The 261,485-nt window shown below is 37.1% G+C and overlaps 1 protein-coding gene across 1 annotated transcript; it reads left to right on the top strand.

The window, feature by feature from the left end:
- Positions 1-20,719: 20,719 nt before the first annotated feature.
- Positions 20,720-173,736, top strand: LOC150088081 (calpain-5-like). Its single transcript, XM_090370561.1, has 13 exons — positions 20,720-20,786; positions 37,205-37,401; positions 62,295-62,426; positions 98,776-98,984; positions 103,520-103,712; positions 118,962-119,161; positions 128,380-128,457; positions 131,324-131,522; positions 138,441-138,560; positions 144,186-144,382; positions 152,116-152,234; positions 162,946-163,082; positions 173,485-173,736. The coding sequence occupies exons 2-13, from the start codon at positions 37,216-37,218 to the stop codon at positions 173,665-173,667; spliced, it is 1,953 nt and encodes a 650-aa protein (XP_090226687.1). The 5' UTR covers positions 20,720-20,786; positions 37,205-37,215; the 3' UTR covers positions 173,668-173,736.
- Positions 173,737-261,485: the final 87,749 nt, after the last annotated feature.

Here is a 261,485-nt window from a genome sequence, read left to right as displayed (position 1 = left end):
CACGGTGGAAGCACCGGACGTGGAAAAACCGCTCTCGTCAACGGCATAGGGATTCCGAGGACCACCAACATTTACATTGTCTTCTTCATACTCCCTGACAATAATTATGTCCGGTGAATGAACCTCACGATCAACGTATGCCGATCCTATTGACACTCCCGATGCCGACCGTGAGGAGTTGGATGCGGATATATCACCATCGTATGAAAGATGCAAACTTGCAGAGGTTGAAAATTTCATAGACACTTCCCATGAACAGCGGCTATCATCCAGCGATAGAGATGAATTGGTGTAATCGATACAGGACAGCCCCGTACTAATGGGAGTTGAGCTCCGTGTTTTTGGAAAATATGTCGAGGCATTCCAGTCAAAGACCTCATAACGGTTAGCAACGTCCGAAAGGTCTATGTCGTCGCAGGAATCCAAGGGAGTTGAACTCCGTATTTTCGGAAAATATGTCGAGGCGTTCCAGTCAAAGGTCTCACAACAGTCAGCAACTTCCAAAAGGTCTACGTCGTTGCAGGAAACCCACGGGTCACCACACTCTGAACTTTTATCATAACAGACACCTGACCCTGAACACATGCACAAACTGTAGCTACGCAACATTGTAAGGACGGAAAAAACGTGAGAGTAGCATGAAGAAATAAACACAAAACTAGCCCTTTTAAACTCAAACAGGTTCAAATGTTAACCCAATACAATCAGATTGGTAGGGAAAGCTGAAAATTTAACCAATGAGATGCGTTCATGAACGTGAGTACGCGCCCGCGTGTACGTACGTACCGGAATCATCGTATATAATACTGTTGCTAAAAACAACTTATTAGTTAACGTGCTCCTTTTTACATAATTTGTTAACACACATTTTGTTGGATCTGTGAACTGCAAAGATTTAGAACATATTTTTCTGATATAATTTTAAAACTTCATAAATGAACGTTCTGTTATGGTAATAGAAATGAGAAAATACAGATATATCCACCTAAAAATTAACAGATTTTATAATTTTCACAACCTATTTGTAGGTGTCAAATGTATATTTTAGCCGTTAGGGGATAGCACAGCTTGGAACTTCACAAAGTTTACGAAAGATAGCCTTTGTTTGTCCATAAGATCTTCACTGAAAATGGGAAAGTTTGAGAAAATCACATGTCACCTTTAGATATTTTGCATGTCCAACCGGAAAATTTGTCCCGTTATATTCGCTTTCGAGATAGAGAAATTGTCCTTAAACGATTTCGCCCACCTTTCAATGCAACCCTCAGGTTTTTTTATGCATCCCAACTCAAAAAATTACGCAAAACGACTGTAAAACGGTTCGCAACCGACTCGTTGGAATTATTGAAATTATGAAAAATAAATATCGTAAAGCTACATTGACTGGTAGTTTAAAATCAACACTTGTTGACAAGCTGATGGAGGGGAAAAAATAACTTTCAATCTCAGCAACTGCGAATGGATCCAAAACAGTTAAAAGCTGAGATTTTTAATAAATTTTCAGTTATCCATCAACATTTTGTAACCTTTTCAAAACAAACGTGAAAAAATCAACTTAAAATTCTTAATTTTAAGCATTTTCCGTGTACTATAAGATAAATTTGAACCTGAACAGCTCATTCAAATCATAAAAAACATCCCCAAATGGCGTAAAACTCAAACAAATACAGCCAAACCTCGGAAAATCTAACAAAAATTATGTAAAAAATCTTAATAAAATGTTTTTCAACATTTATTTAAGATTGAGACCCCCACCACCCACACAAGAGGATTACGGTGTCCCACCAGATTAAAGGCTCATGATTCAAAAATATATAGAGCGTCATCACCAACTCAAGGGGATTAATAATGATTATACCGTTCCTGGGTTTTTTTCTCAGAATTCCGATAAGCTTACACATTAACATGAAAAAACAACGGAAACTGTGTACAAGTAATTAATGGACCCTTTAAAATTAGTGAAAATGGTCAGAAAGAGAGAAAATAATCGGCTTTTTCCCATGTACCCAAGAGATGTGTTTGTGAGATTTTTAATTAAAAATTTGCTTACACATTACAACATTTTTGTTCTGTCAAAACATGAAATTCATTCATCACAGTAAAAATCAGGGTGGAAACACGCAAAACACTGTCAAGAGACAGAAATATAAGAAAATTAAGTAAAAATATCTTAACAATACAGCTTCAACATTTATTCAACCCTCAGACCCCAGCCACAACTTCACAGGTTCTTAAAAACCCTCCTCAAAACGATTATGTGTTAAGACACGCCTAAGGTTAAAAAAATATTAACCGTTATCATTGAAATAATCACATTTTAGATCTTTTGTGTTTCCAGGAATTCCATCATCCCACAAAATTTTAGAAATTACACATTTGGAATCAAAGGAACATATTAGAAAAATAATAGGGGTTTTTTCAAATAAAAAAGCGTTTTTTTTCTTATTTACAATCAAAAGTTGAAAATTTGCATGTGTGCGACATACAGACAAATAACTTTGCTGGTTTTTACCTAGCAAAACAGTAAAAAGATGATATTTTTAATAATAAAAAAGACTTTTCAAAGTACTCTGAACAGTTGAAATGTTAACAATTTTTGGATCTGTTGTTGCAGCAGAAACATGAATGTACACACACCACACTGTAAAATTAACAATGACAACAGAAACTATACTTTTATGAATCTATCGGCATAACAACTGATGAATTTTCATATGCACACACTCATACAAAAGATGAGCAAAAGTAATTTGAGACAAAAATCTTGATTTAACAAAGCTAGACAAAAAAACAACATACTAGATGAGGGCAAAACACCATACATGTGTTCATACAATTCTAAACTACCATATTTAAAGTGCATGTTATAATAAGAAAGACCAGCAGTGTGTTACAATAGGAAAACTCACCACAATTTTCCAGAAACATAAGTAATTTTGAATCTCAAAGCAATCATCCTTATTCATGTATCAGCAGATACCGTGTTTATTATATAATTCGTCATTTACCAATGTAACGCCATATTTGAAAAAGGAAAAATTCGAAGCAAACACATGAAAATTTAAGATAATTTTAACTGGAAGCGTATACATTTGAATCGTCACACATTTAATTTCATTATTTCGACTGAAAATAGCCGATTTCTGCCGAAGGCAATTAGGCTAACACACGCTGTGCATGCTCTTTTCACATTCACGTTGAACCAAAATAAACCTGAAAAATAAAAAAAAACAGCTGCAGATCACCGGCTATTTTACACACGCTAAGACCGAACAACACCATCCTAAGTCAAAGATGGGGTGCATAAGGAACAAACTTAAAACGGGAAAATTACACCCACTAACAATGCTCCTTTGCGACAAGCTTAAGAATTTTCATTTAACCCTGATCACTGTGGGACCACAAAATAGCTTTTTTATTAAATAAAATAAAATAGCTCGTTTTCGACGAGCTATTTTGTGGTCCCACAGTGATCAGGGTTAAATGAAAATTCTTAAGCTTGTCGCAAAGGAGCATTGTTAGTGGGTGTAATTTTCCCGTTTTAAGTTTGTTCCTTATGCACCCCATCTTTGACTTAGGATGGTGTTGTTCGGTCTTAGCGTGTGTAAAATAGCCGGTGATCTGCAGCTGTTTTTTTTTATTTTTCAGGTTTATTTTGGTTCAACGTGAATGTGAAAAGAGCATGCACAGCGTGTGTTAGCCTAATTGCCTTCGGCAGAAATCGGCTATTTTCAGTCGAAATAATGAAATTAAATGTGTGACGATTCAAATGTATACGCTTCCAGTTAAAATTATCTTAAATTTTCATGTGTTTGCTTCGAATTTTTCCTTTTTCAAATATGGCGTTACATTGGTAAATGACGAATTATATAATAAACACGGTATCTGCTGATACATGAATAAGGATGATTGCTTTGAGATTCAAAATTACTTATGTTTCTGGAAAATTGTGGTGAGTTTTCCTATTGTAACACACTGCTGGTCTTTCTTATTATAACATGCACTTTAAATATGGTAGTTTAGAATTGTATGAACACATGTATGGTGTTTTGCCCTCATCTAGTATGTTGTTTTTTTGTCTAGCTTTGTTAAATCAAGATTTTTGTCTCAAATTACTTTTGCTCATCTTTTGTATGAGTGTGTGCATATGAAAATTCATCAGTTGTTATGCCGATAGATTCATAAAAGTATAGTTTCTGTTGTCATTGTTAATTTTACAGTGTGGTGTGTGTACATTCATGTTTCTGCTGCAACAACAGATCCAAAAATTGTTAACATTTCAACTGTTCAGAGTACTTTGAAAAGTCTTTTTTATTATTAAAAATATCATCTTTTTACTGTTTTGCTAGGTAAAAACCAGCAAAGTTATTTGTCTGTATGTCGCACACATGCAAATTTTCAACTTTTGATTGTAAATAAGAAAAAAAACGCTTTTTTATTTGAAAAAACCCTATTATTTTTCTAATATGTTCCTTTGATTCCAAATGTGTAATTTCTAAAATTTTGTGGGATGATGGAATTCCTGGAAACACAAAAGATCTAAAATGTGATTATTTCAATGATAACGGTTAATATTTTTTTAACCTTAGGCGTGTCTTAACACCATAATCGTTTTGAGGAGGGTTTTTAAGAACCTGTGAAGTTGTGGCTGGGGTCTGAGGGTTGAATAAATGTTGAAGCTGTATTGTTAAGATATTTTTACTTAATTTTCTTATATTTCTGTCTCTTGACAGTGTTTTGCGTGTTTCCACCCTGATTTTTACTGTGATGAATGAATTTCATGTTTTGACAGAACAAAAATGTTGTAATGTGTAAGCAAATTTTTAATTAAAAATCTCACAAACACATCTCTTGGGTACATGGGAAAAAGCCGATTATTTTCTCTCTTTCTGACCATTTTCACTAATTTTAAAGGGTCCATTAATTACTTGTACACAGTTTCCGTTGTTTTTTCATGTTAATGTGTAAGCTTATCGGAATTCTGAGAAAAAAACCCAGGAACGGTATAATCATTATTAATCCCCTTGAGTTGGTGATGACGCTCTATATATTTTTGAATCATGAGCCTTTAATCTGGTGGGACACCGTAATCCTCTTGTGTGGGTGGTGGGGGTCTCAATCTTAAATAAATGTTGAAAAACATTTTATTAAGATTTTTTACATAATTTTTGTTAGATTTTCCGAGGTTTGGCTGTATTTGTTTGAGTTTTACGCCATTTGGGGATGTTTTTTATGATTTGAATGAGCTGTTCAGGTTCAAATTTATCTTATAGTACACGGAAAATGCTTAAAATTAAGAATTTTAAGTTGATTTTTTCACGTTTGTTTTGAAAAGGTTACAAAATGTTGATGGATAACTGAAAATTTATTAAAAATCTCAGCTTTTAACTGTTTTGGATCCATTCGCAGTTGCTGAGATTGAAAGTTATTTTTTCCCCTCCATCAGCTTGTCAACAAGTGTTGATTTTAAACTACCAGTCAATGTAGCTTTACGATATTTATTTTTCATAATTTCAATAATTCCAACGAGTCGGTTGCGAACCGTTTTACAGTCGTTTTGCGTAATTTTTTGAGTTGGGATGCATAAAAAAACCTGAGGGTTGCATTGAAAGGTGGGCGAAATCGTTTAAGGACAATTTCTCTATCTCGAAAGCGAATATAACGGGACAAATTTTCCGGTTGGACATGCAAAATATCTAAAGGTGACATGTGATTTTCTCAAACTTTCCCATTTTCAGTGAAGATCTTATGGACAAACAAAGGCTATCTTTCGTAAACTTTGTGAAGTTCCAAGCTGTGCTATCCCCTAACGGCTAAAATATACATTTGACACCTACAAATAGGTTGTGAAAATTATAAAATCTGTTAATTTTTAGGTGGATATATCTGTATTTTCTCATTTCTATTACCATAACAGAACGTTCATTTATGAAGTTTTAAAATTATATCAGAAAAATATGTTCTAAATCTTTGCAGTTCACAGATCCAACAAAATGTGTGTTAACAAATTATGTAAAAAGGAGCACGTTAACTAATAAGTTGTTTTTAGCAACAGTATTATATACGATGATTCCGGTACGTACGTACACGCGGGCGCGTACTCACGTTCATGAACGCATCTCATTGGTTAAATTTTCAGCTTTCCCTACCAATCTGATTGTATTGGGTTAACATTTGAACCTGTTTGAGTTTAAAAGGGCTAGTTTTGTGTTTATTTCTTCATGCTACTCTCACGTTTTTTCCGTCCTTACAATGTTGCGTAGCTACAGTTTGTGCATGTGTTCAGGGTCAGGTGTCTGTTATGATAAAAGTTCAGAGTGTGGTGACCCGTGGGTTTCCTGCAACGACGTAGACCTTTTGGAAGTTGCTGACTGTTGTGAGACCTTTGACTGGAACGCCTCGACATATTTTCCGAAAATACGGAGTTCAACTCCCTTGGATTCCTGCGACGACATAGACCTTTCGGACGTTGCTAACCGTTATGAGGTCTTTGACTGGAATGCCTCGACATATTTTCCAAAAACACGGAGCTCAACTCCCATTAGTACGGGGCTGTCCTGTATCGATTACACCAATTCATCTCTATCGCTGGATGATAGCCGCTGTTCATGGGAAGTGTCTATGAAATTTTCAACCTCTGCAAGTTTGCATCTTTCATACGATGGTGATATATCCGCATCCAACTCCTCACGGTCGGCATCGGGAGTGTCAATAGGATCGGCATACGTTGATCGTGAGGTTCATTCACCGGACATAATTATTGTCAGGGAGTATGAAGAAGACAATGTAAATGTTGGTGGTCCTCGGAATCCCTATGCCGTTGACGAGAGCGGTTTTTCCACGTCCGGTGCTTCCACCGTGCCCATCATCTGGCACGATCGGAGTAACGATGTTTTAACAACAGATGGTGGTTACAGTAGCTTGATTTATTTAGATTAGGGAATCTTTAGTTGTAAGTATTTTGTATCTTTCTTTAGTTTTTTTAAGAATAAAATAGAATATTCTTTTGTAACTTTTATCTGTATCTTTGTGGTTCCTTAACATTATTATTGATAGAGAAATAAGTTTTTATTCTTTTGCGAATTTTATCTGTGTCTTAGTACTATTATTGAGAGTGAAAATAAGTTCATACTAACGATTGTGTTTTGGGAAAAACACAATCGCAGGATCACAATAAATATTATTGCGTTCATATAGACATGCAATTACAGTATTTTCTATTGGCTACAGAGACATATTACAATTATGTAAAAAATGTTGTTTAATTGGGAATTGTGTTCCTGGAATTAAACCAAAGGATTATGACATAAACGGAATTTTATGACACTGCTGTTTTGGGGGGTTTTCTCAGAGTTCTACCTATTTTACGTTTTCCAGGCTTATGGACATATCAGTATACAGATTACGTTTCGCACAAATGTTGGAAACATTTTTGAAAAAATATTGTGGATATCACTTAATTTTTTGCTTGTTATCGTGCAAAGCTGGTTTATGATTGGTTAAACTCTCACATGATAATTATAGCATTTCAGTTGCCTTTAGCCGTGGGGTTGGTGTCATTACAATTTCTGTATCTTCAAATGGATTGCTTGTGTTGGTTTTGTGAATTTTTCAACCCTCCATTCAGATTCTTGTGGTGTAGTTATCAAAGTGGAGAAGAAACGTCCTGAATTGATAAAATATTCGCAGCAAAAGGAAGACAACGTGTCTCTGGATTGTGGCTCTGGGTAACATACAATTTCAAATGGAAACCATTCTCGTTCAGCTATGTGTGTGTGTGTGTAAAAGTTTCGCTCACTGGAAAGACAAAATGTGAACTCTAATAAAACTAGGTGAGTGGAAAACTATGCAAATAAGTTAAATTTAATTGCTAAGTACTTAAACTTAGCATCGCCGGTCTATTTTTGTGGAGCTCAAAATTTTTTCCATACTGTAAATGCTGAACACTTTCTGGAACTATGCTTGAAAACTTCATACGGGAAAACAAAAAATGGATTGTTCTCATAACAGTATGCAATCTGAATTGAGATTTTATTATTAGTAAAGACCTGTGCGGTCTCTTTACAATTCCGATAAAAGCCCGTTTAACCCAGTCTGCAATGAAGATTTTAGAATTTTAACCAGAATAGTAAGAATGTTATACAGCTTGGGAGTTACGATGTTTACCTTGTAATTTTCACACAACCTGTGGTAAATTTATTTTAACTTTTTAAATTTCCCCTTAAACTTCAACCATTTTAAATTAATTTCGAACTTTATAATTATGAAAAAACACATTAATTGCATTCAAGTAATAACACTAATCAAATTATAACTGTGTTCGAAATAAAGAGAACCAGTGAAATCTTGCCATGAATGAGTTTCACTGTTCGTTATACGGCAAACAACAATATTCACGAGGATGTTCATGTACAAATTTATTCAAATCTATTCGAAAGCAACTGTAGTTCAGTATTCCAAACAAAAAAGGTCATCCGTTAAAATCTGTCTTCATTAAAAATTATATTGAAAATCACTTTCAAATCACAAAATACCATTGATTTCTTCATGAATACTTTAAAAAATACCATTGGTTAAAAATATTGGTCATGAATACTTTAATTATGTTCAAATAATACCATTGATTTGTTCATGAATACTTTAAAAAATACCATTGGTTAAAAATATTGGTCATGAATACTTTAAAAATACCATTGATTTGTTCATGAATACTTTAAAGTAAAAACAATTCAAAATAACACTAATTAATTTATTGCCTAAAAATAACATTATCATGGGAAGGATTCACGTGATTGATGACGTCATCACAATCAAAGATTCAACATCTGTGTGTGGGGGTGGGGAGGGTGGAATACTGCCCTTGGTCAGCTAGCTTAAGTGTTTCTATGGCAGTGCCACCTAGCGGCGACCGTCGCAACCAAAATCGGTTCAAAGTGTTTCGGGGGTGGGTCGACAGACCACCCGCTGTGAAATTCTGTTCAAAGTGTTTCGATGACAGCGCCACCTAGTGGCGGGGTGGGATCGACGGACCACCCGCTGACAAAATCTGTTCAAAGTGTTTTGGGGTGGGGGAGGGAGGGGGAAGTCGCAGACCACCCGCTGTGTAATTCTGTTCAAAGTGTTTCGGGGGTAGGGGAGGGAGGGGGAGGCAGACCGCAAGCTCGGAGAGGGGAGGGTTGGCGGGGTGGGGGAAGGGAGGCTTGACAGACCGCCCCCCCTGGTCAGTTTCGTTCAAAGTGCCCCTTCTCCTACTAGGCTGGAATCATAGGGAAAATCCTTAGATGGACAGCACGATGGCTTGAGGGCACCAGGCAGAGGGTTGTGATAAATGGTTATTCCTCAGATTGGGTTAATGTAAGTAGTGGGGTTCCCCAAGGATCAGTATTGGGACCACTGTTGTTTTTGATTATCTTAAATGACATCTATGAAGCGATGGAGGGCGTGAGGTCTAAACTTGCAGATGCTATAAAGATCAGTAGAGTAGTTAATGATCGCCGCCAAGCAGAGCTTCTTCAGAGTGACCTAGATAGACTTCCGGGATGGTCAGAAAAGTGGCAGCTATGCTTTAATTCTGAAAAATGCAAGGTCTTACACTTGGGGAACAGCAACCCCAAAATAACTTATACACTTGTTGAAGTTGAATTAAAGTCAGTAGTGGAGGAACGGGACTTGGGAGTTACGATACGGTCTGACATGAGGTTGTCCGAGAATTGTGGACAGGTTGCAATGTTGCATGGTGTCGTATCGATGATTTATCGAACATTTGCTAGTATAGATAACGACGTCATAATCACATAAAGATGATTTTATAACCTTTATGTGATTAAATTATAAACAATTATTTTTTTTTTTAAATTAGTACCGAAAAACCGATATTTCTGTATCAATACCGATATTTTAATACAGGAAAAAAATGACCGGTATCCCGGTATTCGAGATCCCGGTATTATTGTAAGCCCTACTTTTGACCCTAATGCCTGACTTAAGATTTTTATATTTTGCTTTAAATGTTTCAGTAACTGACCATCCATTGCGATATTCGTGGTCTGAACTCGTGATCTGGATTTAGGGAATTACTGGGTTTTTTTTTTCTTGTCTTCTCTGATATTTCTTTTAGTATCCTTTACTAATTGCTACCAGTAAGAATATTCTGAAAATGCTACCAAACTGATAGCTGAACAAGAATAAAAATTTCCTAAGCGTAGAGTCAGGTGCAGCCGCTTGCTTTGGACCATCTCTGTTAGGATAATAAAAGCATGAAGTTTTAAGTTTTTAAGCACAAACATAAAACGGATGCCTTTGATCATAATGCATTTACACTTTGGTTATAAATACTTGATTTTCTTGTCTCTAGATTAACACACAGTACTGTACACAATATATTAAAGGAATTGTATTTTATTTTATGTTTTAAAGCCCTGGCGGGTAGGATAGTGATTATAATTATCGTCCGGACATCCGATCCTTCATCCGGTGTTCCACACACCAGATGTAAATGGAATAAGTTCGAAGCATCCCGTCAATGATGATGATGAAGATGATGCAAAGAATTTTTATTGGCTGTTTTTACGGCCTTTCTAAATTAGTCCGTCTCAGGCGATGCTTGGATTTTTTTTTTCTCTCTCTCGGATTTGAAACTCCAAGTTTTTCGTTCAGCAAACAGAAAATCGACCTCAGAATACAAGCAATTTACAGACAATATATCCAGAGCAGTATGGCCTTAGTCGCTGATGCTCCTAAAAAACTCAACACCAACCACATTTTTCCAGCATTGATATAAACAAAGAATTCTTCGCCACTTTTCTTCGCATTCTTAACCAAAGAATTGCGTAATCTGCCTAACGCCCTTAGCAAAGGAGGCTAGGCAGGCTTTTTGACATGAGTGCAAACTAATTTATCCTTAATGTAGGCTTCTGTTTCTCCCTGAGAATTTATAATTATCCCATGCATTTTTCTCTGCTAGTAGTCTCATCAGTTTATCTAACATCCAGTTTAGTCTAAGCTTTGAACAATGTCTCAATTGGTTTAAAATGGCGTAATAGCATCTATGATTATTTTCCTGAACATTTCCCATTTAGAATTTGAAGCTGTTAACATCAGCTGGTGAAGGAGTCAAGAATACTTCTTTGGTCAATATAGTATGGCATGGTTAGTCTGCGCAGTAATACAGTGATTACAATCACCGTCCTCCCACACCGGTAGAAAAGGCCCAGGTTAGAATCTAGTCAAGGACGCAAGGCGCTTTTATGGTCTTCTTTCACTACATGGCTGTTAAACAGTCTCAGACGTAGACAGCAACCCTTAGGTTTTTCGTCCAGCGAAACAGGAAAATCGATTAGAGAACACTTGCAATTTATGGACATGATACCTATATGTATATGATAGCATTCTCAGTTGACCCTATTATAAAAGACAGAGTATGATATGTTTGTTAGAGATCACGTGGAGGCGGAAAAATTATATCGTAATTTCGTTCTATACGGAGAAAAATTTAAAAACCAAAAACATTATAGTCACTTTTCGAAGGCAAAATCCCTCTACCCTCGAGAGTAGGTATATGTTTAAGTGATAAGCATAACCACATCGATATACGAGTACTATGATTATTGCTGCCCACTGGGTTCTCTATCTGGAGATTTTTAACGCATTAAGAATATATACTGATAATTAGATCAAGAACATTGCTTCTTCTTGCTGTCTCTCTAAAATGCTGGTGTAGAAGACAGTTATTCAGTAAATCCAAAAAAGTTCCGTGATTGACAAAATCACAAGTAAAGCTATCTGGAAAGTAAAAATACCCATTATAAGACATTCTGATTTATTGGCCCACTATATTTGCCTGTATAATTGTACATTACACTCATCACAGTCACTCAGCCTATAACATACTGATACTCTTTCCTTTTTTTTCCCTTATTTCACGCAAAAGTGGTGGCTTAATATTACAGTGGCAAACCACCTCAAATGGGTACACTACCTTATATTCTGTGTGCTTCTTAATTAAGAGCATAACCCCACCCCCTTCCTATCCCCTAAGTTGCTGATGCACCTAAAACCCTATAACAACATGACGCAACAGGCATGCCTTGCTGCAATACTATACTTTAGGATGATTGGTTCAGTTAGATTAACGATGATATAGCGCCGCTGCTGTATCATTTTCAGCATGTCCTTGAGTTTTTTAGTTTTCAGATGGCTCAGGTTTTCGTTGTTTTAGATCTGTTTTGTTCCTCTGGCTATTTGCCTTTTATTACCAGTAAAATACGTTGACTATCCCTTTTCTTTGGTAGTTTTAATTTGTGTTGTGGAAACTGAGATTTCAATAACTTCACCGCTCTGTAATTGAGTGCTCTTTTCTTTCTATTTTCAGAAAGTTATTTTGTCTAATATACTGAAGAACTCTTCAGAAGATTTAGGTGATAACAATGGATTATTATCAATTTACACTATTACTGGTATCATGTAGATTCAAGTTAATAAAAGGTTTGTTTGAATTTTATTGAACTGGGTGAATTCTATCCCGATTTGAACTGAAATCGCTTTGCGTTAGGAATATCAACATAGTACCTAGCTGCTTTCCCTTTAGCTCACAGCACAGTCAGATACGTTGGACTCCACGAGGTGCTGGAAGAACCCACTGTTATGGCGACCCATGCCGACCTCACTACATCCTAAAATTACCAAGTATTCCATGGTACTAGATTCAGACGTCGAACGGTCTATTCTACAACGTCACCATATACGTATGTTCAATTGGGTTAAGATTGTGTTAGTGTGAAGTACTGAGAACTCGCTAGAATACTCTTCTAGCGAGTTCTCAGTTTATTATTTCTCTTTATTATTTCAGCAAAACAGTCCTCCTCCTTTGACATTCCAGAAGACAAAGGTGCTGGAATTGCGTATTTGGCTGACACCGCAGCCAAATACGCAATTCCTTCTAATAATTGTTGCCTATCAGTTCTCTATACAGACTAGAGGCAAACACAAAAAAGAGTCACACCCAGTGGCAAGATTCACGGAATAGACAGACTACCAATAAATTACATCAGATAAAGCCTGTAGTTGAACAGTGGCAGTCTAGTCTGAGCAGGAATCGTAAGGAGGAAGCTGTTCTTGCACAGACCCACACAGGACACAGTCATCTGACCCATTCGTATTTGCTGAGGGCTGATGACCCTCCTATGTGTGAGTCCTGTGACACGGTTTTATCTATTAGACACATTTTAACTGATTGTCTAGATTTTATCAATACTCGTTTTACCGCTTTTAACCATCTGACTGAGCCGTATACACTCAGTAAGATTTTATCCGACAATGACAAGGTGTCAGCTGTTTTTACTTTTTACAACTTATTTATTTATATACATATATATAAAATAAGGCATATATTTTTAGAATATATACCGCCTTTTATACATATATGCATTCTTAACTTTTTGACGAGATAACTTTTTCAAAGTTAGCAGAATCTATTTTTACCTTGCCTTGGTGCATAATAGCCATTGTTGCTAATGCGCCAGTAAAATCTTATACCAAACCAAACCATCCGGAAGACAGTCACCATAAACGGGTCGTCCTGTTTATACTCCGGGTCGTCCTGGAGTATAAACAGAAAATTTATTTATTTATTATTTATAAATGGATTATCTTGATCAGAAATGACAGATCTGTATAAGAATTTCTATTGAGGCACTGATCAATAGATATCAGGGGAGGTTCATGGTCTCCCATCCAAAGTTGTCTTTTGAATCAGAGCAGTGCAGAAACAGAGCAACATAAGGGTTACTGGCCTGTACAATTACCAGTGTAGTTCTCAGCACATTCTGAGTGTGTCACGCCCGTACTCGTCCGTGCATGGTGCAGTTGGAAGCTTCATTCATCATCCGCTGTAGGCGCATTTGCTTGTGACCTTAGGATATTAAACCTTAACGCCCATAAGGGCAAAAGGACGATCCAAAGTACTGTGAAGTGCAACAGGTGTACTATAGCAGAGCAATTGACTGCCCTTTTGGTCTATGGTGCATGGCTTGCTTGATTGGGACTTCAGGCTGAAGGGTCTTCCACAGTTGTCTCAGGTTAGGTGTGGTCCCATACAGGCTGCATGAGGCCACAGTTTGATCTTTAGGTTTGAGGAGTTCCTTCAATTTCACCTGGTTGCTTGGTTCAAATAATAATAGGAGCATATGCCTCATCAGAAAATACACTAGGATGTACAGTATTTTCTGATGATAAACACGGTACACAACATTAATATGTTGTTTACAAAGCAGAAGATAAAATATGGTAATAAATGTCACGGAAATAACAATACATGGCAATATCACATATTTTAATTATTCTCCGTAATTCATCTCAAATATGATCGACAGGGCTCAGGAAATCTGGATAGCCATTTCATAAGAAGATTATCTTCACCACGAAGTATTCTACGACCAGGAGAGCCACACTTATAAACCATTAAAGAACAAGTCCATGAAAATGAATTCAGGACCAATGGTACATCTAAATAGCTTTGCATGGGGTTAAAATATATCTCGTCTCCATATCACTGAATGGTAAAGGTGCCTCCACGTGATGCCTTCCAAGAATTAGACTTCCACGATAGCGGTCCCATTCTCTAACAGTAAGGAGACAGGGCGTGTTCCTCGTTCTTTCCATATGAGAACAAATTGAAAATTTATTTCAGCTCTGAATTTTAGTTGATCTGCACAGGGAATGGTGGCCCACTCGTCTTGACAACTGAAACTGTTGTCTGAGTCGTCTTGCGAGAGAAGACAAAGGCTATGGACCATCTCGCATAGAGTTCCCTTTCTTGAATTACATTTAAGATTGGAGATTGTGTATAATTGCCCTCGTAGGTAGCACAGTTGGTAGGATCGCCGTCCTCCCAACGCCGCGTGGAAAATATCTGAGTTCTAATCCAGTCAATGATGGGCAGAATTTTTATGGGTCTTTTTCACAATGTGGCTGAGTTAGTCGGTCTTCAGGCGAGGGTAACATGGTTTTTTCTCTCCCGGAAACTCGGGTTTATCGTCGAACAAAACAGAAAATCGACCTCAGAACACACAATTTGCAGACAATATGCACGGAGCAACATGGCCTTAGTCGCCGATGCTCCTGAAACACAATAATAACAACAACAACTATGTGCAACTCTCGATTTTACAGCCGTTCCTGGCTTATGTCGCTTTATTGTGTGTCAAGTAATAAACAGATAGGCTTCATTTTGGGATGTTGGACGACCTTAAACGTGCCATTGAGACACTCCTGTCTCCCTATACCGTTCCTATAACCTTCAGATTATCGCTCTTCACACTTTTAACGCTCTAGCCACCTCAACTTCCAACTGACTTGCAATCTTCTTGCCATTATACACTCACCACTCCAAATCTTTCAAATGTTCATGTTGCTTCCTGCAGAAAAAAAAAAAAAAAATACTAATTAGATGCATAGTGAACTAGATAGATTATAAAAGATTATTTTCTAGTCTTCTGTTAAATTACTTCAAGATTAATGTAAAAATGTACGCAATGACGTTTATAAAATAAATAAAGTACGGTAGTGTTTACTTTTTGGACACCAGTGTGTTTGTTTTAATAAATTAACAAACATTTAGTGGTTCGGGTCTAACCTTTCATGTTGTGGATTAATTGTTTTATACCATTAGAATTTCACTTTCTGTGCTTTAATAAATTTAGAAAGTTTTCCCTCTCTTAAATATTTTTCTTAATTTCATCTTCTGCTGATAAGCTTATCTCATGAGTGGAACAATGCTAACTACTGTTTAAGCTAAGTGTGTGTCAGATGTCAAAGGAACTAAAGCTGTGAGGGGTCAGTATATAGTGTTTGTAATTTAGTGTATTCTCGGTCGGTTTCCTATTTGCTGGACGAAAAATTCGAGTAGTTGCGTATGTTAAGCACCAAAGAACTAAGGATATGAGGCGTCTGTATATTTTGTATATTATATTGTCGATTTGCCTGTTCTGCTGGGAAACAAACTCGAGTTTCATTGAGACAAAAAAACTTGAGCCCTTGCTCGAGACCTACTTACTCAGCCACGTTGTGAAAAAAGCACATAAAATGTTGTCCACATCACTGAAGGGATTCAAACTCGAGCCTTTCTCATCTGTGTAAGAGGTGAATGATTAGAGCCAGTGTGCTACTGCAAAGGCGGTAATTGTTGATTTTTCGCCAAGTGAAAACAAACGAGGTGCATATACTATGTCCGAGGCAGCTCCCAGCCTCAACAGCAAGAGGAGCTGGGCCACGAGCAAATAGCGAAATCTGACAGGGACGGCCCTCGGCAGAGCCAAGGGGAAGCCAAAATTCAGAGCAGAATGGAGACACTGGAAGAAGGGGAATCAAAGGTGAATGCGAAAGGGGCACAAAGAGAGATGTCCACAAGGCGAGTAGGAACTAGAAAAACCTATACTATGTGGGGGTGCTCTCTAGAAGGTAGGATGAAAGGGTAAAAGTTCCTAGGCTTGAACGGTAGATAGATAGATATCCATGGAGGTCTTCTGAGGTAACAATATGCTGTAGAGCATGAACTTTGTCATTCACAGGTTGTCTCCTTCGCCGAAAGAAGGAGGTCAATGATGTTTCATCCAAAAGGGGGTCTCAGAAACTTATCTGTTGAAGATGGTGGCATGGTGAATATTCTGCTTGGGGATCACCAAGCCATCAAATTAAACTCCAAAAACGTGCTTTGGATATTCCTGTAGAAAGATTTCACACTGGAGAATCCAGAATCGGTATTTCATCCCTCCCGGAATGCCTAGCCAGCCAGTAGTTAAACTAACCCAAATGGAGGTGAGCAGGGGTGTGTCACCCACTTGGCAGGTAGCCCCCTATTCATCTCATTCAAAGGTTCTAGCATTTGCCATATCTCACAAGGTCCTCATAAGTGTTTTTGTAATAACTGAGAGCAAATTGGAGGAGAAATTGTTGAAGTTAAACATAAAAAAGGCACGTGGAGCAGATGGAATCTATCCACTTTTAATGAAGGAGGCAGCAAGGGAAGTAAGCAAACCCATAGCCATGATTATGAGAGCATCCTTAGAGTCAGGGGAGGTCCCCATGGACTGGAGATGATCAAATGTATCATCAATTCACAAATGGGGTTCAAAGGGTGACACAAATAATTATATACCTGTTAGTCTGCTCCGGGGAAAATAGTGGAGTCACTGGTTAAGGAGGTTATACAGGATCACCTAGTCAAGACAGCAGTAATAGTTCAGACACAGCATGCGTTTGTAAAGGGGAAGTCTTGTCTGAACAATTTGAGTGGATACTACGATGTGGTCACAAAGGATTGGATGCAAAAAAAAATTTGATATCATATACTTGGATTTCAGAAAAGCTTTTGATACTACTGCACATGGAAGACTGCTGTACAAATTGGAGTGATATGGCATTAAGGGCAAGTTACTTTAATGGATAAAGGGATGGGTGAGTGGGAGATGGCAGAGAGTGGTAATAAATGGACATTGCTCTACGTGGCCAATGTTATTAGCGTAGTCCCCCAGGGTTCAGTGCTGTACCCATTGTTGTTTTGTGTATTTATCAATGATGTCGATGAAGGTATATTAGGATTAATGTCCAAGTTTGCAGATGATACAAAGGTTTGCAGGGTTGTTAATGACAGTAAAGACAATATGCTACTACAACAGGATCTAGAAAAGTTAGGCAGATGGGCTGAGAAGTGTTAACTGAAATTTAACATTGAAAACTGCAAAGTACTCCGTATGGGTAGCAGTAACCCAAGAGAAATGTACCAACTAAGTGGTACTACCCTCAGGGAGGTGGAGAATTAAAAATGCCTGGGGGTAATTGTGCAGTTAGATATGAAGTTCTCTGAACAGTGCAGACGGGCTGCCAAAGCAGGTCATGGAACTTTGTCAATGATATATAGGAATTTTGCTAGCAAAGACAAGGTGACTGTCCCTTTGTATAAGGAAATGGTCAGGCCACACCTTGAATAAGGTATACAGGTCTGGAGGCCTCATTTTAGGAAGGATGTAGAGTTGCTATAACGAGTACAGAGAAGGGCAACAAGATTGTTGAGAGGAACAAAGGGGTACACTTACGAAGAAAGACTTAAGTTCTGCAAGTTGCAGCATCTGGCGACTAGGCACCTTCGAGGTGATCTAATCGAGGTGTATAAGGCCTTGAATGGTTTCAGCGCGCTCAATACTGAGAGGATACTTCCGCTTGCTCAGATTAAAAACTGAGGGGGCAGAGATTCAAATTGAGGAAAGACAGTTCTAGAACAGATGTGCGGAAGTTTGCCTTTATCCAGTGGGTAGTTCCTTGCTGGAACAGACTTCCATCTGTTGCTGTGGAAGTTGATAGCTTAAATAAATTTAAGGCTGAACTAGACAAACATTTGGAGTGACCGGATGGTTGAAATGGGAAGGGTTTTTTTTTTGTTTGTTTTTGGCTTATGCTGTATAAGCTTGCTTTCTTGCATCATATGCTTCAACTGATGTTAATAAAACTTTATGATTATATATATATATATATATATATATATATATATATATATATATATATATATATATATATATTTTTTTTTTTTTTTTTAAAGTAGAACTTAGACTCTTAGAAAGCTTCCTCTGAAAATTAATTTGGTCGTGGCCATGGGACGACCGAAATTGAACTCACGCCCCTTCCAGTGGTGAGAGAATAGCAACACTAGAAATTGTGCACCCTGTGAAGGTTACTTAGAGAGTGTAGCACATACAGTAGGACTCTAAGTGATCTGATAATCTGCTCAGTAATTATTATTATCAGTGGCGTAGCTACCATATAGGCAGGCAAGGCAATTGCCTCCGGGCCCGGGCCCTTTAGGGGCTCGGCGTCTTTGGTTGTCTCCTGTTTTTGCAATTTTCATTAATTAAGTAGGGGCCCGAACATGTTCTTTGCCTCCGGGCCCGAAAAAGGGTAGCTACGCTAGTGATTATTATTATTAGCAGCCATATGGTGCAAGGAAGCCTGAGGCTTATGCTGCACCGGCAAAAAAAAAATTTCCCTATTACACTGAGAGAGAAAAAGAGAGAGAGAAGTAGAAAGAAATCACCAAGAAAGAAAAGAATGATGATATCCAGCTCAGGACCCTGGGTGTGCCAAGCCCATACTGACCAGATGTGAGCCCCTATGGGTAAATTCTACCGATTCTGTTCGGGAGTTGGCTGTGTCCTCTTTTTTTTTTTATCCTGTTCATGTATGAAATTGTAAAATTGCCAATTAACAGTCATATTTTTTGAAACCGCCATCCGCCATCTTTTTGTGTGGAATATCAGAATTTTCACGGAAGTTACAAGATTTTACGTTGTACAGTCAGCCCTCGTGTAGCACGATAGTTGTGTTCCTAGAAACCCTCGTGCAATGTAAAATCTGCAATATAAACAACAGACTCTATGGGAAAAATAAGGTTAGGTGCCAACCACCCAAGATTGAACACACATTTGTAACCAAAACATTACCAAACACAAAAATTATCTTAATAAAATAGTTACGTTTTTTATTACGACTATTACGTAATAAAATATTGCTAATGTTTTTGCTTCTATTGTAAGCAAACTTGTTTTTTGTTTGATTTTCTATCCAAACAGATGACAGCCATTCTATCTCTTCCCATTCTTTGTGTTTTAATCTAATGGATTTTAATTACACTTTGAGTTGTTCTTGCTATGAAAGTTGTTTTTATTTTCTCTACATTCTTCGTAATTTTCGGCGTTGCCTCGTTTAGGCCTGTAGCAAGTGTAATATCAAATGGTCTTTCATTTCGCACAAAGCGTTTCACAATTTCATATTTTTTCTCTATCGACAGAGGCGGACTGGCCATAACCGGGTTATGGCCAGTCCGCCTTACCCGGGAAACCACGGTGGGCCGACCGGAGGCCGGTGTGATTTTGGCCATAAACGCTAGTATGAGGCCACTACAAATTTTCCCGGGTAAGAATTTTTGACCCAATCCGCCTCTGTTTATCGATATTGCTTTTCTTTTTCACTCTAAATCTGTAGTGTCTTCACCAGGACGCTTCCTTTTCACACCTTTTAAGTATTTTACTTAGGGAATAAAGAACAATTACAAAATGAGGAGGCACACTTGATACACATAAACAAAGCTGCGCGCGTGTAGAGTTGCTACAATTCAATAAACAACACCGTAAAGGCAGAGATACACTATGAACACCTCACTAGCTCACATTTTATTAAAGCACATTTCTGGTGGTTACTACCATAAAACAATAAAAACAATTTCCAGTTGCGTTCCTGCTAGTGGAATCTGTTATAAACTGGTAGTAAACTCCATCTAATTGCATTTGCGATAATACCGATAGCTGGAATTGTGTGGGTTTTTACGTTATTATGGTGAAATGTGTTTCCCCTTCACTGATATAAAAAACATAAATGCATTTTCAGAATCATCTCTTCATTCCTATCGTGTTGCGTTCAGTTGGGATGATTCTGCGTTAGACTGCATTTCTTGTAAACAGAAAGGCGAATCGTGCATAAGCGAATTCGGTTCGTGTTATATACGATATCGTTTCCTATTTATAAATCGTGTATGATCGAATTCGTGTTGTGTAAACACGTGTTATACGTTGACTAACTGTATTGTGTTCTGCTTTTTACCCATTTTTTTCCTGTGATTTTTCTGGTCACCGTTATATTTTCTCTCCAACTGGAGATTCGCTGCAGTAGAGGGCGAAAGTAGTGCTTCCAAGGTGGAGTAAGGGTTGTGGTGTTTAGTTATAGGAGTGACGTCTAATTCCCTTGTAAGTGTGTGTTCCTGAAATAATGTTTGTGAGCAAATTTTGTAATGACAGCGTTATTTAGGTTTTATTTATTTATTTTTTTTTATTGATAAGTTGTTACTAATTTTACTTTAAAATAGCAAGATGCCTTCATTTTTGTTTTTCACTAGTATGGGTTTGTTGCTAAAGAGATGTTAAAACTGTGGTGTATGATCAAGAAAACTAGAAAATAAACTAACAAGGCAAATATAAGCATTCTTGGTATGAATTGCAATATAGAAATACACTTGGCATGAAATGGCAGATATATCTGTCTACGAGTGTTATTGGCTTGAAGGTAAATCGAAAGATAATATTGATAGCAGAGAATGAAGAATATTGGGGAGTATGTTTAAAAAAATGGATTGATAATTGGGACAGTATTTATTATAGTGAAAGAAAGTGTGTTAGAAGAGTGGACTTGATGTGATTATTGTCAAAGCTAAAGTTATATTTAAATTTTCATATTAACATCTTTCTACCATTGTAATATATTTTATTTACACTTATTTTGTTATTAAATGAAAGAGCAACAAGGCACAGTATGTCATATGTCATTAATCAATTTTCAAAATAATGAGAGGAATTACCTCAATATATGCATGTACAGTAGGAGGACGTTTCTTGAATTCAAACGAATATTTAAATAATTCATTTCGTTATTTAAATATTCGTTTAAATTCAAGAAAAGTCCTACATGTATACATTAAGGTAATTTCTCTCATTATTTTGAAAAATACATTTATTTTGTGTTCCACAGAATATCTTTCTATTGCCGTTAGAGAACACCAAATATATATGATCCCTGGTCAGACTAAAATAAGCACCTGGTCGGGTAAACTGAAATATGAAATGTACAGCAAGTTAGAAGAATGAGATATGTACTGTTAGAAGAATAACAAGTTTACTTAACAAAATTACTTAAGTTTTTAACCATTACAAAATTACTTAACAAGTAGAGGTCACTGTTGAAAACAAGCCGTGAATTAGGGTTGAATTTGAAAGTGTCTGCAATTCTGCCCAGACACGATAGGAGGGAGTATATGATGAAAGCCCTGGAGAGATTGTGCAAGGCTCAAGGGGTAGAATTTTTCTCATCCTGATCTATACTTGTTAACAGGAGAGACTGCTTCTACAGGGATGGGATACACTTAAATAGAAAGGGTGCAAGAATATTTGCTGATGCCATCAAGGCAGTGTTAGGTGGGTCGGAAAACTGCTAGCTTGGGGGTATACAAGGACTAATAGATTAACAGTAGCCGCTGGCAGAGGTGAAAGTGATTCTTGCACTGCTTCTATTGGAATGAGCAGCAGCCTGGAAAACAAGATGCAGGGGATTTCATAGATTGCTGGGAGTCATTGCGGTACAAGGAAACACATGGGTTGTGTTAGGGTAGCTAAGAATAGGACAGGAGCATGTATACTTGCGTGTACACCAATGCTAGGAGTTTGCTAAATAAATTTGATGAATTTGAGGTGTTGGTCAAAACATCAAAGGCAGATATTGTTGGGATATCAGAGACGTGGTGTCACACAGATAAAAGGAATGTAGAACTGGAATTTGGGGAGTACAATGTGTACAGAAAGGATAGACTGGACAGGAAGGGAGGAGGGATTATGCTATTAGTTAAGAAACATAAAATCCATGGAAGTGCAGCCAGTCGACATCGCTGGACAGTGCAGTGTCGAGTCAGTTTGGTGTGACATAAGCACTGGGAGATCAAATGAGAGTAGGAGTGTGTTATAGGCCTAATGACTCTGATGAGTATAATAAAAAACTGTAGAGGTAAATAGTGGGCCAGTAAATCAGAGAGTCTTATAATGGGGGATTTTAATTTCCTGGATATTGACTGGAATTTGTGGGTTGGTCACTCACACACTAACAAGGCTTTTGTGGATTTACTGGATGATTGTTTTCTATATCAGCATGTTTGGAAGGCAGTTAGAAGGAGTAATACTCTTGATCTGATTATCAGTAGTGATTCTTCATGCATTAAGAATCTGCAGATAAAGGAACCACTAGGTGGCAGTGATCACAGTGTGCTGAAGTGGGATTTATTCAAAGAGGTAACTACCATCAGGGGTACAAGGAAGGGTTCTTTCTTTCGTAAAGGTGACTATGGAGGTCTGAGACAGTATTTGAATTCTATACAGTGGGACCAACTGATGATGTTACCAACAGCAAATTCAAAATGGGAAGCATTAAAAGAATTTATCTTTGAAGCTACTAGGCTTTACATACCAACTTAGAAATATTGTTCAAAGTTTAGGCCTAAATGGATGTCAGATGAACTGATGAGACATGTGGCAGAGAAGAAAAATGCATGGGATACATATAAATTAATGGGTAACATGGAAGCCTATGATAGATATAAGCTGGTCTGTAACCATGTTACAAAGGAGATTAGGCAGGCAAAGGCAGATTATGAGTAATCTTTGGTAAAGGATGTAAAGAAAAACAGCAAAAAGTTCTTTACCTATGGAAACTCTAGAAGGAAAGAGATGAATCAGATTGGTCCACTGGATATTGATGGTTCAACTGTTGATGATGCTGCTCAGGTGGCTAACAAACTAAATGAGTATTTTGCATCTACATTCACACATTAGGAGTTATTCAGGGAGGGGAATGCCAGAGGTTAATTAAACTCTGGCAGTGAGCTAGATGATTTTGTAATAACCGAGAGGAAAGTGGAGGAGAAATTGTTGAAGATAAACATAAAAGAGGCACCTGGGGTGGATGGGATCTATCCAGTTATATTAAAGGAGGCAGCAAAGGAAGTAAGCAAACCTTTAGCCATAATTATGAGAGCTTCCTTGGACTCAGGGGAGGTACCCATGGACTGGAGATGTGCAAATGTGACTGCAATTCACAAAGGAGGATCAAAGGGCGACACAAGTAATTATAGACCTGTTAGTTTAACTTCTGTTCCAGGGAAATTAATGGAGACACTGGTGAAAGAAGCACTGTAGGATCATCTAGACAAGACTTCAGTTATAGCTTGGACACAGCATTGTTTTGTTAAGGGGAAGACCAATATACCATAGTATCCGACCAATTTGATTGGATACTATGATGTTTTTTTTTTTTTTTTATGAAAACCCCAAACACGAAAGGTATCAAAACCTATAGTACTTAGTACCGTGCATGGGTTGAAGGAGAAGTATGGGGAGGGGGGGGGGGAATGCCAGAAACTTTGCTCTAGAGACTAAACATGGGTTTCACCACTTCAAGCCTCCAATAAGCAAAGTGGTGGTATTTCACCGGTTGATGAAAGTCATCTACCACCTAACGAACTGGATGCAGGGAATAACTTTGATATCATATATTTGGATCTTAGAAAGGCTTTTGATACTGTTGCCGATGGAAGACTGCTGCACAAATTGGAGCAGTGTGGCATTGGAGGCAAATTTCTGCTATAGATAAAGGGTTGGTTAAGTGGGAGAAGACTGAGTGGTAATGGACACTACTCTTTGTGGACTAATGTTATTAGTGGAGTCCCTCAGAGTTCAGTGTTGGGTCCATTGTTGTTTTCTGTATTTATAAATGATATTGATGATGGTATATCAGGCTTAATGTCCAATTTTGCAGACAATACCAAGGTTGGTAGGGTTGTTAAGGACACTAATGACAGTACACTGCTGCAACAGGATCTAGAAAGGATGTGCAGATGGGCTGAGAGACGGCAAATGAAGTTTAACATTGACAAAGTAAAGTACACCATATGGGAAGCAGTAACCCCAGAGTAACGTATCAACTGTGTGGTACTACACTGACAGTGGTAGAGAATGAAAGACCTGGGGGTAATTGTGCAGGCAGATATGAAGTTTTCTGAGCAGTGCAGAGGGTCTGCAAGAGTAGCTCATGGTGTCTTGTCAATGATATACAATAATTTTCCTATCAGGGATGAGGAGTTGATTATTCCCTTGTATAAGGCAATGGTCAGGCCACACCTTGAGTACTGTATACAGGTCTGGAGGCCTCATTTTAAGAAGGATGTAGAGCTGTTGGAACGATTACAGAGAAGGTCAACAAGATTAGTGATTGGAATGAAGGGTTGCTCATACGAAGAAAGGCTCAAGTTTTGCAGATTACAGTGTCTGGAGACTAGGCACCTGTGAGGTGATCTGATTGAGGTGTATAAAGAATGAATGGTTTGAGCATGCTCAATGCTGATGGGATTCTTCCTCTTGCTCAGAATAATCACCTGAGATGGCATAAATTCAAATTGAGGAAAGATAGTTGTAGGATAGATGTACGGACATTTGCATTTAGCCAGCGGGTAGTTGATTGGTGGAACAGACTTCCATCTTTTGTTGTGGAAGTTGATAGTCTAAATAAATTTAAGGCTGAGCTGGACAGGTCTTTGGAATGAGGAGTGAAATGGGAACCGTTTTTTTTTTTTTTTTTTTTTGGCTGATTTTGCATAAGCTTACTTTCTTGCATCGTATGCCTCTACTAATGCTAATAATCATCACAGTAACTGTTGAAGTTCGAGAAATCCCTTTATTTAGTCACTTTGATATTAGACCAGTTTGAGCATGGCCAGTGTAAATTGAACATAACTTAAATATCAATAAATAAATTATTTTCTGTTTAAACTCCACAATGACTATAAGATCAGAACAGTTCACAAGGTAAGAAAGTGATCTGTTAGATCACTTCCAAAAATTTACAAAAATACTAATGGCAGTGGCTGAACACTGGTTGAAATTTCTCCCAACAATACTAGCCCAAGAAGAAAGGGCTAGTATTTCCTGTGTTGTACCTTGACCGACCACAGAATCCTGTCCGTTTAGTCAAGATACAACACAAAATCTTGCATATAACTTACGCTCCTGAAACAAAAAACAAGACTGTGTGTTCTGCATTTAATTGTAGGACCAAGTACCAAGTCAGGAGCCATTATTAACTGCAGTAAATATTAACTATCAAGTGGTGAAGTTATAATGTGGATATTCAAAATAACTACATTAGTAAATTAGAAATAAAGGAAAGAGTATTGTATTCTTAACAAGACTGACTACCATATTAAAACCTACATATTGTGATATAAAAAATGATACAGCAAAATACTTGAGAAAAAGGAATAAAACAGTGTCCAAAAAGACTTCTCAATGAAAATAATTTAAAGTCAGCACCTACAAAAGGCTGAATCCCAATTTTTCAGAATCTCTGCACTTCTTTGTAAATATTACATCCCACGAGAATACCTTTTAAGCCAGATCTACTTAATTGGGTAGGGGGATGTTACTCAGATTGCCTATGAAGTCCCTTCCAAATTGCACTCCTCCCCATCCCCAATCATTTTTCCATAAAATTTTTATCCGAATGCTGATGAGGACAGATTGGTTTCAGGACAGGGACTCTGTTTGTTTTGATGTGGTATTATTCGTCAGTGTGCCTCTTTTTTGAACTTGTCTCAGCCCTTGTCCATAATTTATAAGATCCTGTTGTCTATCCTTCTACGTTCTTAATTTTATGACATCAAGGCTTTGGATTTGACAGGGCAGGCATGTTCTCATTCATGAGACAATTTTACAAGCAGTGTGGATGACTCGGTATGGCTCTCCTCTTATCCCCCTCTTATAGAAAACCTATTTATAAGTCAGAACAGTCATGTTGTTTGTCACCTTGAAATTATGGTGTTGTAATGCAGACATTATTCATCTAGTACCATTAGTAATAGTAAATGGTACAAGCTTATATAGCATTTTCCAAAATAATGCTGTCTAACCATTGCCTTACACAGTGGGATAATGAGATCCTTGTTCTTGCTGGAAAAAATTTCTGTATATCATTGTCAGAGCTCTATGAGCTGTACTAGTAACCTGCCTGCAATGCTCAGAAAGCTTCATGTCAGATTGTACAATTACCCCAGGTCTCTTTTGTTCTATGTTACCACCTAATTGGTATGTTATGCTGGGATTGTTGTTGCCCATATTCAGTACCTTGCATTTATCAGTGTTTAACCCACAGTTGCTACTTCTCAACCTAACTGCTTAATTTTTCTAGGTCATGTAGTATGCCATGTTAATAAATATTGAAAAAAGGAAGGAACTGAACTATGAAGGACTCATATAATAATAATTATGAGTTCTTCATAGTAATAATACTATTAATATAATATATTAATATAATACTAGTGGGCTTTGCCCCCCTGTTCTCTGTGCTCACTTTTGATAAAATAAAATACTTACAAAAGCTTACGACACTGTCTTTTCCTTAACTATGAATACATAAATACGTTACATATGGAAATCAAGACTGGTACCGGGTGGTCATGCTTTATGCTAGATAAACAAAGCGTGTGCACGAAATTTATCTAACATGATCATGCTAAAACAGAAGCTTGTTATATCACAGAAAAACAAGTTTCAGTTATGTATTTTAGTACTTATTACATATGACCACATAACCTGCATCCCTCTTCGCCCATTATAGGAGGAAAATAATTTTAATGTATAGAAAGATAATTAATATTATATTTATAATTAATTATACATATACTGTATTTATTAATTATATTTATTATTAATATTAATTATATATATATTAATATAATATTAATTAATATTATATATTATATTTTCTTTACAATTTTCTTTATCTCCTTTTTTGTGTACAGGTACTATTATTCCACTTTTCCAGTCTTCTGGTATATCACCTGTAAATAAAATTAAAGAATTGTGCAAGGTGTTTTAACATTGCATCGTCCCCGAATTTCCATAGTTCTGCTTGGATACCATCATTTCCTGGTGCCTTGTCATCCTTCATTTGGCCAATTGCTTTCTGAACTTCTTCTTTTGTTATCGAGGGCGCTTTATCTCTTCTATTATCTAAGACAAGAGCGTTTTTTCTTTCCCCTTTGAACAGCATTTGTTAATATTCTTTCCAATATTTTTTCAATTTCTTGCGTGTCTCCTGTTTTTATATATTTTTTATTTTTCATCGTCAGTGTTTTCAGGATGTGTTTTAGAGAGTTCCTTTATAACCCGGTAAGTTGTTTTAGATTTGTGGCGTTTATTCGCACAGCTTTGCTTTATCTTCCAAACATTTCCTTTTAGCAGCTTTACATAGGTTGTCTATTTTGTTTTTTAGGGTTTTATATTTTTCTCTTTTATCTTGATTATTTTCTTTGTTTAGGAGTCATATGTCTTTTTTCTGTCCATACGTCTAAAATTTCTGCTGTAATTCAAGGATTATTTGGTTTTGGTTTTGTTCCCAAGGTTTCTAAGGCTGCGTCTTTAGTCATTTGTGTAGTTTTCTCCTATATATTTTCCACAGATGATGAATAGTTTATATCTTTTAATTTTTCTTGTAGTGTTTTCCCATAAATTTCCTTTATTTTGTTTTCTTCAAATCGTAATATATTTGATATTGCTCTATTGTTCTTTGGCTTTGTATTTTTAAATTTCAGTTTAATTGTTGCTGCTAGCTGTTTGTGGTCAGTGTCAAAATCTCTACTTCTAAGAGTTTTAACATTTTGAATGGATGATTTCCAGTTGTTATTTATTAAAACGTAGTTGATGTAGTTTTTTGTATTTCCATCTGGTGGTGTCCAAGTATACTTATGTACTTGGCAGGTACCCAAGGCTGGTGGGCAGGTACCCTGGTATTGCAGACATGACGACCCAGTTGTGAAGATAATCACACAATATGAGAGATGCCAAAAGGTGTATATGACAATATTTAAAATAACTAAATGCACAAGGCATAATACATTAAGAGTTTAATATCTATATAATATCGGTGTGTAGATACACCATAGACAACTCTTAAGAAACTACAAAGTAGTTGTTATAGGCATCATTGCTCTTTCTCATATTGTGCTCTGCCTTCACGACGAGTTGCCATGATATTGCACTACCTCGAATAAGTAACGCTTCACTAATAGAGAAGACTATTGTTACTTATTCTCAGTGAGTACCACCACCACCACCCAGACATGTTTCAAGGCTATTGGCCTATCATCAGTGGGTGGGCAGGTACCCTGGTATTGCAGACATGACGACCCTGGTATCGCAGACATCTCTCATATTGTGTGATTATCTTCACAACTGGGTCGTCATGTCTACAATACCAGGGTACCTGCTGATAGGCCAATAGCCTTGAAACATGTCTGGGTGGTGGTACTCACTGAGAATAAGTAACAATAGTCTTCTCTATTAGTGAAGCGTTACTTATTCGAGGTAGTGCAATATCATGGCAACTCGTCGTGAAGGCAGAGCACAATATGAGAAAGAGCAAATGATGCCTACAACAACTACTTTGTAGTTTCTTAAGAGTTCCTTTTTTAATATAAATGAATAGATACCATTAATCCTAGGTGTGTGTGACATGGTGCATTATAACTATAGTTGTTTTTGCAACATCATTATCAGCCATTTTCAGTCCACTGCAGGATGAAGGCCTCTCCAGCAACTTTCCAGTTCCTTCTGTTTTGACCACTGGCCATCTATTTACTACCCAAAAACTTATGAATTTCATCTATCCATCTCCGCCTTTGTCTTCCAGGTGTGCATTTTTTGACTTTTAGCTTCTGCAATTTCTCCTCCACATTCTTCTCAGTTATTGCAAAATCATTTAGCTCCCAGTTATTACTTGTTATACTACTAGTACTCCCATCTATAAAAATTTGTTCATGCACAAATGTAGAGGTAGAATATTTACTCAGTCTGTGAGTGATCTGGTCAGGATCATCAATAATTATGCCATTCATAACTAGTTGCCTAATGTTGTTCATCACTTTAATTCTAGTGTTAATCACTGCTCCAGTTCATAGGAACCTCCCATGAATCCAAGGGTGCTCTCATAATTATGGCTGAGGGTTTGTTGCCTCCCTTAATATAATTGGATAGATTCCATTCACCACAGGTGCCTTTTTTATGTCCATTCTCAATTATTAAAATTTTTATGTCCATCCTCCTCAGTTATTACAAAGTCATTTTGCTCCTCGTTAGAGTTAGATAAACTTGTGGCATCTCTCATCCTAAATAATTCCTCGTGTTAATGTAGTTGCAAAATACCTATTCAATTTGTCTGCAACATGAGCAGGCTCCTCAACAGTTAACCCATAAACATTAAGTGGGCAATGTGATTCAACCCCTTCCTTCTACTTCTAATAAGGATAGAAGTCTTTGCTCTTTTTCTTTGCATTCTTTTCCAGAGACTGCTCATAATCTGCCTTAGCTTGCCTGACCTTTGTGAATTGATTACAGAATAATTTATATCTGCCATAGGCTTCTGTATTTCCTGATAATTTATATGCATCCCATGCACTTCTCTGCCACATGTCTCAACAGTTCATCTGACATTCAGTTAGGTCCAAGCCTTGAACAGTATTTCTTTGTTGGTGTGAAAAGCATAGTAACTTCTTTGATTACTTCCCTGAATATTTCCCATTTAGAATTTGCTGTTGGTCTCACTGCACACAATTTAAAAACTGTCTGTAGTCACCCTTATGAAAGCAAAAGCCTTTACCCTTGATAGTAGTTATGTCTTTAATTAAATTTCACATTAGTACACTATGATCACTGCCACCCAGTGGGTCTTTTACTGACTTAACAATAGTTGGGAGAACATTTGCATTCCGCCAAATAATAATGATCCATTATAATTTGGCATTTAGTTTACTTAAATCTTTTAAAGCTTTATACACTTAATTTTTTTCATCATACCAGTGCTTGGTATTCAGAACTGCTGGAACAGTGTAGAGAAGAGCAACAAGGTGAGTTAAGGACCAGAAAAGTATTCTTACCATGAAAGATTTGGTTCTGCAAGTTACACTGCTTGAAAATTAGGCACTTTCAAGGAGACCTGATTGAATTGTGTAAGGCTTTGAATGTATTGTGTAAATTAAATGCTGGTGGAAACTATTCTTTCTCAGACAGCATGCATAAGGGAACATAAACTGAAATTGGAAAAGGATGGTTATGGGATAAATGTGCAAAAATTTACTTTCAGCCAGAATAATTGATTATTGGATCAAAGTTCCATCTGGTATTTTGTGGAAGTGGCTAATTTGCATGAATTTAAGGAAGGATAAAACAAATTATTAGAGGGGATTTACAGATGAGATGTTTTCTTTCTTTTTTTTTTTGCTGGTAATGTTTAACACTTTCATTGCTTCCTTACATAAATATGTGGCATTGGATTTTTAATCCACTTTGTGGGGAACCACCCTACTTAAAGAACTTTATCTTTCAATTTAAGGGAAGAAAAACCAGATATTTTTGTCATGCAGTCTTTGCCAGAGGCTGATTAATTCAGTCATAGTGAGAAGAAAGTCCAAAAATGTCTGCTCTTTTCAGTCCAGACTGAGTGAATCCCATGGTTTTCAATTCCCGGTCAAAAGGGTTGTTGCAAAAATCGGAAGTGTTAAGCTAGCTTCCTTATATCCCTTACCACAACTAATACTAACATGCATTTACAATTGTACATTTATTGCCCTAAATGCACCTCACATTTATCAGTGTTGAACTTTGATTGCTATTTTGCTACCTATTTTTCTTAGTTTATCTCACTCCTCTTGAAGAAACATATCCTATTTATTACCTGTTGTATCGTCAGCAATCTTAGACATTAAACTTGAAATACCTACATCAGTATCATTAATCAGTATTAAAAACAGTGAGGGACACACGTGGAATCCCCCTCACCACATTAGTTGATGAAGAACAGGGGCCATTATAACCCTATCTCGTACCACTCAACTGTCCCTTTATCCATAATAGTATCTTACCCTTAATGCTTCAGTGCTCAAGTTTATACAGCAGTCCTATACGTGGTGCAGTATCAAAGGCTTTACTGAAATCTAAGTGTAGGATGTCAAAATTATTCTTTGCATTCATTTCCTTTGTGACAATCTCATAGTTAATCAGATTGGTTAGGCGTGAACAGCCCTTGTGAGTTGCACCGTGTATATAAGCATTGTCCTCCAAAACTAGATGGAAATGGCCCAGATTCAAATCCCATCAATGATGTGAGGAATGTTTATTGGTTTTTTTGCATGTTTTTATTGGTTTTTAATTCCCAGGAATTAAAAAAAAATTCCTAGAAATTTCCTGGGAACATTAAATTGTTTTAAATTTATTTTTTAATATAATGATATGCAATAGTGAGATAGTGAGTTATTGATTATGGATTATGAAAGAGTTATTGCAATTCCAGGCATCTCATCTAATCTCAAGTAACACTTGGCAACTGACACCATGGTTGCCAAGTCTCATGCTTGGTGTATTACCAAATCTGACAAGAATTGTTACCAGATTCTCAATTTGATTACCAATTACTCAAAAAAAAAAAAAAAAAAAAAAATAATAATATATATATATATGTACAGTACTAAACTTATATTTCTTATTATTAAATTTGGTTCTACATGGCAGCATCAGGTTTGTGGCGATCCCAACTAACCACCCACTAGTTATATATAAACTAGTCCTGGAATGGATAGCCTAATATATATATATATATATATATATATATATATACATATATATTACAATTATTATGATGGCACCTATACCATCATCTATAAATATATTTTCTATTTTCTGTATCTATATACGTAAGCTGGTTATAGCTGGCTAAGCTTTCAGTATGTCTGTGGTGTGGCTTTGCTCAGGAGTGCTAGTCTGTTCTATTGTTTATTTTTTGTTGTATAAGGACCACTGCTATGCAAATCCTCTGCATTTGTGGCTCGATCGGAGGAAGGAGGGGTGGATAGGTCCTTCGATCGGTTTGCCTATGCGATGATTTGTCTAGTGATTGAAATGCAGTGATTCCATGACCATTATTGGCCTCGTGGTCCTCTGTCGATATGGGGCATAATGGTCAGTCTATTTTTATTTTATTTTATTTTGGTTTTAGTAGTTTGATTAGTCTCTTTTGGTGATATTTCATGTTTTTTGAAACTGGCACCTTAATAGGGGGATGCGGTTAAATTGTTATGCAATTGGTTCTATATTTTAAATTTTAAAATGGATTTATTTGAATTGGATTTAAATTATATTCTAAATTATTTGGAGGCTTTCAGCCACAGTTTCTGTCTTGTTACCCCTTCTCTGCCCTCCTTATTATGATTAATTGTTAGGTTTATGTTAAATTTTCGCTCTACAGTTTTGCCGTACTACGGGCATTTGTATTAATTTTTCAGTACGTAATTTCAGTAATATATATTGAATTGAATTCACTCTGCTAGCTGCAGTCAGCACCACACGCAAAACTACATACATAGTACATTCATGTTCGTATTGCAGTATCCTATGATATGTAAGCAAACAGGAGTGTTAATTGTTATCAATCTTGCCAATAGAATAAGAATATTTAAATCAATTTGACTTTTTGAAGGATTTAAAATCTCATACTTGATATATTACTTTATTATTACCAAATACCACCATTTTCATTACCAGAATACCAAATGATTTATTTTCGTTACCAAACAAAATTCCTGCCAATTTGGTAATGAAAACTGCCAGTTGGTAATCTTGACTGACACAACGCTGTACAGCTGAACCTGCTGCTTTGTTAGTTACTGCCAGTCACCTGTGCTTCAAGCAACTCATTAAAGTGAATCGTGTGACATGTCTCAACCTGGCAGCTACTAGTTAGTCAGCAGTTAATATCAATCGTGTGCAGTTTCAACTTTCAACTGTGCAGCGTGCATTCTTTTTCCCTTATAATGCAGTTTTTTTATATCATTCATACTATTAGATTTCAAATTCCAACCCCCATGTTTAATTCAAAATCTTTTGTCTGGCAATAAAAAAGAAAAATGCATAATATGTCATTCCATTTTATTGTGTCGTGGCTGGTCACTAGTGGTTTAATTCGAAAATTAAAATTGAGGCACTATAGATAAGATCACTGCATCTGCACCTATAAGCATTGAAGATGAAGATATCAGCTCAGGTAAGCAAAAACAACTGAGGACAGTGAAGCATATACAGTGAAACAAACTCTTCTGCAGGTAAACAAAAGAGAACGTTACTAACGTATTTGTCAAGTAGGAGAAATAAACTCTATAAGAAATCATAAGCAAACTTGTTGCTGTAGATGGATTCACTGTAAATGCAATTACAAAGAGTAACTTGAGGGATACACAGACTAGAAGGTTAAAAGTGGCCACAGGCAGAGCAAAAGTGATTCTACACTGCTTATATTAGAATGAGCAGCAGCCTGGAAAGCAAGACAATGGAGATTTCCAGGACTGCTGGGAGTCATAGTGGAACAAATAGATATGGGTAACTAAGAGTAGAAACAGGTGCATGTATACTTGCATGTACACCAATTCTAGGAGTAATAGTTAATAAATTTGATGAGCTTGAAGTGCTACTCAAGACATCAAAGGCAGATATTGTTGGGATATCAGAGATGTGGTGTCACACAGACATAAGCAGTGCAGAATTGGAATTTGGGAATGTACAGAAAGGATAGACAGGGCAGGAAGGGAGGAGGGTTATGCGGTTAGCTAAGAAATACATAAAATCTAAGGAAATGCATCAAATTGATGTTGGTGGACAATGCAATGTTGAGTCTGATTGTTGTGACATAAGCACTGGTAAAGGAAAAATGAGAGTAGGTGTGTATTATAGGCTAATGAATCTGATGAGTATAATGGAGCAATTGTGCAGAGAAATAGTGGGCCAGTAAATCAAAATGTCTTATAATGGGGAGTTTAACTTTCCAGATATTGACAGGAACTTATGGATTGGTCACTCCCACACTAGCAAGACTTTTGTGGATTTATTGGATGACTGTTGTCTACAGCAACATGTTCGAGAAGCAACCAGAGGGAGTAATAATCTTGATCTGATTATCAGCAATGATTATTCATGTATTAAGAATTTGCAGATAAAGGAACCAGTGGGTGACAGTGATCACATGTACTGATGTGGGAATTACTTAAAGATGTAATTACCATCAAGGCTAAAAGGAAGAGCTTTTTTTCTTTCATAAAGGGTGACTACAGGGGTCTCAGACAGTTTTTAAATTCTGTACAGTGAGATCAACTGATGATGCTACCAATGTTGAATTCTAAATGGGAAGCCTGTGGGACCAGCGCATCTGCCTTGGAGATTGCCGCTGTGTTTCCTGATGCCCAGGAGTGAGCTCTGGCGTTGAGTTGGGCAGCTGAGAGCTTGACGGCACCTCTTATTAATTATTCAAGGGCATCTACCCTAGACCTCAAGCTCTTGTAGACACCCATCAGAACACTAAGCTGACGCCTAATTTCTAGACACTCTCTGCACCTGGCACACACAAAGACATCCTCCTTGCTGGATCACGTACCGTTCCAGAGTTCGGCAAGCATTTCACGAGTTGCTCATTTTTTTAGGCTGTGATGCATTGGAGAATCGCCCCCTCAGTTCTCCCCCGAATCACAGCACTCCTGCCACTTTTGTGCCCATTGCTTTTCTGCTCTACTCTGGAGCATGATATTTTAAATTAATAAGATCAATAAATTTAATTAATTGTCAATACTACACTATCTAATAGAATACTAAATCCAGGGATGCAAATTTTGTATATTAAGTAGTAATCTACAAAAACTCTTCTCTAAATTAAAAATAAAAATAACCAGCGTATCGAGAACTATATGGCTACTTATAAAGTTCAATATAAAATGGCAAACACATCGCTTTTTCAGAGAGCCTGTTATTCACAGCTGTAATTTGTAAGAAATCAAGCTTATATGGCAGCAGCCAAAAAAAAAAAAAAGTTCATCTGTACTCTCCAAGAATTTGTCCAGTTCTTCCTTGAATTTAACCCATTGCTTCCATAACAACAGATGGAAGCCTGTACCAACAATCAACCACCCACTGGCTGAAACAAACTTCCACACATCTATTTTGCAACCTTCCTTCCTCAACTTGAATTTATGCCCCCTCGTATGTAGCCTCAGCAAGTGGAAGAATACCACTAACATTTGGCTTACCCAATCCAGTCAAGGCTTTAAACAGTTCAATCAGGTCTCCCCACAGGTGCCTAGTTTTGACACTGCAATTTGCAGAACTGAAGCCTTTCTAGGTAAGGGCACCGTTTTATTCCCTTCTCCAGTCTGGTTGACCTTCTCTGCAGCCATTCCAGCAGGTCTACATCCTTTCTAAAGTGAGGCCTCCAGACCTGTACAGTACTCTAGATGCAGCCTAACCATGGCCTTATACAAAGGAATAATCACCTCCTTATCCCTGCTAGCAAAGTTTCTGTATATCATTGACGGAACCTCATGAGCTGTCCTGGCAGCATATCTGCACTGCTCAGAGAATTTCATGTCTGAATTCACAATTATCTCCAGCTCTTTTTCATTCTGCACCACCCTGAGTATAGTACCACACAGTTGATAAGTTACTCTGGTGTTACTGGTACCCATATGCAGTAATTTGCATTTGTCAATGTTAAAACTTCAACTGCCATTTCTCAGCCTATCAACCGAATTTTCCTAGATCTTGTTGCAGTAGCTCACCCTGGTGACTGGGTGTACTCTTGCTGTACTCTTGTATCATCTGAAAAATTAAACATTAAGCCTGACATACCTTCATCAGTATCATTGATAAATATTGAAAACAACAATGGCTCCAGCATTGAACCTTGGGGAAATTTGTACAGCAGTCTTTTATGTGCAACAGTATCAAAAGCCTTCCTGAAATTCAAGTATATGATGTCAAAATTATTTTTTGCACACAGTAGATATTTCTTTGAATAAATCTACATTAATAGTCCATGAACACTGCACCTATAATTTCCTTAGCTTGAAGATGCTTAGTACATGATGAATCACTGCTAATAACCAAATAAAGAATATTGCTTTCTCTTGTTGTTTCTCTAACATGATTGTGCTGGAAATGGTCATCCACCAAATTGAGAAATGTTCTGCTATTACGTGAGCTGCCATTCCTGAGTTTAGTTGATATCTGGATAGTTAAAATCCCATTAACAAGACATTCTAATTTTCTGGCCCATTCCATTTGTCTGTTTCCTTGTTTACTATGCTCTTCATGGTAATTTATCCTATAACAGACTCTTACTCTCTTTGTTTTTTTCCAGTTTTTGTCTACCAGACTGAATCAGCATACAGTGTATATCTACTGGTTGTACTGTTTTAGAATCTGTATTCTTTGTAACCAAATTATAACTAAAAGCCTACCCTTTTATCATATCTGTCCTTGTACGCTGTATAATTGCCATATTCAAATTCTGCACATCCCAGTATCAGGGTGACACCATATTTCTGTTCTAATTGCAATGTCATCATTTGATGACTTAACCAATACTTCAAACTCAATAAATTCATTTACTATCTCCTGTCATTAGTGTATAAGCAAGTAAAGTTAATAATATAATATTTTTTTGTATTTATAAAACTTTGTTTACTATCATGCTTTATCTCCCTCAGATATAAATACAATGGTTTTAAACCTTTTTTGTGGGCCAAGTGCTTTTAAACAGCAAAAATTTGAGGTTCTTAGACAAGAACTGCTTGATTCTGGTGATGTCTTTGTGGATCCTGAATTTCCTGCAGATAATTCTTCACTTCTTTTTACTGATACTGCTCATCAGTTGCCTGGTGAAGTAGAATGGAAACGGCCAAATGTATGTATGCATTTTCTGTTTATTTTGTTAAAAAAATAAAAATATGAAAAATATGATGTTAAATATTTGATAATACAACATGGCAGGGAATACTTTAATACAGAAAGCAATATGTAACAGTCAGTTGCTTTACTGCATTAGGTATATGAACACAGGTGAACTTTCTGCTCTCTCAAAGAATTATGTCAAGAACTCTGTGCTAAAGCTTGGTCTTATGTCCAACTTAAAAACAAATACTGTTATCCAAGTGGGCATCTGAAATAGGACTGTTAAAAATCTTAACTGTGGGATGATCTCCCTCACTTAACACTTTTGCTGCTGGCTTTTCCAACAACCTTTTTGACCCAAGGTTGAAAACCATGGGATTGATTCAATCTGGGTTGGAAATGGCAAAGACACCTTCATCAGCTAATGTAATGAGTGGGCCTCCATCTGTGTCCCTCATTGTTTTTTAATATTTATTAATGATATTGATGAGGGTATTTCAGGTTTGAATTTTAAGTTTACTGATGATACAGAAGATAATAATTGGTATATTTCTTCAAGAGGACTGAGATAAACTAAGAAGATAGGTGGAAAAATAGCAATCGAAGTTTAACACTAATAAATGTGAGGTATGGCTAGATAACATCAAGAATGTTTGGTCCTTGAGGGTGTTGCAGATATTCTCTCTGACCCAAGCTATGCTTGCTACTGGGAGTCTAAAACACTGATGGAACTGATATTTGAGTGACACTTAAGTCAAGTGGACCTAATTTTGGCGAAGTCTGCTTGATCTGTGACAGCTAAATTCTCTGCTTGCACTTTCATCATGATGGGACTGTTAATAACCCAGGGTACAACTCCCATGTGCAAGTCCCAAAATACAGAATACAGCAACCTAGCCCACTGAGGGGGACCACCCAGGTGCAAACCAATGTGAGCAGGGGTCGAGGTGTAGCGTCCACACCACACAGAGAAATTCTGCCCTTCTGTGTTACCAGACAATACTAGGTGGTAGATGACTCTCATCAACCAGTACCACTACTTTGCTTATTGGAGGCTTGAAGTGGTGCAACCCATGTTTGGTCTCCAGAGCAAAGCTCCAGTAAACCCTCCCCATCTCTTCCCTCATGCAGTATGATCAGTGTCTTTTGAGGTTATGATGGACATCATGGCAAGATCCAACATTCCTTACATTTCGAGGGTACACTCTAAAATGGTGTTCGCAGGCTGGCTGCTAGTTAGTATACTGGACCAAACTTATTGGTAACTCTCTAGAAGGGTTCCAGATCAGCTAGTGTATAATCTCACTGCCTCTACCCTACCAGATAGTGACTGGAGGGAGGCCGATAGTATATATGTGAGGGGCATTGTCAAGGCCACGTTGTCTGAAAGCTGGGTATATTCTTACCATACACCGATGAGCCGAAACATTATGACGAGTGAGTCATTATGCAAATCGAAGCAACTGCAGGTGAACTACGTCACATGCGCGGGTCGGGACATGGCATAAAAAACGCCTGATACCGAGCTCTGTTAATCAGTATGACACTTGTTCTTCAGATGGGGAAAGGCAGCGGACTTAAGTACTAATGACAGCTGACCGTGAGCATCCGCCCACGGTCAGCTGTGATTAGTACGTACCGAAAGTGGTCTGAGGAGGGGAACCCACAAACTGCCGGCGAGGTGTTGGACAACCACAGCTCATCAATACTCGAGGTGAGCGAAGGCTCTCCCAGGTGGTACATGGTAACAGAAGGGTGACTGTGGTGCAACTTGCTGGTAATTGGAATGTCGGTGATGGGAGTAATGTGTCACAACACACAGTACATTGAACCCTTCTGAAAATGGGGCTGCTCCAACCACCCATGCTTACCACGGTTCACCAGCATGACAGCACCTACAGTGGGCATCGAAACTGGACCTTTTTGTAATTGGGTATCCAGTTTTCTCTCTGCCCACTCACTTTGGGTGATGGTAGATGACTCTTTGTCTTCTAACTTCTCTAATGCTGGTGTTCCCCAAGATTCAGTTCTTTCTCGCACTCTTTTCCTCTTATACATTAATGACCTTCTTTCATTGACTGGAAATCCTATCCATAGTTTTGATGATGATAGCAAATTGCATTCCAGTTTGAGAAACCTTGCAGTGCAAACAGCCTCAACTTCTTGAATTTCCGCTACCAATTCCTTAAATGCTGATCTCCAGGTAATTCTCCATTGGGGCAAAGATAACTTAGTTGATTTCAATCCTTCTAAAACTCAGCCCTGTCTTATATCGCACAAAAAGGATTCTTCTGCTCCTGTGCTTATCTTCGATGACACTCAGATTTCTAGGCAAGATGACATCTGTGTTGGGGATTACCCTAGCATCTAATCTCTCTTGGCATATGCACATTACAAATATTACTTCCTATGCATCTAAAAAACTGGGTTTTCTCTTTTGCGTTACTTTTCTTCCAAACAGCTGTTCACTCTTTACAAATCGCAAATCTGCCTTACCATGGAATGTTCCCACATCTGGGGTGGTGCCCTGAAAACCTCTCTCAGACTTCTAGATTCCATTCAGAAGTGGGCAGTTAGGTTAATTGACTCATCTTTTTATTTTTTATTTTATTATTATTTTTTTTTTTTGGCTGATGTGGTATAAGCTCATACACTTGCTTTTGTGCATCACATGCCACTACTGCTGCTATCTCTAACAGAGTCTCTGCACTCTCTATCTCATCGACGTTCTGTTTCTTCTGCATGCCTTTTCTATAGATACTTCCATGGGCACTGTTCTTCAGAATTAGCTTCTATAATTCCTGCTCTCTCTATCAAAGCAGTCCAAACACGTGCTGTTACCACTCAACATCCTTTTACTGTCCAACTTCAAACTCACAGAACCAACTTTTGTCCTTCCTCATTTATTCATTCAACTTCCATTTTCTGGAATAGCCTTCCCTCATACGTATTTGCTGATGATTACAGTCTACAGAAGTTCAAGTCTAATATCAACAAATATCTTCTTTCATCCTCTCAACCTCCAACCCATGCAAGGTACCAAGTACTATACAGTGGCGGACAAAAAAACTGCACCACTTGTGAATTTTGCAAATTATGTGTTTTGCACTGCATTGTGGGCTGCAGAAATGTTCTAAATGCATTTGTTAGATGGGATATATATCTCTATGAATGAAATCCAATAAAAAGACTCCACCTGATATACCTAATTGCCATATCTTCCCAAAGGGTAAAATGCGTAATTAATGGAAATATGAGAAATAATGCAAATGGCAATCATGACAACCAAACATACATTTTATTGCATTTATGTGTACAAACTGAAATGATAAGTTAACATAATAGTATTATTTATTGTAAATCAGCAAAATAAGTCCTCAATATTTTGTTGTTCTTCCTCGAGCTGCAATTACTGCCCTTGCAACAATCTGGCATAGAGTTAATCACCTTCTGGATATACATTTGCCCAGTTTCATGGTACCACACCCTTACAATGCTCTCCTGCAGCTGAATCTTACTTGTTAGCTTCTGAGCAATTTTAGATGACATTATGTACCAGCAATTTTCAATAGGGTTCAAATCTGACTGTTGCCGGGCCAGTCCAACACTGTAATGCCAGCATTTCTGAAGTATGACTGCACTGTAATGGAGAAAAATGATTGAAAACATTGGTGTATGTATTTTTTTTAAGCCTTGTGAGACAAGAAGACAAATTCATCATTAAATCTAAATAGCATAAAACTTACCAATTTTGCTGTGTGGCAAGGTGTTGAGTGCTGTTGAAAAATGCAGTTCTGGACGTGTGTGTGGTGATCCCTAATAACGGGTGTCAGGCACTCCTCCAAGATAACAGTGTAGGTTTCTGCATTCACTGTTCTGTTAATAAACGTAATTCTCTCTACCCCTTTGCTTGTTATGCATCCCTAGATCATCTGACCGGCGGGAAACTTTATCGTCGGTGTTATGCAGTCAGGATGGTATGCCTTCGATTTTCGTCTTCTGACATATCGTTTCCCATCCAAGCCATGCAGGGTGAATTTCGATTCGTCAGAAAAGATGATGGTGTTCTATTGCTCTTTTGTCCATGAAACATACGTTTTAGCTCAAGCAAGTCGCTTCTACCTCATTTGTTGGGTCAACAAAGGCATTCCTCTTGGGCCAATAGGCATGTAGACCACATTCCGAAAGCCCTCTGAAAGTCCAGTTTTAGATCATGAGCACTAGCATGGCAATTACAAAGGCATAGCCGTTTCAAATATTGATCTTGAGAAGGTGTAGTCACTCTCTTACGGCCCGATTCAGGTCTTCTCTTCACATCCTTGGTTTCACGCTTTAATTTCAGCACCCAGGATGCCGTTGACTGGTGGCAGCCTATTTTATCAGCGATAGCACGTGTAGAAATCCCTTCCTGGGACAGAGCACCAGCTACACTCTTTTTTTTTTGGTGTGAACTGACCATATGGAGCCATGCTTACACCTCCACAAAACAGGATACTAATGAGCGTGTATACCCTTCCAATGCTGTATTTATAGAAACGGCTGATGCAATGCCTTGCAATTACTTTTTTTTTGATAGTTGTTGGCGCATCGGCTTCTGTGGCCATAATGCACCTCCCAAGGTTTTTGCAGTACTTTGATCCAAGCCCGAGGCGGGATTCAAACCCGCGACCTTTGGGTTGCTAGGCAGGTACTTTACCCACCCGGCTAGCCCGGTCGGCCCTTGCAATTACTGTCTGATGCAATAGAAGCATTATCTGACACGATACCTTTGCTTTGCAACAAACAAAATGACTGTAATCAAGCAATATCTTAGACGTTTCACTACAAATGTTACTTTTTTTTTTAAGGTGATGCAGTTTTTTGTCTGCCACTGTAGGTTATAATACCTCTCATGTTTGGGGTTTTCATAAAAAAAGAAAAAAAGAATCAAGAATTGGATGATACTGAAAACCGAGCAGCTATTCAGAGCTACTAGACACTGAGAGACATTTGCTGTGGTGGTTGCTGACCTCTGTTAGGAGATGGCACACTGAGAAGATGATAACTGCATTTGGGGCAGTAACTGTACAATTGTAACTGCACTTTATTATTAATAGTGGCAAGGGATACAAGAAAGCTAACTTAACACATTTAGACTGCCAGCTTTTCTGGTGACTTTTTTGACCAAGAGTTGAGTCAGTCTGGATTGGAAAGGGCAGAGACATTTTTTGGGCTTTCTTCTCACTATGACTTAAATTAATCAGCCTCCAGTGAAGATTGCTTGTCCAAAATATCTGGATTTTCGGCCAAATTTGAAGAGAAAGTTCTAAAAGTAGGGCAGTTTCCCCTACAAGTGGATTAAAAATCTGATTCTGAATATTTTGCATGAGAAAGCAGTGAACATGTTAAACTACCTTTTAAAAGAGTCACACAAGTGTTCTTTAAAGATACCTCCATTTTATGCAGGTCAACCCATAGCTCCACCTTCCTAATAGCATCTTTGGCCCTCTTTTCCAACTGCTTACCGGCACCTCCGTAGCCAGGTGGGAAGGAGCAGCAGTGCGTAGCACACGCTTCTTGATTAGACCGGGGTTCGAGCCTGTCACCACCAAATACGGAGGACGAGGAAAGGTCAGGGAATGACCACCGCATTTCTCGGAGCAATATGGCCTTAGTTGCTAATGTTCCTAAAAACCAAATAACAAACCAACTGCTTACGAGAATCCCATGTACTATCTGTACATGTCGTCTTTAATGTGGGGCAGCTCCTGAATGCAAGTTCATCTCGACATTGTAACTATCTGCTGGGAACAGTACTTACTAATGGCAATAAATGTGTCTGTGAAGTTTATATAGTAAGTGTGGATTATGTTGAGTTGTTGATCTGGCCACTTTGCAACCAGGAAGTAGCAAGCAATTTTCTTAATGGCTACCAAATGTGTCTTTCTCATCCTTCTTTTCTTATCATTTTTGAGAACTAAGACAAAGTAATGGGGAAAAAAAAATTAAATAAAACTGAACTAAAAAGAGAAAAAAAAAAATAAATATAAAATAAGAAAACAAAATAAAAAATTGCTGCATACTGATTCCCAACATTGCCACGAGGAGGCAGGCCACATGTCAGTTTGAAACTTACTGATTATAGAACACTCAAACATAATAAAAATTCTGCATATTGCTATGGTCTAGTAGGTAGCAACAATGCAATATCTCCAGTCTTCCCCCACTCCAAAAAAAAACTTCTTGCCACCAGAGTCCATCCTAGTGAAAAGAAAGCATGATTCCAAGGAGATTTCTCTCTCCTCAAAAAATAAAATAAAAATAATATGAAAAAATAAAATAAAGAAGAGGACAGGCGAATCGTGGATCACATGATATTAATCATGGCAAGAATGATTCCAAGAAGGGGAGAAAACAGGAAGATCAATAGCAGAAAGCATATGAAAAAGAACGTGTTAGCTAGCAGATTTAGAAGGGGGAGTTCATTGTTAGTGAGCATATACTTTTATGATGTGTCCTTCCATTAATGTCAAAACTACTGCCCATTTATATAATGTTAAGTCGATTGAAATCACTAAGAAGGAGACTTGTCAAGACAATCCTAATTTCCATGACTGTATTGTCACTAGAGATGAGTGTTGGATGTTTCAGTGTGACCAAGAGATGAAGTATCAGAGTGTGCAATGGACTTCAAAATCATCACCAAGGCCCAAAAGTTTTGTTTACCAAAGTCCAGGAACAAGAATGCTGATCATGTTTTTAAACGAACAGATTGTGATTTACAAGGAATTTGTGCCTGAAGAGGAGAGATTCAATGCTGAATTCATGTTTAGGTGCTTCAATATTGAAGCACATTTCCCAGATGAAGTTCCCAGCTGGTTCTCATTGCATAACAATGCCCCCTCCCATTCCACTGTTATTGTGAAGACAGTTCTGACAAAACATGACATTTTGATGATCAACAATTCACCCTTCTCTCCTGATCTAGCACCAGCGATCTTCTTCCTCTTTCCCATGGTGAATACTGCCCTTCAAAGGAGAGAGATTTCAGGGGGTTGAAGACAAAGAAAAACATAACCACTGAATTGAACATCATCTCTTTGGATGCGTTCGCTGACTCTTTTCAGAGACTTTCAGAATGTTGTGACAAAGTGCATTCAATCAGGTGGTGATTGCTTTGAATAAAAATAAAATCACCTTTGAGCTCCACTTTGTATTCTTTTTTTTGTTGCACCAGTCTGGGAACCTTATTACCACAACTTGTATATTTTGATTATATGATGATGATAATGGATGCAGAATTAATTTACTTCTCCACATTTAGGAAATCCTATTCCCAGATGTGATAGAACAGGGATCACCAGTTAGTTTTCATTGCAATCCATATTAGAAAAAAATATCTTATTGCGGTCTGCATGCTTGAAATTAAAATGAAATTAATAAATCGTCTAATAAATATTAGGTGATATTTGTATTCATTTATGTAATTACTATAGATACAATGTTAAAATTTATGTACATATGCATATTAATGAGAAAAATTACATTTTTTTTCCTAAAACAATTTTTGTAAAGTTTGTTCCAAACTTTACAAAAATTACTTGATATTCAAAGCAAATTTCACAGATGATCATTCGTTAGCTGAGATTGAAACCTGTTCTTAATATGGTTCATTTTTGAAAATGTTGATTCACATATTTATGTTGATCTAAACATTCTACATAATGGAGTACACAGTTTCCTTATTTCATGATACTTTTCATGTTGCATGAATTCTCCCTAAAATTGTTGCAAATCACTCAATTCATTCATTTTATCTTTCAAAGCAAAATCTTTTTGAAAATCAATCATTTCTAATTAATTGCAGTGCAGCTAAGTCGGTGTTGTTAGAAATTAATAATTTCTCATTAATTGGTTTAGTTGTCAGTGTAGTGGAAGGAAATAAACAGTGATGGTTGCTGGAACTTTTGCAGTTCCTTTACTTGTTCTGTATACAGGGTTCATGTTGGAATACTTGGATTTTGGAATAATGCAAAAATTTTTTGCTAGACCTTTTCTGCAATGGTACACTTGCAACATTCAAACCACGTGCTTTGATATTTTCTTTTAAATGGTTTGCATATTAAACTATGTGCGGTTGCATTAATATGCACATTATTTCCAGTAATTCCATAATTTGAGGAGTATTTCTAAAGTTTTATCATTTGAAAATAAAATAGAAAAAATAATATAGAATTACAACCATTTGTATACATGTAATCCAATTTTTAGAGTAATATCTTAAATATTATTTATTTTTAGGTTTAAAAGTTATCTACTGAAACCAATTTCACAAATGAAAATACCTTTGGCAGTAATAAAATACCATTTTTTCTGACGGACTGTCCGGAAAGCAAATCCACTACAGTATTATGCAGATATTACACAGATGTCCATCATACACAATCATCAACAACTGGGTTGCTGAATTCAGTAAGGATCATAGAATCACCAAAGATGAATCTAAGTCTTGGACAGTCTGTGACAGAAAACAGTGATCTTTGTGAACTAATTTTTGAAGATCATCAGTTGCATTATAATATAGCAAAGACACAAAGCATGTCCCATAAATTAGTCCATATTTTTCATAAAATATTGAGCAAAAGAAAAAAAAAATTTTTTTTTTTTTCTTTTGCTCAATAGTGTGTGCACCAAGCACGCATAGCAGAAGTTAAGTGAAACTTCTTTAGGCGAACATTTTGTCACTTGACTGAGGATCCCGGATTGACCATATGAATGCCACAGGTGATGAATCTGCATGAATGGCAGCCTCGGAGATATGAGACGTTCCGTTACCAAATCTAGTTTCAGCAAGTGTATGGCATCAGATGATATTTAAAACCATTTGGTTTTGATAGAATCACTTTGTTCTTGAGAGAGCCACAAAATCTGTTTCAGACTGGCATTTGACTTGCATCCTTATTTAGAAATACTGGAAATCACTCTCCTCTTCAAGAAAAGCATGATCTTGAGCCGCTGCTGCAATCGTCACATCGTTCTTGAATCAAAGCCGATTACACGGAACAGCCTGAACTGAAATCATTATCCAGCAAGGCATGTATGTTTAAACTGTGCATGGATGCTTCGATGTTTCTTAAAATCCTGTTGCTGCTTAGGATGTATATTACACCTGCCATATGTTGAACGATTTGGAGTACTTCTGGCAATTGGTTTTGGCTCCTTTACTTTTCATTTACAACTGAGCTTTAAGGACTCTTCATTGTTTTCATTTGTAGTATCAACTTCCAGGACCCCTTCCAAATTCACTTCTAACATTTCTGGGGAGGTATAAGGCTCTGAAGATGTGGATAGACCTTCTTCCTACTTCTTTATTCAACTCCATTGCATGCTGTAATTTCTTAAGCTGCCGAAATAGCTTAGATCTCTCCTTTGTACTCAATGGATGTGGTTTTTGTGGTCTCATTGCACGTATATGTGCTCTATACGCCTTACAGTGCTTACTATTAGTCTTCAACATGTTGAATTATAAAGTTTTTTCCGTTTTTTTTTTTTTTATTAAATACGGTGGAGAATGATGAAAGAAATAGCATGATGCAACCAGTAGGAGTACTGATTAGGTCGTGCATTGCTTGTGCCTGGTATGGAGTGGTACAATGGCAGGGGGAATGATTAGTTTCGCCGCATTTTCGTCTATCCACAGACGAATTGCATGTATATGTACTCTGTATGCCTTACAACACTCACTAGAGTGGACCTCCGCTTTACGATTGGTTCCTGTACAATCAAATCTTCAAGATGGACACTCCATAACAAAATATCATTTACTATACGATATATAATAAGTGCTGGCCATTGTGATCATGTTTGCGAATAGAATTTTAATTCTTTTAATGGTGGTTCTACTAAACGAAAATAGGAGGAATATTATCCACAGGCTATAAAAGTAAAGATATAAAGTACAAATTTATTCTTTATTACTTTACCAATTAACAAAATTAAATGATATGTGAAAATCTGAAGATTATTTTCTACAGGTTAACAAATGAAAGAAAAAGAAAGGAAGGTAAGAAAGTCAACTACACCGGGTATTCCCAGGTGGTCACCTCCCAATTACTCACCAGGCTTAACATTGCTTAACTTCGATGATTGCACGAGAACCGGGGAATTTAGCCTAGTATGATAGTTGACTGTTGAGAGTGCCTGTAATGTGTTTAGTTATGGCTACTGTCACATTTTTTGTCAATCCATGAATGCAAGTTACTCTCATATGAAAACTGCCTTCAGCGTGCCTGAAGAAGCTTCACTTCAAAAATCTTCACTGAGATGAATATGAAAAGATTTGAATGCAGGCCAGAAGAAGGAGAATATGTGAAAATACAATTGTTATAAAATTGGCCCAGAATTCGAAAAGTTTGTTAGCCACTTTGTGACTGAATGAAATTGGGATTCATTAGTCTGATCTAGAGAACAAAGAACAGTCCATGGAGGCACATTGTGAAGGATCTTCCGTTACTTTTCACGAAAATTTCGAAGGGCACAGTTAGCTACCAAAGTGAGGAGATCAGTTTTTTTGGAATTTTGGGGTGATATTTGTTAATTACTTAAAATAGTAACTCCAGTACAGGTTAATCTTATCCTTCCTTGGGGAGAAAACTGTTCAGAGTGATCATCTGACAGTGCTCCCACTTTTAACCATGGAGATAATTGACAGTTTAGGTTATGAATTGTTTTCACACTCTCCTTGTTCTTTAGACATGGCCCTTTCGATTACTACTTGTTTCTTGGACTGAAAAAACATTACAAAGGGTATATATCAGTTGTACAGATCTTAAATGTAACTTTGTTAAAAAAATTTGATTCATTTTCAGATTTCTTTATTACAGGCAGTTCCCGACTTTACAAGCCTAGTGCATGCTCGTAGAGCAAAAACTCGTGAAGCGGGAATTTATTTTCCGTAGACGTACAGGTAATTCTCGACTTTACGAGTTAATTTGTTCTTAGTGCGCACTCATAAAGCAAACTCGTAAAGCGGAAATTTATTTCCCATAGACATAATGTTAAAAATAAGGGTTATGTTATCAATAATGAAATTACTTAGCTAATTAACTGGTCCTTGAGGTTGTTACAGACATTCTCTCAGATATCCCAGATAAGCTGCACTTGCTACCTGGGAGTCTAAAACGCTGATGGAACTGATATTCGGGTGACACTCAAGTCAAGTGGACCCAATTTCGGCGAAGTCCGGACGGTCTGTGACAGCCAAATCCTCTGCTTGCACCTTCACGATGGTGAGACTGTTAGTAATCCTGGGTATAACCTCCATGCACAAGTACATGATGGGTGACCACCCAGGTGGGAACCAACGTAAGCAGGGGTCGAGGTGTGGCACCCACACCACATGGAGGAACGCCGCCCCTCTATGTTACCAGGCAGTACTAGGTGGTAGATGACTCTCATCAACCGGTGAAATACCACCACTTTGCTTATTGGAGGCTTAAAGTGGTGGAACCCATGTTTAGTCTCTAGAGCTAAGTTCCGGCCAACCTTTCCCTATCTCTTCCATCATGCAGTATGATTGATGACTTTTGAGGTTATGATGAACGTTGTGGCAAGATCCAATATTCCTTACATTTCGAGGGTACAGCTCTAAAACGGTGTTCGCAAGCCGGCCACTAGTTAGTACACCGGATCGAACCTATTGGTAACTCTTTAGGAGGCTTCTGGATCAGCTAGTGTATAATCTTGCTACCTCTACTCTGCCAGATAGTGACTGGAGGGAGTCCAAGTAGTGTGTATGCGGGGAGCATTGTCGAGGCCACGTTATGTCAAGGATCTGGGTATATTCTTACCATGTGTACGCCATATCCAAAAATTTCATTACTTCATACAGCATGTCCCACCCACTTTTTCTTACTATTGAATACACCATGAATTGTCAAACTAATAGAGCAAGCTTATCTGCGAAAAGATCTAAACCTCCCAAGCACTTCCTAATTCATTTCACAAATATACGTGGTCTCAATCCTAATCTCAACGATGTCCATTTCCACTTGCAGTCTGCCAAACCCCATGTACTTTTTCTGACAGAATCTCAGTTATCGGTTGATTCAACTACTGCTCATCTCAGATGCCCAAATTATTCGCTGTATGATTCCTTTTGCCTCAAAGGTGGTACTTCTGCATATGTCCGTTCTGATATTCCCTGTCAGAGACTTGGCAATTTGGAATCTCCTCTCGTTGATCTTCTCTGGCTTAAAATCTCTCTACCTCATTGTGTCAAATTCATCTGTTGTCTCTACCGTTCTCCCAACTCCACTAATCACTTGGAGCTCTTTGACTTCCTCTCTTTGCAACTTGACTTTCTCCAGTCCAACTTTCCTAACAGTGAGGTAATTTTCCTTGGTGATTTTAATGTTCACAACTCCAGTTGGCTTCCGTTTTCTAGTCACACCGACCCTGCAGGTCGAGATGCTGAGGCTTTTGCAATTACTAACGACCTAGCACAGATTGTTCATTTACCTACAAGAATACCGGACAATCCTAATCATACAGCCAATACGCTTGATCTTTTTCTCACAAACAACCCTTCTAAGTACACGGTCGAAATGAGAGGTCCTTTAGGCACTTCAGATCACAACTTGGTGATTGTCTCTTCTCCAATGGAACCTTTATCTCATGGCTATTCCCAACCTCGTGTTGTTTGGAATTACAAGAATGCAAAATGGGATGACCTGCCAGACTTCTTTTCTTCTTTTCCTTGGTCGGATTACTGTTTCAAAACTTCTGATGGCAGCGTTTGCTCAGATCGTGTCAGTGAAATTATTCTTGCAGGAATGGAATCCTTTATCCCACACTCCACTTTAAAATCTCGTCCTTTATCTAAACCTTGGTTTTCCAATAAATGTGCTAAAGCTGTCCAAGACAAGAATGTTGCATATCGTAATTGGCTTGTTTCTAATTCTTCAGTTTCATTTTCTGCTTACACCAAAGCTCGCAACAATTGTAAAGCAGTTATTAATCAGTCCAAACTAGAGTTTGAACAGGCTAACAGTAGAAAACTTGCTTCTTGCCCTAATGGTAGCCGAGCATTCTGGTCTCTTGCCAAAGCTATTGGCCACAACTTTTGCCCATCTCTGCTCCCACCTCTGTCCAAACCAGATGGTTCTGTTGTCACTTCAGCCAAGGATAAAGCTAACCTGCTAGCATCCCATTTTTCTTCCAGCTCATGTATTAATGATCTTGGTAAAACACCTCCCACCATTCCCAACATGCTCCATTCAATGCCTCCTGTGGTCTTCCGTCAAAAGGATATCAGAAGGATTTTGATGAATCTTGATGCTAAGCAGGTCCTAATGGTATTTCTCCACTTGTTCTCAACACCTGTGCTCCTGAACTTACTCCTATTCTTTGCCGCCTTTTTTCACATTCTTATTCCAAAGGTGTTTTTCCTTCTGCTTGGAAATTTGCTCATATCCGATCAGTTCCTAAAAAGGGTGACAAATCCCTCCCATCCAATTATCGTCCCATTGCAATTACTTCTACTCTTTCTAAAGTAATGGAGAAATCAGTTAACCGCCAACTCTTAAACTACCTAGAAACCTTCCGTCTGATCAACGATCGCCAGTATGGATTCCGTCAGTGTCGATCCACTGGTGATATTCTGGCTTATGTTACCCATTTATGGACTAATTCAATGGAAAGGTTCGGTGAAACACAAGTAGTTGCTCTTGACATCTCAAAGGCTTTTGATCGTGTTTGGCATAAAGGTCTTCTAAACAAGCTTCCATCTTATGGTTTGCCAACTGTTTTTAGTAATTGGTTATCCAGTTTTCTCTGTGATCGCTCACTGAGGGTGATGGTAGATGGCTCTCTGTCTTCTAACTTCTCCACTAATGCCAGTGTCCCCCAAGGTTCAGTTCTTTTCCCCACTCTTTTCCTCTTGTATATCAATGACCTTCTTCCATTGACTGGAAATCCTATCCATAGTTTTGCCGATGATAGCACATTCCATTCAACTTTCCATTTTGAGAAAGCTTGTGCTGCTCAATCAGCTTCAACTTCTCGAAAATCTGCTACCAATTCCTTAAATTCCGATCTTCGGGTAATTCTCCAGTGTGGCAAAGACAACTTAGTTGATTTCAACCCTTCTAAAACTGTCTTGTCTTATATCTCGCAAAAAGGATTCTTCTGCTCCTATGCTTATCTTTAGTGACACTCCAATTTCTAGGCAAAATGATATATCTCTTTTAGGGATTACCCTGACTTCTAATCTCTCTTGGCACAAGCACATTACAAATATTGCTTCCTCTGCATCTAAAAAACTTGGTTTTCTCTTTCGCTCTCGGCGTTACTTTTTTTCCAAGCAGCTGCTCACTCTGTATAAATCACAAATCCGCCCTGCCATGGAGTATTGTTCCCATATCTGGGGTGGTGCCCCCACAACCTCTCTGAGGTTTCTTGATTCCATTCAGAAGAGGGCAGTTAGGTTAATTAATGATTCATCTCTAACAGAGTCTCTCCACTCGCTTTCTCATAGACGCACTGTTTCTGCTGCATGCCTCTTCTACAGATACTTCCATGGGCACTGTTCTTCTGAATTGGCTTCTATAATTCCCGCTCTCTCTTTCAAAACAGTCCGAACACTTGCTGCCACCAGCCAACATCCATTTACTATCCAACTTCAAACCCACAGAACCAACTTTTCATCTTCCTCATTTATTCATTCAACTGCCGTTTTCTGGAACAGCCTTCCTTCATACATATTTCCTGAAAATTACAATCTATAGAAGTTCATGTCCAATATCAACAAATATCTTCTTTCGTCTTCTCAACCTCCAACCCAAGCACGGTACTAAGTACTATAGGTTCTAATAACTCTCGTGTTTGGGGTTCACATAAAAAAAAAAAAAAAATTAGTTTATGTTTAAACAATAATTGATTTATCCAAAAATGAAAATGTAGGCTGTAAAATCAAGCACATTATAATAATAGAGAAATTATTTATGACTTACAAATATTAAAGAATGTTTATTCTTCATCATTATCATCGACTAAATGTACACTTGCTGATCGCTCATTACTGGCTCGGCACTCATTGGTTTGTTGCACAAGGAGTCTTCTTCAGAAATGCTTCGAGGCATTTATTTCCAAGATAATCTTTTCTTTTCTTTATAAATTTCAATAGCATGTATAAGCATTTTTTAATGCAATGGACAAATTGCAACTAACATGATTTGCATGGAGTAACAAGTTTACGAAGCTTAAAAAAAAAAAAAAAAGGAATGAAGAGGAGATTCTGAAAATTTATTTATGGTTTTTATATAGCATGAATCAGAGCTGTAATACTCAATATGTTCTACGTTGATAATAATATTAGTAAATTAATAAGAGGAGTTTACCTCAATATAGTACGTGGAACACTTCCGTATGATACCCTCCAGAAATTAAAACGGAAAAAACGAAAAAATCGACAACTTACCGGTACATTAAAGTAAAATATAAATAATTAAAGTAAAATATAAATAATTAAATAATCAATTTAACACAATTCAAAATCAATTCAAAACAATTAAAATTCAAATTAACGCAATTAAAAGAATCTAACGAAAATATTCAAAACGATTTTCCTTCCTGAAGCTGACAATGCTTTTCGACCGACTGTCGTGATCACAGGAATGAAAATTACCGAATCAGGCTAAACCTGCAACTTAAATAGTGATTATATGTCTTCGCGCATGCGCGTAAAGGTCCACGCATCGGAGATCAAATATGGCCGCCGAACATTAACAGAATTCTCGTGTAATTTAATTTCAACGGTTTCTGCAATTAATAGTCGCGTATAATTACGTTGAACGTTAAGTATTTTGGCCTCGTTAAATAAAAAAGTATGTTTTTCGTTAATGGCACGAAAGGCTAATTCTGACGCTGCTGAACGAGAAGCACGAACTGAGGCTTCGTGTTGATTTACACGAATATTAAGCGAAAACCGCGTCGAACCTTGGTAAGACGAGTCGCAATCACCGCAAGAAATGTTGTATACTAGATCATTAATTTGTCTTGCGAACGCGGAAAGAACCGAGCGATTGTTCAGTATAGTGTGTAACTTCCGTATAGGCCTAGCTATAATTTTAAATTCGGTATCTTTAAAGAATCTGTTAAGCCGTTTGTGCCACTGTTCAACATATGGGACAGAAATAAAGTATTTTTTGATATTACTATTGTTGATTGGTGTAGTATTTTTTATCCTATCCTTAGCTTGTACCCTAATTCGATTTATTGTGTTAATGGGATAACCCCTGTTCAAGAATCTGCTAGTTAATATTTGTATTTCTGAGTCCAAAGCAGAATCCGTCGTTAAATATTTATAGGCATTTAGAAATTGATTAAAGATAATCGATCTTTTGTAGGTGAACGGGTGGTAGCTATTATAATGTAGAAGCATACCGGTGTTTGTGGGTTTTCGATAGATGCTAAATTGTATTTTGTTCGAGTCACGGGTAAGCGTGAAATTTAGAAAGTTTAATGACTTAGTATCCGTATCTTCCCTTTCCAATGTAAATTTGAGTCTAGAATGAATATTATTAAACGAATGTAAAATGTCTTGGATAGTACTACTATCAGTAATAACTAGAACATTGTCTAAATACCTCCCATAGTATGTGATACGGGGACGAAAAGGTGTCAAATGTATCTGCTCAATCGTTGAGAGATAGATCTCTGACATTAAGCCACTCAGGCTCAAACCCATTGGTAATCCAAAAATTTGTTTGTACACCTTGTCTCGAAAGGTGATGTAGTTAGCCTCAACTAATAGTTTAATTAAGTGAAAAATTTCCTTAATAGGCAGCTTCGTATAATTAATCGGTGTCGAGTTTTTATTTAACATATCCCAAATAATATCTAATGTGTATTCAACGTTTACATTCGTATATAATGAGGTAACATCTAATGAGAATAAATTGTCATTGTCGCCGAGTCTACAGTCTTTAAGATTATTAAATAATGTATCGTAATTCTTAATCCCAAATTGTATAACCTGTCTAAAAGGTTTTATAATATTATATACATGTGTGGCTAAGGCTGAAAATGCCGAGTTCCTGTAGGAAACAATAGGTCGAATCGGAAATCCAGGCTTGTGTAATTTACCTGACCAAAAAGTGCAGGAATATTGTATGTTCTGGACTTCAATTCCTTCAACTGAACCATAGTAATGTAGTCGTTTTTACGATATGTGGTTAACGTTTTATTGTATTGATTTACCAAATTGGTAAACAGTGCCGGGTCCACTTCACGATAAGTGGAGGTATCAGACACAACTGAATCTAACTTATTAATATAATCATGTTTATCTAGTATTACCACTGTATCTCCTTTATCTGCCCTCTGTATAATAATGTCCTTATTTTCTCGAAGTTCTCGTAAAGCTGAACTGTCATGTGTATTCAATTTAGGAAGTCGCGTTTCTTTTATGTTATTCACTACTTGGTTAACTTGTTGAATATATACATCTTTTTGTGGAACACTACGAAGTCCAAATTCAATATCAATTACGCATTGTTTTTTTGGCAGCTTTCGAGGTGGTAAATTATAATTTAATCCTTTGGATAAAAGTGAAATCTGGTCCTGCGATAGTGTACACGAGGAAAGATTTGTAACCTGTTGATATGTCGGTTCGTTGGATACTGGGTGAGGGGGTGTTCGTGAACTAGCCGACATATTCTGTGGTAGTGCGTTATGTGTCTGTAGGGGGGAAGTCACCCAACTCGTGTGAACTTGGTCGCAAGCTCGCGACAATGTGTTAGAATTCGCATGAACGTGTCTTGAACTATTCGATAATGCTTGCAACTTATTAACGTGTCTGTTTTTTATTTCTGAGGCTTGTGCTTCCCGTCGCAAATCTATGGAGGTCTTCAATACAGACCAATCGTTCGGATGTAGATAATTTTTTAATTTATCGCGAAGCTTCCTAACCTGGGAAATGTATTTTTGTTTATCCGAATATTGAGATTTTAAGGCAAGCTTAACAATATTACGTGATGTCGCCAGTGAAAGTTGTTTTATGCCTGAAATTTTTTGATTTAAATTCACCCTGGCAAACTTCGGAACGATGTTGTTTTGAAGGCAATATTTTAGGAAAGAAATATGGTAACTTTGGGCCGAGTACCTTAGTGTAGATTTAATGTAATTTTGTACCAAGCCATTCAAAAAATCTCCCATAATTGTGTGTATCGATTGTATACTACTGGAGAGACAGGAAGTGAATGAAATAGTCAATAAGAGTTTGAAAATTAATTAGATAGTATGAATCAGAGCTGTAATACTCAATATGTTCTACGTTGATAATAATATTAGTAAATTAATAAGAGGAGTTTACCTCAATATAGTACGTGGAACACTTCCGTATGATACCCTCCAGAAATTAAAACGGAAAAAACGAAAAAATCGACAACTTACCGGTACATTAAAGTAAAATATAAATAATTAAAGTAAAATATAAATAATTAAATAATCAATTTAACACAATTCAAAATCAATTCAAAACAATTAAAATTCAAATTAACGCAATTAAAAGAATCTAACGAAAATATTCAAAACGATTTTCCTTCCTGAAGCTGACAATGCTTTTCGACCGACTGTCGTGATCACAGGAATGAAAATTACCGAATCAGGCTAAACCTGCAACTTAAATAGTGATTATATGTCTTCGCGCATGCGCGTAAAGGTCCACGCATCGGAGATCAAATATGGCCGCCGAACATTAACAGAATTCTCGTGTAATTTAATTTCAACGGTTTCTGCAATTAATAGTCGCGTATAATTACGTTGAACGTTAAGTATTTTGGCCTCGTTAAATAAAAAAGTATGTTTTTCGTTAATGGCATGAAAGGCTAATTCTGACGCTGCTGAACGAGAAGCACGAACTGAGGCTTCGTGTTGATTTACACGAATATTAAGCGAAAACCGCGTCGAACCCTGGTAAGACGAGTCGCAATCACCGCAAGAAATGTTGTATACTAGATCATTAATTTGTGTTGCGAACGCGGAAAGAACCGAGCGATTGTTCAGTATAGTGTGTAACTTCCGTATAGGCCTAGCTATAATTTTAAATTCGGTATCTTTAAAGAATCTGTTAAGCTGTTTGTGCCATTGTTCAACATATGGGACAGAAATAAAGTATTTTTTGATATTACTATTGTTGATTGGTGTAGTATTTTTTATCCTATCCTTAGCTTGTACCCTAATTCGATTTATTGTGTTAATGGGATAACCCCTCTTCAAGAATCTGCTAGTTAATATTTGATATTGAATTTGGACTTCGTAGTGTTCCACAAGAAGATGCATATATTCAACAAGTTAACCAAGTAGTGAATAACATAAAAGAAACGCGACTTCCTAAATTGAATACACATGGCAGTTCAGCTTTACGAGAACTTCGAGAAAATAAGGACATTATTATACAGAGGGCAGATAAAGGAGATACAGTGGTAATACTAGATAAACATGATTATATTAATAAGTTAGATTCAGTTGTGTCTGATACCTCCACTTATCGTGAAGTGGACCCGGCACTGTTTACCAATTTGGTAAATCAATACAATAAAACGTTAACCACATATCGTAAAAACGACTACATTACTATGGTTCAGTTGAAGGAATTGAAGTCCAGAACATACAATATTCCTGCACTTTTTGGTCAGGTAAATTACACAAGCCTGGATTTCCGATTCGACCTATTGTTTCCTACAGGAACTCGGCATTTTCAGCCTTAGCCACACATGTATATAATATTATAAAACCTTTTAGACAGGTTATACAATTTGGGATTAAGAATTACGATACATTATTTAATAATCTTAAAGACTGTAGACTCGGCGACAATGACAATTTATTCTCATTAGATGTTACCTCATTATATACGAATGTAAACGTTGAATACACATTAGATATTATTTGGGATATGTTAAATAAAAACTCGACACCGATTAATTATACGAAGCTGCCTATTAAGGAAATTTTTCACTTAATTAAACTATTAGTTGAGGCTAACTACATCACCTTTCGAGACAAGGTGTACAAACAAATTTTTGGATTACCAATGGGTTTGAGCCTGAGTGGCTTAATGTCAGAGATCTATCTCTCAACGATTGAGCAGATACATTTGACACCTTTTCGTCCCCGTATCACATACTATGGGAGGTATTTAGACGATGTTCTAGTTATTACTGATAGTAGTACTATCCAAGACATTTTACATTCGTTTAATAATATTCATTCTAGACTCAAATTTACATTGGAAAGGGAAGATACGGATACTAAGTCATTAAACTTTCTAAATTTCACTCTTACCCGTGACTCGAACAAAATACAATTTAGCATCTATCGAAAACCCACAAACACCGGTATGCTTCTACATTATAATAGCTACCACCCGTTCACCTACAAAAGATCGATTATCTTTAATCAATTTCTAAATGCCTATAAATATTCAACGACGGATTCTGCTTTGGACTCAGAAATACAAATATTAACTAGCAGATTCTTGAACAGGGGTTATCCCATTAACACAATAAATCGAATTAGGGTACAAGCTAAGGATAGGATAAAAAATACTACACCAATCAACAATAGTAATATCAAAAAATACTTTATTTCTGTCCCATATGTTGAACAGTGGCACAAACGGCTTAACAGATTCTTTAAAGATACCGAATTTAAAATTATAGCTAGGCCTATACGGAAGTTACACACTATACTGAACAATCGCTCGGTTCTTTCCGCGTTCGCAAGACAAATTAATGATCTAGTATACAACATTTCTTGCGGTGATTGCGACTCGTCTTACCAAGGTTCGACGCGGTTTTCGCTTAATATTCGTGTAAATCAACACGAAGCCTCAGTTCGTGCTTCTCGTTCAGCAGCGTCAGAATTAGCCTTTCGTGCCATTAACGAAAAACATACTTTTTTATTTAACGAGGCCAAAATACTTAACGTTCAACGTAATTATACGCGACTATTAATTGCAGAAACCGTTGAAATTAAATTACACGAGAATTCTGTTAATGTTCGGCGGCCATATTTGATCTCCGATGCGTGGACCTTTACGCGCATGCGCGAAGACTATTTAAGTTGCAGGTTTAGCCTGATTCGGTAATTTTCATTCCTGTGATCACGACAGTCGGTCGAAAAGCATTGTCAGCTTCAGGAAGGAAAATCGTTTTGAATATTTTCGTCAGATTCTTTTAATTGCGTTAATTTGAATTTTAATTGTTTTGAATTGATTTTGAATTGTGTTAAATTGATTATTTAATTATTTATATTTTATTTTAATTATTTATATTTTACTTTAATGTACCGGTAAGTTGTCGATTTTTTCGTTTTTTCCGTTTTAATTTCTGGAGGGTATCATACGGAAGTGTTCCACGTACTATATTGAGGTAAACTCCTCTTATTAATTTACTAATGTTATGGTTTTTATACATTTGAAAATTTCAGTAAAGGGCAAACACATTTCATCATAATAAAGTAAAAACCCACACAATTCCAGCTGTCGGTATTTTCACAAATGCAGTAACATCGAGTTTACTACCCATTTATAATTGCTTGCAGAAAAGCCCAATAAACCAGAAAGTGCAAATTGTTTTTGTTGTTTTATGGTCATGACTTCCAGAAATGTGCTTTAGAAAAATATCACAAAGCCGTTCAAAATTGGTTCTTATAACATATGATAATGATGAAAGTGTAATACATTTAATGATTTGAATTGGTAACTAATACAATTTATACTGTAAAAACAACCTTTTAGGGAGTTATATAGTGAAAATTTTACTTCTGATATTGTGGAATGAATTACCAAAAAAAATGCGTTATTGGGTTCGCATTACGATATTTTTGCGATACGATGGTAAAGGATTAATATCATAAAGTGGAGTACACTGTATTGTATAGCTATGTGCGTGGTTTGAAATGTGGTATTTATGAATATTTAACATTCATTTTTTGCAATTAATGTTCATATTTTCGATTTTGTTGATACTTGAAAAAAAAAAAAAAAAAACTCGTAAATCCTGGAACTTGTAAAGCGAGAACTGCCTGTATTGTTAAAAACAGGAGTTATGTTCTCAACACTGAAATTGAACCATAGTAATGTTAAATAAAGGTCAACAAAACAATAGTTTATGCTTAAACAATGATTTATTTATCCAAAGAAGTGAAAATATAGCCTTTAAAATCAAGCAAATTGTAATAATAAAGAAATTATTTATGTCATGCAAATGTTAAAGATTTATTCTTCATCATCATCAAATAAATGCACACTCGTTGATGCTTCTTCACTTGTTGGCTCAACACTCGTTGGTTTGTTGGAAGCACATGGAGTTGTTTTCTTCTTTGGAAATGCTTCAAGAGTAGTGTATTTCCATACATTCGCTTTTATTTAGAAATTTCCTGATAGCATGCATAAGCATTTTTTTAAATCTATAGCAACTTTTTTAGTGCGCTCGAAATTTGAACCTTGTGAATCAAACATCTCAATTGCTTTTTCTATGTTGAAAAGCTTTGTCAAGCCCCTTGAGAGTGAAGGAACAAACAGGAGTTTCAGTTGTTAAACCTTCTTCCTCAGCTTCTTCACATTTTGCCATTTCAAGGTAGTCTTCATTTGTGAGCTCTCCATTATGTGTTTAAAGCAGATCACTGACGTCAGTTCTATAAACTTCACACTGCAATTGGTTAACAATATTAATGACTGTTTCTGTTTCATTTTGTATGATCTATGCTGGTTCTTGAAATCCTTCAAAATTATCAAACTGATGACAGAGTTTATTCCAAACACCCTTCATGTTCTTCTCTGTAATTTTGTCCAGGCTCGTTTTATCATTTTGATTGCATCTAAAATATGGAATTCTTTCCAAAATTCTTTAAGAGTTGGACCTTCCTCCTTATCTCTGCCTAAATAAATAAACATACACATTGTAGTAATGTATTGTATAGTTACATGCATGGTTTGAAATGCAGTATTTATGAATGTTTATCATTTATTTATTGGAATTAATGTTCATATTTTCTATTCTATTGATACATGATATTTGACAAAAAGAACTTGTAAACCTGGGAACTCAAAGTGGGAACTGCCTGTATTTCTATGGTAGGCCAAAAACTTTTCCCCTGCTCCTTGCACATTGATTCTTTTGGCCAGATTGTAAATGAAGTATTTTGCAAACTAGCATGCCAAACAAGTAATTTAGCCAACATTTTTGTTGTTTTAGAAACTACTAAATTTAACAATATATGCTTAAAAGCCAACACTATGTAGTCCTACTCATGTTTGGCTAAGTATAGTGTAATATGTGTGCAAACATATACTTCAGTTAAACATTTTCTTGTATTCATTTTAAAGAAAGTCATAGAAGAGAGAGAGTTGGTTCATAAAATGAGTGTAATGATTTTGGAATCACAACTATTACTTGTTGGAATCTTATATATTACCTGGAATGTTCTTTGCCCATCAACTGTGGTATTCCTCCATAGGAATGCCACAGTTGGTATCCCCAATTTTGACATAATTTACATACAGATATTTGCATATACACATGTTCTGCTCACATTATTATTACTGTGTTCCAGTATGTGTTTACATGTTCTGAAAATATATATCCGGACTTTGTATATCTTATGTTTTAATAGTTATGTTTACATATTTGATTTCTAAAATAAAAAATTTTACTTTTACATCTTAGGGTTTTTTTTTTTTTATGTGAGTACCATTAAGGAAAGTTTAGTATGTGCCATTATGTTTACTGGCTATTGAGCAGTTTGTTCTACATTGTGTATTGTAGTTGCTTTTGTTGTTAAAAGAAGGTTACTTTAAATATATGCGTTTTTTTATTTTTAAGAGAATTCATTTGGGAAAGAAGATTAAGTTACCTTGAATTTGAGTTATAGTAGTTCATTTTCATTAGTTGATGTTGATAACTGTTTTGTGTAAGTTGATTTGGTGCATCAACTTCGACTTGGTCATGGAATGTCAGGATTTTGCAATGTACTATGTAATCGAATGGAACATGGAAGGGAATAAGAATAAATAAATGAAGCAAAGAACTTAAAATAGAATTGATTCCTTTTTTATGACAAAATGTGTAATTTACACTGCAGCATATGATATGGATATGTATTAATTAGTTGTCATTAATTTGGAAGAAAAATAGCACAGTTCCAGATAAAGGTGGATCTCTTTTAAAATTCATTTTTCAATTTCTAAAAGTTATCAGGTATACATTTGAAATGGCATTGTGAAAGTTCAAAATATTACTCAGTAACTTTAAAACCAAAAATGCCTCTGGTCATGTTTAGATTTGATTCATTTTTCTTTGTATTTCTGTGAGAAACATGCTGAGACCATTGACTTCTATGTTTGAACGAACATCAGTGCTAGTGAGGATCAGATACTAAGCGACAGAAAAAAGTTTACATTAATTTTATGTACTGTCCATATACAGTACATTTGTGCGTGCATCCTGATGAATGGGATGATCATTGTTAATATTTTTATGACATCCTAAACTTGAAAACAGTGCTGGTGGTATGTGTTATGAAAGTTAAATTGCAGTCTTCAGTTAAACATTTTCTTATATTCATTTTAAAGAACATCACAGAAGAGAGAGTTTGTTCATAAAAAGAGTGCATAATGTTTTTGGAATAACAAACATTACTTGTTGGACTCGTATATATTCTTTGCACATTAACTGTGGTATTTCCCCGCAGCTTCTCCTGTTTTTACATAATTTACATACAGATGTTTGCATATACCACATGCTTATGTTCACATTATTATTACTGTGTTTATTAAGAAACATTTATTAAACTTTAAAAGTAATTAAAATGTAGTGCAAAGGACTATAAAAACATTTAATGACTCAAAACATTTTGCTTCAGGAAATTTGTGAAAATCCAAAGCTGTTTGTTGATGGTGCATGTAGTTGTGACGTTGTTCAAGGCTTACTTGGTAATTGCTGGTTTGTTGCGGCATGCTCGACATTAGCTCAAGAAAAAGAGTTATGGAATAAGGTGAGTACCTATAATTATATATCATGTAAGCTGTTTTACGGAAATAATTCTATCTGCTGAAAATTATTTATTCAGTTGTAACGCAGGGATTTCTTCTTCAATGTCATTTATGAAAATCAGAAACAACAGTGGTTGAAGAACTGATCCTTGTGGGACCTACTTCTGAAGTTACACCAATCTGAAGAATATCCATTAATCACAACCCTCTGCCTTCTACAGCTGACCTGCAATTCAGCTTAGAACCTTGCCAGTAATTCCGACGTTATACAGTATACAGTAACCTCTCATGAGAAACTGAGTCAAATACCTTACTAAAATCCGAATAAACTGTGTTGAAATTGTTCCCTACAACCAGCTGAAGTAAGTGAACCAAAATATCAGAGGATTTAACAAGTAAAGAGCAATGTTGAGAAAAAGTTGCAAGTTAGGATTAAATTTGAATGTTTCTGCAATCCTGCCCAGACATAATAGGAGGAAGTACTCATTGAGAACCTTGTCAATCAATTCAGCTCTGGATGGAATGTGAAGGGCTCATGGGGTAAAATTTTTTTTTCAGCAAGATCTATGCTTGTTATCAGGTGAGCCTGCATATACAGGGATGAGATACACTTAAGAAAGTATACAAGAATATTTGCTGATGCTGTCAAGCAATTATAGGTGGGTTAGAAAACTGCTAGCTTAGTGGAATGCACAGACCAATTGATTTACAATAACTGCTGCAGGCAGAGGATGAAAGTGATTTTTGCATTGCTTCTGTTGGAATATGCAACAGCCTGGAAAGCAAGGTGTTGGGAGGGGATTTCAAGCACTGCTGTGGCATCATGAAACAATCAAATACATGGGTTGTGTTAAGATAACTAAGAGTAAGAACATGTGCATGTACACTAATGCTAGGAGCACAGTAAATAAATTTGATGAATTTGAAGTACAAATTAAGTCATCAAATGCAGACATTGTGGGAATATCAGAGACATGGTGCCACTCAGAGATCAGGGATGCAGAATTTGAATATGGGGGGTTATGCTCTTCAAAGTGAGTCAGTTTGGAGTGACATAAGCACTGGGAAAACAAAATGACAGTAGGAATTTGTTATAGGCCTAATGACTGTGTGAGTACAATGAGAAACTATACAGAGAAATAGTATGGTCACTTAAATCAGAATTTCTTATAATTGAGGATTTTAACATTCCAGATATTGACTGCAACTTGTGCATTGGTCACTCACATGCTAGCACTACTTTTGTGGATTTATTGGATGATTGTTTTGTACAGAAATATGTTAGTAAAATAATAAGAGGAGTTTACCTCAATATAGTATGTAGAACACTTCCGTATGATACCTTCCAGAAATTAAAACGGAAAAAACGAAAAAATCGACAATTTACCGGTACATTAGAGTAAAATATAAATAATTAAATAATCAATTTAACACAATTCAAATCAATTTAAAACAATTAAAAATCAAATTAACGCAATTAAAAGAATCGAACGAAAATATTCAAAACGATTTTCCTTCCTGAAGCTGACAACGCTTTTCGACCGTACGTTGTGATCACAGGAATGAAAATTACCGAATCGGGTTAAACCTGAAACTTAAATAGTGATTATTTGTCTTCGCGCATGCGCGTAAAGGTCCACGTATCGGAGATCAAATATGGCCGTCGAACATTAACAGAATTCTCGTGTAATTTAATTTCAACGGTTTCTGCAATTAATAGTCGCGTGTAATTACGTTGAACATTAAGTATTTTGGCCTCGTTAAATAAACAAGTATGTTTTTCGTTAATGGCATGAAAGGCTAATTCTGACGCTGCTGAACGAGAAGCACGAACTGAGGCTTCATGTTGATTTACATGAATATTAAGAGAAAATCGCGGCGAACCTTGGTAAGATGAGTCGCAATCACCTCAAGAAATGTTGTATACCAGATCATTAATTTGTGTTGCGAATGCAGAAAGAACCGAGCGATTGTTCAGTATAGTGTGTAACTTACATATTGGCCTAGCTACAATTTTAAATTCGGTATCTTTAAAGAATCTGTTAAGCTGTTTGTGCCACTGTTCAACATATGGGACAGAAATAAAGTATTTTTTGATATTACTATTGTTGATTGGTGTAGTATTTTGTATCCTATCCTTAGCCTGTACCCTAATTCAGTTTATTGTGGTAATCGAATAACCCCTGTTTAAGAATCTGCTAGTTAATATTTGTATTTCTGAGTCCAAAGCAGATTCCGTCGTTGAATATTTATAGGCATTTAGAAATTGATTAAAGATAATCGATCTTTTGTAGGTGAACGGGTGTTAGCTATTATAATGTAGAAGCATACCGGTGTTTGTAGGTTTTCGATAGATGCTAAATTGTATTTTATTCGAGTCCCGGGTAAGCGTGAAATTTAGAAAGTTTAATGACTTTGTATCCGTATCCTCTCTTTCCAATGTAAATTTGAGTCTAGAATGAATATTATTAAACGAATGTAAAATGTCTTGGATAGTACTACTATCGGTAATAACTAGAACATTGTCTAAATACCTCCCATGGTATGTGATACGGGGTCGAAAAGGTGTCAAATGTATATGCTCAATCATTGAGAGATAGATCTCTGACATTAAGCCACTCAGGCTCAAACCCATTGGTAATCCAAAAATTTGTTTGTACACCTTGTCTCGAAAGGTGATGTAGTTGGCTTCAACTAACAGTTTAATTAAGTGAAAAATTTCCTTAATAGGTAGCTTCATATAATTAATCGGTGTCGAGTTTTTATTTAACATATCCCAAATAATGTCTAATGTGTATTCAACGTTTACATTCGTATATAACGAGGTAACATCTAGTGAGAATAAATTGTCATTGTCGCCTAGTCTACAGTCTTGAAGATTATTAAATAATGTATCGTAGTTCTTAATCCCAAATTGTATTATCTGTCTAAAGGGTTTTATGTTATATACATGTATGGCTAAGGATGAAAATGCCGAGTTCCTGTAGGAAACAATAGGTCGAATAGGAAATCCAGTCTTGTGTAATTTTACCTGACCGAAAAGTGCAGGAATATTGTATGTTCTGGACTTCAATTCCTTTAACTGAACCATAGTAATGTAGTCGTTTTTTCGATACGTGGTTAACGTTTTATTGTATTGATTGACCAAATTGGTAAACAGTGCCGGGTCTACTTCACGATAAGTGGAGGTATCTGACACAACTGAATCTAACTTATTAATATAATCATGTTTATCTAGTATTACCACTGTATCTCCTTTATCTGCCCTCTGTATAATAATGTCCTTATTTCCCACCTCGAAAACTACCTAAAAAACAATGTGTAATTGATATTGAATTTGGACTTCGTAATGTTCCACAAAAAGATGTATTTATTGAACAAGTTAACCAAGTAGTGAATAACATAAAAGTAACGCGACTTCCTAAATTGAATACACATGACAGTTCAGCTTTACGAGAACTTCAGGGAAATAAGGACATTATTATATAGAGGGCAGATAAAGGAGATACAGTGGTAATACTAGATAAACATGATTATATTAATAAGTTAGATTCAGTTGTGTCAGATACCTCCACTTATCGTGAAGTAGACCCAGCACTGTTTACCAATTTGGTCAATCAATACAATAAAACGTTAACCACGTATCGAAAAAACGACTACATTACTATGGTTCAGTTAAAGGAATTGAAGTCCAGAACATACAATATTCCTGCACTTTTCGGTCAGGTAAAATTACACAAGACTGGATTTCCTATTCAACCTATTGTTTCCTACAGGAACTCGGCATTTTCATCCTTAGCCACACATGTATATAACATAAAACCCTTTAGACAGGTAATACAATTTGGGATTAAGAACTACACTACATTATTTAATAATCTTAAAGACTGTAGACTCGGCGACAATGACAATTTATTCTCACTAGATGTTACCTCGTTATATAAGAATGTAAACGTAGAATACCCATTAGATATTATTTGGGATATGCTAAATAAAAACTCGACACCGATTAATTATACGAAGCTACCTATTAAGGAAATTTTTCACTTAATTAAACTGTTAGTTGAAGCCAACTACATCACCTTTCGAGACAAGGTGTACAAACAAATTTTTGGATTACCAATGGGTTGGAGTCTGAGTGGCTTAATGTCAGAGATCTATCTCTCAACGATTGAGCATATACATTTGACACCTTTTCGACCCCGTATCACATACTATGGGAGGTATTTAGACGATGTTCTAGTTATTACCAATAGTAGTACTATCCAAGACATTTTACATTCGTTTAATAATATTCATTCTAGACTCAAATTTACATTGGAAAGGGAGGATACGGATACAAAGTCATTAAACTTTCTAAATTTCACGCTTACCCGGGACTCGAATAAAATACATAGCATCTATCGAAAACCTACAAACACTGGTATGCTTTTACATTATAATAGCTATCACCCGTTCACCTACAAAAGATCGATTATCTTTAATCAATTTCTAAATGCCTATAAATATTCAATGACGGAATCTGTTTTGGACTCAGAAAAACAAATATTAACTAGCAGATTCTTAAACAGGGGTTATTCCATTACCACAATAAACTGAATTAGGGTACAGGCTAAGGATAGGATACAAAATACTACACCAATCAACAGTAGTAATATCAAAAAATACTTTATTTCTGTCCCATATGTTGAACAGTGGCACAAACAGCTTAACAGATTCTTTAAAGATACCGAATTTAAAATTGTAGCTAGGCCAATACGGAAGTTACACACTATACTGAACAATCGCTCGGTTCTTTCCGCGTTCGCAACACAAATTAATGATCTGGTATACAACATTTCTTGAGGTGATTGCGACTCATCTTACCAAGGTTCGCCGCGATTTTCTCTTAATATTCATGTAAATCAACATGAAGCCTCAGTTCATGCTTCTCATTCAGCAGCATCAGAATTAGCCTTTCATGCCATTAATGAAAAACATACTTTTTTATTTAACGAGGCCAAAATACTTAACGTTCAACGTAATTATACGCGACTATTAATTGCAGAAACCGTTGAAATTAAATTACACGAGAATTCTGTTAATGTTCGACGGCCATATTTGATCTCCGATACGTGGACCTTTACGCGCATGCGCGAAGACAAATAATCACTATTTAAGTTTCAGGTTTAACCCGATTCGGTAATTTTCATTCCTGTGATCACAACATACGGTCGAAAAGCGTTGTCAGCTTCAGGAAGGAAAATCGTTTTGAATATTTTCGTTCAATTCTTTTAATTGCATTAATTTGATTTTTAATTGTTTTAAATTGATTTGAATTGTGTTAAATTGATTATTTAATTATTTATATTTTACTCTAATGTACCGGTAAGTTGTCGGTTTTTTCCGTTTTAATTTCTGGAGGGTATCATACGGAAGTGTTCTATGTGCTATATTGACGTAAACTCCTCTTATTATTTTACTAATATTATTATCAACATAGAACATATTGAGTATTACAGCTCTGATTCATACTATCTACAGAAATATATGTTAGAGAAGCAACAAGAGGAAGCAGTACTCTTGGTCTAATTATCAGTGGCGATTCTTCATGCATTAAGAACCTGCAGGTAAAACACTCTCTGGGTGACAGTGATCAGAATGTGCTAATGTCAGATTTACTTAAAGACATACGTGCTGTAAAGCGAGGGCTTTTGCTTTCGTAAGGTGACTACATTGGTCTCAGGAGTTTTTAAATTCTATATGGTGAGACATGTTAAAATCAGCAAATTCTAAATGGGAAGCATTGAAAATGATCGTAGAAGCTACTAGGCTTTTCATACTAACTAAGAAATACTGTTCCAGGCTTAGACCTAAATGGTTGTCAGATGAACTGATGAGACTTGTGGCAAAGAAGAAAAATGCATGAGATATATATATTTTATCAGGTAATACAGAAGCTTTTGGTAGACGTAAACTAGTCTCTAATCAAGTTACAAAGGAGGTGAGGCAAGCTAATGCAGATTACAAGAAGTCTCTGGCAAAATGTGCCAAGAAACACAGCAAGGACTACATTAACAATATTAGGAAGGGATTGAATCACATTGGTCCACTTGATGTCGATGGTTTAACTGTTGATGATCTTGTTCAAGTTACTGACAAACTGAATGGGTATTTTGAATCTACATTCACACATGAGGAGTTCCTTAGGGAGAGCAATTCCAGAAGTTCATCTAACAGGGAGCTAAATAATTTTGTGAGAACTGAAGAGGGAAGTGGAAGAGAAATTGAAGCTTAATGCCAAAAAAGGCACATGCGGTGGATAGGATCTATCCAATTATATTAAAGGAAGTAAGAAACCCTTAGCCATAATTATGAGAGAATCTTTCGATTCAGGGAAGTTCCATATGGACTGGAGATGTGCAAATGTACTAATCCCAGTTTACAAATCGGAATAAAAAGGAGACGAAATAATTACAGGCCTGTTTGCTTAACTTCTGTCCCAAGGAAAATAATGGAGCCTCTGGTTAAAGAAGTACTGCAAGACCATCTAGACAGGAACACGCACTGCACAGCATGGATTTGTTTTTAGGGACAATCTTGTGTGACCAATCTGATTGGATATTATGATGCAGTAACAAAGGAACTGGATGCAAAAAATAATTTTGATATCATATACTTGGATTTCAGGAAAGCTTTTGATACTGCTGCACATAAGACCGCTGTACAAATTGGAGCAGTGTAGGGTGACCATATGTCTGGGTTTCAGAGGACATGTCCTCTTTTTTAAGGTATCCTCGGACGTCCTCGTGGGTTTTTAAAATTTGTCCTCGTTTGTCCTAGTTTTTCTATTTACAACTCAAGATTTTCATTCACTTTAAATTTTTACACCCTTTGTATTCATTTAAGCATCACTTATAAGAATGTGAGTGATACCCAAACAAATTATGGTACATATAGTATGGGTACTTTTCTGTTATATCCACTGTGACTGCTGCGCTATCGTCGGGTTTTCATTAAATATCACAGACCACACGTGCTGTCATATCTATGTCAATGGAGAGCGTTATAGCTTATGCTGCCACCAATAGATAGCACAGAAATTACAGTAGCTATAACAGAAAAGTGCCACAGTGCGCACTATTGCAGCAAAAACATTGATAATATCAAAGTATCGTTTTATGTTTTTGTCCCTGGCAAGTAGTTACTACTGTTTTTCAAAAGAAAGCAATGTATGGTATGCAGTATTGCTGCAAAAACATGGGAAAAATGAAGTGCCTAGTAACTAATGAAATGCTTCAAGAACGTCCTTCATTCAAAGGTAAAACTAAGCATGATGTAATCTGTATCATTCGCAATAGTGTTATTGCAAATGATAACCCGCCAGTGTGTTAGAATCAGTTCAGTGCCTAACACATATCGGAATTGACCTGCTAAGGCTCATAGAAGATCCAAAATATAGGAAACAAACCACAGTGTGGCTCGCTGAGGCTACTGTTGCCTAGTAGTTGTGTGAATTTCTGTCAAAAACTGTGTACGCAATTGAATATTATCTCGCACAAGTTGATCAGTGGATGTTGATGTTAAGATGAACTTTTGTATTACAATTGCCAGGACTCTAGACAGAAATGTAGTGAAGAGTAATGTAGTTTAAATGTCATCTTTTCGTGTATATTTAACCTTTCTTCTATATTTTAGACATTCTTTTATTCACATTTTATGGTAATCCCCTGGCATTTTCTGCCGTGAAGGGAATTTGTCACTTACCAATGTACACCTATATTTTAAATTTGGTAGGACAAATAAAGATTTATTTATTTCTGTTGCAAATAAAGGAAAACTTGATTTGAAAGAACATCTGAACATTGAAAAACATAAGCGTAACACCAGATGTGCATCGGCTTCATCAAATGTTTTGGAAAAATTTATTGTACCTAACATGGATGTTAAACTCATCAGAGCTTCTGAAGGCGTGGCAGCATATCATACAGTAATGCATCACCAATCATACTGCTTGCTGGATTGTTGGATTCCGCTAATGAAAAGAATGTTTCACATATTTGTAAAAAAATGTTGTGTGGCAGGACTAAGGCTGAGGCAATCATAAATAATATTTTTGGACCACATACAATTGATCTTGTAATGAATGATTTAAAGAACATACCATATATAAGCATTTCAACAGATGCTAGCAATCATGGTTCACTGAAAATATTCCCAATTTTAATTCAGTACTTTGACTATCAAAACGGTGGAACTAAATGTAAATTATTAGATATAATTAATCAACCCAATGAGCAATCACACACAATTGCAAATATCATGTGATGTTTTAACCAAAAAGAACATTATAACTAAATGTATCTCTTTTTCTGGTGATAACTGTAATACTAACTTCGGTGGTGTCAAAAGAGCTGGAAGAAATAATGTGTATTTTAAACTAAAAGAAAAACTTAATGATAAATTAATTGGAATTGGTTGTCCAGCACATTTTAAATAATACTGTGCATTATAGTTTTGATGAGCTACCAGTCAATATAGAAATGCTGGTTAGGGTAATCTACAATCATTTCTCTATTTATACTGTGAGAGTTGAATCACTAAAGGACTTCTGCAATTTTGTAGAAACAGAGTATAAGCGACCTTTATACTATACCAAAACGTGATGGTTATCTCTCTTTCCAGCCATAAATCACATTTTAGAACTTTATGAAGGTTTTAAATCCTATTTTCTGTCGCTGGAAGATTCACCAGCAATATTGCAAACATTTTTTGAAGATGATATGAATGAGGCATACCTTTTAATTCTCTTATTCATTCATGTCAGTCTTTCAAGAAAATATAAAACGTATTGAAAGAGACTGTATTTCAATAATTGAAGTGCAGAAAATCCTTAAGACTGTTTTTCATTTGCTCAAGGAGAGGAAAACCAATAAATTTCTTCCGTTAAAAGTGTGCTCAATACTAAAAATTGCGACAGAAAAGGGTAAGGAAAATGAAGTCACACAGTTTAGAGTTCAAATCGAGAATTTGTATGGCCGTACTTTAAAATATATTGAATCATGGTTAAAACCATTAGATGAGTTTCAAATCTTAGAATGGATCGATTTGGCAGAAATTCCTTCTTGGGACCAATGTTCATTCCTGCTTAGAATATCTTTGTGAGAAGGGAGTCACAGTCGTTGATGTAAAACTGTTTGATCAATGGCATAATTTAAAGTTATTCTTGGAAACACAACAAGAAAATGAGAAATGGAATATATTAACTGCAAATGAGAAATGGGTGATGTTTTTTAAACAATGTAAACTTCTGAATTAACTTCAGAGTTACTAAAAATTGTACAATTCATCTTTTGTGTATTTGGCCACAATGCAAATGTTGAACGTGTATTTTCATTGATAAATAGTCAGTGGACAAAGGAAAGAAACCAATTAAAAATTGAAGCTGTTAAAAGAATATTATTTACTATATATAATATGCAAATGACGTGAAGAATTTTACAACCACATAATTAATGAACCAAACGTTTTGGCGGAAATTTTATCTTCAAGTAAATATTAATTTCAATGAATTATTAAATGTTTTTTTAAAAGAATACCTATTTAATTTTTATGTCAACAAGATGTATTTTATTTTGCCACTATTTTCTGTTTTTTATCTTTTGCAATAAAAAAATTTATAGTCCTATTTTTGTATTCTTTCTCTGCTGTCCTAGTTTTCTTAAAAAATATATAGTCACCCTATCCATTCTTCAAGACTGTTCAGTTAATTTCATGGTATAAAATTCATGGAAAAAATAAGAAATTGATGAACTACTGCATAAGGAATGTGTTTTTTTGTCAAACTTTAGAATTAAGTTCTGAATTATTAAAAATTATAGTATTTATTCCTTCTATATTCGGTCTTCAATGATGAACATTCAATGACCAAAAGGGAAGAAACCTGTTACAGTTTGAAGTAAATAAAGGCTTATTGTTTACTACACATAATATGAAAAAGAAATGCCAAGAATTTTAAGATCAAATAACTAAACAGCCGAAAATCTTAGAAAATATTCATTTTTTAAAAGTATTAAGTGTATTTTTAAAAGAATGTCTGTTTTATTTTATCAGAAGAAATTTCTATTTTATCAATAAATCATATAACGTTCATAATTTTTTGTTAATAAAAAAGTTTAAAATGTCCTAGTTTTGTCCTCTTTTTAAAAATGGGAATGTCCTAGTTTCTCTAAAAAAATATGGTCACCCTAGAGCAGTGTGGAATTAAGGTCAGTTTACTGCTCTGGATAAAGGGATGGTTGAGTTGAAAACCCGAGAGTGGTTATTAAAGGACACTGCTCTTCATGGACTAATGTTATTAGAGGAGTTCTCCAGGGTTTAGTGCTGGGACCATTGTTGTTTTCTTTGTTTATTAATGATGTTGATGAAAGTATATCAGACTTAATGTCTAAGTTTGCACATGATACAAAGGTTGGCAGGGTGGATAATGACAGTCATCGAGGTGAGCTACTGTAACGAAATATAGAAAAATTGGGTTGATGGGCTGAGAGGCAGTTGAAGTTAACATTGACAAATGCTACATACTGCATATGGGTACCAGTAACCCCAGAGTAACTTATCAACTGTGTGGTACTATACTCAGGGTAGTGGAGAATGAAAACGATCTGGGGAGTAATTGTGCATTCAGACATGAAATTCTCTGAGTAATGCAGACATGCTGCAGGACAGCTCATGAGGTTCCGTCAATGATGTACAGAAACTTTGCTAGCATTGATAAGGAGATGATTATCCCTTTGTATAAGGCAATCTGGAGGCCTTATTTTAGGAATGACTTAGATACTGTACTGTTACTGATGCTGAATATAAACAGCTTTATTTCTTTTCACATATGAAAGTAAAATATTACTAAAATAAAAGTAAAATTACAAAATTAGTTTAGTAAAAAATTACTAAACTAACTTTTCAAAAGAAGTTTTGCATTTCAACTCTTTTCAAATATATATAAGTGCCATTACTCTTGTTAAAAACATTGTCTTTAACCCTCCCTGCCACCCTTCCTTATGCCTTACTAATTTTGAAGTAGAAAAGTCTGTTGCCATAAAAAATGTTTACGGTTTTAAATGTTTGTATTAGGTGAAAATGATTACAAGTAATTTGAATATGCCTCTTTGTCTGTTCAAACTCTTACTTGGTGAGGTGTTTTGTCTAATTTTGTTGTGATATTTTATTTTATGTTTTTTGTGAATGGCCAGTTCAAATATCCCCAAAGAAATAAATTGATCTTTGGAGTGACACTCAACTTTCTCATGATATTTTGTGTTGTCTGGTTCTCATCAGATAACATAGAACATCTCTCTAACTGCACAGATCAAACAATGGATTGTTCATTCTTGGAACCAAAAAATGCATGTCTGTTTCAGTTAAGTTTGTTCCAAAATAGATCAGCAAATGTCCTTCATATCATTTTTCATCAACAGTGTAGCTTTTTTTTTTTTTTTATCTAATACTGCTTGCAAAATGTTTAGCATATATCACTATTAATAGATTTGTCAGGAAAATATGGTCTATAATTGCCTCTCCATAGATGAACACCCACATTGTAATCCTTGGTCGGGGAATTGCTATTCCAACAAATAGAAATTTTCATTGCTCTGATAAATTGTATGTAATACAGTGGATTCCAGTTATTTGGGCCACTGGTTAATCGGTGCAGCTGTTTATTTGGGACAAATCTTAAAGAAAAAAAACCTAATTGTGAAAATAGCCATGGTTTTCTTCCTGGGAATATCCTGCTTAATTGGGGCAGGAGACTGCAGCACTCAATTTCCCTCCCCAATTGTCTGACTGGACCACATAGTCTAAAGCACATTTCTGGAGGTCACAACCATAAAACAATAAAAAAATTTCAGTTTCCGGTTTATTGGGCTTTTCTGTTAGTGCAATCTATTATAAACAGGTAGTAAACTTGATCTTATTGCATTTGCAATAATATTGATAGATGGAATTCTGTGGGTTTTGCATTGTTATGATTTCCTCTTCACTGAACTCTTCAATCATATAAAAACCATAAATCTTCAGAATCTTCTCATCATTCCTATTTTTAAGCTTCATAAACTTGTTACTCCACATCTCACTTGCACGTATCACATTATTTGCAATTTGTGCCTGCTGTGTTCTTTGTTATTGATTGCTTATCTTGTTTATTGTTTTAAATTTTACAACCCCAAAAAAATTCAGTGAAATATCAATTAGTTAGTATTACATATTACAGTATTAATTAAGCTATGTATGTAAGCATAAATTTATTTTGCTAACCTGTGGAAAATATTCTTCTGATTTTCAGATATTAATTTTGTTAATTGGTAAGGTAATAATGTGTTAATTTGTGCTTAATATATCTTTACTTTTATAGTCTGGATAATATTCATCCTATTTTCACTTATTAGAATCGCCATTTAATAGAATTAAAATTAAATTCAAAAATGCGATTACAATGACCGGCATTTGCTACATATCATTTAGTGAATGGTATTTTATTATGGAGAGCCCATCGTAATAAGGTATAATGTATAAGGTATGTTCGTGTTGGACGGCACCTGGGATTTCTCCCATCTCCGCTTGTGTTTCACTGTATCGAGGACAGTACACTGTCAAGCCAGAGACTTGAAAGCGTGTGGGCCATGTCTGTGCAGTGTGATATGTTGTGCCCATTGTTTATCCGGCTTATTGGCCGCCAGGCCCCTAGTGGGGCCCAACGTTGCCCATACCTTGTCACATGGAGGCTAGCCGGGTGTATCCAGTATCACAACAAATTGCTCTGGCAGGTCCTGCCACCTAGTTTCCTGGGATTTCAGTGACTAGGACCTATTAAAAAAAAAAAAAAAAAATTGCATATGACATTAATGCTTAATGGGATTGCTGTTAGGAAATCACTGGTTGGGATTGAACGCTAAAGAGATGTGTTAAAGGCCAAATAGGTCGGGCAAAATTTTGATGTTATTAAATTTAGACATGTGAGGCTACATACTAGCTAATAGTGTTAGTTGTCATAGAGATTTACAGGGAACCAGTAGAATTTAGACGTTGATTAGAATTTGGCGGCATTGTTAAGGGTGTACTTCGGTTGATTTAGTTAGAGAGGGAGGGAGACTGAAGACTGGGGGGAAAACAGATAGAAGAATAGGGACGATAGAGTAGGCATCCCCAAAGAGGTCAGTGGAGACGAGCCCCACCAGGCGAAGTATGGGGGGTAGGCAGGGAGGAGAGGAGACAGAGATCCGTCTCCTCCCTCCCCTGCCTGGGGATGGGGTTTTAAAGGGAACCAGGTTAGAGTACCCAGTTCAGATCGCTGTTGGCAGCAAAGCCGCAGAATGTCTTCATCCGTGTCATGTCCAAGGAGTGTCGAATCCGGTATGAGGGTTAATCTGCCCATCCCGCTCCGGGGGTGGGATATGTTAGCTGGCAGTGGGGAACCCACCAGGCAATGTGGTGGGAGAGACACACATTTACTTCATTCATAATCTGCATTCTCACTCTACTTGCATTTTTTTTTTATTTATTTATTTATTTATTTATTATTTATTTTTTATTATTATTTTTTTATTTTTTATTTATTTTTTTTAAATACTTTTTTCTTATTTTATAATTTTTTTTCCCAAGTTTTTTATATATATGTATGTATATATATATATATTTTTTTTTTTTTTTTTTTTCACTCAACTCATTCATCTTTTTCTCACACACCAGGGGGGATGCAATGATGTGTAGTGTAAATTTAAATACTAATTAAAACTAAGGTTAGTGTGTACTTAACTGTAGCATTTATGGTTTGTGTTCTTTTTCTCATATGCTTACACTTTTGTTCATTCTTCTAGCTCTCATCTCATTTATTCGACTCTTACTTTCTGCATTGCACTCTCTGGGCACCTCAACTTACTGTTATTCTTCAGTTGTGGTGCAGGCCTAGCCACAAGTTTTTTTTTTTGTAGGCCAGGGGAGAATGCAGTGATAGTGTTTATGTGGTTAGTGACTGTTTGTTAGTACAATATATATAAAGTGATGTAAGTTATTTTTAACTTTGTATTCTTTCGGCCAATTACATTTGCTCTTCCACTCATTCCCATTTACTTTCTCTTTCCCTCATGCTAGGTCATTCTTTCTTTCACCAAAACTGCCATTTATTCCCTTTTACCGTAATTCCTAGTTCACTCAGTTCCCAGCCTATTCATTGTCTTTCATTCTCATTCATTCATACTACATTGCATCCCTTTGCTGCTAGCCTGCTGATATTTTTCAGCTAATCTGCTCCCTGTACATCTCCCTCCCCTACGTGGTTACTTATTTGGCATGGGGTCCCAGGTTCCTACACATGGCAGGGTAATCCTGGGGAGGTTTGTCATGTCAGGTTTCTGTCAGGGTGCAGAATACTGCTATCTTGACAGTTTTTAACTCATCGTCTGGGCGTGGTGGGAAACTTGGGCAATTTTACTACTGATTATTGTTTAATTGTAATGTGATTTGATCATACAATGAACCAATCAAAGCACGGGTTCACTGTATTTTTAACTATTTATGTGAAACTTTGCATAATTGGGGCAGCCACTTAATCGAGCCAAAGTGCACTAGTCTCAATGTGTCTCAAATAATCGGAATCCACTGTAGTTTCATTTAAATGGAAGTACACTTCCCTACTGAAGGAGATATCTGAAAAAGTAAGTATTCCATTACAATACAGTGCTTTTGTCACTTGACTTATTTGAAGAGGTATCGGTTCAAGGCTTCTTCAAACTGGTCTGTAGTTAGCTGATCTTAGGCATTCCATTTCCATTTATTACATATATATATATACAATACTTACAAGAAGATATATATACAGTTTTATATACATTAACATTCTCGTTACACATATATAAGCATTTATATATTGAAGCTCCTGGTGCATTGCACACATGTATCCCAGAATCAAGGGTGGCTCCTAGGCAAAAGTCCATCTCCACCTAGTTCATCTATTTTGGCCTAGAACCTCTACAAAGCTAGCCTAAAACCATGTGTGAGGTATTATACCACTGCCAATACAAGGCAGCTGCTACCCGGTGCCCTTCTCTAGGCCTGGGTTTACATTATCTGTTTGTGCTGAATGCACAAGTCCTGCACCCACCTTATCTTAGGCAGACAGAGCAGGCTCCCCCACCCCGTCAGTTATGCCAAATTTTCACCCTGCACAACATTAAAAACTGCCTCTGAATGCACACATGTGCTACCACAGTACACAATGGTGCAGCAATTTGTAAACTCTGTCATCCTGCCGTATCAACAGAAAATTTATTTATTTATTATTTTTGGTCTAAGTCACTGATGAACTTAAACCAAATAACAACAACTGTAAAAGTAGTTAGGCTCTCTTTTTGCATTTATGTAATATCTACACACAAAATTTATACAGCGGACCTCCACTTTACGATTGGTTCAGTGTATGATGAAATCACTTTACGATGGACTCTCCATAATAAAATGCTGTTCACTATACAATATGTGGTAAGCGCCGGTCTTTGTGATCATGTTTGCAAATTGAATTTCAATTCTATTAAATGGCGATTCTAATAAGCAAAAATAGGAAGAATATTATCCACAGACTATAAAGGTAAAGATCACAAATTTACACTTTATTATATTATCAATTAACAAAATTAAATAATATGTGAAAATCGGAAGAATATTTTCCAGAGGTTAACAAAATAAAAACAAATTTATGCTTACATACATAGCTTAATTAATACTGTAATATGTACATATTGACTAATTGATATTTCTTCAAATAGGCCTCTGGGGTTGGGAATGTTCTGATTCGTAATAACTGCAATAGTATAAGACTGGATCAAATTAAAATGATAAAATAAAATATAAAGAATATCAATTATACTATATGGAATAAAAGTGATAAAAACAACCATAGCTTTCAGAGGTGACTGCCTCCTTTATCAACAGTAAGACTTAACTTGCCATGGTATTTCCTTCCTTAAATAACTGCCGGATCATGGCTTGCAGCACATGTTACCGTAGGAGCAGGAACAGTATCCTCCACACGTGCACTGAAACCGGAAATGGCTCGGGATCGTGCTAGGCGGAACTGTTCATCCCATCCAACAATTACAGTTTCAGAGAGGGGATGAATATGGATTCCCCTATCTCTATTAATGGTATTTGGTATGTTGAGGGTCTAATGGTTCCTGGGATTTCTCCCATCTCCGCGTAAGTTCTCTGTATCGGTTAAGCCAGAGATTTAAAAGCGTGTGGGATGTGTACTATGTGGTATATTGTGCCTATTGTTCATCCGGCCTGTTAGCCGCCGGGCCCCAGTAGGGGCCCGACGTTACCAATACCAGCCACGGGGAAGCCAGCCGGGTGTTACCAGTGATTAAAACAGTACTCTGGCAGGTCCTGCCACCTACTTTCCTGGGATTTCAGTGGCTAGGACCAAAATAAATAAAATAAAAATTAGAAAAATAAATAGTCGCGAGGATGTTTTATTGCAAATTTTGGTTTTTGCTTTAGGAGCACTGTTTGGGGTTTTACGCTGAAGGTCTTGATAAAGCCTAATTGGGTTGGGCAAGAATTTTGGTGTGGCTTAGAATTTTGATGTAGGGCTAATCGCTGTGTGAGATGACAGATTTGGGTGGGGAGACAAAAGGCTGGGGGGTGAAATAGGAAGCAGAGGGGTCGATAGGGAAGGTGACCCCCTGTTTTTCAGTGGGGCATGCCCATGCCTCACCAGAGGGAAATAGGGTTGGCAAGGGGGAAAGGAGCATATCTCTCCCCCCCACCAGGGATTAGGGTTTTAAAGAAACCTTGCAGGTGCGAGATTTGATAGCCAGATGGCACTCTAGTTCTGATGTCATTCCAGTTTTCATCATTTTCAGGAACTTCTTTGTGGTGCATTTGTATCAAGTCAGAGATGGTTGGCCGCAGGATTCTTGCTTTGGTCTCTCCCAGGAGGAGTAGCCCTGCACAGGTCTCTTGAGTTTCAAATGGCGTGTCTATTTCTTGGTGCTGAGATTTTATTCTTTTGGTCTTGCTTTGACTCTTCTGTGTCTCTCCTTTATTTTTACTTCGTCCATGACATTTGGTTTGCGATATTCTGTTGGGTGTTATTGTCCTCCCGAGGATCAGGTTGCATTGAGATAATTGTTTTCCTTCTTGTGAATAATTGTATTGCGAAGTTAGTTAGTGCTGTGTACTCTTCCTGAGTGTCCAATAGTCGGGACTCTTGGTGGATTGAGTTATACTGAATTCTTACAATAAGCCCCTTGACATGGGCACCTGTACGTGGTGTGGGGACCTCCCAGTGACGCTGCTGGACTTCCAGACTAGCATCACTGGGATCCAGCGCCCACAGTCCAGGTTCCAGGCTTACATCAATGGAATCCGACGTGTTTGCTGTGCGCTGCGACCCGTGGAAATTCGGAAAGGGGGATCCTGGTGGTTGAGGGGCCCAGCTTCGATACACCACTTTGGCCCCTGCTTCCACAAGACGGGAGGTCCTGGAAGGCCTGGCTAGGATCAGTCGGCTAGTAGGCTCGCCTGTGAGGGTCAACCGTGTCAATGCCATGCCCCTACCCTCCTGGTTTGAGGGACAGGATTCAAGCTGGCGGCGGTGCGGGTATGGTGTCTGGGTAGCCCTGACGTTCCACTCCCGAGCGCATTTATTGCATGCCGGGTAGTGGGCATCCCTTTAGGCTCCATGGTGGGAGGGGAGCCCGGACACTGAACCACTTAAAAACTACATGAATCCTGATAAATTAATTTCTTCTGGGCCCCAACCCGGTCCCTAACTGAAAATTTTACCATAGACCAAGAGAACGTCACTTCTGCAAAAAGACAGAAAAAGGAGGTTATATCAGGTCCTACACCTCAGTTCCTGATAATTCACTCAACTAGTGAGAAGTCTATAGGAAAAATGTCACCCTTCTTTATCCAGAAGGGTTTGGAAGGGTTGGCAGGCTCTCCTAAGTCTGTCAAACGGCTTCGTTTGGGTGACATACTTGTAGAAATCATAAATGATATACACTCAGAACAGCTCCTCCGTGCTACATCTATCGGGGAATGCCTGTCACTATAACCCCCCACAAGACACTGAACTCATCCTGTGGTGTCATCGCGGAATGGGATCTGATGGATGTAACGGAAGAGGAAATCTGTTCAGAGTTAAAGCCACAGGGAGTGACAGCTGTTAAATGTATATCTATGCGTGGGGATGGAAAATTAGTTCCCACTAGAAATATCATCTTAACATTCAATTCACCAACTTTTCCTCATGAAATCAAAGCTGGCTATATTAACTGCCCAGTGCGTCCGTATATCCCAAATCCGTTACGGTGCTTCAAGTGCCAGAAATACGGACACTCACAGACGGCTTGTCGTGGAACCCTTGTATGCACTCGGTGTGGCGCAAAGGACCACGAAACAACATCATGCTCAGCTGCAAAACCAACCTGCATTAACTGCCAAGAAGAACACCCGGCCTACTCAAGGGCATGGAAGTTGAAACAAGAAAAAGAAATTCATCGATTTAAGGCAGAGCTGAACATATCTTATCAAGAGGCAAGGAAAACGGTGAAACCTTTAAATATAAATAAACCAACCTACGCTCAGAAGGTAGCAGGGAGATGTTCCATCGGAACTCAGACCAAAATGACCATACCACCAAAGGAGTCTTTCACTCCTATTGCTCGCTACCTGTTAAGTTCAATAAAACCCGCAAAAAAGGACCAATCAGCTGCCACTCCAATATCTGTACTTCCTAGTGCCCCGCCAGTTAGAAAATCAGTTTCTGGAGAAAAGAATAAGAAATCTGACGTACATCCTAGTTCTCAGAAAAAAAATGGATGTTGAGGAGAAGGAGGTACAGGAAGAAGCAGTCTTGGACCTCTTTACTGAGGAGGATATGGACACGAGGCAGCGTCCATACTTCCCCAGGAAGGATAAATCTAGGACTGACAAAAATAAGTCCTCAGCACCTCGGAAGCCGCCTGAAGGAACCACCAAGCCAAAATAACGGCTAAATTCCTACAATGGAATTGTCGTGGATTCCGGCAAAATGCAGAAGACATCAAGGCACTCCTGCAAATGTACAAACCATCTTGCTTTTGCATACAGGAGACTTACCTAAGGGCAAATGATGACCCCAGGGTGCATAACGTTACTATCATTCGCAAGGATAGAACTGGGGATGGCCCCGCTCATGGAGGAGTCGCAATCCTTGTGGGCAGCCATACCCCTTTTCAGCATCTGTGACTTACTACCAGCATAGAGGCAGTAGCAACTCGAATAACAGTGGGGTTTTTACTAACCGTTTGTTCTATATATTTGCCACCTGGTACTGACATCTGCCAGAAAGACCTTGATGATCTCGTAATGCAGTTGCCTCCCCTTTCTTACTTCTTGGGGACTTTAATGGACATAACACCCTGTGGGGTAGTGCTAGCATTAATAGAAGGGGACGAGTCATAGAGCGTATGCTCATTGACAATGACCTCTGCCTTCTTAATGTGGGAACAAACACCTTTTTCCACATGCCTACCCGTACGTTTTCTGCCATTGATCTTTCTTTCAGCTCGCCTTCTCTTCTCTCGTCACTTACTTGGGAGGTAGAAGGGAACCTGTATGGAAGTGATCACTTCCCCATGATAACCACCTTAATTACTGGGAGACCTTGTCTTCCTGTCAGGTTACCGCGGTGGAAGTTTGATCAAGCCGACTGGAGTGCCTTTCAACACCTGGCAAAATTTGACAACTCTGCAGTCAGTCAGGAGCCTATCAATGATGCAGTTACGTACATAACAGAAAATATTGTCCATGCAGCTGCAACTACGATTCCAAAAACATCCACACGGTTTCCTCCCTTTCCAAAACCATGGTGGAATCCAGAATGCACAGCAGCTAAAAAGGCTCAAAACAAAGCTTGGGGGATATTTCAACGATATCCTACCACGGTCAACCTATTAGCCTTTAAATGGCATGAGCCAAAGCACGCTACATCCACCGTCAGAGTCAAAAGGAATCGTGGATCCATTTCACATCATCCATTACCCAGACGACCAGCACTAAGGTGGTCTGGGAAAAAATCCGGAAAATGAAGGGAAAATACACAGCACACCCCTCATCGGTCCTTGAATATAATGGATGTACTATTGCAGACTCTACTGCAATAGCCAGTGCTCTTGGGGAAACATTTTCTAACATCTCTGCAGCATCATCTTACTCTCCAGAGTTTCTGGTCTTAAAGTGCAACACTGAAAAACAGGCCCTTAAATTCACATCGAAGGGTTCCCACCCATACAATGGGTCATTTAATATCAATGAGCTGAAAACAGCACTCTCCCGTACAAAGGCTACCGCTGTTGGACCAGACAACATCCATTATGAAATGATCAAACATCTTTCACCAGAATCCATGGACCGTGTGCTCTTCCTGTACAACAGAATCTTCCTTGAAGAGCATTTTCCGGATACCTGGCGCAAGGCAACTATTCTTGCTTTTGCTAAGCCAGGAAAGGATCCTAAATGTCCAAAAAACTATCGTCCTATTGCTCTGACCAGCTGTCTGTGCAAAATATTGGAGAGAATGGTCAATGCTCGTCTCTTATGGTATTTAGAATCGAACAACCTTCTGTCCTGCTTTCAGTGCAGCTTCCGAAGAAACAGGTCCACACTGGACCACTTAATTAGACTGGAAACATCTATCCGAGATGATTTCCTAAAAAGAGAACACTTGGTGTCCATCTTCTTTGACATGGAAAAAGCATACGACACAACTTGGAGATTTGGTATTTTAAAAGACCTTTACAACCTCGGTGTAAGAGGCCACCTTCCCATTTTTATTAAAAATTTTTTATCCTGCCATTATTTCCAAGTTCGTGTAAGATCCTCCCTTTCGCGGCCGTTTTTCCAAGAGGAGGGTGTACCACAAGGATCTGTCTTAAGTGTCACGCCTTTTGCCATTAAAATAAATTCTATTTCTGAACAACTTCCTCCAACTATAAACAGTGCACTCTACGTCGATGACTTCAGCATAGTCTTTCAATCATGCTGTTTGTTTGTTTGTTTGTTATTTGGTTTTTAGGAGCATTAGCAACTAAGGCCATATTGCTCCGGGGATATGCGGTGGTCATTCCCTGACCTTTTCCGCATCCTCCTTATTTGGTGGTCACAGGCTCGAACCCCGGTCTGATTAAGAAGCGTGTGCTACGCACTGCTGCTCCTGCCCACCTGGCTACGGAGATGCCCACCTCAATCATGCAATATGAGGGTTATTGAGAGACAACTGCAACAAGCTATTGACCGTCTTATGTCCTGGGCCACGGCCAATGGTTTTAGGTTCTCACCGGAAAAGACAGTTTGCGTACATTTTTGTCACAAACGTAACTTCCACCCTGAGCCTGAATTACAACTTGGACAAAGCACTATTCCAGTTATATCAGAGGCGAAATTCCTGGGACTCATTTTTGACAAAAAGCTGACATTTGTCTAACACATTCGTCAGCTACGCACAAAGTGCACGAGAGGGCTTAACATTTTCCACTCTCTCTCTCTCCCCCTTCTACCTCTTGGGGTGCAGACCGATGCACTCTACTACGTCTATACCGTGCACTTGTACACTCAAAATTAGATTATGGGTCTCAGGTATATGCATCTGCCAGAAATAGCGCTGTTTGTTGGCTTGACCCCATCCATCATCAAGCCATTCGTATTGCTACTGGTGCATTCAGAACATCACCTGTCCAAAGTCTGTATGTCGAAGCAAATGAACCGTCTTTGTCGCTTCGACGAATGCAGTTGTCTCTACAATATGCCTTCAAGCTGAAGTCCCTGCCAGACCATCCCACGTGGACATCCGTTTTCGAGCCACGATGGGAAAATCTTTATAACACACAACGGACCGCCAATCGTCCATTCGGCATTCGTGTTCAAGAGCTACTCAATGAGCTTAACATCTCGGTAGACAAGGTTGCTCGATCACCAAAGGAGCCCCTTCCACCCTGGTATGCATAAACACCAGCATGTGACTTCTCGCTCAAGATTGCGGCGAAGTCTAATACTCCAGCTTCTGTCTACCTTCATCTCTATTCACAACACCGTGCGGAACATTCTGACTTCTTGCCAGTTTATACAGACGGCTGAAAGTCAGAATCATATGTGGGATCTGCTGCTGTTTTTCCAGATAATACCATATCAGAGCAGATACCCCTTGACTGCAGCAGTTACACTGCAGAGCTGCATGCTATAGAGTTAGCTCTAGATCACATAAGAAAACACCGATACCAACAGTGTATTGTATATGCCAAATCAGTGAGTGCACTGCAGGCTTTATCAGCGGTGTCACGCACCAATCATCCAACCCTGTCCCGAATTCAGCAGATAATATACAGTCTCTATGCAAATCGATTTGATATCCGCTTCTGCTGGATCCCCAGTCACATCGGGATTAGAGGAAATGATTTGGCTGACATTGCAGCCAAATCGGCAGCCCTGACGGATAATCTTGACCTGTTAGTCCCCTATACAGACTACAGGCAAGTGATCCGTAATAACTTACAATCTCAATGGCAAGATTCGTGGCATCGACTGATTACTACAAACAAACTATGTCGAATTAAGCCTGTGATCCATCCTTGGCTGTCCAGCTTACGCAGGGATCGCAAAGAGGAAGTTGTTCTTGCTCGGCTCCGCATAGGACACTGTCATGTGACACACTCCTTTTTGCTGAGGGCTGATGACCCTCCTATGTGCGAGCAATGTGACACCGTTTTATCCGTCCAACACGTTTTATGCGATTGTACCAGTTTTATAAATGCTCGTTTTAGCACTTTTACCCATCTGACTGAGCCATATACACTCAGTCAGATTTTAAATGACAATGTGTCAGCAGTTTTTAAATTTTTAAAATTGATCAATATGTATACACTCATATGAAATATACAATTTGCTTTTATTATTGTACTGATTTTATGTATTGATATGTCTGTATATATATATATATGCAACTTTAGACGAAGTAACCTTTTTAAAAGTAACCAATCTAATCTTTTTTGAATTTTAATCTTTCCATGGCGCACTATAACCTTGCTGTTTTTGCGCCACAAAAAAATCAAAATCAATCAATCAATCTTACTATAAGACTTGCTCTTATATCTTCATAGTTGTTGGAGTCATGCATGACGTAACTCCAAGTCTCTGGTTCTCCACATGGACAATTCCTGTCTTCTATTATGCCCATTGTGTTTAGTTTATCTCTGAACGGGCCGTGGCCTGTTAATAAGTAGGTAGTGTTGAGGCCCAGGTATATCTATGCTGGTGCTTTTGGGTACATTTTTGTTACAAGGGAGAAGAAATTTGTGGGTTATTGCTCCTTTGGTGGTTTCATTCCACCTTGTCTGCCAAATGTGAGTTAGGTGTGCGTCAATTCCTTTTTGCTCCTGCTTCCAATCATTGGTAACATTGAAGGTTAAGACAGTTGTGGTTGGTATTGCCTTTTTATAATAATACATTAATCCAGTTCGTACTACCTCTAAGTCAAGGGACAGTGCACCAGCAATGACCTGAAGCGCTGCCGTACTAGTTGTATTGCTTGCCCTAGTGATGATTAGTAGTATGTTCCTCTGTATTGTTTCTAATATTTTCCTATTTGTTGCATTCATATAGGTGAGCCGTAGATAATTGCTGGTATAAATAAGGCTTTATAATATAAGGAGAGGGTCCTCTTGTTTAGTCTCCAGTCCTTTCGCGTTATTCTTAGTATGAGTCCTGTATATTTGCGTATTTTCTTCCTGAGGTAATTTAGATGGGGTTTAAATGAGAGATTGCTATCTATAATTACCCCTAGGTACTTTATCTGGTTGGTTAGTCTTACAGTGGTACCTTCTATTTTGATTTGTGGCGGCCTGTTTAATTTAAGCTTTCCTCTAAGAAGGACGGAGCTGGTCTTTTCCGGTGTTATTTTTAGATTGTTTATTTTGGCCCACTCCCGTAGGGTTTGCAGTGCTTTGTTGGCTTGCTTTCCCAGATTTGCTCTTGAGTCCGCTGCTGTGGATAAGATCAAATCATCAGCAAAGGCCTGTGCCTCCACATCTCCCAGGTCCTTGCAGAGAAAGTCATCTAGAACAGTGTTCCACAGGAGTGGCCCCAGGACCGATCCCTGGGGGCAGCCCCTGCGGACAAGACGGATGAGGCTAGCATAAGGCGTGAGGATCTGCACTTCCCTCTTCCTGAGATAGGATTTTATGCTGTCATAAAGATTTTGTGGCAAAGATGCAGCACAGAGCCTTGCCAGGACGCTCGGCCACCAGAGGGTGTCGAATGCCCCAGCCAAGTCCACTGCAATCACTAGAAAATACTTGTTGGTGCATTGCTTGGCTTTGTTGAGAAGATCCAGAATTGCATCTGTAGTTGAAGAACCCTGTTTAAAGCCATATTGTTTTGGAGTGCTGAGATTTGCTTCTGTGTAGTAGTGTTCGATTCTCTTGTGCAATAGCCTTTCTTAAATCTTGCTAACTGTCGATAACAGGGCTATCGGTGTATACGATGTTGGTAACTCCAGTGGTTTTGTTGGGCTTTTTGATATCAATTTTAGTATAGCTGTTTTCCATTGAGTTGGGAAGTGGCCTTGTGCCAAGCAGCAGTTATAGAGTCACAGAAGGAGTTGGGAACATATTCTGCTGTCTTTTTAATCATTTCTGGTTCGATTAGATCTGAACCTGGACATTGCTTGTTTTTTGTTCTGCTTGTAGCCTCTTGTATCTCTTCAAGAGTGAATGGTGTTTCTCTTTGGGTGTTTGCATATTGCGCGTTTGTTTGGCATATTTCTGTCTGCTTCAATGTCATCTCTGTTGGCGGTTCTTGTATGATTGTTGCAAGAATATTTGTTACTGAGTCTTTCCACGTTGTCGTCATAGTGCCTTGCGGGGTTTTGGCTGCCGTTGTCACTTTGCCTCTGGGCAGCCTGCTGGTTGTGATTTTGTACACCCCCCCCAGGGGTAAGTATTTCCTGTTGTTTGGACAAAGTTATGCTAACTTTCCCGTTTGCTCTTTTTGATTTTGTCTGTGTACTGGTTTCTGAGTTGACGATATCGGTTTCTCAATTTCGCAACTTCCGCTGCCGGCCACGTTCTTCTTGCCCTTTGGAATTCTTTTTGTTTCGCTTGTACTATCTTTCCCAGTCTTTGGAGCTCTGGTGTCCACCATGGTGTTGGATACTCTTCTTTTCGTGGCTACTTCGGCTGCCGTGGTAATCATTTCGATCACTTCTCTTTGCAGTGTTTCGGGGTTTTCCATCTCAGGAGCCAGATTTCCGTGCATTTCCATGTAGAGTTGCTCCTGGTTATGGAGATTCTCTTTAAATATGTCCCAGTTAGCTTTGTGAACATTGAATCTGCTCTGCATCTGCCTTATTATTGGTGTTCTTTGTAGGTTTCTTTTTATGGAGTATGTAATTGTCCTATGGTCAGATGTTGACCAATCACTTTGGACTGTCCAGTCTGTGATATAATTCTCTATATTTTTTGTCACCATAGTGACGTCTATGGTTGCTTCCCAAAGCGTGTTGCAGAATGTTGGGAGACAGAAGGGTTGGTTAATAACAGTGAATATCGAGTTTGTTAGAAAATCTTCCAACTTCTGTCCATTAGCCATTCCTCTGCGGTCTGGGGTGCGGCTATTCCACAGTGGTGATCTGCAGTTCACGTCTGCCCCAATAATTATCTTGTGTTTGGCTAAGATTGATTGTATGTTCTCTAAGTACGCTGTGGCAAAGTCAATTTCTATGCCAGGTCTACAGTAGAGAGCTATGACATAAATGGTTCCAATCGAAGTGATTAACTGGGCACAGGCTGCCCAAAGTGTGCAGAGCTGCTGGATTTTTGTAACAGTTATATCCGTATTCCTTACGATTATTTCCGCCCAAGACGTATCCTCTGTGCAGTGCACAATTTTGTAAGATATGGGGTATCCTCACCTGTTTTTGGTGGGTGTATGGTTCCTGTACGATTATGAGGTCAGTGTTTTCCTCATCTGCCTTCTTTCTGATCTACTCGACCACTGCCCGAGCACGCTGCACATTAAGCTGTTGTATTTTCAGTATCCCGGTATTGAAGGTTTCTTTAGGGAGAGAACCCATAATCAATCCTGGATTGGTATAACTCCTTGGTTCTGATGTATGTTGGACATTTTGCGTCTCTTAAGGAGTGCGCATTCTCTAACTTAAGGCTTTTACAGTTGGCGCAGACAGGTTCGCTAGCTTTATTTGGACAGTTTCTAAACTTGTGCCCTTTTTCGGAGCAGTGGCCGCAGGTCGGTTCCTTCTGGGAGCAGGTGTGTGTAGTGTGGCCAAACTTACAGCAGCGAAAGCACTTTGGAATGGTCACGTGCTCCCTGTAGCGCAGACAGCTCCACTCGATGTAGATTCTTGATTGTGTCTTGATCGCTTACCAAGCAACTGGGGTCAGCTCGACTGTCCAGTTGCTGTCAATTCTATTTCTTGTGTTTGTTTTAAATTTCGGTATTATAAGATTTTTGGCCTCTTTGTGTGGGATCTCATGTTTTAGATTCTTTTTGTAGATCCCTTGTGCTAGCTGTTCAGCTGTCATCTCAGAGTCAATGTCAAACATGACTATGGAGGGACCCTTTTTCTTCGGGATCTCCGTCCTTAACCCGAGCGTTGTTATTTTGGTATTTGTTAGGATCTGTTCGGCTTCTTCTTTACTTGCCATTTCTATTACTATCCCTGGGTTTCTAGTTTTTATTATTTCCTTGTGTTTTCAAAATCTCTGTTCATGTTTTCAATTACCTTTTGCTTAATTTGTTCACTGGTGTTGTTTTCCTCCTCTGTGGGACGTAGGATTACTAGATTTGGCGTTTTCCTTTTCTGAGTCTGGACATTGGTCATATTTTCTACCTCTGGCGGTGTACTCCTCAATGCATTGGCATAGGATGGGGTGCGCTGTTGCATTTGAATGCCTCCATCAGCCTTGTATGTTTCCAGAGCTGCAATAGCTTTCTGATGTTCTACATTGGTTTGCAGTAGAATTTTCTTGAGCTTTGTCCCTTGTAGGACTATTTTAGCTCTAATCTCAGAGGAAATTCTACTGCTGTTGTCTCTTATTATGGTTTCTAGTGCCGATCTGAGTACCAGCATTTGATCGAGTACTGTTCCCTGCGGGAGGGTGGGGTCAAGGGGGGGATCCTTTCTCCACTTGTTTTTGCTCTTCCGCTCCTTTGCTAGGTTCCTGGGCGCCTTTAGCTTCTCTGGTGCTTGTTGTTTCTTGGTCTGAATTAGCCGAAATAAGTTTTGGTTTTGTTCTTTTGCCGATTGTTCTTTGTTTTGATTCTTCTGGGTTTTCTGCCCTCTTATTAATATCTATGTCTTGATCCGTGTCTTGGGTTGTCAGTAAGGTATCTGGGTCGGTTTGATTTCTGTTGCTCATTATTTTTGTGCCTTCTGCTTCCATTTCATGTATATTTCAGATTATTAAGTTATCTGATTTAACGAGTTTGTCCGTTATGTAGGGACTTCAAGAGCTTTCGAACGTCACCTTTCACAAGTCCGTGAGTAAATTTGGAGACGTGCAATGAGATTTTGAAGATTTGGGCTATCCTCCAGGTCACGTTGGGGGGGGGGGGGATATTTCAGATGTGAGAATGCTCCTATAGAAACAGGAATAATGAAATGGTGCAGTTTGGTTGAGATGGGCTGACACCGATGTGGTAGTGATTCACTAATATCAACGGACTTAATAACTGGTGTTAATGAGCATTTCCTATCAGAGTTTAAGCAGTAGCAAGTAACCAACATGCTAAGCCTAATCTCTATGTTTACGATGCAACAACCCGTGAAATAACGTATTAGCATACGGTCAGCAGAATGCTAAGGCTAATGAGACAAACTTTATAATATGTAAAGGAAATACCTGATAAAATAGATAAAATAGAGAAAAATTGCACAGGAAGTTAGATAGTATCCACCTAGCTATAGGAAAAGCCTTCTTTCAGTTTATAATGCAAACGTTACCTTAAAATAACAACTAGAGCATAAGCATCAATCAGCAGTGCCATTAATGGCATTATGCTTAGAAGATCAAATCTGCAAACTCTCACGCCATTTGTAGTTCCAAAAATCCATGCGAACAATCGACTATAATGGCAGCCCAGGTGAAATTTGGTGGTTCTCCTCCCAAAAATGTTCCACCACAGCAGATTTCCCATAATCTGTGGCATTTATTGTGTTAGTATGCTCCTCCATACGATTTTTTAAACAGTGTTTTGTCTTACCAACATAGCACTCCCCACAATCTGGGCACTTAATCTCATATATGACCCCACTTGTACCTTCCATGGGTATGGGTCTTTAACCTTTGACATGACTGTGCAATCTTTGCCCTGGTAGTTGCACACAGTGAATCTGACAAGCACGTAATACTCAAGCGATTTGCTCAGTTAAGCCTGGATAGTAGGGAATGTATGTGGTGGCAATGGGTGTGAACTAGGGCTTGCATAAAACCGAGTTTAACCGAAGTTTACTCTTAAAACCGGTTTTAAAACCGATTTTCTCAGACTTAGGGAAAATAATTAAAAGCTTATAACACAGGTATTTATTTTATCTTGGGTATTTTGTACAAATCGTAATCAAATCTTTTAAACAAAATCTATCACCTCTTATAGTAAAAAAAATAAAAAAATTAAAATTCTCCAAAAAAGTAACCAGCTTGAGATTATACAAAATTACAAATTGTATTCAAATCCTTAGTTTTTGAATAAAAACTATCTTCTCATATAGTAAACAAAAAAATAATAAGCCCTATAATAATAAATAAATAAAAATAATGTGAAAAAAGACTTGACCTTATTTTTATGTTAAAGAGACCAGTGATCGAAAACACTCTCTCAGATTGGACACTTGTTGGTTTAATGGTCAGCAGTGCTCTATAAACTTTCTCCAGCTTTTCATTTCTACTGCTAGTTGCCTACAAAATTTTAAATTCTTTGCTGATTTTCAATTCACTCAGATATTTTTAAAAGGCTCTTCAGTTAATCTCTTTATTACACTATCATACTCTCGCATGAGTGTATCTCCAACATCGGAACTAGACGAGTCTTTGTTTTCTTCTAAAAGAACAGTTCATTTATTTTCAGTTTCTTCATTCAACGCTAAGACTCCTTCGGAATGTTTTGCAAATAATCTCTGATAAATCTCTTCAGCATGCTTTCTCAAAACTTGCTTACTTGGAAAATCAAAAGTTCTTGAACCTGAATCTTCTTTCCTAACCTTTTTGGGGTTGTGTAGATAGCTCAGCAAAGCCACAGTTTGGCAATTTCGTCTTGCATTGTAACGCTGCAAAAGGCTTTGGTGAAACTTTAAAGCCAATGGGTTTTCTGCTGTATCGAGCTTAGCAAGCAGAAATTCTATTGAAGACTCTGCTTTAAGTAAGTCTGTATCTTCAGAATCATTTCAACTGGTCGCAAAGTTTCACATAGCAATTCAAGTGTTTTCCAGTCATCGTCAGACAGAGCTTCAGTTGACAGTACTGCACATAGAGCATTTGGAATGCAATATTTCAATTTCAAAAATCTCTCAATCATATAGAAGATGCTATCCCATCTAGTCTTGCAATTTAATATAAGTTTATATTTTTTCCCATTAAATTTTGCTTTAAAAAAATTTTGTAATATGTCATTTTTGGTAGGCGATTTCCGAAAAAGCTTGCAAATTTTTCTGACTTTGTTAATAGTTTGTGCAATATTGACCATTGGATTGAAGAAATAATTGAGCTCATTGGTAAAGTCGGTTTGATAAAGCATGCCTTGCTGTCTTTCTTCAACTTCTTCATCATCACTACTTCCTTCATTGTCTTTGGGAGACTCAGAGACTGTGGCACCGTAATTAATTGCTTTTTCATAAAGTACATCTATAACTGACAGATGTATACAATGGGCTATACATTGTTGATGATTAGGCGCAATTTTCTTCCCAAACTTAATCATCACTGTTGCTCCATCGGTGGTGCAGGCAACAATATCCTCATCGAAGTTCAAACCAATCCTTCAAGTGTCCATTCACAATTTGCTCAGTTCTTCTGCTATCAAGTGAACCATTAATCTCAATAAGACCTAACGACCAATGATTGTCTTTTGAATGCACATTTATATTCATATACCTTTTATTTTGTATAGACGTATATTCGTCCAGAATCAATGAATACCGTGCACCCAAAACCAATGAATTTTTGAAATGCTGAATGAGTTCTTTCTTAGTTTTATAATAATTCAGAACCATGTTTTAATTCCATTCACTGAGGCTGGTGGTAATTTATCGTATTTATTTCTCTGAAGGTGAAGGCTTGATTGTATAAACTCACTCTTGGCAATTGAATTAAAATAAAATCCATCTAAAGCAGCTAATTTTGAAATCTCTTCTTCCATAGATTTTTTAACAATAAAGTTTTCTAATGTTCTTACCATTTTTACGGGAGGTTCACTGTTATCTTGTTTAATGTCAATCTGATGCATCTTCTTTAAATGCAACATCAAAGATGATGTAGATCCTCCAGACGACTTCATTATCTTCTGACATTTCGAATACTGTGCTTCATCTTTGCTTTTTCGAGCAAAATAATTCCATACATTTGATTTCATCTTAGACATATTAAGAGTAATAAATATTAATTAGTAGGAATTTATATCACCGACAATTTTAAATAAAAATATTGAAGATAACAAAGGCACAATACTATGCGTCACTCCCGCAAGCACTGAATGAAGAGTCTAAACGAGGCAAGTTTCAAAATTTTCACGAAAGAAATTTTTTATTTATTTACTCGCAATTTTTTTCCCCCAATTAAATCTATTGCATTTTCAAAATTACATAAAAGCTAAATTTGGTGAAGCTGCTTTTTGGAGAACATTTGATCGCAAATTTAATACGAATAAAGAAGCAAAAAGCTTTCTACGATTGAAATTTGATGCAATATTCAGCGAATCTGTTTCTGGTGGGTAACCATCAATAAGGCGGGTTCCATAACTTGCCTGGCGAACAAGATAGATGGAACGGAGAAATGTTGAGCATTTTCTTTTACGCTATCGCTCCGACTCACTCAGTAGTACCCTCATCGTACAACAACCAAACCATGACCAACAGCAATAAAACAAATTCAAGCTGAGAACTGATAACGACGACGAAATGTCATGACTGCCGCATCGTGGAACCTACAAGGAAACCGACTCTACTAAGAATAAAGGACACTGCTTACAACCATTTGAATGACCACAACCCTGGACTTGTCAAAGGAACACACCGACCTGGACCGTGCAGTTCGCTGCCACCAAGCCATATTGACGAACAAAATCGAGCACCTGACTCGATTATTTTAAACCCAAACACAGGTGGGAAGAGGGGAGACACCCTGTCCCCCCTCTCTCCGCCGACCCTCCTTTTCCTTCTGGTGAGGCATGGATATGCCTCACTGACCACCTGGGGACATCTACTCTGTCGCCCCCATACTTCTACCTTTACCCCCAAGCCTTCTGCCTCTCCTCCCCCACTCTACCTATACACGACGCAAACGCCCTACATCCTAAATTAATCAAATCAAAAATAATTTTCGCCCAGTCTCGGCCTATCTCATGCATTGCCCTGCTCCTGCCGTTTGAATGCATGGACGCTATACGCTGTATGCAAATATTCAAAGTAATTACAACTGCATGGATGTATATATATGTATATCTTCAATTTTTTTTTTTTTTTTTTTTTTTAGGACCTAGCCGCCGAAATCTCAGGAAATTAAGCTGCAGGACCTGCCAGAGTAACTTAAGTCAAGTGGTTCCTGGTCTGCCTCCACGGGGAGAAAGTGGGGCAACGTTGGGTCTCAGCAGGGGTCCAGTGGCTAAATGACCAGATGAACACCGGTACACGACACCACACAAATACAATTCCCACACACTTTTAAATCTCTGGCTTTTCCAGTCAACTGGTTCACCCATAATGTAAACTACGCGGAGTTGGGGGGAACCCCTGGTGCCGTTTGACCCTAAACACACTTTCACTTTCAGTCGTAAATGAATACACCTGCATCGTGCCATGATACAGGTGGGAAGATAAAAGGTACCCCTCCTAGATTTGGGCCACTTGCCCATGAGATTCGTACCTAAACATAAAATAAAATAAAAAACATGTTTAAAACATAAAGCAGTTGAACGATCCAGACAAACGAACAAACAAAAGAAAATGTGCGTAACAAAAAACTATATTCGAGAGCTAACTAAAAAAATATTCGAATCCGGTTTTAGAAGCTCGGTTTCAGTTTTAACAACTCAATATGAAAACCGGATTTAACCGGTTTATAAAACCGGTTTGCAAGCCCTAGTGTGAACGGCTCTCTTCGTCTGTGTTCCACTTCTCAAACATATTTATCCAAGATCCTCTGGGGGATATCCACATTTCCTGAGATCTGCTGCAATTCATATAATCTGTTCCTTTCTCTCATTGGGGGCACTTCAGTGGCACCCAGTCCTATACAAGGCCCTAATAACACTATTCTTGTGATGGTTGGCTTGTACCTTATTATAATGCGGTTATGTCAAAGGTTAAAGATCCTGTACCCATGGAAGGTACAAGTGGGGTCGTATATGAGATTAAGTGCCCAGATTGTGGAGTGTGCTATGTTGGTGAGATAAAACGCTGTTTCAAAAATCGCATGTGGGGAGCATATTAATGCAATAAAGGCCACATATTATGGGAAATCTGCTGTGGTCGAACATTTTTGGAGGACAACCACTAAATTTCTCCTGACGATGCCATTATTGTTGATCGTTCGCATGGATTTTGGAACTGAAAGTGGCTCAAGAGTTTGCAGATTTACTCTTCTGAGCATAATACCATTAATAGAGACAGCGGATCCATATTCATCTCCTCTTTGAAACTGTATTGTTGGACGGGATAAATGTTTCTGCCTGGCATGATCCTTAGCCATTTCTGAGTTCCAGTTCGTGTGTGGAGGATACTGTTCCTACTCCTACGGTAACGTGCTGCGAGCCATGAACCTGCAGTTATTTAAAGGTGTACCATGACAAATTAAGTCTTACTGTTGATAAAGGAGGCAGTGAAAGCTCCGGTTGTTTTTATCGCTTTTAGTCCATATAGTGTAATTGCTGTTCTTTATATTTTATCTTATTGCTTTTATTGTACAATCAGTCTATTTTATTTTATCATTTTAATTTGATCAGGTTTTATACTATACTATTTTAATAAAGTTTCTGTTATAGGGTTGGTGTTATTATATTGCAGTTATAACTGATAATTCTGTTCATCGACTTTTTTTTATTTTTTTATGTTTGTAAAAAAAAAGATAAGCATTCAATAACAAAAAATATGAGACATGCACGAATTGCAAATAACATGATATGGGTAAGTGAGATACAGAGTAACAAGTTTTACGAATCTTAACAAGTAGGAATGAAGAGAAGATTATGATAATTTATTTATGTTTTTTATATGATTGAAGAGGAAGAGGAAACACATTTCACAATAATAATGTAAAAACCCACAGAATTCTAGCTATCAGTATTATCGCAAATGCAAAAAAATCGAGTTTACTACCTGTTGTAGATTGCATTAATCAAAAAGCCCGATAAACCGGAAACTGCAAATTGTTTTTATTGTTTTATTGTGGTGACCTCCAGAAATGTTCTTTAGAAAAATATCACAGAGGCGTTCAAAATTGATTCTTATAACCCAACATAACGAATGAATGTTTAGTGCATTATAGTAATTTGAATTGGTTTTTGAAATTAAAGCAATCAATTCTACCAACCAGTGATCATGTTAACTGGCACCTACTTATTGCACTTTATGATGGGATGAGATTACGATTTTTGCCGACTGGGCCACATGATACTTTCTCTCAGCCAATAACAGCATTTGTAAATGTGTTGGCCGCATGTTTGTTTTTGTATCCTTTAGTTGAAGTGATTTGTGCTTTAATATATTAGTTTTAATCAATTTTTTTAATCAATATGTACAATTTCCATTATAAAAATCACATTTTAGAGAGATAAATAGCTTAATTATATAGCGAAAATTTCAACTTCTGAGGTCTTTGAATGAATTACCAAAAAACACAATGTATTATTGGGTTCACATTATATTTTCACAATACGATGGTGTCTCTGGAATGGATTAATATTGTAAATCGGAGGTCCACTGTATTCTGCCATTATCTGCAGTTCTTGAACCATCCCAATATGTAGGGTAGGGTTTTTCTCCCCTCTTAGTACACAGATCCATAACTCACCCCTTGTTGAGTGAAATTTTGGAACATGAAAAAAGTGTGTCATCTAAAATAGCCCAATGTGTGAGCAGGCCACACACATACACAGACAAACGTGTGTTGATGTTTGAGGGTGACACAGCTTGTCTGCAATGTCCTTTAAATCATTAAAATTCAGTAAATTGTGAATGAATTTTGGCTTAGCTTTCGCAGTTAGTTTGGTTGGCATTTTTTGAGTTTTTGGGGCATTGACAACTTTAGTCATGTTCATGTGAAAGGCTTTTGAGGATAGGGCTGATGGAATTTGTTGCAAGGCAAGACTTCTGGTAGTCTTCTTGTAGCATCATGCAGTTGTTCTTTGCATGTGGGATATTAACCAGGGTACTAGAAAACTGCATCCAGTAACCTAATCAAAAATTTTGCAAGGCATATGCACAGTTTGACATGTATAGATTTCATGTTCATTGGCCAATTTGCATTTTGTGAAAATCAAGTCTGAATAACCAAGGATAATTCATGGAGGAAAGTGGACTGTACTCCACTAACATTTGCTAATTACATTCCTTATTGGAAAAGCCTTCATGAATTTCTCCTGTCTGATTAGATCTGAACCCTGACCTAACCAAACAAGAGTGTCAAACCTGATGTGATTTTGCAAACTCATATTTTTACTAGTGAATGTCGGCTAACAAAAAGAAACTGCTCAAGATCAGTCTTGTAATGAATTAAAAATTATAACACCAAACTTATAAATAATAATATTACTAAACTTCTTTATATCCAACATAAAATGACATTGAAAATACTTTAGGAGGGGAAACTAGCTATAACATACTATTATTTTTATTATTTCTTATTTTTTGATTTATGAAAAATTTCATCCTACCCATTTGTTATGTAACGATGTGAAGCTGTATCCATCCATTAATATTTGTAAATTTTATCCAGTACCTGTTATTCTAAACCTGATAAACATTATCAAGGTTGTGTATTTATTTATAGCATTATTTTGGAATTTGAAATCTTCTGGTTTTTATATATATATATATATATATATAGAATAGAAGTAATAGGTACAGGAGTTGTAATAAGAGGAATATATGAAGGAATACTCCATGATATATACGTTAGTATTACGATTAACCTGGCTTCTGAACATTAGCAATAAATTAAAAACCTGGTATCTTTTTACCACATGCTACGTATATTTCATGTTAGAAACAGAGGCCTTAATTTTTGCTGCATTTTGAAGGCTGGCCCTCGTTAACGACGTTGAAATCATCTGAAGTACAGCACTAAGCACTTATAATATAATATTTTTGACTTTCTGTGTTGCAGGTTCGAATTGTGTTGTTTTATGACTGCCTTTCCATTTTAGCTAACCCATTGGTTGATTACACTACTGGCTGTTCTCTCTCCATACTAAAAGCATAACCTACTATCGTTTATATATATAAATAAAAATAGAAATATGTTTTATAAAATGAATATGAATTTATTTTTAATAGTGTATAATTATATATTTTAGTGTTTATAAATAAAATTTTAGTTTTAAAATTAAAAAACAGTGTCTATAGTTAATTTTTGAAACCAGTGGAAAAATAATTCAGCTGTCATTTTTTAATTTTATTAATTACATGTTCCTATTAAATGTTTTGAGACTTTGAAATCATTGTTTGCTTTCTAAAGTTTCTTTTGAGGCATTTCCTATTTTAATTGGATGAAAGATGTAGATGTTATGTATTTTTCCTTATAAAAATATAGCAAGCCTTTTATTATTACAGATTTTCTTATGTCATCAGACTTCAGTAATATCCTGCATGTCATAGTCCTAGTAGGTTTTAGCTAATGTTTTATGAAAGAATGTTGGCTGTTAATTTATCTGAATGATTATACTTAAATTAATTTTATGTGGAGTAAGTCTGAGTATCCTTACAATAAAGAACACAATATAATAGTAATGGCTTATGACTTATGCATAATAGATTTTCACTCGTAGATCAAATGTAGTATACCTGAGATTTTATATTATTGAAACTGCTTTTTATTTAAAATAATAATATAGGTGATTCCAGACTATAAAGAACAAGAGTGGAATGATGAAAACCCTGAGAATTATGTAGGAATTTTTCATTTTAGATTTTGGCAGTTTGGTGACTGGGTTGATATAGTTATTGATGATTTGTTACCTACTGTTAATGGGCAGCTAATATATATAAGATCCAGAGAAAAGAATGAGTTTTGGGGAGCACTTCTTGAAAAAGCATATGCAAAGTATGTTGCTTTCCTTTTATAGTTTTTTTTTGTTTGTTTGTTTGTTTATATTTTTACTGTTATTTACTATTATACTTTATTTTTACTTTTTTTATTTTTTTATTTTTACTATTATATTGTTATATTTTTGTAGTTCTAATATAAAACTTAGATTTAGATTATATAACAACTTTTAAAAATTAAAAAGCAGAATACCTAAATTTATATATTTTTCATAACTAAGTTTCTATATATGCTATAATTATCATGTGGTTTCCTAAAATTGTTTTCTAATTGCCACAAGTATTGAAGAAATAAATATTTTACTCTCTTGAGAAATGAGAAAAATACTCATGTCAGCCCATTGCATAAGCTAACTGGTTAACACTAATGTATATATATATATATTTATTTATATATAGATCATTTCAGGAGTAATACTTTTTCAATAATTTCTTAAAGATGTGCAGGGCTATATAAAAAGAGTTATAATGTATTGTATAAAGTAACTATCAGATCACACTTCCTTTGCAATTTAGAATTTTGCAAATGGCAAAGGATGCATAATTAATGCATATGTAATATTACAGTCAGTTGCAATAATTCCAACATTTCCAGTAAGACTGCATTCAGAGATCACTATAAAGAATTGAACAATAATGTATTCCTTTTATCAGAATTAAAAATTAGAACACCTTCCATGTCCAGTAGTACATCAGAAATAATTAATGCATATGTAATATTACAGTCAGTTGCAATAATTCCAACATTTCCAGTAAGACTGCATTCAGAGATCACTATAAAGAATTGAACAATAATGTATTCCTTTTATCAGAATTAAAAACTAGAACACCTTCCATGTCCAGTAGTACATCAGAAAAGGTTCAAAAGTAAATAACATTTTTACTTATGGATAACCTTTTTTTCAATAGGTATGTTCCATTTTGAACAAAGTTATAATAGTTGAGAGATTATCTATAAATGCAAGTGGTGAAATAAATTTAACATAGAATACAGAATTATCAAATTACATAGTTTTGTTAAGTTAAACAATTTGGCCAAATTTGCATAAAGTTTTAAAGCTCATGTAACTGCAATTACAGTGTTGAGAGTCTATATGCACAATGGTTCTTAAACAAAACTAGTGATTAATTTTAGAAACAAGTTGTTCAAATTCTCTACACATCTCCAACAAACAAAACTGTTTGTTGGAGATGTGTAGAATGATTGAATCTGATTGAATGTTGATGACTGGGATTTGGAATGCACTTCTGTGTTTTTGATAGACCCCTTGATATGGATAGTAGGTTGGTTAGTAATTTGAAAAGCCATTTGGAAATCATTTTATTTGGATAATATCTTTCATTTATGGTTGGTCTAGCAGGAACCTGTTTTGTATACTTTAATATTGGCACAAATGTGAGATGTTCTTGATTTGTTGAGGGTTATGGTCTTTGAACAGTTTATCATCAATTTAGTGTTATTCCTTAAGTGTTTTAGTTCCTCTTTTATTTTCTTCCCTGTTTTCTTGTCATGGAATTATAGTTTGAGTATATTTACACTGTATTTTTAATTGAGTATGACAGTGGCATATCAGATCTACAGTCCAAGATATAACCGGGAGTAGTGAGGAGAATGCAGTCCACTTTGTTCTGTTCTTAGAAATTTTCCAGAAAATCTCCAAGAATAGAACAAAATGCCTTCCTTTTAAAAAGTAATAACCAGCAGGTATAAAGAATATAGGTCCTTTGTTAAAACAGAAAACATTTTTGAAAATAAATTTCATTATGTTATTAAAAAAATTGCAGATTTTTAACTGGAAATTAGTAAAGAGGAGTTAAACAAGGATGCTACCCCTCACCTCTTCTCTTTAACATTTACATATATCTTTTGATAAGAAATTGGAGCCTAACTCTAAAATAAGATCTATCCCTTTAAAACAGGGAAAAAATTAGCCAGCTCTGAAGATGATTTATGTTATTCAGGTTATCATTTAAACTTTATCAGATTAAAAATAGAACATGGAAGTATCACTAGGAAAAATCAAAGTAATTGCCTACCAAAGTAAACAGTTAATAAGAAGCAAAATCTGCTTAGAAAACCAAATCCTAGAACAAGTAAACAGTTTTTAAATATACTGGACTCTGCTTAACGTATATGGAAAAAAAGACAGACTCCAAGATAACAAATTACAATAGAATCCCTGGCATCATCAATCAAGGTTTTAGACCTTCGCTTATACAAAAACATAAAAAATTAGAATCACAAAACACTAGCCTAACTGTTCTTGCATATACTAGCCTAACTGTTCTTACATATGGAAGAGAGGCTTAGACCATTTTTAGCAAAAAATTAGATATGATTTATAAGAAGAAATGCAAGCTCTATCAGACTTGAAAAAAAAATCAGGATATAATGAAAGAACTAAAGGAAAAACTAATAATTGAACACACAAAATTATAGAAGACAACACAGAGATCATGTGCAGGAAATGGATAATTCAAGTTCCAAAACAGATACTGCATCATGAACCAAATGGGAAAATATCTTGTGATTGCAGTGGAGATAGCATGAGACTATATATACATATAAAGTATTAGACCTCCGGGCTAATACATATAAAGAAGAGCAAAAAATCTTGAATGCACTGGCCACATAAATCCTGCAGATTTCTGTAGCTGGTGTTTCTCAGTGCAGTACAGTTAGACTCTTTCCTGTGGCCAAATCTTTTTCTAAACCAAACATTCAAGCTTGAAGATGGATTTCAGTATACAAATCCAAAAACAGCCAAATTCATTTAGTTATTAGGATCTGCTTCAGTTTAAGAATCCTGAGCTGGATGTCATCATTATTCTCTTTCTTGGTGATTCCCTTCTACCTCTCTCTCTCTCTCTCTCTCTCCCTCTCTCTCTCTGGATAATTCAGTTTTTTTTTTTTTTTTTTGACTGGTGCAGCATAAGCCTCAGGCTTTCTTGCACCATATAGCTAATAATAATAATAATTGTGTCAGTTCATTTTTGTATACAATAAACTAAGTTTATCTCATGGTAAAGTGTGTTTTAAAAATATTGTTACTTTTTAGTATTCCCATGTAATATTCTTCTCAAGCTTAATTTTAGGAATTTGAAATTCAGATAAGGAATAAACAAAGACAGGCATGATTTTAAATATTTGTTTAATGGCTGCAACACGAATCCTTTTGCACTTTATATATGTAATCATGAAAGATGCTAAAAGCGATTTCCGACATTTCAGCAGTTGTTTATATGAGATGCATCAATAAAGCTCCCAGACTGGTCCTGTTGTAGTTCAAACTTTCTCCAACAGATGGTGGCACAGATTGTCCAGTAGGCTGACAGTTTGCAAGTAACAACCAGTTTTGTTAGTAGCATTAATGTTCCATATCACGAGCAATGAATGAATATCAAATTTTCCTTTAAACTGCAAAAATCTGCAAAAATAATGTATGAAATGTTAAAAATTGTTTATGGTGATGAAACATTAAGTCACACCAGTGTGGTTGAATGGTATTAGTGGTTCAAAAACAGAAAGCATTAGGATGTTTGCGATGACCCAAGAAGTGGTCATCTGTCAGCTCTCTTGAAATGGGGACAGAATTGAGAAAGTTTCAGAAATTGTGATCAGAGATTGTTGTTTGACCCTCAGGGTGATGGCTCATGAGTTGGATATGAATAAGGAGACAATTTGTCAAATTCTGCATGATTATTTAGGGGAAAGGAAGGTCTGTGCAAAATTTCTGCCACACAGCCTCACTAATGAGCAGAAACAATGAAGACCACATCCAGACTTGTCAAGACAATCCTAATTTCCTTGACTGTATTGTCACTGTAGACAAGTTGGATGTTTTTGCCCAGAGACAAAATGTCAGAGCATACAGTGAACTTCAAATTCATCACCATAGCCCAAAAAATTGCTTAGAAAAGTCCAGGATCAAGATTATACTGGTCATGTTTTATGACAAACAGACTATGATTCACAAGGAATTTATACTTGAAGGAAAGAGAGTCAGTTCTATGTACAGGTGCTTCAAAGACTATTAAAGCACATTCCCCAAGTGACATTACAATTTTGAAAGAAGGCAGCTTGTTCTTATACTTGACAATGCCCCAGCCCATTCTGCCCTTGTTGTGAAGACATTTCTGATGAAACATGGTATTGTACAGGTCAACCATCCATCTCCCATCTATCACCAGTGGACTTCTTTCTATTTCCCAAGGTGAAAAATGTCCTCAAAGGAAAGAGATTTCAGGATGTTCAGGACATAAAGAACAACCTAACCAGTGAACTGAACATCATCCCTTTGAACATCTTTGTTGACTCTTTTCAGAAACTTTTAGAATGGTGTAATAAGTGTATTCAATCAGGTGGTGATTAATTTGAATAAAAATAAAACCATTTTTGAGCTCCTTCACCTTCTGTTCTTTTTATTTCTCCAGTCTGAGAATTGTATTGTCACACCTTGTAAACTTTGATTTCCAGTGCAACTGCATCTTCATGAAAATTATACTAATTTTGAAATGGTTTATAATTTGTAGAGTTCATGGGAGTTATGAAGCTTTGGATGGTGGAAACTTATTTGATGCTCTGGTTGATTTTACTGGAGGAATATCTGAAATAATTGAACTTAAGAGCCAAGACTATAGTGAAGATGAAGAAAAACAAGTAGAACTTTTCCGAAAACTACGAACTGAAGCTGAAAATCATTCACTTATGTGCTGTGCCATTGCTGTAAGTATACAGAATTTCATTAAGTTATTTTTAGAGTGGGCTTTAAACTTCATTTTGGGTGTGAGTGCTGTAAAAATAAAAATTTAGCTTAAACTCTTGAACTCATTTCTCACAAGGGTAAAGAATTAATAATAGTAATAGAAACATGTGATGTGATGCAAGAAAGCAAGCATATCAGCTTATATAGCATCAGCCAAAAAAAAAAAAAAATAAAATAAATTCACACAACCATTCCCTCTAAAAGTTTGTCCACTTCCTCCTTGAGTTTATTTAAGCTATCAACATCCACAGTGACAGATGGAAGTTTGTTCCGGCAATTAACCACCTGCTGGCTAAAGGCAAATTTCTGCACATCTATTTTACAACTGTCTTTCCTCAATTTGAATTTATGCCCCCTTAGGTTTGTAATCTGAGCAATTGGAAGAATCCCATCAGAATTCAGCATGCTCAACCCATTCAAGGCCTTATAAACCTCAATCAGATCACCTCGCAGGTGCCTAGTCTCCAGGCTCTGCAATTTGCAGAACTTAAGCTTCTCTTGGTAAGAGGATCCCTTCATTCCCCTCACCAATCTTGTTGCCCTTCTCTGTACACACTCTAGCAAATCTACATCCTTCCTAAAATGAGGCCTCCAGACCTGTACGCAGTACTCAAGGCATGGCCTGACCATTGCCTTATACAAAGGGATAATCGTCTCCTTTTCCCTACTAGAAAAATTCCTGTATATCATTGACAAAACCCAATGACCTGCTCTTGCAGCCTGTCTACATTGCTCAGAAAAGTTCATATCTGACTGCACAATTACTCCCAGCTCTTTTTCATTTTCTACCACCCTAAGTGTAGTACCACATAGTTGATACGTTCCTCTGGGGTTCCTTCTACCCATATGCAGTACTTTTTATTTGTCAATGTTAAAACATCAGTTGCCACTTCTCAGCCCATCTGTCCAAATCTTCTAGATCCTGTTGCAGCAGCACACTGCCATTATTGTCATTAACAATTCTGACAACCTTTGTATCATTTGCAAACTTCAACACTAAGCCTGATATGCCTTCATCAATATCATTGATAAATATACAAAACAACAGTGGGTCCAACACCGAACCCTGTGGGACTCCACTAATAACATTAGTCCATGAAGAGCAGCATCCATTGATTACCACCCTCTGTCTTCTCCCACTCAACCACCCTTTTATTCATTGTAGCAACTTACCCTTAATACCATTCTGCTCCAATTTGTACAGTAGTCTTCCATGCACAACAGTGTCAAAAGATTTGCTGAAATCCAAGTATATGATATCAAAATTATTTTTTTGCATCTAGTTCCTTTATAACCACATCATAATATCCAGCCACATTTGTCAGACAAGACTTTCCCTTAACAAACCCATGCTGTGTCTGAATTATTGCTGCAGTCTTGTCTAGATGATCCTGCAATGCATCTTTAACCAGTGACTCCGTTATTTTACCCGGAACCTAAATTAAACTAACTGGTCTATAATTACTTGTGTCACCCTTCGATCTCCTTCTTTGTTAATTGGAGATACATTTGCACATCTTCAGTCCTTGGGGACTTCCCTAAGTACAAGCATGCTCTCATAATTATGGCTAAGGGTTTGCTTAGTTCATTTGCTTCCTCCTTTAATATACTGGATAGATCCCATCCACTCCAGGTGCTTTTCTTATGTTTAACTTCAACAATTTCTCCTCCACTTTGCTCTCAATTATTACAAAATCATTAAGCACCCTGTTACAATTTGATAAACTTTTGGCATTTTCCTTCCTTAATAACTCCTCGTGTGAATGTAGATGCAAAATAATCATTCAGTTTGTTTTATCTGAGCAGAATCATCAACAGTCAAACCATCGATATCAAGTGGAACAATTTGATTCCTCCCCTTCCTTTTAGAGTTTATGTAAGTAAAGAAATCCTTGCTGTTTTTCTTAGCATCCTTTGCCAAAGATTTCTCGTAATCTGCCTTTGCTTATCTAATCTCCTTTGTGACTTGATTACGGAGTAGTTTATATCTGCCATAGGCTTCTGTGTTGCCTAATAATTAGTATGCATCCCATGCATTTTTCTTCTCTGCCACAAGTCTCATTAGTTCATTTGACAACCATTTAGACCTAAGCCTTGAACAGTATTTCTTAATAGGTATGAAAAGTCTAGTAGCTTCCACGATTAATTCCTTGAATGCTTCCCACTTAGAATTTGCTGTTGGTAACATCATCAGTTGGTCCCACTGTACATAATTTAAATACTGTCTGAGACCACTGCACTCACCTTTATGGAAACAAAAACCCTTTCCTTTATCTCTGATGGTAATTATATCTTTAAGTAAATCCCACATCAGTACGCTATGATCACTGCCACCTAATGGTTCCTTTATCTGAGTTTTGGTGTATAACAAAAATAGTTAGTGATTTAATCTTTTCCATAGTCTTTTAAATTTGCTTGGCACCTGAGAAATGATTTTTTGGGCTTTATGGATAGTGATTTAATTAAAACAAACACTTTGTTTTGTGTCACCTTAAATTGTTACATAGAAACACAAATAAGAGATGGCAGCACTTACTGTGAGATCTCTAACCTACTTTGAAGTTGTATACGTTGTATTATGCTGCACTAGCCAAAAAAAAAAATAAAATAATAAGAACAAAAAATAAATAAAATATTAAGAATTAAAACAAATTAATAATAATAAGAAGAAAATTAAAAAAATAATAATAATTAATAAGAGAAAAGAAAATGAACAACCTATGCATTTCCCTCCTTCCTTAGGTAATTATCCAGCTGACCTTTGAATTTCCCCAGACTGTCAGCCTCTACCACCCGTGTAGGTAACTTATTACAGTAATTTATAACTCGCTGGCTAAAATAAAACTTCCTGCAATCCCATCTAAACAATTCCCCCTGTAACTTGAAATTATGGACCCTAGTTCTAAAATCATTTATAATTGTGAAAATTTTGTCCTTTTTCATTTTGCGTGTGCCTCTAAACACCTCAATCAAGTCCCCTCTAAGGAGCCTAGTCTCCAAGCTCTGCAACCCACATATTCGAAGTATTTCCTCATATGGACACCCTTTTGCCGATCTCACCATGCGAGCTACCAGTCTTTGGACCCCTTCAAGAAGAACAATGTCTTTCTTTAGGTGCGGTCTCCATGCTTGAACACAGTATTCCAATTTTGGTGTAACAATAGCCTTATACAATGGGATTATGACGCCCTTATCTCTACTAGCGATTGTTCGATAGATCCCATCCCATGGGCCCTCCTTGCAACCAGTCTACAATGCTCGGAGAACTTCATATCTGACCATATCGTAATACCAAGTCCCTTTCCTCCACTACTGGCTTTAGTTCAACTCCCCCAAGTGTATAACTTATTTTCAGGTTACTGTTCCCCAGGTGCAATACACTTTGCTGGATTAAAGCATCGCTGCCATTTTCTGACCGACTCTGCAGTCTGTCTAAGTCATTCTGAAGAAGTTCTGCTTGGCTACAAACATTAACTACTCTACCAATCTTTTACATCATTTGCAAATTTAGACATCATGCCCTCTATCTCCTTCATCGATTTCATTTATGAAAATCAAAAACGACAATGGTCCTAATACTGATCCTTGGGGAACCCCACTTCTTACATCAACCCAATCTGAGGAAAAACCATTTATCACAATCCCCTGCCTCCTGCTCTGAAATCACCCTGCTATACATCTAAGGATTTTCTCTGTGATTCCAACCTATTCCAGCTTATAAAGTAACTGCTCATGTGGGACTGAGTCAAATTCTTTGCTGAAATCCAAATAAACAACGTCAAAATTATCCCTAAGTCCATCTCTTGAGTGACCCTGTCAAAATAACTAACCAGATTAGTTAAACATGATTGTCCCTTTAAAAAATCATGCTGAGTATCCTTCAGAATTCCATTTCTATCTAAGTGATCCTGAATTCCACCCTTGATCATAGTCTCCATGATTTCCCCTATTACTGAAGTTAGACTTAACCGGCCAGTAATTTCCCACTTCACTCTTAGAATCGCCTTTATGTATTGGAGATACATTGGCACTTTTCCAATCCAACGGAATCACTCCTGAGTCCAGTGATGCTCTCATAATTAGCCTCAATGGTTCAATGCACTCACTTGCCTCACTTGCTGCCTCCCTTAAGATTATAGGGTAAATGCTATCAAGCCCAGGAGCCTTATTGGCATGTAGGCGCAAAAGTTTTTTCATTAAATAAACATGTGAAATTTCGACATCATTAATTACATTTTTTTTTCAACTCCACTCCCAGAATTTCTCATTGACGTGAAGAGTTTTTCTTCTGTAAATGTCGATGCAAAGTAACTGTTGAGTTACTTTGGTATATAAGCATCTGCAACTTCAGCTGGAGTATCTAATACTATCCGGCACCTCCGTAGCCAGGTAGGAAGGAGCAGCAGTGCATAGCACACGCTTCTTGATTAGACCAGGGTTCGAGCCGTCACCACCAAATACAGAGGATGCGGAAAGGTCAGGGAATGACCACCGCATATCCCTGAGCAATATGGCCTTAGTTGCTAATGCTCCTAAAAAACCAAATAACAAAAACTAATACTATCCATGTCCATTACATAAGGGTCCGATCTGATTTGTCCTCTTCTATGCATTTGTATATGTAAGAATTCTCCCCCCCCCTTTGCCAGCGATTTCTCATAATCTCCCTTTGCCAGCCTAACCTTTTTCAGTGGCATTATTACAAATCAATTTTTAGCTGTTATAGGCTTCAATACTTTTTATTGCTCCCTAACTTTTTCAAGCCATCTTTTTCTGCTCAAGTAATTTGGCAACTTCATTATTCATCCAGCTTGGAATCCTCCTCGTGGAGTATTTTTTTAATGGTATATAAGCATTCAAGCTTTTGTGATTTATGTTTTCAAGATATGCCATAATTCAATTGTATTTGCTCTCTGTGAGATATCTACCCAGTTAATAGAGGCCATGTAGCACCTTAAGGCATTGTAATTTCCTTTCCTGAAATTATAAGCCATTCCTTTGCCTTTAACTACTACTATTTCTCTCTTCGTTGTCCACTGTAGAACTCCGGTAGAGTTCTATGGAATTAGCATTCAATGCATCTTTCAAATCACTGCAATATGGCATTTAATGCAGCTGCACACATTTCTTTAGGAATTTTGTTAATAACAGTGAAAATTCCACCCTTTAAATTGATAACATCATGAAGTTTTGTTGCATACAACATTTTTTCCATCTTGCTGGGTCCATCACTGCTTTGAGCAGAAAATGTTTACACGACCTGATGTCTGTGCAGCACTTTAAAAGTTTTCTATAATACACATAATAAGAATATTTACAATGAAAATCGAAAAGCTTCATATGTTGTATTTTATTTATTAATTGAATTGTACAATAAAAATCAGCACAACAAAGAAAATTATTTCACGTTTCAAGAACTCTTTCTTGTCTGTCCTTATTGGAAATCCATTGACTATAACTACTTAATTTCACACCCAGATGAAAGATAAGTCTTAATCATCATCAGATCATCCAAATTTCCACTTCCAGTCTGCTTGTAGATTTACATTTGATGGAATTCTTGACACTGAATCCACGTTCGCATTCAGCACTAGAAGCTTGAAATGTTCCACAGATGTCAACAAGAATTGACAGTTCTTCAAATTCTTTGTTTCCGAGCATGTATTTCAACATATCAGAACAACTTAATTGATCCACCCTTAACCTTCTCAGAAATGATGAATTTCAAATCACAGTACTGATGCGATATTATTATGGCAATGCTTTCGTTTATTGTTATTGTAGCTGAGTATTATTTTTATTAGCGCGTCCGTAGCCAGGTGGGCCGGAGCAGCAGTGCGTAGCACATGCTTCTTGATTAGACCGGGGTTCGAGCCCGTGACCACCAAATACGGAGGATGCGGAAAGATCAGGGAATGACCACCACATATCCCCGGAGCAATATGGCCTTAGTTGCTAATGCTCCTAAAAACCAAACAACAACAACAACATTATTTTTATTAGTTGTTTAACATTCTTTTCTCCAAATTCAAAATTGATTGTGTTTGCCATAGCAATTGGGTCAAAAGGTTGCCATTCTCTTTACTTGTCTTCAGGAAATCTATTGTCCAAGTGATTAAACACATTTAATTAATAGAATAATAAGAATAATAGATAACAGAACTTATAGATGAAAGCAAATGTTTTACTTTGTCACTCCAATAAATAATATGGCCCAGATACTGTGACCTTATCTTTTTAATTTTTGCTTTTGCGCACTGCAGTGCTTTAATTGTATTCAGACAACTTTTCTGAAGAAATTTTCAGAGAGATGCCAGATCTAAAACATTGTTAAGAACAGTTAATGCTGCTCAACATTATGGAGTAGTCAAAATCTTCAGTCAGTAGTTACTGGTTGGATCGTTACATTCATTAACTTGCTCTTTTTTTTTTTATGTAACCCCCAAACACGAGAGGTATTAGAACCTATAGCACTTAGTACCGTGCTTAGGTTGGAGGTTGAGAAGACGAAAACAGATATTTGTTGACATTGGACTTGAACTTCTGTAGACTATAATTTTCAGGAAATACAAATGAAGGAAGGTTGTTTCAGAAAACAGCAGTTGAATGAATAAATGAGGAAGATGAAAAGTTGGTTCTGTGAGTTTGAAGTTGGACAGTAAATGGATGTTGGCTGGTGGCAGCACGTGTTCGGACTCTTTTGAAAGAGAGAGTGGGAATTATAGGAGCCAATTCAGAAGAACAGTGCCCATGGAAGTATCTGTAGAAGAAGCATGCAGCAGAAATAGTACGTCTATGAGACAGTGAGTGGAGAGACTCTGTTAGAGATGAATCATTAATTAACCTAACTGCCCTCTTCTGAATGGAATCAAGAAGCCTGAGAGAATTTTTGGGGCACCACCCCAGATGTGGGAACAATATTCCATGGCAGGGCGGATTTGCAATTTATACAGAGTGAGCAACTGTTTGGAAGAAAAGTAACGCCAAGAGCGAAAGAGAAAACCAAATTTTTTAGATGCAGAGGAAGCAATATTTGTAATGTGCTTGTGCCAAGAGAGATTAGAAGTCAGGGTAATCCCCAAAAGAGATATATCATTTTGCCTAGAAATCGGAGTGTCACTAAAGATAAAAATAGGAGCAGAAGAATCCTTTTTGCGAGATATAAGACAAGACTGAGTTTTAGAAGGATTGAAATCAACTAAGTTGTCTTTGCCCCACTGGAGAAATACCTGAAGATTGGCATTTAAGGAATTGGTAGCAGATTTTCGAGAAGTTGAAGCTGATTGAGCAGGACAAGCTTTCTCAAAATGGAAAGTGGAATGCAATGTGCTATCATCGGCAAAACTATGGATAAGATTTCCAGTCAATGGAAAAAGGTCATTAATATACAAGAGGAAAAGAGTGGGGGAAAGAACTGAACCTTGGGGGACACCGGCATTAGTGGAGAAGTTAGAAGACAGAGCCATCTACCATCACCCTCAGTGAGCGATCAGAGAGAAAACTGGATAACCAATAACTAAAAACAGTTGGCAAACCATAAGATGGAAGCTTGTTTAGAAGACCTTTATGCCAAACACGATCGAAAGCCTTTGAGATGTCAAGAGCAATTACTTGTGTTTCACTGAACCTTTCCATTGAATTAGTCCATAAATGAATAGCCCATAAGCCAGAATATCACCAGTGGATCGACACTGGTGGAATCCATACTGGCGATCGTTGATCAGACGGAAGGTTTCTAGGTAGATTAAGAGTTGGCGGTTAATCGATTTCTCCATTACTTTAAAAAGAGTAGAAGTAATTGCAGTGGGATGATAATTGGATGGGAGGGATTTGTTATCCTTTTTAGGAACTGGCTGGATATGAGCAAATTTCCAAGCAGAAGGAAAAACACCTTTGGAATAAGAAAGTGAAAAAAGCGGCATAGAATAGGAGTAAGTTCAGGAGCACAGGTTTTGAGAACAAGTGGAGAAATACCATCGGGACCTGGAGCTTTCTTAGCATCAAGGTTCGTCATAATCCTCCTCACATAATTTTGACGGAAGACTACAGGAGGCATTGAATGGAGCGTGTTGGGAATGGTGGGAGGTGTTTTACCAAGATCATTAATACATGAGTTGGAAGAAAAATGGGATGCTAGCAGGTCAGCTTTATCCTTGGCTGAAGTGGCAACAGAACCATCTGGTTTGGACAGAGGTGGGAGCAGAGATGGGCAAAAGTTGCGGCCAATAGCTTTGGCAAGAGACCAGAATGCTTGGCTACCATTAGGGCAAGAAGCAAGTTTTCTACTCTTAGCCTGTTCAAACTCTAGTTTGGACTGATTAATAACTGCTTTACATTTGTTGTGAGCTTTGGTGTAGGCAGAAAATGAAACTGAAGAATTAGAAACAAGCCAATTACGATATGCAACATTCTTCTCTTGAACAGCCTTAGCACATTTATTGGAACAAAGTTTAGATAAAGGACGAGATTTTAAAGTGGTGTGTGGGATAAAGGATTCCATTCCTGCAAGAATAATTTCACTGACATGATCTGAGCAAACGTTGACATCAGAAATTTGAAACAGTAATCCGACCAAGGAAAAGAAGAAAAGAAATCTCACAGGTCATCCCATTTTGCATTCTTGTAATGCCAAACAACACAAGGTTCATTGTAGCCATGAGATAAAGGTTCCATTGGAGAAGAGACAATCACCAACTCTCACTTCGACCGTGTACTTAGAAGGGTTGTTTGTGAGAAAAAGATCAAGCGTATTGGCTGTATGATTAGGATTGTCTGGTATTCTTTTAGGTAAATGAAAAATCTGTGCAAGGTCATTAGTAATTGCAAAAGCCTCAGCATCTCGATCAGCTGGGTCGGTGTGACTAGAAAACGGAAGCCAGCTGGAGTTGTGAACATTAAAATCACTAAGGAAAATTACCTCACTGTTAGGAAAGTTAGACTGGAGAAAGTCAAGTTGCAAAGAGAGGAAGTCAAAGAGCTCCAAGTGATTAGTGGAGTTGGGAGAACAGTAGAGACAACAGATGAATTTGACACAATGAGGTAGAGAAATTTTAAGCCAAACAAGATCAGAGAGAGGAGATTCCAAATTGCCAAGTCTCTGACAAAAAATATCAGCAATAATTAAAGACAAACACCAGCCAAGGAATTAAAAATTTTTACTATAAAAATAAAATATACAGAAATAAAATATAATGAAAACACTATCGGAAGACTAAAATATTACAATAAATTACGATAAAAACGTTAAAAATATAGTTAAAAATACCGAAGCAATAAAATTATCTAAAACAAATTGGATTAAAAGCGATAAAACCTGAAGCTTTCGGAGACTGCCGTCTCCTTCTTCAACAGTATACTATTACTGCAATGACACATCCTTAAGTAGCAGGACCATGGCACTCATGCACGTGGTCCATGGATTATATTTTATTTCTGTATATTTTATTTTTATAGTAAAAATTTTTAATTCCTTGGCTGGTGTTTGTCTTTAATTATTGCAGTATGGAATTTCCCAGCCCCATAGGCCTGTTTGAAGATATAGGAAATATCAGAATGGACATATGCACAAATACCACCTTTGAGGCGAAATGAATCATACAGCAAATAATTTGGGCATCTGAGATGAGCAGTAGTTGAATCAACCGATAACTGAGATTCTGTCAGAAAAAGTACATGGGGTTTGGCAGACTGCAAGTGGAAAGGGACATAGTTGAGATTAGAATTGAGACCACATATATTTGTGAAATGAATTAAGAAGTGCTTGGGAGGTGTCCTATCGATGATGTATCGAACAATTGCTAGTAGAGATAAGGACATCATAATCCCATTGTATAAGGCTATTGTTAGACCACTCTTGGAATACTGTGTTCAGGTATAGAGACTGCACCTAAAGAAAGACACTGTGCTTCTTGAAAGGTTCCAGAGACTGATAACTTGCCTGGTGAGATCAGCAAAAGGATGTCCATACGTGGAAAGACATTGAATATGTGGGTTGCAGGTCTTGGAAACCAGGCACCTTAGAGGAGACTTGATTGAGGTGATTAAGGCTCTGAGAGGCATAAGCGAAATGAATGAGGACAAAATTTTCACGGTTATAAATGATTCTAGAACAAGGGGCCATAATTTCAAGTTATGGGGGAGATGTATAGACTGGATTGCAGGAAGTTTTATTTTAGCCAGCGAGTTATAAATTACTGGAATAAGTTGCCTACATGGGTGGTAGAGGCTGACAGTTTGGGGAAATTCAAAGGTCGTCAAAGGACCTATGGGAAGAGGGAAACACTCAGGTTGTCCATTTCCTTTTCTGTTATTTATTATTATTATTATTTATTTATTTTTTCTTATTATTATTTTATTCATATTTTATTTTATTTTTTTGTTATTATTGTTATTTTTTTATATTTTTATTATTATTATTTTATTTATTTATTTATTTTTTTTTTTTGGCTGGTGCCACCTAAGCCATAGGCTTCCTTGCACCATGTGGCCATTGCTAATACTAATATTTTTCCAACTCAAAGCAACAACCTGAAACAGAAAATCCCATAAGAGTGATGGCTTATCTATGAATCACCCTATATAAATTTTGATATCATATACTTGGATTTCAGGAACGCTTTTGATACTGTTGCTCATGGAAGACTGCTGTACAAATTGGAATGGTATGGCATTAAGGACAAGTTGCTACAATGGATAAAGGGATGGTTGAGTGGGAGACTACAGATAGTGGTAATCAATGGACATTGCTCTTCGTGGACTAATGTTATTAGTGGAGTTTTCCAGGGTTTGGTGCTGAGCCGATTGTTGTTTTGTGTATTCATCAATGATATTGTTGAAGGTATATCAGGCTTAATGTCCAAGTTTGCAGATGATACAAAAGTCGGTAGGGTTGTTAACTATAGTAAAGACAGTATGCTACTGCAAGTGGATCTAGATAAGTTGGGCAAATGGGCTGAGAAGTGGTAATTGAAGTTTAACATTGACAAATGCAAAGTACTGCATATGGGTAGCAGTAACCCAAGAGAAATGTACCAACTGTGTGGTACTACACTCAGGGAAATGGAGAGCGAAAAAGAACTGCAATCAGATATGAAGTTTGCTGAGCATTGCAGACAGACTGCCAAAGCAGGTCATGGAGTCTTGTCAATGATATATAGGAATTTTGCTAGCAGGGACAAGGAGGTGATTATCCCGTTGTACAAGACTATGATCAGGCCACACCTTGAATACTGTGTACAGGTCTGGAGGCCTCATTTTAGGAAGGATGTAGAGTTGCTAGAATGAGTACAAAGAAGAGCAACAAGATTGGTGCGGGGAACAAAAGGATGCTCTTACCAAGATAGGCTTAAGTTCTGCAAATTGCAGCATCTAGAGCCTAGGCACTTGCAAGGTGATTTGATTGAGGTGTATAAGGCCTTGCATGGTTTGAGCAAGCTGAATGCTGATTGGATTCTTCCTCTTGCTCAGATTAAGAACCTGAGGGGACATTCATACTGAGGAAAGACAGTTGTAGGATAGATGTTTGGAAATGTTGCCTGTAGTTGATTGCTGGAACAGGCTTCCATCTCTTGTTGTGGAAGTTGATAGCTTAAATTAATTTAAGGCTGAGCTGGGCAACCATTTGGAGTGAATAGATGGGTGAAATCGGAGGGTTTTTTTTTTTTTTTTTTTTTTTTGGCTGATGCTGCATAAGCTTGCTTTCTTGCATCGTATGCCTCTGCTAATGCTATATACAAACAATATATTATATAAAAGGAAAAAGAAAGAAAGGAAGTGAAAATGAAAAAGGGAGTGTTATGAACAGGGGCCACTGACAGACAGAAAGTACTCAATGACCATAATGAATATGAGTAATAAAGTGAAGAAATATAGAAAAAAGAATATAAGTAAAGAACAAAGAAATATAGAAAATAGTAAAGAAACTACAGTATAAATAAAAGAAAACCAAAACATAAAATATACATAAGTATGTGAATAAAAATAGATGAATATATTGTCGTATAATGCACTATTCTGGCATGGCACCTCCGTAGCCAGGTGGGCAGGAGCAGCAGTGTGTAGCACACGCTTCTTGATTAGACCGGGGTTCGAGCCCGTGACCACCGCATATCCCCGGAGCAATATGGCTTTAGTTGCTAATGCTCAAAAAAAAAAAAACTATTATTCTGGCACTATTTTCGAGAGTCAACCACCAGAATTGCATGAAGGGATGACAATATAGGGACTGTTATTTATGGATTTTTTTTTTTTTTTCTTCACTCTACTCCTTTCTATATTTCTTCACTTTATTACTTATATGTCTTTACTTTTTTTGTATATTTCTTCACTTTGTTATTCATCATTTGTGTGTATGTATGCTGGAAAAGGTTTAAAAGCTTCATTAAAGATTTTTTTTTTTTTTTTTGAAAGATTAACTTTAATTTGAAAAATAAAAAAATTCTCAAAAAATTGATTCAACAGAATTTTTCAACATTTATATTTATTTAATAGGTAAAATAAGCAGTAAAGCAAGGTGTATGTAGCATTAGTCTACAAAAAAAAAATCTGTTAAATTGTAGTCGTCGAATTTAGGGCATAACTTCATTCATTATGTAGCATTGGGCAAAATAAGTTTGCTATTAAGTTCATTAATTTCTTATTGTGGAGGCGATAATAATTAATTTCTTATTATTGTTTCACGTTAGTTGCCTCTGTATTGCACTACACACTTTAAATAAAATACAAAACATTTGTTTGTTCAGTGCTGTGTACAGACTTATATGGAGCACTGAATGTTTTGAAGCTTTCTCATAGCACAAGGCCTTGCACTAAATTCGTTGAGCTTTTAAAACTTCTACACCAACAATCATATCACATATTGTGAATATTTCTCTTTGCTTGATTGTCAGGTCATTCACTCTTGGTGTCTATTTCCTCACCAATGAAACCCCAGAATAGAGGATCACTGATGAGACTCCCTTTTTGGGGATCTCAAAAGTATATTGCTATTTATTTAAAATATATATTAAGCATACTTGGGTATGGGGGAATGGTATACATTTTAAATAAATAGCAATAAATTTTTACATTGGAGTAGTGCTTTGTGTCTGAGATGCATAATGAAATACTGAAACAAAACGTTTTCTGAAACTCTGCAGTCATTCATTTGAAGCTTTGAAATCACTTTTACCAAGTTGTTCCGTGACTTGCTTTATCCCAGAAATATGCATTTTCTGTCTCTCATGCTAACACATCACTCCCACACAATTTCATTTATGCCTTCCTTTCCAGTATGTCTCAGTTTCCCTTTTGACAGAGCTGTTTTCCACTGAGCCACTCATTTTCAAGTCTGTTAGTGTATAAAGTGTACCACCAAATACGGAGGATGCGGAAAGGTCAGGGAATGACCACCGCATATCCCGGAGCAATATGGCCTTAGTTGCTAATGCTCCTAAAAACCAAATAACAAGTATAAAGTGCCTATTGTTATTATGCCCACTGTCTATATGCTGCCTGCATCTAATAACTTGACTCCTAGTGGAAGGATTTAAATAAAATTTGTTTGACTCTTTGAAAAACTTGTTGAGCAATGCTGAATTTCATTAAAATCTTACCAATAGAAATCTAGCAGTAAATATTTATTTTCTTGTTTGTCTGCATGCAATAACTCAACTTTCAGAGGATAGATTTCTGTGAAGTTTTATATTTAGCTCTTTTAAAACAATTTGTTGAGCTTTTCCAAATTTTATTAAAATCAGATCAATAGAACTTCAGTAACTATTTTTTATTTTTTATAGCTGAAGCACTGGATATTATGTTTACTGCTGTGCATGGATTGGAGAATAAAAGGACAATATAAACATGAGTCACTGCATTTTTTTTTTTTTTTTTTTCAATTAATTTAATTTTTTTGTTCCAGTCATGCTGTGTTTTGGAACCTATTAATTACACTGACTGAACATCTTAAGTAAACACTGCAATTAAAAACATTTTATCAGTACAGTAAAAGTATGTATACCAAGCTGCAAGGTTTTCTGGAGGGGAAAATCATCAACCTTGAAGGGGTGTAGTGGCTAATCCTACAGTGAAATAGCAAAAGGAATATGTAGTCATTATGCTGCAGAGCATGGTTCAAATTCTTAATATGACAGATGATGCATTTTGGAATCCATTATCTATAGTATATGTGATGATTTTAAGTTAGACAAAAGGCAAATGATAACACCTGATATCTATGGGTGTCCCCCACTCTTTTAAACATGTAGGCTGCTCTTTTTCTGAGGGTTGAATAATCAGCTTCAGGACAACTAGTCCTTTTACAGTATACAGATATTGTACAAAAAATAATATGGTTTAACGAAGAGTATAACTATTTCCTTTCACACATTCCATATATTTTTTTTGAAATGGACTAACCCAACTAGCAGCCAATTTGTTAACCAGAGACAATAAATAAAATTTCAACAAAAAATGTAAAGTTGTTAAAACTTTTGAATTTAATGGTGCGATGCTGTTTTTATTTATTTATTATTTATTTTATTTTTTTGTGACAAAGATGGAAGAAATGCCATTAGGATACTAAGCAAGCAGCGAGGTAAAAAAAACAAAATAAAATAAAGACAGAAAGAAAGAAGCGTCTCCATTGTAAATCAGGAGAGCCAGTTGCATGCAATTATTATGATATTTTACATATTAGTGCTGTCCAAACACTTCTGTAGATGTTAGCACCTACAGAAGTCCAGTAATTGTTAAATTTAATATAGATCATGGTACGTCCATTTCATGCAATACATGACTGTGCAGGCTTTTTTAATTTTGATTATCATTCCACAGAAATTAAAAATTTGCTTAGCTGGAGAACCAGTAGAGGGATATAAGATTTAAGCATTAGTGCAAATAGTAAATATATAATTTCTTTTAAAGTTCACCGAAGTAAATGTATACTTATTTTTTTTTGATGAAAGAAACTCATTGCTAAGCTTCATTCCTTCATGGGAATTATTCAGGAAATGTTATTTTTAATAGTGTAATAGTGTACCAATCTTTAAAAGTATTATCCTTTGTGCCATGTGTTTACACAAAAGATGATACATAAAAATTGATCCCCTCAAAACTATGAACAATTTTGATTGTTCGTAGTTTTAAATCTAATAGTTGCATTCATAATTTTATATCTATTAATGTTATGTCACATATTAGAACAGAAGACAAATGCTTGTTTGTCATTGCAGGCACTGTCTCAAGAAGAAATGGAAGCCAAAACTGATGTTGGTCTGGTTAAAGGACATGCTTATGGTATTACTGGTGTTAAGAAAGTATATGTAGGAGAAACTGGATTAATATCTTTGTTTGCTGAAAAGGAAAAAATATATCTGCTACGATTAAGAAACCCCTGGGGTGGCAAAGAATGGAATGGGCCATTTAGCGATGGGTAGGATAATGTTTTTTTTTTTTTTTTTTTTTAACTTTAGATGATAAGCGAAGTTATTATGGAATTAAATAGCAGGAGAATAGTAACAATTCTTTTCTTAAATTTCTTTTTAACATTTTTTTTTTTTTTTTTGCATAAGATGAATGAAAAATTAAATTGACAATGAGCTGCAAGGTATAATAATAAAGTTCTAGGTCTAAATTTTTTTTTTTTTTTTAATATTTGAAAGAAGCACCTTTGTAAGTGTTTTTGAGATGGAGTTGAGCTATATCTAGTGACCAGACATCCCGGATTATGCAGGACAGTCCCGGATTTCAGTTGTTTGCCTCACATTGCAAACTGTCCCAGGAAATGTCCCGGATTGGCGATGTAGCCTCTTAATGGCAAACAAAATGTAAATGACTTCATTATATTTGCCGTGAACCAATGGTACAGCGAAAACAGTTTTTTCGGTAGTAAAATAAGTTGACCGTAGAAACGCTGAAAGCAGTAAAATATTTTAAAATTCTACAAGTTAAGTGCAATTTTGATAATTAACGTGAAGAATTTTCAAATGCTGGGTGAATTTTTCTTATCTGAAAAATTCACCCAGTGTAAAAATATATTTAATTATATTATTTAATTTCTCTTGTTTTTATTGTTAAAAGAATTATGTATTAGTATTTCACAGAAAAAAACCTAACCTTTTTTCACTAAACAAACATGAAAATTGATTAAAAACATGACCCCTCCCCCTAATAAGTGTTTTTTTTTTTTTTTTCCTTTCCCTTCTAATTACAACTATTTTCTTAGTTCCCATCCTTTACGCAACCTTCTGTTCATTATGTAGCGTAGCACAAGGGATACCATATACTGAATTTCAGCTTTTCTGCAAAAAAATATAGGTTATATTTGTTTTTTTTTTTTTTTTTTTTTGTTATATTAAAAAGTGATTTTATTAAGTTCAGTTTAAAGAAGTATATGTATTAATTTATATTTTGTATGTGAAGTTTTTTTATATGTAAAAAAAATTTTAAAAATGTTGATATTGTTTTAGGGGGTTGAAAATCCCCCCCCCCAAGTTGTCCCACATTGGAATACTAAGGATCTGGTCACTTTACCTATATCACTTCATTTCAGTAATTAGCATCATTGAAAACTCCCTTGACAATTTCAAGAGTACATACATATATATCTTCATTTTCAAGATCGTTTCAAAAAATGTTTATATATGAATTGTCTCAAAATCTTCCTGCATAAATGCTGTCATCTTTTACCAGTGTTTTAAACTAATAGTTGACAGTTTAAATAGATGCAGCATGAAAAAAGATCTGAAAAATAGAGAAGGAGATCATATCTGTTATCTATGTTTTCTGATTTGGGCTTTAGAAACCTGAAATTTAGATCCAGAAGTTGCAATTGAATCAAATAATAAATAGATGGTAGAGATTATTATTTCATAAAAAAAAAGTAACAATGAGGTTTTTTGGTTCTTTAAAAAAATTTTTTTAAACTTTTTTTATTTTTTTTATTTGTAATTTCATGTTTGATAATTTCACTGTAATGTTAGGCAGTCAGTTAAAAATAAGAAGGAATTAATATTTTAAAGCATCCATACGCAAAGTTTTCATTTTTAAAAACTTAAATTCCATGGACACACTTTAGAACTTGTCACTAAAAACTCACTAGACCTCTGAGGGTCATACACGTTTAGAACGTGTGTGACTCTCAGTGACAGTGTAACAGCATCAGTCAGGGAAAAAAACTTATCACATGTGTCTCTCCTTTTTAATTGTTTTAGTTCTTTCTTGAATTTATTCAAATTACTCACCTCTACAGCACCAGATGAAAGTTTGTTCCAACAGTCATTAGAAACAAATGGTTCTCCCTGATAATTGAACAACAATGAAGGAGGGTTGCAGGATAGATATGCATAAGTTTGCCTTCAGCCAGTGGGTAGTTGATGGTAAGAACAAATTTCCATTTGTTGTTGTGGGAGCAGGTTGTTTGAATAAATTCAAGGAAGAACTAGATAAACTATTGAAGGGGATGGACAGGTGATGTGGGAGGGTTTTTTTTTCTGATGCTGTATAAGCTTGCTTTCTTGTATCAATTGTCATTACTAATACTAATAATAATTTCCCTAGAACTGGCTGAAGGCAAATTTCTGGACATCTATCCTATGACCATCCTTCCTCAGTTGAATTTATGCCCCCCCTTGTGTGTAGTCTGAGCAAGAGGAAAGATGACATTAGCAGTGAGTTTACTTAATCCATTCAAAATTTTTAAACACCTCAATCTGATTTCCTTCTCAGCGGGTAGCACACTAGATATAATCAGAATCCTCCCCACACTGGGCGGAAAAGATCTGCAATTTTACAGACAATATACATAATATATGAGGATAAGGTGCAATATGGCCTAAGTCAGTGATGCACCTAAAACCCTACAATAACAACAACAATCAGATCTTGCAGCTGCCTAGTTTCCAGATGCTGCAGTTTGCACGACTGAAGCCTTTGTAAGTGCACCCTTTTGTTCCCCTCACTAATCTGATTGCTTTTCTCTTCACCTGTTCCAACCGATCCATATCTTTCCTGGAATGAGGCTTCCATACCTGTATACAGTTCTCAGGATGTGGCCTAGCCATTGCCTTGTATGAAATAATCACTTCTTTTTCCTTGCTGGAAAAATTTCTGTATATCATGGACAAAACCTCATGAGCGATCCTAGCAGCCTAATCTGCACTGCTCGGAGAACTTTGTGTCTGATTGCACAATTACTCAAGTGTTTTTCATTTTCCACTACCCTGAGTGCAGTGGAAATGTACTACACATCTGCCTCTGTGCAGTAACTTTGCAGTAGCTGTTTTTGCTCTGTGAAATAGAGTTCGCTTCTGCTAGCGTCTGTTCATGAAATTCATGTTTAGACATAAACTGGTTTTTTTTTTATTTATTTATTTATTTTTTATCACATCCCTGTTGCGGCATTTGATTACACTAACATCATCTGAAACTGGTATAAACAGGTGCAATAAATCAAAGTTACACTGTATTATGATATTGGCAAATGTTTTGAACCTCATTTTTTGAAACAACACCCTGTGTTTATGCACTTTAAATTTTAAAAGACATGGGTTGCAGTGTGCTTACATTATAATACTTGAAATGAAGTATAAATCAGCTAATGAAATTGAATTGTATAATGATTAAAATTTAAAATTAAATGTTTTATAAACAGAATTAAGCTATTCAGAACATGCAGAGTAAATAAATTCCATAGCTGCCAAATTTGAAATTGTGATTTACAATACAAGCACACTACAACTCATTTCCTTTAAAATTTAATGTGGATTAACACAGGGGTGTTGTCTCAAAAAAATGGGAGATCAGAACATGCATTTCCTGATGTCATTAGCAAATGTTGTAAACCCGAATTTTTTTGAGTAACTACTGTTGGTTAACAAAACATTAATAATTGGAATATCAAAATAATGATTAATATATTGAATTAGCATTAGTAGCAGCAAATCGTGCAGGAAAGCAAGCTTATATATAGTATCAGCCAAAAAAAAACCAAAAACCTTTGTTTCATCCATCCGTTCAATCCAAAAGTTTGTCTAGTTCACCCTTGAATTTATTTAAACTGTCAATTTCCACAATGACAGATGGAAGTTTATATCAGCGATCAACCACTCGCTGGCTATAAAGGCAAATTTCTGCACATTTATTCTACAACTCACTTTTCTCAATTTGAATTTATGCCCCCTTGGGTGCAAAATCTGAGCAAGAGGAAAAATCCCATCAGCATTCAGCTTGCTCAAACCATGCAAGGCCTTATACACCTCAATCAGATCACCTTGCAAGTGCCTAGTCTCTAGATGCTGCAATTTGCAGAACTTAAGCCAATCTTGATAATAGCAACCCTTTGTTTCACTCACTAATCTCATTGTATTTCTCTGTACTCATTCTAGTAGCTCAACAAGACGTGCATGCAGTATTGAAGGTATGGCCTGACCAATGTCTTATACAGGGGGAACTGAAGTTAAACTAATAGGTCTGTAATTACTTGTCACCTTTCGATCCCCCTTTGTGAAGTGGGGATACATTTGCACATCTCCAGTCATTGGAGACCTCCCCTGAGTCCAAGGATGTCTTCATAATCATGGCTAAGGGCCTGCTTACTTCCCTTGCTGCCTCCTTTAATATAACTGGATAGATCGCATCCACCCAAGGTGCCTTGCCTTTCTTATGTTTAACTTCATCAATTTCTCCTCCACTTTGCTCTCAGTTATTACAAAATCATTTAGCTCACTGCCAGAGTTTGATAAACTTCTGGCATTTCCCTCCCTGAAAAACTCCTCATAAGGCGCCTCCGTAGCCAGGTGGGAAGGAGCAGCAGTGAGTAGCACACGCTTCTTGATTAGACCGGGGTTCGAGCCCGTCACCACCAAATACGGAGGATGCGGAAAGGTCAGGAATGACCACCGCATGTTCACGGAGCAATATGGCCTTAGTTGCTAATGCTCCTAAAAAACCAAATAACAAACAAACAAACTCCTCATGTGTGAATGTAGATGCAAAATACTCATTGTTTGTCAGCTACCTGAGCAGAATCCTCAACAATCGAACCATTGATATTAAGTGGACCAATCTGATTCATCCCCTTCCTTCTAGAGCTTACATAATCTATATAATATAGGCATAAAAACACCATAGATAACTCTTAAAGGGAAAAAACTATGATAGTAGTGTAAAAGTCATCATTTCAACTGTATCTCATGTTGTGCTCATCCTTTGCAACAAGTTACCATGTATTGCACTACCTCGAATAAGTAACGCTTCACTAATAGAGAAGACTATTGTTACTTATTCTCACTGGAAACCACCACCACCCAGACTGCACCGTTTCAAGGTTTGTTGGTTTTAATTGGTGGGTGGGCAGGAACCCTGGTATTGCAAAAATGACAACCGAGTTGTTGATGATAATCCCACAATATGAGAGATGCCAAAAGGTGTAAGTGATAATGTTTAAGTAAGACTAAATGCAACTGGGCATAATATTTTTAAGAGTTATAATTATCTATATAATATAGGTGTAAAAACACCACAGACAACTCTTAAAGAAAAAAAAAACTATGATAGTAGTGTTATATAATAGTGTCAAAAATATTATGCCCAGTTGCATTTAGTCTTAAGAGCTTACAAAAGTAAAGAAGGCTTTGCTGTTTTTCTTTACATCCTTTGCCAAAGATTTCTCGTAATCTGCATTTGCTTGCCTAACATCCTTTGTGACTTGATTACAGACTATCTTATATCTACCATAGGCATCTGTGTCTCCTGATAATTTATATGTGTACCATGCATTTTTCTTCTATGCCATGAGTCTCATTAGTTCTTCTGACATCCATTTAGGCCTAAAACTTGAGCAGTATTTCTTAGTTGGTATGAAAAGCCTAGTAGCGTCTAAGATTAATTCCTTGAATGCTTCCCATTTAGAATTTGCTGTTGGTAACATCATCAGTTGGTCCCATTGTATAGAATTTAAAAAATATCTGAGACCACTGTATAATATGCTTATGTAATGTATTCAAGTATACATTACATAAGCAAAAACTCTTCCCTTTACCCCTGATGGTGGTTACATCTTTCAGTAAATCCCACATCAGTACACTGTGATCACTGCCACCGTACACTGTGATCACTGCCACCTAGAGGTTCCTTTATCTCCAGATTCTTAATGTATGAATAATCACTGCTGATAATCGGGTCAAGAGTATTACTCCCTCTAGTTGCCTCTTGAACATGCTGTTGCAGAAAACAATCATCCAATAAATCCACAAAAGTCTTGCTAGTGTGTGTGTGTGACTAACCCACAAGTTCCAGTCTCTATCTGGGAAGTTAAAATCCTCCATTATAAAACAATCTGATTTACTAGCCCACTCTATTTCTCTGTATAGTTGTTCATTGTACTCATCAGAGTCATTAGGCATATAACACACTCCTACTCTCAATTTTGTTTTCCCAGTGCTTATGTCACACCAAACTAACTCAACACTGCACTGTCCACCCATGTCAACTGGATGAACTTCCTTAGATTTTGTGTTTCTTAACACATTACCCCTCCTCCTCTTCTATCCTTTCTGAAGACATTGTACTCCCCAAATATGAATTCTGCATTCCTTATCTCTGTGTGACACCATGGCTATGATATCCCAACAACATCAGCTTTGATGTTGTCACCAGCCCCTCAAATTCATCAAATTTATTTACTATACTCCCAGCATTGGTGTACATTCAAGTATACATGCACCTGTTCTTACTCTTAGTTACCCTAACACAACCCATGTATTTACTTGTTCCATGATGACTCCCAGCAGTCCTTGATATCCCCAGTACCTCGCTTTCCAGGATGCTGCTCATTCCAATAGAAGCAGTGCAAGAATCACTTTCACCTTTGCCTGTGGCTACTGTTAATCTATTAGTCTGTGAATCCCCCCAAGCTAGCAGTTTCCCGACCCACATGCCACTTCCTCGATACCAACAGCAAATATTCTTGCACCCTTTCTGTTCAAGTGTATTCCATTCCTGTAGAAACAGTCTCTCCTGTTAACAAGCACAGACCATGCTGAGAAAAATTCTACCCCATAAGCCTCTCTCCAGGGCTGAATTGATAGACTAGGCTCTCATTATATACTCCCTCCTATTGTGTCTGGACAGAATTGCAGACACTTGCAAATTTAACTCTAACTTGCAATTTTTTTCACATTGACCTGTACTTGTTAAGTAAGTCCTCCTCTTCTATCCTTTCTGAAGACATTGTACTCCCCAAATCTGAATTCCGCATTCCTTATCTCTGTGTGACACCATGTCCGCAGGTCTCCTACTCTTAATGTCATTAGTGCCAATTCTGTACAACAGTATTGCTATTAGTGCCCTTAAAAGATGATATCTGTTCCACACAACGTCAACTTTTGTCCCTGGCAGACATACCCAGGTCCTATTCCACCTATTCTTTTTGCACAATGTATTTCCTGTGTCCCTTACAATAGCGTCACCGACAATAACTAGCTCCTGTGGGACCAGCACATTCTGCCCTGAAGGTTGCCGCTGTGTTTCCTAATGCACAAGAGTGAACTCTAATGTTGAGTTTCGCAGCTGAGAGTTTGATGGTCCCCCCATTTCAATTCCTTGTTGTACATGCAAACTCTCATAGACACCCATTAGAACACTGAGTTGGCACCTTATTTCTTGACACTCTGTGCACCAAGCACACACACACACAAAGACATCCTCCTTGGCTAGATCGTGCCCTATTCCAGAAAAGGTCCACAAACATTTCATAAGGTGCTCATTTTTTAGGCTGTGATGCATTGGAGAATTGCTCCTTTCGGTTCTTCCCCGAGCCACAGCACTCCTGCTGCTTTGTGCATGTTGCTTTGCGGCGCCTCCGTAGCCAGGTGGGCAGGAGCAGCAGTGTGTAGTACACGCTTCTTGATTAGACCGGGGTTCGAGTCCGTGCCCACCAAATACGAAGGATGCGGAAAGGACAGAGAATGACCACCGCATATCCCCAGAGCAATATGGCCTTAGTTGCTAATGCTCCTAAAAACCAGATAACAAACAAACAAGCATGTTGCTTTGCTGCTCTGGTCTAGGGCATGATTTCCGTTTAAATACAATGTAATTAATTAACAATGAAAATTAATAAGGTTAATAAATTTACTTGATTACTTGACTATACAATACTGTACTAAGCTAATGCAGTATTACGTATTCTGCTATAGTTTTATGTTATACCTTAGCTATCGAGTTCGAGATATACAATATCGGCGCCTCCGTAGCCAGGTGGGAAGGAGCAGCAGTGCGTAACACACGCTTCTTGATTAGACCGGGGTTCGATCCCGTCACCACCAAATATGGAGGATGCGAAAGGTCAGGGAATGACTACCGCATATTCCTGGAGCAATTTTACCTTAGTTGCTAATGCTCCTAGAAACCAAATAACAATATACGCTATCAAGTTACGCTATACTGTAACAATCACAATGTTAAATTAGTTATATCCTTAACTAAATGCAAAAGATATATGCCCAAAAAGTGATTAAAACCCTCAAAATACTTATTTATTACAATTAAAACCCTATTTTTCTGCGCTACTGTTACACTACAGTATTCCTGCCAAAACAACAATGAATAGAGTATGAGTAGAGATTGTAACTTACGAAATCACTAAATAAATTTAAAAAATTAGCTAACGAATGCTACTAAGCCTATTTAATCTAATTGTAAAACAAATTAATACGTTAACTAATCAAAAATACAATAAAATTTCGAGGAAAACTTATCCATTTGCAGCAGTTCCAGAAGTGTACTTATTAATTGGTAGAATAAGCCAAACCCCATTATAGTATCACTGAAGGGATTGCAATATTTTTGATATTACTGAGTACCATTATAGCCATTGAAACTGATGTTCTCTGTTTCTATCGGTGAAGTTATTTTAGTTGGAAGTGAAGTTATAATATAATGACATCTTATTCTTATTGAAGAAAAACATACCAGTGCAAGAGCTACTTAGTAGAACTCTATCCATGAAATTGCTGAATTAATGCCGAAATTTACTAGCATTTCAAGAGCTTCAGTGCACAGAACGAAGAAAATACTCAACAGCAAAGGCAAATTGTTAACCTCACTGAGGAAGCTACCCACAGCTTGGTTGGCCATACCTCCCAAATGCTTCCGACATCTTGTTGAATCAATGCAACATCGGATAGCTGCTGTACTGAGGGCAAAAGGAAGCCCTGCAAAGTATTAAGTAGGTGGTCATAATTCAGTGATCGCTCAGTGTATTTTGAAGTGGTTAACATGCTTCCCATGTTAACCACTTCAAAATATACTGCCTCTGAGGGGAGGGACTAATTGGAAAAATACAGGGAATGTGACAATATTTCCATGTGATTCCAAGTTAACACACAGTAAGTTCATTGAGGTGGTATATTGGTTTAGTATTAGACAGTCATCTTCTGGACATTTATTTTACTTAATTATGTATAGCACAAGTGCTTCTTCCTATATATAAAATGTTTACTGTGCACATCTGTCATTTCTAGTGCTGAAAGTATATGAGATAAAGACTGCAATTAATAGATCATCTTAGTTTGTGTAAGCACATTGATTTTACTCTCTAGAAGATTAATTTTTTTGTTTTAAATATTTGAAACTATTTTGAATTTTCAGTTCAGAGGAGTGGCAGCAGATATCAGAAAGCGAGAGAGAAAAAATTGGTCTGACTTTTGATGAAGATGGAGAGTTCTGGTAAGTTAATCATTTAAAGTTTTAAGGTATGTTGTTAGAGTGTATTTAATGCGAAGTTTCTGTAACATTTTAAAGTTTTGTGTTTCTTTTCCTTCCAGAATATTCTTTGAAACTTCTCTTCATTTCTAAAATGAATTTATTTTTGCATCCATTTTGTTAAATATAGTATAAATTTGTTAATTTGTACAGAATAAACTAGGTAAAGTACCATTTATGATTTTTTAAAATTATATTATTTGACACTTTATCTCTGAATGTTATTAGGAAAAAAAAAAAAAAAAAAAAAATTCACTGCATTTTAACAAGAAGGTAAAATCAAATTATGGTTTCCTTTCATCATTTCTCATCTTGGCATTTCAATTTTGTTTGTTTTTCAGAACACCATAGTATGTCGATTAGTGTGATTGCCACTGTTATTTTTGGGATGCTAATTTTCTCCTAATGCAATGTTTCTTTTGTATAAACATACGCCGACCGGGCTAGCCGGGTGGGTAAAGTACCTGCCTAGCAACCAAAGGTCGCGGGTTCGAATCCCGCCTCGGGCTTGGATCAAAGTAATGCAAAAACCTTGGGAGGTGCATTATGGCCACAGAAGCCAATGCACCAACAACTACCAAAAAAAAAAAAAAAAAAAAAGTATAAACATACTTGTAATAAAAAAAAATAAAATATGGTACCAAATCTGGGAAGCCACTTTTGACTTACCCTGTTTGTACATACATAAAGTCCTCATTTTAAAATCATTCACTTAGCAAAATATTGTGTTAATGCATTTCAAAATTTGATACCCCTATTTCAGTATATGCATTGAATTTTTTTTAGACTGAAAACATTCCAAGCTGTGGGTATATTGCCAGCCCTGCATTGTGCACACTGTAGACTGCCAAAAAATTAAAGGATAATGAATTTAATAAGATCAATATCATTGTGTCAAAGGTGAAAAATGAAGGTATTGTTGCTCTCATTGAGAAACACTTATGTTCATAAGCAGAAAGTTTTATTTCAGGTACCCACACACAACTCCCCACCCCTCTACTTTTCTGTCCCTTGCTTGGTCTTAAATTATGGATGCTTTCTATTGATTAAGTTGACCAGTGCTAATTCTTTTTTACAGTTAACTTCCAGGTCATAAAAGGGTTATATACAGTTACTGGGTATATAATCCTTGCACAGCTGCTTACCATCTTAATGTGTTGTATTGTGTGTCACATACATACTGTATTTAGTTATTTTTGTGAATTTCATTTCAAAATACTTTGCCCTTCATCATCACTTACAATTGCTTTCAGCATTGGCAGCTAACACTGCAGGAGTCTGGACCAGGTATGTCAAACTGTTGTCCTTTGGACTGCATTCAGCCTGATTTTGTTATTCTTGCAGCAGCAGTACCATGTCATGTATCCTGATATGACCAAACTACTATAATCCTGGAAGAAAAGACATATGCAGTACTAGTATATACCAATCATACCAAACTGAAGTTATTTGGTGCGACAGGTTTAGTGATTCTGTTTTCATAGGTTTTAGTGATATTAGCATTTTAATCCCTATAGTAAGGTTATTTTTGGTGGTGCCTCATCTGACAGATTCCAGTTTTTTTTTTTTTTTTTAAATTCTACTTGAAACATAATAAGCAGAATTGAGCTGAATTTACCGGTAGAAAAATTTGGAAAATTATTTAATGTTGAAGTTGGAGAGACTTACCTTTGCTGATGACATTTATTTTCAACGTATTATACAACTGCTGTTTAGAATTATCCAAATTCCATTACCCCCAACTGGCAGATCTGGCAATTGACACTGAAATGTTTCCAGCCTCTGCGATATTACAAGCCTTTACGGAACCATGATTTGGCAACTGGCAATAGTTATCTAACCTCTAAAGGGAGAGTTGCCCAATACTGAATAGACCCTTTTGCAAGCTGACGATGTACATTTAAGAAGCCTTCAGCACAGTTACCCATGCCGTGTTGCATTGTATGATGCACTGCACCTGGAGAGGATTCATCACAAGTGGTGGAAATCTTGAGCTGCACACTGATGCTTTGAATTACCAGTGCAGTGTGATTGTGATAAATAATAATAACACTGATAACAATAAAATAAAACACGAATCTCAAACAGCAATGAGAGCTGGAGAGAGTGTGATGTGTGTTTCCAAAAAGCCCTTCATTCATTTAACATAGGTAACATATAATAATAAAGCAAATATGTAAAGGAAACATTTTCCAATAGTACTAATTATTTTAGTCCATAGATTATATAAAATGAACCCAACAAACCAACTAACTCTGGTGGGTGGGGGAAACATCTTCTCTACTTCTCATATAAAAGGAACTGTTTTATATATACATATGTATTTGATTTCCTTCCACAAGTTAAGAGAATTAGTACTAAGTAGATAGGCGCCTCCGTAGCCAGGTGGGAAGGAGCAGCAGTGCGTAGCACACACTTCTTGATTAGACCGGTTTTCGAGCCCGTCACCACCAAATATGGAGGATGCGGAAAGGTCAGGGAATGACCACCGCATATCCCGGAGCAATATGGCCTTAGTTGCTAATGCTCCTAAAAACCAAATAACAAAAACAAACAACTAAGTAGATACTCTGCAAAATCATGAAAATAATGAAGTGTTTGAATTGCTTGGAATTAAAAAAAATATATAAGAAGGAAGCCTTGTGTCTTTGTTTACTTTTGAAAATAAGTCATGTAAAAGCACTCAAAGTACTTATCCTTAATTTTTTTCATTTTTTGCATGTGAAATGTCCAATATATTTGTTTAATAATATGTTGAAATATTTTATATACTTGTAATATACATATTTACAAAATTGAAAAACTTTTTTTTTTTTTTTTTGTTTTTTAGGATGCGCATTGAAGATTTTTGTCAGCAATTTACAGATATGTCCATATGTCGTGTTGTAAATACGTCATGGTTCAGTTTCAGTAAAACATGGAGTGAAGCTTGTTTTTTTGGTCAGTGGACAACAGGTGAAAAGGGAACTAGCTCAGATAGGGCTGGAGGATGCATAAACCATAAACATACCTTTCTTAGAAATCCTCAGGTAAATTGTTGATGTTGCATATATGGTAATGAAAACTTTGTGGTCAAAACAAGATTTCAAGGAAGAATGTTCTTCTTTCTGAATTATCTTTACATATACACTGAGTAGTTAGTTTATTAGGTATATTCCCATCATTGAAGAAATCGATTACTCTGTTGGAGACAGTGTGACATGTTCACACCAGACTATACTAAGATTGTGTGTGTGCGTGCGTGAGTGATTCAGAGAGTGAGAATTCTGCTACTCTGTTAAAGGCAGTGTTGATGTGTTCACATCAGACTGCACCAAAAGTGCTTGAGTGTGTGCAATTCAGAGAGAGAGAGAGAGAGAGTTAGTGAACCAACAGTGCAACATGAGTTTCTTTAAGCACAGTATGATAGTCAGTCAGTTCCAGGTGCTCCATCACAAGTATCACAAACACAGTTGCCTTCTTGGAGAGGCTTGTACAGTGGTGTCTAGAGTGGATCAAGATACTTCAAGAACCAGAAAATATCCAGCCAATGAATGGCTTAAAGAATCATGCAGTCTAAGAGGTAGGCCACAGTCAGTAAAATGTGTGTGGTACAGCAGTGGTGTCAAACAGGTATATTACAATGCATCAGATCCTGTTGTGAAAGGGCTATAGTAGTATATGAGTTCAGCAGGATCCACTCTTGTCAGATAAACTAATTATATAGTAGGAAAAGAAACACTGACTGGACATTTTATTGAAAAAAGTTTACTTGTCTGATGATTCCTGGTTCCATTTGTTTTAATTGCAGACTAGAGGACTAAGTATGGTGACAGCTGCACAAATCAGTGGACCTGATGTGCCAGGTGTCAACATTACAAACTGTTGTTGAAATTCTGATGGTATGGGCTATGTTTTTAAGGCACAAGTTAGTTTCTCTGGCCCACCAGTTGATACTGGTGGATCATCATCTGAATTACATAATCTACTTTAATATTGTTGTCAGTCTGGTGCATTCCTTCTTGCTTGCAGTTTATCCATTTTTGTTACTTCCAGAAAGATAATACACTGTCACAAAGCTAGAACACTTGCAAAATGGTCCAAGGAGCATGTGGATGACTTTACATATTTCATTTACTCATTCACTAGTTCTTATTCTGACTGACATGTGTGGGCTGAAGTGTAATGAATTGTTTGTGCCAATGATCTACCACCATCTTAGCTGAGGCAACTGTGTGATGCAGTTTTCTGCATTCTAGCATCCATGTGGAATGTTTTGGACACCATGTATCTCAAGTCCATGATATCTCAAGGCTGTTCTGAGAGATAAAAGAGGTGCTACTTGCTATCAGATCAGTTCCAAATAAACTTTTTTTTTTTTTTTTTTTTATGAAATCCCCAAACACGAAAGGAATCAAAACCTATAGTACTTAGTACCGTGCATGGGTTGAAGGAGAAGTATGGGGAGAGGGCGATGCTGGAAACTTTGCTGTAGAGACTAAACATGGGTTGTTCAGTATTTTGTGTTTTATACAAAAAAAATCAGCACTACTTAATTATTTTCTAAGTATTTTATAAGATACATAATACACACAAGAGAGAATAAAGTCTATGAGAGTTTTTGCAACTTTTAAGCTTGCTTCACTTATGATAATTATAGTAAGATTTAGTTTTAATATATTAATATTAGAACCTTTCAAAATAAAATTGTGAAGTTATGTAAGAAAGTGTAAGGATAATTAGATCCCAGAAAGATCCAGTAACTAAATAAAATTGGCTGTGCTTCAAATTTCATTGTTGAAATCCACCTTTGTATTAGTCCTCATACTGGTAAACTAATTAAAATACTTCATATGGAAAAGTGACTTTATTAAACTTTCTTACTTATTAATACTCCACATAACATTCTTGAGTTTAATTGCCAAATTATATAATTATTTGTTATCTTGTGACCCCAAAACACATTATATTGATACAAATTCTAGAAATGGTAGTGTAGAGTTATCAAAGATATCTTTATGAAGGTATTAGTTACAAATAAAGATAAAACCTTCATGAAGGTATGTCTTTCTTATTCAACCGTAAAATAATAGTGTGCTTATATCAAAAGGGTAGATCAGATGTTGATGTTAAAGATGATGAAGGATCAGAGAGTACATTTGCTACAATTGCAGAAAACAATGATTCAGTGATGACCAGATACCTTGTGATCACTGAATTCAACTCGAAAAGATAGCTGAGATGCCTAAAATTCCATATGAAAATGTTTTAAATCCTGTAGTAATTTTAAAGGCTTGTAGTATACAGTAATTTAGACTTGAAAGAACTGCAGAATGGTTCCTCCAATGCATACTAAGATATAGTAACCAAGTAAATAAGATATATTTAGTGGCTAACTCTGCTTTTTTATTATTTTTTTTTTATCAGTTTTTCTGCTTACTGTCCTAACATGTTTTTTCTAAATCATTTTCTTTGTGATTTGATTTGTATTTGTAAAATATGGAAAAGATAACAAATGTGCTATGTTGATATGATTTTTCATTTTAAACTGTTAGGAAATCTAGTGTAATCAGACATTTGCAAGGAAATAAGCATTACAACAATGTCCATTGCAAAGAAAGAAATGTGAAAATATATGTAGCATTGCAAAATGAAGATGATAATGTCATATGTGATGAATGCTTATTTGCATCATTTATTAATAGAACATAAATCTCAGCATTGATGGCTTTAAAAATGTGCCATTTTGAATTGTGATGATAGTAATCAATGATTCCAAGCTAATGCTGCCTTGTATGCTTTATTAGAACCATGGATGATTGAGCTATATGTAGCAGTCTGTGCATGTAAGTTTGAGGAATGGACAAGATTTCAAGGAATTTCAAAAATAAGATATATATGATTGTCATTGCACATTTATCTGGTGCTACAGCAGAGAACTTTAGGACCGGATAAAGGCCTCTGTAGCCAAGTGGTCAGGAGCAGGAGTGCAGTAGCACGCGCTCTTTGTGTAGACCGGGGTTCCTGCCCCTGACTGCTAAATACGGTCAATCTGCCAACCTGCACTGGACCAGCATTGACATTATGGTCCATTTCCCTCACCATGAATTGTTGAGGAGGCTTCCATCCTGCAGTGGGTTGATAATGGCTGCAGTTTACTTTTTTTTTTTACAGCAGAGAGCATAGCCACAATTGCAAAGTATTCAAAGATTAGCATCATTTGAGTCTTGAATGGATAGAAAAATGTGAAAAATATCTGTGAACAGAAGCCACAGTGACCAAAAATGTAAGATTGAAGGAGCAGCATGCTCAACATCAGTAGCAGATTATTAAGTGTAATCATCACCAAATGACAGAACAGTTAACCACTGCTTTTAATGTGGTAACATCACATGGCATCAGAACCAGTACTGTACCAAGAACCATCCTACAAAGGGAGCAGATGACTTTCATGGTAGCCACTGACCTCAGACACCACCCAGAAAATGCATCTGTGTTGGTGCCATGAATGCAAAGGATATACATGGGAGGGCCGGGAACAAGTCATATAGTGAGATGAATCCAAATTTACATTTTTGAACACCAATAGAAGACTGCACATATGGAGGAAACTTCATGATGCACTGTAATTATCCTTCTGCTGTAGGAGGTGTAATGATGTGGTGAATGTTGTCATGGGATGCTCCTGGTCCCATAATCCCACTGGGCACTGTGAATACCTGAGCATATCTGAACATCATTGCAAATCAAGTATGCCAAACAAGATAGATTTCAATAGCAAAAGTACTGAAAGAGAAGATTAATAGGCTGGCCTTGTTATTTGATTAACATGTGTGATGAAAAGTGAGTGCATGCTTTCCACTGAAAGTGAATGAATGTCTGATGGACATTTACTGCTGTCTAAAATGAAGTGCAGAATATTTTCAATTAATCCATGCCACTGAAGTGAAAAAGATTTTGGAGCATGTGTTCATGAGCTGCCTTTGGTTAAATGTTTAACTAGAATTGTAAAACAGTGACAGCCTCTGACAAGTCTATTTAAAGAAGAGGTGAGAAGTGTTAAGAAAAGCATATTAGCACTTTTAAAAGTTGCCAAAATAAAAAAAAAATGCAACATGCAGTCACCGGTGAGTGGCCAACTCATTTCCAGATTCATTTCTTGATTAATCAAGAAATGAATCTTGAGTGGGAGAAGACAGAGAGTGGTAATCAGTGGACACTGCTCATCATGGACTAATGTTATTAGTGGAGTCCCTCAGGGTCAGTGTTGGGTCCATTGTTGTTTTCTGTATTTATAAATGATATTGATGATGGTATATCAAGCTTAATGTTCAAGTTTGCAAACGATATGAAGGTTGGCAGGGTTGTTAAGGACACTAATGACAGTACGCTGCTACAGGAACTAGAAAAGTTGAGCAGATGGGCTGAGAGGTGGCAAATGAAGTTTAACATTGAAAAATGTAAAGTACTACACATAGGAAGCAGTAACCCCAGAATGACGTATCAACTCTGTGGTACTGCACTGACAGTGGTAGAGAACGAAAAGGACCTGGGGGTAATTGTGCAGGCAGATATGAAGTTTTCTGATCAGTGCAGACGGCCTGCAAGAGTAGCTCATATTGTCTTGTCAATGATATACAGGAATTTTTCTAGAGGGATAAGGAGGTGAATATCCCCTTGTATAAGGCAATGGTCAGGCCACACCTTGAGTACTGTATACAGGTCTGGAGGCCTCATTTTAAGAAGGATGTAGAGCTGCTGGAATGAGTACAGAGAAGGGCAACAAGATTAGTGAATGGAACAAAGGGTTGCTCTTATGAAGAAAGGCTTAAGTTTTTCAAATTACAGCCTCTGGAGACTAGGCACTTGCGAGGTGATCTGATTGAAGTATATAAAGCCTTGAATGGTTTGAGCATGCTCAATGCTGATGGGATTCTTCCTCTCTCAGAATAATCACCTGAGAGGACATAAATTCAAATTGAGGAAAGACAGATGTAGGATAGATGTGTGGAAGTTTGCCTTTAGCCAGTGAGTAATTGGTTGGTGGAACAGACTTCCATCCTTTGTTGTGGAAGTTGATAGCCTAAATAAATTTAAGGCTGAGCTGGACAGGTATTTGGAACGAACGGAGGGGTGAAACGGGAGCTGGTTTTTTTTTTTTTTTTTTTTTTTGGCTTATGCTGCATAAGCTTGCTTTCTTGCATCATATGCCTCTGCTAATGCTAATGCTAATCATGAAATTAATTTGGGAAATTGTTTTTTATTTGGGGGGGGGGATGAAGAGGTGAGACAATTTAATGCATTTTTCAAGGAAAATAATCTCTGGTGCAACCAACTCAAAACAGTCTAAGCAGTTGATAAGCATCCTTTCTTCTGGCTTGATTAAAGCATTTTTGTTGTTCCTTTTAAAGGTAAGCGAGCATCCAAACATTCTTTCAAAGCATGAAATTCCAAACATTCTTCTTCAAAGTATGCCCCACATTCATTTCCTGAGTTATCACTTTTCATACATTGAAGAATGTGATAGATCAACAGGTGTTTAACCTTCCACTTTTGGAAGTTTATTGTCATAGTAAACTAACTCATTGTTATAAACAAAACTTTAACTTGTCATCTCTGAAGAGCTAAGTTTGCAACAGGATCTTCCTGGAAGCAATCATAATCAGTTAAGTGACATTGAACAGATATTCCAAACAGAAATATACAGACTTGAAAGCATACTGTATTGGCAAACAATCCTATGACTGTATTTTAATGTAAAATGTCTGTGTTGTCAGTGAAATTTAAATCCAAAGTCTTAAAAATTTTCCCATTTTTTTTCCCAATTTTTCCAAAAGTAAAAATTGACAGGTGTGTATATTTTGCAATTTCATATAGACCATTGGACCATTCAGTGGGATTTATCTCTTGTTCATGAGGCTAAGACATGGTGAGCATGGTCTTAGATTTCATCATGCCTTCAGAATGGCTTTCTTGTAGATCTCAGCTGAACCACTAAGCTCTGATTATGATCAGAGATGGATCTCGTGGTATACCACAAAAGACAATTAATTATGTTGCAAAGTATCCTTCTATTTATGGATAGATTTCTCATTGGATTGACTTGCTTTCCCAACTTACTTTGCTTTTTATTTGTATTTGATTACAGCACATATGCGACCAGATCAGACAAATCTCCACATATGTGGTGCTGACTACCAAAGCATTAATAATCATAAATGTAACTGTGCTTATAAAATCCCTGCTCACACATTGCAGTATAAAGAGATACATCTTCTAGGTGTGAACACTCTCGGAATATTCTTCTTTACCTGTTCATCAGACTAGTTCTTGATAGTTTATCTACTTCATTGATACATAGTCCAGTTTGTATGTTTGTCTGGATTCTAAAACAAACGTTCTAAAACATCTCATTTCCTCCAACTCTTCAGAATAGCAAAAATCTTTGTTGTGCTGTAAAAATAATAAAAACTAGAGCAATAGTTTTATGCTACCAGTTTGTACATTATAATTTCATGCTGTTCTAGTTTAATGGAGCAGTTCTTCGACAAATTAGGGTGGGATGAAAGTAGAGCATCACAGTCTTTTCTCATTACGAAACCCATATTTTGTAGCCCTGTTTTACTTAATCTCAACCTTTCTTATGGGTTACCTAGTGTATTCAATTTTAAATTAGCTGTAAAGTTATACTCTTACATGTCCCAAATCGTTGTTGTACATTTAAACTTAGTTTTCTGCATTCCCTAATTCATGCATATTCATTCAAAAGGTTTCACTTTCAGACTGAATTTTTGAAATATTTGGAATTCATGACTACATAATTTTCATACATATTTTATCTATATAAAATCATGCACAGCAGTTTACTTGATTATGATGTATAGTGCTATTAATAATTTCATTTCATATAATGAATTAACTATCCCTTTCAAGAATACTAATGCCGCATATGATATTTCTCTTTACAGTATCGTTTTGATGTTGAAAATAATGATAACACTGTTTTGATATATTTAATTCAAAAAGACAGACGATGTATGAGAAAAGAAGGAATTGAACATCTTGTAATTGGATTCTATGTTATGAAGGCAAGTTCTAATCGAATTTTTATTTTTACCTGTGTATAAGTGAGTTATATTTTGATTACAGAATTAAGCTATAATTAATCTAATCAGATTTTTTTAATATATTTAATTAGATACCTTTAAAAAGTGATAAAAAAGTCATAGTATCCAATCAAATTTGTGAGACAAAACTTTCCCTTAACAAACCCATGCTGTGTCTGAATTATTGCTGCAGTCTTGTCTAGATGATCCTGCAATGCATCTTTAACCAGTGACTCCATTATTTTACCCAGAACAGAAGTTAAACTAACTGGTCTGTAATAACTCGTGTCACCCTTCGACCCCCCTATGTGAATAAGGAGATAATGCGATAAGGAGAATATCGCACTTTATTCTCCCGCGCTTGGACGCACTCTAGTTTGACTGGTGACAGGCAGTTGGAGATTTCTAAAATTAGGACGGAGCTTTCAAATTGCGGCTATCCACCTCATGTTCTAGATAGATGTGAGCTTCAGGCTTACGAATTTGTTACGAAATCTAACCCGCCTCGCGTCAGTCAATTTTTCTCTACCGCCTACATCCCCTATTATCCGGGCGTATCAGAACGTCTTGTTAGGATTTTGCGTCACCATCATATACGATGGGTGCAATTTCCAGGGAAGAAATTACAATCTATTATTGCTAAGGTGAAAACACCAGTTCCTCCTTTCCTATGGAGTGGTTCCGTATACCGTATTACGTGTCTGGATGGTGGGGGGTGTTATGTAGGTGAGTCTGATAGAAGATTAAAAGATCGGGTTTCTGAACATGAGGTGGCTCTGCGAACCACTAATTTTGAACGCTCCGCAGTTGCCAAACATTATTGGGTTGAGCAGCACAATCTTGATCCCCAACGGGATATTGAAATCATCGACTGTTCACGTGATTACTGCCAGCGCTCATGGCTTGAAGCACTGCACATAGCCACCAATAATAGTACTATGGATCGGATGAGGGGAGTACACTTACAACCTATTATAGAATGTACTGTATTGCAGTGCAATGAGCGCTGGCGATCATCACGTGTACGTAATTCTGCTTTACCTACACCAGACTCGTGATACATGATCATGCCCAGCTGACTTGTGCTATTGTAACCATTAATATATACTGAAGTACACCATCCACACACTAGCTGATGAAGAGGCACTCCGCTTCGAAAGCTACTATCTATGTATTTTAACACTTTTATCTTATTTTATTTCTGTTTTATCTTATGTATATATCATTTTTATTTTAATAAATTTATTTTAACAGTTATTCGGTCGTCGCAAGAAACTTTGATGGGATTCTTCCTCTTGCTCAGATTACAAACCTTGAGGGGCCATTGATTCAAACTGAAGAAAAGACAGTTGTAGAATAAATGTGTAGAAGTTTGCTTTTAGCCAGCAGGTAGTTGATTGCTGGAACAAACTTCCATCTGTTGTTGTGGAAGTTGATAGCTTAAATAAATTTAAGGCAGAACTAGAAAAAAATTTGAACGAATGAATCAGTGAAATGGGAATGTTTTTTTGTTTTTTTTTTTTTGGCTGGTGCTGTATAAGCTTGCTTTCTTGTACCTATGCTAATGCCAATCCAAACTATTACATTAGGGTCACCCAGAAAGTTAATTCATATACCCATGTGTATTGTGTCTGTAAATTGCGTGTGTTCTCTGGTCAATTTGTCTGTTTTGCTGGACGAAAAACCACAGTTTCTGTGGAAAAACCTTGCTATCTATGCCTGAGACCGACTAACTCAACCTTGGAGTGAAAAAGCCCATAAAAGTTCCTTGCGTCATAGACAGGATTTGAACCTGGGCCTTTGTGAATTTTGTGCGGTGGAAAAGGCCCAGGTTCTGATGATACCACTGTGCTACTTGCACAGACTAAACTGGATATAATAAAGGAAATAGAACAGGGCATAAACAGAAGTATATTAATGGCAGAATAGAACTTCGATTGTCAACATGTTTATGTTTTTTATGGGCAATTAATAAAATTGCATTCTTAATCTCTCTCTTTCTTATTTAGCCTCATTATTTCTGCATTAAATATAATAAAAATGAAACTTTCTAGATAACGGAAAAATCAAAATAATGGCATCTCGAATCTCCGTAGGTGCCATTATTCTGAAAGTCTACTGTGTATGTATATATAAATATAAATTTATAAATATATAAATAAATGAAGGAAAATAAACAAAAATAAAAAATTAGTAATGCAACCATCAGGAACAGCATAATTGCATATTCCTCTGCATGTTGCTTGTTGTATAAAACTAAAATGAAAATAAATAAAAATTAAAATTAAGCCAGTAGTATGGCAAACCAGTAGAGCAAAAATAGGCTAAACTAAACATAAAAAGTCAAACCAGTGGGGAGGGGAGAAAGGTAACCAAGAATAAAAATATTGTAGAAGCAATGCTCCAAAGCAATTTAGAAGCCTAAAAAAGGGAATAAATTTGAAAAATCAGTTGATTTGAAAGTCAATTAGAAAAGAAATTTAATGTAGCTGCTTACAAGCACCAGGTACGAATTTCGTGAAATATCACAAATGATAGAGGCAGAAGCTAACTACAATAAAATGAAATAAACAAAAATAGACTGACCATTATGCCCCATCTCGACGGAGGACCACAAGGCCAATAATAGTCAGTGATTCACTGCATTTTGAACATTAGGCAAACCAATTGAAAGATTAGCTCCCCATCCTATCAATAGATCGAACTGCCAATGCAGAGGATTTGAATAACGTTGGTCCTTATGCAATGAAAAATATAAAATAGAACAGATGCGGGCACTCGCATGGGAAAACCACACCACTGTTTTTAGGCTTCTAAATTACTTTGGAGTGTTGCTGCTACAATATTTTTAGTCTTGGTTACCTTTCTGCCCCCTCCCCACTGGTTTGATTTTTTATGTTTAGTTTATCCTATTTTAGCTCTACTGGTTTGCCATACTACTGGCTTAATTTAAATTTTTATTTTATTTTATTTTCACTTTAGTTTTACACACACACACACACACACACGGGTGTATGCAGGAGGAGGCAGGGGGCATATTCCCCTCTAAAACCTGGTCGTCATGCTCCCCCCCCCCCCTACAATGATACCTGGATACAAGTGTGTGTGTGTGTGTGTGTGTGTGTGTGTGTGTGTGTGTGTGTGTGTGTGTGTGTGTGTGTGTGTGTGTGTGTGTGTGTGTGTTCAAGAACACTACTTTTAAGCCTATGTTCTATTTTAATTAAATTTTCAGTTGTGATAATGCTGCAGTTATGCGGCAGTGAAAATTTTATCTTTTTGGGTGGGAGGCATTACTGGTAATTAAGGCCTAACAATCTAGCTAGCCATTGTTGTTCTAGCAGTTCTGTTGTTCTATAGAACTGTTGTTCTATGTTCTATTTTAATTAAATTTTCAGTTGTGATAATGCTGCAGTTATGCGGCATTATTGCTATTGTAAGATTAAATAATTAAACATTATACACACATTGATATATTAGGTCAAAGTACCAATTGATTTTTGTTTTGCGAGTAGTAGTGAAAATTTTATCTTTTTGGGTGGGAGGCATTACTGGTAATTAAGGCCTAACAATCTGGCTAGCCATTGTTGTTCTAGCAGTTGTTAGTTCGCCTATTGTTCTATGTTAACAATTAACATGAAATCAAGTTAAGAAATATATAAATGTAAAATCTGAAAATATTACAGATTTAAAGTTAGAGGAGAAAGAAAATAAAGAGTAGTGTAAAATAGGGAATTATTAAAGATTAACTCAAGAAAAATTAGGAAGGTAACATCTCTCTGCTACTTCCTGAGGGACTTTGAGCAGACAGATAGCCATACTAAAAGAATGTCTCGTGCATACCTGTTTCTGTAGTCTCAATAACAGTTTTGCTTACTAAGTACTCATGTTTAAAACTCATGTTTATGGATGGACGTGGCACAGTCCATACATAATGGAACGTGCCATGTAGCTTTCAGTATAAAAAGCTGAACAGCTTTGTACATTTGAGCAGTAGTAATTTGCATATGGTTATGCAGGTCAAAGTGATTAATTAGCAGTTATGGGACATAGTAAAGATATCACAATTTCAGAAGGGCATGATCATGGGAGCTCGTGTTGGGTGCTTCCACATCAGAAACTGCATTTCTTATTTATAGCTCATGGTCCACTGATTAAGTGGTTAAGGTGTACAGAGAATGGTGTCGAATGGGTCAAACCACATCTCATCGACAGAACCGTAAAGGATTGTGCAAGGTAGTTCATGGTGAGCGATGAACAACAGCAGGTCACTGTTCAACAGTTGACATTGCAATACAATATGGGGAATGCAAGAATATCCCAAATGACAATGCACCACACACTCAGGTGTATGACATTGCACAGTAGACAAGAGACACCCTCTCCTCACTGTTGATCATCATCCACAGTGAATGCTCTGGTGTCAACATGTTGGTTAGATGAATCCAAATCTCTGATGCAACACAATGACCGATGCCTTCATGTGCGGCAGCAAGCAACATGAATCTGTGGATCCATTGTGCATGGTACCCACTATCCAGGCAGGTGGCAGTGGTTGCTTAATATGGGGCATATTTTGTTGGCAAGAACTAGAACCCCTGGTGCATATGAACCAACGTTTCACTGGTGAGGTCTACCGGCAGCTCTCAGGAGACTATGTGTACCCTGCCACGTTCCATTTTTTCCTGGACAGAAATGTTCTTCCAAGGTGATACTGCACCATGTCATCAGATCCGCACTGTGCACAAGTGGTTCTAGGAAAACAGTGAAGATATCACGCATCTTGATTAGCCTCCAAATTCACTTGACCTCGATCCACTTGAATACCTGTGAGAGACATTTTGGAATGGGAAGTGAGGTGTATGGACATGCAACCATCATCTATTCTAACACTGGAAAGCCTTGCAGGCAGCATGGCTACAGATGTCTTCAGACATCTAGTGGAGTCAATGCCTAGATGAATAGCAGCCATTATATCCATGCAAACTGTGGTCCAGCTTGGTACTGGGTAGGTGGTCACAATTTAGTGATCACCTGGGGTGTGTGTGTGTGTGTGTGTGTGTGTGTGTGTGTGTGTGTGTGTGTGTGTGTGTGTGTGTGTGTGTGTGTGTGTGTGTAAATGCAACTTGCCCAGCTATCACACAACTTTGATTGATAGCTTGAATTCCATAGAACAGATTTTCATGCATTCAAATAAATACAGTATTTTAAAAGAATTTTGAGAGGGCATTTTTAATAGCATTACCAGTGTTGGCAAGTTATTAATTTGACATATTAGTGAAATCATGGATACCCTTTTTAGCTTTTAAAATAAATGAAGAACTATGAAGTTAAAATTGCTCACTCGTTGAGTTAGTCATTATAACCAGCTAAAGTTTTTTATATTGTTTTATTTCAGTTTTCACTGTCAAATCTGTCAATTTTTTTTTTTTTTTTTTTTTTCATTTTTAGTGTTAATTTCATGTTTCCATTTTTATTCCTGAAAGGAATTTGGCAGAGAAACAATATTAAATATTTCTCCTGTTGAAGGAGAAATGTCAAAAAAAAAAAACTATGCCTTTTCCATAAGCTAAAGCTTACTATTTAATTTCTCTTCATTTCAAATAATAGGTAGAAGAAAATAGAAAATACAGAGTTCATTCAATAAAAGAAAAAGCAGCAAGTTCAGATTATATTCGAACTCGAAGTGTCTTTGTTCAGTGTAATTTAAAAGCTGGTAGATATGTAGTAGTACCTACGACTTTTGAAGCAGAGGAAACTGGAGAATTTATGCTACGTATATTTACCTCCAAGGACTCGGATGCAAAGTACTATCTCACTTTTTTTTTTTATGAATAATATTGTTTTTTGCTGCATGCATAAATTAGTATAAAAAATGTATATAATAGAAGGATGTCATATAATGCACATTCTAAAACTAAGGTTATTAAAAGCCCTTCTTTATTTGGGCTAATATGAATTTATCAGTATGGTTAAATAAAACCTGATTATATGAAAGTTTAGTTTTTTGGAATGTTCAAAAACAAAATTACATTACGTGATAATTAAACCAAAATCAGTCCAGTACTAAGATAATTTTAGTAATAGTATTAGTAGTGGTAAACAATGTGAAAAAACTACCCACCTCATCTGTTCATCTTCCTCTTATAATTTGTTTAATTCTTCCTTAAATTTATTCAAATTATTCCTTCCACAACACCAAATGATAGTTTGTTCCAACAATCAATAAATCCTTGTTTGCACAGATCTCCTGTGGCCATCCTTTTTCAGTTTGTTCACTTTTGTGTGCGTTCAAGAAAGAGTAAAGATGCTACCAGTTTACTCAATCCATCAGTTTTAGTCAAGCCATCAATTTACTCAATCAATTTAAAGCTTTAAACATTCAATCAAGTCTCTTTGCAGGTGTCTAGTTTCCAGGCATTGCAGTTTTTAGAACTGAAGTCTTTCAATTTATACTCTTCTATGTCCTTGACTAATCTGGTTGCCCTTCTCTATAGCCATTCCAAGAGATGCGCATCCTTCTTAAAAATAAAGCTTCCAGACTTGTATGCAGGGCTATAAGCTTCATTTATGCCTTGTTATGCTTTTAGGCTTTGTTATAAAGTTAAGATAAAAGTTATATACTGTATGATTATAAGGCAAATGATAGTGGCATTTACTTCCACACCAACTAGCAGTAAATATTTTTTTATTGTATTTCCATAACCTGTTTAGTTACTTATTAGACAAATATTTTCCACTGTGGTTATAAAAATCTTTTTCTTTCCTGGCACTATTGTACAAGAGCTTCCTCCATGTCATCTTCCATCAGTAATCAACTCCCTGCTGAATTGCTTTTCAGTTTTTAGCATAACTTGTCACACTTTCATATTTTACAAAAATATGAAAGTGTAACAAGTCTATGCTATATGCATGATGAGCACTTCCCAGTAGTTTCTGGCATGTAGTACAGGTGGTTTTGCATAAGTACTCTAACAAAAAGAGCCAAATGGTGCATTAGTTCATATGTCAAGATGAAACAGAAACATTGTTTTGAACATAATTTTTTACACTCTGACATTCTGCAAGTTAAAGAATGGTATGAGCAATATTTATCTTTTAAATATTTTTGAATGTACTTTAGCCTTGGTTGATAAAAGATTTTACCACACACAGAGTTGCTTGTCCAGTTTCATCCAGTTATGATTTAGTTTAGTTCGAGAAAGCATTTCAACTTGTAACTGTTAAAATTATAAATGGGATAGTATGATACCATACTATCTCATTCATAATAGTTTCTGGTCATCATTAAGATATTTAGTTATATACTTTATGTTGATCTTCCCCTGTACTGTAATCTTACCATAGATGGTGGGTAGATAGGCCCATGGCTAATACCAGTTTTCCTGGGAATTTTGCCAGTTTTATGCTGGTTAGTAAAAGAAGCCAGTATGTGTGCTCACATCTTCTTTCACTACGAGTGCTACATGTGTCTACTGCTGCTTATTGTGACATGCCTTAGGTTCTGCCATTTGTTCATTTAAAACTTGCAACCACACCCCATACGTCTACCCTTTGCAGTGCATAATTTACTTTGAGCAACAGGAAATTTGTTTTTGTTTAACTTGTTCTTATAGAATGCTTGGCATCAATTGATATTGGCTGATAACACAGATCAAGTATCTTTCATCAGAAATAAAGTGGACTAGATCTGTGGATGCTGATTTCAAATCACTTTTCCTCTAGTATGTTGTAATAAGACCATGATGTGAACACGATGAGACTGATTATATGACTGACATATTTATGCAGTTTTTTGAGTATATTTATCTCATTGTTAGTTTATAATTTAATTATAAACTGTGTCAAGTAAGATTCAGTGAATTATGAAACAGTCATCAATCATCATGCCTTGAAAGTAAAAAATCACTATAGCAAATTCTGCTGTGTGCATTCTTTCCCAACTACATACCCTGGTCCTGTTCCACTTGTCGAACATTACCGGGGTATGGCTGCCAAGGGCAAAGGTTGATGACGTAGAGCAGATATCTTTTAAGGGCACAAAAGGTGATATTGTTGTACACGTTGGCACTAATGATATTAAGAGTAGGAGACCGGTGGAATTACTTAACAAGTACAGTCACTGTTGAAAAAAAGCTGTGAATTAGGATTGAATTTGAAAGTGTCTGCAATTCTGGCCAGACACGATAGGAGGGAGTATATGATGAGAGCCTTGTTGATCAATTCGGCCCTGGAAAGATTGTGCAAAGCTCAAGGGGTAGAATTTTTTTAAGCCTGGTCTGTACTTGTTAACAGGAGAGACTGCTTCTACAGGGATGGGATACACTTAAATAAAAAGGGTGCAAGAATATTTGCTGATGCTATCGAGGCAGTGTTAGGTGGGTCAGAAAACTGTTATCTCGGGGGAATACAAGTCTAATAGATTAACAGTAGCCACTGGCAGAGTGAAAATGATTCTTGTACTGCTTCTATTGGAATGAGCAGCAGCCTGGAAAACAAGATGCAGGGTATTTCAGAGGCTGCTGGGAGACATTGCAGTACAAGTAAACACATGGGTTATGTTAGGGTAGCTAAGAATATGAACAGGTGCATGTATACTTGCGTATACACCAATGCTAGGAGTTTGGTAAATAAATTTGATGAATTTGAGGTATTGCTCAAAACATCAAAGGCAGATATTGTGGGGATATCAGAGATGTGGTGTCACACAGATATAAGGAATGCAGAACTGGAATTTGGGGAGTACAATGTGTACAGGAAAGATAGACAGAATAGGAAGGGAGGAGGGGTTATGCTATTAGTTAAGAAACACACAAAATCCAAGGAAGTGAAGCCAGTCGACATCGCTGGACAGTGCAGTGTCAAGTCAGTTTAGTGTGACATAAGCATTGGGAGATCAAAATTGAGAGTAAGAGTGCGTGTTATAGTCCTAATGACTCTGATGAGTATAATAAGAAACTGTACAGGGAAATGGAGTTGGCTAGTAAATCAGAGAGTCTTATAATGGGGGATTTTAATTTCCCAGATATTGATTTGAATTTGTGGGTTGGTCACTCACACATAGTCACCTTTACGAAAGAAAAAACCCTTCCCTTTACCCATGATTGTAGTTACCTCTTTGAGTAAATCTCACTTGAGTACACTGTGATCATTGCCACCCAGTGGTTCCTTTATTTTTTTTTACACTCACACACTAGCAAGGCTTTTGTGGATTTATTGGATGATTGTTTTCTACATCAGCATGTTCAGGAGGCAACTAGAGGTAGTAATACTCTTGATCTGATTATCAATAGTGATTCTTTGTGCATTAAGAATCTGCAGATAAAGGAACCACTGGGTGGCAATGATCACAGTGAACTCAAGTGAGATTTACTCAAAGAGGTAACTACAATCATGGGTAAAGGGAAGGGTTTTTCTTTCGTAAAGGTGACTATGGAGATCTAAGACAGTATTTAAATTCTGTATGGTGGGACTAACTGATGATACCAACAGCAAATTCAAAATGGGAAGCATTCAAAGAATTTATCTTGGAAGGTACTAGGCTCTACATACCAACTAAGAAATATTGTTTAAGGTTTAGGCCTAAATGGATGTCAGATGAACTAATGAGACATATGGCAGAGTAGAAATATGCATGGGATACATTTAAATTAATAACATGGAAGCCTATGATAGATATAAGCTGGTCTGTAACCAAGTCACAAAGGAGATTAGGCAGGCAAAGGCAGATTATGAGAAATCTTTGGCAAAGGATGCAAAGAAAACAGCAGAGAGTTCTTTACCTATGTAAACTTTAGAAGGAAAGGGATGAATCAGATTGGTCCACTGGATATCGATGGTTCAACTGTTGATGATCCTGCTCGGTTGGCTAACAAACTAAATGAGTATTTTGCATCTGCATTCACACATTAAGAGTTATTCAGAGAGGGGAATGCCAAAGGTGTATTAAACTCTGGCAGTGGGCTAGATGATTTTGTAAAAATTGAGAGGAAAGTGGAGGAGAAATTGTTGAAGATAAACATAAAAAGGCACCTGGGGTGAATGGGATCTATCCAGTTATATTAAAGGAGGCAGCAAAGGAATTAAGCAAACCCTTAGCCATAATTATGAGAACTTCTTTGGACTGAGGGGAGGTACCCATGGACTGGAGATGTGCAAATGTGACCCCCAATTCACAAAGGAGGATCAAAGGGCAACGCAAGTAATTATAGACCTGTTAGTTTAACTTCTGTTCCAGGAAAATTAATGGAGGCACTGGTTTTGTTATGGGAAAGTCTTGCCTGACCAATTTGATTGGATACCATGATGTGGTCACAAAGGAACTGAATGCAGAGAATAACTTTGATATCATATATTTGGATCTTAGAAAGGGTTTTGATAGTGTTGCACATGGAAGACTGCTGAAGAAATTGGAGCACTGTGGCATTGGAGGCAAATTGCTGCTATGGATAAAGGGAGGGTTGAGTGGGAGAAGACAGAGAGTGGTGATCAATGGACACTGCTCATCGTGGACTAATGTTATTAGTGGAGTCCTTCGGGGTTCAGTGTTGGGTCATTGTTGTTTTCTGTATTTATAAATGATATTGATGATGGTATATCAAGCTTAATGTCCAAGTTTGCAGACGATACGAAGGTTGGCAGGGTTGTTAAGGACACTAATGACAGTACGCTGCCGCAACAGGATCTAGAAAAGTTGAGCAGATGGGCTGAGAGGTGACAAATGAAGTTTAACATTGACAAATGTAAAGTACTACATATGGGAAGCAGTAACCCCAGAGTATCGTATCAACTCTGTGGTACTACACTGACAATGGTAGAGAACAAAAAAGACCTGGGGGTGATTGTGCAGGCAGATATAAAGTTTTCTGAGCAGTGCAGATGGAATTTTTCTAGCGGGGAGGAGTAGGTGATTATCCCCTTGTATAAGGCAATGGTCAGGCCACACCTTGATTACTGTATACAGGCCTGGAGGCCTCATTTTAAGAAGGACGTAGAGCTGTTGGAACGAGTACAGAGAAGGGCAACAAGGTTAGTGAATGGAACAAAGGGTTGCTCTTATGAAGAAAGGCTTAAGTTTTTCAAATTACAGCCTCTGGAGACTAGGCACCTGCGAGGTGATCTGATTGAAGTGTATAAAGCCTTGAATGGTTTGAGCATGCTCAGTGCTGATGGGATTCTTCCTCTTGCTCAGAATGAGGAAAGACAGATGTAGGATAGATGTGCGGAAGTTTGCCTTTACCCAGCGGGTAGTTGGTTTGTGGAACACTTCCATCCTTTGTTGTGGAAGTTGATAGCCTAAATAAATTTAAGGCTGAGCTGGACAGGTATTTGGAACAAATGGAGGGGTGAAATGGGGGTTTTTTTTTTGGTTTTTTTTTTGAGTGATGCTCCATTAGCTTGCTTTCTTGCATCATATACCTCTACTAATGCTAATGCTAAATTGTGTAAATCATGATATATATTTGGAAATTTAAACAGTTATACTTTTGCTGTCCTCGTGGTCAGTGTTTCTCAATCGATGGTCTGTGGAGTACCTGTGCTCCAAGAGTACTTGGGGTCCCTTGCTGAGAAATAAATTTTTATTTTGCATAAATATGAGTGAGACTCATTTTCTTTAAGATTAATTGTTAGTTCATTTTATGGATCATATTTTATGCTAATGTAATATTTATGCTGTAGAATGTAGTATATATTTGTTCTGTAGCTTTGCTTAATCTTTTCATTGCTGCATATTCTATTAAAGGTTGAGAAACACTGCTGTAGATGACTAGAATAAGGCATAATTACCACATTATTTGTACCACTTGTTCGAATGGATTATGTGACAGGTTGAACAAAAGGAAAGAGTCGATACCATTTGTCATGTCGAAGGAGCCAAAAGAATAAGCACAAGATTGTTTATCCATATATGGATTCCGCCTATGAGACCATTCCCTCACAGTGACAGTAGCCAATTCTGGTCCCTCCACAGCATGGATTGCATTCCTTAGATGAAATGGAATACAATGAAGGTGTGATTTGCGAAGACTGTATAACTTCAGCCAATCACGAGTACACAAATGACAAAGAGACATTAGAGCTGGAATGGTTTATCCAAGATGGTTTGAATGACCTCGTTAGAGGTCTATACCTCTCCAAAGATAAAACTGAACTTTTTGCCTCAAAACTAAATTACAAACACTTGTTTAAGAAGAACGTCAGTGTTTCTCTATCAAAAAATAGACCGTTTTGGCAGTGTTCTTTACAGTAAACAGTCTGCTCTGCTACTGCTCTGATATCAACGGAGTTTTTTGAGAATTGTCATAAGTACACATTACATCTGAATGGTACCTCTTTATTGACTCTTCACAGCAAAACTTGAAAGCTGCTCTCTTGAATAATGTGAACTTAAACCCATCCATCTCCATTCCACACTTAGTTCATCAAAAGGAGATGTGCTATAACATAAAATCTGCTACTTGAAGTAGTTTAATACAGCACTCATCAATGGAATATCTGCAGTGATCTCAAAGTTGTTAGTACATTAAATATGGGCATAAAAGGAAGATGCACAAAATATTGTTGTTTCCTATGCCTGTGGGACAGCCATTCGGATGTGACCAGCCTCAAAGCACATATGAGCCAGTAATAAGTAGTGTACAGTATGTTCCATTAGTGGATGGATCCAATGAAGATTTTCCTTCCACAGTAAATTTGGCCTAATGAAGAGGTTTGTGAAAGCAGCAGGTAAGATGAATATGAGAGGATATTGTTATCTAAGTGAGAAATTTCCAAAGATCAGTGCTGCTACAGTGAATGAGAGAATCTTTGTGGAGACTCAAATGAGAGAGAGAGATGCTTCAGGATGAAAACTTGAAAAATGCTTCATTGTATTAGAACTAACAGCAGGGCAGAACTTTCAAATGGCTTTGTGGAATTTTTTTGGTAAGCACAAGTTTCCTGTATACAAAGATGAAGTTCAGAAACTGCTCAATGCATATAAAGAAATCAATGTTGTAGTCACCGAAACTTCATATCTTGCATTCACATTTAGAGTTCTTTCCTGAAAACCTTGGCACGATGTACAACGAAAACGGGGAGTAATTCCATAAAGACATTCAGTGAGGGGAAAATTGCTACCAAGGTTTCTGGAATGAACATATGTTGACAGACTATTGATGGATGTTGTACTGCAATGTTCTGGACTAAGTGTACAAAGGAAATCAACTGCACATTTTTAAATTGTACATATATTTTTTTACAATAGTGCACTGTATTATTTTAACTATATATATAAAATGTATTGAGTGTAAACTGTGAAAGTGATGAAAATGGAATTGTAAACAGTTATTTTGTAATGTAATCATCTTAATTAACTTGCACTAATATTATCAGCAGTCATGTTATGTAAACTACACGTGCTAGGGAAAAACTGATTTCATATTTGAAATCAACATGCAAAACTAGTTTAGTAAAATGTGTTTACGTCTTTGATTAAAAAAAAAAAAAGAAAAGGTTTTATATTGTTGACCAGTGTAATATGCAAATATTCTCTTTGTAGAGAGTTAACAGAGGACATACCTGACCAGAGTATATGGCCTTGCTTATCGTATCCATGTTTAGTGACTTTAGTCACAGTTCGTGGTGCATCAGGACTGGAGAAACAAGACAGGTTTGGAAGTCAGTATTTTTTTAAATATTATATTGATTATTTTGGCTGTGCTTACTGTTAAGAATGACATTTAACCATTTGATTGCTTCATACATATTAACAATAGTTTAGTCCGAAACTTAGAACCTTTTTTTTGCTAGAGGATATTGTCTGTTACTGTTATTTAACATGACAAAGTTAGAGCAAGTTCATATATCCATTAAAGTAAGAAAATATGGTAATTCTCTATAAACTTTTATTTATACAACAGTCTACTATTATTTTTTATTTAAATTTGGCCTTTTATTGCTTTTTATTTCATATTATTTTGTACGTGAACCATTAATTCCAGGGAATCACACATCAAAGATCATACATTTTAACAGAAAAAAATATAATAAATTTAATATGCAAACAGTATGAACTGAAAGTCAGAACAAGATGTGGATTGGCACCTCCGTATCCAGGTGGGCAGGAGCAGCAGTGCGTAGCACACACTTCTTGATTAGACCACCAAATACGGAGGATGCGAAAAGGTCAGGGAATGACCACCGCATATCCCCGGAGCAATATGGCCTTAGTTGCTAATGCTCCAAAAAAAAACAAGCTGTGGATTGTATTAACACCATTTTTTCAATCATTACAAAGAAAGTTTGTTCAAGAAATGCAACACTATTACAAAGATGAAGGACTAGAATTTCCTGCATTAATCATTAAACTGCCAAAAAAACATTGGATAGTAAAATTGTCACTTCCAACAAACTCATGTTTTGCTTCTCACTTTTGGTTTAATACTGTGTTTACTTTTTTTTTTTTTTTTTTTTTTATTTCTAATATAATTATCATTCAATTTTAAGTTCCACAATCCATGGTAGTAGAGTTCAAACAATGCAAATTAGCAGACTACAGAATTTAAGGGAGTCTGCACTGTAATTGTGATCCAAAAATCTTTATACTTGTATTTTGATTGTCTTATTTTTTTTTTTATTTTAGTTCTGATCATTATTTTTCAGTGTTCATGACTTAGCTGTAGTGGCTTTCATTGGATTGGATTGTTTAGGTTCACCAGTGCCACTAAAGCCATGAGTTATCACTATATTGTGTCGGTAAATTGCACATATTCTGTTGCTTTAACATCAGAAACATGAATCTCTAGGAGATAAACTATGCAACCCTGCCCAAGACCAATTAACTTATTGGTGATGTCAAAAAGTCTGTAAAAGTTACTTACATTTCAACACAAACTACCTTTTTCCACATCAAAAGAAAAATTACAGGTGAAACCAGCCACTGAATTCAGACTGTTCTGGGTTTGATGGATCATCAAAATGTTACTTTTGTCCTTTGCTCTCTGGAGTGCATTTTAGCTTCCCCTTCAAAAGATGGGGCATAAGTGACTGAATTCCTCTCTATTCTTTTCCTGATATTTTCACTTATTTTTCTTCATTAGATGGTCTTCATTTTATTTAATATATTCTCTAAATTTTTATTTCAGTTTGTGATATAGCTTCTGCCAATCAAGGAGATATATAATCTTGGTGGCTTTCCAGATTTTTCACTTATAAAATTTTCTTCTACCTACTGCAGTTTTTAATTTTTGAAAATCCTAAACCTGCAAAGAAAAAACACACTATTTCATTGGTTTTAGTGTTTTCTTTCTTTTTAAAATTTTTAGTTATGTTTTCTGGCTGGTCAGTGGCACCAAGAATATTCATTGTGTAAAGCCAGTATGTTAGTTGTCAGGGTTATTTAGTAACACATTGTAGACAAGCATCATATATACATGCATGCATATGTATATATGATGTACAGGTGACCTCCGCTTAACGCTGATCATTCGTTCTGGAAAAACAGAGCGCTAAGTGAATCCGCGCTAAGCGAGCGCCGATTTCCCATAAGGTAACATAAGTATTTATGAGCTGCGGTCGGTGCCATAGGATATTTCCTAATAAATAATAAACAGTAATGAAAAGATGCACAAATGTCGGTCAAAATATTTAATATTCAAATATTTGCACATATAAAATATTCTGCATTGCATACGTATAATTATTTGGTAACTACTGCGTATCAAAAGTAAATTTAAAATTCCAATTAAAATAATGAATTTAATTTAATTGATGAATTTAATCATGACAAATGTGTGGATTTTGAGTTGAACTTTGGCCCTCTTCCAAATAAACTAAAAGGGGTATTAATTTTAAATCCCCCGCAGCGTTACAACCAACAATAAAGTCAACCGATCCTTCGCCGCTTTGAAACCTGGCATGTTTTTTTCTTCTTTCAATATGGAACTTCTTTTAGGCATTCGTTTCCACAAAAGTCCTGCTTCAGCTATGTTAAAAACTTGTTGAGAAGTATAACACAATACCCCTCTTCAACAATTTTAACAAGTTCTTTTTTTAAAGTTTCGGCTCCTTGATCTGCACTTGCGGCTTCTCCCTGGATTTTAAATCTATTCAACCAGCCCTTACCAGTTTTAAATGGTTCCACTTTTTTTTTTTTTTTTTTTTTAGGCGAGTTTTCTTCAGATCATCATATTGGCTAATCTCTTTCTCTCGCTCTCTTTTTTTAATATTTAACTTAACTGAATTCTGCATTGGAATATTATCTTCAATAAAATTAAAGTCTTTCCATTTCAATCCTAATAGCCGGCTTAGTCCTAGTTGCTTGCAGTGGAACAGCTATCTTTCCCGCTGCAAAAATTAATTCTTTATTTTTTTATAATTGTTCTTACAGTTAAAGTTGCAAGTCCTAAATTATGGCACACATCCGTTTGTCGTTGACGGGAATCGATTCGCTTCAAAACGTCTAATTTAATTTTCAAATTCAGTCTTTTTCTTACATTTATAGTCTTCGTACTGCGCTCAGACGTTGTTGCATTTTCATTCCTATCAGTCATTATTAGCTCTTCGAAAATGTAACTGCGTTGGTTGAATTAATTACGATACAATGTTCAAGTAAACTTTCCGTTACGCACGATGTCTAATACTCTACTGAGTGATGACTAGACTTCGGATAAATGCATATAACGCAAATATTACAAGCAATATACTTGATCATTTTTTAAAATGTTGATCTCGGAACTACGTAACAAGTCACTGTACTGAAACTAAATTAGCGTGCGAGAAAATTTCACTGAGCGTGAGAAAATTTCTCAAGTCGGCGTGGGAAACGTTTTAATGCTGTTTTGCTATTCATTTTCAAGCTATCGACTCCATCAAATGAAACGATTTCATTAAATATGCCAAAAATGCAATCTGTAAAAGAGCGTTATAGTGATCTGTGACAGCGTTATAGTCAGATACGGATTATAATATAAGAACAGCATTATAGCGAATCAGCGTATAGCGAACCGCGTTATAACGGGGGCCTGCTGTATATGTTTGTGTGAATGAGCTATTTGCAGTAGATGATGCTTATTGTGATCACATTTAGCTTACAAAAACTGGTAATATGAAGCAGCTGATAACAGGAATGGATGGATTTTTTTTTGTTGTTGAAATATAAAAGTGGTTTATTGTACCAATCTTTATTTATTATCTAATACATTATATATGGTACTCTACATACATAACTACAATATTAAACCAAATTCAGTGTTTAAATTAAAAAAAATTTTAAAAAATACAAATTAAGAAAAAAAAAAACATTGACTACAAAAGCATGTTATAAACATACCAGCCTAATTAAAATATTTCTCCTAATGCTCGCTTTAAATCCTTAGCAGTTACTTTCAATATATTCTTGTAACCTGTACAATAATTAGTAGTCTTCACTTTTCCCTCCCTTAAGTTCTGATGCACTCATCCTTGAATTCATCCGTGTAACAATTATAATGTAATAATTTTAAACATAAATTTCTCAATTACTCTTGGCTCTTATAGTGAAAATGAAATTAAAATATTGACAAAAGTAACTTTTGCTTTTTGTTTACCATTGTGTGCTGTGAGGGGATGTTAAATAAGCTATCTAACTTGACTATAAATATGCTTCATATATGAAAACTAGTTTTATTACACTCGTAAATATCTGTCTTATTTGCACATTCAGCTCAGTACATTAATGTGCAGAAGAATGGAAGTGATTTAAAGGAGCTAACCAGAAAAACATAGATTTCATGAAATTGGTGCATCAGGCAGGCCTCGAATTTTTGACAGAAGGGTCAAATTTTTGACCAAGTTATTTATGAATGCACAAAAGCTGTATATGGTGATGCTGCCCCTTCTCAATACCAGATAAATTTTGGTCTGAGCAATTTAAATGAGTGGAGCATAGAAGATGACCCTCACTTTGGGCAACCAACAGAAGTTACAACTCCAGAAATGTGCCAAAAACTCAAACCTTATTGTACAGTATATATAGACAACTTAAAAGTGTCTCTGATTGGCAGATAGTATAATATTTGATGGGTCAGTACTGTCCATCCTCCATGAACACCTTGGTTTTGCCATAGGTCTTGCTAGGTACCAAGAATGCTTACTGCTCTTTGGAAACAGTGCAGGGCTCAAATCTGAAGGGAAAATTTGTACAGGAACTCCCGACTTACGTAATATTCGGCTTATGGAAATTCAACTTTACGTAAGTTTTTGCCGGCCAGTGCCAACTTAAAAATATCGCGGAAATGTATTTTGCATCCTGTAGGAATAAATGGAGGTATCGTGAAAATATCATAATGTGAACCCAATAACACATTGTTTTTTTTTCTTTTTTTTTTTTTTAAATCGTTCCGAGTCCTTTGGAAGTTAAAAATTTCGCTATATTACTAAGCTATTATTTATCTCTCTAAAAGCTGGAATTTGGGGAGTACAATGTGTACAGAAAGCATAGACTGGACAGGAAGGAAGGAGGGGTTATGCTGTTAGTTAAGAAACACATAAAATCCAAGGAAGTGAAGCCAGTCGACATCGCTGGACAGTGCAGTGTCGAGTCAATTTGGTGTGACATAAGCATTGGGAGATCAAAATTGAGAGTAGGAGTGTGCTATAGGCCTAATGACTCTGATGAGTATAATAAGAAACTGTACAGGGAAATAGAGTGGGCCAGTAAATCAGAGAGTCTTATAATGGGGGATTTTAATTTCCCAGATATTGACTGGAATTTGTGGGTTGGTCACTCACACACTAGCAAGGCTTTTGTGGATTTATTGGATGATTGTTTTCTACAGCAACGTATTCGAGAGGCAACTAGAAAGAGTAATAATCTTGATATGATTATCAGTAGTGATTCTTCGTGCATTAAGAATCTGCAGATAAAGGAACCACTAAGTGTCAGTGATCACAGTGTGCTCAAATGGGATTTACTCAAAGAGGTAACTACCATCAGGGGTAAAGGGAAGAGTTTTTGCTTTCGTAAAGGTGACTACTGTGGTCTGAGACAGTATTTAAATTCTATACGGTGGGACCAACTGATGATGTTACCAACAGCAAATTCAAAATGGGAAGCATTCAAAGAATTTTTCTTGGAAGCTACTAGGCTTTCCATACCAACTAAGAAATATTGTTCAAGATTTAGGCCTAAATGAATGTCAGATGAACTAATTAGACATGTGGCAGAGAAGAAAAATGCACAGGATACATATAAATTAACAGGTGACACAGAAGCCTATGATAGATATAAGCTGGTCTGTAACCAAGTCACAAAGGAGGTTAGGCAGGCAAAGGCAGATTACAAGAAATCTTTGGCAAAGGATGCAAAGAAAAACAGCAAAGAGTTCTTTATTTATGTAAGCTCTAGAAGGAAGGGGATGAATCAGATTGGTCCACTTGATATCGATGGTTCAACTGTTGATGATCCTGCTCAGGTAGCTAACAAACTAAATGAATATTTTGCATCTACATTCACACATGAGGAGTCATTCAGGAAGGGGAATGCCAGAGGTGTATTAGACTCTGGCAGTAAGCTAGATAATCTTGTAATAACTGAGAGTAAAGTGGAGGAGAAATTGTTGAAGATAAAGACAAGAAAGGCACCTGGGGTTGATGGGATCTATCCAGTTATATTAAAGGAGGCAGCAAAGGAAGTACGCAAACCTTTAGCCATAATTATGAGAGCCTCCTTGGACTCAGGGGAGGTACCCATGGACTGGAAATGTGAAAATGTGACCCCAATCCACAAAGGAGGATCAAAGGGAGACACGGGTAATTACAGACCTGCTCTTTTAACTTCTATTCCAGGGAAATTAATGGAGGCACTGGTTAAAGAAGCAATGCCGGATCATCTAGACAAGACTTCAGTTATAGCTTGGACACAGCATGGGTTTGTTAAGGGGAAGTCTTGTCTGACTAATTTGATTGGATACTCTGATGTAGTAACAAAGGAACTGGATGCAAAGAATAATTTAAATATCATATATCTGAATCTTAGAAAGGCTTTTGATACTGTTGCACATGGAAGACTGCTGCACAAATTGGAGCAGTGTGGCATTGGAGGCAAATTGTTGCTATGGATAAAGGGATGGTTGAGTGGGAGAAGACAGAGAGTGGTGATCAATGGACACAGCTCTTCATGGACTAATGTTATTAGTGGAGTTCCCCAGGGTTCAGTGTTGTTTTCTGTATTCATTAATGATATTGTTGATCGTATATCAGGCTTAATGTCCAAGTTTGCAGACGATACGAAGGTTGGCATGGTTGTTAATGACACTAATGACAGTACACTGCTGCAACAGAATCTAGAAAAGTTGAGTAGATGGGCTGATGGGTGGCAACTAAAGTTTAACATTGATAAATGTAAATTACTGCTTCCCATATGCAATACTTTCCATATGAGAACTTTCCATTTCCACCAGAGTAACGTTTCAACTGTGTGATACTACACTGACAGTGGTAGAGAGTGAAAAGGACCTGGAGGTAATTGCGCAGGCAGATATGAAGTTTTCTGAGCTGTGCAGATGGTCTGCAAGAGTATCTTGTGATGTGTAGGAGCCTCCGTAGCCAGGTGGGAAGGAGCAGCAGTGCGTAGCACACGCTTCTTGATTAGACCGGAGTTCGAGCCCGTCACCACCAAATACGGAGGATGCGGAAGGGTCAGGAAATGACCACCGCATATCCCGGAGCAATATGGCCTTAGTTGCTAATGCTCCTAAAAACCAAATAACAAACAAACAAGCTCATGGTGTCTTGTCAATGATATACAGGAATTTTTCTAGCAGGTATAAGGTGATAATCCCCTTGTATAAGGCAGTGGTCAGGCCACACCTTGAGTACTGTATACAGGTCTGGAGGCCTCATTTTAAGAAGGATGTAGAACTGTTGGAACGAGTACAGAGATGGGCAACAAGATTAGTGAATGAAACGAAGGGTTGCTCTTACTAAGAAAGACTTAAGTTATTTGCAAATCACCTCGCAGGTGCCTAGTCTCCAGGAGACTGGGCACCTGCGAGTTGATCTGATTGAGGTGTATAAAGCCTTGAATGGTTTGAGTATGCTGAATGCCGATGGGATTCTTCCTCTTGCTCAGAATAATCGCCTGAGAGGGCATGAATTGGAATTGAGGTAAGACAGTTGTACGATAGATGTACGGAAATTTGCCTTTAGCCAGTGGGTGGTTGATTGCTGGAACAAACTGCCATCTGTCGTAGAAGTTGATAGCTTAAACAGATTCAAAGTAGAACTAGACAAACGTTTGGAACGAGTAGATGGGTGAAATGAGAAGGGGATGTGTGGTTTTTTTTTTTTGTTTTTTTTTTGGCTGATGCTATATAAGCTTGCTTTCTTGCATCATGTGCCATTGCTAATGCTAAGGTCATATTCATAATTGAAATTGCACTACCCTTTCATTGTTATCATGTTCCATTATAAGAATCAATTTTGAACACCTTCGTGAAATTTTTCTAAAACACATTTCTGGATGTCACGACCATAAAAACAATTTGTATTTTCTGGTTGGGGCTTTTCTGTTAGTGCATCTAATTTTATTGGTGCTTTTCTGTTAGTGCATCTAATTTTAAATGGATAGTAAACTCGATCTTGTTGCATTTGCGACAATCCCAATAACTGCAGTTGTGTGGGTTTTTACGCTATTATGGTGAAATGTGTTCCCCTTCACTGAAATCTTCAATCATATAAAAAACAAATTTTCAGAAACTTCTCTTCATTCCTATTTACGTATTACAATGATGAAGGAAAAGTGCAAGTGGTGGTAGTGCCAGGAAACAAAACAAAATCGATTTAGAAATGAAGATGAAAATGATTAAGTATGAAGCAGGACCAAGTTTGTCATCTTTTGCAAGGGAATTAGGTCTCGCTGCTTCAACAGTGAATATTATTTTAAAGGACAGTGCGCGTATAAAAGAACATGCCAAAGGATCAACACACTTAAATCAACAGTGATCACAAAACAGTGTTCAGGTGCTATATCGCAGATGGAATAGCTGTTAATAATATGGATGGAAAATCAGATTCAGAAGCGAGCGCCCCGAGTCTAATGACCATATTCAAGTAAAACCAACAAGTATTTATAAAGATATTAAGGATAAGTACAGCAAACCCCAACCCAAGTCCGCGGAAAGCAACGGGAGATTTAATAAGTTCAAGCATCCCACTGGTTTCCAAAACATTAAAGTATGCGGTGAAGTCTCCTGTGCCGATTCTGCAGCTGCAGAGAAATTTTGTGATGTGTTGAAAGAAATCATTGATGAAGGCGGCTACTCAACTCAGCAAATTTTTAACGTTGACAAGACTGCTCTGTATTGGAAAAAAAATGCCAGATTGAACATACATTGCCAAAGAGGAAAAGACAACGCCAGGTTCCAAGGCGTCAAAAGATAGGGCCACGCTCTTGCTTGGGGCTAATGCAGTGGGAGATTGCAGATTAAAACCACTGCTTGTGTACAATTCTGGAAATCTTCGTGCATTTAAGGGCATCAATAAAGTCACCCTACCCATGCATTTCCTATCGAACCAGAGAGCACGGATAACAATATCTCTCTTTGAGGATTGTTTTAAATGCTTCTTCATTCCCGAGGTTGAAAAATATTGTAAAGACAACAACGTTCCTTTCAAGATTTTGCTTCTATTAGATAAAATGCTCCTGGACATTCTGCACATCTAGATGATTTCAATTCGAACGTGAGAGTCATATTTCTACCACTAAACATGACTTCACTCATCCAACCTATGGATCAGGGCGTTATTTCAAATTTAAAAGCATACTATTTATGCACATTTGCTCAGCCATTGTCTGCAGTAGACGAGAAAAATTTTACATTGCGACTTTTGGAAATCTTAAAATATTTTCCCCGCCCTCTTAAACATTAATAAGGCCTTGGCGGAAATTACTAAAAGTTGTTTAAATGGCGCATGGAAGAAAATATGCCCACAGCAAGTAAAAGGCTTCAAAGGGTTTGAAAAAGACAAATCATATGAAGAGGTTACAGATAAGATTGTAAAGATTAGGATTGTAGAGGCTAACAAAGAACTTATTGACTTGCAGGCAGCGATAGTGAAAGAAGAAAATGCTGACGAAGCTCAAGATGAACCAAATGAGGAGCCGAGACGCTTCATCACCAGAGAGATGGCAATGGCGAGGTTTGAGAAGATGGATCCTGACAACTAATGATTCTTAAAAGTTAATAGAGGGGTGAATGATATGCTTGCTTGCTACAAAGAAATCTTTAATGAAAAGAAAAAAGCCACCGTCCAGTCATCCATTAATGTTCTTTCGTAAGGTTGAGTGGCTGACCCATTCTAACCGCAGCCCTCAACCTCCGCAGCGGCAAACTTATCAGCTGAAGACATTGATTCTAGCAATGATGCTTGAGAGGTGAAACTTACTGACATTATGCCTGTCTCCTCTCTTTTTTTGTAATTTTATAATTTTTAAATTTTTTTAAATTGCACGCTTTTGTAATTTTTCCTGCACATGAGACAAAAAATTGAATAAATACAATAAATAATACTATTTACATGTTCATCGAACATTTCTTTTTTGATTCAATCAATTCTGCAAGCACAGTTATAAGTGCATCACAAGCATGGAGGAAGTACCAACTAACATAAAATCCGACTTGCATAACATTCCGTGGAATGCAACCCTTACGTAAGGCGGGGAGTTCTTATATATGTGTGATGCAGATTTACAAATGTTTCTTTCAAGAATTTTAACTAGTAAAGAAATGTGTATTTGTTCTTGGGATCTAGAAACAATGGGAATTCTTGCAGTAGAAACACCATGAGGTCATTATCACCCAAAATAATTCATGATCGTGAGCCATGAAGAAACAGAGAAGAGAGAAATTGTCATGAGGTGTTTTGTTGCATTATGACAGTGCTCCTCTACACAAGTCCCATAAAACAGTTGTTTCTCTAAGAAATTGCAGGTTCCAGGAATTAAACTACCTTCTCTACAGTCCAGACCTATCCCGCCAATGATTATTACTCTTCAGAAATCTGAAATACCTGTGTGAGCATCAATTTTCTGGTGAAGATGTTCTCAAGAAAGCTGTAAATGGCATTATCAGAGACCAGAACAAAGACTTTCTTTTTTCCCCCCAAAGTTATTTCTTCTGTGCCTTCAAAATGGAAGCTACATATTAAACTCCTGGGAATCATATTGTAGCAAAAAACAATAATAAATAAATAGCTAATATCTTGTTTCTTTATTATTGAGGTAAATATTTTGAGTGATCCTCACATATAATGGTACTCATGTTTGATAACAAACTCTTTAACTGAAAATTCAAGAGTTGCAACAAAACTTATACTTTTTTTGTCGAATATTTTTTTTTGTTTGTTTTAGGTGCTGACCCTTATTGCATTGTGAAATGTGAAGGAGAAAGAGTTCGCAGTCCAATTTGCCATGATACATTAGATCCTGTGTGGAACACGAGCGTCATATTTTATCGTAGAAATATTGATTCACCTATCAAGATCCAGGTAAAATATCCTAAAAATGCCTGACAAAGTAACCACTCTATGAAAAACAGCCTACGAAAGGCTGTTTTCATAGAAAGGTTACTTTTTTGGGCACTGTTTAATATCTTATGTTACATATTACTGCATTTTTTTTTTTTTTTTTTATAAATTCTAGATATATCTCCCATACTAGATGTAATTGCAATTAACAATTACATCTAGTACGGGAGAAAACTAAATCCAAATGCATCATAAGAACATAATGTATCTTTTGTTTTGATACTTTAATTTTATTTTTAAAATTTTGAGTCTCCTTCCAAGATTCAGATAATTTGTGGTTTAATGATTTATTTGATTGACCAGATGAATTCCGTACAATTATTACCAAAATTTCACCTGTTAGCAGCAGAGAAAACAATTTTCTCCATTGCTAACTGGTGAAATAAAAAGAGGACACTATATAGAAAGGCCAAACACTAATTAATCATTAAAAAGTAACAAAAAATCTTAAATAAAACATTGTCTTCATTCAAATTATTGAAATATGATATCTCAAAACCACATAAATGTGGATGCTTGAGCAATTTTAGAAACTACTGTGAAAAGTTGATCAGTTGGACAATTTCTGACTACTAAAGGAACTTCATTTTGGCTCAAGACATGATATATTTTAGAATTTGTGTTGTAGTTTGAATGTAGTTTTTCTTATAGAAGAGATTCCTTTGTGTTATTTTCTTATAAGAGAATTTTTTTTATAGAATCTTTTCTTTTGGAACTGTTTGGAAATAGATTTTAGTATCATTCTTTTGTCATGTACTGGCACTACTGTCTGATAATATCTCTACAATGAATGAATAATGAATTTATTCAGCTTCTGAACTAACAGAACTTCATCCCTTTGCGATGACATCAAAGCGTAACAAGCAAATATCTTCTAACGATACTTTTTGAGCAGCCGCTAGTCGTAATCTGTTAGCTTTGTATTGTTAGAAATCTTGCAGTTTTGTAAAGAAGACACATTTCAAGAAACAATCCGTTATTCATAGCAGATGATTTTTTTTCTTCTTTGCTCTGATGCACCAGTTTTCAAATTTTATAACGCAGCTATAAATAGAAATATTTTCTCGAAATTTCGTTAGAAGATCAAACCCAGGAAACTGCTGTTCCGATATTGTTTACTGAAAACAATTACAATAAAGCAAACTTTTTTTTTTTTTATCAAATGCGCATTTCAGTGTTATCAGTTTTACACCAGTTTTTCTCATTTCTAAAAGATTAATTTCCTTGATCTTCCGTTCATAGGAGCAATACACGTTGAAGAAAGGAAACACGATCTGTTCACCTTTTCATAAACAGTTGTTGCTACTGTATCGTTTTATTGCTTCTTATGTCTAAGACAGTAACTTGCGGTGTGTCTTTTGTTTATTTACACTTCTCCCTTCCCGTCTCGATGGTGCCTCCGTAGCCAGGTGGGCAGGAGCAGCAGTGCGTAGCACATGCTTCTTGATTAGACCGGGGTTCGAGCCCGTGAGCCACCAAATACGGAGGATGCGGAAAGGTCAGGGAATGACCACCGCATATCCCTGGAGCAATATGGCCTTAGTTGCTAATGCTCCTAAAAACCAAACAACAACAACCGTCTTGATGTAGCTGTACAGGAGACGAGGTCACGTGATATATACTTCCCACGCTTCGCTCGTATTCAGGCGGAGCTGTTTATCAGAACTGCTACTCTCTGTAAAAAGAAATTTGCGCGCTTTACATCAAGAAACGAATCAAGTGTCGGGTTTCATTAGCTCTAGGTTGGTTAGGGCGGGGGTAAAAAAATTAATTGAAAAGGCCTAATTAATTGCATACTTGATGTCACATTTTTGTCATTTGTGTGAAATTCAATAGAAGGTTTTGAAAATTGAAGTGGGAAAATTCAAGAAAACAGTTCTGGCTCCAACTATAGCGAGTTTCAGCTCTGTAATTAGAGTAAAAATTATAGAATTAACTTGCTGAACCCAGTTGGGGCTGGAACGTACCCCAGCGGACGGGAATACGGTTAAATTATCTGAAAGTAAATAAGGTCCCATGATTTCGTTACCAATTATACTAGCCCAGATGTTCATGCTCCACCTTTCTTGAAAGTGTGTTTCAACAATAACATGAGGATTTTCAACTGCCCACCAATGGGTATTATGTATGTTGAAAATTCCATGTCATGTAAATTTGGATTCATCTGTCCATAAAATCCGTGATAAAAATTGTGGATGCATAAGTAACCAATGACAGAAAGCCATTCATGGAACAAAATCACGAGTTCTTAGTCCGTGCACTCTCTGGACATGAAATGGATGCATCCTGTTCTCACGTAGAAAATGATAATTGTCAACCTGCTAATGTTATGCTGAGAAGAAAGATCCCTCATACTAACACGAGGATTATTATCGACATCCATCATAATTTCTTCTTCTGTATGATTAGGCAGTCGTGTCCACGATTTTGATGCAGAGAATGGAACGAACCACAGTCAGACAGTGTTTGCTCTACTCTTTGAATTACTCACCTGTCTGGATGATGACAATTGGGATAATCTCTCTCTGTGATAATTTGCTGCAGCTGAAGTGTTTCCAGTAAGATACCAAGACTGATGATAACAAATGATGACATTGTATCATAAACACGCCAAGTTGTGACGTTGTATACAAACAGAAGGGAACAGACATTCTATGTGTTATCAGACACTCAGTCTAAAACACTGATGGATCCAATATCTTTCTATTACAGAAGATTTAGGAGAAGTCCGGTTGGCCTGCTTCCCTAAAATCTACTCATGCACACCTTCTCGATGGTAAGCCCTGTTACGTCACTTAGGTGGCAACGAACGTGTGGAGTGGTTCTCTTCAAGACGCCTGGTCAGCGTGAAGAGGAAAAGACCAAACCTTCCAATACGTGACAGTAAGACGAAACAAATGGCCCTCAGTCCCCAGCGGCTTTCTTTCACTCCCCTTCTTACGGCAGTGAGAGGATCAGAGTGGAAGCAGAGGGTGCTAAGAATCTCTGGGTACGACCAGGCTGCCATGCACGGAAACTGAACTTGGCCTGTTACAACGTAAGATTGCTCATCGGTGAAGACAGGATATTAGAGCTGGAAAAGGAATTAGAAAATGTGAATTGGAATATCATTGGTTTGGCTGAAACAAGAAGTAGAAATGAATCACTTAAAGTTTATCAAGTGGAAATCTGCTGTACACCAATGGAAACAGTGAAAAGAGCGAAGATGGAGTTGGGTTTCTAGTCCATAAAGATATAAAATACAACATTTTGGAATTCAAAAGTACATCACGAAGGGTGTCAAGACTAATACTCAAGGTTTCTAAGAGGTTCAAGCTAAAGGTTATTCACTAACATCTAGCCATGATGATGAAGAGGTTGAAGAAATGTACACTGAAATTGAGAGTCTTCTAGATGAGCAGAAAACCCACTACACTATTATTATGGAGGACTTCAATGCTAAGGTTGGAAAAAGACAAAATAGCGCAGAAAGGGGAACTATAGGAAATTTTGGAATTGGTGAAAGAAATGAAAGAGGTGAAAGACTTGTGGAATTTTCAGAATCTCAAGGATTGTCAGTGATGAACACTTTTTTCAAGAATAGGGTGAACAGAAAGTGGACATGGAAGAGTCCAAATGAATTAACAACTAATGAAATCGACTTCATCCTCGCTAACAGAAGATATATCGTGAATGATGTTACTGTCCTGAACAAGGTAAATGTTGGAAGTGATCACAGAATGGTAAGATGTACACTTGATATAGATGTAAGAAAAGAAAGGAAAAAACTGACTCAAGTAAATAATACGAAGGTCTTTGAAATAACAGAAGAGGAGAAAAAGCAGTATGTACTGGAACTTAAGAACACGTTTGAGCTTCTGCAGACTGCTCAGGACCAAGATATCGACGAGGAATATTACAACTTTCTGAAAGTCATAAAGCCGAAGAAACCTATAGGGAAAAAGAAATCCAAAGAAGAAAAAATTAGTCAAGGAAAAATTGTTATAATGAACCGAAGGCAACAAATGAAGAGCAAGATAAACACTGACAAGGAGAAAATTGAGTATACCGAGTTATGCAAAGCCATTGGAAAGACTCAGAGAGGACATCAGAAGATTTAATACAAGAAAAGTAGAAAAAGCATTAAGGTAAAACAAAGGACTTAAATCAACAGCCATGAGCAGTAATACAGAAAGACAAATGATACTGAAACTGAAGAATAGCAATGGTGTACTTATAAATAGCAGAGAAGGCATAATTCAAATAGCAGAAGACTACTATAGAGAATTATACAAGGAGCTAGAGAATGATGCCAGCAGTGGGGAAGATGGATCGCAAATTAGCAACACATACGACAAATCCGATATTCTTCCTGATGAGGTAGAAAACGCGTTGAAGAAAATGAAGAATCAGAAAGCCCCAGGGGAAGATGAAGTTACTGTAGAGTTGTTAAAATTGGGAGGAAGAGACATAACACAAAAACTGTCAAGGCTCTTCACAAAATGCATTAGAAAAGATGTGACACCTAAGCAGTGGAAAAATGCAATCATAGTTTTGCTGTATGAGAAAGGAGATAAATCAGAAATTGGAAATTATAGACCAATTAGCTTGTTATCCCACAACTACAAGTTATTCACAAAGGTGATTACTAACAGATTAGAAAGAATACTTGATGAGAATCAACCAAAAGAGCAAGCTGGCTTTAGGACAGGATTCTCAATTATGGATCATGTTCACGTAATATCACAGCTAATGGAGAAAGCAAATGAATATAAAACACCATTATGCTTGGCATTTGTGGATTATGAAAAGGCATTTGACTCCATACAGCATAAGGCAATGTTTCGGGCACTGGAAAGACAAGCCATTGATACCCCATATATTATGATTTTGAAGAAAATAATGAAAACGCTACCTCCTTTATTAGACTAGTAGGAAATTTAAAATCAAGAAAGGAGTTCGACAAGGAGACACAATATCTCCGAAGCTGTTTACTGCTGCCCTTGAGGAAGCTTTCAGAAGATTAGACTGGTCGCAGAAAGGAGTCAATGTGAATGGAGAGTACCTAAACCATTTACGATTTGCAGATGACATTGTGGTCATAAGCCATGATCCCAAGAATAAAAGGAAAATCTTAATCAGTTATGCAGAGTTAGTAAGGATTTTGGAGTAAAGATGAATATGGCTAAAACAAAAGTAATGATGAACAAGTATGCCACAAAAAGGGATATAATGATTGAAGGAGCAGTAATTGAAAAGGAGGGGTCATATACTTATCTGAGACAATTCATTGGCTGTAATAATGATAAATGGCTGGAAGTCAAGAGAAGAATAAATTTTGGATGGATAGCATTCAGGAAATATAGTCACATACTGAAGAGCAATATCCCAGTTTGTCTGAAACGTAAAATAATGAACCAATGTATACTCCCCACCATGACTTATGGAAGTGAAACTTGGGCACTCACCAAAAGAATGGAAGAGAAGCTGAGCGAAGAGAAGCTGAATTCCATTCTACACAGCGAAGAATGGAACAAATTATATTAGGAACCAGATTGGATAAGAAGAGAAACACGTGGATTGTGCAGCAAACTCAAGTAAAGGACATTCTTATCAAAACTAAAGAACTAAAATGGTCTTGGGCAGGACACAGTTCGAAGACATGATGACAGATGAACTAAGAAAATAACAGAATGGTACCCAAGAGGAGGTGGAAGACAATGGCGGAGATAGATAGATGAAATTCACGGGTTTGTGGGTAGAAAATGGTGGCCATTGCACAAAACAGAAGGAACTGGAAAGTTGCTGGAGAGGTCTTCATCCTGCAGTGGATCAAAAATAGCTAATGATGATGATGATGATGATACAAACAGAAGAGTAAATAGTGGTCAGCGTCGAGATCTACTCAACAGTGTCTTAGTCAAGTGCGCATGTACTCAACTAATATTTAAAGTCTATTTTCTCAAAAAAGAAATGAGAAAGGCTTCATATGAAAAAATTTTATTCTGCACGAAAGCCTTTGAGATGTCAAGAGCAACTGCTTGTGTTTCACCAAACTTTTCCATTGAATTTGTCCGTAAACGGGTAACATAAGCCAGAATATCACCAGTGGATCAACACTGATGAAATCCTTACTGGCGATCACTGATCAGATGGAAGGTTTCTAGGTAGTTTAAGAGTTGGCTGTTAATTGATTTCTCCATTACTTTAGAGGGAGTAGAAGTAATTGCAATGGGACGATAATTGGATAGGAGAGATTTGTCAACCTTTTTAGGAACTGGCTGGATATGGGCAATTACCAAGCAGAAGGAAATACACCTTTGGAATAAGAAAGTGAAAAAAGGCGGCAAAGAACAGGAGTAGGTTCAGGAGCACAGGTTTTGAGAACAAGTGGGGAAATACCATCAGGACCTGGAGCTTTCTTAGCATCAAGACTCGTCAGAATTCTTCTGACATCTTTTTGACGGAAGACCACAGGAGGCATTGAATGGAGCGTGTTGGGAATGGTGGGAGGTGTTTAACCAAGACCATTAATACATGAGTTGGAAGAAAAATGGGATGCTAGCAAGTTAGCTTTATCCTTGGCTGAAGTGACAACAGAACCATCTGGTTTTGACCAAAGGTGGAAGCAGAGATGGGCAAAAGTTGCAGCCAATAGCTTTGACAAGAGACCAGAATGCTCGGCTACCATTAGGGCAAGAAGCAAGTTTTCTACTCTTAGCCTGTTCAAAATCTAGTTTGGACTGATTAATATCTGCTTTACAATTGTTGCGAACTTTGGTGCAGACAGAAAATGAAACTGAAGAATTGGAAACAAGCCAATTATGATATGCAACATTCTTCTCTTGAACAGCCTTAGCACATTTATTGGAACAAGGTTTAGATAAAGGATGAGATTTTAAAAGTGAAGTGTGGAATAAAGGATTCCATTCCTGCAAGAATAATTTCACTGACACAATCTGAGCAAACATTGACATCAGAAGTTTTGAGACATTAATTTGTCCAAGGAAAAGAAGAAAAGAAATCTTGCAGGTCATCCCATTTTGCATTCGTGTAATTAATGCCTAACAATATGAGTTTGGGAATAGCCATGAAATAAAGGCTCCATTGGGAGAAGATACAATCACCAAGTTGTGATCTGAGGTGCCTAAAGGACCACTTACTTCGACTGTGTACTTAGAAGGGTTGTTCGTGAGAAAAAGATCAAGCGTGTTGGCTGTATGGTTAGGATTGTCTTGCATTCTTGTAGGTAAATGAACAATCTGTGCAGGGCCATTAGTAATTGCAAATGCCTCAGCATCTCGACTGGCTGGGTCAATGTGACTAGAAAACAGAAGCCAACTGGAGTTGTGAACATTAAAATCACCAAGGAAAATTACCTCACTGTTAGGAAAGTTGGACTGGAGAAAGTCAAGTTGCAAAGAGAGGAAGTCAAAGAGCTCCAAGTGATTAGTGGAGTTGGAACAACGGTAGAGACAACAGATGAATTTGACACAATGTGGTAGAGAGATTTTAAGCCAGAGAAGATCAAAAAGAGTAGATTCCAAATTACCAAGTCTCTGACAGGGAATATCGGAACGGACATATGCACAAGTACCACCTTTGAGGGGAAAGGAATCATACAGCAAATAGTTTGGGCAAATGAGATGAGCAGTAGTTGAATCAACCGATAACTGAGATTCTGTCAGAAAATGTACATCGGGTTTGGCAGACTGCAAGTGGAAATGGACATAGTTGAGATTAGAATTGAGACCACATATATTTGTGAAATGAACTAGGAAGTGTTTGGGAGGGTTAGATCTTTTCGCAGATAAGCTTACTTTATTAGTATGACAATTCATGTTGTATTCAATAGTAAGAAAAAGTTGGGGGGGACATGCTGTATGAAGTAATGAAATTTTTGTATATGGCATACACATGGTAAGAATATACCCAGATCCTTGACAACGTGGGCTCGACAATGCCCCCTGCATACACACTACTCATACTCCTCCCCCAGTCACTATCTGGCAGAGGTAGCAAGATTATACATTAGCCGATCTGGTGTACTAACTAGCTGCTGGCCTGCGAATACAGCCGACCGGGCTAGCCGAGTGGGTAAAGTTCCTGTCCGGCAACCCAAAGGTCGCGGGTTCGATTCCCGCCTCGGGCTTGGATCAAAGTACTGCAAAAACCTTGGGAGGTGCAATATGGCCACAGAAGCCGATGCGCCAACAACTACCAAATCAAATCAAAAAAAAAAAACCTGCGAATACCGTTTTAGAGCTGTACCCTCGAAATGTAAGGAAGATTGGATCTCGCCATGATGTTCATCTTAACCTCAGAAGTCATCAGTAATACTGCATGATGGAAAAGATGGGTAAGGGTTGACCGGAACATGAGCTCTGGAGCTAAACATGAGTTCCACTATTTCGAGCCTCCAATAAGCAAAGTAGTGGTATTGCACCGGTTGATGAGAGTCATCTACCACCTAGTGTTGCCTGGTAACACAGAGGGATGGCATTCCTCCTTGTGGTGTGGGTGCCACACCTTGACCCCTGCTTACGTTGGTTCATAGGCATCCGTAGCCGAGTGGTCGGGAGCGGGAGTGCACGCTCTTTGAGTAGACCGGGGTTCAAGCCCCTGACTGCTGAATACGGTCAATCTGCCAACCCGCACTGGACCAGCGTGGCAGATTATGGTCCATTTCCCTCAGCATGAATTGTTGAGGAGGGTTGATAATGGCTGCACTTTACCTTAATGGCTGCACTTTACCTGCAGTGGGTTGATAATGGCTGCACTTTACCTGCAGTGGGTTGATAATGGCTGCACTTTACCTTTTTTACGTTGGTTCACACCTGGGTGGTCACCCACAGTGTACTTGTGCATTGAGGTTATACCTAGGATTACTAAAGGTCCAACCATCGTGATGGTGCAAGCAGAGGATTTGGCTGTCATAGTTAAACCGTCCAGACTTTGCCGAAATTGGGTGTCCACTTGACTTGAATGTCACCCGAATATCAGTTCCATCAGCATTTTAGACTCCCAGGTATCAAGTACAGCTTGTGTGGCCTATCTGAGAGAATGTCTGTGACAACCTCAAGGACCTGACTGTGTTAGACAAGTAATGAAATTTAAAAAAAGGGGAATTGAAATGCACGTACTCGTTTCACACTATTTGTTCAGTGTGACTGGAGAACTCAGTGGTAACATTATTGGTCATTATTTTTCACTTCACCATGATTCTCCAACTTCCTTTTGATCCAACTTGGCATGATTGATTATCTACTTAATTTGAGCAGAACTCCACATTTAGGAATATCACTTGGTATTAAAAATATTTCATTATAAGTGTTATCAAGTAATGGCTCCAAAATTGCATGTAGTAAAATGCCTGAGTAGTTAAAAGATTGCATTATACTTTCGCTCAGCTACCACTTGATGTTCACAATAGATTTTTGCTATAGCATAATTTAAACACAGCTTTTTTGACATCACATAGCTTTCTGACCATGGAGTCTGCTCAACTTTCAGTGTGTTTCCTTGATTATGTTGTTCTACCGAGATCTGTCAATGGGATATTAATTTTAATGTCATTTATGTAAGCAAGGAAAATAAGTTAAACAATAGTTTAGTGTTTTCTCTTTTTATATACTTTTGATATAGTTCAGTTACTCATATGCAATGGTCTTTAAGCAGTGTTTGATTAGTACTTTTTTTTTTAATCAGATGGGTGATAAAACTCATATCAGAATTTGATTCAATTCAAATTCTTTTGATAATTTTAACAGTATCTGAGCTACCTGACCTTAAAAAAAAAAACAGGTTCTCAGTGACAGTATAGTGGTTTCATTACTAGTCACTCTTTTGGATAAGTGTAGGTTTGATTCCTTACAATGACTGGAGGAATTTCTAAAGATCTCTCCAGTCTGGGCTGAAGCTAGCCAATTTCAGGTGGAGAGAATAGGGCCTCCATGAGTTATTCTGGGTTTTTCAGCCTGCACACATTGCGCGGGATGAAAAACCTAGAATAACTCATGGAGGCCTGTGCAGCATGCATATCTGTCCATGAATGCAGACTTGTACAGACAACACATGATGTATTAATATGGTCTAAGTTGCTTTTGCTCCTAAAAACCAACAACAGTCTTAAGACAACTATCAACAATCAATGCAGTTTTTTTTTTCCTACAGTTGACCAATACTAAACAGCCAAAGAGAGATCTTAAACTTTATTTGCTTTAATTACGCAAACTTAAAATGGAAATAAGTAAACTTTGATGAGCATAACATATTTTGTGAGTATAATTTAATTATACATACAAGTTTGGTTATTATAGTAATAGTTGAATTACAGTTTTAAAATAATATGCTGTTTCTTTTTTTATTACTTTTTATTATTCAGGTGTGGAATCAAAATGTTGTGATGGATGGTTATATGGGCAAAGCTATCCTAAGTGCTCCTGTAACACCAGAGCCAGTAATACATGAAATTGAACTGTACGGTCGTCAGCGAGAAAAAGATTTGAAAAAACCTGGGACTCTTGTTGTGGAAATAGTTTCCAGTGATGATCTTATGGCATTTTAATACCTGGAACTGTTTTATAATTATTTTATTTATTTTATTTTTTTGTTTCCCCCCTCCTTTTTTTTTTAAAGGCAGCTGAAAGGAATTGCTGTTAATGTAAACAAAGCCATTCAAAAGATACTCAGTTTGTATCCCTCAATACATTTTGTAAATATTGAATATTTTTTTTCTGTACCATGATCAGTATTTATTCCACAAAAAATAACTTGCTCTAACTGTGATATGTTCTTAACTTTTGTCAGCCGTTACAGAGTGCTAATATACACGCATTCATTTAATGATTTTTTCTAAGTCAGCTTAATATTTCAATAAATACTGACATCAGTTTATGGTGCTTTTCATATACTGTATACCAAATTTTATTTCATTTATTTATTTAGAAGTTTAATTATTTTGTTAAAGATTTTTGCTTTCCTTAAAGATTTATGAAATGTGTTTTACATATGTATTTTTTGAGGGGGTGTTTGCTAATTGTGTATAAAATTGCAATTTCCTTTAATGATAATGTTTATAGAGGTGTATAAATATGCTTGATCTAATTTTTTTAACCTTGAATATAGTATAGCAGTTTGGCCAATGGTAAGCGATTATTAAAAATAACCATACATACTAATTAGTATAGTTTATAATTAATGACTTAAAGGCTAAACATTTATAAAAATTGTATATTACTGTCAGTACTTAATATATTCTTTGGCTTTGTGATCTTTTCTAAGTTCTTATTTGTCCAAACTTCTAAATGTACTGTCTTCATGAATGTATTATAATTTTTTAGCTGAGTTGTGGGCATTAATATATCAAAAGAAAAAAGGGTGGGAAAAAGAAAAACTATTTTAACAGATATCTGTTGTCTTTTTGATATATCATGACAATTAAATTTTATTTACACATGTTAATCATAGTATGTTTATAGTGTAATTTATGATAACTAACATTAAGAATATCCTCTCTACATATGAAATCAAAGTATTTTGGTCTCTTTCATTCACTTGTAAAAATCTACATGCAAAAACAGTGCCAAACTTACTAATGCTTCTTGAGATATTCTCGCAAAAGTTCATTTGGACTAATTTCTGCCATGGAGCAGTAATTTGACATTACAATTATGCACATTTTTTCTATAAAAGTAGTTGAAAAATATAATTGTTTACGTTGAATGATTTCTACTAACAGTACAGCCTTGATTATGTTGTTTCAATGTGTTAACACACACAAATGAAATCTTGTTATTTAGTATATCACTGTGCTTCTTCATGGCTTTATGACTTTTATGAATGTTATTAGTAGTTAAATATATTTGTGTTGTCAATTTACAAAATATTTCAAAATTATACAAGTAGCAAAATTCATTCTCTCTCTCTCTCTCTCTCACACACACACACACACACACATGAGATCTGATATCACCTTAGTATACTGTTTTGAATATTCTTCCAAATATATATACAGTAGTTTGCATGGAACATACCTCCAAGGTTTGGAAATTTCCATAATAATAGAGCAGTTGAATGTTATTCTATTGTAATGTTTAGTTTTTGTATATTTACAAAGGAAATTTCCATTTATAATCCTTTAAAAAGTAACTGATGTTGCAGGGAATGATCATGAGTTTTAAATTTGCTCTGATCATACAGTTCTATTTCATTTCTGATTTTCTAATCCTTCATTATACTACAATGCCAATTCTTTTAGGGATTGGAAAGGGATGCTGCAATGAAATTCAAAAGTTATTCCAAAAATTTATGATGAAGTTACCTGATGGTGTACAGTAGATAGCACTTTGAAAATGAATTTATTAATTGGTTGTAAACTAGTAGCAAGTATGAAACCTGTTACTAGTTTACAACCAACAAAAATAAAGTATCCAAGAATGTTATCACTAATATAATGTTTTAATTGCACTAATGCATTTACATAAATGTTTTTAAATCGTGTCAGGACATTTTTGCAGCATGGCAGCTGTAGTGTTCTCATCATATCTAGAAGATTATGGTGTAAATAACTGAAAAGATAAAACCAAAAATATAACCCTTTTACCATACAGATATGTGAAGTGCTGCAATTTAAGTTCCTGATGTGCCTTAGCAGAAAATAGGTTGGTATATCTCCTGCTACCCTCTAAGATGAAATATTGGCTGGTCGGTTTACCTTCTTTTCTAGATGGTACAACTCTAAGAATTAATACAATGTACATTATTTTAGATAAGTGTGTATCCTATGTATTGTATTAATTCTGAGTTACCAGTTTCTATATAATGTCATTAATAACTCAAGTTCACAGTAATTAATAACTGTCATTGTGCCATCAAAGTTAATAACTCAGATGGTATAACTCTAATCCAAGTACTTGATAGAGTAATATGAAATGACATACTTTTGTGTGCGTTGTTAGAACCAAAATATAATTAATAATGCTTGCAATTTTTCTTATAAAATGTATTACTTGGATCTCTTAATGGACAAAAGACTTTCATACCAGGAAAGTATTGTTGATATGTAATATTTTCCAAATCAGTTTTACACAAATAAATAATTCAAAACGATAAAGCAATCAAGGGTGTTTATGGGGGAGGAGGATCGATTATAGATCTCTAAGGAAGACAAGCTATCAAAAAAAATAATATTTTACAATCTTGAAATAAGATTTATTACTACAGTATGCATAATAAAGAAATAGTTATTTGTCATTTATCATATGCAAATATAAAAGTACAAAGACACAGGGGTGTGATGGCCTTCATAAAAATGATCTTTCCAAAGAGGTAGTTTTGGTATGTCAGAATGCAATTTTGTTATTTTACTCTTTGTTAGAGAATTTTTGCTGCTTCAAAATACAAAACAGTAAGTTTTTATATAATATTTATATAGAAAATAGAAACACTCAAATATACACTTTATATATATATATATATATATATATATACATTTACATCTTTTTCATTCATATCAAGCTGTTTATCAGTGGATTAATCAAATTTCGAAACCCTCAGTTTTTTTTTACTTTGGCTTTGGACAACACTGTCTTTCATTGACAGTTCATGCTTAGAATTTTGTACTTGAATATTATTAGATATTATTAGTTACTTTAGCAAGTAGCTCTCATCTCACATCTGCCATCGATATGCTGTAAATATGTTTGTGATTGAAGAAGAAACAAATTTCATTTTCTATTTTTTATCTCCTGTTGACTGTTTCATTAAAAAAACCAATCATACCTAGTGAGTACAGAAATTATGGGAAAAGATTCATGTAAAGCAATTTCCATCAAAAGTTGCATGGTTTTCTTGAGAATATACTGGATCATTGTATTCGCTATTAAAAGATTTTTTTTTTTTTTTTTTTTCATAAGAATGTGGAGTGAATTCTCATATTTAAAATAGTAAAAATGCTATAAATTTAATCAAGACTATAAAAAATATATATATTATCTACCCCTTTAAACTTTAATGTAACTATTTACTAGCATGGAACAAACTTTTGTTTTATATTCTTATTTTGCTGTTGTTGTTAAACTATTGATTACCAGGTTAAATTTATCCAGTTAAACATGTTTTTTTTTTTTTTTTTTCCCTATTAATATGAAAAAATATCTTGTTTACATACATATTTTTCAAAATAATTATGAGTCTACGTTTCTTCTTTGGAAAAACAAAATGTCAGTAAGTGCTTCTCAATTTAAAACCTTTGTGTCTGAAATTTTCATTGTAATTGGAATTTCATATATTGAGCCTTAAACACTGTAGATGTTCTGTGATTATTATTATTATTATGAGGTATTTTGCCATCTTTGTTAAATGCAGGGGCCCTAACAAGTGTCGTCATCTCTAATGATAGAAGAAGTAATCAGATCGTGATTATTTCATTGCAGTTTACTGGTAGGGATTAAATCTTTGCATTTTTATATATTTAACACTGAAATATTTTATAAATTACTGTAGAAAACATATTTTTATAAGGCTTTCTATGAACAAATCTGAGATTTTTTTATTCTTTTTCAGATGTATTTAGAATATGATTAGCTATGTAATTGAGGGTACTGAAAGTTTATTATTATAATACAAAAAGTAAGAAGCTTTCTGTTTTCAATATGCATTTGTCTGATTAACAAATTGTATTGATCAGAAAGTTCTATTTGCTTACGCATTTATTCTTTCTGTGCATTTTGAATGTAATATACTGAACTCTTAAATGCATTTGATATTTACTAATTGTATATATATAATTTTGTGTAAAAATGACTTGGTACATCTGAAATAAAGTTCCTCTTTGGCAGCTTATTTTTGAATTGTCTGGATTATATAAATAATATATGATTAGCTTCATATAATAATATAAGTTCACTTCTTATTACTGAATTTTTTTAATGACTTTTTTTTATGAATTACTTACTACATTATTTTCTAATTGCATCATTTTTTATGTATTTGCATGTTAAATGTGCTTTGTATTCACGACATGCATAGTTCACAATAGCTCTCAAGCATTATTTATTTATTTTTTTTTTTTGTACATCACCTCTTTTTAAACTGCTGATATGGCTTTAGGTTAAAAAAAAGTTTCTCTTATATGTGGTAGGATCTTAAAGTTCTGAGACAATTTTTTTAAAAGTATTAGAGCATTAAATAAACTATTTTATTTAGGAATGCAGAATTGCCTATAATTTTTACTTAGGTAATGTCCTTTTTTTTTTAACAAACATCTATAAAATTTTGAGGCTGATTTCTTGAACAAAAACAAACACAGCAGAAATGACCATTGGACATACAGCAAAAAAAGCTTTATCAAGAGATAATATATTTGATGATATAAGCATTTCAATGCTGCACATAATCATTGGAGCTGATACAAGGTATGGAAGACCTTGCTTATCAACAAATAGCAAACTTGTCTCGTCCATTAGAAAAATTTATTCAGACTGTTTGTCAAATAAGAACTGAAGCCATGCTTCTGAAGTTGGAATGTGTAGTCTTTAGCCATCATATATGCTATTTTAAACATGTAAAGATTATGCAGTGTCTTTGTTCCCAATTTTTTAACAGATATAATAGAAACACAAGTTGAACTTCTTAATTTTCATGCCAAGATTTCTAAAGTAGTAATGACAGGGCATGAAAAAAAAAAAAAAAGTGCAGCCATTATCAACCCACTGCAGGATGGAAGCCTCAACAATTCATGCTGGGGGAAATGGACCATAATCTGCCATGCTGGTCCAGTGCGGGTTGGCAGATCGACCGTATTCAGCAGTCAGGGCCTCGAACTCCGGTCTACTCAAAACTCAAAGAGCGTGTGCTACTGCACTCCCGCTCCTGACCCCTCGGCTACTGAAAAATTATATTATCTTTATTGACTCACAGCAAAAATATTCTTTTGAAAAGTAGTCTTCTGTTTCTCCCAGGTAAAACAAAAAATTGGATTTGATAGGTCAGGAGGTAAAGTTATGCCAAAATTGTTTTTCAACTATATGTGCATAATTCATTAAAAATTTATACCATGAGGTACAGCTAATGAGATTATTCTCATACTAAGAAATCATCAAGGTAATTCTGATTGCAGCCAGCTTGACAGATTTAATCTGTCAAATTGCAGTTGATCTGTGGACAAGAAAAAATTGGAAATAACTCCAAGATGCTGCTTTGTTCATTGTGACAATTTCTGAACACATTTTATAGCTGTCTAACAACATCATCCTTATTCACCTTGCACATACAAAAACAAAAACAAAAAACTCAAACTAAGTTTTTTTTCTAAACTTTTTTCCTCAAAAGAACTTTAAATGGACTTGAAGTCTTTTAATAAAACAATTTATGGCAAATGTAATCAAGTAACTTTTAAAAAACAATGTCAAAAACTAAGGTCCATGTTTGCACAATATGACTTTGGTTAATATTGTAAAAATTACAGATAATTCTCTACCACAGACAGCCAGCCAGAACTGAGTCATATTTCCATATCTTTTCCCCTTCCCACATCTCCTGCCTATTATTCTCACATCATTACATCATTAATAAATGCTTTTTCCTCAGTATGTGTCCAATCCAATTTTTCTTTCTTTTCCTTATAGCTGTTATCACACTTCAGTTTTTTCCATTTATGCTCAATATTTTATCATGATAATTTCTAATACTCTATGTCCATTTCACACCTCTGTGTCTAAAAAGCTTCGTTTATTCTATCCTCATTTGTTAGTGGCCAAAAGCATGATACTCTCACAAAACATTTAGCTAACCTCTTTTTTAGCTTATCTCTCTCTCTCTCTCTCTCTCTCTCTCTCTCTCTCTCTCTCAGATGCTGTCTTATCACTTACTCTAAATATCATGTTTAAATGAAAATTCAATCGTGGAAATTTTTTTCAACCAACTCTGTTTCACACTGTGCTGCATGGAATTTGAAGGAAATTTTTGGAGAGTATATACAAATTTACACAAGTATTAGTATTAGTAACGGCCGCATGGTGCAAGAAAGCCTATGGCTTATGCTGCACCAGCCAAAAAAAAAAAAAAAAAAAAATCTGAACAAAACAATGATAAAAAAAAAAAAAAAAAAAAATTAATAAATAAATAACTAAATAATAATAATTAATAAATAAAAAAAAATAAAATAAAAAGGAAATTAAACCTATCATCCTATGTGCTTCCCTTACCCGAAAGTACTATCCAGATGACCTTTGAATTTCCCCAAACTGTCGGCCTCTACCACCCATGAAGGCAACTTATTCCAGTAATTTATAACTCGCTGGCTAAAATAGAACTTCCTGCAATCCAATCTAAACATTTCCCCCCGTAACTTGAATTTATGTCCCCTAGTTCTAGCATCATTTATAATCTTGAAAATTTTGTCCTCATTCATTTTACTGATGCCTCTCAGAGCCTTAAACACCTCAATCAAATCTCCTCTAAGGTGTCTAGTTTCCAAACTCTGCAACCCACATATTCGAAGTCTTTCTTCATAAGGACGCCCTTTTGCCGATCTCACCAGGCGAGTTACCCTTCTTTGCACCCTTTCAAGAAGCTCGATGTCTTTCTTCAGGTGCGGTCTCCATACTTGAACACAGTATTCCAAGTGTGGTCTAACATAAGCCTTATATAATGGGATTATCACGTCCCTATCTCTACTTGCAAAAGTTCGATAGATCATCGATAGGACACCATGGGCCTTCCTTGCAACCTGTTTACAATGCTCAGAGAATTTCATGTCTGACCGTATCGTAACACCCAAGTCCCTTTCCTCCAGTACTGGCTTTAGTTGAACTCCACCAAGTGAATAAGTTTTTTTGGGATTACTGTTTCCCAGGTGTAATACCTTACACTTTGTTGGATTAAAGCACAGCTGCCATTTTTCTGACCATTCCTGAAGTCTATCTAGGTCTCTCTGAAGAAGCTCAGCTTGACAGTCATCATTAACTACTCTCCCAATTTTAACATCATCTGCAAATTTAGACATCACGCCCTCTATCCCTTCATCAATGTCGTTTATGAAAATTAAAAACAACAGTGGTCCTAATACTGATCCTTGGGGAACCCCACTTCTTACATCAACCCAATCTGAGGAATAGCCATTTATCACAACCCTCTGCCTCCTGCCCTGAAGCCATCCTTCTATCCATCTAAGGATTTTCCCAGTGATTCCAACCTGTTCCAGCTTATAAAGCAACCGCTCATGTGGGACTGAGTCAAAAGCTTTGCTGAAATCTAAATAAACAATGTCGAAATTATTCCCTAAATCCAGCTCGTGAGTGACCCTTTCGAAATAGCGAACCAGATTTGTTAAACATGATTTTCCCTTTACGAAACCATGCTGAGTATCCTTGAGAATTTCAATTCGATCCAAATGATCCTGAATTCCACCCTTGATCATTGCCTCCATGATTTTCCCTACTACCGAAGTCAGACTGACAGGTCGATAATTTCCAACTTCACTTTTAGAGCCACCCTTATGTATGGGAGATACATTTGCACTTTTCCAATCCAAGGGAATCTCCCCCGAGTCTAATGATGCTCGCATAATTAGCCTCAATGGTTCAATGCACTCGCTTGCTGCCTCTCTTAAGATTATAGGGTATATTCCATCAACTCCAGGAGCCTTACTGGTCTGTAGGCTTGAAAGTTTTTTCATTAAATAATCTTGCGAAATTTCAATATCATTAATTACATATTTTTTAACTTCGCTCCCACAATTTCCCTTTGCCACAAAAGGCTTTTCATTTGTAAATATCGATGCAAAATAACTGTTGAGTTCATCTGCAACGGCAGCTGGTGTATTTATTACTATCCCCTTTCCCTTACATAAAGGTCCGATCTGGTTTGTCCTGCTCTTCTTGGCATTTATATATGTGAAGAATTCTTTATCCCCCCTCTTTGCTCTGTTTGCTAGTGATTTCTCATAAACTGCCTTTGCCTGTCGAACCTTTTCTGTGGCTCTATTACACATCACCTTGTAGCTGTTATAGGCTTCAGTACTTTTTATTGTTCTGTAACCTTTCCATGCCACCTTTTTCTGCTCAAGTAATGTGGCAACTTCACTATTCATCCAACTTGGAACCCTTCTCGTGGAGTATTTTTTTAATGGTATATACGCATTCAAGGCATCTGTGATTAATGTTTTAAAAGCGTACCACAGTTCAATTGTATTCATTCTCTGCGCAATATCTACCCAGTTAATAGAGGCCATGTAGTACCTTAAGGCATCGTAATTTCCTTTTCTGAAATTAAAACCCATTCCTTTGCCTTTTACTTCTGCTACCTCTCTCGTCATCATCCACCGTAGAACTCCGTGATCACTTCCTGCTACTGGTTCCTCTACTGTCAGCCCTGTTATGTCATCTGATTCATGTGTGATGATGAGGTCTAGGATATTCTTTTCTCTAGTACTTTCCCTGACATGTTGATACAAATAACAGTCATCTAGTTGATTTAAAAATTTTGTTCCCCATGTCGAGTTTCCTTCCCATTTACTCCAATCAATTAGAGGCAGATTGAAATCACCCATAATAAGGCATTGACGCTTACTTGCCCATTCCATTTGCATGTAGAGGCTTTTGTCATAATCTTCACAATCACCTGGTCTGTAGATTACTCCTACTCGCATTATACCTTTGTTTCCAACTATCTCACACCATACAGACTCTATACTAGCATGTGAGACGTCTGAATCCGGGAAAGCTATCGTCGCACTCAGGCTGCTTCTGATAAGAAGCATTACCCCACCACCCCTTCTATCTAACCTATCCTTCCTAAATACATTATACAAGCCGTACTGAAACTCATCATCCCCAATTTCCGGGTGGCACCACGTCTCTGTAAGCCCTATTATGTCCGCGTTACTTGTTTTAACCAGCAGTTCGAATTCGCTCATTTTATTGACGACACTTCTAACGTTACTGTATAAACAATTAAGATTTACTGTTCTTGTATATTTAACAACCCTAACACAACCCTTGAAGTTTTTTAGGCTCTCTTCCCTGGCATTAGCTACCCGCCCACGTGAAACGTTTGTGCCCCCAGAACATCTAGATAATACGTCCAGTTGGGGTAACAGATAAGAACTCTTGAGGTATGTGCAAGAGTATGTGCAAAAGTTATCTAGCCCAGTGAGCTGGTGTGTATTTTCATATGTATTTTCCAAATTCCCTATTCCAATTCAGTATATTGTAGGACATATAATTGTAATCCTTGGGTATATCTTTGCATACATATTTTGTTTAAACAGTTTTTACTTTGTTTTGGCAATTAGGTCCAACTTTAAAGTTGATGCCACAACTGCCCACTACTTCTTAGTTAAAAGGTTTTCAAATAATGTTACCTATTGGCACTTGATCCTAGAAAATATTTATAACCATTTTGTAACTAACTAGCCATTACTTTGCTCTGGAGTGAGAAACAAAAGTTTCTATTAAATATGTCTCAAACCAAACTTGATGTCTTTCATCTAAGAGTGTTAGCAAACTTTTCTTTCTCAAATATCAGCTTCTAACAGACTCATATTTCACTAAAATATTTTAATTTCTAATACAGCGAGTCCTTGTTATACAATAATTTGCATATCTGAACTGTAAACTTAGTGACATTGACTTGATTATAAGTAGCCAGCCAGTTATGCCACACCATACAACATGCTGTTGTTATTGCAATTTAAAGATCATCCAATGATTTATTCAATATGACATGCGTACCAAAGCAACATTGCATTATGGTGGGGCGCCTCCGTAGCCAGGTGAGCAGGAGCAGCAGTGCGTAGCACACGCTTCTTGATTAGACCGGGGTTCGAGCCCGTGTCCACCAAATACGGAGGATGCGGAAAGGTCAGTAAATGACCACCGCATATCCCCGGTGCAATATGGCCTTAGTTGCTAATGCTCCTAAAAACCAAGTAACAAACAAGCATTATGGTGAAATTTCAATTCATGTGACCAGAATTTTTTTGAAGCAAAACTTTGGTGTACTCCAGGCAGTTTTCAAATTGGAGTAACTTGCATTCGTGGATTGACAAAAAATGGAAAGAAAATGCGACAGTTGCTATAAGTAAATACATTACAGGCACTCTGAACAGCCAACGATCATACTAGGCTGAATGCACTGGTTCTCATACGATTGAGTGTAGTTGAGTTTTTGGCTTCCTTTCTTTTTAATTGGTAGGGTAATAAAGTGTAAATCCATGCTTTATATCTTTACTTTTATAGTCTGTGGATAATATTCCTCCTATTTTTGCATATTAGAACCATCGTTAATAGAATTAAAATTTAATTTGTAAACGTGATCACAATGCCCAGCACTTACTACATATCGTATAGTGAGTGGTATTTTGTTATGGAGTGTCCATCATGATTTGATCATACAGTAACCAATCATAAAGTGGGGTCCACTGTAGTGAGCATTGTAAGGTGTTTGGTGCACATGTAATGCTTCCATGGATTGACAAAAATCAAGAAAATGCAACACAAAATGATTTATTCTCCCCACTATTGTACCACTCCGTACCTGGCACGAGCGATGTATGACCCAGTCAGTACCCCTACTGATTGCATCATGCTATTTTTTTCGTTATTCTTCACTGTATTTAATAAAAAACAGAAAAAAAATTATAATTCAATATGTTGTAGACTGATAGCATTGTAAGGCATATAGAACATGTATATTTGCAATGCGACCACCGAATGCCACCTCCATTGAGTACAGAGGAGAGATCTACTAAACTATTTCGACAGTGGAAGAAATTAGTGTGTGATGGAGTTGAACAAAGAAGCCGGAGAATGTCCATCCACACTTTCAGAGCCTTACATCTCACCATTGATGCTGCAAATGAAAACGATGAAGAGTCCTTGAAACCCAGTTGTAAAAGAAAGGTGAAGAAGCCAAAACTGAGTGCCAAAAGTACTCCAAATCGTTCAATACCTGGTGGGGGTAAACAGGATTTTAAGAAATACTAAATCATCCATGCACAGTTTAAATGTACATTCCTGGATAATAATTTCTGTTCACTCTGTTCCATGGGTGGTCGGTCGGCTTTGGTTCAAGAACAATGTAAAAATTGTAGAGCTTGAGATCATGCTCTTCAAACAGCATTTCCATTTGAGGATGTAAGTCAAATGTCAGCCTGTAACAGCTGTTGTGGCTCTCAAGAACAAAGTGATTCTAGCTCTGTCAGAGTCAAATGGTTTTAAATATCATCCAATGCCACAGTAATTGCCGAAACTAGATTTGGTAATAGAATGTCTCATATATCTGAGGCTCCCATTCATGCAGATTCCTTGCCTGCAGCATTCATATGGTCAATACAGGATCCTCGGTCAAATGATAAATGTTTGCCTAAAGAAGTTTCGCAACTTCCGTTTTGCATGCTCAGCACAATTTTTTTTTTTTTTTTTTGTCTGGTTCCCATAAATGTTTCTTGATTTTAGTATGCTTCAATATTCTCTACATGCATTAAAATCAGGAATAAAAAATTGATAGAAGTTAAATATTCATGTGAAAAGTGGGAAAACTTTTTTTCACTGATTTTTCAGTGTGGGAAAAATGACTCAAATCTTTACATAAAGGTTAATAAATGAGGAGTCAGTGCTTATAATCAGATAGATTATTCCTTTCTCTTGTACCCCCTAACACTTAGGCATAAAAACAAAATTTTGACCATATGAGTTGCATTAGTTAATGGCACTTGAACTGAACATGTCAAAAACCAGATAACCTTTACACTCAGTGATCACTGAATTGTGACTGCCTACCTAATACCATGTTGCACCACAGTTTGCATGGATAACAGCTGCTATTCACCTAGGCATTGACTCTACTAGAGATCTGAAGGCACTTTAGGGATTTCAGCCATGCTGCCTGCAGGGCATTCCACAGTTTCAGAATAGATGATGGTTGCATGTCCATACACTTCACTTTCAGAACATCCCACAGGTGTTCAATTGGATTGAGAGGTGAATTTGAAGGCCAATCAAGATGGGAGATATATTCAATGTGCTCCTTGAACCACTCATGTATAGTGTGGGCCCGATGACATGGTGCATTGTCATCTTGGAAGATCCAGTTTCTGTACAGGAAAAATGCAACATCACAGGTTGCACAATCTTCTAAGAACATCTAGTAGACATCACCAATGAAATGTTGGTCCATATGGAGTTTTTGGCAGCAACACATGCCTGACATTATGCAACCACTTTCACCTGCCTGGACAGTGGGTACCATGCATGATGGGTCTGTGTACTCTGTTTTTCCACAGTGTCCATCAACATGTGTCAGGTATTTGGACTCATCTGACCAGCACATTCGTTTCCAGTCCTGTGTCCAACCAGAATGTTGACACCACAGCATTTGTCATCGACAATGATCAGCAGTGAAGAGGGGATGTCTCTTAGGTCATCTGTTGTGGAACCCCACACATCTGATTGTCCATTACATCATTTAAGACATTGTTCTCACATTCCCCCATATTATAAACCTAAGAGCGACTATGGCTTAGTGTATCCTACATTATTAATACTTGAATATTACAAGAGTTACCTCAATATTTCTTCATAGGAATTAATCATGGGAGATTTCTTGAATAATTTAGTACATGAATCATTTTAAATTGGACTTGGAGAGTAGACATAGAAGTCATCCTATGAAGAAATATTGAGGTAACTCTTTTGTAATTTTCAAATTCCTCCATATTGTATTGTGATGTCAATGCTGGCTTTCAGCATATATAACATACTGTATCCTTTTGCTTACCAGGAACATCCACCTTGTATAATCATCCTTTAAAGCTCTGTCGACAGGAGGTGGTTTGACTCATTCAACACTTATTTGTAAACCATAAACACAGTGGGCCTTGAGCAACAGACAAGACATGCAGTTTCTGATATTTTAACCCAAGCACAGTACTAAGTACTATAGGTTCTAACACCTCTCGTGTTTGGGGTTTACATAAAAAAAATATATATATATATAGAAGCACCCAATGTGAGAGTTCCCACAATCATGTCCTTTTTAAACTCCATGATCTCTTTACTACATCCCTTAACTTATAGCTTATCACTTTGACATCCACAAACTGATGCAAATTACCACTGCTCTAGTGTACAAAACTGTTTGGTTTTAACACTGTGAGCTATATGGCATAGTCCATTGTGGATGGGGAGGTCTCAATTCAGTGATCACTGAGTAAGATATAGCTAACAAAGGAAATACCATGCCTGGCTTCAAAGCATCTAAGTATAATTTTATCGTTAGGTGCTAATGCTTCTAGTTGACTTTAAATTGAAATGCATGTTAGTTCACCATTCTAAGATCCCCAAATGCAACAGTATTGCAAGGACTGCCCTTCCTGTGATATGGAAATCTAATCCAAAGATGGGTTGTAGGTGTTTGACGAATGGTACTGTGATTATTTTGAGCTTATTATGGAAAATATTGTTTGGGGGGGGGGAAATGTTCCAAAATCGATGGATTATTAGAATCACAATGTTAGTGTTCTTTCTTAACCATGGTGTCATTGCAGTGCTTTCAGTTTAGGCATGTTAAAACATAAAGAAAACAAGGAGCAGAAAAATTAATGACTTTTTTTTTTTTTTTGATGATGATATGTATACTTGCAGATTTTTGTAGGGTGGCAGTTTATTGTAAAGGAAAACTGACTGCCAAGGGCATGTGCTCGCTGCTTTTGTTTATACTCGAAATGTCGATCATTGGCCATCACTGTGACAAAAAAGGACTTGCATAGCCGAGTGGTCAAGTGAAACAACACACATGCGTTTGAGTGAACCATGGTTCAAGCCGGCGTGATTGCTAATTGTAGTTATTGACTGGATTCATTGTCTTCATATTTTTTGACGAAAATGAGTAAAATCGGTAGGTTGCATTAAAACGGACTTCACTTGTTGCATTTATACTGTAACGCCACTTTGATTGAATGTTCGCAATAAGTCATAAGAAATTAAAGGAAAACGAACAGTATCATTTCCTAACGGTAACAAAAGGACATAAAAAAATAATGAAGTAGAACGAAGCTTCATATTTGTTACATTTCAGTGAATCATTGTTATTCTAATATTGGCTATTTTCAAGTGGGCTGAAACTCGCCTCTGGCGAGTTATCTCACGATGGATTGATTGGTATCTGTTTTGCATTCTGACAAAAAGAGATACCCTCATTAGAATTCTGTTTTTGAATTAATACGACTTTTACAAGGAGTTCGCCTAGTTTCTCTTCAGACGAAAGTAGTTTTTAAAAATGTCTTTGGTTTCTATAGCCATTCTCTTAACAAACATTCTAATGCACCTAAAATTTCGCATTGCATGATTTACTGCTTTACTCACCAGCGCTGAGACTTTCTACTTTTATTTTTTGTAATTATTGTGCTGCATTCATTAAACATTTCTTAGAGCTCTTGTACTGTCTTTAAGAAAGCATCCTACAGAGTTTGAAACAGCTGTGATTATGAACCTAAATCTGTAAATGGTGGAAGGTTTCGACGAGTATTATGTACTAAAACAACTGACTCTACGGGGCGTCAGTACATTGTCTCTAATTGTGTATATTGTTGGATCGGTTTACTGGATTAAAACACGTTTTCTCAAAAAAACCATGCAACCTTCGCCTGAAACTAACTCAGCCATGTTGTGAAATAAAGTCCATAAAAATTCTTACCTTACCGGATTCGGCCTTGGGCTTTTCTGTGGGGTGAAGAGGACGATTATAATGGCGGTGCTACTGTGAGAGCAAACCCAGGATAGATTAATGTATAAATAATCTCGTTTAAATCATGTATGATTGTGTAATTGTACAGTCACATATGACGTTTTCTCAGAAGTGCAGACAGGCTGCAAGAGCAGGTCATGGGGATCTTGTCAATGATATATAGGAATTTTGCTAGCAGGGATAAGGCGGCGATTATCCCTTTGTATAAGGCGGCAATGGTCAGGCCACACCTTGAGTACTGCGTACAAGTCTGGAGGCCTTTTAGGATGTACAGTTGCTTGAGCGAGTACAGATAAGGGCAACAAGATTGGTGAGGGGAATAAAAGGGTGGTCTTACGAAGAAAGGCTTAAGGTTCTTAAAATTGCAGCATCTGGAGACTAGGCACCTACTAGGTGATCTGAATAGGTTGAGCAGGCTCAATGCTGATGGGATTCTCCCTCTTGCTCAGACTACAAATCTGAGGGGGCATAAACTCAAACTGAGGAAAGACAGTTGTAGAATAAATGTGCGGAAATTTGCCTTTAGCCAGCGGGTAGTTGGAACAAACTTCCAGCTATCTTTGTGGAAGTTGATAGCTTAAATAAATTCGAGGAACAACTGGGAAAACTTTTGGAGCGAATGGATGGGTGAAATGGGAATTTTTTTTTTTTTTAGCTTATGCTCTATAACTGGTTTTCAACCTTTTTTTAATAACGGCATCCCTAAGTAATTTATTTTATTTTGTGTCACCCCTACTCAATTTTCTGTCTGTTAGATCCTATTCTTTCTCTCTCTCTCTCTCTCTCTCTCTCTCTATATATATATATATATATATATATGTTATATGATATTTATTTCAAATAATATAATAAAAATTACATTTCATAATACAAAATTATATATATATACACAGTATATAATTTTATTCTTTATACAGAGGTACTAAGTAAACATCAAATATAGATCACCACAAAATTAAAAAAGATACTGTACACCTTTTTATAATGAAATAAACATATAAATTAAAAAATAATAAGTTTAAGTAACTTAAACCCAAATTACGTGGCACCCCTGGAATGTTGTTGTGGCACCCCGGTTGAAAACCACTGCTCTATAACCTTGCTTTCTTGCATCATATGCTTCTGCTAATGCTAATATGTTGTTGCTGATAATTTAGAAAAAAAAAAAAAAAAACATTTAAATCACAGCAAATCGTTTAAATTCCTCTTTAGTGTAATATATTTTAATTATGTACACAGTTTATCTGCTTATAATCATTGTTGCTCATTTCAATCACATGTCTGAAGATTTGAGACCTAACTAAAAACACTAGTCAAACGCTGTAAACGTGCGTCTCTTAGGAGAAATAAAATAATATGAAAATTAATCCCTGTCATCTACTATCTCACTTGGGGCCATGTTGCAGTGAATTATGTGATTCACTGTTAGGGATAAGTTTAAATATGAATCACATTTCAGTTGACATTCAACAGTGCTAATTCATCTTGCATGTTCATCCAAAGTGGATCATGTAATTGGCCTTTACTCCTGTAAAACTATTGTTACTGCTCTTTTTTATTATATTACATTTGTTCTTGGGAATGCTTCTTGAGAACTATATTTAAAATGAAAATAGTTACACTGTAGTGTGAATTTAGACCGCCTCTCTAAGGAAATACCAGCTCATTCCACTTATTGTTGCAGCTTACATACAGAATAAAATCGAAATAATTTATAAATTGATACTTTTAGCTCCTGTATTCTTTGAAATTTTACGATGAATATCGTAAAATTTCAATGAACAATCCTAAAGGAAGGGCGTTAAATTAAAAAAAAATAATAAAATAAATAATGATGCTAAATAAAAACACAATATGAAATAACTTTTGAACACATTTCTGTTGCTAACACACCTGTTAATGCAATGAACGTGTCTGTTATCATTGCCACTTGCAAACAGTTGATTAAGTAGAATTTTTATATTAATTAAAGTAATGCTTGGGCCTTACATGGTTGCGTCAGCATAATTATACCACTGGTAGCTCTACCAGACAAGCGGAAAAACTGCCACAGAGGGCATTAATCATGTCTGGCATCACATATCAAAACTGACTTAATTATCACGGGTTCAACGGAGATGCTTAAAGATGTGACTACAGGTTTTTGGGTTGAGTGAGTATCTCAATTTGGAACTAATCCTTGGGATGGTAGTGATTTGCGCGCATCTCATTCAGAAGAATTTAACAGTGAAGACCTACTGTTAGTCCAAAGTTGCTGATGAAGATTTTCAAATTGTTGGAGGCTCCTGTGCAGTGACAGAACTATCATATCGTCAGGTGTGCCGCTTTTACGCGGATGGGCGACTGTTGATATGGCGTGGGTGCTGATTTCAGACCTTAATTTCGCTTCTGCTACTGTGAAACGTTCATTGAAGTATTTTGACATGTAGAACATGCAGTGGTGGCACTTTACAGAAGCGTGATCCTAACTTTGAGTACAGCTCGTCAGTCGTCTGTGGAATAACCAACTTCCCTGCCTGCTACAGAAGAATCTACAAGCAGAAGAACCCAACCGTCTAAGCGTATTTGGATAGTTTCAAGTTCTTTTAAATTGAGAACAAAAGTCTAACGATCTTGGAAGTGTGCACTCACCTTTGGCTTAAGCATGTTAAACATATGAAGAAAGAAAACGAGGCACAGAAAAATTAAAGACCAATTTTTATTTTTGCAATACAAGTACTGTATTGTATTTTTGAACGTCAGTTTTTACTGTACCTGATGTTAACTTGATGTAATTTCAAGGCACCTTACTAATGATTTTTATTTATTATTTTTTTTATTGTTTATTATTGATAATACCCATAAATGCTGTACTGTACTGTACTTAAAGTATAACCAATTTAATACAATTTTTTTTTCTGGATTATGTAGGTAAAAATCACCTAAACATCTGGGACATTGAGTATTGCCTTTTTCGCAGACAACAACCTTAATTTATAATGTTGTTCTTGTAGAAAATAAGTTTCGTTATTCAACGTATAATTGAGAAACATTGTTTTGGATAACTGGTAAGTCGAAAGGCAAGTAGGATAAACAAATTATGAGAAAAGACTTCAAATGAGAGTTATGAAAATTTATACAATATGGACAAGGTCAAGCTGGTATAAATGTATTATGAATGGAGCTTTAATTTTCCAGAGACGAAATGAGACTTTGGATGGGACACACGCTCATTGCAACAGTATACTTCTTTATCGATTGGATGGTTGCTTTTTTATATCAACATATTAAAAATGTTAGATGGAAAAACAACAATATTCCTAACTCCATTTTTATCAACGATTCAGCTGATTTTTGCATTAAGCAGATAGTGATGATAATGTATTAACGTGAGACATGTTTAAAGAGATGTGTTATCGAGGGTAAAGGGAGGCATTTTAAACTTCGCAAGAGACATTATGATGGCCTTGGGTATTATTTTAATTTTGTTGAATGGGATCAGTTGGTGAATGTAAAGAGTAGAAAAGCTAGATGGGAACTGTTCAAAGAAGTAACTCTGGATGCTACCCATTTGTTATTACTGTAATATTCTATGCCTAAAAATGTGTTTGTCTTGATTACGAGAAATATCCTAAAATAACCACTTCCAGTCCATATTTGAATATATGATCAATTGCGTGGAGTTGTATTTGTGCTGCCATCTCGTGAGTCTTTTGAAAATCGTGTTTTTTTTTTGGCTTTCCTTTTTATTATCTTTGGTAGGCATGAACGTTTAACAGTTACAAGTTACAACGCATAAGTAGCTGAAATATGTTCGTTTTTCATTAAAGAGGATCAAAAATACGAAAAAAATAAATTGGATATAAAAAAAGGGGATACATCTAATATATTTAAATCGATTTCATGCGACATTCGTTAGTAAATCTGCTGCTACTGAAAAAAAAAAAAAAAAAAAACAGAGGGAAAGAAGCAAATTAATTAAAAAATATATATCTAAACTAGTCTGCAGAGGTGGTATATCGATTAATTGATTTTTTTTTAAACTGCAATCCAAGCGTAATTTTAAACGTTACATTCCTTTTCATATATGTTTATTTTCTTCTAAATCTATAGTTCTTTATCTTTATAATATCGGTGTTTAAATACACCATAGATAACTCTTAATAAACTACAAAGTAGTTGTTGTAGGCATCATTTGCTCTTTCTCATATTGTGCTCTGCCTTCACGACGAGTTGCCATGATATTGCACTACTTCGAATAAGTAACTCTTCACTAATAGAGAAGGCTATTGTTACTCATTCTCAGTTGAGTACCACCACCCAGACAGCACTGTTTCACGGCTATTGGCCGATCATCTTCGCTTTTTTTAGTCAGTATTCGATACTGTGTGCATCGCCATATCGGCCCTCGAAACTACCACAGTGGGTGAGATAATTGTCCTTCCCACACTGGAAAAGGCCTACGTTCGAATCTCGCCTAGACGAGAAGAATTTTTATTGGCTTTTTTCAGACGGTGGCCAAATTAGTCGGTCTTCATGAGGAGTGGACAGCGGAATTCTGTCTTTCTGTGTTTTTTTCTAACTACACGCGTAATGTGTCTTGTTGTGTTGTTGTTTCCGGGCGCTTAGCTACTAGGGGGCAGCGATCACCAGAAAGGCTGCTCCTTAGTACCGGTCCACGCCAAGAAGGTGGGCCACAACAATATGCGCACTGTCAAAAAAAGAAAGCAAGAATCCTACATTCACTGGAGGAAAAACAGTTACAGTGGATGTCAGCAGATGTCGTATGCTGGGAGCCTAATTCGGTATTCCTAAAAAAAAAGAAGAAATATAAATAAAATAAATTAATTTCGAACGCACCTTTAAAAAAATAATAATGATGTCAAATGTCTGAAAAGGACAGCCAGAATACTGAACAAAAAAAAAGAAGTGTGATACAGTAACAGGTAAATTTAACCAGCAGTCTTTTTTTTTATGAAAACATCAAACACGAGACGTATTAGAACTTATAGTACTTAGTACCGTGCTGAATTGGAGGTTGACAAGACGAAAGAAGATATTTGTTGACATTGGACTTGAACTTCTGTACACTGTAATTTTCAGGAAATACGTATGAAGGAAGGTTGTTCCAGAAAACGGCAGTTGAATGAATAAACGAGGAAGATGAAAAGTTTATTCTGTGGGTTTGAAGTTGGACAGTAAGTGAACGTTGGCTGGAGGCAGCACGTGTTCGGACTGTTTTGAAAGAGAGAGCGGGAATTATAAAGCCAATTCAGAAGAACGGTGCCCATGGAAGTATCTGTAGAAAAGGCATACAGCAGAAACAGTACGTCTATGAGACAGGGAGTGGAGAGACTGTTAGAGAGGAGTCATTAATTAACCTAACTGCCTTTTCTGAATGGAATCAAGAAGCCTGAGAGAGGTTTTGGGGGCACCACCCCAGATGTGGGAACAATATTCCATGGTAGGGCGGATTTGCGATTTATACAGAGTGAGCAGCTGTTTGGAAGAAAAGTAACGCCGAGAGCGAAAGAGAAAACCAAATTTTTTAGATGCAGAGGAAGCAATGTTTGAAATGTGCTTGTGCCAAGAGAGATTAGAAATCAGGGTAATCCCCAAAAGAGATAAATCATTTTGCCTAGAAATCGGAGTGTCACTAAAGATAAGCATAGGAGCAGAAGAATCCTTTTTGCGAGATATAAGACAAGACTGAGTTTTAGAAGGATTGAAATCAACTAAGTTGTCTTTGCCCCACTGGAGAAATACCTGGAGATCGGCGTTTAAGGAATTGGTAGCAGATATTCGAGATGTTGAAGCTGATTGAGCAGGACAAGGTTTCTCAAAATGGAAAGTGGAATGCAATGTGCTGTCATCATCAAAACTATGGACAGGATTTCCGGTCAATGGAAGAAGGTTATTAACATACAAGAAGAAAAGAGTGGGGGAAAGAACTGAACCTTGTGGGACACCAGCATTAGTGGAGAAGTTAGAAGACAAAGAGCCATCTACCATCACCCTCAGTGAGCGATCAGAGAGAAAACTGGATAACCAATTACTAAAAACAGTTGGCAAACCATAAGATGGAAGCTTGTTTAGAAGACCTTTATGCCAAACACGATCGAAAGCCTTTGAGATGTCAAGAGCAACTGCTTGTGTTTCACCGAACTTTTCCATTGAATTTGCCCATAAATGGATAACATAAGCCAGAATATCACCAGTGGATTGACACTGATGAGATACATACTGGCGATCGTTGATCAGATGGAAGGTTTCTGGATAGTTTAAGAGTTGGCAGTTAATTGATTTCTCCATTACTTTAGAAAGAATAGAAGTAATTGCAATGGGACGATAATTGGATGGGAGTGTGATTTGTCACCTTTTTAGAAGCTGGTGGATATGAGCAAATTTCCAAGCAGAAGGAAAACACCTTTGGATTAAGAAAGTGAAGAAAGGTGGCAAAGAACAAGAGTAAGTTGAGGAGCGCAGGTTTTGAGAACAAGTTCAAGTCTAATGTCAACAAATATCTTCTTTCTTCTTCTCAACCTCCAACCCAAGCACGGTACTAAATACTATAGGTTCTAATACCTCTCGTGTTTGGGGTTTTCATAAAAAAATTTTAAAAAAGTGTAGAAATACCATTACAACCTGGAGCTTTCTTAGTATTACGATTCGTCAAAATCCTTCTGACATTCTTTTTGATAGAGGACCACAGGAGGCATGGTGGGAGTTGTTTTACCAAGGTCATTAATACACGAGTTGGAAGAAAAATGGGATGCTAGCATGTCAGCTTTATCCTTGGCTGAAGTGACAATAGAATCATTTAGTTTTGACACAGATGGGCAAAAGTTGCTGCCGACAGCTTTGACAAGAGACCAGAATGCTCGGCTACATTAGGGCAAGAAGCAAATTTTCTACTCTTAGCCTGTTCAAAATCTAGTTTGGACTGATTAATAACTGCTTTAAAATAGTTTCAAGCTTTCGTGTAGGCAGAAAACGAAACTGAAGAATCGGAAACACGCCAATTACGATATGAAACTTTCTTCTATTGAACAGCCTTAGCGCATTTATTGGAAAACCAAGGTTTAGATAAAGGACGAGATTTTATAATGGAGTGTGGAATACCTGTCCGGAAGTTACAATCAGAAATCCTATCATTGTTATGTAATAAAATTTCTGGTGGACCTGGCCAGGTCTAGCTCTGGAGACACAGGGCTAAGATAGGAGACTCGGCCTTGTGTCTCCAGAGTTAGACCTGCCCAGGTCCACCAGAAATTTCAACAAATGGAGTACGCCGGAAACACATATACAGTATAGTTAACGATGATAGGTCCTGTAAGAAGTACAACTGCAACTTTAAGATTGTAAAACGAGTCAACTAACCATTCACGTCTTGGGATGGGGGGCGGATATACTTTGTGGACACTGTGATATTATTCGCCAACACAAGACCAACCACCCCAAATATCTCAATATAGCGGCTAGTTTAAGTAATACAGATGGGGAAGCGTCTTGTCGAGTGGGCATCTTTGTCCAATTTTACGCTTATAAAGGGATGGGAGGATCAAACGGATCACAGACTAGTCCACCCTATCTCCCTTTTAACTATAGTAATATAATATTGCGCTAATTTTAATTCAAGAAATAATATCGTTTCCTTTAATATCCAAAATTAAATTACACTTATAGTTATCAAGAAATAATACTCGTAAATTAAAGCAAATTAATGGAATATTCCAATGCAGATCATTCAATGTACACTGGCATCGAACTTACTGTTGATTTATTGTAAGAGTTTTACTTATACTTCAATCAGAAATTGTTTATGATTATCATGGTCTGCTTAACATTGAAAGCATTCGTATTCGGAAGCATCAGATCGTTCTCTACTTCAGATAAATAATAGCCAACTATGGATACATTATGATTTATGAATAAAGCATAAATCACTATCAAAGGCAATATTTTGTTACAAAACTTGAGCGAAACATATCTGTTGGAAACATTGTTAAATATTTCAATGAGACATTCTTAATTATCTTTCAAGTTATAGAACTACACTGAGTGGACAGAAATCATGGGATACCTAACTAGTAACGGGTAGGCCCAGCTTTCGCCCGGATAAGGGCAGTCACACGGCGAGGCATTGAGTCCACTAGTTTACTAAAGTGTTCCACAGGTATTTCCATCTATGCTTGCTACACCGCTATCCATAATTCCGTCGCATTCCTGGGTGGAGAATCCCAAGCTCGAATGGACCTTTCACAGCATCCCAAAGATGCTCCACAGGGTTTATGTCCGGAGAACGGGAAGGCCATTCCATGGTGGTAATATCGTCGAACCATCTTCTAGTCACCACGGCTCTTTGGGGAGGCGCATTATCCAGCTGCAAGAGTCCATTGCCCTGTGAGTGCACTATGATCATGAAGGGATGCAAATGGTTTGCAAGGATGAACACAACCTGGACCCCGGCAAGGGAGGGAGGTGATGGCTTGCTGTCTCCTCTCTTCCCTGCCACACCATTCCTTCCCTCTGGTGGGGCATGGGCATGCCTCACTGAATAATTGGGGGTCACCTACCCTATCGACTCTCTTCTTTCTATTTCCCCCCCAGCCTTCACTCTCCCCTCCCAGCACTTTCTCTTGCACAGTGTATAGCCCTACACGTCCAAATTTAAAATACACCAAAAAAAAATTTCGCCAACCTTTTAGGCACTTCAGAAACAGGCCTTCAGCGTCAAACCCCATATTAGCGCTTTAATGTAAGTGAACTAAAATCAACCGCGGTCGTTCCAATTTTATTTTAGGTCCTAGCCACTAAAATCCCAGGAAAGTAAGTGGCAGGACCTGCCAGAGTACAATTGACTCAATGGTAACACCCGGCTAGCCTCCGCGTGGCGAGGTATGGGCAACGTCGGGTCCCATTAGGGGCCTGGCGGCCAATCAGCCGGATAAACAATGGGCACAACATATAACACTACTCATGACCCACACACTTCTAAATCTCTGGCTTTGAGGTACTGTCACCGATACATAGAACATTCGCGGAAATGGGAGAAATCCCAGGAGCCGCTAGACCCTCAATATACCTCATACCTGGACCGTTCAAAGATGCGTCTAAACGTACCAGAGGTTCCAACGTGTGCCAAATGAACACGCCCCAGACCATTTACGACCGTCCGCTGGCTGGTGAATAGGCTCATGCGGTTTCCTCCAGATACGCACCCTCCACTCAAAATAACTGGAAACGAGACTCATTGGACCAGGAGACCCGTCTCCAATGATCCAAAGTCCGTAGCCAATGTTCTTCGCCCAGTTGAGGCATAGAGTCCTATCTTGTGGTGTTAGAAATGGGGTTCTGGTGCGTCGGTGGCTCTCATAACTTATTGCGTCTAATGATCGCCTGATGGTCTTGGTGAAGACGTTTGTGGCACCTCCCTCGTTGAAGTCGGCGGTAAACTGTGCCACTGTCGCTCTCTGGTTGGCTGAAACAATGCGAGTCGTCGTCGACGGCCACGTTCATCCACCACCTTTCTCCGCCCACAGCGCTATCGACGACGAGATGTTATTCTGGAAATGGGGTTTTCACGACACACTCTTGATACTGTCGAACGGGGTTAGTGTAATTTCTGTGCCACCTGTGCGATAGAGTGAACCGTGCGTCAGGCACTCACTATCATCGCTCTTTCAAAGTCGGTTAACCCGCGACGTTCATCCATACTCACATCGAATTACCATCGTCAACCAAGTACACCCATTTATGATGAGGGTAGTAGTCTATCCAATCTAACTCTGGAATGCATCAATAAGACAATGTGCATGCACAAGGACAAGAAGGTTGCTAACTGTTTTCAGGAACATGACAAAGGATTCTCCTTCCTCCCATGCGCCGACCGGGCTAGCCAGGTGGGTAAAGTGCCTGCCTGGCAACCCAAAGGTCGCGGGTTCGATTCCCGCCTCGGGCTTGGATCAAAGTACTGCAAAAACCTTGGGAGGTGCATTCTGGCCACAGAAGCCTATGCGCCAACAACTACCAAAAAAAAAAAAAAAAAAAAAAAAATTCCTCCCATGCTCATCTAACTCATGCGATCTCAATTCAGTTGAACCGGTTTGAGACCTACTGAAAAAAGATTGATATTGGATCCATCTGATGCTACGAGTATCCACCTAATAATGTACGGTCATTACTGGATTCACTGTGCAACGCATAGGTAGCACTACCACAGGACTTCCTGAAACGCCTTTTAGAATCATACCAAGAACTTCACGCGCCTTATTATGAGCAAAAGGTGGCCACACGAGGTAATAGCTAGGTGTCGCTAATGCAAAACTAACCCTGTGTATGTGGCAACAGTTCTCTGTGCTTCACGGCGGTTTCGAAATTTATTTACACTGAAAGGACAGAATTCATGGGATATATGGTTTCTGGGCAACGCGACGCTGTCACCCCTCTCGTTAGTGGACGAACGCACCGCTTGGCAGATATATAGGTACATTGCATCACTGCATTCACGTAGACGGTAATTTGATGTTTGTATGTATAAACGTCGTGAGTTAACCGACTTTGAAAGAGGAGTGGGTGACCGGCGCATGGGTCACTCTATCGCGGAGGTGCCAGAAACGTCTCCACCAAGACCATCAGGCGACCATTAGCCGCAATAGGTTATGGGAGCCGCTGACCCACCACAGTCCCATTGCTAACACCACGACACAGGACTCTACACCTCAACTGAGCGAAAGAACATCAGCACTGGACCTTGGATCATTGGAGATGGGTTTCCTCCTCCGATGAGTCCCGTTTCAAGTTATTTCGAGCGGATGGATAATGCGCCTCCCCACATAGTCGTGGTGACTAGAACTTGATCCAAAGAACATTTTGCAAACTTTATCATCATGGAATGGCCTCCCCGTTCACCGTACGTGAACCCTGTGGAGCATCTTTAGGATGCTGTGGAAAGGTCCGTTCGAGCTTTGGATCCTCCACACAGGAATTCCACTGAATTGTGGACAGCGGCGCAGCATACATGGATGGAAATACCCGTGGAACGCTTTCATGAACTAGTAGACTCAATGCCTCGCCGTGTGACTGCTCTTATGTGTGCTAAAGGTGGGCCTACCCGTTACTAGGTAGGTATATCATGATTTCTGTCTACTCAGTGTATACATGATTCGAACCTTTAGTAACATCTACCATTAAAACTGAAGTTGAAATTGGAGGCAAAAGCAAGCTGGGGGTGAGCAACGCTTCTAGAAGAGCTCAACGGAGCTAGCAAAAGACAGAGACCTGGACTTGAATACAGTCCTCAATTCCAGTTGGTGCTCCATAGCCTTTTAAATTTTGGTACAGTATTTACAATTGCGGTTGTTTACAGATTTCTACAACTAAGTGTCAGAACTTTAACACTCTTTAGCATTTGAGATGAGGAAGGAATCTGTCAGATAAACGATGGTAACCAAACACCCTAACGACAGCTCCCAACAGCAGTAGTGTGGGCTATGCTGGGGATGATGGGTAGAATTCTTCAACCGTATATCTCCAAAACGATTTTATTTCTAAATATATCGTTGATCTGTGTGTCTGTGCTTCCCATTTTAGAAGTCCGAACTTGGTAGAAAAGGTAGACCTTGCAATTGTTGAGTCAGCAGATACCCGTACTTCTTTGGTACACTATAGAAGAAGAGAGACTAGAAATATGTTTTAATCTGTTGTTAAGGTTTTGTCCTGAATGTATTCGAGGTGCTTATTTCGTAACTCATTCTAGACGATGATCTGTATGAACCACTCGATGTCTTCGGATAATTAAGCAACTTATTAGAGTTTTGCATAAGTGGAAGACTGCGTAGATCGTTATAATCAGTGTGCGCCTTCAACGTGAATCTTCATATGGCAGTTTCGGTTGGAAGAAAGCTGAGAATGCAAGTCCAGTGCTGTAATGACACTGAAGAAATGTCAAGAGAGTTGCCACTTGCATGGAATTGACTACTTCTTCAGTGTCAAGATACATTACCACTGTCTTCACCCAGGGTTCCAAGCAGGAAAATTGGATTCGTAGTTGCAAGCAGGTTTGTCACTGATGGATGATTAGGGATTGAGTTGTGGATTTGAGAGGATAGGTCTGGCAGGAGTCTGTTTAGTGAAGCCTGGAAGAAGGGCAGATTAAGCAGGTAGGATAAATTTGAATTGGTCGTTCGTGTGGCAGTTCAGTAAGGTTGGGTTGTGTGTTTTAACCAGATGAATGATTTAATAGGTGATTCATTGATACAAAAAGATTCAATTTTTGAGCACAGGGTTGGAGAACGAGAGGAATGGCTGTTAATTGTACAGTCTGAGACGCTTCAGCTCTTCTCCCAAGTGATTTTATAAAACTTTACTATTCAAAATAAATATAAAGTTAAGCAACCAGTATTATTACTGGCTGGTCGTACCTGTTATGAGTATTATTAGAAATAAATTGCAAAGTGTAATTTTAATCAGTTTTCTACAAAATATTAAATCGATTTTTATTTGAACTGCGTAGTCCATTGTTACATCCATTGTTGCGTCTGCGCAGGACCAAAATTTAGTGATATCCCGAAGAACAAATTACTTATCTCCAAGGCTCAGTGAAGGAAAGATTGGGGGTAGGAAGGTATGGAATATTTATAAGTAAAATGTTCGTATACAGTTGTAATTAGAGTATCAGATGTATGAAATGCAAAACGCAACAGTTGAATCTCAAACAATAGTGTGAAAGCTGAAAATTTGCAACAATGCTGTGAAAATTAGATTATTTCAAATTATTCTTTTGTGTAAACTTGAAGCGTTCAGTTATGGACAGAAACTTTTAGAGGGTATGCAGAGGTGTATGAAGTGGACATCGTGAAATAAAAGAGGAATTTACGCCCCCCAGCTAATACGAAGCACTGTGAGTAATTTGCTTTATAAACATTTACTGTTCAGTATTTAAGTTAACATATTTGGTTTCTGTGTTGGTTTATATTTAAATGGTAATCTCATTATCGAAATCGTTAGATTTTAGCGATGTAATTCCTGGTTTGATTTAGTTAATGTTTCTTCTGCAGTTTCCTTTAAAGGCTTCACGTAATAATCAGAGGTTTATCAATATATGAAAATAGGGGATATCTCAGAATTTAGTTTTTAGAATTGGGATATTCTTCTTTGTCACTTTAACCCCACATCTTTCTCCGATTCGATTACGTTTCTACTTGTACACGAAGGGCGCGTATAATTAAACTGTAGGGGGGATGTCAGTTTGCAAATACACTAGGGATTGGCGACATACGAGTGTGGTTCTAAGATGGACGCTTATGTTTCGGAGCATCTTGAATATGTTCACACGTTAGGGGTATTTTTATGATGATTTGTGACCTCTTGTTGGATTTCCCAAAATGCAGCGTACGGTTTTTTTCCCCTATTTATTTTATTTTTAATTAATAATGAGTTCCACCCTACTTGAAGTCACGAGCGGACACAAACCGCAACTCTGACTGTTATTTTCTTAGGATTCCAAATTCTAGGGCGAGTGTAAAAAGCAGCACGCTAACAGAGCATGGAGACCACACCAAATTTAAATAAATAACCAATTTTAGTAAGGCACACATTGATATATATTATATACGGATTTTTGGCTGAAATTTACACCTAAGTTCTATAATACATGAATTTCATCATCTTACACATACATGGACGAGTGGTGATCATTAAATTCGCGGACTGGTGCAAGATTTTATCTTAATTGTCACCATGTGAATCTTCTGTGGATTTCTCCTTCTCGAAATAATCTGCCTTGACCTTCACACACTGTCGCCACCGTCGTACTCGCGCATTAAATCTTTTTTTGAAAGCCATTTTTCGAAATACTGCGAAGTGCTTCCATTGTGGTTTTGCGAGCATCAGACGCGAAACGCTTGCCTTTCAGAGCTTTCTTCAGGCATAGAAATAGTAAGAAATCACACGGGACTAAGTCCGATGAATAAGGGGGATGGGGAAGAACCTTAGCACCTACGGCAGTATCACTACCTGCATAATATTACCCATAAGGGGTCTGGTTTTGCCTTGAGGGAGATATATATATATATATATATATATATATATATATATATATATATATATATATATATATATATATATATATATGTGTGTGTGTGTGTGTGTGTGTGTGTGTATATATATATATATATCACCTAATATCATTTGGCTCTTATATATAACCATATTTGTTAACTTGATTTTTTTTTTTTTTTTATCCGACACATAAGAGGGTTCTCCCTTTCTCTCAAGAGCCCTGATAAGATTTTCACCACAGTTAGTTAACGCAACAATAACAGGGATGATCACGTGTTGCCACATTCGCTTTCTACTACGTATATGGATAAATTATTAATTTCTCCATTTTTATATATGAATATATTTTTCCTTGTCCCTTTTTGTTTCCTTAATTCATTTCACAGATTCTTCGTCATCATCGTCATCAGCCGTTTTCAATCCACTGCTGGATGAAGGCCTCTCCAGCAACTTTCCAGTTCCTTCTGTTTTGTGCAATGGCCATCCATGTACTACTCACAAACTTATGAATTTCTTCTGTCCATCTCCGTTGTTGTCTTCCAGGTTTTCTTCTAGCTCCTTTTGGGTACTATTCTGTCATGTCTTCGAGCTATGTATCCTGCCCAAGACAATTTTAGTTCTTTAGTTTTGATAAGAATGTCCTCTACTTGAGTTTGCTGCCTAATCCATGTGTTTCTCTTATCTAACAGTCTGATTCCCAATATAATTCGTTCCATTCTTCGCTGTGTAGTTCTCAGCTTCTCTTCCATTCTTTTGGTGAGTGCCCAAGTTTCACTTCCATAAGTCATGGTGGGGAGTATACATTGGTTCATTATTTTACGTTTCAGACAAACTGGGATATTGCTCTTCAGTATATGACTATATTTCCTGAATGCTATCCATCCAAAATTTATTCTTCTCTTGACTTCCAGCCATTTATCATTATTACAGCTAATGACTTGTCCCAGATAAGTATATGACTCCACCTTTTCAATTACTGCTCCTTCAATCATTATTTCCCTTTCTGTGGCATACTTGTTCATCATTACTTTTATTTTAGCCATATTCATCTTTAGTCCAAAATCCTTACTAACTGTGCATAACTGATTAAGATTTTCCTCTAATTCTTTGGGATCGTGGCTAATGACCACAATGTCATCTGCAAATCGTAAATGGTTTAGGTACTCTCCGTTCACATTGACTCCTTTCTGCGACCAGTCTAATCTTCTGAAAGCTTCCTCAAGGGCAGCAGTAAACAGCTTAGGAGATATTGTGTCTCCTTGTCGAACTCCTTTCTCAATTTTAAATTTCCTACTGTCTTTGTCTAGTCTAATAAAGGAGGTAGCACTCTCATATATTTTCTTCAAAATCATAATATATGGGGTATCAATGGCTTGTCTTTCCAGTGCCCGAAACATTGCCTTATGCTGTATGGAGTCAAATGCCTTTTCATAATCCACAAATGCCAGGCATAATGGTGTTTTATATTCATTTGCTTTCCCCATCAGCTGTGATATTACATGAAGGTGATCCATAGTTGAGAATCCTGTCCTAAAGCTAGCTTGCTCTTTCGGTTGATTCTCATCAAGTATTCTTTCTAATCTGTTAGTAATGACCCTTGTGAACAACTTGTAGATGTGGGATAACAAGCTAATTGGTCAATAATTTCCAATTTCTGATTTATCTCCTTTCTTATGCAGCAAAACTATGATTGCATTATTCTACTGCTTAGGCGTCACACCTTTTCGAATGCACTTTGTGAAGAGTCTTGCCAGTTTTTGTGTTATGTCTCCTCCTCCCAATTTTAACGACTCTACAGTAACTTCATCTTCTCCCGGGGCTTTCTGATTCTTCATTTTCTTCAATGCATGTTCTACCTCATCAGGAAGGATATCGGGTATATTGTATGTGTTGCTAATCTGATCCATCTTCCCCACTGCTGGCATCATTCCCTTGCTCCTTATATAATACTTTATACGAGTCTTCTGCTATTTTAATTATGTCTTCTCTGCTGTTTATAAGTACACCATCGCTATTCTTCAGTTTCAGTATCATTTGTCTTTCTGTATTACTGCTCATGGCTGCTGATTTAAATCCTTTGTTTTCCCTTAATGCTTGTTCTACTTTTCTTGTGTTAAATCTTCTTATGTCCTCTCTGAGTCTCTTTCTAATGGCCTTGCATAACTCAGTATACTCAATTTTCTCCTTGTCAGTGTTTATCTTGCTCTTCATTTGTCGTCTTTGGTTCATCATGACAAGTGTTTCTTGACTAATTTTTTCTTCTTTGGATTTCTTTTTATCTATAGGTTTCTTGGACTTGATCACTTTCAGAAAGTTGTAATATTCCTCATCGACAGACTGACTGAGCTGACGTTCTGCAGAAGCTCAAACGTGTTCTTAAGTTCCAGTACATACTGCTTTTTCTCCTCTTCTGTTATTTCAAAGACCTTCGTATTATTTACTAGAGTCAGTTTTTTCCTTTCTTTTCTTACATCTATATCAAGTGTGCATCTTACCATTCTGTGATCACTTCCAACATTTACCTTGTTCAGGACAGTAACGTCATTCACGATATATCTTTTGTTAGTGAGAATAAAGTCGATTTCATTAGTTGTTAATCCATTTGGGCTCTTCCATGTCCACTTTCTGTTCACCCGTTTCTTGAAAAAAGTGTTCATTATTGACATTCCCTGAGATTCTGCAAATTCCAGAAGTCTTTCACCTCTTTCATTTCTTTCACCAATTCCAAAATTTCCTATAGTTCTCCTTTCTGCGCTGTTTTCTTACATAATCTAAATATCCAACTTAATGATTCACTCAGCACATTACCGAAACCCCCCCCCCCACACCTGTTTTTTAAGAAAATAACAACCAATAATCTCAAGAGCTTCGCATCTAAGTACAAGGTCTGGGCTCTAATTTCGGCTCTGGGCTTCTTCTCCTTGGTAGACGGACTTCCCGCATCCGTTTCTAATTCTTCCGCAAGTCTATCTCTTCTTCTGATGTTTTTGGACTGGATCCTCTCTCTCTACGTAGTTTTCTATATTCACACACTTGAGTGCCTGGCTCATCCTAGGCGGGACCGGATCTAGACACATGAGCAACTTCCTACACGAATTCTTCTTCAGAAATTCATCATTCAATTATATTGCTAGATTCGCCGATCAACTGGCTGATGGCCAATTCCATCCTTAGAGGTACATTCTTTCACACTAGACAACACTTCTCAAAAAAAAAAAAAAAAAAAAATTCTTTGTCTGCGCGTTCTCTGCACATTCTCCTCTACATACCTCTCCCCCCCCCCAAAAAAAAACGTATTTTTTATCCCTTCTCAGAAGTTTGGAACTCCTCCCACAAGAATCCCAACCAATCTCACCACTATACTAATCTTTAACTCCCTCCTATTTGCTAGAACTTCGCCCAATCGTTCTCCCTCTTGTGCTACAAACCAAACCCCTCTCTTGTAATTTTCTTGTTTACGTCACATTCCAACATTGCGACCCTTTCATGTATTTCGGGCGCCGCCAAAATGATTTGTACCGAAAATCAACCGCAATGATTTGATTGAATTTCGAATTCGTATGCGAAATCGGATATGACAAATTGTGTCAGGTTATCTCCATTGGAGCCAAAGTTAGGATGAAATGAGAGAAATAGCTCAAAAACTGTAGTAAATAGGGTAGTTGACATCACGCTTCCCTGAGGGATGCCCCACTTGACATTGATGGCCACTAGGTTTTGTCCACATGAAATGATCCAGGAGAAAGGAGCCCAAATAGATGATATGGAATCTTAAAATGGTGCTTTGATTGGACGTTGTAGATCTGAGCTGTATAAATGTGTGGGGGGGATGACATTTTTTATATATTATTATTATTATATACTTAAAATGCAATTCACTTATCTCTACTGACGTCTTTTACAGCCCCACATACGCAAATCTCCAATTCTTGTCTTGGTTTCGTTAAGTTTATTTTGGTTTGACTTCCACCCTATTGAAGTCACAATCCCACCCCATAAACGCAGATCTGACTGCAATTTACAGAAAATTCTAGGGTGTTAGCAGAACATTAAAGCCACACATTTATTTACAAAAATTTACAAACCTTTAATGAGCATAAAAACAACATTTACATAAAAGAAACAAATAATTACATAAAAGCATACCAATTTCCATATACATATGTAATACAATACACTATCTCTCTCTCTCTCTCTCTCTCTCTCTCTCTCTCTCTCTCTCTCTCTCTCTCTCTCTCTCTCTCATCCACTATTTTCAATATATGGATTATTAACATCAGTTTGTATCAGTTGTATTTTACTTAATTTGAATCATTAGCATTAGCATTAGCATTAGTAGAGGCATACGATGCAAGAAAGCAAGCTTATTCAGCATCAGCCAAAAAAAAAAAAAAAAAAAAAAAATCCTTGATGATTACTCAATCATTCTCTTACGTTACCAATTTTTTTTCGTTTTCTTTCTCTTACATCAATAATATTTACTTCAGTTCTTATTACACCTTTAGAATATTCGTTTCTATCCTTTAACACATGAAGTGTATTACACCTGGTATCCTCTTACCCCTTACAGGCTCTGCAAAAACGATAAGTGTTTACCTGTTATTTACATGATTGTTATTTTATATTGTACTTAATACGTAGTCATATAGTTATAGTTACGCTGGTTATTTTTTATTTTTAATTTAGATAAAGAGTTTTTGTGGATTTTACTTACGATAGGTAAAACCGTTATTTCGTTCCATTTTGTAGCCATTGTTTTTGGATATAGTGGTAGGGAATTCAAATTTTTTAATTGAGGTAGCTAGGTAGCTCTAACGCATAATTATATAGTAATACGCTTCACTGTTTCTATTTAATAGTTTCTATTCAAATACTACTGACATTTAATTTATTGATTTTTTTTAATTTAAACTACCATGCCCCAAACTAGAGCAGCAAAGCAACGGGCACAAAGTGGCAGGAGTGCTGTGACTCGGGGGAGAACTGAGGGGGGCAATTCTCCAACGCATCACAGCCTAAAGAAATGTGCAACTTGTGAAATGTTTGCCGAACTCTCTGGAACGGAACATGATATTGCCATGGGGGATGTCTTTGTGTGTGCGCGATGCAAGGAGTGTATCGAAATCAGGCAACAACTCAGCGTTCTTATGGGCCTATATGAGAGCTTGAAGGACAGGGTGGATGCCCTCGAAGGAACTAAATTGAGGGGCCCATCAAGCTCTCAGCTGCCCACATCAACGCCAGAGCTTGCACTTGGTCATCACGCAACACAGCGGCAACCCCTAAGGCAGAATGCGCTGGTCCCACAGGAACTAGTTGTTGTTGGTGACTCTATTGTCAGGGAAACGGGGAACATGCTATGTAAAAAGGATAGGTGGAACAGGACCAGGGTATGTCTGCCAGGGGCAAAGGTTGATGACGTTGTAGAGCGGATATCATCTTTCAAGGGCACAAAAGGTGATATAGTTGTACACGTTGGCACTAATGATATTAAGAGTAGGAGACCGGCAGAATTACTCAACAAGTACAGGTCACTGTTGAAAAAAAGCCGTGAAATAGGGTTGAATTTGAAAGTGTCTGCAATTCTGCCCAGACACGATAGGAGGGAGTACATGATGAGAGCCTTGTCGATCAATTCGGCCCTGGAAGGATTGTGCAAGGCTCAAGGGGTAGAATTTTTTTCAGCCTGGACTGTACTTGTTAACAGGAGAGATTGCTTCTACAGGGATGGGATACACTTAAATAGAAAGGGTGCAAGAATATTTGCTGATGCTATCGAGGCAGTGTTAGGTGGGTCGGAAAACTGCTAGTTTGGGGGGATACAAAGACTAATAGTTTAACAGTAACCGCAGGCAGAGGTGAAGGTGATTCTTGCACAACTTCTATTAGAATAAGAAGCGACCTGGAGCGAGGGGTATTGGGGGTTTCAGGGACGGATGGCAGTCATCATGGAATAGTTGGGTATATGGGATGTGTTAGGGTAACAAGGAATAGGCATAGGAGCATGTATGCTTGCATGTATACCAATGCTAGAAGTATAGTAAATAAATTTGATGAATTTGAAGTGTTGGTCAAGACATCAAAGGCGGATATTGTTGGGATAGCAGAGACGTGGTGTCACAAAGATATAAGGAATGCAGAACTGGAATTTGGGGAGTACAATGTGTACAGAAAGGATAGACAGGACAGAAAGGGAGGGGGTGTTAGGCTGTTAATTAAGAAAAACATAAAATCAAAGGAAGTGCACTCAGTTAATATAGATGAACAGTGCTCTGTTGAGTCAATTTGGTGCGAGATAAGCACTGCGAAAGGAAAAATAAGGGTAGGAGTGTGTTATAGGCCTAATGACTTGAATGAGTACAATGAACAATTTTACAGAGAAATAGAGTGGGCCAGTAAATCTGAATGTCTTATAATGGGGGATTTTAACTTCCCAGATATTAACTGGAACTTGTGGGTTGGTCACTCACACACCAGTCAGACTTTTGTAGATTTATTGGATGATTGTTTTCTGCAGCAGCATGTTCGAGAGGCAACCAGAGAAAGTAATACTCTTGATCTGGTTATCAGCAGTGATCATTCGTGTATTAAGAATTTGCAGATAAAGGAACCACTAGGTGGCAGTGATCACAGTGTGCTGAAGTGAAATTTACTCAAAGAGGTAACTACCGTCAGGGGTAAAGGAAAGGGTTTTTGCTTCCGTAAAGGGGAGTACAGTGGTCTCAGACAGTTTTTAAATTCTGTACAGTGGGATCGACTGACGATGTTACAAACAGTAAATTCTAAGTGGGAAGCATTCAAAGAATTAATCGTGGAAGCTACTAGACTTTATATACCGATTAAGAAATATCGTTCAAGGTTTAGGCCTAAATGGTTATCAAATGAACTAATGAGACTCGTGACAGAGAAGAAAAATGCATGGGATGCATATAAATTATCAGGTGACGCAGAAGCCTGTGGCAGATATAAGCTAGTCTGTAATCAGGTCACAAAGGAGGTTCGGCAGGCGAAGGCAGATTACGAGAAATCTTTGGCAAAAGATGCTAAGAAAAACAGCAAGGATTTCTTTACTTATATAAAATCTAAAAGGAAGAGGATGCATCTGATTGGTCCACTTGACATCGATGGTTCGACTGTTGATGATCCTGCTCAGATAGCAAACAAACTGAATGAGTATTTTGCATCTACATTCACACGTGAGGAATTATTACAGTTTGAAAATGGAAGAAGGTTATCAAATTGTAGCAGTGTGCTTAATGATTTTGTAATAACTGAGAGCAAAGTGGAGGAGAAATTGTTGAAGTTAAACATAAGAAAGGCACCTGGGGTGGATGGGATCTATCCAGTTATTTTAAAGGAGGCGGCAAAGCAACTAAGCAAACCCTTAGCCATAATTATGAGAGCATCCTTGGACTCAGGGGAGGTTCCCAAGGACTGGAGATGTGCAAATGTGTCCCCAATTCACAAAGGTGGATCGAAGGGTGACACGAGTAATTACAGACCAGTTAGTTTAACTTCTGTTCCGGGTAAAATAATGGAGTCACTGGTTAAAGATGCATTGCAGGATCATCTAGACAAGACTGCAGCAATAATTCAAACACAGCATGGGTTTGTTAAGGGAAAGTCTTGTCTGACAAATTTGATTGGTTATTATGATGTGGTCACAAAGGAACTGGATGCGAAAAATAATTTTGATATCATATACTTGGATTTCAGGAAAGCTTTTGACACTGTTGCGCATGGAAGACTACTGTACAAATTGGAGCAGAATGGTATTAAGGGTAAGTTGCTACAATGGATAAAAGGATGGTTAAGTGGGAGAAGACAGAGGGTGGTAATCAATGGGTGCTGCTCTTCATGGACTAATGTTATTAGTGGAGTACCACAGGGTTCGGTGTTGGGTCCACTGTTGTTTTGTGTATTTATCAATGATATTGATGAAGATATATCAGGCTTAATGTCGAAGTTTGCAGATGACACAAAGGTTGGCAGGGTTGTTAATGACAGCAATGGCAGTGTGCTACTGCAACAGAATCTAGATAATTTGGGCAGATGGGCTAAGAAGTGGCAACATTGACAAATGCAAAGTACTGCATATGGGTAGAAGTAACCCCAGAGAAACGTACCAACTGTGTGGTACTACACTTAAGGTGGTAGAAAATGAAAAAGACCTGGGAGTAATTGTGCAGTCAGATATGAAGTTTTCTGAGCAATGCAGACAGGCTGCTAGGGCAGGTCATGGGGTTTTGTCAATGATATATAGGAATTTTGCTAGCAGGGAAAAGGAGGTGATTGTCCCTCTGTATAAGACAATGGTCAGGCCACGCCTTGAGTACTGCGTACAGGTCTGGAGGCCTCATTTTAGGAAGGATGTAGATTTGCTTGAGCGTGTACAGAGAAGAGCAACACGATTGGTGAGGGGAATGAAGGGATTCTTTTACCAAGAGAGGCTTAAGTTCTGCAAATTGCAGTGGCTGGAGACTAGGCACCTGCGCGGTGATCTGATTGAGGTCTATAAGGCCTTGAATGGGTTGAGCACGCTGAATTCTGATGGGATCCTTCCACTTGTTCAGATTACGAACCTACGGGGACATAAGTTCAAATTAAGAAAGGACAGATGTAGAATAGATGTGCGGAAATTTGCCTTTAGCCAGCGGGTGGTTAATTGCTGGAACAAACTTCCATCTGTCGTTGTGGAAGTTGATAGGTTAAATAAATTTAAGGAGGAACTGGACAGGCATTTGGAGGGAATGGTGTGATGATTTTTTTTTTTTTTTTTTTGGCTGATGCTGCATAAGCTCCTACACTTGCTTTCTTGCATCATGTGCCACTACTACTACTACTACCTGCGCGCCTCCGTAGCCAGGTGGGAAGGAGCAGCAGTGCGTAGCACACGCTTCTTGATTAAACCGGGGTTCGAGCCCGTCACCACCAAATATGGAGGATGCGGAAAGGTCAGAGAATGACCACCGCATATCCCGGAGCAATATGGCCTTAGTTGCTAATGCTCCTAAAAACCAAATAACAAACAAACAAACATTCTCTTACCTCAATAACATTCACTGTTGGTCACCCATTCTACCTTAATTATCATCTTATTCATCCCTCTTTACTTATGAGATTTTTCTATTAATAAAATGTCTTTCTCTTTACACCTCATCTGGTATGTTATCTTGAGTTGGCACCTGGCCTAATTCAGTAATATAGGTTAACATATCCTTACAGTACTACCCCTATAAATATAATTTCTTTGCTAATTCCTTTGTTTTTACTTTCCTTTTACTACTCCTGAACCATCCTTACATTGATTCATAATCGTTAAACAACAGGAATGTTCCTTTCTTTTAAAAGGACTATCACTCAATTGCTTACAGAGCTAGGTTATGAGTTCTTGAGTTCAGGATTCAATAAAGAAACAAGGAACAGACTTACATTCCGACATCGCCGCTACTTCCAATGTCCTCGTGCTCAGGCTTCTTACTGGATGACAGGCTTACTTCAGTCCTGGGCACTCCGGTTTTCCTTCGAAGCTGACAGGCTCACTTCAATTTCTTGGGCACACTACCTTTCGATGCCGGACCAGGCTTGCTTCCATTTCTTGGGCACTTATCTACAGAACTGGCCATTATTACTGCCTTCCCGATGACAGATCAAGCTTTCTTTCTTGCACCTTAATCTTAAACTTTAACACCGCCTTCACTGCCCTCCGATACCGGCCTTTCTTTCTCTCCTGTTTTGTTTCTTCTTCATCTTTCTACCACGAGATGAGAACTCTGACCACCAAACAATCTACTTCTACTCCAACCAGCACTCACGATCTTCTCTCCTTTAACCACACCACACCGAAGTCAGATACAGAATGCTCTCCCTCTCAATTTTTCTCCCCCCCCCCCCGAACTTTACTCTTTCCTTCAAGTCTGTAACGCCTCCCCAAAGACTCCAACCAATTCCCATATTCTGTTTAATTTTCCATTTCTTTCTATTTACCAAAACAATTTCTCCTTAGGCACAAACCAACCCCTTCTAGAACTTTTTACTTTTTTTTTCACACGTCAGTATTGACCTTTTCATGTTTGCCGATAACCTCCAAAACCACTCATTTTCGAGTTCACACTTTCTCTCTAAATATGGCCATCTTACCCAGATTTATCAGTCACCCTGACAGCGTTTTATTTTGACGCGAACACTGGACGTCCACTCATTTCCTGTTTTGGTTCTAATGGTGGCTTAGATCAAAAGAGATGCTTCGTGTAATCCCGTTTCACGTTCTTTCCTTCAGCCACCCTTTCACACCTGTTCTCAAGTGGCACCCCTTTACCTAGTCCTGCTGTCCCTGTTTGCTCTCTTGTATTATTTAAATTGCTTGTTTACTCCTTTGCCACTATTTTTAATCTCCACGCTTAAAACTGTCCATTACTAAATCCAGTTTTCTTCAAACTTTAACCTTATTTTTAGCAAAACAAATTTTTTGTTTACAAATGCGTGTCAATGAATACGCTGGTTAGAGCGGAAGTAGACTGTTGTAGTGCGGAAGGATTTTAAGACAAGCAAGGTGAGTCCCACAGAGATCACGAGAAAATCTTTTGGATTCGTCGGGATAGGTATAAAAGAAACATTTTCTGATAAGATCAGTGAGAAGTTTGTCTTATATACTTTGTATCATGTTTATTACTTGGTTCTTTGAAATCTCGATGTTTTTCGCAGTGAAGGGTTGGAGTGCTCCATTAGATCAAGGAAAACCAGTTATTCTTTCTAGTTGAATAAAAATTGGATAAATCTGCAAAGAATTCGTTGTCTACGGGGAAACTGATGCTTATGCTGTAGACGTATTTGGAGGATAGGATGCAGTGGGTGCGAATGGGTCCAAAATTTAACTGGGGTAGTATATATATATATCAAAATCATAGTAAGTAATCCCAACCATGTTTACATCCGGGCCTTCTCTGCCCTAGGACCGTACTTGCAGTTCTCGGAGCCTGAGGCGCAAAGCTCTTACGGGGCCCACTTTAAAGATACCAGAGGTCCAGAGTCCAAAAAGAAAATCTGAAATTAGAGGCCATGCGAGCCCCCCCCCCCCCCTTCTATGGTGAGGCCCGAGACCAGCGCCTCATTCGCCTGTTTATAAGTAAGGCCCTGGTCCGACAGAGCATAGGTGGGGATGTGCTGTTTTATTTGGATCTGTAGAAAGTTTACTCTGTCTTTTCTATAGTTCTCATGCTCAATCCTAAAAGAAGTGACCAATGGGCTTCCTGTGATTTATCCCTTCGCCGAGTTGTCTGATGTTCTTATGGAGGAAGATACCGCCCTAATACCACAATTGCCGATGCCCCCAAATGGTAACTTAATACAAAAAGCCAGCACGAAGTGCGTTACGCTACAAGTAGCAATTCTCTCATAAGAAATGCTATTTGCTTGTAGTGCACTACTAAGGTAACTCATGGCAATACGTTCATCAACTGAAAGATTGATTTTGTACCACGAGGATCCGTTATTCTATCTCTATGCGCGTGTTCTATGGTCGATCTGCCTGTTTGATGGATGAAAAACCCAGTAGTCCGGAATACAGGGCAACTACCGAGACCAACCACAAGAAAAATGCTCCTAACCCCATTGATCGCATTTGAGGATAAAGAAACGGGGGGGGGGGGCCGTGCAGACAGGCCGGAACGCCCGCAATCAGTAGCTGAATTTATCTAAAATTAGTTTGGAGTCTTCCAACATAGATACAGTTAGTAATTAAGGCCAAAGGTGGCCGGACATCTTACTAAATATTATATCGATAAAAGGTCCTTTAAAACATACACGTGTCCTGTTCCTTTTGGTAGTATAGTGTATATTTACGGGCAAGAATATTACTGCATTAGCCTAATATCATAAACAAAAAAATTAGCTGGTAAATATTTCATTTATTTTTATTCTTTTAATTGTTCCAGTATTTAGAGCAATTAACAATCGACTTAAGGGGTTGAGGGGCTGAAATTTATTATCCTAGTCGAGAAAATGCAAACAGCAGGGAATAAACTGGTAAAGTCAGACAAGCAAACATCAGCCACCGTTAGCCAATACTGGAAAAGTCAAATAGGAATGCCAGATAGCGACTTGTTTACCATTACTGTAAATTAAATATTTATAGTTCCCACACACGCACGTCATCTCTACCCCTACGTTTATATTATGTATTAAGCTCGGCGTACTTCACTGTCTTTTGCCTTAAAAGCTTTCTTTTTGCGCAGACTGATTGCGATTCCAGTGACCCGCCTTTAAAAGTACATTTGGGTCGTCGTGGAGAAACAATTCCAGGACTTTCTAATATCGGTCTCCGTTATTTGTTTTACTCGAAAGAGAGCACACTTGGTGACGCACACGATCGTTAATCTTTCGGACCTCATCATACACTGAGGTTTCATAATTTATTTGCAAAGTCCAGCTATTACCGAATCGGTACCGCGGCCATTAACATAAAGATTAAACATTACCAGAAGGTCAAAGAACTCTCCGGATCTAATAAATCGAAATCGCCAGTGATACGAACGGTTACAAATCATTCCCCCTTATAATTCGGTAGACTTTGAGTCGCATTATCTTACGCTTGATTTTCTTTATGGTTTTGAGAAGAGATAAAACGATTTAAACATTTTGAATTTTCTCTCGCTGATGGTTGATTTATTGTTTTGGAATTTTTATTAAATTTAACTCGATTACTTCGGAATCAGTTAACGAATCTGTTAGCGTACTTTATTTTAGAAGAGTATACACAACAGGAAATCCATCTACTGTATATAGAGAAGAAAATAACACTTAGTTAATACACCACTTGCCAAAAAAATACGAACCTTTATTCAGTTTCGAATTGGGTAGCCTTTGTTTCGAATAACAGCGCGGCATGGATTCAATAAGGTGTTTAGTGCTTCTTGGTCTAATTGTAACCATTTTTCCAGGAAAATATCGTGCAGCTGGGAGAAAGTTGAAGGTAGAGGACTTCGTTGCCGAATAACTCTCTTCAGTATCCCACACATTCTCAATAGGATTGAGATCAGGTGAATGTGGGGGCCAAGGATAATGGTGGAAATCCGTTTCATGTTTTCCGAACCATTCTTGCTCGATGGTCGGATGCATTGCCATCCGTAAAGTGGCCATCACTTTCCGGATTAAAGTGTAACATTGCAGGGTGCAGTAGATCCGATACAAAATTCAGATACTTGCTAGAAGACATTCACCCTTCCACCGATATCAACGAACTCAGTCCGTGCCAATAAACATTATCCATACCATGATACTTGGATTGTCTTAACAAAGCAAGCAAAGTCCATCTTTCTGTAATCTGAACTAACAGAGGTGTGATTAAAACAAGTTAAGCACTCGATTCCCAGTCATAAGGACGATGTCCAGCCCTGAAGAAGTCTGTAAGCTGTCTGAGTGAATTACATAAGGTCTGCAGACTAATCCAACTTCAGTTCATTGACAAGGGATGCTAATCGGTGCAGAAACCTGTTCTGATAGATGTTGAGTTGAATCCGGGTATGTGGAAGATGACTTGTCTCGTGTCAGCTGCTGGAATGCGAAGAGAGAGAGAGAGAGAGAGAGAGAGAGAGAGAGAGAGAGAAATGCTTAAGAACTTCTGGTTAGATAATCTGTTCAGTGAATGTTTGGTGTTCTTTTAGGTGACTATTGTATGGATTGCAAAGAAGAACTGAGGAATGCGAATTGCTATTCCATGTCTGTCTTCCTCGTAATAAACCCCGATTTGTTTCTTGCTTGGCGAATATACTGCTGATGTGACGATTAAACTTTCAGTTGTTTGAAAATCTCTAGATCTTAAAAACCATGGCAATATTTGAGCCGTTAATTGTATACCTGAAGGGCAAAGCGATAACTTTCTTTCGAATCGATTCATCCGGAAGTACTTAAAGCATTTGCTAACAAATGTCAATCGATTCGTCTGGAGTCACTTAACGAATCTGTTCCTAAATTCGAATCGATTCGTCTGGGGTCACTTAACGAATCTTTTACCATAGACAATTCAATTCGCCCCGAACCATTTATCGGATCTGTTACCATATTCAAACCGAATTGTTCAGAACAATTTAACAGATCTGTTAGCAAAATTAAATAGATTAAATTTGAATTTTTCTGATTTCATTTTATAAAGTTCGGCAAAGGTATAGTAAGAAGATTCCTTTTCTGTCACTTTTTGGTGTTACTCGTTATAAATACGACTAGTTCGCCGTTTTTATGTAATTAATTTCATTTAAATCATTCAGTTGATTTATTGACATGATTTTAACGAGTCTGATTTATTTGAGTTATTTAATTCATTGTTCTGATTCATTTGATAATTCAATTTTTCATTTATTTATTTTTTTTTTGCAGTTTTGAAAACTGTCATTCAAAATGGTAATGGTGGCATTTCTTATCTAGAATAATTAACTGTTCTCGATAAGAAATACAACTTCTTAAATAGTATTTCTTATCTAGAGTTTCAAAACCGTTAAGCATTTCTGGGTAGTCGAAGTATAAATCGAAAAGATAAAAGAAAATGCGTAATTCGATAAAGTATGTTGTAACATATATTTCGGAGTGATGTAACGGAAAATTGGCGATTCGTTATATCCAGGGTGGGTGTACTACCTCGGCGCTCCCATCAGGCAACAAAAAGAGCTAATTTATTACTCCGTACTCTCCCCATGATGTGTCAAATAACAGCGACCTGTGATGCGCCGCTTCAAACTCTACGAAGCTAATCTTTTACCTTTCACTTTGTTGCAAAAGAAGCCTGCCAAGGACGAGTCTCGCAATTTTCAAAGTCAGCAGTGTCGGGTGAGTTGTTACGAAGTCACGGGGTTGAAATTAAAGCATTTTGCTTCCTTAAAAAAAAAAAAAAAAAAAAAAAAAACAGTTGAAGAAAGTTAAACACTGACTGGTGTTATTGAAGACAACCCCCAGTCTAAGAATAATCTGTTTTTTTAGCTCGAGTTTATTATCCAGTGAAATAGATAAACTGAACGTACAATAGACGTTATTAAATAATCCAAATATAAAACTTTGTGCAAATCGGTCCACTGGTAGTCCGTCAGTCTGTCCGCACACGAATGACTGAGGATACGATGAAGATAATAGGCGCTTTGGTAATTGAAAACCATCATAAAACGATCTTAAAATATTTTGCAATGAGAAGGCAGGCAAGGATTCAGAAAGATACGAGTAATCATTTTATATTTCCGCTGATTGAGGCGTTTGAATCGTGGTCTCCGTTATTCTGGTTGCAATTTTACCATTGGTGTGATATACTACCTTCGAGAAATTGATATCTTCTTAGCTGGAAAATTTAAAGCGACAGGTCATGAACTTCCTTGTTATACAGCTTTCGAGAAACAGCATACTTCCAGAGATAATCCTTACTTTAAATCGGATGTTTATGATCTCTGTGATTAAATCCCATTCAGTGACAAGTCTCAACTCGCACGAATTGAGAGTTTACAATTATTTGAGGATTCCACCTTCAAGGGAAGAGCAAAACTCAACTACTATCTGCATTGGTGTCTTCATGGTGAAGTACTATCAGTTTTCCTTTTTACTATTATGGCTAATTTTTTTGTGACAACCATTAATTTTCCCGACGATGTAAACTTTAGCTTAGATTGATCAATCTTAAGGGCAGTCAGTAGTGTATGCTGGAATTAATGAGGCCCAGCAATACTTCGCAGATTGCCTCTTACAGTTTTTCTCTAGATATTAATCCTAAATTTATTTTCTTATTTAGGGAACACCCTTAAGACTCAGTTTTGTATCGCGTGGACACTCGAACTCATCCATCCATGCCTACAGAGACTCTAGCGTCCTTTTTGACCCCAAAACTCAATTTCACCGTCCTGTTGGAGCCTAGCACATCAATATATGTAAATGTCACTGTACAAAGCGAATCTCCTGTTGTCGCAGTTCCAGGAATTATGCCACATTACATTTATCGCACCAGCAGTTTCGATTGGTTTTTATGATCTTTCAAATAACTGACTGTAGAAATCCATAACTCTTTAATGGAGAGAAAAACGAACTATTCCTTTTAAGCTTTCTTAAATTAAAAAACAAAAAAAAATGGCCTGGAAACTTTAAAAAGCAATTTTTTTTCAGTGTGTTGACAATACGCTTTAAGTCCATGAGGACTGGCAACCTTTTCTCATTCAAATGAAGGATATAATGAGACGTTTGACGAATACTTTTAAAGCCTTATAGATGAATTAATTATATTTCGCATTAGTAAGACTCCAGTTGGTAATATAGCGATAATAAACCCCAAAGGAAATTATCTTTTATAAAGACAATTCTTAGGAAAAAAAAATACTTATTCTTCGTCAGATCATGCTTAGTAGAATCCCCCGTGTACTACCTGCACATACGAGCGGCCCTTCTGTAATCAGCAGAAACAAGACTTTAAAAGTATACGAGGGGGAAAAAAAAAGTTCGAACCTTTTAGCTTTAGTATAAATGCGATCCTATCAACACTAGATTTTTATTTTTTCCATTCCATTTTTTTTTTGTCTTTCTAGCACTCTGTTCAGCAAATTAGATAAGTGTCCAATCTCTTTCTCTGTCTCTGTTTCCCCCCCCTCCAATTTTCTTTCTTTCCTCTCGTCAGAATGACGTCACTTCCTGCATCGATAAGCCAATTACTAGATTCCCCTCTACAGTTTGAGCCGAAGATAACGAATACAGCCAAACGAACAAACACCCAAGGAACTTCGCCAAGTGTTGCGGACAACGCTAATGATTAGAATGAGAAACGTACGAAGCTTCCGTGTATGGCTACTTGACTAAGACAAATGACATCTGTTTGCATGCCTTAGCATTTAAACATTTTCACCCCCAAACTATAATTACATTAGAATTATAACACTCGCGTAAATTAGATTATAATTAGTATAATTACAACATCCTCTTTATAAACCAATTAACGTATGAACACCCGTTTACTTTATCCGGAGAAATTATAGACTATAAGTATGGAATATAATATTTTATTGTTTGAATATTGCAACAATAAGTTACAGAAGCAATAATAGTCCATTGTTGACGCTTACGCAACAATGGGATTACTGTTTTTATTTTATTATTAAAGTATTAGCTGCTATTGTTACATTTGAATAAATCGTATGAGTCCAGGTACAGAATATTGCCGTTAGGTGGCGCGCTGATAGACATCGTACTTTGTTCTATTTGTGACCTCATTTTGTAAAAGTATTCGCTTGTGGTGAAATTTTAGTACAAAATCCCATCGTCTGCTGATTCAATTTTCAGCAGACGATTGTTTAAAATGAACAGAGAGACTCAATTATCTGATTATGTTTTATAGATGTTTGATAATAAATTTCCCCTTTTTGGATGATTAAAAAGCTGTCAATAAATTATACACCCCCCCAAAGAAACCAATACTATATTAAATTGTAGTACGTGGTTTCTCGTCTGCTCCTGAATGATCTCGATGATTACGAGATTGGTTTTGGTGCCACCCGGAATTTGATGGGGCAAGTCATTTATAAGGATTATCTTGTTTGTGCCAATAATGCTGCCTTATCCATAGCAACCAGTCAACTCTCTAACAGTATCCTGGCTAAGAGTATTTGGAGATAACATATATCACTTTCACTGTTAATTTAGCAATGAAGGTGTCCTCCTTGTTGATTTAAGCGTCCATGGACAAATCAAAACGAGATCTGCATAAATGTTTCCGTATACTTTTTCTCCAATTAAATGTACATACGATGTGTATTCACTACTTTATTACACTTGCTATGACATTATTTTGGAGAAAACTTCGATTAAACGTTTTCTTTTAGCAGTTTTATGTATTCTTTTTTTAAATCAATAATAACACATTTTTCTCTTTTAAAAGCGTACACAAGTAACTTCATTGAAAAAATCCTTCAAAAATGATGGGTTATGTACGTTACATGGAATAATACGAATTGTGCTCATGCACATAATTGTATCGCAAAACTGCGTCAAGAGCAGTTATTTAAGAACGTGAAGCTGCAATGTGAAATCTGTTTATTCTTAGAGAGAAGCCAGGAGGTAGCCAGGCTGCCCATTATTCTCTGGCTAGTCTCTGCAGGGTCGCCTAAGCTTCCTGACAGAGACCAATGTAAAAAAAAAAAAGAGAGAGAATTAAAGTGGGTGGGCTTTAGAGTCAAGAAAAGGGGGCATGTAGAAATATGGGGGATGAAGAAGGCATCCCCCAAGTACAATGGAATACATCCATCAGGCGATAGTAGGGGATGGGAGTGGGAGAAAAGTTGCCGTGCAAGAGAGCACAATCTTCTTGCTCTTCTCATTCAGGTCCAGTCTTGATGTCAATTTCAATGGTGATGTCTGGTAGTTAAGTCCTATCCGGTGATCTGTGGCTAAGTCAGTAGGGATATAAATAGGAATGCAGCTGTGGTTGTCCTGTACTGGATCTTCTCAGATTTTGGTGGTGGTGTAGTTGCATTTGCTGGTAGGCCTCTGCATTGATTCCCAAAATATAGGTGGCTGCCTTCTCTTGGTTTTGGTGATGATCCTGATAGTGACTATATCTAGGGTAGGGTCTTCCGTCGTGCGAATAAGTCTTGTGCATAGCGCGTAAAGGCGACGTAGTCTTCTTCTCTTTCGAGGATGTGCTGTTCTTGGTTTTTGGGAAGGTAATGTATCCTAGTCAGAAGGAGGCATCTCAAGTCTTCATATATTTCGCACTCGTACATCAGGTGGTCCCAACTTTCCAGGGAACCACAGAGGCATTGTGGGTTTTCGGTGATCCCGAGTGCACTGAGCTTTCCTCTGATAGATCCATGGCCAGTTAACAAAAAAGTGACGTATAGGCCAGGGGAGAACCATGTGGGAGATTTTGGGTATACTGTTGCTATTGTAGGAATGAATTTTCTGGTGACTTCTCCTTTTGTAGACTGTGTCCACCTAGACTGCCAGACCTGCTGCAAGTATGCAGCGAGGCGCTTCTTCTCGGCCTTGATGTTATTTGAGGGGTCGGTGGTAAATCCAAACAGGAGATGGCTTTACCTTTGGAAAGTATATAAAGCAAACCACATTTGATTATTTCTAGATCTAGAGATAGCATGCCGGTCAGCACTTGCAAGACATGTGTGCTAACCGTGCAGCAGACCCGGGTGATGGTGAGCAGGATGACGCGCTGAATCGAGTCAAGCTTCCTCTTTTTAACTGCTGTGGTGGCCTTTGAAAACCAGATACCAGATGCATAAATGATTATGGGGGTGAACATAGCCTTATAGCAGAGGGTGAGCGCACGTCGCTTCAATCCCCAGTTCCGACGTGCGAATCTTGTCACTAGCGCAGTATATTTTCGAATCTTAGTATGTAGATATTTCAGGTGTGGTGTGAAAGATAGGTTCCTATCCAAGCTCACTCCAAGATATCTCATCTCATTTGCGAACCGGATAGTTCTCCCTTGGATTTTGATTTGTGGTGGTCTCGCTACGTTCAGAGAGCCTTTAAGCAGGATGAAATTTGTCTTTACTGGTGAGATTTCCAGGTGGTTGTGCCAGGCCCAGTCCTGTAAAGTGCCGAGTGCTCTATTTGCTGCAGCTTCCAGTTAGAATCTAGTATCAGCGGCAAGGGTAAGGACTGAGTCGTCTGCATATGCTTGAGATTGGACATTCTGCAGGTCTATGTTCAGGAACTCATCAAGTACGATGTTCCATGGAAAGGGGCCCGGGACAGAGCCCTGGGAGACATCCTCTGTAGATTTGGCGCGTAACTTTGCTATACGGTGTCCTGACTGTTATGCTCCGCTGTGATAGATAATTTTTTATGCATTGGTACAGGTTTTTAGGTAGATTTGCTGTACGGAGTCTTGGCAAAGTCGAGAACGCTTGGCCACCAGAGTGCGTTACGCCTCGACATAGTCCACTCAGTTGGCTAAGAAATATTTTCTGTCCGTGCTCTTTGTGCCTTCAATCATGTTCTCCAGTGCATCAACAATGAAACGACCCTTTCTGAATCCATATTGTTGTAATATATTTCTATTCTTTGTCTTCGAATATGCTCAAACAACTTGCTTATTACTGACAGGAGAGCGATGGGTCTATAGGAATCTGGTTGGTCATGGGTTTTTGCTGGAATTGTTCAAAATTAGTCTGATGTTTGCCATTTTCCAGTCTGTTGGGAACCATCTACGCTGGAGACAATGGTTAAAGAGAAGCTCTGGATTGTACTTCGCCACCTTTTTCACAATTTCCGGTTCTAGCAAGTCTAGTTCCGGTGGTGTTCTGTCTCTCAGTTTTGATGCTGCGATACTGAGGCTTCCGCTGTGAATGGAGGCTCCTGCTGTCGCGTGGTATAAATTTTGTTGTCTTCACACAGTTGTATTTGCTGCGGAGTGGATGGGGCAGCTGGCTGTTTGAATATTACATCAAGTATGTTATTTATCGATGCGTGCCAGCTCGTGGTTATAGTTCCAAGAGGGGTCTTTGTGGATTGAATCACTTCACCTCTGGGGAGCTTGTTGGTGGTTACCTTGAAGACTACCCCCCCAGGGATCCGAGTTTCCAAAAGTAAAAACAAGGTCTTCCCACGATTTTCGTTTGCGTTTCCTAATTAATGCGGTGTAGCTATTCCGGACTTCACTGTACTGCTGCCTGAGAGCTTCTATCTCAGCCCCTGGCCATGATCTGCGTGCGCGCTGGAAAGTTTTCTCTGTGATTTACTTTGCGTCTTAGGGCCAGTAGTATAGTGTATAGCGTGTTCGTGTCTAACGGCACCAGGGGTTTCCCCCATCTCCTCATTGCTTTCATTGTAGGTGTAACAGTTCACTGTAAAGGCCAGAGATTTAAAAGTGTATGGTTATTGTATGAGTGTAGTGTTGTGTATAGTTGTTCTTCTGGCCATTTGGCTGCTAGACCCCTGCTGGGGCCGAACGCTGTCCACCCTATGCCTTGTGGAGGCAGACAAGGTACACCAGTATTTAGATATTTACTCTGGCAGGTCCTACCACCTAATTTCCTGAGATTTCAGTGGCTAGGACCTAAAAAATAAATAATAATAATAATAATAAATAAATAAAAAAAATAATAATTCTCGCTCAGTGGGGGTTAGGAAAATTAAGTAGGAAAGCCAAATGAAGTTAGTGTGAACGCAATTAAATTTTCCAACTTATATGGGGTATACGCTAGCGTATTAGGTAGAGTTGGGGAGGAGAAGGAAGGCCCCAGATAATCAGTGGGTCACGCCCATGCCCCCCCCCCAGGCGAAGAGAGGAGCGGCGCCTCCGTAGCCAGGTGGGAAGGAGCAGCAGTGCGTAGCACACGCTTCTTGATTAGACCGGGGTTCGAGCCCATCACCACCAAATACGGAGGGTGCGGAAAGGTCAGGGAATGACCACCGCATATTCCCGGAGCAATATGGCCTTAGTTGCTAATGCTCCTAAAAACCAAATAACAACAACAAGAGAGGAGCGGCGGTGGGGAGACAGAAAAGACCGTCGCCTCACCCCACCGGGGAGGGGGGAAAGATAGGACCACGCGATTAATGGGGTGAGACGCTAAAAGATTAGAGACCAAGAAGGGATGATGCGCAATTTTGAATATTTAGATTGTTGTGTGGGGCATTCGCTGTGAGGTTGTCAGAGTAGGGGGAGGCTGAAGGCTGGTGGATCAAAGGGCCAGTGAGAAATCTCCCCTATACCATAGCTGCAAACAGCAGTCAAATCTCATAAACATTAGCTAATTTCAGGGGCTTATTCTGGACAACCGCCGCATTTCTATGCATCAAATATAAATATCACGGGAAGTAAACATGGGCACACAGTCGCTTCTAATAAGTGATCATAAGATGACTTCCAAGGACGCTGACAATCTAGCAGAAAGGATTGGAGAGTTGAAGCTTTCTTCAAACATTTTTAACATCACAGAAGGAGAAGGAATTATGTTTCTTGACTACACTGTGGCGTATATTCGACATTACATCACATACATTTGAGAGCAAACGGACAAACCTACTAGAATACCAGATAATCCTTCCTAACCACACAGCCAACACTCTTGATCTTTTTATCATAAACAACTCTTCTAAATACGCGATCGAGGTGAGTGGTCCTTTAGGCACCTCAGATCACAATTTGGTGATGGTCTCTTCTTCAATGGAGCCTTTCTCTTGTGGCCATTTTCAACCTCATGTTGTTTGGCAGTACAAGATTGCAAAATGGGATAATCTGCGAGATTTCTTTTCCTTGGTCGTATTACTGTTCGAAATCTGATGTCGACGTTTGCTCAGATTGGGTCACTGAAATTATTCTTGTGGTCTTAAAATCTTACCTTCACCTTAAAGTCCCGTCCTTGATCTAAATCTTGGTTTTCCAATAAATGTGCTAAGGCTGTTCAAGAGAAGAATGTTGCATATCATAATTGGCTTGTTTCTAAATCTTCAGTTTTATTTTCTGCCTACACCAAAGCTCGCAGCATTTGTAAAGCAGTTATGAATCAGTCCAAACTAGATTTCGAACAGTCTAAGAGTAAAAAAAAAATCTTCTTGTCCAAATGGTAGCCGAGCATTCTGGTCTATTGCCAAAGCTATTGGCCGCAACTTTTGCCCATCTCTTAAAACCAGATGGTTCTATTGCCACCTCAGCCAAGGATAAAGGTGACCTGCTAGCATCCTGTTTTTCTTCCAACTCATGTATTAATGACCTTGGTAAAGCACCTCCTACCATTTCAAGTAAGCCACATTCAGTGCCTCCTGTGGTGTTCCGTCAAAAGGGTGCCAGAAGGATTTTGATAAACCTTGATGTTAAGAAAGCTCCTGGTCTTATGGTATTTCTCCACTTGTTCTCAAAAACTGTACTCCATGTTCTGTGTCGCCTTTTTTCACTTTCTTGTTCCAAAGGTGTGTTTCCTTCTGTTTGAAAATTTACTCATATCCAGTCAGTTCCTAAAAAGGGTGACAAATCCCTCCAATCTAATTATCGTCCTATTAAATTTCTATTCTTTCTAAAGTCATGGAAAAATCTACTAACCTCCAACTCTTAAACTGTCTAGAAATATTCCATCTGATCAATGATCGCCAGTATGAATTCTGTCAGTTTCGATCCACTGGTGATATTCTGGCTTAAGTTACCCATTTATGGAAAAATTGAATGGAAACGTTTGGTGAAACTCAGGAAGTTGCTCTTGATATTTCAAAGGCTTTTGATCGTGTTTGGCATAAAGGTCTTCTAAATAAGCTTCCATCTTATGGTTTGCAAACATTTTTTTGTAATTGGGTATTCAGTTTTCTCTCTGACCGCTCACTGCGGGTGATGGTTGATGGCTCTTTGTCTTCTTACTTTTCCACTAATGCTGTTGTTTTCCAAGGTTCAGTTCTTTCTTCCACGCTGTTCCTCTTGTATATTAATGGCCTTCTTCCATTGATCAGAAATCTTATACATAGTTTTGCCGATGAAAGCTCATTGAATTCCACCTTCCAGTTTGAGAAACCTTGCTGTGCTCACAGATTCAACTTCTTGAACATCCAATACCGATTCCTTAAATGCCGATCTCCAGGTAATTCTCCAGTGGGGCAAAGATAACTTAGTTTATTTAAATCCTTCTAAAACTCAGTCCTGTCTTGTATCTCGATTTCTTGATCTTAAGTAACTTTATATAAGCAGATGAGATCAAAATGTCAACAAATATCTTCTTTCATATTCCCAACCTCCATTCCACGCAGGGTACTAAGTACAATACCTCTCGTGTTTAGGATTTTCATAAAAAAAACACACAATAATCGAATAATGTCATACAAACTCTCCACCGCTATTAAATTATTTAAACCCAGAAATTTGTTGGCTTTGGTCTTCTGAGACTCTGACAAATTAAAGTGCGCAACATGAAGGAAAGGTTGAGAAGAAAGGAGTAATTTTTTAGGAAAAGGCTTAGCCTCTTCCCTACCATTAAGACCACCGCAACACTCAGTGCTGTGTGCTGGGAGAACTTGAACCACTTTCTCCTCAGATTACAGCCGTGTCCCATTCAGATTTCCAACTCTTCGGGAGCTGTTTTCAATGAATACTGATATGAATCTTTGAGAGGACAGAAGTGTGACAGCAACGCGGTCTACAGTTGGGCGTTATCCTCTAGTTGCGAACCCTTTATGAAGAATTTTTATGCTGCGAAAGATGCCAACATTCCCTCATCGACGGGGCAAATGGGAACCTGTAGGTAGAAAGTACGTCGATTACTTAATTAAAAAATGGACGATTTATTGACAAGTCGAATGACGTAGGATTTATATATTGGGTGATCGGTGAGCGCGTTAGTTCAAAATGGCGATGTGCTGTTCAACAAATCTGTTGGAACCAACTACAAATGCTGGTAAATGATGCATAATCTTCCTCCAGGATATTCTCCTCTGGAACTTTTCCTCCCTGAGGAAGGACTATTAGGATTTAATAGGAATGTGTCCATAATCCTGGAGTAGATTTTGTCCGTCAAAGCTCTCATTCCATATCTTGCGATTATTTCTCTTTTATATAACACCTTCTTTCGTTTACAGCTTAAGATACCGTGACGTATTTTCACCAGCACGATGTTCCTAGCCATCTTTATAAAGTTCCGTGTGTTGGCTCTGTTACTATATTTGATGGGCGCTGATAGCATCAACTTCTAATTCCTTTGTGGTTCTTTCGTGACTTTTGGTATCCCTTTTTGGGTGTGTTGGATAGTTAGGAACTCTTTAAAGCGTCGGTTTTCCTTTAAATTTCTGTTTTATCTTTAATTAAATTTTACTTCTGTTGGAATCTTTCTTGATCTTCAGTAACTTTATATAAGCAGACGAGATCTCAGCAAGTGCATGAACAGAATTGAATCAAAACGTAACAATTATGGGCAAGCAGAAAGCAACATCCAATCACCTAGGGGTTGTATCTAGAGAAATTCATTCCATTAAACTTTATTTTCTGTACGTATGTACACTATACCTTTATATAATTCTGTAATTTCTGAACGTCTGCTGCTTACTTTTCTTAACCTAACAATGTTTAGCGCGTCTGTTAATCATTATTCATTGTTAAGAGTATTATTACGTATCCGATTGTTTCAACTTTTACTGTTAAGTGAAAGCTTCATAAATCGACTATATTAGAGAAGCCATTTCCATTTTGAGTGGTTATTACTTTTCACAAAACAAAAATGAAATGATAGTATTAAGGACTTATTTTTGGGATTCGTGACGCACGCCTTTGGTTTCCGATTTTGTGTAAAGGTCACACTGGGTTGTTTACGCAACCAGCCCCTGTCATGTTTCAGAGAGCATTCTGTGCAATTGATTTTAGCCATGCGATAAGGAAATGTGTACCAAGATCGATTGGACATTGCTGAAGAGCCTCCCGGGGGAAGGCTGTTAATTGAGAAGCACAGCCTGTCGGATCAAGAAATTTGTATGAGATTATCTTCGGGTAAGTCGAGGGGCGGGGAGGGTGTGTTGAGGGAAGCAAATAACCTTCTTGAGGGTAGCGTGATCTCATCGAAACTGAAAGCTATTAAGAAATGTCGAATATACGATCGATTGCTGCGTTCTAGGCGGACCAGTTGGCATTAAACCTGCTGGGAGGGAGAGAGAGAGAGAGAGAGAGAGCCTGCCTATTTCATCCTTAATCCGACCTTGGGGTGCATTATAAAGTCTCTAGCAGGAGAGAATCCTGGACGTTGCCTGAGTTTTCCAGGGAGGCCCCAAGGGGGGGGGGCAGAACTCTGGAAATGTTTATTGTAAAAGGATCGTGAGTGATTGTTTGGGTGTTGGAGAAATGGGTGAAGATAAGGAAGGTGGATCCACCTGGAAATTTGAAGTTAAAGGGATAGAGGGGCCTGTGGAAGAGCCCATCCTCTACAGGAGTCCACCAGGCGAAAAGTTTGGGTGGGAGGTGGGGAAAGGTACTGGTATTAAGGGGGAGTAAAATAATAGTCAGATTGTTCTATGTGGGATGGAGGAGATCGCACTGTGAGCGCACAGTACTTGTTACAAATCCCGCACTGGCTTCAGCTGACCAGATCGGCTGAAGCCAGTGTTCACAATCCCACGCCATGCCCTTTAATCCACACACCTGCCATAAAGGTTAAAGATAGTGTGAGTTTTGGTGTAGTCTGCGTAGTGTAGTGTTGGTATGTTGTTCCTCCGGCCATTTAGCCGCGGCTGCCTTAGTGGGTCTTCTGTTGCCCGTTCACCACCACGAGGAAGGTAGTCTGGGAGGGAGGTGCAGGCAAAGTCTCTGGTGAGGCGAACCTTGAACGCCGACCGAGCTTGCCTGGGAGCGCCCCAAGGGGTGGGGAACTCTGGAAGTTTTCTATTGGAAAGGGAGCGCGGGAGTGATATTTAAGTGTTGGTGAAGATAAGGAAGGTGGATGATAGGAAGACTTTCCACCTTTTCAAATTGGAAGTTAAAGGGATAGAGGGGAACCCCTTTGGAAGGAGCCAATCTTCGAACCGGGGGAACTAGTAAGGTCAACGAAAGATGTCTTGTTTGTCCACCAGGCGAAAAGGAAAGCCGATAGTCAACTACATTTGTAAAACTATTTCTGTACAGTTTCCATCACATGCACCCGATTTCAATAAGTCAGTATTTTGATTGTCCATTTTATTAGGCAGACTGCCTATGTTTTCAGCAAAATTTCTTAGACGTCTGTGCTGATAAGTTATCTAAGCGAATAGCTGCTCTTTGTGGATTCGGAAACGTCTTCTTTGTTTAATGTACACCAGATAGCATCCTGTTAAGGATGCTTTAGTAGCTTTATTACCCCTAACGGCATCTGATGGAACAGACGGTTATTTTTTAAAATGTTCTGCTAGTTGGAAAACGCTGCATCCCATCTGTTTTACGTGGTTGATTTGAAACTCTATGGAGCGAACAGAAGCCAATTACAAATCAACCAGAAGTTGTAGAACATTCATTAAATAAAGCACAATGCAATGGGGAGGGAAGAGAGGGAGAGTCGTAATTGTTCAAATTCACTGTCCCATACAGACCCACTTAAATATGTTGAAATTAAATAGATTACTCAGAGTAAAGAAACAAACAAGATGACTGAAAAGACTGGCCATCTTTGATCTTCTTGCGACTGAACATGCGCAAGAGGTGAAACAAATTTTAAAGTAAATTATATTATCCTACAAAAGCGAACGGTGTATTTAAAGCGACAAATTTAATTTTAAAAGATAAAAATTAAAAATCGGAAGTTTATACAAGTTTAAGTTTTTGCGCGTGTATTTAAAAGCAATTATATTTTTTTCCTTCTCAAATAACTAAGTAAACCTCCATTTTACCAGCTTTCTTTGTTTATTTATTTATTTATTATTTTTTTTCGTGAATTCTCACGTTTAGGTATGTGACCTAGCGCGCGCGCGTGCAACATCCCTAAACATCACACGACAGCCAATCCTGTCTGAATGATTGATAATACAAAAAAAAAAAAAAACGTAGGTCGCTGTGTATCTGCAGGTTAAAAAAAAAACAAAAAAACGCAGACAGGTATAAAAGATCAGTTCCAGAATGACTGATGGTGACATGTGATGGGTTTTCTGTGGTTGCGACTTAATTCTATGCACGCGCTACACGAGACCCGGTGAATATCGATGCAGATAAAAAAAAAAAAAAAAATTGTCGATATCGTTTAGAAGCGGCGATGAAGTGTCCGGAAGTTGTTGAAGCAGTTCCCTTTCCTGGACATACTCGTAGAAGAAACGAAATGAATTATGGGATTTTTCGTTCAAGTATCGTATTCCTGTATCTTCTAAGACAACATTTGATTGATAGCAGAGACCCTTCAGGTTAAATCCATTTTAGAATAAAGAAAAAATCATTTTACTAATTCCTTAAATTAAAGGCCTGGCCACGATTACCATACTTTTGTTTCTTCATTAAGAGACTAAAGGTCGGGCCCAGTTTATAAAAAGTCACTTGAGAAGGTTTAATAAAAATAATTAATTATTGTACTGATAAATGTGAAAAATATATAAATGGACTATTACGATAGGAATATGAATTTACTTTATATATATATGCAACATTTTAATAGAATATAATGTATTTTGTATATATTACAGAAAAATATATTTAAAATAACATATTTAACACTATAAAAGTACTTTCTGTGACAGTTCTGAACTGTAACAGTTTCCAAGTGTCGTGTGAGAATTCATTATATCCTATTAATTACTCCATCTAAATCTAGTGTTTAATATCGTGATGTTCACTGATATTTTTAAAATTTGTATTCGTTTGCAATGCGCTTGCGTGAATTTTTGTTTGCGTTCACTTTTAATAAAAGATGTCGCTCTCATTTTAGTATTAAATTTTATATAAAAAAATCTCGCCTTCTTTAAGTTAAGTTTCATTAATGAGAAAAAAAAATCTATTTTTAAGTAATTCATTATTAAATTCGAATTTATTCAGATACCATCTTTTTTTTTTAAAGATGATAGTCCTTTATGTAAATGCAAAGATTAGTATGCGTGAATCGTGGTTGAATAAATAATTTTTATAACCAATTGTCGGTTGGACGTTTCTCTGGTTATGATGACAACAAAATGAGAAAAAAGTAATTTAAAATGCAAATACTGAAAAGAAACCGCTAAGGCTCATTTATTAAAAAAATATATAAATAATAAAAAAAACTCCTATAACATAGCATCATTTATATATCGATTCTATAAGGGAAGATCTTTTTTTTTTTTTTTTTTTAACCCATTTTGTGGCTGAAACGTTTTGCTATTTCTGGTATGTAAGGATTTTATGGAATTGTGTCGAAAAATAATTGAACGTTGCAACAGTTACTGAATGATGGCAAAGCGAGCCAGTAATGTTATTTTATATCAGCAGACGTCTCTTTTCACGAAACAATAAGAAAAAGATACATTGAGTTCACTCTCGTCATCTATGTGCGTCACACTTTTTGTTACCAGACCAGCTGTTACCGCGTTTGTTACATTATTTAAGGTGCCGTAATTCTGACATTCCTTTTCTTTCATTTTTTTCCCTCCAATAAAGTGCTAAATAAGCGCGGTTACTTTGGACGTCTTTATTTCCGAGTGGAGAGCTGAATATTTTTAGTTTCCGGCAACACGTAGTGCAATTAGATTCTGCGCTGGATTCCTAAAAGAAACTGTGGCGGTTCGAGTAATTATGTCACTTCTGGCGACACACACACACAAGTCACTTCTATAGCTGAGCATAAGTTTTAGCGCAATGGCCGCAACCAATCTAGATTTTCTCCCGAGACGAGAAGTCCTCTAAAATTTAACGAGGTTAATTGCACTGCTTATGGGTAAAGGTCTCTCAAGTGTACACCAATTTTACAATCTCTCTTCAAGGAATCACAAGACTAAGTTAGTTTTTAATCTCGTGCAATGCCTAACCAAAATAATAGAACTAGGCTGAACTAGAAGAAATTTCTTCATATATTTATTAATCAGAGCATTAATTAAAGCAGCTTAAGAGTTTTTCATACATTTTTAAAGCCATTTTTTGTAATCGTTTGGCATTGTTGAGCCAAACGATTATTTCATAAGCAACAATCGAAAGCAACTTCAATTTCCTGCACGTTCAAACAACGGAAAAGAAACATCTGTTGCAAATTAATTGAAAATTATTGTTGCGTGTTAATTGATTATTAAATGTAGATTTCTAATTGTTTCTGTGATGTCTAAATATTATTATTAAACCATAAAATGGGTCAGTCTTTTGAGTATTTTCAGCGACAGCGACCTGAAATTAATAAACTTAAAGAGAATTTTGTAATCATATTGAAACTTTGTCATTCTATTATCAAAAAGTTTAACAATATCCGAGTTCCTTTGATGAAATTAAATTATTTTGGATAAAAGGATTTTTATCCCTAAGGAGAAGAGTGTGGATGGTTGAATCAATAAATTTAGTGCATTAATACGTCAAGGATGAAATAATACCTATCAAGTGAAATAATGTCGTTTGCCTCGACTGCTTGAAGTAGCAAGGCATTTAGCGCCATTTGTCTGTAATGTGTGTAGCTGTGTTGCTCGCGGTGATAGAGGGTGTTAGTTTTATGATTTGTGGCGATTAATGTCAAGTGTATGCCAGCTGCATTTAAATCATTACTGAACATAGTTTATGTGTCCTGTAACGTTTCCATCATAAATCTAGAGAATGACTTGTAGAGTATTAATATCTCTGTAGTTTGCGAACATAATGGGCTCCTTTTGGGCTTTTACAATCCAGGGATTTCATGGTCGTGCACATAAATTTGAATTAATCTTAATAAATGTTGTACTTGAGCTAAAAGGGATAAGTGGAATTTGAATATTTTTGTGAAATAAACCGGAGAAAATGGTTTCAAGACTGTGTTTTTATTTTTTGTTTCTGCGCCGCATTCTCTGATACATATCTCATTTCCTTCCTTCTCCGGTCCTCAAGCGGTAATTCGCACAATCGGTCTTATTCATTCTGCGCTATATTTTTCTTTACATCTTTCATAGTTTATTTATGCGCGCGTACAAAGAAATAAATAAAAAAAGCGCCTCTGCCAAAATCTTCCGACAAACCCTCTCAAGATGGTAACAATTCTTCGCCATTATTTTTCTTAAAAATATTGTTGTAGGATATATTACTAAAAGCAGGCACTGTCAAGCAGTTTATGGCTTTATGTTCGGTGCAGTACCTTATCTTACAAAACACGTACGAAAGGCCAGATTACAGTAGCGTGATAATTCTTTATATACACTATAATAGCAAAAGTTATAGGACAACATTGAACAGAAACACTGTATTGTAGTTTCGAAACCAGACCACGCAGTCCAGATCTAGAAAATACATACAAATGATGTAATTTGTGACATAATCCGGTTGGAACACCCAAATTTTTTAGTACTCTTGAAGATTAAATCTTCCAAACACTGCCTTGATGTGAGGGCGCTCTTTCGACAGTCCAAAGTACTGAAATATAATAATAGGCTTACTTAGTTCATAATATTAACGAACACCTCGCCTCAGTTTAACTCCGGTTTCCTCATATAAAGCGTCAGTTGGTTGTTTCCTGTTTTGGAGCTGAGCGCTCAGCTGGATTTAACTCGGGATTAGGAAGGAACAGTGTAGTGTGGAATTGTTTTTAAACGATATTTGGTGTATGATGAAGGGCACTGTAGTGTTGGTACAATGTGGATAACGCTCACTGCATGCGGAGTTTTATTATGCCTGGAACGATACGTACTAGCATCCCTACTGCTTTAATTACTGTAGTTGGATCAACGCCAAGATCTCAGTTTCCGACGTCCTTGACACAGTTGTTCGCAGACTCCCACAGAATTAAACAAATCGTAGATTTACAGAAAAGTAAAGTAAATGTTTATAGATAAACATTGTTTTATTCTGTATTATTTTTTTTAAATTAGAGCTAGTTAAAGACAAGATAGATTATATTTGTCGGGTATGACAAACTTATACTAAAATATTTCTTAATTATTTGAAAGAAACATGAATGGAGACCAGATCTTGAAATTTCGATACTGGAACATACTGAAGAACTATGAAACATTAAGGAATCAGCAAATCAGATGACGTAATATATAAAGTACGCGCATGGCAACCGTGGTTAAAAACAAAACTTGATTTTAATTTTCATTAACCACCTTAAAGATTAAATTTTCATCCCACCAAAACTGCATGTATGAGTTATTGAGGTGGCTAATTTCTTAACCATCCTCCGATTTCCTTAAATATCACCAACGCACGCATTTGTATCCAGTGCCCAGATCCTTTCTTTAAATAAATAAGCATTATCCATATATTATCGTACTTGGCCATCTGTTCCTCTTTTTCATTATACAGATGATACCATCATTTGTCTATCAACAAACAAATTTGCGTGTAATTTAATTCTTCTTCAGTGGTCCTGTTGAGTGAGCGTCCAGAATACACGGCCAAGTCCCCACGCAGTCATCAGGTGTTTCTTCAAGTACTTAAAATGATCGTATCCTCTCAGTAAGTGACTCCCAAGCAAAACGAAAATCTTTATTTGAATATCATTTGCTTTAAAAAGTACTTGCAATGGAAATAAAAGCCACATAAAGTTACCTAATGGTTCGTACAGACCATTGTTCTTTAAGTGCACGAGATTTAATGACTTTTAAATGATAAACAATGAAAACATAAAGCTAAATTGTAAGTCGTTTGCGTTCTTTCTTTCTTTTTGAAAGAGTTATATATTGAAAGAGGCAGGAAAAAAACAGTGCATTGTTATGTGGACAATTCCCCTCTGTTTAGATTGTGCTTTGGTCGTCTGTGATTACATTTGTTTGTTTAAATAAACAGTAGTGAATGTCTTTTGGCCGTGGTAATGGAATATTATCATTAAACGTTGCTTTAGACTAGGAAACAAAAGCAGACGATATTTCGCTATGAAAGCAGACGATATTCGGCTTTGTTTTCTAATGTTAAAGCCTAAAGATTCGTTATAAGAGTTAATATTTTTGGAGACTGCGTATTAAACTCTTTCCTGAGTTTAATATTTCTACCTAAAAATATCTTCCATTTTGATTTATGTAGAATTTTTCTAAAGTGTAATTTGTGCTTCATTTCTGTTCTGTTTCATTACAAAAAAAAAAAAGAGAAGAAATTCCAAAGTATATACTTCTTCTATAGATGATTCGAGCTGCAGATATCTACTCTTTGATATTCCACTCTCTTTCAGTGGTTGTCAGGCCGTAAAAGGGAGGAAAAAAAACCCAATTTTTTTTTTCCAGAGTAAGAAATTGCCGGGATTCCACAGCAACTCTAGCATCATTCTGCTAACTGACTCTGATTTATAGTTTCCTTTCGTGACACTTGCGCAACAAGATTGATGATGTGGACATTCCAGGTGATGGCTACGTAGCACCCAACTCAAGTTGAACAACATTATATAATGCGGAGAAGAAATGGAACTATCATGTTTTCACTTAAAACCCTGAAGAGGTCAAAAAAAAAGTTGAAACAAAATACCAAGAAGATTTCTTATCCTTGCCGAGCACAAATTCCCAAACGGAACCGGATGTAGAGTCTGCGTTATCCGACTTTGAACATTCAGAACATATTTGTAAAAATAAGGACACCCTTTGAAAACTAATACGGTCAGACCACCAGCAATGCTTTTGTTCCAGTGCAGAAGAAATGTCCAAGCGCATGACCACAGAGGGTTAAGAGTTTAACTAAGCTAAAGAAATAAAAGCTAGGGATAGCTATAGACGTCGCAAGATGTTGATTTTTATTAGTATTACAAGAATATTTTTAATGAAGCCACTGATGGGATTTATACAAGAAAAAATTGTTAAGTTAAGAGAAATCACCAGCAATAATGGACTCTGAGTTTACGTACATGAATACAAACAGAAGTGAATCAGATATCATCTCTTGAGAGCCCAGAAGAAGTAGTAGATGAGTTGAATGGGTAGTTTGCAACGATATTTGCAGTTGAAGACCATTAGTACCAGGAAGATCAATTAACAAGGAGTTAGATTTCTGTAAATTTAGTGATATACGAATCTTGGAGAAGAGTATATGGGGAGGGGAACTATTGAAGGTAAGTGAAGGTAAGGTCCAGGATTGGATGGTATACACGATGATGATTTAAAGGTATAAATGGTGGTTAACCACCAAAACCACGCCATTTTGCTTCAAATTGATGAGTTGGCTGAATTGATTGATTGATATCATTTAGCCATTAAATAATAATACTTCTACATCAACGACACTTAATTTGTTGTATGATATTACGGCAGGGGTGCTTTATATATATATACACTACACTAGTTCAAAACACAAAAGAACGCCTTGGAATAAAACATCATTTTGCAGATATAAGTGTATTTCGAGAAGGATATTAAGTTTCTTGCGATATCCTTTATGCCACTTTGTAGCTGAACCACCTCATCTTAGAGTGCCTTTGACTGCGTTCCCCATGGAAGGTCTCATCTCGAGATATTTCGTATTTTCCATTCCATGTACAATATCTCTCTGACTGGAGAGTAATTCTCATCCCAGTTTTTATTACTTTCTTTCTTCTGTCTTATAATGCGATATCTGGCTTAGTTTCTCTTAGAACACTTGACATTATAAACATAACCTTCTCTATTGTAGTGTATTGATTCTCGATCTTTCTTTTTATACAGTATTTGCGTCTTTTCTTACAGAAACTGAAATAGCAAAACTAAAATAAACACCTGAGTAAATCTTGAAATTAAAGAATATTCGAAGGTTATGCATGCGAACGCAATGAGCTTGAGAATAAGTTTTCTAGATATTTGTATCATTCTAAGCATCCCTTTTAATTTTCGATGTTATTTCTCACGTGTGCCACGAATTCTTTAATTTGGGTACACGCGAGAATCTTGTGTACACACAATCCTTGGAACATCCAGCTACTAATCGGAATGCTGGCTTACAAGTAATGAAATAAACACAGAAATGAGATGGTGCGGTCCACAAGGAGCATCAGCAGTCATTATGAATGCAGAACCGTTTGTATCTGCATAAAACCGGCGCATATTGATATGCTAAGTAGGGAGGAAATAAGATGATTATCAAGATAAATCACATCACTCGTGTGATTAATAGCTTCAGCAGTGTCGGCATTGTATTTATTCAGGACACAAAAACGCCATCGCTAAACAACGTTCCGTAAATTACGAGGTTGCCGACAGCACAGCGAACCGGGGGATTATTGTTGTTTTTCCTCTCGCCACCACATATAATCTTCGAAGAATTATTTGCCTCCGTGAACGCGGAGTTATCTATATCACATTTCGCCGCGTGAATTCTAAAATAACTTGCTGGCCGACTTCGTATCCGATCCGCAGGTGAAGGAGTTTGCGTCCTCTGTCTTCGTATAGAGGGATGCCAATAGTTATGCGACATTGTAGTTATGCTCTCAGCCGAGGTTAATCAGCCTCTGAATCTGTTCAGGATGCATGACGGTTATAATCGGATTACCCATGCCCTTCTTCAACTATTAATCCAATGCGCTACGTTGTGCGCCCACCCTTTTACCAGTAAATTCGATCGATTTCAACCTAAGCTCATTAAAACTTGCTATTTCCCGCTGGTTCAGTTCGCTAAACATGTGAAACAAGCTGATTAGCAGTTAGAAATGTTTGCACAATAGTCATTTGATCGCGTTCGCTATATATGCAGAAGATAGCAATCTATTTGTTGACAATTTACATAGCAGTTCAATATAACAGTATCTCAACACTCGCAACTACGGTACTCTATTGTTGGATCAAGAATGAGTGCGCGGCCATTGTTAGATCAGTCACAAAAAGTATTAATTGTTGTAAGCTAAAAATTGTCAATTGTAACTGTTAATTGTAAGCTAAAAATTGTCAATTGTTGTAACTGTTAATTGTAAGCTAAAAATTGTCAATTGTTGTAACTGTTAACTGTAAGCTAAAAATTGTCAATTGTTGTAACTGTTAATTGTAAGCTAAAAATTGTCAATTGTTGTAACTGTTAACTGTAAGCTAAAAATTGTCAATTGTTGTAACTGTTAATTGTAAGCTAATAATTGTCAATTGTTGTAAGCTAAAAATTGTCAATTGTTGTACCTCTTAATTGTTGTAAGCTTAAAATTAAGTTTTCTCTCGTCCAGTACCTATGTTTAAGAGTGCAGTTTATCTAGTCAGGAGTTTTAAATAAATCTATAAATAGCCTTTATTTATTAATATAACTGATCGTAGAGAAATATTCTTGGAATGAATTGAGTGCGCTGTAGCAACATTTAGTATTAATAGAACTTTTGCGTTATTTCAAGGAACTATGGGTAATCTTAACTTTAACTGGTAGTGTATACCAGGGATGGTAAGCGCATGATTATAAACGTTTGGGATCTCAGTAAACGGTGGAAAACTGTGTTGATTTTCATCGTAGATTGAATGTTGTGTTTGGTAATCAATCCTTGTCAAAGACAGCCCTGTTAGATAAGACAAATCGGTTTCTTTAGGTTAGAGCATATCAGCGTAGTTGACAGAGCAAACACGAGATTGGGGGGGGGGGAAACTCTAAAGTGAATTATCGAACAAATGGAAACGAGTAGGGGGTAAGCGGACAACAATGATGATCAATGATTTGTTCGTTAATCGCGAGTTCAAGTCTCGCCTCGAGACACGAGTCATTTCGCTGTAGAGGTTGAACTACGGTTTTCAGTAATCATTTTACTTTATCAGATAGCAGGATTAAGTTTTATCTGTGAAACGCATTATTTGAACTCGGATTCGATACTCCGCTGGTGATTCAACTGGCGAGTCGATTGCGAGGTTCTGAACCAAAGTAGAACAAAGACAGGGTAGGGGCTGACCTCACGTTCATTCGAAAAAACGATAATTTGTTTTATTATTTTTTTCTTTTTGTTAATTTTAAATATTTCGGATACTGAAAATAATTTAATGGAATCTACAAGGATTTAAAATTAAAACTTTAATGAAATATTAATATTATATTACTTGTTATACTTGTAAAATTATTTGAAATTTTAATCTTAAATTTAAATAATTTTAATTTTTATTTTATAATGAATTTCAAAATTGAAAAATCAGGGCTGTGCACACTAATAAGGTCCTTTAACAAAGGTGGCGACATCAGTGAACAGTAATTTCGCATATAATTTATGATTTGTGTAGCGCCGGATGTACCCAGGCGACTGAAGATCGCGTGCATTTCAGCTCTGCACAGTCTTTCGCAATTTCTCGTTGAATTTGTCACTCTTTTAATAAATGGTATCGGTGCTTTCGTGGGGTACCAAGGACCCGTAAGTGATTAGGAAGGGCCGGCGAGGTCTCATTCAGCTGGAAATCACCCTTGGGTTCGTGACAATAACAGATCTGTCATACGTAGCCTTCTCACATAAATGCCGTCATCAAACTTCCACTAAAGGTGCAGCGCAAGTGCCGATCTTTCACCACGTTCTTCTATTAATGCTTTACGTGTTGATCGGGAGTCCGTGATCACGCTATGTTTGCATTTGATGTCTTGTCATCGCGCACAGCCCGCACGCGCTTTTGTACACCTCGTAACATGCATCGGTTACAGCGATAGCCGGGAAATTCATCGCTACAGCCGACCAGATTTAGTTCATTGTTACCTGAGGAAAATACCTGCACAGCCACCCGTTAACGCGACAATGGCAAACACCCGGTTGCCGTGGCAACCGTTCCTTTCGTGGACCATTTTTGGAACGCGAAGATGCGCGGTTTCAATAACAAAGCAATCCGTTTGGTTAATGGCAAAAGATATCGTGATAATGAGACGAAAGCGTCGTTGTCAACAATGTAATGAAGGCAACAATATAAGGCCGTGATGCTATTTCGTCACAATGATCTTAATTATCTAACTTCAGATGGATTTAATTCTCAACTTGAAATGATGTTAAATCGTGCGGTTTGTTTTAAGAGAGAGAGAAAACAGGTGTGAACATTTTAGAATGTCACGACGTTTATCCACAGCGTACAAAAGACATTATTCTCCACTTTTTATATAAACTGATCGTTATTTGAATCCTCTTTGACAGCCATCTAAAATAAAACATCCTCTGGACAGGAGAAATGTCAATTTTGTTGGCATTTCATACGTCATAGACAACAATCTCAATTTAAAAATCCCACAATTCTCTTGTTTCATACAAGGTTGATTTAACTTGTATTGCTAAATCTTTAGGGGACTATTTTGCGTGGGAGACAAAAACGTCCAGCGTTGTATGTTTATCGATACATAAACAATACGCGTAGCATCTGCGTAAAATACAGCAGGGAATTTGGACTTAGAGAAAAAGATGACAATGCTTCATCTGGGAGAATACATCCCAAAAAAAATAATAAAATAAATAAAAAAAAAATGGAGTGATCGTCAGGGGAGTTAGTCTAGCATGTCGTACTCATACAGATTCTCTTATCGTAGGAGGAGACCAAATCCAGCGGAAGCGGTGAAGGACAATAAGACACTTCCCGTGATCTGGCAGAATTGTAACGCGTTGGAGATAAATTTATCATGGTTATTTCTCGGAGAGAGACGGAAGACGTAATAGCCGCTATATATTATTTGGGAGGGCTTATCGCGACAGAACGCATTTATACTCGGGATTTGGAAGCAAAAACCACCCTGTCACAGCGTTCTGTTGAGCTCGTTAAGTGCCTGAGGAGACGCCAGCGTAGGACATGTTTACGTAGCGCACAACGAGGAAGGCAATCGTTAAAATTTGATACGGCAAAGACCCGTTCTCCAGTGTCAGTGGCCTTTCTTGTATAAGTTTCTTCCCCCCTTACCGCACCGCCATTCATCCTCCTTCCCCTCTTTGGCCCCTTTCTCCCCGTAGGAAACTCTCTAGTAACATTTTTATTGAGCTGTTTAGGTGGAAAGTCTAAAGGCATGATTTTCCCTTGTAGAGAAATTTTAGACCGACAAAAGGGAAGTTGTTTTAAGAAGAAATTGTATAAAGGGGTTTTGTGGTAGTCTTGGTAGGCTTTTCTCGAATTTATTTCGTGTCGTAAGATTGGAGTAAAGTCCGGCGGGAATGTATTCCTGTGAGAAATGAAGCACAGAAGGAAGAAGTAGATAACGATTTTATAACCCGGATTATTTATGCAATAAAAGGGACCCTAGGAGGTCGGATGGATTGATAGTCACGTTGTTTTGGCCATAACTAATCTGATAAAGTGGTACGTTTTATACTAGTACGATTTCTGCTTGATGTGGTTTTTTTTTTCGTTGATTTAAGGGTTGTTGTTTAAGGTTGAAGAGAAAGAATGCAGTTGGGGACGAATTTATGAGTCTCTTTTTCATTTTCTGCTCTTATTTTCCCGAAAAAGAATTTGATCTAAAGCGGTTTAGGAGCAAAAAGGAGTCTTAGTGAATTATATCGGGCGTGCTGTGCTCAGAGGCACTCTGGTGGCATTTGTAAAGAGGAGAAATAGGATTATTTGATGTAAAATTAAAATAAATGTACTTCTGATGTCCGTTTTGCTAAGTATAATAATCATTTTTATAGACGTGGTCTTAATATGATGACTTAAGACTACCATCTTAGGTCATCATATTAAGAACAGGACATTATCTTGAAAAGCTCCTAGTGTAAAAAGCCTTCATAAGAAAACTACTTCCATCTCCAACAGGAATCGCGTGTTAAACCACTTCCAAATGAATAATATGGTGGCGCATCCGCTGAGCTACCAGAGAGGCCCATATAATGGTCAAAATATGTACTCCAGATCATGTCTTTAGACTTTGCTGTATTCCCTCTTCCTCTCCATTGCGAATATCCAACAATCTATTTAATGGTCTATTTCAGTCATTTTTTGCTCTCGGTGTTCTGTTTCCATGGTGACAGCATCGGTAAAAGATGAACTGTATATTTTTTCTATGATCTACTGTATATTACAGCATTTTTAAATAAGAGTCTGTCAAGCCAGCTCCCTGTGAGTTTTCGCCAATTATTAAGGCACGCGAGATGATGTATACAGCGACGTGTCTAACGTGTGATTATTCTTAAAGGAACACAATAAATGTAAAGACTTCTAACTCTCATTGACCGAAATGTCAGTAATACAAAGTGAGAATCAAATGTTAATTTTTCACCAGTTGGATTTTAGAAGCCGAAATGCTCAGTTTTCTTTGTTTATATAGAAAATTGCCTGTCAAGCTATGGTAGATAAGGCATTCGCTCTTCTAGAGAGCAGTTAGTTACAGGGAAGGAGAGTTATCCAGTGAGGCGTTTAATGGCTGTGATATGTGACGTTTAAAAGAATAATGAATGGAGGCGAGAGGTATCGATCTTAGTTACCAGTCGCATGCTAAAGCGAGCGCGCTACCAATCGAGCTACGCCCCCACGATTATGACGTTATTTAGAAAAGTTTTATTATTAAAATAACGGAAAATAGCTTAATAAAGAATATACAGCGCTCTCGATAATTTCCAAAAAAGAAAACTCCTGTATATTAAAGTGTGAAGTAATTTAAATAATAGCTTCATTTTCCCATGCTAATCGAGATTAATATTTGTCTGTTACTCAGACAGAAATTGATAAAAAAATATATACTTGAATCGTTAATAATTCACTTTTATTAAATTAATCAGTCTGACTCTTTCATCAACATCTCGGAGTAATAGGTGTTAAAAAGAATGCATGCTTTAAAGAGGTACTCTGAACAATATGCAAGTAGAATAGAATTATTCTCTTCATAACACGTAAGCGATGCAGAAATGCTTATTTTACAGGGGTAATTGGTTTCACATGTGAATTCAGTCTAGTGCTGGTTTCCCTCATAACACATAAGTTATACGGTGGTGCATGCTTTACAGGGGTAACGTTGCTTTCATATGTTAAGTACAATGAAATGTTTTTCCACATAACTTTGCTGTTTATCAAGGATGCACGCTTTACAGGGGTAAAGTTGCGTTTATGTTTCAAGTACAATAAAATATTTTTCCACAACTTTTCTGTTTTTCAAGGATGCACGCTTTACCGAATCAAAATTACTACAAATAGTGGTAAATGTAAAACAATTGTAAAATATGCTTTTCATATCACCAATATAACTACTCGAACTATAAAAATATTACTTCATTTCAATAATGAAACTACTTCCATTACACTAATTGCGTTTTTTTTTTTTAACCTATCTCTCTGCACTCAGCTACTCTTAATCACCTTCAGTAATTTGACATTTGACAAAAGTACCGCGTTTTCATTTCGTTTCACGTAACATTAATAATTAAGGGAATTTTTTCCGAACGTTGAAAATGTTTTGCATTTCGTTTTCCCCCATTTTCTGTTATTTACATTAATTTCTTAATGTAATTAATTTATTCGCGATAATCTACCGATTCTGTTTTTCATTACTGGTGTTAATACATCACTTTAATCTTTTTTTTTTTTTAATAATTGCGGCAATATTTATTTGAGAATTGCACCTTTAATTTTTAATATTAACTCATTTACCGTTATTTTAATTCACCTTGCTTCGCTTTTTCAAATTTAAGATTTTTCTTTATTAATCAGAAATGAAAGTGCGCCCTTATGAAATGCTGCCGACAGCCGCGATGTTGGTGGCGGTTGTCATGACAACGGATTCTTAATGTCTTACGACTTTAGCGCGTGTTAAAATCCCTATATGTCAATAACGTGTATTTATTGACACTCTATTTAACTAATAAGCTAAAAGCACGTATAGCTGGAAGATACAGTATAATATCTGTAACCACACAGTTATCTCTTGAAGTGGTGCAAGACCGAGGAAACCCGTTACAGGCGCACAGCTCTGAATGCAATACCAATGCAGCTCGCGGTTGAAGTTGGCGAGTATTAAAATACTGATCCCTTTCGGGATGCACTAGCTACAGAAAGTCTCCCTCGTTTGTACACTGAAGTAAAGAGATGATTAAAGGAAAAAGAAGCAGGGGGTTTAAGTTATCCGTGCGTTTATTACTGTTTAAGTCAGAAACATTTACCTTCTTTGGTAATACTTCCGAAGTCTTAGTTAGCGCTGGGGAGAATCAACATCATAATTAGGGCAAACCAACACCTGCTTGTTGATAACGGTTAAAAAGAGATATACAGTTTCTTAAACATTTAATATTTAAGAAGTTGGATGATAAGGAATTAACTTAAGAAATTTGTATTTAAGACTTTAATCTTCACTCACGATAAAGGCGTGCACATAACCATTGTAATTGCTGCAAACAAAATTTTATGCTCTTGGATATTTCGCGAAGTATATTCTTCACAAGCGTTCTCCACCCTAATATTAGGGTTATAACCCATTAGGGTTTAATGGCTAATAACGATTCCTTGAACGTAGGTAATAACCATAAGGGTTATTACCCATTTTCAAGGAAAAGCTGGAGTCTTCTTAATGTTATAAGTTATACCGGTAAAGCCCTGAACCAGCAAATTTTACCCGTCAAATTCGTGAGCATAATGGGACCTGCTTTTTACTTACTCGCGCTGTATGTTTAGTGGTAGTATCGACTTTTCGATTGACGGAGGGTTCTCTGACCTTTGCTTTGCCAATGAAATTTAGGTAGAGTTTTTGTTTCGGTGGCCCTTCATTATTTATACTAATCTACGTCCTACTTATTCTTACTGTGGAAACTGCTCGTTTCATTTCTTCCAGCTGTTGGGGCGTCCAGATCTGACTCCCCCCAACCCCCCACAATTAAATTTCGGAGGTTTTTGTAACCCAAGCGCATTTCATTAAAATGTAAATGTTTCTACGTCCTCCCCTTCGCAATATCGGTATGCTCCGTAATGTTCTTGAACAATTCGCACGGTAAATTACTCCCCCATTTATGAACAGCTGCGACGAGAAGTCCATTCGTTAGACCTCCAGGGTATATTGTTTCAAGTGCTTTTAGAGCCATCTTTTAATTTTTAATTTTGATGGTCTTTTGCTATTTTTTTTATAAGCTTTCGCGAGGTAGTTCTGAGTGTGATTAGAATTTATCCTTTGAAACATTAGTATTAATTTATATCGCTCTTTAACAAACTTAGAAAATTTGCGAATTAATAACAATATACACTGTCCTACCAGTTTAATATAGCATCCATTATGGACTATTCGATTTTCCTGCTCCATCCATCTTAGTATTCGGCTATCTAATACGCTCCCGATAACAAACGTGGTTAATTCTGTGAGTATGGGATAAAGTTTGACATCAAAGATGTTACTCGACTTCAAAGAAGTTCAATTTTGATTTAACTTTGGAGTTTCCAATTGGAAATAAGTTCCTCAAAGTTACATTTTAAAATCAAGTGGGCATGAACACGTTGCTATAGAAATGGTGCGTTCCATTAAACCCTCCTGTACGTTTATTCGCGCTTTTTCGTATTTGCAGATCGTTCCCCAAACATTTGCAATTGGGGATCGTCGACGGATTCTGAAAACGAGTCTAGAAGGCTGAATAGCCGACGATCTATCTGAAGAGAGGTTGCTAATCAACTTTCTGTGATTAGTAATTAGTTAACCAAGTAGCGTAAGACTGCGATCTTGGACTTCTTTACTTGGCACAAGTTAACTGACAAGTGAATCAAATGAGTTAAGGAGAAAACAAGATTATGAAATCCCGACTTAAGAAGCTCATTATCCAAACGAGAACAAAAGAAGCAATTAAAAATAGTAGTGGACTAAGGGAAGAAAGAATAGCTGGGTTAAGTTCGGGAGATCATTAAGAGAAGTCATGCGAGGAATTCTTAGTCCGCTGAGTGAGTCGATGAACACTATCGTGGAAAAAGGGCAAAGATAATAGTTTAATTGAAGATATTACAGTTTATTATGCTAGAAAAATTCTGTAGAATTTAAGCTTCGCAGACGACACCATTTTTGATATCGTCTGCGTCATCGATAAAGTAACAATCAATTTAATTAAGTAATAGCGCCAACAATTGCCTTGCAATGATTGTCGTTTTTCGATTGTTGAATCAGAACATGCGCAGTTTGCATATTATGCTAATTTATGGATTACTAGTATGGGTTTTGTAAATTATTCCATTTATTTTATATTTATCAGCATCACGTGTTAACTACATCGTAAAAATGCCGAGTCATTTTGCGCCAACCGACGAGAACTTCCACATCTGCATTGCACGATTTTTTTTCTTCGTTCCACGTTAACAACTGCAACCAACTACTTTCTGCTTGCGTTAGCTGCGTATATACATAAAAGGAAAAAAAAGCGAGTTATTTTCTGGCCTCTAAAACGACACGAGTTCAAGAAAAATAACGTAAAATGAGTCATTTGTATTCAACAACCTAAAAGTTTAAAGGGCAGCAAACAAGGCTGGGGAAACAGCTTGAGTTTGGAGTTTTGCCACTTACACAGGAAGTAGAAGGAAAAATAAAAGAACGTTAAGGCTGAAAAAAGTGCTGAAACCGTTGGAATAAGTGGCGAAATATGACTCTTAAATACGTAAACTGTTTATGCGAGTTAGAGTCAGATTTATGAGAAATAAAAAGGACATAAAAAGTGAGAAAATCCCTTTTTAAAAATTAATTGTTTAAATAATTAGGAAGTGTGTGCGGGTTGCTTTTTATTTTATTTTACTGTGAGAAAGGAATTTTAATTGCATCTTTACTTTAACGTATACGTTGGAGTCCTCCATTATCATAATAAGCATTTTGCAATGCAAAAAGTCTGCAACTATTTGAACGAGAGAGGATATTTAAAATAAACCTGACATTAGTTGAATACTAAGTAAGTTTAACGCTGTTTAGGGCCAAAGAAACTGAGGGCAATGAGGCGTTAATTTTCTATATAAACTATGAATGTTCTAAGGCTGGTTTAACCGTTTTATGGCTGAAAATACCTAAAGTTTTATTGAATAAATACACTGTCCAGTCAACATGTCGCGGTGAGAACCGGTAAACGTGATACTGCAGGTTCCTGGAATGCGGTCAATACCAAGTACTTGATCGTTATGGGCAAGGGAAATGATCTGAGCCTTCGTAAAAAGAATGATTGTCGGGTACTGGTTGCAGGATTAATATTTCGAATCTTGTAGGTTGTTTGCTGATTGCTCTAGTTAGGACGTTCCGAGGGTGGACGAAGGAGTCGTTGGGCCAATGGTGGGCGACGAGGCATCATCGATGACCGTGGTGAATGAAGGCCGTCCCGCTTGTGTGATCCCATAGATGGAAAATGGTGGAGTGGCTGACCATGGACTTAAACCAGGGGACCACAATCCATTGAGCCCCAGTCAAGGGACTTATCGCCGACGACGCATAAAGTTTACACCTAAATAGCGTCAATGGGACATTAACGACTGCAAAAAAAGTTTCCTTTACCGATGAATCAAGTTTCTATTACTTCATATGGACGGTAGATGGAGAAGAAGAATCGCCTCCGATGGCCCTGTCCAACAGAAATGGCAACATGTTCTGGTGTGGGGGAATGTTTTCCTGGGAATCTCTTGGCGCCTTCATAACCCTATCAGTTGTGCCTGATTAGGTACACCCGTTCATAGCGACGGCTTCCCGGATAGCACAGGTATGTTCCAGCAGGATAATGCGCCCTTCTAAGTTGTCAGTATTGATCAAGAGTGGGTTTCTGCAACCCGAACACGAAAGTGACTTCCAGTTGCTACCGCGGCCGCCGAATTCGTCGGATATTGGTTCCATAGATCATCTCTAGGATTACGTGAATCGACACATCCAGCGTTTGGATCATCTACCACGGACTGTCACAGATCCACGTGTCGTAATCCTCAGACATGATAATATATGCCTCCTGCAACGTTCAGAGGCCTTATAGAGTTCACGTCTCGCCTATAGCTCAGTATTGGTGGCACGGGGATGGTCTCCCCACTATTAAGTTGGTGGTCATAATATTTTGACTGATCAATGTATGTACCGATGCAATAATTAGATAAACAGTGTACCCGTATATGATCCTTGTGTATACTACGCACAGAGGTTAAAATCGCCGCCCTTTCACAACGTATGAAATACACCTGAGTTTGAATCTTTTTAGTGAGGCAAGGAATCTTTATGGGTTTTTTTTTTGCAACGTGGCTGAGTTAGTCAATCTCAGGAGAGGATAGCATGTTTCTCGTTCAGCAAATAGAAAATCGGCCGAAATATACGCTCTATTACAAACACAATATACTGACCCTCATAGCCTTAGTTGCTTTGGCGCTTATCATAACCTAACGGATTATATTCGTTAAGATATAATGTTTTTTTCTTAAAGAAAAGCTCGAATTTCCGGGCGACAACCTCGCTAGACCAACTAACTCGGTTACTGTGTAAAGAGCCCAAAATATTTTCCATCTAGACTGAACTCGAACCCAAGAGACCACCAAAATAAGTTTTATAAAACTGCTGCACAAAAAAAAAAGCAAGGAGTTTCTCACTGCACACTTTGGTACAAACAAAAACACCTATTCTGTCATTAACAGAGCTAATGGATTAAGGACGCTATGAGAATGTTTATTTATTTAACAATTATTTTAAGAAGAGGAAGAAAGAGCACCGAGCAGTTGTCGTAAAGCCGAAGGCACCGCGAGGACCCCGTTCCTTGTTGTGCTTCTGTTTTGCAAATCGCGAGCAGCACGTCCTCCATCTGACACCACGACATTCCCTGCCAGTGTTCCTTCGCCGAGAGATTATGAAACGAGCATGCTGTCATTGCCACGTGTATTGATTCTCTCGAGCGTTACGAGCCGTCCTTAGCGTCTTTCATCAAGTGTCAATCAATAGCGGCAGAAAGTCGAAGGAATTCATTCGTTTTGAAGAAGACAGAAGCGATAATCGTAGGCGAATCGACAGCTCAATGGGCAGATGTAGACTGAGCGGAAAGTGGATCGTGACGGAAGTATTTTACGAGGACGACACTCCGGAAACAGGGCCACTCTCGACACTCATTGCTTAAGTGATATTAAATAAGGAAAAATCTTGTTCCAGCATGCACATAAATCAACGGGAAAAAGAGGTCAAGCCGTGTGCACGTGATGTATACGGCGGAAGGGAGCTTTTCGTTGTTTAAGTTTAATGCCAAGAGCACTTAAAGCAGAGAGCCACAGGAAGAAGTTAAATAAATGATAGACAGATGAACAGCTGAATAAAAAGATGGATAAAGAGATATACCCTTACATATTCCTCTTAGGAGACCATAACCAGGAATATGTACGAAGATCTACGATTTAATGTGTCGTCATGGATACAATGAAAAGTTTCTATTGCTTGTTTTTAAGCCTATTTTTTAAAATAATCTTAGTTTCATAGCCTTGGTTATTTTCAAAATAGCAAAGTAGATCCACAATGACACTCCTGCGTGATATGGATTCAACACTCACGAAGGATACGTCGTTGTGCTTTCACCATTTTGTGGTAAAGGCCTGGGTTCCAGTTTCAGAAAGATGGATGGAATTTTTATGGACTTTTTATGTATGGTCCAACCAACTCGTTCACACCGTATGTGTCCAATTTGGTAAGTCAGACCATTCCTAGTGGAAAATGATATTTTAGATCTGCCAGGAATGCCAACGAATCTTCTCAGATTCTTTGGTTTCTCATGGTTAGTTCGGTTATGTCGTTTTAGACGCAGATTCATGAGAAGGTGGAGTTCATTTTCTGTGACTCTACGGGCAATGCAGATCGATAAATTATTTTTATGGAGTGCTATGGGGTGTTGCATTGCTATCCTGGAACAGTCGAAGAGGTATTTTTAAAAATTCTTGTGATGAGAATTTTTTCCGGACTTAAAATTTCACGAATGTAGACTAGACTATGGTAGGATGGCTAATGAAAGACATACAGTAAGAGTGAAAGAGAGAGGGAGGCGATACAAACAATCTTTGGATTGGAAAAATGTATTTCAAATCCCTAGAAATCATAACTGCGTGTCAGCACTCTAATGGTAGAGCCATCTCGTCCAAGATGGAAACAGAATAGGACTTGAAATACGAAGAAAGATGAAATATAAACAAATAAAGAATGGAAGTACGAATAAATCAGGAAATGGATATTTAGAAAGTCAACAGGAATCGAAATACAAAATGGGAATGAATCCTGAAAGCCATATGAGAAATATATCGGTTCATTTGGTAGTAACTATAACTCGCTAGAATGAATTCGAAATATAGCTAATGAGATTCTTTGATATGCAGATGATTCTTCTTAACTTCAAGTAACTTGGGAGTAGTCTTGTGATAAAATATTCCAAAAGGAAGGAAAATCTTTTAGCTCCTCTACTGTGTAAACATCTGAGAAGAAGCTTATGGAGGGGGGCGAGATAATTTACTATCAACGGCTGGTTTCTGATAGTCTATTCGTATGCAAACTAACGAATGAAGATCATCTTAAAATTTCCAATTCCTTTTCATAAATACAAAGAATATAGCGATATTTTTATTTATAAAATTTTATGCAATCTTGCATCTTCGTGAATATTAAACAGTGCGAACCAGGAGACTGTGCCATTTACCACTGTCAAGTTAAGTAGTTGGAGACGGTCCCACTGGGATCGTCTCCAACAAGAAAATATACCCTTTCAACTCTCTATGAGGATTTATTTGGTTTGTGTTTATTTTGCATGGCCAGAAAGAATCAATTCGTGATTTTCTCCTTATAAGGAAAGAGGTAGAACCGAATATTCTTGGAGACTTCTTAAGAAACCGGCTTCCTTAAATAGCTTCTCAAGGTGGAACTCTATTTTGCAGCCCAGAGGATAAGAGTTTAATCCGAATTGTCTCCTTGAAAGGAGTACTGCGGAAAGGGCAGGAGAATTGAGAAGACCTTCGGATTCAGTTTCGGAATTTCATCGAGATATTTGTGAATGTTCAAAGCTCTGCTCCCTTGAATTTAATAGCGACTTATGGAAAGGAGCTTCCTTCCAGGGATGTTGAATTTGATTTTTATTGGATGCTAAGATATGCTAAGTGTATTAGAAATATTTATAGGATTTAACAAAATATTTTCTTATTTTACATTTGTGTTTTATGCGTTTATCTTTGCCAGTGGTTTCTTATATGAAGTAAGGAAATGTACTGCATAGTATTAGAATAAATAACATTTCTCTATCTTAATATTTGCGATTTATTCTATAGCAGTAGAATAGAAATGTTAGTAAACGTTTCGAGTTACTAGATTCGGGGGACTTTCTCTTCTTAGATACTCCTAGGTAAGGGTGAAACCTTTTCTAGAATATTAGTTGCATCCTGTTTCATTTTTCTTTCATCTGGCAGACAAACCGACCTTAGAAAACACGCAATTTACTGACAGAAACCAATGAGATTATTTAAATATTTCATGTTATAATTTTTATATAGTATTCCTTTTAGGTAAAGCACTACAGTTCATCTAATATGGTTTCAGAGAAACATCACACGCTGGATTATTTATTCTCTGATGAAGAGTGTGCATTTTATCTAACGAAACGTCGGAATATAAAAATAAGTGTTAATATACGTTAACATAAAATGATTATTTGATACGAATTCAATATTCTATCCATCTTTTAAAATAAAGATACTTCTGTAATATTACTATCAATAATTCTTTTTTTTTTATTCTATCTATCCATCTTCAATACTTTGAATTTTTATTTTCTTTTGTTTATTCTATAACCCAGTAAATTCACTATAACCTCTTATCGAGGGAACTCTTTCTTAAGACGTTTTCTTAAGGATTATCTGAGGGATACTCCAAACCTGTTTCACTACAAAGATTGTGTGTTCTCAACTTCTAAATTCCCTCATTTTTCATGACACTTTGCCGTTCGTGATTCCCCACTGTGTCTTTAGGGGAAAATCTGAGTCGGGGATTCTGTCATTGCAAAATACAGCAAATGACAGACTGATTGAAGAAGAAATACTTCGTTTTACAACTTCCGATGAAAAATTGCACCTTTCCTAAACTTCGCCTACTTATCAGGCAGTTTCGCGTTCCAGTCCCATTTTGCAGAGTGAACTCTATTTCACGTGAATGGCGAAGAGGGGGTCTCCATGGAGATGTCGAATTTCGGGAAAATCGCACGGCTCCCTGATGCAGTACGCTTCTATGCGAAGGCATCATTTACAGTCAGGGAAAGTAGTCCGCGCGTGTACTTAGTTATAAGGTTTGAAATAATCTTCGAGTAGCAGGCATCTAAGGATGCTTTCTCAAGTAAATTGAAGCTAATAAATCTTCGTAATGCGTTCTAATTTTTCATTCTCAAAACACTGTTCTTCTATGTGCAGAGTTATATGCGTGGACAATGAATTTTATAGTTAATATGTAAGAAACTGCTAAATTTGTAAGAAAGTGTTAAGAAAAAGTTAAGATATTCTTTAAAATATTAAATAATCTATGATTTTTGTTGGTATCTCCATCCAGAGAGAAAACAGATCTTAGATTATTTGATATCTCGTATCTATAGCGTTAAAATTTCCCATCATGCATTTCGGCGATGTTTTCTATTCAGTGTCCATTGCTTATCCAATAAATCTTTGTCGATTATGTATGTACTGAATAGCCAATAACGCGCTGTTTATTTACATAAATAATGTACAATTGGCAAAGATATGTTGTCTGAGCATTCCCAATTCATTATATTGTAGAAAGCGCGGATTTCAATGTGCTTAGCGGCTGGATTGGCAAACATAATAATGCCGATTGATATACCACCTGATTATTCGCAGTTCATAGAAGAGAATGTTAACTATAAATGCAGAAACTGATTTAAATTTTCCTTCGGTGTAGTTAATTTCAAATAATAGTAAAAATGAAATGATAACGCTAATGGATGTTGCCATTCTTCCAGGCACATATTGATTTGAATTCCATCGAGACAGAACAATGCAGAAAGCGAATTTTTGTAGATGGTTGATAAATGTGGCTGGAGAGGAAAGATTGGTAAAGAAATAGAGAATAAAGAGTGCAGAGAATACAGCGTGAATATAAAGATAAAAAAATAGGATTGAGTTTTTAAAACACAAAATATGCGTTGTTGGACAAAGGAATATTTGATATTTTTTTGTTCCATTCGCGTGTTTCTTGTTTCGTATTGAAATCAAGCCAAATGTGAAGGCGGTGATCAACAGCTCTTTCATAACAAGTTAATTCCCATCAGTATATCTTATCTAGTGCCAATGTTTCCATTTTCTTTCATTCGCAGACAAAAGAAAAGAAATGGGAATAGAAGAAAGATGAATTTGCCATCTGAACTGCCTATCGTAAGCCATAAATCAGAAAAGAGACCGAACGAGGTTTTTCTTTTTTAAGATCAGATATTTATTATATGTTCGATCTTATGGAAAACCAGTCAAGTTATTACGAAGAGGAATTAGAGTACACCGTATGAAATATAGAAATATATTTCCAAATATGTTATCAAGGATCTCAATCCAGTTTCCTTTATTCACTGAGAGCTCTAAAGGGCAACATACGGGATCAATGAATCATCGGAATTTTATTTGAATCAGTGACATGAATTGCCAATAAAATTTATTTAGATCACTCATTAAGCAATTTTATAGCGTGGGTTTGAGTCTTGAAAAATTGACGAAACTTACTCCTGGTTAAATGTTGTTGGAAAGTTGAAATTAAAATATTAATTGAATTAGAACTCCAAATTCCTGAGATAAAATGCACCTTCTTCTAGATGGTTCGTCATTGCAAAAATTAAAATATATATAAACTTGAAAGAACCAAGAATTCTTTTAAAAGACGATTTAGGAGCTGAATATTAAATCGGGACTTTCTTACAGAGGAAATATTCATCCCAGTTGATTAATAGCACCATCTCAGAAGTCGAATATAGGTCTAGAACCCTCCCCCCCCCTCAGAAGCAGTCTCTTAGCAAATTATTTAGCCATATCGAAGTTAATTAGTCGTCTCAAAAATATTTTTTCTGGCACAGATATCCTTTTAAAAGAATGCTTTAACTAAAGATTCTTTTAGTGGGAAGGACCTCATCACACGCATGGAATTCCACATCAGCAATCTGCAGGGGCTTCGATCATCCTTAGCTTTCCCATTACAAAATCGAAAGTAGGGAGATGTAGAGCGAATTCAGAAAGAACAGTAGTAGAAGCGTGGCTGATAGACTAGATAGATCTATAATTTCTGTGATTAAATTTTCTTTATTTGTGAGTATGCCCTCGCGGGTACCACATTGGTTATATTCATAGTCTTCGCCACACCAGGTGAAAAATGCCCAGGTTCAAATCCAGTCAATGATGCAAGGAACTTTCATGGCCTTTAGTAAATCCGTGGCTCAGTTAGTCATTCTCAGCGATGGATACTCGTAGAATGGATCCTCTCCTCCAAAAACTTAAGTCCAGCACCAAAAACAGGCAAACACACCGGAGAAAATTTATTTATTTAATATATGCAGTTTATGAACATAAATACACATGAGCAGACCAAATTCTTTAGGATGGCCATTCATTTCTTAGAACGAAAACAATTTTTAAAGTTTAAATTCGGTCCGTGTGTTATAAAAAAAAGGAAATTCAATTCGACATTGTTGTCCAGCTTTAACAAGAATTAGAAAACACTTAGCATTCATTAAGGAAACCTAAGTGAAAACCGAGTGAGAAATGGGAGAAGGAACAGTTTGTGTCATTCGATTTTCTCTGGGTACAGAGGGATAAGTTAATAACAGGAACACGAATTACTTGGATGGAGAGCGTATTTATTTCTGAGAGAGAAAGGATTATGTTATCGGGTATAATGAGAGGGAAATCATACTCGGTCTCTGAGAGCAGTGCGGAATGATTTATGAGGTTTTTTTTTCATATTCACAGGCCTTCGTTAACGAGCTTAAGGTTTGATGTGCATAGAGGGGCAGACATTACTGCTTACTCGCTGTACGAAATGTTCTAGAAAGAGAAAAATAATGAAAAAAGAGAAGATTGTTGTTGAATAATGCTCCTTGTTCACGGTGATTACCGAAGTTTTCTTATTAGGAGACGATGTGGGATGAAATTGTTAATAATTACAGTCCCCGCCTTCTTACACGTCTGGTCAGGATATGAATCGCACAGCTACACTGTCTTTTTTTGTTAGTAGCGAGCATAAAATCTCGAAACTTATTCGGGATCTTTCTAGCTGCCTCTTTGATGACCTGATTACAGGGAAGCTATTTTGCAGTTAATACTTTACTGCTTTTCTCTGATAAGTTTAAAGCGAAAGTCGCTGTCAAACACACCTATGTTTATATAGAAGTTTGAATATTAATTTTATCAGGTTCGGGCCCTCAGTTTATTGAGAGCAAAGAACACAAAGCCTGGTATCTCATAAGCTATCCTCAAGTCCTCTATTGCAGTTTAGTCGGCGATACATATCGTTTGGAGAGGCCATGGTTCGACTCCCCTCGATGACTGGAGGAATTTAAAGTCCTCTTCATTGGAGACTGTAGTTAGCCGATCTTAAGCAGAGAGTGTAGAGCTACTCCTGTGAATTATTTCTTGTTTTTCAGCCTGCATAACATGCAAATCAGCCTACAAAAACTGTTCTCGTTTTTGTAGTATCCGGTTCATCCCACACTTTCTGGAGCAGAAGGGGATGTTTGAAGTTTTCCTCATGTTTCTTGGACCACCATTTCACCAATTTGGCATGATGGATGGTTTGCATTTTCATCCTGAAAGTAGCTCTTGTCCATATCGATAAACGTGCGACTGCCTGCCGAGTGTATTCGATTCGCATCGATGTTCAAATACACTCTAGTATTCTGTGGGATCACTGGATGAATGGGATATCATGAAGGCATGTTCCACACCATTATATACCTCTTTTAGTAACCTGTACTATCGATACACAGAAGAATTCTAGCGGTTCGTGTGGTTTCCTTCGTATCTCTTCAGACAAATTCTACAAATGGGAATTGTGCCAAAAAAATTGGAGAACTTATCATGTGACGCCTAATCCAAAGAACAAGAACCTAAAATCTCCAAAAAGATCTGCGACCAATTTTCATCAGCTGTGCAGTACTCAAAGTATTTGAAATAGCTGGTTCAGCAGGAACAGCTCAGCGCTACTTCGGTTACACATCTCAATATTTGCATACTGTAATGCACAAAATATCAAAAATTACCATTCTTCTGAACAGCCTTCTCAGAGTAAGTTTGTTAACAATAGATCCCAGATCGACAGAATGAACCTACCCTACCAGCTCTGTTCATCATACTCAAACACTACTTACATTTGTCCGATACTACTTCCAGCTGGCTTATGTGGGTCCACAACGCTGAGCATTGTGGACAACAAGACAAGAGCTGGTTGGCGCACTCAGTTTGCAGCTCATCTACCAATACATCCTGAAGTACCTTACCAGGGCATCACTTTACGCTTCTGAAATTTGGTCCTTTGCTCCGGACTTCTACCTAAACAGATTCCTTGCAGTAGAATGTCAGATATCAACCAAGGTGGATAAACAGGACGGTGGGAAACCTATCTTCAAATTCATCCTCAACGTAAATCTGGGCAGCACTGCCTGGAGCGGATAAGTGATGCGGATAGCTGCAACGAACATCCTCACCATGGTGTGGCCCGTAACCTGCCAAATGGATGATGCTCCATATATAACAAGAGATTTATAGTACAATGGTGGGAAGAGAAGGCACCTTGATCCATGCCATTCCCTTCGGCTAACTTGCAAACCTGAATTTTCTGAGAGATAAGTTTCCGCTAATATTTGTAAATACTCAGAAACTTTGAATATACAATTTGATAACTACTACCAGGATAAGCTTTATGGAAAGAAAAAAAAATTGGAAAACACTTATCAGCTGATTAAGCTCTGAAGATCAGAATCATCTGAAGAATAAAACGTCAGCCAACTGCTTGATACGTGTAGCACCAGCTTAACGTGTACCAAATATCATACCTCTTTGGAATTGCGGGAGATCATATCTGTTCCGCATTGCACGTGCACTGAATTGGATAGTAGTCGGATCACAGGGCTTAAAAATACTTATGTACACGACGCACATCACGTGACATCTTTAATTAACATATCTTTGTATAGATTATAGCCGAAATATCTATGGTCCTAATAAAATGACTAGGCAGTGTACATTTGCTAGTTTCGCCTTCTCCTTCGTGGTTTGAAACCTACTTTAGCTCGATACTACTGTCTGTTTCACCCGCCCGTTTTTTCCCTTTCTGAATTCGTTTTTTTTATTTCTAATTTTTTTTATCTTCGCTAATATTTTAATGCAGAGATTTGAATCTTCACGTTTAAGCCTAATCTTGCAACGTTTTGCGAATAGCTGAAGAATAATTATTATCTAAACATTCTGTTTAATTTTCGGGATAAATTGTGAAATAGCTCTTGTGGCTTCCGCAGTGAGTCCAGTGCTGTGAGTTTTTATGAGAAGTAAAACTTAAACTACGGAAATGGAAACAAACTAGCAAACCCTTCTCGTATCTTCAGCAGCTTCAGAGTTGTGCATAAACATCACATTTCGCCGCTTTTACGACCTGTCCTAAGGTACTTTGTCGGAAGAAGCGGCTCCACAGAACGCTGGGCTAAAGGAGATTTTCCAGCTTCACAAAGAAAGGTTGGATCATTCGTCACAACAACACACTGTTTGCCTGCCGTAAGTTCCCAACGACGCTCAAGGGATTGGAAATCGAACTTATGGTACATCTACCGTATCCGGTGGATGTGGAACGACTACACACTTTATGCCCATTTTCTTCACTGCACGTTCTGGATGCATGGACAACGTTTTGTCACTGAGTTATCCCTAAGCACCCTCTTATTCAAAGGAGACGTCGGAATTTTTCATTAATATCGAATCTAAGACTATTAAAAACCACGTTTGACTGAGAGATTTTAATATTTGTGCATTCATCCGATATGTTGTATACGACAACTTAACCTTTGCGGGCTTCAAACTATGTTATAACCAAGGGAGAATGTTACACTCTAAAATAATAAAAATTAGTGATGGCGCAAAAAATATAATAAAAAATTGCCGTACAATTTAAATATCATAAACGTAACAATTATTTTCAGATTCCTCGGGTTTCAAATCGTTACCTTTTTTGAACAATCGGATAACAATTATCTCTGGTTTCAAATTGTTACTTTTTTTGAACAATCGGTTAACAATTATATGTCGGGTTTCAAATTGTTACTTTTTTTTGAACAATCGGATAACAATTATATGTCGGGTTTCAAATTGTTACTTTTTTTGAACAATTGGATAACAATTATATGTCGGGTTTCAAATTGTTACTTTTTTTGAACAATTGGATAACAATTATATCTCGGGTTTCAAATTGTTACTTTTTTTGAACAATTGGATAACAATTATATCTCGGGTTTCAAATTGTTACTTTATTTTTTAACGATTATATCTCGGGTTTCAAATTGTTCGTTACTTTATTTTTTAACAATCAGATAACAATTATATCTCGGATTTCAAATTTTATTTTTTTCACAATCATTTCTCGGATTTCAATTTGTTTCTTTTTTTAACAATAATTTCTCGGAATTCAATTTGTTTCTTTTTTTTTAACAATCATTTCTCGGATTTCAATCTGTTACTTTTTTAACAGATATTAGCAACAATTCACATTTTCAGTGAATTTCAATAATTGCTTTATAATGACTTCACAACAATGGTTTTTAACTTAACAATAATCGTGACGTATTCTTCCATTGGATGGTTTATTTCACTGTTGAACCTCGCTGCCATTGGATCTTCTGTTTGTCATTAATTTCTCTGCGAAGTTGATTTAAAGCGCTACCATTACGTGCTACGATGAAGAAAAAGGTGTGGAGGGTAGTCTTGCGGTTATTCGGTACGATGGTCGCAGTTAAACCAGCCAATTATGGACAGGCAGAGCTATTGCTGATATTCCGTTTTGTGAACGACGTCTCGATGAATACATTAACACTTCAGACATTAATCAGAGGTTAAACGCCTGCTGTATAGCGCGAAGCTCCCAAGTACCATTAGTCTTCTTCTAACAAAGTTTGAGCGATTGTACTTAGATAAATGGACGCTATTAATATGCCTTATACAGAGCGCAAAATTGCCACTGTTTAGTGAACATCATCAACGTATAATCACTTTTCTCACGCATCTCAACATGGTTGTGACGTTGCTCGGCGATCTGTCATCCCAGTCCATCCCTCTGAGCAACACTATAAATTTTCCCCGAATTCAGAAAGAAAATCTATTGGAAATTGCGAAGATAATAGAGGCTCCTACGTGAAGCGATTTAGTGCCATTAGTGCAAACAAAATAGAGATCACGTGACAGCGCAAAGACGTATATAAAAACATAAAAATGGAAAGACCAACTTATCTCTTCTGTTAGCAACCAGCGAACAATGACATTAGTCTCCTAGCAACAACGAGCCAGCAGTATTATTGTCTCAACAATACTATTAGTCTCTTGGCAACAACAAGGAGTAGAGTACTTCTAGTAAACCAGATTCTTCATTGCCCTCTTCGGGCGTTTGGTTTCTACCGCGATTTGAGAGAGAACTATTTTAAAAGTGAAAAATGGAATATTTTTGCAATATTTAACTTTTAATCAAACTGGTTATGAGAATCTCTCTCTGTTCTAGACGTAATTCTATCACTTCGTAATCTACGCATGCGTTTGGTCTTTGCATTAAACAAATCTTAGAAGATTAAACGAATAAAATCTTTCTATTAGTTCTCTTTTCATGAGCTCGTTCGTTGGTGGCACAAATACTTGGCTGTATATTGATTTTGGACGTTTAATTTGGGGTAGCGACGTCTTCTGCTGGCTTTGTTCGAGTTCCTTTTGCTGCACCCAATCTCATCACGCAGTTATTTTCTCCGAACACGCATAAGCACTTGTTGGTTTGCTGTCGGCTATTCCACTGTTCGTCTCCTACAAGATTTTCGCATCTGAGGACAGTGTGACACAACAAATAACGATAGCACTGGTTTCTTTAAGTGCATACAAGAACGAAGACTGAGTTGGCACCATCCATTACGCTTGTTTCCACGACATGCGAACCGATCCTAATTTCTAAGTTATTTCGAGTTGTGACAAGTTCATATAGGACTGTTTTTGCATTTAGGGAGACCTACAGACAATGAACTTTGACCTAGCAAGGACCCACTAAGAGAATATTCGGGATTCCACAAATGCACGTTGTCCACCGTTAAATAAACTCTGCATGGTTGCTATAACAACGAAGTTAACAATCCTCTTGATGAATGGAGGTTTTTGGTTCGATTTTCGTTGCATTGCAGAACAACCTGCAGAAAACGAAAGGAAATTCGTAGAGTAAATATTGTTTGTTAATAACCGAATGAATAGGAGATCGCCAGTATGGCCGCCCTTCAGTTCGCACGTGTTGTTTTCTGCTCCGCGAATTTAGATCTGATTAACTAGTTTTAACTTGTGCTAAAGATTGGATTTTTGTCATATCAAAGTCACCGTGTCAGCTCACCACGGCGCCTTTGTCCCACAATTAGAGTGCATCGACCCGATTATCCGGAAAATGCTGAAATGAATGAAGAGCCGTCCGCATGGATCACCACCTCGCTGTCGCCTCTGGTATGTCCACACAGGACCATAACAACGCTGACATTCTAATTCTCCAGGAACTCTACGCGCACGCAGGACTCGTGAGAGGATACCCCACGACCTACAAAGTGGTTCAAACTAAGGAGGACACCCCATGGGCTGCTGTTGTTGTGCGCAATCCAAGCATTACAGTAACGAAAATTACACAGTACGCCATGGGCAGCTTGAGCCCACCTGATCACCGCCATGGGAGACCAGATTCATCCCGGCCAATTGCCCTGCTAACAGTTGCGGCAAACTCCTTGAAAGGATGCCGTCCAGAAGAAAGAATCCCACTACGACGCGGCCGGACTTACAAGTCCGAACCAGCTTGAGTTCAAGCCCGGAGTCTCCATCACCGACGCACTGAAACGTCTTCTAGACGCTGCTGCGGCATGCGATAAGAAGTATTTTCTGGTCATTTCGATTGACTTTGCGGGGGCGTTTGACACCATTTGGTGGCCAAGTGTCCTCGCAAGACTGAAGCAGGCCTCTGTTTCAAGGAACCTCTATGACATAACGAAATTGTACCTCTCAGGAAAGGAAATAGCCTTAAAAACACCATATAGAAGCCTAACTAGACCGGTCCGCAGG

This window comes from Mastigoproctus giganteus, chromosome 3 (assembly GCF_048544385.1).
Source record: "Mastigoproctus giganteus isolate SK-2022 chromosome 3, ASM4854438v1, whole genome shotgun sequence".
Taxonomy (NCBI): domain Eukaryota; kingdom Metazoa; phylum Arthropoda; class Arachnida; order Uropygi; family Thelyphonidae; genus Mastigoproctus; species Mastigoproctus giganteus.
This window is presented reverse-complemented; position numbering and strand designations above follow the sequence as displayed.

What these genes read in the sequence shown, in the direction of transcription:
- LOC150088081 (XM_090370561.1), top strand. Translation starts at nt 37,216, where the DNA reads ATGGTTTTAAACCTTTTTTGTGGGCCAAGTGCTTTTAAACAGCAAAAA. An exon ending in TTATGTGCTGTGCCATTGCT is followed by an intron (nt 103,713 to 118,961) that starts GTAAGTATACAG and finishes TTGTCATTGCAG; the next exon opens with GCACTGTCTCAAGAAGAAAT. An exon ending in CCTTTCTTAGAAATCCTCAG is followed by an intron (nt 131,523 to 138,440) that starts GTAAATTGTTGA and finishes TTCTCTTTACAG; the next exon opens with TATCGTTTTGATGTTGAAAA.